This window comes from Xiphophorus maculatus, chromosome 4, assembly GCF_002775205.1.
Source record: "Xiphophorus maculatus strain JP 163 A chromosome 4, X_maculatus-5.0-male, whole genome shotgun sequence".
NCBI lineage: Eukaryota > Metazoa > Chordata > Actinopteri > Cyprinodontiformes > Poeciliidae > Xiphophorus > Xiphophorus maculatus.
In genome coordinates this window covers 14227300-14456292 of record NC_036446.1, presented here as the reverse complement: position 1 = coordinate 14456292, position 228993 = coordinate 14227300, and the positions used below count along the sequence as shown (strand labels likewise).

General features: G+C 38.2%; 9 protein-coding genes and 1 non-coding gene across 14 annotated transcripts; 3 read left to right on the top strand and 7 right to left on the bottom strand.

The window, feature by feature from the left end:
* Positions 1 to 16903: 16903 nt before the first annotated feature.
* On the bottom strand, positions 16904 to 82079 carry kiaa1549l (KIAA1549 like). Of its 2 annotated transcripts, none has more exons than XM_023332915.1 (22): positions 81427 to 82079; positions 54536 to 54895; positions 51185 to 51667; positions 50990 to 51105; positions 45643 to 45862; positions 45263 to 45396; positions 44673 to 44841; positions 39196 to 39255; positions 37323 to 37474; positions 36764 to 36935; positions 35573 to 35736; positions 34448 to 34483; positions 32772 to 32962; positions 29046 to 29176; positions 28012 to 28136; positions 26029 to 26264; positions 24197 to 24329; positions 21659 to 22030; positions 21478 to 21572; positions 20815 to 20963; positions 20550 to 20701; positions 16904 to 19766 (listed from the first exon to the last, which is right to left on the bottom strand). In XM_023332915.1, exons 1-22 carry the CDS (start codon positions 81656 to 81658, stop codon positions 19503 to 19505), a joined length of 4146 nt encoding a protein of 1381 aa, XP_023188683.1. In that variant the 5' UTR covers positions 81659 to 82079; the 3' UTR covers positions 16904 to 19502. The 2 variants fall into 2 exon arrangements, with proteins under 2 accessions (XP_023188683.1, XP_023188684.1); XM_023332916.1 differs by having other exon boundaries at positions 35573 to 35643.
* Positions 78724 to 78795, top strand: trnad-guc. The gene has a single exon. It is a non-coding gene; the product is annotated as a tRNA-Asp (tRNA).
* Positions 82080 to 83049: 970 nt separating the features above from the next.
* Positions 83050 to 124381, bottom strand: hipk3 (homeodomain interacting protein kinase 3). The gene is made up of 16 exons (XM_005813722.2): positions 124037 to 124381; positions 113362 to 114676; positions 103745 to 103868; positions 98552 to 98671; positions 98043 to 98129; positions 97076 to 97260; positions 96837 to 96996; positions 95512 to 95635; positions 95292 to 95413; positions 94051 to 94175; positions 93625 to 93792; positions 93206 to 93538; positions 92975 to 93121; positions 92624 to 92883; positions 90386 to 90519; positions 83050 to 88973 (listed from the first exon to the last, which is right to left on the bottom strand). Exons 1-16 carry the CDS (start codon positions 124107 to 124109, stop codon positions 88503 to 88505), a joined length of 3948 nt encoding a protein of 1315 aa, XP_005813779.1. The 5' UTR covers positions 124110 to 124381; the 3' UTR covers positions 83050 to 88502.
* An 825-nt stretch (positions 124382 to 125206) lies between these two features.
* Positions 125207 to 145078, top strand: cstf3 (cleavage stimulation factor subunit 3). Its single transcript, XM_023332208.1, has 20 exons — positions 125207 to 125442; positions 126004 to 126108; positions 126289 to 126384; positions 130343 to 130375; positions 130889 to 130986; positions 131057 to 131123; positions 131207 to 131241; positions 131350 to 131476; positions 132473 to 132550; positions 132637 to 132799; positions 132995 to 133104; positions 133216 to 133332; positions 133419 to 133637; positions 133726 to 133828; positions 133920 to 133989; positions 134083 to 134278; positions 134395 to 134545; positions 134699 to 134793; positions 134884 to 134944; positions 144526 to 145078. The coding sequence occupies exons 1-20, from the start codon at positions 125416 to 125418 to the stop codon at positions 144723 to 144725; spliced, it is 2151 nt and encodes a 716-aa protein (XP_023187976.1). The 5' UTR covers positions 125207 to 125415; the 3' UTR covers positions 144726 to 145078.
* Positions 145079 to 145483: 405 nt separating this feature from the next.
* Positions 145484 to 153635, bottom strand: depdc7 (DEP domain containing 7). Its single transcript, XM_014470701.2, has 9 exons — positions 153578 to 153635; positions 149224 to 149680; positions 148359 to 148489; positions 148035 to 148227; positions 147362 to 147582; positions 146926 to 147068; positions 146724 to 146849; positions 146530 to 146608; positions 145484 to 146442 (listed from the first exon to the last, which is right to left on the bottom strand). The coding sequence occupies exons 1-9, from the start codon at positions 153606 to 153608 to the stop codon at positions 146219 to 146221; spliced, it is 1605 nt and encodes a 534-aa protein (XP_014326187.2). The 5' UTR covers positions 153609 to 153635; the 3' UTR covers positions 145484 to 146218.
* Positions 153636 to 158877: 5242 nt separating this feature from the next.
* On the bottom strand, positions 158878 to 170325 carry qser1 (glutamine and serine rich 1). Its single transcript, XM_014470703.2, has 13 exons — positions 169892 to 170325; positions 167486 to 167595; positions 167218 to 167355; positions 163773 to 167060; positions 163257 to 163570; positions 162403 to 162519; positions 162184 to 162317; positions 161917 to 162089; positions 161650 to 161781; positions 161473 to 161570; positions 161208 to 161354; positions 160463 to 160558; positions 158878 to 160326 (listed from the first exon to the last, which is right to left on the bottom strand). The coding sequence occupies exons 1-13, from the start codon at positions 169999 to 170001 to the stop codon at positions 160186 to 160188; spliced, it is 4998 nt and encodes a 1665-aa protein (XP_014326189.1). The 5' UTR covers positions 170002 to 170325; the 3' UTR covers positions 158878 to 160185.
* Positions 170326 to 170861: 536 nt separating this feature from the next.
* prrg4 (proline rich and Gla domain 4) lies at positions 170862 to 175848 on the bottom strand. Its single transcript, XM_023331707.1, has 6 exons — positions 175298 to 175848; positions 175041 to 175204; positions 174935 to 174962; positions 173708 to 173846; positions 172726 to 172920; positions 170862 to 172630 (listed from the first exon to the last, which is right to left on the bottom strand). Exons 1-6 carry the CDS (start codon positions 175395 to 175397, stop codon positions 172603 to 172605), a joined length of 654 nt encoding a protein of 217 aa, XP_023187475.1. The 5' UTR covers positions 175398 to 175848; the 3' UTR covers positions 170862 to 172602.
* Positions 175849 to 180751: 4903 nt separating this feature from the next.
* eif3m (eukaryotic translation initiation factor 3 subunit M) lies at positions 180752 to 188683 on the bottom strand. Its single transcript, XM_005804194.2, has 11 exons — positions 188563 to 188683; positions 187081 to 187213; positions 186803 to 186941; positions 186596 to 186719; positions 186418 to 186512; positions 185843 to 185926; positions 185663 to 185762; positions 185216 to 185297; positions 184692 to 184835; positions 183417 to 183477; positions 180752 to 180980 (listed from the first exon to the last, which is right to left on the bottom strand). The coding sequence occupies exons 1-11, from the start codon at positions 188602 to 188604 to the stop codon at positions 180857 to 180859; spliced, it is 1128 nt and encodes a 375-aa protein (XP_005804251.1). The 5' UTR covers positions 188605 to 188683; the 3' UTR covers positions 180752 to 180856.
* A 12358-nt stretch (positions 188684 to 201041) lies between these two features.
* On the top strand, positions 201042 to 209193 carry wt1 (Wilms tumor 1). Of its 4 annotated transcripts, none has more exons than XM_023331817.1 (9): positions 201042 to 201781; positions 203290 to 203412; positions 205220 to 205319; positions 206427 to 206507; positions 207037 to 207139; positions 207235 to 207382; positions 207483 to 207572; positions 208246 to 208329; positions 208491 to 209193. In XM_023331817.1, exons 1-9 carry the CDS (start codon positions 201373 to 201375, stop codon positions 208610 to 208612), a joined length of 1260 nt encoding a protein of 419 aa, XP_023187585.1. In that variant the 5' UTR covers positions 201042 to 201372; the 3' UTR covers positions 208613 to 209193. The 4 variants fall into 4 exon arrangements, with proteins under 4 accessions (XP_023187585.1, XP_014326184.2, XP_023187584.1 ...); XM_014470698.2 differs by having other exon boundaries at positions 208246 to 208338; XM_023331816.1 differs by having other exon boundaries at positions 207034 to 207139.
* An 8035-nt stretch (positions 209194 to 217228) lies between these two features.
* rcn1 (reticulocalbin 1) lies at positions 217229 to 224217 on the bottom strand. The gene is made up of 6 exons (XM_005804224.2): positions 223714 to 224217; positions 222710 to 222903; positions 222058 to 222236; positions 219028 to 219088; positions 218365 to 218564; positions 217229 to 218289 (listed from the first exon to the last, which is right to left on the bottom strand). The coding sequence occupies exons 1-6, from the start codon at positions 223944 to 223946 to the stop codon at positions 218182 to 218184; spliced, it is 975 nt and encodes a 324-aa protein (XP_005804281.1). The 5' UTR covers positions 223947 to 224217; the 3' UTR covers positions 217229 to 218181.
* Positions 224218 to 228993: the final 4776 nt, after the last annotated feature.

Sequence of the window (228993 nt, the reverse complement as noted above, 5' to 3'; positions counted from 1 at the left end):
CAGTGGTTCTTAAGCACAGTGTAAGAAAAACAATTTACTGGGAATTACAAAATATCACAGTCTGGCAAGCTGAAAAAATAAGAAACTTCTTAGGTTCTCAATAGCTCTTTGTATGACCCGGGCTCTAGCCAGAGTGGAGGCCCACTCTGCTCCAGAGTGATGTCCCACAGCTGAATACTAATGATAAGCCTCTGATCTCACCCTGACTTTGACTTTTGCAATTAGGGACACATGTGAAGCACTCTGGTGGTCTCAGGCAGAAACTTTCCAAAAGATGGCTGTCCCACAGAGGGATGTAAAACACCAAAATGAGACGGGTTGAGGAGGGAGTAAGTTTATGATGTTCCTCATTCTGTTATATCTTTGATCAAATGTATGATGATCTAATAATTTCTTCTGTTTCTGGTTTTAATTTTTATTATTACTTCAGCATGCCTTTCATTTCATATTCCGTAATCTTCTTGTTTCCCAGAAACCATGAAGTTCTTGTTTTCTTCTGAAACTGGAATAAAAATAAGCATCAGAGAGGGGAGTTTAGAAAGCACTAGATTCAGCACTGAATGTGTAGGGTTGACTGGTCTCCCTGGAACTGGAGGAGGGAAGAGCACTATGGGGAGCAATAGCTGTTTTATTATTGGAAGCAGAAAAATGGAGGACTATCAGGGATCAGAGGAAGCTGAAGTACACTATGAAAGAAGCATCAAAGTCTATGTGTACAGTTGTTTGTTGCTTAGAAACCTGCACAAATCTCTTAATGTTGTTTTGTGGTGGGTCTCAGCTGCTGGCCACAATGGCTCCCACTTCCTCCCACTGCACTCAAGACTATGCTTTCTAATCAGCCTTTTATTGATCAAATTAATGGAGATCAAATCTCCATTAAACTTTTGGTTGTTCCTTCAGATTTGACCGATGCCAACAGGGACACCAACTCCTATACTGTTCTATAATTACATGACTTTCGATGTTTTGCAAAAGAAAGAACAACCTTTACCACATATTTTTTCTTGATTACTGTGATTGATTCTGGTACAACATTTATTTTGTACCAGCATAAATGGTACAAAATAAATGTACCATTTATTTTGGATTTGTAGCACAGAAGAGACTAAAAAATAAAAAATAAAAAAAAATGGTAAAGTTTGCTGTCTCACTGAGGGAACAATTTCATTATGCTTTTATGTTTAGGGTCTAAAACACAGGCCCAAAAATGTAATTGCTCTCACATTCTGCAAGTTTTAAATTGTGCAATTATGAAAGAAAACATCAGTCAACTCAATCAGTCAACCACAAAGAACAGAAGAGAAATAAAATCCCAACAGAACAATGATTTTAAATATAACAATCTCTCTCACATACTCATCGCCTTTGAAATGTTAGAGCTCATCAGGGCTGACAAAATCACTTCCCATTGAACAGGTAAAACAGCCTGTCCCTTAGAAAGAAATTACGTCGTTTTCTGCAATTTTCGTCTTTATCAAAGTGATGCAGGGAAATAGATTGCTGCTTGTCATTGAGAAACAAACTTACACAGGCTAATTTGCTTAACAACTTTGAGATAAATCTGAAGGTCAGAGCTGTAAGATTAGACATAGTAATGTCAGTGTTCTTAAGAGACATTTATTTGAGAAGTTTTTGTTTTTCTGCTCAGTAACAGTAAGCAAATAAATGATCAGTCGATTCCTTTACACAACATTAAAATAAAACTTGTTAATAATCCTCGTTTGTTTAAGAATGGCAGAGTATTTGCACAGATTTTAATATGCGGGAGCAAAGGCTCTAGTTGTATTATGGTTGAAAGCGTCAAAGGAGCATAAAGAGTTGACAAATGAATGTCTGCTATTTCACAATTATGTGTCCAACAGGGATGTTCATATCAGATAGGAGTTGAGCAAAATCCAATTATTATTATTACAAATATTCTACTCTATTCCTTTAGACACAGTATTTATATTAAAAAGAATTAATACAAAAAGCACCACATGACTAAACTGGAAGTGTGAACAATAAAACTGATATTGGTAAAGAGACCAAACATAATGAACCTCTTCTTCATAGGAAGTAGTATATGTGGTAAGTCTCCCTATATTAACAACATAATTCTCTTATGGGAGTGTGATTAAGTACAAAAAAACTGCAACTAAAAACAAATAAAAGCAATTATATTAAAAACTTCAGCTTTGAAAGTCATTGAAGTTGTAGTTTGACAAGCACAAGTTCACATGTTTTTCTTCCCTCTTTGATCTTAATTTCTGATGAGTTCTCCAGAAGAATTTAAAGTGACTTTAATTACTTTAAACAAATTCAGAACCACGCAACTCATTTAAGATAACTGATGAGTTTTTGAAGTATGTATTACCAAGACAATTCATCAAGACTAAGAAATTTTGTTTGACATCTTGGCTGTCTTTGTCTGAGCGAATGAGTGCTCTGAATTTTATTATTTTACCAAATCGTATGTGACTGAAAGCACAGAAATAATTGGAGCACATTGATTTGCTTGTTGTCCTTTTGTAAAGTTATAGAAATATTTGAGTTCCAGAACATATAAAACATTGCTGAGGCACTTTGTCTGTCCACAATCGCTGTTAAGGAAGTATTTTATGTTCATTACAGGAGGAAAGCAAAGAATATTTTAAGCAAAAATATTTAATTATTTTCATGTTATTGTACATATTGGTTATGTTGGCATCTTACTGCCTTTTTGTGAGATCTTGGAGAAAGGACATTGTAATCAAATACTCAAAAAAATCTGTTTGACAGCTCTTTATAGGAAGATGCTGGTTCAGCCTGCAGCCGTCATATATCAAAAATGTTATTTCCTTTTAATCAAACCCTCAAACCCTTGCATATAAAATGTAAAAGCATCCAAAATTTGAAGCACATTCTCCATACCTTCTTTAAATTTGGTTAATTTCAGTTGAATGTAAAATGGTTAGTAGGACAAAAATACATAGTAAATAGAGATCATTTTAATTTTTTCATCAAAAACATTTAAAAAAACTAAAGAAACTAGAGGTTGAGTTAGAATTTTTTTTCTCTGTTATTTTGACTGACTGAGTCAAAAACATTGATCATAATCAGTTTTTACCCATCAGTTTTTAAAATAATAATAATGATGCCAATTCTCATCAGTATCATACTCATTACAGCTACAAGCAAGGACAGAGTAAAAAACCAATCCAGTGGCTCCACATTTATTCTTCATTCCCCAGTAGGACGCTCGTGTCCTTCAAACCACCTTAGCACGTGTGGTGCACTTGAGACGTGTGGTAATGAGATAAATGGCAGCAGGGCTTCGTTTAAGGTACCTTTTCTCAGTTTAATTTAGCATGTGGAATGAACTGTGACTCTACAGGGGATCAATAACCTCTTTGGCGAGGAGGCCAGTTCAATTGTGATTTTTTATTTTTTTTTAACCAAACCATAAACTCATTTACTCATTACAAAATTATAAGTGTCTACTATATGAGAAAAATGCATAAGTTATACCATGAATACATATAAAATGCCTTGCAAAAATACTTATACCCTTTGATCCTTTTCATATTTCATGATACAGCCACAATTGTAAATGTTAAATTGCAAAGTGCAATTGAAATGATATATTACAAAATATATTACAAAGACATACCCAAAGGAGTGGGTAACTTCCATTTGTGGTCCACTCCAATTGCCACTTTGTGAAAACTTTGAACACACAACAGTGTTCTAATGTTTTTATTTTGCACATTGAGCTCAGTCAAAATGAATGGAGAGCACAAGAATTCAAATTTAAGGTTAAATCAGGCACAAAATTATATGTGGGTAAAGTACTCAATCTTTTTCAAAATAAGGGGAATATAGAGGCTTGACTGAAACCTACTTTTTTTTTAACCATCTAATCTTGTTTTAAGACCAAAGGCAAAACGAGGATTGTGAAAATCATTGAAAAAATAAAAAGAATTCAACATTTTTCATCAAATAGAAGAAGATCATTGGCAGTTCCCTAATTCTGTGTTTAATAACAGTTTTGAGCATAATATCAAAAACAGCGGGAAACAAACATTGAAATTCAAGTCATTAAAACAGAACAGAACATCCATTCATGAATGGAGTTTATTTGTGCAGTTTATAGTAAAAATATTTGTGAATACAGTTTCAGCATCAGAGTCAGTTTCTAAGTGCTCATTACAGGGCTCCATTTTGATCTCAGATGTGGTGAGCCTGCTGGGTTTGCAGTAGGCGAAACTGGATGGCCGCAGCTGGAGGCAAGGAAAAGTAATGGCTTGTTTTATTTACACAAGACCAAGTTGGAAAGGAGTTTTACATTAACTGAAAACATTATAATTAACCCAGTTTTTTTCTCCTTGCAGAAAAAAAAAAGTTTTAGTTGCTTTCTGCATCTGTAGTTTTAACTGGAACAGCTACCAAAACTATAGAGAAAAATCTTAAATATTTATTTACCTCCTGGAAGTGTGTTACAAAGAGATGATTACCTGTTCACATCTGGTCACAACACCCTTGTATATATTTTACTTTAGTGATTCTAGTTGAATATGTTTACTTATTGCGTGTAGTTTTTCTTAGTTACTTTAGTTTGTTATGTTCTGATGTTTAGTTTACTGTTTTCTTCACACACACATACAACCTGTAAATTTTATCTGCCATTATTTATCTATAATCCATTCCCTAACATTCTTGTATATTCTGTATAATCTGTACAATCTGTGCATATAGCTCCCATATTTATATTTATACACAATATCTACAGTATATCTCTTGCTATAACCCCTTATAGTCCATACATACATAGTCTTGTACATCTGTAAATAAATATTTATATCTTGTAGAGCACTTCTGGATAGATGCAAACTACATCTCGTTGCTTGTACTTGTGACAGTGCAATGACAATAAAGTTGAATTCTATTCTATTCTATTCTATTCTATTTCTTAGTCCCGAGTGTGATCTCCCTTACCCCCTACATTGCTGCAATGCCTTCGTATCAATTTTCTTTTCTTTTTGTGTTATGTGTATCACCTTGTGGATTCATAATAAGTCTTTAAGTCTTTTCAACATTTCAAATGTCTTAACGGGGCTTTGGACAGTTTTTAGGATTGCCTTTTGAACATTTCTAATACTTGTTCTGTTCCATCTTTACAAAACAGAACAAATTGACCCTGTGGTGAAACCACTTACATGTCAAAATACTGACCAGAAACAATGTTTTCAATTTATTTCAATAATTAGAAAAATATTTTAATGAAAGCTATAATGAATAACATTTATAATCTTCTTCATTGTGTGAAATTCAGTTAATGACTAAATACTATACTATGGTAAATGCAGTGACTCGCCTGCACATCCATGCAAACCTTAATCTACATACTGTCAGTGTCAGGCACCAAATACAAATGGCACATGACTGTTAATAGCCTGTCACAGAGAGAGAACATGATGGGTATGCCAAGTATGCAATGACTTTGACAGGAGTCACCTCAAAGTTTTAATTTAAAAAGTTGTGTTTTTTTCTATGCTTTCTGACCAGCTATTCAGCACAATGGAATTCCAATTAAATGGAGAATCTCACTACAACTTTCACCCCATGTTCAAGGTTATTTCTTTCCCTTTGGTTTTACATGGACAGGACAAATGGGGAAGGCAAACGGAGTAAAAGTACATTTTATCTGCCAACACGAGTAACTGGAATATTCCAAATAGCGCCATAAATAAATATTTTATTATTTTTCTCAAAACTAAAAAGCAGGGAAAATGTACATGTCTTCTGAGCCAAGGCCTATTTTTTAGTTTTTCTTTAATATTAGTGTACTTTAAAAACATTTCCCTGTTTTTAAATTACAGTTTGTGGATGCTGCTAAAAGCTTTACAATGTTATGATGAACATCTGTCACAGTCTTTTAAACAAAATTTTACATAAGAAGGACCTAATTTATGTCACAAAGGATTTCTGTGACTTAGCATTGGCGCCATACTTGAAACTAATAAATAATTGTGTGCACCTTACACAAGACACCACAATGCACAATGCTTAATAACACATGATGGTTCAGGACATTCATCTCAGCGGCCCTTACAGTGGTGATAGGCTCAACTGGAAAAAGGCTTTCATGACCTTTTATATTAGTTTTAAAGAAAAATCTGTGGATTCTCAGACCTTTCATTGGCCATGCTACAGCCCACATGTATCTCTGAGGGGAGAAATAGATGTTACATGAAGTGAATTTATATAGCCCTTTATTAAATCACGCTTTCCACTCATGATGCTGTAAACTAGAGAAACATCTTCCCAATGGCACTCAGATTCACAACCTGATAAGCAGACCGCTAGAAAGCTTGGGGTTAAATTGGGAATCATCGACATGTGGCTGGAGGAAGCTGAAATAAAACTCGCAACTTTCCGATTGTAAAGACAGTTACTCTACCCACTGAACTGCAGTTGTCCCAGATCAGAGTAATCTGTGGCTGAAGTAAAACCTGGTCGTAAGATGGTTGCACATAAATCCCTTTGCGTATTTCTGTGCTTTCATCTGGTTTGGATTAAGGATTAAGAGTTTACGACTTAAAATCGTAAACTCTTCTATTTCCTTTTCATTAAATTTTGCTGAGTTTTTTTGTTTTTCAACTGCAAGTACTTTAACTAATGCTAAGTTTTTGTATCATCTAAAACAGCAAGAAGATTTAGCCAAACTTGCTCCTGGATTATTGAGTGCCAAAAACTACTGTGTATTGTTTGAAAGTTGTATTATGTGTGCTTGTAAAAGAGAGAGAGAAAAAAGGACAAAAACAATCAAAAACATTTCACAGGTTGTGAGTTCTTCTTTGATCCATTATTGCAATGTTTGCTGAAGTGGTCATTGCTTAATTTTCTATCAAATGGAATCAAGAATTTTACAATACATAAGTAACTTTTATTACGTTTTCACTATAAATACTGCGCGAAGTCTGAATCTAAAGTCTCTAAGATCTGAAAAGAAATAAAGCAAAACATGATGACATGTAAAGCAGCTTGAAGCAGGATTAAGTGAACAGTAAAGAAAGAAATTACTTTCAATGTGTCGTCCTTAAAACATCCACAAGGACACCGCAGTATCAACTAATCTCTTTGATACCAAATTCACTCACATTTACACCCTTCCTATTCTACTCAATTTAGTAACATCCATTTGCTTGAGTGTAAGATACGAGCTTGTCAGTATTCACGTCTGCATGTGCTTGTATGATAGAGCTTCAATTTCCAAGCTGTGGGCTACGTAGAAATTGGAAATCATTCTTTCCCTCGTGGAAACAGGCCACCAACAGCTTTCTATAAATGACTGTGTACCTGACCCTGAGATCTCCGAAGCATTATTGTGCTGATGGAGGACAGATATTTTCAAACTATTTAGACAGAGGCCCAGTGCTACCATTTAACTCGAAGACATTTTTTAAGAGAAAAAAGAAAAAAACATGAAGAATTAGTAAGTAATGTCTCCAATGTTCTAACAAAGAATAGAGGATAATTAGTGCATGTGTAAGCTGTTTTTCAAATAGTCCACCAAGAAAAAAAGTGCTGCTTCAGTGGAATCACATTTCCTTCATGGAAAACACAATATTTAGCTCGGTATCTTCACAAAAACGCAATGACAGTTGTTCATTGTGAGCTGAAATCTTCGAATAAATCCCATTTCTTATTTTGTTTCTGCCCCTGACCCTCGCCTCATCCATTGCTGCTTAATTCAAATATGGTTATTAGTACTCAATATTCCTCAGACAAATGGGACAGTCTTTTGCCACTATATCCAGGCTGTCCAACTAAGCTGCTCGGGGGGCCACATTTTCTGAAATCCAACAGCTCTAGTGCCGGGCATCCAGCAATAAAGTATGTATTGTGCATAAAACATAACCAAGTATTAAGATGTACGTATTAAAATGATTTGTTTCATTTATCATTTATATATTTTTACTGCATTAAAGCATAAATGCTGGATGCACAGAACACTCGGGGGCAGTGGGCTCATCTGCGGTGCCACAACTGAGCCAAAAACCTGCACCGTTTTCCTGCCATTGATGGCGCATTGTCAACCACAAGCATGTTTACACTGTCCAAATTTAAAACATTATTGTAAAAAAAACCCCACACAATTAGGTAATATTGAGAAGATCCTAATCCTTTGTCTCATATGTGATCCCTGAAAAATTTAATTTTCTTATCAAAAGATATAATTAGCTATAAAGCTATTTTCCTAAACCCGACCAAAGCAGAGATCAGATGTTTCTCTCTACCCAGTGATTATTTCTTTCATGCCAAACGTCAGAAATTCACTTATTATGGACATGAAGGCCAGGTGGCCTGCAGCTCTGAATAAATGCCCTCGAGAGAAAATCCAAACTAATACAACAGATTAAATCTTACGATCCACACTCATTTGCTTTTGTAAGTTGGACATCAAGATATAAAACGCCTGCAAATCTAAATAATGCAAAAGTTTTAAACTTTACTAATAAAAGTTCATTGAGCAATTTTACATTATACATCAGATTAAATCATACACCACTCTGAATTTAACACATTAAATCGGTATAATGTAAATCAGAATAGTGCATGAATAATTCTGAAATTTGTACAAAAATTTAAATTCTAAAACTAATCAAAGAAAAAGCACCATTTCATACCTGCCCTGAAATGAGCTATTAACTGCTTTGTCCTTGCAAAGCCAGAGCAAATCCGGTTCTCATTCTAGCGACTCAAAATGTCAGGAATTATGTTTCTCTCTGAAAGGCATAGTGCATGTCAGTCTCACACAAATCTGTTCCATTTTTCTTTTCTTTTTATTTTCAACAGCAGTTCAATTAAAGTGACTATAAGTTTTAATCTGAGCCTTGAAATTTTTTTATTTTCAGAAATAAAAAAGGTTTACATATCAGCAGAGAGATTTGTTTTCCCCAATATGTAGATAATAATTTAGATTTTAAAGGCTCAAATGATCAACACTGATGAACATAATAAGTAATTTGGGGGGGGGATTTGTGTGTGTTTGAGTAACAAACGTGCTCGTTGCAGAAGGAGAGACACAGTACAAAGTAATCTTATTAGAACACAGTCAGCTAATTTTGCCATGGCTGCAGTGGCTTGCTAAAGAAAATTGAACATTATTATTACTCTCCATAAAGAAATATTGCACAGGTAGCTCAGTTATACATCCTTAATGAACACACAGCTTTCTGTCAAAGACTGCCTTTCATATTTTCTTACAGTCCATAGATGAATAAGAGTGAGAAAACAGATTTCATAAATTGCCCTTTTATGTCAAATCTATCTTTCTAAAAACAGGACTAGAACAGGAGTTATAAAAATGCTGTGGGCAGAAAGTCAAGGCTCACCACTATTTTTCTCTGCTAATAAATCTTTTTTCAAAGTTTTTTTGTTCACTATCTGCAGTACTCCTGGACTCTTAAAAAACACAAACTGTTGCCTCATATACAGAGAATAATTTTAGTACTTCTGACTGAGTGATTAAGTGGGTGACTTTTACCCATTGTATTCCTATTAGAATAAAATCATATTTTATGTTTGTTTAACCAAGAGCATGTGTCTCAGTGAGATTTAGATGATTATATAAAAAGAATATAAAACAGAAAAATATGTTCTAATAATTACCATAAGTGAAATAATAATAAAAATGTTATAAAAGATAAATAGTTTAAATCAAATCAAAAGAAAAACAGCCAAAAAAACAAACAATTTAATTATGCAACTCTTGCATACAATCAAGAGTAATAAATAATAGCACTGAATAATAAATTTATTCGGCTCATGGACTGCAGATGTGGTAAGGTCAAGAGGGTCAAGCTGAACTGAGTTCTAGGGATCAAATGTGAAAACAAAAGGAAAGAAAAGGGAAAAACAAGATATTTAATTAAAAAATAATGAAATTCCTTTCACACTCTGTATTAAAATACCACAAAGTTTCCACACAGCCTACCTGAAATCATCAAACAGCCATTTAAGAAATTTGACATACATCAAAGTGTGCCTTCTAAACAAATAGTAAACCTTCAGTTCATGATTTTGCTTAATCATTTTCTGTTACAGATTGATAAAATGTAGAAAAGCCATGAAAACTAAAAACCCTAAGCCAATAATAACTGCCAACAGTCAACCAACATTAAAAACGAAACATAACTCCAGATCAGCTGCCGCTCCATCTAACCAGTGTGTCTGGGTACTTCTGGAGTGTTAATGGGTGCTGTGCCTTTGATTCAGATAATGGGATCCACCCACAGGTTGGTGCTGCTGCACTAACCATTGCTGCTGCTGCTGCCTTGTTTTCAACTGACACAAGTGACTCTATCTGTTTGTCTGCACATTTTCTAAAGATGTTGACTTTAAAATTTCCCGTGGACTTTTCCTGATTAAACTGCCTGGATGCAAATTAGACATCTAGTTAGTGGTGTAAATGATGTGGATTGGAGTGTTGTACAATAGACCCCGAATCTACATTTATTTTGGTCTAAATGTTAGTTTGTAGGAATTACTCACATGTCTTCCATGATTACATTTACATAGAAGGAGAACACTTCTTCCTTAGTGGGATTTGAATATTTCAAAAACAAATGTGCAAACAAAAAATAAAATAGACTATCTACCTTTCAAACTGTACATTAGTAATTGTTATTAATTTAATTTACTTATAAGTTGTTTTTCATTTGTTTTTTGTTTGTTTTTAACCACAACACCTTTTTATCCTGGAAAAACACTTTAATAATTATTGTCTGATGTTCTTGGGAATAATGTATGAGGTTATTATAGCTGCCTAGTTAGATCTGAACTCTTTGTGACTTTCTTCAGCATAAGGGATTAGAGCCACCCCTACGGAGTACAGTAAGTACCCATTTGTCCAAGGAGAACATAAGGGGAGGTATGAGAAGTAAAACTAAAAGCCATGTGTTTTACAATTCTGAGTACCAAAAACCCCTTAGAAGGAAAGGTAATAAAAGGTAGAAACCAAACTATAAAAGACTCTATAATGTCCTCCAGCTCATTTTGTCCAGAGAGTCCAGTCTGGTTGTACAGTGATGTGATTTACGGAGAAGTGGTGGAGATCCATTAGTAATGAAACAACATATCCTCTATCTAGAAAGTGATTTATGTATTCAATAAATCTCCTTTCATTCCCTCTATTGCCTTTTTCCACTCCCTTACCCCTGACACCAGAATTAAGACAAGTCACATTATGGAGGGCAAGATTTACCAACAGCAGTGTCCTACAGTATGAAGGTAAAACTAAATAATGAACCTGCTGTAACGGAAATTTGCGTTGGCTTCATAGTAATTGTGTTGTCATATCTGAATTACTGCAGATGAGTAGTGCGACAAAGTAGCATACTTTAATTAAATGAAAGTAATGTAAAGGAAAGTTTTCAAAGCAACTGTAATTACTCTTATAACTGTAAACTGGTTGTGGAAACATCTAAAATGCCTAAAGTGTAAGCATATATTTATATATGTCAATTGAATATTGGCAGCTTCCGGATCAGCTGATTTGTATATTTATTACTATTATTTATGAATGTTAATCTAATGACTCACAGTCATCTAAACTAATTAAACAATTCATATAAATCAGGTAAACAGTATGAGCAATTTGAATTATGTTAAATATTCTCAATAAAACTCGTATGATTTATGTTTTACTTCAATAACTAGTTTGTAAAGTGACAGCAGAAACGTCAATGATGAAACGTGGAAGCACCATGCCATCACTACTTTTCAATTTGTCAGCAAAGCAGCAGATAAATGACAAAAATAAGACGACAAGAATTTTTGGAAAAGTGGATGGAGCAGACGTGACACCAGAAAAGAGGAGTATCAGGTCAGAGATGCTGAGCCTGGATGACTGCTGTAGCTTTACACTACAGTACACATATTAGCAGGGGACCTCACAGCAATGTTTAGCAGAAGCTATCACTTGGCAATTAATTTACAAAGTGAAAATATAGTGAGGTCATCAGAGAGAAGTAGGAAGGCTTGGCAGAAGGGGTCCAGAAAGTAAGAAATCAGCAGAAAAGGCTGTGAGGAGGAAAGAAAGCTGCTTACAGTAACACCCATTAATTTCCCTGAAGACAGGTGCTGAGGATATTAAGCCAAATAAAAGAGCTAAGCTCACAGAGCTTCACTGATCCTGCTCCAACCAAAGCTTTACACAGCATGCTTCACCTTGGCAAACACACGCATAACCAAGACAGAGCTGTAATTAAATACCTATAGAGTAACTCAACCGGGCTTTCACCACATTTAAGACATTAACAGAACAGCATAGTTTCTCCAAAATCAGTGATATGTGCATTGATGCCCAGGTTTTCTCCATGTGTGAAGTTAGCGCAGAGAGCAATTATTTCCAATGCCTTTCCATAACTTTTCTATTTACCATATTAGCAGCTGGATAGTTAAAATCCCAAAAGATTTTAAATATCTTTTGGGACAGTTAAGCTGTGAAGATAGTGATTTCAACAGAATAACAGACCTGTGTTGAAAATTAAAGAGCTATAAGTGCTAGCTGGAACAGCAGGAGCTTTATTACACATCTGAGCCTTAACAGCACAGATGTTTCAGCGTTGATTGAGCCGAATCAGACACTTGAATCACGCACCCCAAAGGTGTGAGGGTTCGGGCTTCACTTTTTCACAGACTTGGCATGCTGACAGCTCCTATTACATGCTGACTTTCAGCCATGTCATTGTAACAGTGGCATGCTCAAAAGCTAAATCTATTTTTTAGAACGATTAGTTAGACAATAGTTGCAGAAACATAGGGCAAATGAGCATGATATGGTATGCAGTTATTTTATTTAACTAGAAATGTTAGTAAAGTTACCTAGTTACAAAATAGTAACCATGGTGAAAATGTAGTATGATAGATTTACATAATTAGTCAAATTAACTAAACTAAAACTGTTGATGAAAACACCCCACACTTTATCTACATGACCCAGAAAGTAACTGTCATTATGCATTAATTACTCTTAGTTCAAGAATTATTTGAACCAGAGCATGAATTGTTGAGGTTCAACATGCTGCCAAGATAAATTGCAAATACAAACTGGTTAAGTTTTATCTGGATTTTTGTTTCACATCAAATTTATATTGACCAATCAAAGGGTGGTGTGATTAAAATTAACTTTAATTTAGGACTAATACTAAAATATGCAAATAACCCCCTCTCACAAGTCATTTTTGGTCTCAAATGTTTTGTTAAATATGATTGTTTCCTCTCTTGCCTTGTCCTTGCTTTGACCTCTGTGGTTTATTGGATCTGTGTCCTGATTTTTACTCAGAGGTTTGTTTCATAATTACTCTAAGTAGCCTTCATCAGCAATAATGAACCTTCAGAGATGGATCACATTTAATTACAACAATCAAATTAGGCTCTAACCATGTCTTACTCCTACCTGGGTAAGGAGACATTTAGAAAGCACAACTCTTCGCAGCTGTTCTCAGCATTAAATGAGACCATATTATATTGAGATAAAGAGACACACAAAGAGTAGTTCCAGTAGGTTGATGTAAACGATGGTCTCTAAATCAGTACTTGTGGGGTACTTCAAGAAAAACTATTATTTCTTGTTTCCTTGGAGCGGTATACTAAGAATGTATCATCAGTGTGTGAATTAGGTGATTTCTAAAGGCAATTGGTGCCATAGAATTTTATTTAGGGGTGTCCAAGTAAACACGGTTATATGCATGCCATGCTTTTTAGATTGTATATGTGAAAAAGAATTAACCATGTATGCTTTTGCTGACACTAGCCAACTATTACAACCAATGATGTAATACAATGCTTGCTTCAAGTTTTCTTACAGTATAAGACAGTTGAATGACTTCTGCACAGATTATTTAATGATATTGTCAAACGCTGACCAAAGATAGATTTTAATGCAATATGACTTTTGAAGTAACTGGGAAAACCTAAAACTGTCTTTGTTTTGAAGGGGAGGCAACTCATCAAATCTTTTGTATGGATTTTTCAAAGGTTTTCATGCAAGCTTTAACTTTCCTCCAAACCAGTACATCTGATGATGTATCGTTTACTTGATCATTTTACAGCTTAGATAAGGACAAAATGTTTGTGCCTGGGAAAAAAACAGGATTTCTTCTCATGGCTTTAGGCTGAGCCCTGGTGGAAAAATTATGAATTACAGCTATAGTAAAAGACAGAAGACACAGGTAAAAATTAAAAACAAATACAAATATATATATATATATATATATATATATATATACCGGTATATATAGCACAAGATATGTATCTAGTGTCCATACACACAGTATATGTCCAACATATATTGTGTCCATACACAATGTTTGACTTTTTAAACTTTATGCATTAATACTTCTGAGATTCATTGGGTTACTTTTTAAAGATGGAGAAAAGAAGGAGCTTGAATACCTTTAACAAACTAAAACAAGCACAATTTTCCAGGTTTTCTTTGTAGTTATTGTAAATTCTATTCATAACCTTTACCTAAAACCTGTCTCCATCAAAAAAATAATAAAACAAAGTTGAGTTCCTTAGTGAATTTTCACTTCCTTTTTATAATAACATTTCTGAGAGAAATTGGTGTAGCAAAGTTACCCTTCTGCTTTTGATATCTTAGGCAGCCTGGGTTCCTGGGAAACCTGACTATTCAGTGCATGATTTAAATTATGTACGTACAAGCAAGTCCTCTTTTCCTATTGGCTTTTTCCCTTTAGTTCATCTTCATGGTCCCCTTTCAGAAAATTGGGTTAGTGAAAATTCAGAGGAAGTTCAGGGATAAGTCTGTGCACACCCTCAGTATTTGGTTTCAGAAAGCCAGGTAGCCAACTCTATGAGTCAATGTACTACTGCAAAATATTCTGTGAACCTGTTCAGTAGCAGGGTTGCCTAAACAAATTCACAGACTGTCCTACCTTTATACTGAAACTTGGCTTGAGGAAAGTGTCAAAAAATGTCGTGTCCCTTTCTCTAGGAACTTGTAGATGTTGGAGCATTAATACTCCGCAGAAATCTACGCTGTGGGGAAGGTGACCAAACCACGATTAAACGTCTTATCATTTCTGGATGAATATCTATTAGAGTTATACCGTTTTTCACCTGTTTTAATAACATATCTCAATGACTACGCATATTATTAATGACGTAAAAGTGATGGTGGTCACAAATTGTATACCTACAAGAGCATCGGTATCAACTGCAGTTTAAGATGGATGGGTGGGTGGGTTCAAGCCAGTATCAGCTATTATTTTAAGATCTGTCCTCTAATGTAATTGTTGTTCTGGAGAATGGTTGGGTCAGAAACCATCCCCCAGAGATGACCTCAGCAATAAGTCGCCCGCTAGGCCATCTCTTCTTTGCCTCATAGTGCTGGTGGTCTTCACCTGTCCTTCTGGCCTCTGCCTTTCTCACATTTGCTAAAATGGAGGTCAAACTTCATGGTGTACAGCAAACAGTAATTAGACACATATCCAAGAATTATTGTGTTAATTTTAAGTGGCATATGAAAATAGGGTGCTAGGTCTTTTTTGGGGCAACACATAATAAACTGCATATGTTCAGGACAGCCAGTGAATTCTCTGTCGTTCAACTGGAAAAGGTTGCACAAACACTGGAACCTTGTCTGATTTAACTGTACCTTTATATTTAATCTATTTTTCTGCCACATTCTTTTTTTGTGCCTGCTTTGTTGCTTCTAGATTCATTCAATGCACACACAAATGTTAAACAAGTGTAGTGTCAAAAATACAAATGTAGGTTTTTGTGAAATCATACTCACGCATTAACTTGGTCAGCAATTCTTTCCCACACTGACTCTATTTTGTTTGTGGCAGCAACAATATTGCTATTCTTCTGAAATATGTTGATGTCCATATGCCATTATTCATTTTTCATTTTCCATTGGCGAGAAATATGGACTTTGAGACTTCTTATTTCCTCCCATTTCCATGGAGTTATCTGCCTTCCATTGGTGAAAGCTCTTTTTATACATCTCACTCAACCTGCTTGACTAAGGTCTGACTTGACTCAGAGTTGAAATAAAATAAGTAAGTACAGTTTCTGTTTGCAGCAGTTATGCATTAAATATATTTAGGACCCCTTAATGTAACACACCAACCTTGGTATTTATAACAACTTGGCTCAACTGCTTTTTCAAAGATTTTTTTTTTCCAGATGTCCTTGCTCCTCTTTCCAAACCACTTCCATTTAATTTATTGTTGACAATTTTTCTGGAAATCCACCCACTCAGATATATCCAAAAGCTTTTTGCAGTAGCGATACAGAATGCAAATAACCTTTGAAGGAGGGTTTAAATAAAAAAATATGCATAAATATGAGGACATAAAAATAACAAAAAATGTACAAGTAGAGAAGTCTGAATGTCGGCCTTAAACATTGTGTTTCTTTTGTGTATTTGTTATTTGTTTGTTGAAGAACTTTGTGATTTTTATCTTGTAAAGTGCTATATGAATAAAGCTTTACATACTTACTTGTGATCTCACCATCAGAATGTGTCAGCCAGAACTGGCATTATTAAAGTAATAATGATTAAAAGCATATAACCCTTTGTTATTTGAGGTGGTAATGGAGGCAGTGGTAGAAGTTCGCCCTGAAATTGGTGGGCCACCGGTTCAATTTCAGCTTCATCCACTTCTGTCTTTGGGCAAGACACTTCACACACCTTGGCGGATGGTTGTGATATGTCAGGCTTGCTTCTGTCAGTCTTGCTTCTGCTTATTTAACGACTTGAAGTATAAAAAAGTAACACTGTCCAGAAGGCTTTAAGCGCCTCAGTGCATCAATGGCATTTTGGAAAATGTGACATGTGGAAACTAAAAAAAGGCATGAATCAACTGTTGTTTATTTGATAAAATCATTTATTTAATTTGAAATATTTAGGTTAACATTTCCCTCAATTCCCATCTTTTTTTCAGTGTTAGATTCATCCCTAAATAACACCAGTGAAAATAAAATCAAGCAACAGATGAAAAGAAAATGAGGGAATGCCACACGAGGACAAAAAGACATTGATTTTCCGATAGAGTTAGCTCACTTTTAACTTTATTGAATAAATTCTCACGTTTCATTCAATAAACACCCTCAGATACTTTTATTTAATATTGTAGTTATCCAGCATGAGAATGTAGAAAGGTGTTCACATAAAAATGGTTTTCAGTACTGTTTTTAAGACAAAGGTGCCTCGCCAAACAAGTAACGGCCGAGTTCTTGGTGAGTTTGAGAACAAGAGGCTTCATGTATCTACTTACACATGGAGTCATATGATAAATAAACAGTTACTTGAGTTGACAAAGGATTTGTTCAACAGTTAAAAGGCTAACTTCATCCAGGACTGATAAAAAAAAGCAGCCTGCTGTTCCATGAAAGAGAAATAGTCAAAGGCAACTTCACTCATACATATCTCTCTGGCGTCAAAGCTGACAACTTCCCAGCACTGATTATATAATAATCCACATTTTTAAGGTTATTAGAAATCATACAGTACAAGTTGGCAATCTCAGTGTTAATGCAAGTCACACAACCCCTGCTACAGGTCAATACTACATGCACTTCTCTGCAGAAAATCTAAGTTTTTTTTTTCTCATAGCTGGAATATTTTCACACACACAAACAAACAAACCATGTTTGAATTGATTTTCCTATGTGTGCCTTACTTGACTGGATAGTTTATGCAGCTGATTTGGATCCCCTGTATTGTAATGCTATATTGGTCTGATCTTCAAGTCGTAAAACGAGATTAACTAGCTCCTTTAAAGGAGTCCTAAAAAAACGCCTCTGTTTCCTTGCTGAACCTTCCTCATTTGTGTCCCTGCTCAAAGTGCTATTACCTCTAAAAATAAAATCTTATTTTCAGTGCGAGAACTTGATTTTTACCAGAACATGAACTGCAGAGACATTACACCCGAGGAATATTGCACACTGCCCAGCATTTCCATTAAATGCATCACTTTGTTTGTGATGAATTTAGAAATTATGAGTTTTGCATTTTGAAACGAATTACTGAAATAAATCAATTTTACAATGATTTTCTAACTTAAAGATCCGCTGGTATATCTCACACAAAATAATTTATTAGGTCAACATTTCACATGTGAAGAACTTATTTCATGTGTCCATCACCATTTTGAAGACATCTTCCTATATAAGGTATCTATAAATAATACATTGATGAATTCCAATATATGGCCACCAACAAGTAAAGGCAATGACAAGGTTCACTGTGTTGCAATGTATTATTGTAGACACAATGTAAAGACCCGATTTTACAATCCACTGGGCCTGAAGGTTTGGCTGCAGGTGTCTTAGTATCAGACATCTCAACAAAGTCTGACATGTTCATAGTTTATACCATTGCTAATTAGAGGTGTTTGACTGGCAAAAGAACATTTTACTTAAAATTAGCCATGGAGTCACAGACTTATGACTGGTGAGTAAAAATATCGACTACAAACAGCATGAAAAAGAATTGTACATTTTCATTACTTTGGCTGTTTGTAAACAAAATTGTTTGAGCAGCACCCAAAACTCATAAACCTGCCAGACTGTTGACCTTGTTGTGGACAGAAGCTCACTGGAGACTTTCCTGAAGTATTCAAACATTTAACTCTAATAAAGTATTGTATTGCAATCTGTATTCAGAGTATTCCCCAAGCCTGCATCCTTTGAAAAGACCTTAATTCACCAACAAATCCAATTTAGTAATCAAATATCTCAACTGCACCTTACATCATCATATGTAAACCCAAATAAATCCTGTTAGATTGATTTAAAATAAGATTTAAAGAAGAAGCTTTAAATTGTATTTTGTCAATTTGTTAATTTCCAGTTACTAAATCTTTTAAGCAGAACCATCAGATTATCAAGGAAGGCTGTAGTTTGTGTTGTTGATATGCTATTTTTCTCAGACATGTAAAGAAACTACAGAAAGCAAAATTAAAAATGAAAGTGTTTTTCTTTCTGAGATTAATGTTTAAAAGAGTATATCCTGATCTTGCCCATCTTGTTTAAGCTGATGCTTAATAACAGGCTTGGTTAGATACACAATGTCCTTAAACTGTACATGCTCATATACACTGTGAGTTATACTTACCCATCTGACAGGAAGAATTTGGTCCTCTCAGTACAGACGATTACATTAATGGATTTTCTCTTGTAAGTCCCACTAAGATCCTAATCTGGTCCAGAAAAATATGTCTTTGACATTTAGTTTTATCCTATTGATATATCTACATAGATATGTGCATAATTACCTGGGACATCATTGACAGAGAATGGAATTATTATTTTCTAAAATTAAACAAATCTTTTGAAGTTTCCTTAATTGATGAGCTGACATACACCAGTTGTGTGCAAAAAGAGGTGGATAATCAGCAATTAAAGATCAGTCTGTTGGCGAGTACAAATATTAAAAACGGAGCTGAAGTAGCATCACCTTTGTGTGCCCCTTTCGAAGACCCAAACACGTCTGTATGTTAAAACTCAAAAATGTCATTCTGTTTCTTTGCTAGCTTGGCCACCTCCTGTCTTATAGCCTGCACAAGTGCAGAGGTGGAGAGGCTGCTCAGAGGCATGCTGTCCATGTCCTTCAGCACCTGGGGAAGACTTTGCTCAGATACTGTGCGAGGGGCAGTGGGCGGCTGCTCCAGTGTCTGGCTATACTGCAGGGGTAGCCTGGTGGGACTCCCCTGTGGGTAACGAGGATTAGGAAAAGCTTCAGCATACCCAGGTAAGGGTACCTGAAAACAGAGTGCACAGGAAGAGAAAGAAAAACACAATCTTTATAATAAAGCAGGAGCATATAAGTGTACAAATCAGTGCATGGTTATGAATTGAAATCACTTTTACAGACCTAAATACGAATAAGTATTTATAACAAGTCTAAAAACGTGATGCTCATGGACAATCATAGGGCACCAACATTGGTTTCTAGATGTGCAAAACTTAGAAACACAAAGATTCGCAGCTATAACTGCAACAAACAGAAGGTGTTAATTTATTGGGGACTGAACACGTATGCTGCTGCACAGTGGCGCAGTTCTTGCCTTGCAGCAAGAAGGTCCTGGGTTCAATTCCCGGCTCGGGGTCTTTTTGCACGGAGTTTGCATGTTCTCCCTGTGCATGCGTGGGTTCTCTCCGGGTACTCCGGCATCCTCCCACAGTCCAAAAACATGACTGTTAAGTTAATTGGTCTCTCTAAATTCTTCCTATGTGTAGGCGGGGGTGTGTGTGTGTATGTGTGTGCGTGGTTGTTTGTTCTGGCTATCTCTGTGTTGCCCTGCGACAGATTGGCGACCTGTCCAGGGTGAACCACGCCTCTCGTCAGGAACGTTAGCTGGAAATAGGCACCAGCACCCCTCCTGACCCCACTAGGGACAAGGGTGTTAGAAAATGGATGGATGGATGAACACACCTACTCACTACACTTAATATGTATTCTCAACATTTGACATTATTGTTTTAGTAGGTTTTTTTTGAGTGAGCCTTGTTGGGCCACAAACAGGATAAATGAGGTTCCTTACAGAGTCTGTCCACTGCGGCTGGACATCCTCAGGTTCTGGTGGGTAGGACATCCAAGAGGGACTGTGGTAGGACGTAGGGGATGTGGGAACAAAATACTCTGAGTACCCTGGCTTTGCAGCAGGGATGGCGTAGACAGCAGTAATAGGGTTTCCTGTTTAAATACAAACAGTCAGTGATTGTTTTGTTTTTTTGTCAAAATGCTGCTATTATATAAAGACTCAGTGTAAGCATTTTAAATTCTGAATCACCTTCTCGTCTGCTTACCTGAGTAGTTTGGGACAGGCTGTTCTGCAGTGATAGATGGAAGTGCTGCTCGTGTGAATGGCCCATATGGGTTTTTCTCACGTTGACTCCGCATTTCAGTGACAGATGTTTCTGAGCTCCTTCCCTTAGGCCCCAAGTCCGAGGTGGAACTAAGTCAAGATATTAGAGGCATAAACAAGAAACTGCAGAAAGACACCACAAGATGGCACACACACTCCATGTAAAAAAATTAACACATCATTAGTATTCTTGCCATCTCTCTATACACAAGTTCATTATAAAAATTTATACAAGGCCTTAAATCACCCTCACCACAACAAATCTCCTTATATAGTCCCTGAATATGAATGTTAATGTGATTTTTAGAAAAGGAACATCCAAAAGGTTAGCAAACGAAAGATGGTCATTTGTCTCCACCAGTGTCTGTATTTGTGTTATCCGTTTTGCTAATCTTTCACGTCTTCCAATTCTTACCAAGTGCCTGTTTAAGGAAAGATTGTTGTGTTTTCCTTTACAAGGTGCCATACATTGGCTTTTGTGTATTTTGCTAAGCTTGTGCTCCAATTTTTAATCATCTGTCTTTGTATCTTTGTCATCCATGACATTTTCTGAAATTTTGAAAATGAACTTCTCTTTTTATTTATGGGTGTCTTCATTTTTTACCGTCTTAAGGAGGTTCTGTGAGGAGGTCCAGTGCGAGGTGGTAAAGGAGGCGGAGAACCCACGGTCATCTCAGGAAGCTGGGTGAAGCGAAAGGCCTTAAACGACAGCAAGAACTCTTTTGATTAAAGGACTTGTTTCTGGATTGGTCACTTGAAAAGATAAATTTGTTTTTCCAACTCACAGGTTTAGGCAGGCTGCACTGATAAATATCTGCTCCGTAAGATGGCACCCAGTGGAGTCCACCCCGCCCCGAGCTCATAGTGCCTGGAACGCTGCTGACCACGTCTGCGTATGGGAGAGGAGGCGCAGGGCTGTATTGGTCAGGAGGGGGCTGCTGGTGGTGGCCATGCCTTCCAGATGTGGACTGGCCCCCAGAAGCCAGGCTAAACGCCTCCTCCAGCAGCAGGTGCATCTGCTGTCGCACTTCATCAATGGATGGCTGTGAGCTCAGAGTGGATGTCTCTGAGTGGCCTTTAAGGCCACGACCATACATGTACCTTCGCGGCCCCAGAAGATGATCAACATTTGTCTCCTCGATTAGCTCCGGCTCAGTCTGTGAAATGTATACACAACATCATATATTTTATATATTTAATAGATTAGACTTAAGTGACTCTTCAAAACTATGAGAACTGAAGACAAAAAGAAAAGAGTTAAATGGGACAAAAAATCCAGAGAAAGATGGTGCTATCACAACAAAGTTTCAATGTGGGCATAGTTTTCATCTCGCAATTTTCAGTGTTTGTTTTGGGTAAAACCTTGAACATTTTCTAGAAAAAGGTCCAGTCTGGTTTCATCGGACCACATGACATTTTACTACAAGGTTTCAGATTTTCTTTTTTTTTTTTTGTCAGAACCGAAATGTTTTATTTACAGTAACCCTACTTCTTAGTCTGGGCACAATAAAGATAAAGGAGAGCGGTGTAAAATATTTCCAGTGCTTAGAAGAAATTCCTGTAGACCCTTAAGAATTGATGTTACCCTAACCTTCATTGTGCCGTGTTGGATTTACACCACAGAGGAGTTTTTGAAGCCTTCTCCTGAATGATATTTGAAGCCTTCTCCTGAATGATACTTTATACAATGAGTTTATTTTATATTCCTTTGAAATTTCTTTGCTGTTATCAGGATTTGAACCTAAGTTCTGATTCAGGTGATTTATTATCACTGGTGACAAAGAGAAGACTGAATACTTTACATTTGTTTGTTTTGGGGTTTTTTGCAGGGGGTAGGAGGGTGTTGTTTCTCTAAAGGGTGCTTAAATTAAGTATTTTTAAAGACTGACTACCTGTGATGTTTTTTTTAGCAAAATTGTTTTTCATTTGTTGTGTACAGAGTAAATGCAACATTGTAAGTACAAAAATGTTTGGAAAAGATTGATCATGGTCAAATTTTTATGGGGTGTGTACACTTTTGAGAGCAGTATTTATTGTCCTAATAATTTGTATCTTTTAACATACTTTTTTGTAACTATGTCCATCTATTCAGTAGTCCAGCACAGTAACAAATTTATATAATTTGAGGCTGCCCTACTTTCTGTGCAAAAAGAGGGCAGCCACAGTAGAGCCAGCACAGAGTAACTCATAAATCAGCCCTCTTGAAAAAGGGAAGAGACTTAAATCTGCAGCCAGACCAGTCCCTTTGTATTCAACAAGGCCAGGACTCATGAAAAAACGCAGTGCAAATCAACACATGGTCATAGAAGTATAAGAATTGTATTTTTTTTTTTCTCAGAGGACGTGTCATACTTTCTCTGCAATTCAACCCCCTTGTGATGGTGAGGTGAATGCTTGTCACTGGACCAATGTGAGATTTCTGATGCTGTTTTTGTGTAGGCCAAAAAGAGCCAAAGCACCACCAGTTTGCACAAATGCTCCATTTAACTATGCGTGTACTTTTCTAATGAAATAGAAATTTAAAAAAATGTTTTGAATTTCTTTGACGCTAAAAATATTCTGTCTTCAGGACCATAAAAGCATATTAGACGAATAGTAAAATAGCTATACATCACCCAGCAGTGTTTTATAAATCTTTACATTTAATTATAAGTCACCCATTTCTCTGCTCCCAGTTTGCAGAACACGTCAAACCGCACTTGAGTAGAACAGGTCTAATGTATAGCTCTGTTCGTACACCAGGTCTCACAGTAAGGAGAGAGGGATTTCACAGAATCCTCATAATTCTTATAATCAAGGTTCCCATTTAATTGCAAATGTTGCGGTTGTGGAGCCTACATTTTTAGCGTTGCTCAGTTAATTGATCTGTGAAATTTGGTCACATTTTTTTTTAGAAAAACAAAATGAGAACTTATGTTATATTTCTGCAACAAGAGTCTGCATTTCCTAAAGGTCTTGGTATTTGCCAAAGTTGGAGTATAATTATTCCAAAGTCCCTCTGTTAACTACACCTCTACAGTATCACATTTCTATGCCAATACCTTTAACAATGTAAATGTACACACAAGCTCTTCTGGACAAGTGTTGTTGTCCAGTAGGTTTTGGGAACTGTTAGCCCTAATGAGAACAACTGGGCATTTTCTCCCCTATATTTTTCTCCCATTGCCCATTGAAACAACACATTTCTTTAAAGTGACATTTTTTTATCACCAGTAGAGTGCGCCTTTAAGCTATAGCTCTGAAAAAAATGAGATGCCTTTGAGCTGCTAATTGGCTGATTAGGTTTGGTCGAAACGGTTGGTGGGTGTTGACATGGGACTCACATCGTAGCCACTGTTGCGGATGCCTCTTCTGGGCCTTTCTCTCATCACAAGGAGGTCCATCTCAGTTCCTCCGGGACTTGGACTGCTTAGGCTTTGTCTGCTGCGATAGGCCATCTGTCCGACCTGGGAATGCCTGCCAATTAGAGTAAACCGAGTGAGTGCAGCACAAATCAAACCTGCAGCAAAGCAATTCTTTACTCAAAGTGTTCACATTATTCGGTCAGTCTTTCATGTGCCTTCAGCAGAAGAAGTAGAAGATAAACCTCGTTGGTTTATTGCTTGAGGCATGATGAACAAGGTAAGGAAAATAATTGGACTCCTACTTGAAAGATGTGGTGCTGACAAAATAGGTGTTAAATTAGAACAGGACAAAGATAAAAATAAAAATGTTGGTCACACATTAGTGACCACATACAAGAGCTTAAGATTTTAATATTCTTTTGATCTCTTAATATAGTCAGTGTGTGTCATTACACACCGTAAAACACCGTACTAGGGAAAATATTAACAGATGCCATGACACATGTTAGTAGAGGTGGGCAGATCAATCCAAAATATCAATAATCAGCATCAGTATCACACTGATACTAGTGTGGTAAGCAACACTGGCTTTTATTTGTAAAAAAAAAAAAGAAAAGAAAAAGGAAATGTGGCAACAATGTATGATTTTCATTCCAACTCACAATTGCGTGGCACTTTGTGTTGTGTTGTAAAATTTCAATAAACACATATTAAAGTTTATGACTATATTTTCATAAGTTATTTTAAAAATGAGTGCTGGGAAGTGTAGTTGTACTTTTTTTTTATTATTTGAAAGCAACAAGAGATTGTGACCATAAAAACCTTGAACAGAATCATGTTGGCAGAGTTCATCAGCTCCCAGAACCAGATTTGGCTCTGGTTGCACAAGCACTGTATGACCCACGGCAAGGGTCCAGCATGCCATGGAAAAGGTAGTAATTCCCTTTTCCAAGTCCAAAAGGTCCATTAAGCTTTGTTGGGCAAGGTGTAATATCTGGTAGATACAAAAAAAAACTAAATAGTTACGATGTTTTATATCCATGTTTCCCTTTATATACTTCAGAAGAGGGAACAGAAGGAATCCACTGATGCAGCAAATTACAAATCAGTCACTGTGTGTTAGAATGATGAAACAGATGCCAAAGTGATGAAGATGGATCTATGGTGGAGTGAAATTTATATCATTATTGACACAAATTGAACTGTGTGATAACTCAAAACAGAAGGCGTAGAAGCATCCAAGCCTATGGCATTCTTTCCATGATACCTTTAAAAATGTGAAAAGAACCCAGCAAAGATAATTTTGTGCAAGACGAGCTGAGGGTACTGTCAAGACACAGGGAGGGAGACGGATACAAATATGATTATAAATATGTTCCTGAGTGTATACCCTAACAACCACAACCATATTTCTGGGAAAATGACTCAGGAAACGTCCCAGTCTGGACCTGAAGGATTTTGTATTCTCAAGAAGATAAAACTGGAAATCCAATACAAATCCTAATGAATCTGGTTGAATTTATTTCTGCCAAGAACAATGGGAAAACGTCCATTCAAAGGTGACATGCAATTGCAAGATCAGTTTTTGGGTGACAGACATACCAATATATTCTTGAAACTTGTTATTTCCTGGGTGAAGAACTGTGTGTCGATTAATGAGACAGTCTGATACAAAGAGCCAAAATTTTCTGACAGCAACGGAATGCAAGCAATGTCAAAACATGCTAACAGATTTTGCAAAAATCTGCCAGCAAAAAGTCTCTATGTAAATATATATTAATACATATCGTCTCTATCTAGTCTGCTCTTACCTTCTGTGAGACTTGACGTATGTGGACCCTTGTTCATCATCTGGCTCCAGAGGTCTGCCATGCTCACCGACTTCCCTCTTATAGTCGCTCCGTTGTTTATGCACCAGGGCTCGACCTCCACCGCTGCTGCTGCCGTTGGTGGACGGGAAATCATAATACCCTTTCTTCTTAGCTTTTAGCCTCAGCTTGTTTCTGTAGTGCTCAATGTCTGATTTCTGCTTCAACGCCAAGCTAACCTGAAGAGCGGGCATACCAACAAATGCAACTCAACACAAGACGATCAAACTTAAAAATGAGAAGAGTATTCATCTTGCTTCCTCTACTGTGGTACAGATTGTGGGGTGAATATGATATAAATTTAAGATCAGCCATGAAAGAAGTGTTTTTATTTTCTTGTTAAGCATAGGAAGTTTTGGCATGGTGATACTATTTAATACCCTTTACAGGGAGACAATTAAGCCTCAGCAATTGTTTTGACATATAGCAATTGTATTCGGCAGCTACCACAATGCAAACACAACAAATAAAGTCAAACGTATTCTAAATGAAAGGAAATCATACAGTCTGTCTTCTACAATGACAAAACAAGAAAATCAAAATGATAGTGAGGACATTAGGCGTCTTGTCCGTTGTGAGCAGAAGGAATGCATGTCGATCGGCATAAAGAGTGAACATCTTTGCAGCCACTCCTGGTGAATTGTTATTAAAATATTTTCTATGATAAAGAAATCTTATATTCCAACAGTGTGTAGAAAGGTAAATTATCTTCTATATCTGCCATGAGAGAAATACTTGGTGAGAGCAAACACGCAAGTTCATGGCAGGGTGAGAAGGGTTTTTTTTTTATAAGGCTTAAGTAATGAAAGAAGAGATTAAAATTTAAAGTATGAAAGTTGCATAAAACTGCTAATTCAGAGTATCCAAAATAACCAAAGATAGAGATTTTTTAAATTGATGGTGCTTCAGGGTTTCCAGAGGCATGGAAATTCTCTGTGGGATAACCTAATTAAATAAGAAGCTATAACATAATTTCTAAACTGTATAGGTTCAGTTCAAAATAAGCTATTTTCACAGAGGGAATTCCATAATAGTGTTGAGCAATGGAAATTGCCACAAAGGTTTGTCAAAGTAAAGAAAGAAGTCGAATAACTGGAGGAAAGATTCAAATATGTCATTTACCATATCCAGGTAGCTCCAGACCATCATAATGCTACCACTGTGTAAGTCAGCATGATGTTAATTTTCTAAGATGCAGTTTTGAGTTTTAACAGATGGTCACACATTCAAAATATTTCCTGTGTCTTGCATCAGTCCGCAAAATAGTTTATGGCAAATTGGAAACAAGCCTTAATGTTCTTTTTGGACATCATTGTTATTTTTCCCAGTCTCTTTCTCATTTTTAAAAAGTTTTCCTTAATGGAGGCAAGAGAGTTAAGAAGTTCTAAAGATGTTATTCTGGATTTTTTATGACTTCTTCAATTAGTTATTATTGGAGGATTGGTCATCTCATGGGAAGTTTTGCCACTTTTCCACATTGTCTTTATTTATGGATAATCCTTCTCACTGTGGGTAGCTGAAGTCCAAAATCCTACCAGAACGGCTCTGTAACCCAATTCAGACTTAGAGACTTTAATCAATTTATTTCTCATCTGTGTTTTAATTTAGATCAGGACATAATTTGTTGCTGTTTAGGCTACTTCATCATGTCAGACAGTTTATACTCCAGTCATTTATTGGTTCTAGAAGCATGAACAAGATGTGACCATTCATACTGAAGTAAAGAAATATGGTTGATCTCAATGATTTGACAATAAAAATATATTTTTATGATATAAAAATGTGTTTGATAATTTAAACCATTCAAGTGCGACAAAAAAAGAGAAATCTGTAAGAGGCACTGTTTTACAGCACTGTATCTCCAAGTGATGTTCTGGCCCAATAAAAACCAACATCTCTCAAAGTGCAGATGTGGGTGTAAATCACCTCTCCGTTGACGATGGCTGAGTCCTGGCTGCGGTCGGAAAATGCAGGGTGGGAGCAATTTGTCTGTGCAGTTACAGGCTTTATGGAAATTAGCTGCAGGGAGCCAGAAGATGTGTCGTATGGATCTGAAGACAAGAGCAGAAGTTTACAAACAAAGAGACAGCAAATACCGATAATCACTACTGCATCAATCAATGGGGGAAGAGTTGTCATCCTGCCTGTCTGGCCATCCTCTTCCCTTACTTCCATCCCCCCAAAAAAGAAGAATGTGAACCAACAGTTTCTGAATTGTATCACACAAAAGTCATCTGTCTCAGTAAATGAAGTTGTGGATAGCAACAATAGATCACAAGGACAGCTTTGGCTTCCAGTGTTGTGGTAATGCATCTGTGTGATAAATGAAAGAAACTGACTCTGCACTTTTGTCCGTTATCCAGCATCAGAAAAAACTGGACTCAGTTCCAGTTTCGCCGAACTCAGCTGTTGAATTATTCAAATCTAGCCGTTAGGAAAATCAGAATCTGACAAATTTGATCCAATTTACAAGCAGAGAGACGGAACTGGAGGAATTTTACTCATGTCCACCACATTTGGACAAAACAAGACATTATTCAAAGTAGAACAAAATTTAATGGAACACGAGTTATGAGATTTCACAAGGTATTTCTGGACTTATAGGAGTTGAGTATTAGAGGGTGTATGTGTGCTAATCTTGGTTCGTCACAGTAGCCAGCAGTCAAACACACCATACCGTCTCAGCAAAGTGTCTGCCTCATGCATATTCATTTGGTCCATCTCCACCTACTGCTGGGGGGAAGGGGGGTGGTTACCTTTCTGACTACAAAAAAGCTGCAGTGCCAGTGCATTCCTTTTAACTGACCCGTTGTGTGATGGAAAACCTTAGACAGTGCAAACATCTTTATCCCAAAAAGGAAAAATATATTTTTGTTTTGCTTTTTTGGAAGCACTTGACCTTGCCAGCGAAGAAGCGGTAAAATGACTCGTTTTTATTTGCATCTACGTGCGACTCTCACCGTCCCTCCTGCGGGCCTCCTCCTTTGTCGATTTCTGCTGCGCTGTGACTTTCGGCACCGTCAGGCCCCTCTTAGAATTCAGCTTCTCTGATTCGTCGCTGATGACGGAACCGTCTTCACTTGGCAACTTGCTGCGAGTAACCATAGCAACAGGAAAGGCGGTAAGTTCCCAGGAAGCTGGGCTGGCAGCCAGGTTATGTCATCCCTTCCTTTTTACAACCTCACCTTTTCCCTCCTATCCACTAAAGCTCTTGTAAATTTATTATAATGTGTTTAACAAAATTAAATAAATTGCAAAACTATTATCCATGTTTACAGAATACTTCTTGCACGGTCAAGCTGTCTTACCGGATTTAACCTAAATAGCATAAAACAGACAAATGCTCAGCTTTATAGACAAATGCTTCTCAAGAAACAAAAGAAATATTATTTAACACAAAAAACAACAAAGTCCATCTGAAGGATTTGACAGTGCATGATGGAGTTGTCACAGAACAGAAGGTGGTGACAAACTAGTGAGTAAAAAGAAATACTTGATACATGTGAAGTAATGTCATTAATGTAAAATACATTAAAATGAATTAACTGCACACTTAAGTGAGATTTGTCAACACTATCACTGAAAGAGTCAGGCTGTCAGTTAAAAACTCTGATGGAGTTGACAAAATGCCAAACTACTGCAATTTATATGATGTTATTCTGAAAGAGGCCATATTGTAGCTCATCAGGTCCATAAAATCTTTACAGTTTACTAAAATTAAGCATTTATTTCACAAAATTTCATCAAAGTTTTGTAAACTGTCAGTTATGGTGTTGACACATCATGGTGGTGTTGAACAACTTAAGAATAAAACAGAAGAAACAACTAAAGAATAACATAAGCTAACTAGAGCTGCCTATCCCTCTTGGCAAAAGAAGAGAACGAAAGACATCATGGGGTCCTCAGAAGTTCTGATGCCCCCCAATAATGCCTGATTTTTTGCATTCTTTTTATGTATGATGGTGTTGACAAAAACTTGGGACAAATTTCAATGGAATTGTAAAATATATAAAAATGATTTTTGATTCAATTTATTGATACTTTTACAATTATTTATTTGAATACTTATACTTAATTGTCATAATATATGACCTTAGTACTCCTTTATTTGTTTTAAACTATTATAATGTATTGAGTTCTGCTCCAGGACAGGGGATTTTACAGACACCATCCACCTACTACAATGTTTAAAATAAAAAATATTCAGCAAACACCAGGAAAACATGGCTCACATTAGTCAGATATTTGAAAAAATTATATTTTGTGTATATTTTATACAAATTTTGTGCTTTATCCATAGGACCTGTTTTGTCCCTCTTCTCAAGTATTACTGTTTATTACACACAAATTTTGCTTGTATGTTTAAAAACATTGGTAGAGCTAAATATCATTTCACTTGTGTCAAATTCATTTATCTTAGGTATATTTTTATTAGCAACTAAAAAAACTGCAAAATAAGAAAATGATCTCCAAAATACACCGCTGTTTTTGTTTTGTTTTTTCTGTGTGAATGAATGTGCGTTTTTAAAGATTTTGTGGAGCTGATCATCTTCATCCACATTCGTCAGGCGGAAAGCAAGCAGAGAGAGGGAATGGAGAATGCAGCAAATGTCCTCAGGTTGGCATTTGAACCCTTGCTGTGTCGAAGGCCAGTAGCTTCTCACCCACTGTATATTGATTATTCATTTATGTCACATACTGTAGCTGGAGAAACAAGCAAATCCTGGAATTAAAATAGGAGAAAAATTTGCTAATTTCAACATTTTTAAAAGCCTTAGAGATTATGACTTTTATTACTCTAATAGAACTGCAACAAATTCTGCAATTTCTTTGAATAAATATGTCAGAAAATTACAGTGAGTTTAAGATTTGCTTTTTCAACCTATAGTGCAATACGCATTTCGTATTGTATGGTTGAGCATATGTTGAGTATGTTTCTAACAATGTGTATTCATGTCTAAAGTGAGCCACGACTACTTTACAAATTAACTGCACAGTTGTATTCATACTTGTTCCCATGACTTCAAACACTGCAGTGTTTGCTGGATTTAGAGCTAATCAGTCCTTAGCTGAAAATAAAACTACAAGACTGGCTGTGAGATCAAAGAATTATGGTCTAACCTCTAATAGTCTGTTAAAATTGATAACAGCAATGAAAAACTCTAAAGCAGGCAATGCTGCAGAGAGAAAGACACAAAGAAGTGTAACGAGTTTAGTCTAACGGAGGTGTGTAGTTCACTTTCACTGAATGAAAATTGTGAATAGAAGACAAATGAAGTGCAGGATTTTGTATCCACCAAGTATGAATGCATGGATTTTTTTATTAGTGTGTTCGTCAAATATTGCAGCTGAAACTTGGTGTAACTTTAAATAAAACTGAATTAGGAAATTAAGAAACTTTAAAGTATAATCTGAGCAATTTGGTATCAACAGCTGCTGCTTGAGAAAAATAAAATTGATCAATTTGATTTAAAAAAATCTACCTTTTAATGTCAACCATAATACATACTAAACAATAAATAAATAAACAATAGTCGATGAACTTTGAGTTCTCATTTTTATTGCTAATCTTAACAGGGGCGCCCCCTGTTGGGGGGTAATAAGCAGCCGTATACATTTGTTAAACCCCTAACAAATCTTTCTGAGTGGCAAAACTTATTTCTCTGTTTATCTGTTTTTTATTAATTTATTTATTCATTCATTCTTAACATCTGTCTCTCATTACTAGCCTCTTCCATCAACAATACCAGAATTACTAATTTAGGTCAAAAAGTAGGTGTGTTGAAGTATTTCAAGGTCAACATTTCTGAGGGGCTGAAAAGTACCTTTTACATATCAAATTTAGTACCATATATAAACTTAAAGAAAATGTTTAGGATATTTAAAGAAATACATCTTATCTTTTGTTTTTCATCAAACATTCATTTTTGATTCGGCCAAATGGCTTTTGACATTACTTTACTACTACTATATTACTAGTGCAGTGTCCACAATGGCTAAATATCAAATGCAAAATCACTTTCTCTTCAGTGCAAGATCCTTGCACTTGTTGGTCTGTCTTTCCCCACATTTAGTTATAAGCATGCCACTTACAAAAATATGTAGAGTATTTTAATATAAAGCAAATGTTATTTATATGTGTTTATAATGTTCTTGTACTGTTATGCTTTCTGGCCAGTATTCTAGGTTGCAAAATACATATTTGTTTCAAAAGAAGTTTTACACTGTAGAAAAATAAATAAAAAAAGCTTTTTAACTGCATGGTATTGAAAACACCAGTTGCTTTGGCCATGCTCTCAATATGCTATGATGCACAAATCAAAATGATATTTCCAACTAGACTGAGGTATTGCTTCATCTTCATTTTTAAAAAACATTTTAGGCTCTAGTGTCCTCTTTTGAACAGTGAGGAAAAAGGGAGGAGAAAGACAGGAAACGACATCAAATAGCCTGAGATAGGGAATCAAACCCGAGATAACCATGTAGAGAAATATAGCCTCTGCAAATTGTGCGAGTGCTCTAACAACTGAACGGCCCAGCAGCCCTGCTTCATCTTTTTTCAAAAAGACTAAACCAAAGCTATTGATATAATATTCAACATTATGGCTTTGACACAGTTTTGAAAAATAAAAGGGTAACATACTGTAGAACATAGTTTGAAGAGAGGAACGGTGGGAGTATCTTACCTTTTGTGTTTGTCAGCAGTGTGACTTTTTTTGTTGGCTGTCCCATCTTGTTGCAGTGCCTTTTCTAGCGACAGTGATGTGTCCCGAATTTGTAGGGACATCACTAAAGTATCCTGACTGACAGGCAGCGTCTCCTCATCTCCTCCCTGCTGGCCCAGGTGCTGCTTGGCATAGTCAAATCCCTGGACTGGCTGATGGACGTGTTAGGTAGGAATAAAGAGTGACAGAGAGTTTATATAACTAATTTCTCCCCTTCTGCACATGCAACTCAGTATAAAAAATGCAAAGATATGTATGAGTCCGTCCCAAGATTCACACAGACAAGCATCTCAGCATAGTTGCCAAGTACATCCTTAAAAGTTAGAGGGATTTAAAAAGCGGAACTGGGATTACTGCTCGTCATGCCTTTGAATAGATAAGCTCAGATTTAACTGTGACTTTTCTTCGTGTTCTTCATGGACTTCCTGTCTCTGGTTAAATAAATAAAAAACAGCAGTAGTCAACAAGATGAGATACACCGGTCTTTGTTAAAATCCAGTGATTAAGTTCAGCAGAATACAAGATAAGATAAAGGTGTAAAACCAAGTTGGTCTAAAATTTGGTATTGGTATGCTTATAAATAGAAGACCACTCACACAAATATATGCTGAAAAATTTACGACAGTTGTCATCTCAGAGTCATAAATTGTCTGACACATATCACAGCCCAAGAGCAGCCGGGCCAAACTGCAAAATCAATGTGTTATATACTCCCGTTGAACGTTCATCTTCTTTAGCACACACTCACACCCAGACTCCGAGAGTTTTATTGAAAGTGCTGCTGTTGCTAGTCTTTGAAGAAGAAGCACTAACAAGTAAGTATGATAAAAGGGTTCGGTTTGCACATTCCGTATTGCGGAGGGCTTGATGTGAGGGCCTTTTTAAAATTTTAGGAGTCACTATCTTTGAGCATTTCAAGAGCTTTCCTTTGCTTTCATATTCCTTAGTAGCAAGTATTCACAGTGTACTCTGAAAATGAAATATGTTAAATGTCCTGGCAGACCACACATGATATTTAATGAAAATGATTTTAGAGGTCTCTGTTTTATAAAATGAGATAGCAAGATCTTCCTCTGTGTGTGATAACTGCTTAGAATCTGAGTACCTCTTTGGTTTAATGCATACGATTTTACTGCACTCTTTCCTATGAATGAGTCAACAGAGAAAGCGATGGGGTCTGCTGTTAGTTATACTCTGCATTTTAATTTGTCTGCTCCGATATATGCAAACACCAAAACAAGATAAACAAGCATATCATCTCAATGTGAAAGCACTTAGACTTAGTTGACTATAAGGATTTGCATGTACCCAGGCAGAAATGATCTTTCTGCTTAAAACATCCTGCATAACACTGTTGCTCTATAAGGCCTAACCTTTTAAATCCTGCTATCTAGAGACAGCTACAAGAAGAAGAAAGGACAATATTAGCCTTGCTTCCCAGAAAATTGCTTTTTGAAAGCTTTGTTACTCTGAAGTGCTGTTATATCCTTGGTTTTCATCAGCACAGCTGGATTTACTGAACTATCCCAGCAGTGTTCTCTGAACAGAATCCCATTCAAATCCCACGGCAGGCTCAGCTGAGCCTTGGAAATAAAAACACAGATTACTAATGAGAAGAATTACAGAGTAATAGATACCTGGTGATAATAGCTCACGTCTCTCCGATACGCCATCTGAAAACACAAAGGCAGCTGTTTAAAAGATGCAAGTGAGATCTAAGTTTGGCTTCCAGATTATCTGAGATTCTCCCAAAAAAGACTGAAAGAATTAAAAGGATTTAGGTAATGTGCCAAAAAAAAGAAGAATTCAAGGCAGTAATCTCTGCATTATAGACTCTTCATTGGGTTTGGGTTATTTGGTTCAAATCAGTCATATTAACTGTCATTTCTGACATCGGGAACTATTTTAAAAAATAATAAATGAAACAAAGCAAGAACAAGGGACCTAAGAATCCAACCAAAATTTGCAGGAGAGTGATGAAGTTACATTTGGAATGACAGATCAGTGCATTAACACACTGTACAATATCCAGCAATCACAAAATAACTCACAAGAAAGGGTACAATTTACACTCATGAAGTCAAGATTTATATGATGATTCATCAACTTAGGTGGAGAAGGTCAAGAGAAATGTTGTGTAAGAGCAGTAGCTTGGAAACTTAAAAACCGAGGGATTTATAAACATTCTGTGGTGAGTCCAGTGTAATCATGGTTCACCACAATAGTGAATGTGACAATATCTGCAATTCGAAAATCTAACCAACGTTGTTTCTCTGATGTGGTTGGCTGTTAGCCAGCACTGTCATTTCTGCCAATAACTGTGCTGTCAGAATAGTCTAAATTATATTGGTGGGTCAAGGAGTGATTGTGCAACTCAAACTGAGAGTTTGAGTAATAAAAAGTCTCTTCAAATGAATGTTACACATGTCATGTGTGGAGGGTAAACTGGTCAGACAACATCTGACGTCAAAAATGATCTCCATCACACAGGACGAAAACTCACTGCTGCAGATATTTATTGTTGGTAAACATGCCCAAGGAGGTTTGGAGAAATCATTTAGTGATATATTCAATAATATGACCCATGAACAGTAGATCTTTTACATTGACACACAAAGCACAAAAGCACAAATAGAGCGTATTTTCTTAGCTGATTAACTTTATACTAACAAACAACAAATAATTTTAATATTTAGTAAGCATGGAAATTGATAGACCTAGCTGCATAACTAAAGACAAAGGACTGACAGAGGGAAACTTGCCTTGGCTCTGGGATTGAGGTTACCAATGGCGTCAGCTTTAAAGTCGTTCTTGTTCTTTTTGCACAGCACAGCTGTGATGATAATAATGATGAGTGTTACCACTGAGATCGGGGCCAAAACTGCAGCAATAATCCAGAGGTTATTTGGAGGGTTCTTGACCACAGCTGAAAAAGCAGAAAGACGTTTTACCGTTTCTTAATTAAGTAGACTATAAGACTGTGACAGAAACATTTGGTCCACAAGTGAATTACTGTAATTTCTGGACTAGTGTGCGCACCTGCATATCAGCCTCATTCAATAACTTTAAAAACATTTTTTTAAACTTATATATAAGCTACACTTGTGTATCGGCCACAAGTATCCATGTTGTAACATGAGATATTTATACAGAAAGATGTTACACAGAAAGATCTTTATTAAAGTATTATTTACAGCTTTTTTATTTCAGTACTATACACAAATATGTACTAAATGTTTTTCTGAACATGGCTGCTTAAGACAAAATAAAATATAGTAGCCTACCAGGAACAGTCACCGATTGCTATCTTCATCTTCCTCCTGTGCACTAAAACTAGTAAAGTCGCCTTCTTCAGTGTTGGAATCGAACAACCTCAGAATTACTTTGTCACACGCTTCCTCAGTCTCTTTCATTTTCCCTCTCAATGTCTCTTTCGTCTCTAGTCAAACATCCATATATTGGCCGCATCATTGTTGCCATAGTGTTCAAAATGTGTGAAAAAAGTAGTGGGTTATAGTCCAGACATTTACGGTAGTTGCAAAGATTATATAAGAATAGAGATTTTAAAGCAATAACAAAAGGCGACATTCTAAAACATGCGGAATCATTAATCACCCTCGCCAAGTGACATTGTGCAGCTCAATCTGATATACAGAGGCTCTGACTCAGCTATTGAAGGCTACAATCTATGAGAAAACCCTGCGTGTGTGCACCCTTTCTCCACTTCTCTTTCCCTCTTAGCGTTGAGCAGATCTGCAGCCCCAAACAAACACTGTCCCACTGGGAGCATTTCAAGGAGATTACAGAGCAACCCTTTTTTCTGGGCCCTTCACCCCAGCGCCGGCTCTTCTTTCCAAACCGAGGGTGAATCACATGTTTTCATTTACCTTACTGTGAAGGGTTCATTAAAAAGTTCTTTGTGGTCAAACATGCTAGAGAGGAAATGTGCTTACGTTCTGCTTGCACCTGGACAAAGTAGCCCAGGGTGAGTGCCATGGTCTGAGAGTCCACTGTGTTCAGGATCTTGGCAGCTGACGTGCCAGACAGAGGAATCCCATTATGCTGGACGTAGTAAGTCATCTCTGCTGGATTCTTTAACCCGGACGCTCTGCGGATGCTCACCATCTGGTTGAAGACAACATGTCTTACGCCATAGTCATCCGAAATGATACAGTAGGTCAAGCAGTTAATTACATTTTTGTGCAATTCTGCTTTAATGACTAAACTGAAATGTTAAGAGCAGTTGTTTAGTGAAAAGTCTCTGGCTTGTTTTGATGGGCAATTAGTAAATGATGAGCTAAGAAGCTCCCTAATTATGAGGCACTGGCCACAAGTACTCATCTCGAGTGATATAAACGTGTTTATCAAAGTGTACGTCTTATGAAATATTCATAGCATTTGAAAGAAGCCAACATAAACAATTTCATTTCACTGACTTCTCATAAACATGCAAGGGCAGTCTGATAAAATATCAGAGAAGACAAAATAAGCTGATGCCTGCTGTTTTAGTACCTGGACGGTGAAGCTGCCCACAGTTGTGGCTCGTCTAAAACGAGTGCCCTGTTGCCCTGCCAACACAAACAAGTCGGCCAACCGCTGCTCCATTAGACTGGCAAAGCTTTGGTACTGTCCCTCCAGGCTGGCATTATCAACATCCTGGATCACTGCAAGTTCAGTCATAAGGCAGAGTGGAGAGATGGTTAAGACAGATAGTAAGCTGTTCTTCAGGGCAAAAAATAAAAAAGAACAAGAAGAAGGTAAAAAAATGTGCATGTGTCCTTCTGGTTTATACAGCCTAAAATGTGTAGAGAAAACTTAAAAGGGACAAGCAAAATAAGTTGAGTGTTTTCACGTTTGGGGAAAATAAGTGATACTAAAAGTGTTACGTCCTGACAACTTACAACGTTCAAACAGAACTGCAAAGAACTTATGAATTAGGATATGTGGATGCTTCATAAACTTCTTCATTCCTGCATCAGAGAAGACAACAGCAAAACCCTAAATGCGCTTTCTGCTGGGAAACTGGATCCATAAACACGTTTTATTAAGTATGCCTCATTACTAGGACAGGTTTGGGCCTAGTTTTGACTATAGATCTGCCTTAATTCCTCATTTCCCCATTCTAATATTCGATTTAACTTAAAGTTGTCTTCACTATGTTTAGGTTCCTGTATGCATTGACTTGTTGCCATATAACATGCGATTTAAGCTATTAATTATAAACATTTCCAGTTATTTTGGCATTATCTGAGTCACTGAAAACTTTCTCATTATCATCAAAATCATTTACCAAATTCAACCAAGGAGTTAAAACCTAAGCAAGAATATACTTTTTTTTTTTTTATCTTAAAGAAGAAATGTTGAGCTTTATCTCCAAAGACTTGTGGATCAGATTCCATATTCTCCCAGACTATCATGTTCTGGTAACAAAAAATATATAAATTACTGTATAAAATTGGCATAATATATGTTTGAATTTTAAGATTTTAAGCAAACATTGTATTTTGAGAAACCAAAATGTGTTCAAATCTAATAATTTAACATTCAAAGGTCTGTTAAAATCTATGAATTTGATGTGATCTAACAAGTAAAAAAAGACAAGCTGGCACAGAAAAATAAAGTGGCTTTTATTTACCTTTCTTACTAATGCTAAACAAAAGAAAGAAAGAAACCTCCACACAGGTGCTCCACTTTATCGAAAACTGAAAAAGCATTTCTGTTGATTGTATGTCGTGTTGAGTGGGAGTAGATCTCATTACGGCGGTGCTGACCTTGTATTGACTCAGCCTAATATTGCAGCATGTGCAGGTTAAGAGCCACAAAATCTGATCTGAGAGACTCATACCTGAAGCCAACGTACAAATATGCATTCAAACATTGAGATTTATTCTTTGATAATATTATTTTGGAACAGTAGAAGATACTTTAGAAAATTAGACACCACTCTCCCAAAAGAGAATATTTAAATTAAATTAAAATATTTAAAATAATCAAATAAAAAATAATTAATTTTACATTTGTTAAAGTTAATTTAAATATCATATCAGTATGCTACATCCTGTAATTATATAATTAGAAAAATCCAAAATATTCCTATCACTTCCAGAAAGAAGAAAGATTGTTCAATTTAAAAAGTTACTTTAAACCTGCATGTGCAAATGTATGTATAACTTTGGCTTTAACTGTCAGACCAAAGTGAAAAAAAAATGAACACAAGCAGACTTTTCTCAAGTTTTAACAAATTATGCTTTAATTCCATCATGTAAATAATACAACATTACTTCAATAATGGATGCATGCCTGATAAATGCATTTTGAGACACTTCAGAAAGTTTCAGAAGATGATTTTTTTTTCTTTACCCAATTAGAGCAATGACATCCTTACCTGTGACAACCCAGAAGTCTCTGGTTTCAACAGACGTGTTCAGATTGTGGTATTCAAGTGCTGCAAAGACAAAGAAACATTAGCATAACGTCCTATTTTAAAGCTTTAATCTTGTGCACTTTGACTTTATAAAGCTTTTCTTATGCCAAGTGATACATATTTGATTTGAGTGATTAAAAGGAAACATTTAGAATAATTTAAATGGTTTTGATTACCCTGTGTCTGAGATGAAATGGTTGACACATATTTTGTATTTGAGAAAGAGTCCTGTCAAAATTTCCAGAAACATCACAGGGGTAGGCAACAGTTTACACTTTTCCCCTTTTTTTTTTCTTGTCTGTGGTTGAGATATCTGTTCAAAGCCTCGTTATCTCTGGATGTCAGACAAATAGAGACGAGACGATGTGCTTAAAGTCGTATGAGTTCTGGTTGTGTCTATTCTCTTACATGTATTTCCTGCCTGATTAAGCTCCTGTGCCGGTGGGGCTTGGCACAGTGGTGTTTGGAGGGAATGCTGCATCAGTGGCCTCTTAAAGCAGACTTGCATAAGTGCACACTCAGGCATGTCAGGGGGAGATGGGCGAGGAGCGAAAGGGTGAGAAGAAGAGCAATGGTAATAGATAGGTCGGAAAAACTGTCAGCAAAATCTGCTGTAGGCAAGCTTAGTTGGACCATCAGAGACAAGGATTCAAATCAAACTGTTTACAATAAGGGGCGGAGGAATAAACCATTAAAGGGCTTTAGTACTTTTTTTTTTTAAAGCAAAAAATATATATTTTGATCCATAAAACAATTTTTACAACAATAATTCATTTTCCACCTATAATTGCTTTTTAATTGCAGACAAAAAATTCCCTGCAGCTTTACTCATGTTCTTGAGAGAAATAGATTAAGAGCGGCGAGGGAGTAAAAGAGCTGAAACATGCAGTCCAGCTTACACAAGAGTCACACAGCAACACAGAGCTGCAGGCATGCACTTTTGAGTCATGTGAGATCCCAGGTCTGTTCTGTAGGACCAGAGCTCAGGGTGGTGGAAAATCACCCACTGTTTATTATTTGCTGCAATAATTGCCTTTGAAATGAGGGAGCATTGTCTGCCAGAATATGCTTGTGCCACCCATATAGAGGATAACATTATGAATAGTTAAGGCATAACAAAAACAAGTACAATAAATGACAGCTATCCAAAGTATTTGTGGTATTTCATTTGTGTTTGAGTTTCTTTCAATGTCAGTTCCTGCATCTTTTTCAGGGGAGATTGTCTTCATCTCTTTGCTTGGAAAACAAAATGGATCTGTAGTTAACCAAATCTTTCAGATTAATTTCACCAACGAAGTACAAAAAGAAACTAAAGAGGCTCTTCATTTTGGCTCTATCAGACATCCAATTTATCTTCATTTAACCAGAAAATAAACTAAAAATCAAGATCATAAGAAAAATTATTTCCAGATTGAATTTTGGCGACAAATCCTAACCTTCTGTTCTTCTCAGATTGGAAAACAAAACCTCCATATGTTTTTAAATAAATATCTATCTTCTTGCCTTGTCTGCCGCTTATAATCCACCACAAGTTCCACACACTCATCTCATAAAGTCAGGGAAAACTTATGCAACCACATTTTATTTACCAGGCTGAGCTGCTTATCCACCATTTGCAAATAAATCACATATCTACAGTGATGAAAAATATGCAACCAAGACAGTAAATGATTAGTGATACACTCCAGATTACTTTTAGTACTACACTGTAGAGATTCATAGCAATGAAGCATAAATGTTTCTGCCGAGGACACACCAGCTGCAAATCAAGACATAAAATGCTTTCAGATAAACACATTTTATTTAAAGTAACATTACTGATTAAAAATAAACTTGTTTCTCAATCCTGACAAATGTTATCCATTCACTCTGGAGTGCCAGGGGAAATAATAAAACAATGCAATATAGGTTAAGCTACAAAATATACCATGAGTTATTCATTCTTTAATGCAAATAACTGACTCTAATTGTTTTTGATTTTGATTTAAATTTTTCAAAAAAACAGAAATATTCAGAGTTCTCGTTTGTATTTCTTCTGTTAGTATATTTGTGAAGATTATATATGCATAAGTTTTATGATCTTGTACATTTTTAATTTTAATGAAAGCTTGTTATCTCCAAATCATTCAAGCAGACGCATCATTCAACAAACTTTTATAATCTACAGCATAATGTTTCCAACACGAAGATGTTTTAACAAGCCTCCAGTTTTCTGTTACTCAAAACGATGGTAAAATATGGTCTTTAATCACTACATTTCATCAGTTTTATGTGTGGTTCGAGAAAGAACAACTATAACCTAATGTAAAGAAATAGGAGCTGGATGTGATGGGCATGCTTCCATCTGCATGTATTAAAAGCATCCAGTATCCAGAATTTTTCTTGTTCAGTTTTGGCAAAGTCACAAAGACTCAGAGACATTGTTTTTATAGATTTTCTGCCTGAAAGTAGACTCAAACATGAAAAGACAAAATTAGCTTGTCTTTCTTTTTTTTTTTACCACAACCCTAGACTGTTGCAAGCCAGAATCTGAGGTTTCATCATGATGGATGTCAAGTGGTAAAAGTATTCAACCATTAAAAATTCTCATTTTGCACAACAGTTTCCTCTTGCGACAACTATGCAACAAATAATTGTAGCATTCATGATTTTCTCCTGTTAGATGTTGGCAAAAGTTTGTTTCAACTGGACTTAAGTCAGAAGTTTCACATATTTACCAATCTTCTCAGTGAAAGTCTCAGTTCTAAAGACACCATCTCAGGGCATTTCTTCGAAATATCACATCTGTCACAGGACTGTGACAGACACATTGCTCCAAGTGCTGTCTGTTGCCAGAGGCAGGAAAAAAATGCTCTCAAGGCTGTGATCAGCCACAAGGTATAACAGAAAAGCAAGTCTCGGTTGTGACTCATGCTGCTCAAATGTCTCAAGCATCAAGTCCTTCGTGATTTTGAGCGTTATTCTACACATAGCAAAAGTCCAGTTTTGCAAAAGCTGGGGAAATACAGGCAGCACAGAGGAAAACAGCACAGACAATTAAAAAGGTGTAGTTCAAATCACGGACACCTGTATTGACTGACACTGTACCTTTACAACTGTACAGTGTCAGTTGTACCAACTAAAACCTTGAGATAGGTTTTAGTTTATCAGTCCAGCTAATAAGTACAGGTTTACATTTTACCAAAAAGAGGGCAAACTATGCACAGAGTTTCACTGTGTGTCTATGTTGCAATATTGAGTACAGCTCACCGGCATGATGGGAAACCTTAGAGCCTAATCAGAGTAGGTTCATTTAAGGTAAATATGTTTGGCAGACTGACTTCTTTACAGTGGGGACTACAATGCATTAATTTAAATTAATTAATCACATATATTTTAACGTGTTACAAATATTAAAGCAATTATTTGCATCAGGTTTTTTTTTACATGCAAAGGTTCTGGCCGGAAACAGTAGCAGTGGACTACCAACCCGCTTCTTTTGGCTCATTGGGGGTTAACTTTTGCTATTTGATGGAATGCTGGAAAAGGCTATTGTTGTTTGCGAGTGGGGAAAACAGCGTCGGAGCATCCAAAATATAATCACAACGTAACACATGCTGCAGCAAGCACAGACATCCCAACGCTAGAGCCCACAGTCCACATTTCAAAAGAAATATTTCTTTGAAGAATTTGCATGAATTATCATCGGATCCTGAAACACTTGAAAGCTGAATGCCTATAATTTTACTTTCCACAACATTGATGGTTGAATAAGCTAAATAATAGATTAAAAAGAGTAATATATTTGTTGTTGAGCTCATATGTTGATTCATTCAATAATTTGGCAGTAAAAAGGGTTTTTAAATTGAAAAGGTTGCTTATTTTGTCAACAGACAGCTTTCTATTAAAATGCGATTAATTGCGTTTAATTAGGCACAGACCCTGAAATTAACTCGATTAAAGTTTTAATCTAACCCCAACACAATTTTTTTTGCAAGAAATGCACCTGAACAGCTAGCTTCTCTTTACCCTTCCAAATCTACAGAGTTTGTAAAATAAAATCTGAATAGCTTATCAAGATTGCATGGCTGTTATGTTTACAAAAAGTATTAGGAAAGTCTTTATGAGAAAAGAAACCATTTCTGTAAACATTCTAAATTTTAGCACAGCATCTTAGTGAAATTATTAAACTAAAACAAGTGAAAATTCTTGATTAAAAAAAAAGATATATAGACGAATGTAGTGCAGTAGAAATGTATCATGTATTATTCATGATGTCTCGCTTTAAGAGATGGTAATTTAAAGCATTAACTTTGAAAAGCTAATTACAGAAAAGAATATATATTTTTAAATTGCGTTAATGTGGTTTGTAAATGAAAATGACGCAGTGTTTAAATAATAAATATCAAATGTAAAAAGGCAAGTGAGTGTTCTACTAGTGTCAAAAATGAAAATGAGAGGAGTACCACTTGATGAGAGAGTTAAAGTATAAACAGTGCACAATACAAGAAATGTGGGAAAAAAAACATTTTTGAGAGCATACTTTATGTCTACAGAGCTTCAACATTTAAAACCTAAAATTAGAGAATATCTGTGGTTGTATGGGCCATGCAGACAAGATGAGAAAACGATCAGATGAAAATGTGATCAGAGAGCTCTCAATCCAGATGTTTTATCTTTGCTTTTATTTCCACCATTTAGGTAATAATGCTGTATTTATACTCACTGGAGAGGAATGTTAAGAAAAAATAAATTTCATATAAAGAAAATGTAACAGCGGCTGTATCTTAAAGGTAGGAAGAACCACAGCATCATAGGATAACTACAATATACCAGTTCTTAATAAACCAAGACAGATTCCTTTGTTAGTGTATATATTACTTTTCATTTATGACTATTATGGACTCATTCATTTAAAAAAAACATTTGCTCAAATTAAATAACTTTTCTTATTTTCATACATTGCTTTTTGAAAAAAAATGTGATTAATCACAATTAGCTAAACACAAAGCCTCTTATTAGTTAGATTCTTTTCATCGCATCCAACCACTACTTGCTTCTTTTTTTTTATCTTAGACCTTTGCCTGTCGTATTTCTTTTTGCGGAGACACACTGGACTCCCACTGGGACTACTGTTTAGTCTCCTGCTGATTCCTGTCACTGCTTATTTATCTTTGCACTTTTAAACAGATGAAGACTGAATATTTCCTCAAAAGCTGCAGAACAGTCGCGAACACGGGATCACTGGAAACCAGCAGTCATTTAGGCTGACGGGCACTTTACAAGACGGACTCAGAGGCTCCATGTGGACCACAGCTCATAAAAGCTTTCTCTAAATTAACACAATAGATTTGAGGCTACCAAAGAAACACTCCCTAATGAAATGCATGCACTCTTTGCAGCAGCTGAATTTGGTATTAACACATTTATTTCAGACTAGAAAAAAAACTGCAACTTACGCTCAGCAATAATAAGAGGAGGATAGAAGAGGAAGTAGCCCACCAGCTCAGCAGAAAACTGACCAAGAAGGTTGGAGGCAACTGTTCCATTAAGAAATACAGTCCCGTTCTTTACAGTGTAGACTAAAGACACAGCAGGAGAGCCTGGTGTCTGAGACACACTCAGAATCTAGGAAAAGATGAAAAAAATCCCAGATATCAGTTTAGCAAGAAAACAAGGTGCAGACATAGGAAACGACAGAAGGGAATTGAAAACTACAGAACAGTTAGCTATAAAAGCCAGTACAAAAAAAAAAAAAGCAGCATATTTTTTACTTAAACCTGTCAGTGTCACATTAGCTTTACTACATGGTGCACTTCAATGTGGCAGCGCATTAAATTTAGTAAAAACAGTGGTTCACTGGCATAATTACCATGCATCTGAAAATCAGCCAGTGAAAAAAACAGAAACACCCCAATTCACGAGGGGAGAATTTTGCACAAATGGTGAGCAATTTGCATCTGTTTGAAGCTGCCAAATCTTATAAAACGCCAGATGACTAACAGTAGCAGAGCAGCCCAGCCCAGGCAAATTAAGGTCACCGCATTACCTGAACTGCGAGTCGGCTTTTAGCGCTGAGAACTTTGGCCTGTGCCTCAGAAAAGACCTTCTCAAGTCTCTGTTCCATCGTTTGTAAGAAGCGACAGGATCGGGGGTCGTCACCTGAACCCACAAACTGCAACACTGCAACACAAAGAATGGCACAATGTAAAACTTCATGGGCTGCTAGAACTTAGTTTAGATGTACTGTGTATGGTTATAAACTTTACTTTACACACATGTAATGTGTCATTTTAGTCTCTGATGTGGTGTGACAAACGAGCATTTTTCTCTTTTCAGGGCAAAGTCACAGCAGGGGGAAAAAACACTATGAAGTCTCAAGCTGCTCTGTGACACGCTTGTTTTCACCCTGAGTGAGAGTTGGCTGACCTGTTTTCAGCTGGAAGCCAGTGGCGGGGCTGGATCTCCACAAAGCAACAGGAAGAGGCAGGGCTGTCACCATGGGGAGGTACTGTCGCAGGTCTGCAATCAGCTTATCACGGCCGTAGGACATCAAACCCTCTGCTACTACAGAGGGAGGGTAAACTGTCTCCCCTCCTGTCACGTGATAAGCCACCGTCATGTTGGGAGAGCCAAAAACCGTCTCCACCTGAGATAGTTGAGTTTAAAAAACAGGAGACGGCTGTTTACAGATATACCAAACATAATTCACATATAGCTACTTATGTAAGCAATGTGAGTTGGTGAAGTGTCCCTTCGTTAGGTTGAACAACAGCTCAATAGTTTAAAAAAATTAAGTTAAAAATGTGCGGGCAGTGTAGAAGGCACAGCTGTGATCCCCACTTTTTAAGGATTCTTTATCTTACTGTTATGGAGTGTTATGGTATAGACGTACTCTATTATTAAATGGAATTTGTCTAAAGTTATCTTGCCACGTCAGTAAAATAACAAAAACTCAGAGGGAAGATTTGTATGAAAAAAAAAGACTGCTAAGATTTTACATGATTGTTTACCATTTACTGACAAGGGTACAGATTAAAAAAACCTATAGACTAAAATAAAACAACTAGAATCAAAACCTGAACTGATTCAAACTTTATCAAAATGTTAAAGCATATTAATGCAAACTTGAAAGGTATTTTGAACCACTCAGACCTTCATCCATTCTGATTGAAAACCTTAGCTCTATCTGAAGAAAAGACACCCAGGTCATGATGCAACTACCACCATCACTTACTCTGGATATGCTGTTCTTGTGGTGATATTTGATGTGTTTTTATTACCAAATAAATCATTTTGAATGTTAACAATTTGAGGCTCCATTGTATTCTGCTGAGGTCTAAAATGTCCTTGTTCAGGCTCATATATTGTGCAGTCTACATTATCAGATATTTTAGAGGCTAATTCTAAAACATCAACAAATAAAATGGAGTTGGAAAATTACAGTTGTGGCAAAATGAAAGTAGGTTCAATTTTCAGCTTCATGATTAGCTTACCGTGGATACTGACCCAACATCACATACAAATTTTACACTGAAATGTATGTGCCTATAATTTGAGAGAGAAAATGGGAACAAAAATCAAAGGCAAGTCTCTTAAATGTTACCAAATGCCAGTAGGAATCTGTTTATCCACAGTACTGCTGGTACCTCTATTCACAACAAATGTCACATAAATGAAAGAATACTGCAGGCCGTGTGGGATCCAAAATTTCTGTTGTAATTTATCATTTCTGACTACACAGAATAAATCAGGCCACACACTGATACACTAATGGGTACATTGAGTATATCTATCATCATTCAGTTGAAAATATGTTGGCTTTATCTATAGGGTTTTCATGTGCGATGTACTGGTTATTAAATGTGCTTCTTTGAAGAAAAATTGTGATGTTTCAATCCAAGCAAGCCTTTAGCGTATTAACTGCAGTGTGAATAAAAGTGGGTAGCCAGGTGTTATATCCCCATCAAATCCAAGTGGGCTCTTTAAGGCCTACTCATAAATATCCATATTTATGGATATTTATGAGTAGATGTGGAGTAAATAGATAGAACACATTTCCCACAGCACCAATTAACCAACTGCTGGGCAATGGTTTGGGTTTTTACACCAGAATGTAATGAAGTACCTGAGTTGTAGGAAATGCTATTATGTCAAACACCTGCTTTTCTTGCTGTGATACAAGCTCTAGTCCAATAAAAAAATAAATGAAGTCAAATTGAATTAGCAAAAACAGTGAAAATGTTAAAATCTAATAAAAAGACCAAGGTCTCCTAAAAACTATTCTGATAGTCACAGACGAGCAACGGAGGAAAAGACAGTGGATGAAAAATACAGATATGTCACAAGAACCGGTAAGAACTGAGAGGTTGCTGAGAGAAGAACAAAGAGCAAAAAAAAAAAAAAATTATGATAAGGAGACTGTAAACCCCTTAAGTCTTTTAAGAGATGGCTTTTGTTATGAGACCAAGTGTCTAAGTGCTCGAGCTAGAGCTGAAAAATAAATGTGTGCTTTTGCATTTGTGCATCGACACACAGAGTCTCAATGCGTTTTATCAGGAAGAGTTAGACTTTTTCCTGAGTCCTCCTCATCATAAAAGCTGGGATAGGAGCGATGATGGAACTAGGTGTTTTTGTAGGAGAGGTAGAACCATTCACATCTGCTATTGAAACCCATCAAAGAGCCCGAATTGACGATGAGGCCAAAACACTGAGAGCCTCTTGTCTCCGTAGCTGAAAGTTACGACTCTGCCTCCACACAATTCAGCCTTGTTACAAGATCTATGAATAGAGCTCTTTATCATCCCTTCATCCTCTCAGGATCAACCCATGTGAAGGTGCTATTAGGAACAAACCTGTTATTTCCTTCGTGAAGAGTAGGACAGACAGATGGAAAAATAAAACAACTAGCAAAAAAAGAAACATGTAGATCTTTAAATTGGCATTGAAAATTCAAAAATAGTTTTTCAAAATGTTTTTAATCTTTAGTCTTGTGTCATTGAGCTAATTCATAAAATCAGCTCGGCACATTTGTCTCCTCCCAACCGTTTTAGTCTATAATTAAATGCAAAGGCAATTTCCCCAGCTATCAGCTGCTATAAAGGACCCATGCATTGTTCAAATAGGTGACCAAAGTGCACTGAAGCAAAACACCTTTCAAGAACACTGAGAGACACTGAGGGAGAACATGAGCTTCACATATTCAGCAGCCATGTAGAGGCAGAAACACTTATTTCTGCCTCTACATTTCTGGGTTAAGAAATGCAAAGAAAAGAGAGAAAAATGTTATAGCACTGCCCACACTAACTGCAACTTATTACAGACAGAGGGATATTGCTTTTCACACCTAATACGGTTAATTATTACAGAAATATTAAACAACAGGAGCTAAATTCAAGCTCTCTCTGTAGGTAAAACTGATAACACTGATATCCTTGATTGTAAATGAAATCAGTCTAATAGTTCAGCTTTCAGACATTTGCTTGTATATTCAAATAAGACTGAAGTCGTTGCATTTAGGCTTTTAACGCCACAGAAAAGCAAACTTCCACTTTATTTACCGCGGAAGGTTTTATGTTGGCGAGTCACTTTTAAATTGCATACAGTATGTGTCCTTTACCAACAAAACATTCCCAAACTTGCAGTAAAACATTTCCATTTACACTCAATGACTTTGATTTGTTAACGTAAAGACAGACAAACATGCTTGGTAGAAACTATTTGCATCCTGAAGTATTCAACCTTTTTACACAAACCAGCACAACCAGTACAACCATAGATTAATCAACTGTTTAAGCACTTTAACATTTGCTACAAACTACTTAAAATTGAGTAGTGGAGAAAATCGTTCTTGCTTTCTCAACTGAACTTGGGACATCTTTCCCAAGCTGATTTTTCAAATTGAAATTTAAAAATCTTCGGAATAAAAATGGAGCATGTAGTTAAATTGCATCGTTCAAGCACTCTCACAGGATCAGTGAGTAAGAATATTTGAATGTTTTTTTTTTCATTGTTATTTCATTTTTTATTGTTTTTTTTTTGCCTTGTTTTGATATCTGAAATATTAAACAGATAAATAAATTACCCGAAGAGATTATATCGGGCAGTTCTAGCTTTGTTAAATTTGCTCCCTGTAAAACATGGATGTAAAATGTTCCCCTGATAAATATACTTATTAATTGCATAATATTTTCCAGACTGGAAACTTTGCATCTCTATGACAAGAGTACTTGTAGTTCCAGAATTGTGCATAAGAAGAGATGAGAGTTTTTAGCTTTTGAGTCCCATCCTCATGAATATCAGCTCAAGTTCTCAAGAATAGGCCTATTTCCCTTTCTGGAGCTTACAGTGAAAGTTTGTTTGTTTGTTTGTTTTTCCTGAGCCTGCCCTTTAGTTATGCTGCTGTAATTACATTCCACTGAGAGTATGTATATGGAAACTGGCACTATACAAAAACAATGAATCAAAATGATCCACAAGATTTTTTTTTTATGTCTTGTATATGTAAAACAGGGGGAGGAAGGAAATAACTACACTAAACCCATTGCTGAGTTTAACTGCTTTTTCCAAAAGAAATTTTTCACATATTTCTATCTGGCTGTGTTCAGTAATAACCTTGCATAGTTAAGAGGTGCTCTTAATACAAATTCACATCGAGCTGAGGTTTTAGAGGGCTGCAGGAGAGCGGGGAGTTAGGATGCTTTTTGGCACATTGGGAAACATGATTTGTTCCACAAAAAGCTAATCCGAACACAAAGGTCATTTTGTGCATGCACTGGATTTATTATTGGGGAAACACTGAGTGGTTTCATTTAAACTTTATTTTTTTCCCCCCCTTTTTGACCAGATCCAATGTATGCAAAATGTTGCTGCAATACCAGCAATATTGCTGCAGATTGTTTATAAAGACTCTGGTCATCCATAAAAAACTAAATCACATCATTTTCAATGTTGGTACAGTAACTCAAATTTGTGACACCACACTGTGTCTTCTGGGAGCCAGTCAACCTAATTTCTATATTAATCTTCATCTCTTCTGTAATAGCCTACATCAGGGTCCTTGGTATGATTACACACAAGATTACACGCAAGATCCAGTTTTCTTGCAAGGGTAAAATGAGGAACAACTCACCATTGCTTCACTGAACAACTGTTTCTCAAATAGTGAAAAAAATATTCAGCACAAGTAGATTTAGTTCTGCAAAAAATGTAAATACTCCCAACCTGCTGCTGCCATTACATTACATGGGAGCCGTTTCTTTTCTATGAATTCATCTGGTAAATCACATCCAAAGCTTTTTTTAAGCTGCTTCATCCTGTTGACCTTTGCTTCTTCCTCCACAGGCTACGGTTTAACCTCGCCTTCATCCCTGCTGCCCCCCCTTAAATCTGACTTAATCAGTGTCATGTACATCAGTGATGTTGCTCTGTCTGCTGTTTAGTGTGCGTGGAGGGCTGGGTGAGGGGGGTCTTCCTGCTGCTCTCCCTACCGCAGGCATTTTACATTTGCATGAGGAAGGTCAGGGAGGTCCCTAACAGACAAACACCAAAAATAAAAAGAACTTTGGAGACAGGAGGCTGGTGTAAGCACACAATAATGCGCAGTAATCATTTGATTTGTTTGATCATTTATTGGTGTGATCTGCAGATTCTTTCAACTTCTGTGTTATCAGTGAATGTAACAAATCTCTGCAGCCAAACACCAAACACTTCTTCACACACACATAAAACTACACACACATTGTCATATTATATACTGTAGAATAAGCATTCTTACCTGTGCTTGGGCTGATGTGTCATTCAAAGCTTTTCTGAGGCCTTGACTCAGTCCCCTTCGCAAGTTCTGTCTCTGAATGCTATCCAGCCTATTCCGTCTTACGTAGATTGACACAACTAAAACAGACAAAGAAGAAAAGTCAATTTGGAAACAAAGCATGAGAGAAAATAATATTCTTCTTCTCCAGAGTTTTACCTGTTTTCACCCATAACCTCTCAGTTATATTGCACTGTGGCTGTGGAGCCTCTGTGGTCGTGGTGAAAGGTGAGACGAAGACGGCGGTGGCCCCCCTCGGGGGGTTTGCTCTTTGGTTGGGTAATGTGAACGTTCTTCTGCTGGTATAAGTCCTGATGGTTGTGATGGTTCTTCTGGTAACAGGTTTTGGCTGCAGAGTGGTCGTGGTGGTCGATGCCATCATTACTTTCGGAGAAGGCGTGCTAGTGGTAGTGGTGGGAGTTTTTGTAGGCGGCGATGCGGTTGTTATGGTGAGCTTCACAGGGGCTGTCGGAGTATCGTGTTGCGGGGTCACCAGTGATACCTGAGATGTGTTCTCGATGGGCCCAGCAGAAAGGATTATCCTTTCTGACTGAGAAGAGCTTAGACTAACCTCATTTTCTTTGGGGAAAGTGGACACAACTGATTTAGATGTTCCAGCTGTAAGATCATCCATTTCTGACTCTGCAAGAACAAACGTCTCAGTCACTTGTGAGTGATCAGAAGCTAATCTTAAGGTCAAAGCTGGTGAAAACCAAAGGAATGATACTTTCGATGGGTGTAAGTTTGGTGGTGTTGACAATATGTTAGTTGAATAAAACACTGAAGAGATTTTTTATAAGTATGAGGAGGACAACTGAGAGAATGAAGGTGATGGAAAAGCAATTGACTATGATGGAGATTGACATAAGAATGAAGGAAGTGGGTTGATTGTAAAGCTGACCTCTTAGGTTCGGCATTAAAAGTAATGTTTGAAAATGTGACAGCCAAGTCAAAGGCATACTTGGGAAACTGAGTATGGGGCTTTCATGCTCTCATACCTCAATACAAGAAAAGTAGCTTGGGATAGTATTTCATAGTTAGTATTTGTAGAAAAGAAAAGTAGAGACACATCTGAACTCCAGACAGATGTAGCAGAAGTTCCTATAATAACTCTGGCAGTCCACTGGAAGACACGGCAGATCTAGCATGAGCCAAAGGCAAATCAGGACTTTAGTTCTTATAGTTTGAAGTCCCTTGAGCCAAGGTAGAAAATGTATGCCCTCCAAAGGTGAGATACTTTGGAAATGGACTACTGGTGACAGCTGTTGAATCATCCAAATTCAATAAATGCACATTATGCTCTTGTTTGCCTTCCAGTTTTTGATGTTCATGTGATGAGCCATCTGCTGCTAAATTAGATTTAGCACTGTCAAAGCTGCTAGATGCGTTTCCTGCTTTAAAAGCACTGCTTTGAACCAGAACTGGCTTGGTGGCTTTCCGCTTTGTATACAGAGCCATTAGTTTTTTGCCAGAGCTGAAAATAGCACTCGATGTCTCCACGCTGTTGTGTCCATCACTAAAAGAGGTAGTTACTGCAAAGGGAGCGGCTAAGGCAATGGTTTTTTGCTGGCTCAAAATTGAATTTGATTCCTCTCTGCTCATGCTAGTGATTGATCTCACAGCAGAGAAATTAATGTCATTAGTGTCAGGAGGGGTTTTGCTAAAGAGGAAGAAGAATGACTGGCATAGAATTCGATTGAAGGATTTTTAACAGGTTTTAACACACAATCAAAATTTTCAGGTGAGGGCAATTTAGCAGAAGACATTCTGCTACTGTCTATATAAAAGAAAAAGAAACAAAGGTGTCTTTTGAAGTCATAAAAGATAGAAGACTGTAAACTGCCCTGTCTTGTAAAATGCTGAATCTCTGATCATCATAGACTCTTCATTTCTATTGAAAAAAGGGAGTAACATAAATACTTTTGGTATTTCGGTGGAAGTCTTTTGAAGACTGGTTTTTACGTGACATGTCTGACGTTATGTGATTTTGTTTTCTTTCTTGGTAGTCATCTTCGTTCTCTAATCTTCTAGAAGTTGGGGTTAAAGCAGGATCCTCAACGGGGACTTTATTTTAGGAGGTTGTTTTGAGGATGTCTGCTACAAAATCACCCTCTCTACATAGAGTTTTATTCAGATTTCTAGATTGTTATTTAACTCTTTAATGTTCAGTCATTCAGGTTGTTTTCCTTGCATCCACTCTCTGCTGAAAAGAAGATTTTGCCCTTTTGTTGGGTGTAAATATCGTTAGAGCTGTCCAGCCTGTGTGGGCTACATCCTTGAAAGTGCCGTTATTGTTACAAATTCCTCAACATCTGACTTTGATGTGGACGAGGCTGAGGGGGCGAAAGCGTTGGCGGGGTCATGTCTCAGCTGAGTAAGTGAAAGTGAGTTATTCAGGTGAGATGGCACGTAAGCAGATCCCAGCTCAGCCCCCGTTATCTCTCCCTGGTTGTAATTTATATTGATAGCAGGAAGTCTGGGACTGCTTTGACCTGCTGCCATCAGTAAATCACCAGGGTTAGATCATGCATCTTCTTAGGAGGAAGCTACAGAAACGTGGGTTTGTGCTGGCTTGGCGGCCATGGTTTGAGAGGGAGGCTTTCGATCTGATGAAGATTGGGAGAAAAAAAACTATTTGCTGGTTGTGAAGGTTGTTGCTGGTGTTACAGTTGGATTACCAAAATGTGAAATGATTGATGACATGCCTTTGCTACTTTTACAGGATAAAGTGAGACTATCAGCTATAGTCTTGTCTTGATTCCTAATAAAGGCTGTTCGGTGTAACATCTGCTGTGTGACATGACTAGAAAGTGAATAGCCTTCAGCACGGGCAGACAGCAGTGCTGATGTGGGATTATGTGAAACTCCCTGCTGCCTCTGAACTGCATGACTCCTTTGATTGGATGAAATTGGAGAGCTGTTTTTAAGGTTATCAGCAGATACAGAGTTCAGGCTTATGTTCAGATTTTGAATGAATCCATATAAATTAACTAAATGATTCAGACCATTGTTTGGAGTAGAATGAAAAGTGTTGGTCATCGGCCCAAGTAAGACAAAATGACTGTCATTTTATTGCTATCTTCTCTGCTGGGCTTACTTAGGAACATTGATGACTCGCTTGTGGCGTATTGTGTATCCCATTAAACAACATATATTGTAGGTCACCAACCCTATAAGAGGTGGATTTTGCTCTCAATGCTGTCTACCCAAGCCCGAGGCTCAGCAGGTAATAACGTTGCTACCGCTATCTGAGAAGCAGGCTGTGTTTGACGCACTCCCCTGACCCTAAGATGAAACCGCTTTGTTTATCTGCTCAGTGGAAGATGACTGAAAAAATAAAGATAAGAAGAATGATAGCACAAAGAAGAAAGATGGTGCTGGGTCGACACTGATGTCAATGATAAAATTTAATTTAAATGATGACAAGTTCTGCTTTCCATCTATAAATGACACATAATGGCTTGGAGGCATGGTATGTAGGGTATTTCTTAGAACGGCTAAAAATCAGACCTGAGCGTGCTCTGAAGCTGTCTCCGACTGACGATGATGAGGAGGACATGTCTGAATCTTGGCTGGAACTATGTGAAGGCCATTGGGTGGTGAGTGTATCATCCTTACTGACAGTTGGCAAGGTTCTACTTTGATCAAGGCTCACTGGATGTTTGACAGTTCCTGCCATCACAGTTAAGATGGAGGAAAAAGCCGGCTGTCCCGATAAACCTTCGCCCTCTACATCTGCGTTGCTGTCCGAATGAACCACTTGGAAAGGCACCTCCCCCATCGCTGACACCTCAGCCATTGGTTGGACATGAGGACTTGTGAATGCGGAGCTCCTCGGTGGGGAGCCAGAGGCATCATAGGTGGGTTTTTCTGCAAAAAGAACATAAAGAGAAGATTATCTATTTTTACTTTTACGTATAGCCCTATTTAGATGCCATTTCTCTGTTGAAAGTTCTTGTCAATTATGAGTCAACTCATCCACCACTAACACTATGTATATCTATCTGGCATAAAAATCTATCTATCATCAATACCAACTTCGTTGTGCAGGGACATGAGGCGGAAACATACCACCAGGGAGGTTGGCCTCCACCTGCTTTGACAGCCAATAAAGGGAAGTAATTAAATATATCACAATTATAGTAAATTCTAAGGAAACACTGTTAGATTGCTGCAATAAATACCTGTCAGTCAAAGGTTGCACATTCTTTTATGAGTAATTTTAGATTGATTAGAAGTTGTTTTCTGTTATTTCTCTATCACTTCATAGGTGTCAACTGGCTCAAAAATGTATTAAAGCCAAAAATAAATGAAAATGAAGTATAATACAAAGTTTTCAGAAATTATATGACTATTAAATTATACATTAGATCTAAGCATTAATATGGCCATAACCTTGATTTATGAAAATACTTAAATAGAAAGAAATTGTTACATGTGTACCAAAGGGTTTGCTGTGGGTTTCCATTTCTACTTCCATGAAATGGAAGTAGGGGTGGGAGTGGTTCTGGAGGGAGGTAAAGCTTTATACAAATGCAAGTCAATTACCATTTACCATGTAGGATGGGGCGAAATGTTTCAAACTCAAATTGGTCAGCAATTAAATAGAGCACTGAGGATGACAGTCAATGGTTAATAAGGATCTAAACTAAGGACTGATAAGAGGACTCAGCCTTGATTTAATAAAAGGACAGTTCTGCAGCACTGTCACAATCTTAATGTTACTTACATAGTGTATACTGACTAAATTATATTACGATATTCCTCAATAAAGATATAATAGATAACAACCATAGCTCAAAACAAATCAATTTTACATTGATTAACTCTGGCCTTTGTCTGAAAATAGAAATTTTTTCAGCATTTAAATATGTCAATAAACAACATGATCTCTGAGGAATTTTGTTTTGAGATTAGTAAAAATCAAAAAAGGCAAGAAACATTAACTTTGGTAAGTTAATATTTTTAAGTCCCTGTAACTCTTCTTTTCCCAATTTTTTGAACAGGAACAAAGGTAACAACAGTGAGTCTGTTTCTATCATAGTCCTCAATAAAAAACAAAAAAGTGCATAAAAAAGTGCCTGATTAGCACGTCGTGTTGCCTTAACCTTGACAGTTAATGCCAGCATAAAGTTTGCTTACATACGCTATATACACAACATTTTGCCTTGAAGGATTTTCAAATTAACAAGCATCACAGTGTCACTGTGGACAAAGCAAAAGCAGCTCATCTACTCCCTTTCACACACACACACACACACACAGACAAGCACTGAACCGTGTAAGGTACAAATGATGTGTTACTCGAGGCTGGCAGGTATTTTTGCTTAACCACTGCTATGATGAAGGAGAATTTGTGGTTTGACCAAGCACTCAAGTAAACATAAAAAATTAAATAGTATTCATTTTATGCAGTTTTTCTTCTATTAAGTATGAAACTCACTTTGTTCATTTCTTATTTTTGTCTTTATGGGGAATGTTTCAAAGCTGTAGTCAAGGCTTTTTTTACATTATTATAAAGATACTTCTAGAAAATAAAATGTTACTTTAAGTTGTTTTCTCTGGTGCACTGAACAATTGAAATGTTTCTTTTTCCTTGTGCAAATGTTAAGACCTTCATAAACACTGCTCTGAGCCCAGGTTTGGGGTGTAAATGCATTTTTCTGACATTCCCTGACAGCATACCAAGGGCAGACAGTGGTGCATTCCCTAACGAAAGAAAACAGAGGCAATCCTTAAAGTAGAACAAATGGAATTATTCAAGAGATTGCAGCCATAAGCAGACCTGAAATCTGACTTCCTGAAAATCACAAAAAGGACTCCCGGCGCAAAGCTGTTTGCATTTGCAAAAATCACAGCTCAGAAATAGGTAGCATGATGGATGTGGAGAGCAGAAACTAACCAACAAGATGCTGGTGGTGATTACCAGACTGAATTCAGCTGAAGTGGATTTGTCTTTAGTCCTTTTCCGTCCTCTTAGCTGGCCTTATTTGTGGCACGTTATCGACTCGACCAAACAGGGTTTCTTTCTTCCATTTTTAAAACTTAGCAGTCGTGTCACATCTGCCGCCCCCTTAGCAAGTTTCCACCGCTGAACTGCAGCAGTTCACACACTCATGTACGACTGCCGTTTCTGAGCAGACATGAGCAATGGTGTTTGAGGAAACCTTATAATGTCTGCAAGACGATTCAGCTTTATTTTATTTGTTTCATAAATCTCTAATTAGTTAAAATGTGAAATTGCTTTTCACATTTTGAAATGTTGAATATGTTCTGACAACCGGTTGTTATGAACAGAAATTACAATTACACACTCACAAAATGACCACTAACAAAACAAAGGACATGAGTCCTGCTTCAAGGCCACAAAGAGGTCAGTGAGATCTTTTAAAGCCAATTAGTAAGCCCAGCGGCATCATAAATGTGACTGTATGCAAAAGATGCCAGCGCAAGTGGAGGTGTGAGGTTCACCTGCGGTTTGCCACCTGCTCTGACGGTACGGAGCATAAGGGAACATTCTCAGCAGCAAACAAGAGGACAAAGTGTGCAGATGAAAGGAGAGAGGAGGAAGTAAATGATGAGCTGGGAATTAAAGATAAATTAATGAGAGATGACACATGATTGAACTCAGGCTCTCTGAGTATGAAAATCACATTTCTTTCCAAGTTTGCAGGTAAAAAAAGTAATATAAACAACTGTTTTTGTCTTTAAAATGTATTAAAACACAATAATACACAAAGTTTTTATGCTGATGTTTTTTACAGTGACCACACTAAATGAAAACAGTGGAATTTTAATCATTGTACCAACACAGTTTAGCTAAAGTGAATTAACAAGGTTTTACGGATATAAATCTCAAAAGTGACATGCATTCACCTTCACACTCCTTTTACTTTTCACTCCTAAGGAAAAATGTGTGCAGTCAGGTTCCTTCTGAAGTCACCTAATAAGAAAATGATACCCTACTTCTGAAAATTTTATCTCAGTATAAATACAGCTTTTCCACAAAGGCCTCAAGTTTATCAGAGAAGACTTTTGAATAAACATGTGAAGACCAAGGAAGACATGGGGATATAAAACAATATTTGTAGCTACAAACTTATGGCCAAACACACAAAACAGTAGGTCGGGGTAAGAGTACACTAGCCATAGAGGTAGTCAAGAGGGCTACTATAAGGAGCTGCAGAGATTCACAACTCCAATGAGAGAATTTGTTGACAGAACATCTATTAGTTGCAAACTTCATAAATCTGTTTTTTTTATGGAAGTACAAAAAGCTAAAAGTCCACAACCCATGTTGGCAGCCCTGACAGTCAGGGTGGTCTGGTCAGATGTTTCCAAAACTGAGCCTTTTTGTCCACATGCAAAAGATTGTGTTAAAGAAAATGAACATAACACATCAACCTGGTCACACCAGTCAAATGGGATCATGATGTGCCTTATTTCTCCAGGAATCAGACACATCAGAATTGAATGGAAAACTGATGTAGCCAATACAGGGCAATCCTGCAGGGGAACTGTTTGAAGCGGCAGAAGTCACAAAATGTGCAAAAAAATGGAATTAATAACTTTGTTAGGAACCATAAAGCCAATTAGAACAGAAGTGCATTTAAGCTGAGCTTTGTTTCAAGTTAAATACCAGAATGCATTGACAAAACATGGAGAACAAGAATAATAATATAATTCAAAGATTCAATGTAACATTTCCCTGTTATTTCTCATTTAAATGGATGTTGTAGAGATTAAATGTATATAAAATTTTAATTTGCTCACAGTGGTGCTTGTCATCTGTTTACCTTTGCAATAAAATCAAAGACTTGAATATTAATGTAAATGTTGGTTATTAAACATATACTGTAAGTATCTTGAGACAAACAATCAATTCAATGTAAACTTCAAAAGCACCAACCTTTGTCAGCTTTCATTTGAGCAAGGACACATAAACTGTCTTAAGTTTTGATTTAAAAGTGCCTGTAAATATCTTCGGTCAATTGCTCTTATTTATATCAGTGGAACACTTTATTAAGTGTGTCAAAAATTATTCACATTTGTTATTGAAACAAAGAGTTGTTATACGCAGGAAATATTGGTCACCGTTAAATAAAAATATCCATTCTACTCTTAACACAACACCCAATACCACAGGCTCCTGAAAGAAATTAACATATGATCAGTAGGTCATTTATTCATTACAAAACATTTGGTTTTAGTGTACTTTTTAAAAAAATAAAAACAAGGCTCTATGACCCTGCCTTGTATTTAAAACCTTCTTCCCAACCCTGGTCCTCAAGGCCCACTGTCCTACATGTTTGAGAGGTTTCCCTGCTTTAATGTGCCTGATTCAACTGATTGCAGTTCACCAAACGCCTGTTAATCAGTCATCAATTAAAATCAGCTGGACTGAAGCAAGGAAATACCTAAAGCATGCAGGGCAGTGTGCCTTGAGGACCAGGGTTGGGAAACGCAGACCCAAACCACAGACCTCATTTTCACACTGATTTTCCGCCCTCTGCAGCCAGCATTATCTTTGTGCTACCAGGGCGCAGACGTGACACTAGTGGGGCCTGCACTGCTCCACTCTTATTATGCACACACTTTCTTTTTGCTTTGAGCTGTTTTTGTTCTCTCATGTGCAGAAAACAGTAAACAAGACAGTATAATTCAAATAGTAGCCTATCGGTCCGCTGCGAGCACAGAAACACGCTGAAGAGGCCGGGTCGAGCTGTTTTTTTGATTTTAATGGAAAGTGCCTGAAAAGTATATTTTACGCATTGGCTCGTATAGAAAAGCAGTTCCACACGCAACTGCTTTGAGCTGTTGTTCTTTTGAAATTATAAACTAATGCGGCTGAACGTATGCATTTTCATCTGGTTTCAAGCTTGGAGAAGAAAAACCTACAGGTTGTGGCCGAGATGGACCATTGGGCCAACAGGATAGTTGTAAAGTATGTTACACAGGCTGAACCTTTTCATTTTTCTGCATATGTTTTCATGAACCATGAACCTGAGTCCAGTTTTTTTGGAATTTTATCTGATAGGCCATCACAAAGTAGAGCATGAAAAAAAGAAAAGAAATGTGTTGTGTGCATTTCCATGAGTCCTCTTTCAGACAACTCTGTGCAGAAACTTCATTTGCTGCAAACAGGGTTTCACATCATTTGGTGCATTTTAATACCAGCTTTACACATCTAGAAGCAGAAATATTCCATCATTATTCCACCATTGGGCAACAGGCATGGGATATGTCACCAGTTCATCACTAGGCAACAAAAGACAAACAAACATGTACACACTCACACCTAGAACAATTCACGTTATGGACTGTGGGAAAAATCCGGAGTACACAAAGAGAAGCCATGCATGCGCAGGGAGAACATTAAAACTCCATGCACAAAGAACACAGAATTCAAACCCAGAATGTGTTTAGCTTGTTGGTGATGTTCTCTGTCAGGTCATGCATCACTGGATTCATCATTCACAAGTCATTAGATTTGTAGTTCAGCAATGGTTTTCTTTCTCCACACTTCCATAAATTTCAGATTTTGAAGACCACAACTAATAATTGTTATTTCAGCAACTTCAATTACATCCCTGTGCGACAATCAAATCTGGGAACATTGTTTTATAACCATTCTCATTTTTTCATCTGTTATGAAATTTCATATGTGGCATTTAATGGCGGCAAATTATTAACATTTGGCCTGGAATTCACTGTTGCTAATGCTTAGGACATTTCTGGTCAATAGAAGCTCTGCAGTGGTCAAATCAATCAATCAATTAATCAAGTTTAATTGTACAGCACTTTTCAGCAGCAAGGCAGTTCAAAGTGTTTCATAAAACTCAAAGAGAAAAAGTCATAAACACATCATAGTTATTAATTTTGAAACCAGTAACAATTATTACATTTTATTGAGTGCCATCATCAAAATCCTCAGTGCACATCAGATATCTTTGGTGAATGTTCCAGTGATTATCTGTTGAAAGGAATGCTACAGAGGTGGGCTTTTAGCCTTGATTTAAAGGAACAGAGAAGGCAAAAAAAAAAAAATGGGCTCACTTTAAGTTATATCCTATGACCACAGGATTATTAGTAATAAAAATGTACACAGGAAATGTAAATGCTCTGTTTAAATTAACCCATTTTGCATGCATTATTTTATTAATGATGGGGTAAGTGAAAAAAAACTCTGTAACAGCAAACAGAACAGTGACTCAGAGGAAGAGATGCTCTCACCATCTTTCTCTCTTCCTCCTGCCCCGTCTTCCTTTCCCTCCAGATGAACATGCAGCCACTTTTCAGCCTGACAAGTCAACAGAGTGACTCCTGTGCTGAAGCAGCTCAGGACACTCTAGTTATTAAGGCTTATGTTGTTGCAGTCATGTCCGCTCCTATTACAGTTTATAGAGCATGTTCTCTGCTGCCCGTGTTCCAATGTTACAACTCGAATTATTTGGGATTCAGTGAGAAAAAAATAAATAAATTGCATTCTGGTCATATTATAGACATCTCTTCTTAAATGTTCCAAATACAAGGAGCTCACTACTTGTTTCAGTCATATATAGAAGCAAAACAAAACATCTAAGCAGGCATAGTCATGTCTAGTAGGATGGGCCCAGTCATGAAATTATGGATGGTACACTGCTCTCTAAACTAAATGTTACAATCATTTCCTCCTGTATTTGCACCTCTGTGTGGTGCATTAGACCAATCATCCCATTGAGAGTCTCTTCTTGTTTGTCACTGCCGGTACTGGTTGAGTACAGGATACTCACAGTCCTCTAATTCTTGGCTTTTAGCAAAGCCTTTTTTTGGAAGCGACAACGTTCACGTTCTCTCCGGGCTCAGATAAGTGATCACATATCAGATTTCTCAGACTGTTCAGCGAATACAGAGGAACAAAGGTCAGCATGAAGAGATTATGTAATTCCACAATTTCTATCCCGTTTAAAACCTATAAATGGCATCCAGCTGCTTTTGCGTCTTTGATAATGTTGGGATTAAGACTGGTTTAAGAACTAGCATCTTCAGAGCCGCTTATTTTTCTCCAAACTAAACAGGCGAGTGGAGTGTAGTCAAAGAAAAAAACAGGTAAGCTTTGATGTGTCTGCCTCGAGCAATGTAGCACCACCTACAGCTCAAAGGGCAAGATGCCTGTGACTAATGAAGCTGGATTTAATTTGGCATTAGTTCAGCAAAAACAGCAATGTGAAATTCAACCAAAATTTATTTCAGTTTTTGAAGATATAAATATATACTCACTCTCATCAAAGTCAAATCCAACGTTAGATAAAAGTTTGATAAAGTTCTCCTGTATTTGTTTGTTTTTATGAAAAATAAAATAAAATAAAGGTGTGGTTCCCTGAATCTTGGGTGTTCTCTTCCATCTCAAGGTTTCAGTGATCCAAAGAGTGTCAGTAAAAAGTAATACAATTTAGACTCAAATGAAAAAAATGCTGATTGTTTCAAGTAGATGGCTGATACAGTGACTCTCAAAAGCTCACACGCTAGTGATGAAATGCCTGGTTTTGTATCCCAAATATATATTAAATGTATCATTAAAATGAAAAACAAACTTAATAGTTAGAGGGAAACCTAAAGAAACAAAGAGCAGCAATGATCTGTATGCTTAAATGAGCATAGCCTTAAATTAATACTTTGTTAAAGTACATTTTGACTTAGCTTCAACAATCTTCTTGAGTTCACTCTTATCAGCTATTGTGAATCTGGTTAACCAGACATAAAGGAATAGCACGAATTTTTCATCGCTTAGCTAAAGTTAGAGCTGAGCATCCATCCATCCATCCATTTTCTAACACCCTTGTCCCTAGAGGGGTTGGGAGGGGTGCTGGTGCCTATCTCCAGCTATCGTTCCGGGCGAGAGGCGGGGTTCACTCTGGACAGGTCGCCAGTCTGTTGCAGGGCAACACAGAGACAGACAGGACAAACGACCATGCACACACACACCTAGGGAGAATTTAGATAGACCAATTTACCTAACAGTCATGTTTTTGGACTGTGGGAGGAAGCCGGAGTACCCGGAGAGAACCCACCATGCAGAAAGACCCCGGGCCGGGAATCGAACCCAGGACCTTCTTGCTGCAAGGCAACAGTGCTACCAATTGCACCAACGTGCAGCCTTAGAGCTGAGCAGAAAGGTTAAAATTATCAAAAGGATCTTACTATAAATTAGTCAGCAAAAGGGGGAAACAAAAAACGTGCAGAACTTTACACCATAACACAGTAATGACAGTCTGCAATCACTGGAGAAAATATGAGATAACAGTGACTGGGCCTGAACAATACCAGTAAAACATGTGCTTGTGTTGGTGAATGGCACAATTATGATATAATATAAAAGCAAATAATTAAAATGTGTTAATGTCTTTCTGCTTTGGATACAATGAAAGAGACCCTCGATAATGAGTAGTCTTTCCAGGTGATGAAAGAACTAAATTCATCATTTATTTCTCAGTAACAAGACAGCTTTGCACAAGTTTCTACTGTTTATGCAAGGACAGAATTTTATATTCTTAATGACTTGACTAAGTTGCCACCTGTTTACATGATAAAAACTTTACTACTTAATTACCTCATGCGAAATCGATATACAGTAAGGTTGAAGTTACTCCTCATCAATAAAATGAAAAGCTGTCAGGCTTTGGTGAGTAAAACAAGCTGTGTTCCATTAACAAACACTCTGATCTGTAAAGATGTAGGAGCACGTCTGAGCAGAATATTCTTTTGATGACTGAAGTGATCCAAAGAACCTCGTTGAGCCAGACATGATGACTGAAAGCCAGAAGCCTCAGAGAGCTTCTTCAGGCAATTGCAGACCAGTAAAGATAAGATTTTTCTTTACTTCCTACACCATGTCCAGAGGCAAAGCTGGCCTCTCAATCGAGAGATAAAAGAAAAGGTAGCAACTCACCATGGAAATTTCACAGGAATTAAATCTATGTATTAGATTTCATTTCTTTCAGCTGCTTTTTTTTTTTTTATCTAAATGTTGTAATTCTCATCATTTTGCAAGAAACAAGATACATATTTGTTCACAAAAATGGGCTCCCAGAGATGCTTTCAATAGACTGGCAGGAATTCTATAATCATTGTACCTATTTCCTGATATCTTCTGATAAATGAACAGAGAGGAGGCTGTGTCAAACCAGGCTAACGGCTGTCTAATGGAGACATACATATCAAAGAGAACAGGCGACAAGTGTAGAAGCATCACTCCATGCTCGGGGCGGTGATGGGCTGGGAAATTACAGCAGCCATTTCACATGCCAGGCTGCTGAGAAAAGGCAACAGATAGTGACAGCAAATGATGAATAAGGCAAATACAAATGCCACATACTGTAAATGACATTTTGTTTTCAAAAATGGTACTTTGGCAGAAGGAAAAACCTGAAAGGTACAAATGTTGACATAACTGGAAAGGTATAAAACAGATAACTGCAATGAACATGTGACAACTGTGCTGCTCTGTACAGTCTGATCGTATCAACCTGGCCTACATAGCAGGCTCAGTTGTGACTGGTTTGGTCTGGGAAAAGACACGTGAAAGTGTGTTTGAATATGAGGAGGTCCAGATTCCTCCTCATATTCAACTGGGAAGCAGTTAAAACCATTAGATTTAGCTGCTTCCCAGAGCAGTTAAATCTAATAGTTTATGCTATTAGATTTAAGCTCATATAATATTTAAATCAGTAACTTCAAATAACTGTTACTTTGACATTTTCATGTACATTTGCATAGGTTTTTGTCATAACTAGGTTAGCGTTTGAAAATTATTTGAAAATAACTTAAAGGAACAATAAAATGGTAGGAAGTACACAATGCCCAATGAATAATATTACCAACATTAAAATGTATAAACTGCACAAAATACTTTAATTTTGACGTTGTGAGCCCAGCTTATGAACTTTTTCCTGGGTGGAAAAAGTTTTTTTGCACTAAATAAATTCATCATTTGAAAATTATTTTATGCATTAAATTAAGCTATGTTTGTTTGATAATGATCGAAAATTTTGAAGTGTAACCAAACAGTAAAAAACACACAACTGGATTAAAAGTAAAAAATATATATATTAAAAACTATAGCTCCAACTAAGGAGAAATTGGCAATTTCAAGGTGTTTTACTGTAGAAGATGTGTAATATCCAAATTAGACCGTTTTTGAAGTGGGATTAATATATTTTTTAATATTCATACCTCCAAACTACTTGCTCAGTAAAACTCATAAAAACTTCAGATATGCACAAAACATAACAAAGCCTTCTGTAATAAACAAATAATAAAAACATAGAATGCCCTCAGGTGTCTGTGGTGAGATGTCACACGAGAGTGCTGTCATATCAGGTGGAGCTCAGCATGATCAGACGCTACTTCTCCGTTCTGCTGTCATTGGTGAGAAGTTCCCATACCCCTCTGTCTGACCGTTTAATTGGACCCTCAGAGAGACTTCAAAGGAAATCAAAGCTCTTCTCTTGGTGTGGCAGAATGCTGACTGTACTTGTGTTTTATTTGCCCTGTGCTGATCTCCTGTCTCTGTCCCTGTCGGACCAGTTGTGCTTCAGTGATACAACTACAAGTCCCCAAAACACATTTTGAAGAATATATTTTGTCTTAGTTAACTTTTGGGGGAATACCACCTTATTATTGTCCCCCAAGTAATTGTGATCATAAATGAAATCCAAAATGAGCACAATTAAAGCAAACCTAATCTTACATTCTAGACTTTCAGACATTGCACCTAGCTCATGTAGTTGTTAAACCACAACCGCTAAGCAGTATTTTTTTGATTAATGAGGCTTGATACTGTCAGAGCAGATCATTCTTTCCACTCTGATTTGCCACAAAAACCCATGCTGACAATTCACAGGCTAGTTAAGAGAAAAACAAAGTCACTGTGCCTAAATTCTGTATAAAGAGAGTATATTTATTTCTATGAGGATGGTGCAACAGCATAAACTCCAAAGCACTCATTTTAAATGAGTCAATCACAAGTAAAAGCACAACAAAAGGAGAATCTGACAACCAAAAAAGAGAGATAATATATTTATAATTTTAATTCAATGATGCACACAACCTCGCAACTGACTCACAATGGTTCCTATGTTGAAAACTGTTAACCTCTGAAAGCTGTTCAAATCACAATCATATTTATTCCCTGACAGTGTACCACAGTGTAGTTTGAGGCCTATAAAATAGGGAGGATAACCATGACAAATAATAAGGTGGGATCAGTCTGTTAAGCTTCCAGGATTCCCCTCTGAACTCGACATTAGAGTCAAGTACAAGAATGTCAAAATCTTTTTAATACTGTCACACAGCTTTGTAATCTGGGGTCAGTATAGCAAAGGGCCACAAAGTAGCTTATTCTGGCTAGGATTCACAGGGATTTAGAAATCAAAGTTTCCAAAACTCATTGATGGTTTACAAATATGACACCATACATTGCATTCAGTATTCAGACACTTGAACTTTTAACATTTTATTACATTACAATACAAATTCTATGTATTTTATCTTCAGTTTTACTTGATAGACAAAGCAGTGCACAACTACAGTGCATAACTGTGAGTTGAATGGAAATGTATAGGGCTCAGAGGTTTGAAAATATATTTGTAGTTTGCTACAAGTCTTGTAATTGCCACACTAAACATGTGGAAGGAGGTGTTTTAAAAACACACACACAACTTTTTGGCCTTCATGCAAAATGCTGTTCGTAAAACACTTGCTGATTTTCCTCAGCAAGAACATAAAAGGCAGTCAGAGTTCATAGAAAAATGAATGAAGATGAGCACAATCCTAGAAGAAAAAGCTGTACGCACTAGATATTCAGTCCAAGGCAGATAGTTGTTATGGAGGTCATGGTGATTATTTTTTTATGTTGTGTGTACATAAAGGTTGTTCTAAAAATACTATAAGAAGCATTGAGACCTTGCTGGATGGAAACAACATTGTGTTTGCTATACTGAGAGTTAGTTCTTTAGATCCCAAAGACTCAGGTATGAAGTGTTCACTTTTTAAATACTATCGTTTTAAGAATTATGTCTGTGTTTTACATGCTTTGCTGTAAAGCCCAAAACAATAACACATCTTTACCTTGCTCATGTACTCCAGAGAAGTTAAACCTTTATGACTTTATGGTGAAAGTGAGCCTAAATCTTTATATCACAATAGAAAGACTACACAATTGTTTACACCCACAATGATAACCTGAGCAAAATGTTACAACTAACGCTGTGATAATAAAAGAAAAAATAGAAGCTGCATTACTGCTCAGCCATAGACCGGGACTGTCTTCCAGGTCAAACAACATGTTTGTAGCACAACACAGACACTAGTTGTGATTCACATCAAAGTGATCAGATATTCAACCTGGACCCAACCCTCTAACAGGCAAACCAGCAAAGAGATCACCACTCCTTCCAGCAGGCAGAGTGATGGATGAGCTCTCAGGGAAACACATCCTAAATTCAGCCAATCACTGCAGGACAACAACTGTTACATTGCAGCAGCTTCTGAGGCTGATAACTCACAAATACCAAACATCAATTGCAGACCTGAATTTTGAAAATATTCACTATACCACAGAGTTAGAGAGGACTGTGCTTTGAATAGATCATCATTATTGCAGGGTCTCCGGTACTTAAAACACTATATTATAAACTAATGCTTTTCCTGCACGACATGTCAACACTTCCACTGTGAAAAAGGTTTAATTTATGTCACTGTGGTTGTGAAAACCATTTGCCTGCAGGGCCGCTGTTCGTTAGTTCATGCTGCTGCTGCTGCAATACAATGCAGTTTTAATTGTAATTTTAAAACTGACATGCAATTAAATGATTTAGAAGTAATTATGTAATAACGCTTCAGCCTCCTAAAAACAAACATTCAATTAGAAGCTCATTAATCATGACAAAAGCTAGGAAAACAACAGGCTTTTAAACAGCATATTGCCTAATTTATAACCATAAATTTAACTATTTTAGTCTGTCACAATAGTTGCAAAACATGCTTCATGTAACTAGAACTGCGGCATCACTAGATTGAATCTTTTCAGTGTTTGTTTTGACAAAACAAAAGTTGCACACTAATCATTTAGATAAAGCTGGGATGGAGTGAGATCATACACGTTAATATTTTTCTGACATCAAAGCAGAAAATATTTGCTTTGATGTCAGACTCATATTTCGCTATTCAACAGTGAAATATGATGGTATGACGTTAAACTTTCTGGATTGTGAATGTGTACTTACACAAAAAACACATTTAAGCAAAAGGGAAGGTTTTTTGTGGGGACAAATGAGAACATGTTCCTGGTCATCATTTTTTTGATTGTACTGAGCTCTGCTAGTTTTGGGTCAATAAAATTTTGATTAAAGTTTGCGTTGTGAGTATAATGGTAATGAATAGGCATAAATACAGTTACTAAGCTAAATGGAAGTCTGTGCATTATTAGTTATGACTGGTTTTTGTGCAGTGACATTTTAAAACATGGGCTATGAGGCAGTAGAGCTGTTGCCATCATGCTGTTGTCGTATTTTTTGATGTGCACCATAACAACACTTATTACCACTGGTTGCTTTCTATGCCAGCCTACTTGATGTGTTTTGATGTTTTGAAGAGACCTGAGAGGATATTCAAAATGTCTAGCCCTGTTCTACTTATCCAAAAAAAAATTAGAATTTTTTACAGAGCAACTTTTCCAGCTACACAGTGTCTCTGTGTAAAAACACATTAGCTAGGTCTCTTTACGGTCGCGAAGTACATTTAAAGCGGATTTTTAAAATAATATTTCACTACTGACAGAAGGGTGTCAGCCGGGTTTCCCTTACCCTATATTAGAGTTAATAAACTGGGTTATATATTGCATGCTGCAGAGCAAGTTATATTACACATAGTTCCAACAGAGTGAAAAATAGTAAATTTACTATTTCCTAGACTTTTTTAACTTTTTCAAAAGAGCATGTAAAGTTTTCTGAAACCTAGAAAAAAAGATTATTATTTCTAATATGTCATTTACATCTAGTTTTATTGACAGTTTCAACATGTAAAGTCTTTATTGAAAATATAGATTTGCATTTATCATCAAAAATTTAAAAATTTAGAAAGTTATCTCTAAACATAGAATTAATAAATATTCATTTAGAAATTAAATCCAGAGGAATATTTAAGTTCATTGGCTGTGCAATGTACAGTATGTCAAAATTTGCTTGACAATAGCAGGATTATGCTAGGATATGGTTTCTCTTAATTTTCTTTGTTTTTTAGAAAAAGAAAAGGTTCTTCCATTCCAGACAATGAGACACTAAAGATTTGTAATGAAATAATCTACTGTATCTGCTGTAATTTTTTGGCAGGCAATGTACCGCCCTGCAAAATCTTACCTATTCCCAGTTTGATTGTTGATCAGATTTACACACAGATTGCAGAACAGCTAAGAGGCTAGACGTCTCCATGGAAGCCATCTATTCAGGATGAATAGCTCAGCTAGGACATGTCTTTTGAACACTGTCCTTTCAGAATTAGAAATGGGACAGCTATGCTGTAGAACAAGTATGTGTATCTACTGCATTATATAAATGTTGGTATAAGTGCATACAGCAAAGATTGCATGGCCTGGTCCATTTTGATTTGTTCTGTCACAATTTGGTGGCTTTTGAACAAGGAACAAACAGAATTCCAATGTTAGTTTGACTCTACTTCTGGACTTAAATCTATAATTATTAAGCTCTAATTAGTTGTCTTCCTTCACAACAAACCCATTTTAAACTCTGAACTTCTTTTGATTTCTTTTATGGTCTTAACAGTCCCACCTGTTGTGCATTTACAGTCTACACTCTACTGGATACTGACCATGTCTTAGAATGGCATCCATTGACTTTGATAAGCCTTTGAAAATAGAATTATTGTGAATAAACTCGTTTCATGATTTTATCCTGAGGAGAGCTGCTTCACCTTCAATGATCGTCTAAAATGGTGCAGCGCTGCAGGCAACAAAGACACATGGAGAACAAGGTAGACAGTAACACTCCTGTTCCTGCTATACAGTAAAACTGTTTGTTTCTCATCTGTGAAATTGCTATAGAGCCACAACTCTCCTGAGGAAAATATCAGATCATCTATAGTGCTGCAGCCCACTTCACCTTAAAAAATCTGATGTAATACAGGTAATATCAAGAAACCAGCTGACAAGGTCCTGACCACTTTCTGCTTCACTCAAAAGTCTACGACAGGCAAACATATTCTAAAGCCAGCTAATGCTAATTACTTATAAAGATCAGCTATTATGTCATGATTATCACAGGCAAAGTTAGTTAAACTGTTTTATCTTGTTGCATGTGTAGCCCGGGAATTACTTAGCCTCACAGGACACAATAACTGGGGTCCTTAATGTGCAGTATAATTTATTTCCAGTTGAGACAGATTAAATAAAGCTGTCTTATTTCCTACGTTTTGTTCAGAAATCAGAACATATACGTACCAAACATTAGGTAGCTACTGCTGAAATGTGGCAATCTCTAAAATAACAGAGTAAAGGCACAAAAAGGATAATACAACGTATAAAAAGCAAGAAAAGAAATACGGCAGTGGCCTCTGGCTGCACAAACAAAATACAGAGAGCTGCCTTACACCACACTGATTTAGAGCACGTGATTGTGATATGACTTATTTTATTAACACTTACATTCCACAGTAACGTCTCAGTTCACTCTTAATACTGGAGTGCATCGATGATCAGACATCTTATCATCACGTACGTGCAGGAAATGGCCGCCCTGCACATACGGGTTCCCTGAACCATTCGTTTCACAAACACACCATCTCATTAAAATACTGACTGCTTATCGCATAAATGATAATGTACCGACATATTTCAACAAGTGATGTATGTATTTACCGATTTTCTGACAAATCTGTCTCCCGCAGATGAAACACTTACAGTTCACATCCACGTTCAGCACATAGCCTAGCAACACAGGAAGACAACAAGATGCATTTCCTGGCCCGTCTTGGGAAACAGCAACCACCTTGAAACACTGCTCTCTGGTGGTCAAAATGTGCAGCACCCGAGACCAACTACCTGCACATATTTAAATATAAAGAACAAATAAAATTACATGACTAAACCAAAATAATTCAATAGCATTGTTACTGTAATATAAAAGAAAACCGACACTTTGAAACAGTACACTCATTCAACCAAACTTTACCACCCAGCTACACATGCAAAGCATAAACGGTGACATTTGTAAGACGCCTACATGACATTAGGACTTTCTTAAAGAAGTAGAACATTCTTCAGAAAATAAGCTAACCAAAAGCTAAATGACGGTTGTTTCCGCCATTTTAAAAATGGCGGAAACAACCCAGCTAAGACTATGTTTGAAGCCCATGATGAACAGGACTCCAAATTGTCCAGATACCAATCTTTACAAACAAATTTTCATCACATTTTATGTTTCAGCCTCATTCCAAATTGTATTAAATAAATGTTTTTTTCCTCAAAATTCTGCACATATATTATTGTATATATATATATATATATATATATATATATATATATATATATATATATATATATATATATATATATATAAGGTTGTAACATCATAAAAAATGAGAAAAAGTGAAACGGTATAAACACTTTCCAGATGCACTGCACATTTTGAGTATGAATCCTTTTGAACTGAATATTTCTCCTATAGAGCCAAGACAAAACTGAAATGATCCATGATGGTATGTTCTAAAGAAACCAAGGCATTTCAAAACCAAATCTGTTCAGCTGTGTCATTTTGTACTGCAGATCAGCTGCTGATGAAGCTAAAAAGGAACCCTCCTCTGTGCTGGTGATGAAACTGATGGTGGTAGAGCAGAAGCCTCCCATGCATATGGTTAATTCTGCAGATTGTGACAAGGTCATTGAAACAAACTAGTGTGATACCATGGTCTGTAGACCGTACAGCACTTAGCTGTATCCTGACCTAGACAGATAAACTTAAGCTGCCCCAAACCCTGGGGCATTGTGCTATTATGGGCACACACGTCAGAATCATATTGGGAGGGCACTGCTGACATATACAGCAGGTGCACTATTTGGCAAATACTAAGAATGTAGCAGCATCATGACTGCTTTCACATTGAACAAAGTTTTCCAAATTAGATGCTATTCAGCCACAATCTAATTGGATATGTTGGCGACTGAAAGCATAGATTGTGAGCATCTGCCCTTAGCACAAGTAAATGGAAAGGTCTTTTGCGTGTGTGCCTGTAGAAGGCAAAATCTCCAGAGGCGGCACAGCTACACACTGCTTGATTATGTGAGTAATGATTTGATGAAATGGGTTCTGGAGAACAGCCTGTCTCATTTCAAGACTTAAAGACTGGCTCCATCGCTCTAACAAGAGATAAAGATCCATCAACTGTAACGCAGATTAAAAAATGCACTCAAGCATAGTTAAAGTAAATGTGTTTAGTATAAAGTGTTTAAAGTTTTAAATAAGAATTGTATGGAGTTTTTAAGTGTGTGACTTCAAAAGTCATGATTCTGTCCAAAGAGTATTATTTAAAGTCCGTATAGAGTTTAGCTGAGTGAGACTTAAATATTGTTTAAATATTCACTCAGTGCTCTGTGAGTTTAAATTACTCTTGATGCTTCACTGTTTCTGACATCTTTGCTGCAGAAAGACTGCCTCCAACTTGTTTTACAAAAGCTAAAATCAGAGGGAGTTCTCTGAATCAGAGAATTGGGTGAGCTACAGTATCAAAGGCTTTTCTATAAGCTGAAAGTGAGAAACACTCATTTATTCAGAGCCAGAACAGGCAGCCTTTTTTCTGCTTAAACCAGACATTGGCCCATGCCAGGTGATGAATGGTTTGTTTATATTTTCTTCAAAGATGAATGCAGTGAGCTAATGTGCTGTTAATACCATCACATACCTGGGATTTGTGGAATCTGAAGGTAAGAAAATGCTCCTAATGTCAAGTTAAATGTAAGAAATATTTTTATATCGTTAATTTTTGGTTGTTGGTTTCTTTATTCTGTTAAATTCCTTCATGTGGAATTCCTACTCTGCTCCTTCTACCATGATGTAATTGTGTTAATGGTTGATTACTTATTGGTTCAAACCCACAACATACAGTAATTAGAGGACACAAAAGATCAAACAAAAGAATAAGTATTTAAATTTACATAACAATTAAAATGCACTGATGGAACAAGCTGATGAAAATTCCCACAACCAAAAAAGGGGGTCAACACACAAAAATAAATGACACATTCAGATCTTTTGTAGTACAACTATTTATTTTATCAACAAATTGTGTATTTTGAGTTTCCTTTGTTTTAATTTATTTTATTTTATTCATTTTTATTGAGAAAATATTTTATGTCTCAAATTAATATTTAGTAAGCATCAATCACATTTGTTATATTAATGCAAGTTACCACTTTGTTTATAACTAAGTAAATAAACATAGAGATAAAGATAAAAAATCAAAACACTAACACTAATTATACTGTTCATTATCATTATTATCTGCCACATTCTTTAGGCAATAAGATCCAATTAATATTCAGGTTGAAACTATTTTTTTTATTTTATTTCAAGTTTCAAACATGTTATTCTTTTAAATAAAACCACAAATTCACTACAGAGTTCATTTAATTTTAAAGTGAATTCAAACTAGACTTAGTGCAACACTGATGTGTAGAAAACATACTTGGAAGATTCATAAGGTTATCTGTGTGGGACAAAAGTTTAACACTAATCTAAAAGGTCCAACAGGGTCATTTTAAAGGGCCTTTGATTGTAACAGCTGAAGTACAGTAAGTAAAAGGTCAAATAGAGGTATTTGCATACAATGTTTTACAGCCAGGTTGTTTTTATTTTATTTTTGCTTTATTCAAGCAAAAAATAAAAACCCAGAATTTTTTAGCATCCAGTGTTTTCTGTTAGCAGTCTGTAGCCCACGAGACATTAAACAGTTGCCTTCTGAACAAACTAAATACTTAAAAGAAATTTATTATTTTGGTTTAATGTTTACGTGTTCACCTAATTAGTTTCAAATAACATTGTAGTATAAAATCACAAAGTAGTTAGCCAAAAAAGCAGCTGACAAACACAAGAATGTTTCGCTCTCTAATTAAAAATAACTAGAGTTATTAACAACTCTGTGAAAAAATGAACGTTAAACATTTGTTTCTGTGGCCGACCACAACTGATTGACTTGTAACTTACAAGCATTTGTGGGTCAAAACAACATTAAGAAGACAAGCCAGTGTGTCATGAATGTTTTTCTCTTTATGTTATGCAGATAAATTCTGCTGGAGACTAATAATAAAAAACACGATCAAACAAAACAGCAGGGTTGTTTGGTACCTTGACACAGTACTGATATTTGCTGTTCTCACAATTGTTAATGATGGTATTTGCAATGAACATCCCTTGCACTCCAAATAAAAAATTTTAACAATGCTACAATCAAACACTTCTTTTAGACAGGACATATGCTGTCCTTCTTGTACTCAAACAATTTTTTTTACAATGGTTTTGGAATTTACTTAAATTAGTTTTACCCATTGCACCAGCAACTTACATAACGATCCAGTTCCTCCCAAAACATCCATGGTGCCGCCCCCCCCATTTGCCTGCTATTAAATCTGTAACATTTTGAATGAATGTCTGATGAATGTGCTTGTATGTCTTTCTAATCTCACATTCCCTCCTCCAGTGGTTCAAAGGGATTTGGTTAAATGCCACGGTCCACAGAGGCGCCTGTGCTGAAATGCAAAGCAAAGCTTTTCAGTACACTTAGTGCTTCCATTTATAATGAGCACAGCTTCCTATTAAAAGCGCTCAATGACTATGTCTCTAGCCACTTGTCTCTTTTGTTTTTGGACACTAAAGATCCAAAATCTTGTCTGATCAAGCGAAAGAGAGCTTTAATTTTTTTCTATCGGCAACATCTGATTTTATAATGAAGGCACATTGCTAAACAATCAAGAACTCTTCTTAGAGGTGAACCCTTTGATTTACATTTTTTAATATAAGTATTAGATTAGTATTTACTCTCAGGTACAGAGATGAAATTTACTCAATGTTCTATGAACCACCAAAGAGTCAGAAGGGCGTTTTGAAAACTAATGGGAATTATATTTAAACATAGTAGGAAAGTTCTAAACAAGAACATAAAATTAATTTAAGCTATATTAAATAGTAGTCCTACAGTTAATACGCTTATTGTGCATAAAGTTAAGTCATTTGTGCTGTTCTGCTCTTCATTAAGTATCACTGAGAGACCCTGATTTATGATGTCAGTGAGTAGAGTAGAGGTTTGCAGTCTGGATTTTCTGAAAGCATAAATCTAAGGAAAGATAGAAGAAATATTTCAGTAGCACTAAACGTTTTAGGAAAGCACTGAGGAGTCCATTATTTGGAACCAGAAATCTCCCTAGAAACTGAGCAATCATGGAAAGTAGGCTGTGACCAGAGGGGTGAGCAAGAAAACAACCGTCACTAAAGGTGATTTCAAGTGCTCCCTTGTGGAGGTAGACTCATCAAGAAGGTTAATCTTAGCTAATGCTCTCCACCAATCAGCTCCTTACATTACAGTGGCCAGAAACACACTTTACAGACTGTCAGACTAGGAGAAACAAATCCTCTGGCCTGAAGTACAAGCATATGTGGACAGCGTCCCAACTGGGATGAATGGTGGTGGTGGTATAATGCTGTGGGGATGTTTTTTTCTTTGAGCACAGTTGGATTCAATGAGACCTTTTAAGACTTCTTACCACACAGTGCTCCAAAGCTCTGACTAAGGCAACGACTCATCTCATCAACACGACATTGACTCTAAGCACACAGCCAAGATGACAAAGATATTGCTTTGGTGTATGAATGTCCTCATGTGCCCCAGTCGGAGCTTAGACTAAAATCCAATGAAGTATTTCTAGAACAATTTTAAGTCCCAAAAATACCAAAGCTCAGGATTGTGAGAAACAAGACAAGCCAGTGTTGGTGCAAGTTTTTACTGATATGATTGATGATTGTTGAATGAATAGACATTGCAACTGAATATTTTGTTGTCATTTATTCACCCACAAGTAGGAACCTAATTACACTTTCTTTTTTTAATCATGTTCTTAAGCAACCTGCACAATCGGTGTTTGGGATCTTTTGCAGTGGTTCTGTGTACTGCTGTGTGATTAACAACGGCTCTGTGCAGAGCAGCCTGCAATATAGCGTGTCCCAGTAAATCAGCCAGCCTGCTGCCCTTTCTCAAGCAGCAGCAGAGCCAAGCCCTTCATCTGCCATCAGCCTCCGCCAAACAGCCGGAGAAACGCAGGGAAACAAAAGAGCGCAGAGGCTCAAAGGTACAGAGGGAAACATGGAGATAACCCGTCGCACAATAGCAATATTCCCTGATTGTACCAAACTTAATGCAAGGCAGATGGTACACGATGCTAATTAGAAGCCTTTCCTATCTTTATCTTTATCAGCAGGTCAATGTGAGATTGACCTGCTGCTTGCTTTCTATACAGCTGTGAGGAACATAAAATGTCTTTGACTTTTACAATCTGTCAGAAAGCAAAAGACCATAGGAGTGACTTACAACCAGATCAGACAACAAATGGTCTAAGTCTCACTGAATGATTGCCGACACTAATATATTTTTCATCACCTAACAATGCAGTTTCTTCTGTTTCCCTTTCTTGCTTTCAAGTTCTTTCACAGCTTCTAAATAGAAGCTGCATTTTTTTTTCTACCAAAACAAATGTATCCCACAATGAAATTACACATTTAGAAAACTGTTTTAGGCACACATCTTTTTTTTGGAGAAAATCCCGATTGTGCGTTTGTATTAACTTCTCAGCTTGACAAGTCTTCACTAAGACAAATGTTTGAGCCTCCAGTGGACGCCGAAACAGCTGAACCCAAACCTGTGGGGAAAAGGAAATCACACGCATAGAAAAGAATCGTCGCATACATCTCAAGACTCTCTTACAGGTTTACAAATGGCATAATTAACTGCCATTAAGTCTACAGCTGCAATAAGGCAAGACTAGCAAAAACTAACATTAAAACATCTTCAAGCAGGTCACCAAAGAAACACTGAAACATGATTTTTTTTTTTTTTTACTTCAACATAAATGTTCTCGGAAGCCCGAAAAAGAGTAGAAAAAAGCAACATCAATTCTCTTCACAAACACATGAAAAAGGCCAAGAATAGGCTGTAAACGGAGAAAACCCACAGAGCATGTCACAAGTCAACTAATGCATTCACAAGTAAAAAAAGGTAAAAAGTGCAGTCTGATGAAAAAACAGTTTTCAGCCGTCTCTTAGGTCTATTTCAATAAATCTCTGGGCAAGAAGTGATGACTTGCAGCGGCTTAGGGACGGCGTTTTGAATCGAGAGCTCTATGAGGTCAGTCCCCTCCAAAGCTGTCAGCACTCATAAGTAACTGTAAGGTTCTGCTCTGACATCAGAGGACTGATAGCTTCCTCTGGTTCAGCTCTTCCAACTATTACTATTTGAGTCTAGCACAACTGTGTAAGCTGCAAATTAGTTTTGAGTGAGTGTAATAGGAGGATTCTGTACATTGCATTGTTCTCTAAACAGTGGTAAGGTAAAATGTGATTGTACCAAAATTGCTTTGACCTTAGAAAATTCTGATACAAGATTTTTTTAAACTCTGTTGTGGTTCTCAGCATACTGAGAACCGGAACAGCAATCATTCTTTTGCTGCACAAAACAAATGATGTGATGCAAACCGCATGTTTAGGTTTAACTGTGAAACTTTTATTGTGTTTTTGTTTGATAAACAATGCAAAGAAGGTCTCAAGGTGTTGAAAGTGCAAGTATAATGCAAAAAATATTGGGTCACCCCCCCAAATGATAGAATGTATAATTTCCAACCACTTCAGTGACCACATGGGTATAAAATCAGTTGCCTAAGTATGCAGACGGCTTCTACAAATATTTTCCAGTGAATTAATATTTTTCAGGGGCTCGGAGAAATCCACCTGTGTAATAAGTCTCAATGTGACATTTCGTTCCTACTAAATATTCCACAGTTAGTTGTTAGTGGATATATAAAACACAAAGCGGTGGGCCACATTTAATCATAAGTTATGGGATAATGAGGCACATCCTATCCAGAAGTTGCTACCTGTCTGTATAGTCAGTATCATCCAAACTCCATGTGGCCTTCAGATTAACTTGGGAATAGAGCAGAGAAAACTTAATGAAATGGGTTTTTATGGCCGAGCAGCCGCATCCAAGTCTTGCGTCACTAAGTGAAATGCAAAGTGTCAGATGCAGTGGTGCAAAGCATGCTGCCACTGCCGGACTCTTGAGCAGCAGCGGAGACGTGTTCTATGTAGAGATTAATCATGACTCTGTCTGGCAATCCAGAGTCTGGTTTTAGCAGTTGCAAGAAGCTTGCAACTTGCCTGACTGCAACAGAGTTAAGTCAAGTCAAGGTTATTTGTACAGCACATTTCAGCAACGAGGCAGTATAAAGTGCTTTGCATGACAAAAACATATGAACAAACATTCCATGGAACAAACATTACATTTTGTCAATGCCATCATAAAAATCATCAAGAATAATCATCATCAAATATAATAATAAACAATCCAGCTATTAATCTCAGGCAACTCTTAACAAGTGTTAAGAGTAAATCTCCTCGTTAGTATAGTGGTGAGTATCCCCGCCTGTCACGCGGGAGACCGGGGTTCGATTCCCTGACGGGGAGTGAAGTTTGTTTCAGGTCCCTCTTGAAAATGAGATCTAGATCTCAATGGGGTTTACCTGATTAAATAAAGGAATATTATTATAAGAGAGGTTTTAGCCTTTGAGGGAAGGAATTCAATTTTCCAGCTGTGTTGCAGTTTTCTGGAAGTTTGTTCCAGATAAGAGGAGCATAAAAACTGAATGCTGCTTCTTCATGTTTGACTCTGACTCTAGGGATGCAGAGTACACTCTGCATGTGCAGTATCATATGTAATGGTTGGTGCAGAGTAAATTATGGTATGGGAGCTGAGCAAAGCCCTATAGTGAAAAGAACTCTTCATGCTGCTGTATACCAACACAATTTGAACAATTTCATAATCTTGATTTTGTGGGGATAGTCTGCGGACTGGTCCTTTATTTTCAACATAACTGTCCACTAGTACACAAAGCACAGTTCAGAAATACTTCAAGCAGCAACTCTGTTGGGAAATATTTGTCTGAAGTGCACAGGCTCCTGATTTCAATCTAACATTACGCCTTTGGGATCAAGTTGGCAGGTCTTCTCATCCAACATCAGTGCCTGACCTCACAAATACTTTCCTGGAAGAAGGGACAATAATTCCTATAAACACATACTGTACACATACAAACCTTGCTGATGCTTTTATTGCTGCCAAGAGCAACCTAAAGCCAATTTAGAGAAATACTAGGAAGGCTCTGTCATTAAAGTCCTGTAGTGATCCAAAACTAATCCAGAAATTCATTAAAGTATCCATGCGTTTGTGAATAGTAAGCTTTGCTTTGCTGAACAGTTTTATTCTGTTCTTTCAGAGAGGCTCTTCAAGCTTTATCAGATTAGATGAGGCATGTGTAAACTGCCACCTTCATGTTTTTCCTCAGATCTTGGAAGAAGGTTATGTGTGTGCGAGTGTTTATTATTATTATTATTATTATTATTATTATTATTATTATTATTATTATTATTATTATTATTATTATTATTATTATTATTGTGGGGACGGGTGTGCAATAACAGAAGCGTGAGAGGTTGGGGTTGGGGGTCAGTCTCTGCCTTAGGAAGAGGAGTACTTTTCTAGTTATACCCACTCACTGTGGTTTTACACAGCCAGACTTACAAATGTGCACATACACTGATATGCAGATCAGTAGGCAACTTATATGTAAGCACTCTTTGGCAATGCCCCTATTATAGATCCATGTGGGACAAAAACCAACAACAAAAAACCCCAAATGAGCCAAAATTTAATTCAAATTTTCAACTAATGGAAAGGTTTTTGTGTCTAATATAATAGCCACTTTATTTTTCACAGTCCCGAAAATCTAAATGAACCTTTGTTTATATGTAGCACTTACTCTACATTCTTGAATCTGGATTCGGGGACTATTAAAAGGACTTGTGTGGTACCATCACCAAATATTTAGCAGCTCAGGTGCTGCTGCACTTATGTTTAAGAATGGATGTGCTGACTGCAAAGAGGAAGAAGAGGAAGAGATGGGAGGAAGAGGAGAAGGAGGAGGAGACTGTGCTACTGTAGCAGTGCATCACCAAGAGGTGAGACTACAGCCACGACACCACAGTTTGCAGCCCGGAAAAGGGTAAGAGCGCCACTGTTGGTTTAGCACCTGCAAAGGAGCATCTTGTTTTGTTCTCCTTTTAGTTGTGGATGCATACAGAGACCTTCAGGGCCATCTGTGCTGAAGTGGCAGAAAGAATTGCACGAGCAAAGTGGAATACTGCCAAATTAGTGCACTTGCAGAGAGGAACTGTCCTTTACAGGAAAAGACTTGCTCAAAATGTTGAAGGAAGAACGGCAGCAAAGTGACTTACCTCAGCTGCCTCGCGTGCCCACTGAGACAAACAGACCCACAATGGGCATGAGAATGTGTGTCATTAGTGCTGTCCCAGATGCTCTGAAAACAGACTGCCCTGTAAATGCACTGCATTCCCAGAATAACTCCCTGCAGCTCGTTACAAACAATGATACTGTTTAATAACCCCTGTAGTGGAAATGCAACTTAAATGGAACTGTAACAATTTGCACTGATAACAACTCAAGTACAATGAGGTAGTAAAGTTGGACTGAGGGAAAGGGATGATGATGAAATGGCTGTGAGTGCAGCTTGTCTAGGTCTGTGCAGTGCAATCAGATCAGTGAGACAAAGAAGTTAAATGGCTGCAGGTGTAGGAGAGAGATAGCCAGAATCACCACAATCTGAAATACTGACATGTCAGGGTCCTTAAGATATTTTACCAGCCAATAGGTCAGTCAATGACAGCAGTCAATCTTATGTCAACAGCAACGTCTTCCAGCATATGAAAAACACATTGAGATGGTTAAATGATAGAAGTTTTTTTTTTTTACCCCTTCCTTTTAAAAAATGATTTATCAAGCTATTTATCCAGCCGCAGCTCCATCTGCACAGCCCAGGATTCATGCACCCTGCAGTGGGTTACAAAACGCTGCCTGTGTAAAACAAAAGATCCATTTTCCACCCAGTGTGCTCTTTTTTTTTTCATCCTGCTCACAGTAAATACCACATGCAGGGCAGGTTTAATGCAGAAAGACGTTGGTGCAACAGATCAGCATGCGCCTCAGCGTGTTTGGAGCGCATTGCTCGGCGTTGAGCTTACCCTCTGCGGCCACAGCGCACCGGACAAGGAGTGAAAGCAGAGCCAAAGACAGCAGGCAGTATGAGAGCATCCCCGCTGCTCCGGCTCGCAAACCGCTCCTCAAACACCTCCTCCCCCTGTCTCCTCCGGCTTCCCTCCTGCGCGGTGAGCATCCATCATAGGCGTCTGCCCCGCAGGCTCCCGGTACTTCGGGATGACCCGCCCGCCCATCACTCCTCACACCGGGAGCCATATCCAGTGGACAAGTTGCTGAAGTTTCGCTCGTAAATAATGCATTGGATCAATCCACGTGTGTGAACGGGGGGAAACACGGCCGTCACTGGGTCACGTCGTGTGTCCAGGGCTGGATAGAAGGACGAGGGGAAGTGGGGAACGCGACGTTGAAGGGAAATTAAGAAATGCGCCCTTATCGCTCCGCTGCGCTTGGTCCACCCATCATCACCGTGTGGCGCAGAGTGGCGCTCTCACTTTGCCCAGAGGTTTGACATTTAGCCGCTGGAGGTGAAGTGGCTCTCTCAGACCCGCTCCTGATGGATGACGGTCACTGAGTTGAGTGTAGAGGACATTCAGTCACCACCAAAGTAAGCATATTTCCACGGAGCTCGGCGAGTGGGTGGCTCATTTAGGTCTTGTACTCCTCTGGCCAGGCTGAAACAAAATAGCATCTGTATAGAAAGTCAAAGCTGACCTGTCTGCAGGGCGCCCTCTGCTGGCTGTGTTTGGATCAAACTGGGCATTTTTTGTTTTGAATTACTGGCCTCTTTCATCTATGAAGTAAGCCACACACACAAAAGCCACACTTCTACTATGAATGTCATTTCAAAGTTTAGCTACTGTCAACCTCATCAGGCTTGTTGTTGGCATAATGAGAGAAGGCATTTACAGCCGTGGTTGTTGTACCGTTTTAACTCCACAAGATGGCACCCTTGACTCAAAAGACACAAGTTGATGACACACTTCTAATTCACAGCAACACATAGAAACTTATGGAATAAGTATTTTTTCAGATTCTAACACTATAAATATTACTACTAACACTTATTTAGTTAACTTTATTTACAATTGTATATGAACATATTATAAAACTTATTATTGTATAATATTCAAATGTTATTTAATTATTAACATATGCCCATGGATAGGGACACACAATAAACATTAATGGTCTTCTGATCTATTTAATTCCATAATTTCTAACATTATCTTAAAACTAGCATAACATTAACACTGCAAATATTACTAACTTTGTGTTTAAAAAGTAATTTATCTCAATATTATTAAAATACAATAATATAAAAATGTATGCAAATAGTGACCAAAACATAATTTGAGTGTATTAAAACCTCCCAAAAATGAAATTAAATTCTAATTTAATTTGATAAATGTGCTTTATAAATGGTATTTTCAGTATTGAAAGTTTAGTACTAAATACACATCCATGAATATTTTTCTAAACTAAATGTATAAATAATGATATTTAGATAATTGCTCTGTCATACAAAAACAATTCAAAACTATAAACAATTATATAATGTGTCTTGTCAACTTTTGTGCTCCTTGCCCTAGTAAAATAAACTGACCATGAAAGTGGGTGATGGAGGAAGAGTCAGGACACAGGAAGGGCTGCATCAATAGATTTTTTTTAATTCAAAGTGAATTTTAACAATAATACACCATAAAGTCTTATTTTGACACTCACCAAAAGAGTCACCTGGAAAACCCGCTTAATGTGACAAAGTAGAGAAGGCTTGGTCACACCTAAATCACTGAGAACTAGAGGAAACACTATCGCAAACTGTATAAGAGACATCACATCCATAGAGTTAGTTTTCCCAGTCCTCATACTGTAAATATTGCACAGTGCAATTGCTACATGGCAAACTAGTGTAGCACAAAATCAAAAAATAAAAGAAAAAAAGCAAACAAAACATAAAAACAAAGCCACAAAAAATCTACAGGTATTAAAACAGTAACAGTTCAGATTTCATAATAAAGTCTAATTGAAGAGCAATCTAAACAGGTGATTCCATAACTTGCAGTGTGAATTAACTCTGAAATTGAGAGAGATGACCAGAAGACTGAAAAGAAGAACTTGAGAAAAACAATCCTTGTTCAATCAAATCAAAGAGTTACATAGTAGCACATTTAGATCAATAAGAGACCCTGAAGAAAAAGTTCTAAAGGACAATAATGTCATTACCAACATCAGTAATTTCAACAACTGGACATTTTACAGATAGCTGTTTTATCTGCTAAACGTGACCACAAGCCTCCAAAATCCATGAACAAAGATTTCAATCAATTAAAATAAAATGGAAAAGAGTGTAAAGATTTCTCTCCTCTTGCATCCATTGTTTTGTGTGACAAATACGGGAGAGTTGATGCAGGCGCGTTGCTGGTGAATAAGCTTTGAAGGAGTCAAAACACAGATTACATTTCACATGCTTATTATTGGGGACCTATCTCAAGCACTAATGTATCTAGTTCATGCCTCATCATCACAAGATTTCTTTCCCAAAGTGACATTTGAATGTGATCAGTAAAACAAACGGCTAAGAAAAAAAAAAAAATCTCTAAAAACACAAAGATGCATCAGGGTCGTTGTTTGAATGTAGAGGGCAGTTTCCACCTGGAGCACGAAATCAACAACCAGACGAAAAAAAACAACAAACAAAAACACTTTAGCTTCTTTGATTTTAAAAGACCAGTGTTGTCAGCTGTGCTCTAGTTGCTCCAACTTAGCCTCAATCTGCATGACAGAAGACAAAAGTGAAGCGAAGTATGCATGTGTTCATGCAAGGTAACGTAAAGCGTGGAGATTATCTAAGAACACTTTGTGGTGCAACGACCGCACAATGGAAAGTATTGCATCTGCTGTTCAGCCAGAGTGACTATCTGAAGACCACCATGCATCATATCATTCAGTCTAACTGTGGGTTATTTTATCAGCCTGTTGTCACACAGAGGCTTTTTTTGTGGACTATCTGAGAGAGGAGCGGATCAAATTCTCTGGCATGACTCTATGACAAAGTCCTACTTTTGAATTTGTTTCCCCTCTCCCTTTGGTAGAGCGGCCGCTAAGAGACTTTCTACATGATCGTGGGGTTGGATTCTCTGCCTTCTTCGTTCGTTCGCTTTTCTGGATCTCAAGGCACATACACAGTGCTGCTTACACTGTCGCAGTTTCAGTAAAGGACACATAACAACGGCCACCGCCTCGCACTGACAAAAACACTTTGATATGAGTCACTCATAAAGGGGAGAGCGATCTAAACGCAAGGCAGGTTAGAATATCCAACTGATATTCTAAGCAGATAGAACATTGAACAGATACAAAAGGTTGCAATAAATACTTGTAATCGTTTTTGACATAAAACAAGTTGTGAAAATTGTTTTGGAGCAAAAGCATTGGGGGTAAATTTATGTTTCTTACTTTAATCAAACATTTCCAAGCCTCACTAGCTGTAAGTGCTTCACGACAAGTGTGAAAGGGGCACACTGGACTCGTAGTTTTTTTTTTTTGGTGTTGTTTGTTTTCTGGCATCTCACAGTGCTCCCATGACTCAGAAAAAGAGTACTGGTAATACACGGTGTTCGTGCAATGAGAAAGTTAAATCAATCCTGCAAGCTACAGCTTCAGATGTGTACAAAACATCGATATGAAAACATAGAAAACTTAAGTTACATCGATACATCATTTATATGCAGTGACGAGCCCAAGAGGTTAATAAGGATAAAATACTGATGCTGAAAAAACACGCACCCCGAGGAACAACAAATCCAACTAATGTTCATCATCAGCAAATACAGTAGTTACAGTGACACTCCGAAAATGAATGCAAACACAGAAATCAAAACCACTTCTATTTCAGATAATTAGGGACCTATACAAAACGCTAGGTTTAAACTCAGAGAGAAATCACCTAATTTCACAGCTATTGAAGTGGCAATCATCATATAGCAGCTTATCTATGATACATTCAAGAAAGAAATGATACGACTTGTTAATTGCCCAATAAGCTAGACAAAACATCAGCTGTTTTTTTCGTTTTTTTCTTTTTAAATATAACTTTTTTTTTTCTTTGAACAAAACCTCATTCTACAACTACAGTATAACTGAGGTCTATGCAAACAGAATAGCTACCTTGCTCAATATATGAATTACAGTCTTTGGTGCTGCACAAGCAACGTCATTTGAAAAACAAAAGACAGAAGTAAAGGGAAAAAAAAAATAAATACACACAACAAATTAAAACAGTGGCTCCCAAAAGAGAACACACCCATGTTAAAAGGTCTGGGTTGAGTAAAATTTAACTAAAAGACAACCTGCCTGCCAAAATATCCACACCCTTAAAAGAATACGTTGTGGAAACATCTTTGGATTCAATGTCAGTATTCAGTCTCCCTCAGTCCATCAGTATGCCACGTCTTGACTAATCTATGCCCACGATAGCAAGCTAAACTTGTCAGATTATGAAAACATCTCTTGTCCCCATCCGTCTTCCCACAGATTAACCCCCACAGATTTTTTGTCAAATTTAACTTCCAGACTAAGCCTTTCAGATTTTCTTTTTGTTAAGGTGAAGTCATTTTTCTGTTGATTAGGGTGCATGCTAACGTTCACTATGGTGCTGAAAAACAAACTCAGTCTTCATCTTCAACTTTCTGGATGAACATTTTGGGATTTTTTTACTATTAATAGTTTTATCAACTTCGACACATCAGTTCCATTTAAGACGAAACCCTACAGTATGATGCCGCCGCCATCTTTCACTGTTGGTACAATGTTCTTTTGATCTCTTTGATATGTTGAACATGACATTTGGAGTCACAGAAGAAAAGTGGAAATATAGTTTCATCAGACTAATTGATTCTGTGACAAGAAATGCAGCCACTATTTTGAAAATTCCTGCAGCTCCTTTGGTGTTGTTAGTCTCTTGACAGACTCTGTGTCCAGTTTCAGTTTCTTCTTTTCATTAGTTTTGATAAAAACTTCAGTTTATGTAAAGTCCTTATTGTCCTATTTATTCTCCAACCATCAGTGAACACCTCCACTATGGTGATCTGATATCCTGGTAGATAAATGTTCTTTCCAGGTAACGTGTCTGCAAATTAGGGATTTACCTATTGGATGTAAATGACCAAACAAAGGTAAAATCCAACAAGGCAGCTGAATTTCATTTCTGGTTTGTCCAACTCACTTGAGTAAACTTAGGAAGACTGAAAATGACTGACAAGGTGCTTCAACAAAATGAATCAATTAGAGATATGCAATCAAGTTACAAGAGGTTTTTAGCTTTCACATTTTTTCCACAATGTCATTAAAGATGATACACGTTTAGGGCAGTTGTTCATCATAATTCATTATACACTTATTTTTGCACATCACAAAATCTGCCATTTGAACAGGGGTGTGTGCATTTTTTGAGGACCACTCTAAATGAATAAAGAAAATAAAAACACAGCACTTTATATATATATATATATATATATATATATATATATATATATTTTCTCCCTGACGGAATGTATAAAATAAGTAGTTGACACTGATAAGCATTAAGCCTTTAACAAATGGTATCAATGTAAAGGGGAAAAGTTAACTTTGTCACACATGCATAAACGAGAGAATTGCACACAATTACCTCACACCTTAACAAGCATCTGTACTAAATATTCTAGCTCTATAATATATGTCATATATGTGTGTATATCAAATACTGCATGGTTTGCTCAGGCTAAGAATATTCCATACCGTAAAACGAATTTGCATTTTTTTTTTTAAATCTTACCTAATCAAAGCCATGCCCGTCACACTTCTAAACATCTAAAAACAAAGTGAAAACACTCCAAATAAAATTAGAAAGACAAAAAAAGCAAAGAAATATATAACAGACGACTATTTAGATTGTATTGCCGTTTTTAAACAGTACAAATACTGTTAGTAGTAAGAGTTTCACTAAATAGAAAGTGATTATCAAATGTTAAGCAATATCTAGTACTTGCACTTTGTACACTAGTTCATTCGGAAACAGAGGACAAAAAAAACAAAAAACAAACGTGTTTAAGGAAACAGCAGGCATTCGCAACAGCAAAGCATGCCGTTCTTCTTGAAAGAACAGAAAAGGAACTCACTACACACTGAAATATACAAAGACTCCGAAAAATAAGCACCGCTGTCCGCGATACATCACATCCATGCAGGCTATGCATGGAACATATACACATGTGCATATATATACTCACACATAGGATGCATCGACTGATTGGAATTTCAAGTGCTGCAGTCCAGTACATTAATATTCATGAATATAGTCATATATAAGTAGTAACATTAACAACCTCAAATATGTAAGGCACTATGGCTGGGGACAGTTATACAATGCAGCGAGTCTTGTGACACAAATAATAAGAGCAACGTCTATGCATCTTTCCGTTTACATTTTTGCTCATGCAAGACCACATGCAGCGTGATGAACAACCCTATTTAAATCGGATAATTGACTTGACATTGCGAACATCAAAAGACACCGAAAAGGTACAAATACTTCAAACGCAGTACAACATACACCGTGGACAACATGTGCATCTGTCGATCTAGAGCTAGAGACTGGGATGGCTTTACAAATATGGATGTGTCTTGCACACATAAGAAGGCAATGTAGAAAAATAGCTGGGACCGGGGGGTTTTCTAACTATTCAACAACACCCCAATTATTCATCTGTCTTGAGGAGTATTCGTAGAAGATCCAATGCAAAGATATATCAAATGTGCAAAACACATTAAGTGTGAGTTTAACTACTCATTCATTCTATCATTCAATCATTCATACATTATTTCCTTCTTAATTTTTGCCAGATCATCTCCACCGTTGGAACTCTTTTTTTTTCTTCTTCTTTTTTTAAAGCTTAAAAGTTCAATTACAACCAAGTCGACATGATTCAAAAAATAGCTTGTTTTCTCTGTGGTTGTGCCATGGTTTTTTATTAGAAATGAAAACCATGTTGTTTGTGGTTTAGGATGGGATGCTGCCCTGCTTAGCCCCCAGGTGGTAGGAAAGGTACCAGAGCCACACTCAGATGTAGGGGTACTGGTTTAGTTTGGTGGGGCTGAGGGGGAAACTGCCATAAGCAGGCGAGGCGATGTAAGAGTGCGGGGGGAAAAGGGGCTTGAACTGGCTCTGTGGATGCAAGGTGGGGGAGGGGAGCAGCCGGGGGTTGATACCCACTGCCACTTGGTGCACAATGCCTGCCGGGTGGGATATGCCATACGTGGGCTGGAGGACAGGGCGGGAGGTGCCAGGGGAAGCCAGCAGGTGGGCCACGGGGGCCGCTGTAACCAGAGGGCCAGACGGAGGGTACGACAACAGGGTAGGCTGAGAATGCGGGTGGCCCCCAAGGTGGGGGTGGGCGCCTGTTGTGTGGTTTGGACTGCTGTGGGAAAGTGTGAAGGTGTGCCCATGCATGGTGGGAGGGATGTACGCCTGTGGTCGCCGGTTGGCAAAGTTCCCGTTCCATTCTTGGTGGCATGAAGTGAAATGCTGGACCTGAGGGAGAGAAGAACATATCTGTAGTTTATTGCACATAATCTTGGCTTCTATTTATTATTTATTCAGGCGACACTGCTAGTTTTCAATACGAGAAGTGCTGGTATAAAAAAAGACTAAATGAACTGGGACTGCCATTTGCAGAACCCAGCAGGACAAATTTTCCTGTTATCATTTTAATGATAAAATAAATGGTGATGATATTTAGAAAGATTGCTATAGCTTCTGTTCAGTTCCACTAAAGCTGCTTTGTGCTTGCACGTTTAAAACACTCCCAACAATGTAAATTTCATAAAACCTTTGATCTGTCCTGCAAACAATATCGTTGTAGTAATCAAAAATTGCACTGATTCCTTTCATTCAGTTTCAGGATGCACTGTTTGTTTTTAAATTGATCAATTTAAATGATGTTTTGCATGTGTTTTTGTACGTGTGTTCTTAGATTCTATTATATATTTTGCGTGTTATTGTGCAGAAGAGTCTGTTATAAAGTTTAATTGATTGATTGAGATTTCCGTGGATGTTTATTACTTTAAGTATGGAGCCATCATCATAATGGTTTACTTTATAGGCTTATCACACTGATCCAGAATTTCAGTTTCAGTCTTTGCTCAACTCAAAAAAAGTTACAATGTAATAAATCTGTTTAAAAAGTTTGTTTCAGTTGAGAGTTGTTCGTTTTGATTCATTTAATACATAGAAAACAACATTTCCTATTTTATTCAGTTTTTGACTTTACAATCGCAGATCATGGCAAACATCGTCTGATTTTTACACTTAAAACAAGCAAGACACAGTACTATACAGTGGAACTGTTCAATAATTAGGAGTGTGTACATCAGAACAGATAGTGGAGTGAATAAAGTTCCATTTATAACATGAAGTTGAAAACTAATCACACGCACTGGCACAAAAAGACAACATTTGCGATTCAAATGTTCTCCTTACGGCTCTTGATTGCCCACATGCAGTCACAACCACCGAAGTACCTTCAGAAGTCACCCTTCGTAACAAACTGCCAGCTTCTTGTCAGATTCAATGCCTCCCCTCAAAATATACAGATGCTAAATGTTAATACCCTAAACTGGCAGTGGTATAAAAAGAAAAAGATGACAAGCAAAAATCAGCACTACATTTGCAAGGAAGTACAGCAGCTAGAGTATGTGCACTCCTGTCATTGATCTATTTAAGAAGGTGAAGCATGTCTTTCTACCAAGAGATACTAAGCTCATCATAACAAAACTGCACTCAATAAAATCTAATTAGCTCTCATCAGACCGATGCCAATGCTGCAAAATTAAGCTCGACTGATGAAGTGCAACTGTTTTCTGCATTTAATAACCCTTTAACAGTGTAGAAGCGCAACCATTACTCTCCTTTTAAATACTGATTTTCTTTGCGAATTTCCTCACCTGCCCAAAGCCTATAGGCTGCTGTTGCTGGGGCTGGAACACAGGGCCGATTTTCTGAGGCCTGTTGAGGAGCGGTGTCGAGTGGTGATGCTGTCGCCCAGGAATGCCTCGCCCTTTGGAGTGGCACGAAGACTCTAAGACCGAGAGAGGTCATGTAACAGGAGACAGAGAGAGAGAGAGAGACAGAGATAGGGGATAACACGTGAATACAGAAATACTGGTGCTCAGGTCTTGGTGTCAGAAAGGATATAACAAGCAAACAGGACTTGAGTTGGAGCATGTATCCAACTGCAACAACTGCAAATGCACAGCATATCTCGGTACCCACTTGGAAACATTTGCAGCTCTGTGGGCTTATTAGAGATTTCAGCTGTGTGGGATCAGTTCCAAAGCTTAAAGCATAGATGAGTATAAATAGAAGTATTTTTGAAGAAGAGGAGAGGTTTCTAACTAAGCTTGATCATAAAGCTTATGTTGAGGGTCAGATTGTTTGCTATAAATAAATCTTTCAGGACTAAAATAGAGAGATCTGCCCTTTTATGTTGGGCTTCATTTGTAGTAGTTTAAAGGCAGGGGAGAGATACGCCATTGACACGAAAGCAAAATGAATCTATATGATTTTCTTTTAGGATTTAAAGCCAAACACTTCACTTTCTAAACTCAGAAAAAAGTCATACTTAAATTACTCTTCACAGCAGTTACAAAGCCCACAGAGATAATGCGTAGCAGCATAAAAGCTACACTTCAAACATTAGTTTTTTTTAAAATAGCAAGAAAATAGTACATTTTTACCTATTTTTTTTCAGAGCATTGAACATTTGCTGGTTATTACACATGTACTACGCAGATTTGAGAAGTGCAGATCCACACAGTTTCAGCAGATCTCAGATTTAGAGAAATGTAGTCATCATGCAAGTGTTCACATCAGAAATCAGAGCAGATTCGTCACAGCAGGGAACCCATAATCACCTGTGAGAACCTCTGTGGCCTACTAACACAGCATAATCCCAGGCCATCTGACCTGTGGAGCAGACAGCAGCACTGTTGACCAGACCTTTGACCTCGCATAACGTACTTAAGCACTTGGTAGCTGTCTGAGTGGATAATACCATCAAAAACAACATAGCAACAAGATGGAAAGATGTCCCATTATTTCAGTTATTGCAAGCTGTAATTTATATTAGAGGGAAAATATGTTTCCATCAAACCACACTGATTCCTTCAGACAATTTTGGAAAGTGTACCTGGCTCCTATTCCACAACAATGGATAAATTCAAATTTAAAGGACATGTAACATATTTTAGTGCCAGAAATGTTAGTTTGAAACACAAATAAATAAAATCAACCTTTAGGTATTCAAACACGTTCTTCATAAACAAGAGGAAGCTTTTGAGTCATGCCCTGTTAAGATTGTGGCTTTGCATCCATGAAGCCTGACATTGTTTCAAACCAAAATGCCTGTACATCTCTCGGAAATCACAGAACAAATTGTTTTCCAGGTAAAAGAACAGATAAATTAATGTAGTGAGTAATTCTTCCATAGAAATCACCTATGTAGTGAAACATGGGTGTACTTCATGGACGAAATCAAAGGTCAGGGGGATGGAGTTCTCTTCACTCAGCCAAAACCAGTTTGTTTCAAACAATTTGTTCCAAGACTATAAAACAACTGAAATCTTAAATTAATAGAAGAAAGAACCCAAAACTGAGGGACGAAGACATAACAGTTTAAGTTTATGACTGATAATTCAAGTGGTCAACATCCAAATGACCAAAAACACCTGAACTTTTGTTTGTGAACTATAAGTTTATCATGGCAAAAAAAATGTTATTCATTGAATATTTTCTGAAGCAGCACATTTTTTTCTACTGTGCCTGAGTCAAAGGAAGGATAACATTTGACATTAGATATCTTCGAGTATTTTGACTAGCTACATACAGTTCTACAGAGCTCTTGAGAGCTCTGATGGAGAGGAATGACGTTTTCTCAGCTTCATCACTGTAGTGGAGAAAAACCCTCATGACTAAAACACGGGCAGATTATGTCTAGAAAAAGTGACACTTGCTCAATCACTGCAAGTCTCTGTTGTCAGGAGAAACAGGAGGGCTGATGGCCTTGGGGTTAAGAGTAACAATGGTAGTCAATGGTTAGGCGCAAAAATAATGATATATGTCCTTTAAGGAAACAAACATTTAAATGCATTTCTGTTATAAAAACCTTAGACTTCAAGATTTACCTGTGTTTCCAGGTGTTTCGCTGATAGAACAGTTGTTGTTATTGTTCTGCACCCGCATTGGAGGCACCACAACGGTGCGTACTGTAGGCTTGCTGGGCTCAGTTTCAGGGGCAACGCACGCCACACGCGGCTCACAGTTCTGGTTGCTGTCGGCGATGTAGCGGCGCTCGGTAAAGGGACTGCTGCTGTGGCCGGAGTTGTGCGAGGCAGGCGAGCTCTCCACCGTGTCACAACCGCTCTCCTGTTCGTCATCCGACATGCTGGAAAAGGTTGGTAAATCAGCTGTTTCTGTTGAATTCAAAATGTCTAAATGCCCTGGATGTAAAAACGTGACCAAAAGTAGAGCTTTACCTATTGGGTTGTTTGCATGGGGAGTTGTTGGACTGGGCTGAAGCTGAAGAGCTGGTGCTGAGCGTGCTGTCTGGACTGCTAAGAGAACATACTCTCTCCATACTGATGGTGCTCTGACATGCTTCACAATCTGCACTGCCCTTACACCTGTGTTGGTAAGCAGAGTAAAAATAAGATGCAAAAGCCTTTAGAACGAGAAACAGAAAACTGAGCCTGATGCTCAGTACTTACTCCCCCATTGAGTGTCTTTGTGCATCCTCCTCTTCATCGCTGCTGATACTGATGACACTAACAGTTGGACTGGCAAGGCCAGAGATCAACATTTCCTGCCGCTGTTCCTGCGAAACCGAGAGCTCCTCGCAGTCTGGCTCCACTTTACAGCAGCTCTCCTCATCGTCCTCCTCGACCTGATCCTCCGCTCGCCCCTCTCCTAGGGCGCGCCCTTCTTCTTGACATCTGGCTCCCTCCTCCTCAATTTCCTCCACATTCTTTGCTGTGTCGGCCATTTTTGGGGACTGGCATGCCACATTTTGAATGTTTGTGTTTTGGGAGGTGTTGCTGCCCCTGCACAACGAATAGAAAAAAGGTTGTCAGTTCCCACAGGTGCATGTTTTCATGTCTTTCTTAAGGATGAATTCCATGTGAAGTACCTGTTCACACAAGGCTTTGCTCGCTTGTTTGCCGCTGGCTGTGGCCACACCACATGTGCGATGCCTATGTTGACTGGCTGGTGGGTGGACATGGTCATTTGGTTGGTTAGGAATGGCTGAGGGTGTGCAATCATGGAGCTGAAATGGTTACCATGGGGACGCACTTTCCTGCAATAAGAAAATAAAAGCCGAAAGCTTTTAGCACAAATTCTGAATGTCAAAGGTCAGCTTTGAGTCAGGCATCATTAACATCAAGGGGAGGAAACAATACAGCTTCAGCCTACTACATCCATTCCTTAAGTATGGCAACCAAAAGTAAAAAAAACAATAAAAAATACATCAAATAAAAAGCTGTACATATAAGGCTTTACAATGAAAGTATGTTACATCAAGGATATGTAATACTAAAGTAGAAAGATTTCTCACCCCCAGTCACTTAATCTCTGTGTGCCAGTCACAGTGTCAGAAGCCAGTGTGGTTGATGGTGGGGGGACAGACGTAACCTGCTGCCAAGTGGGCACCAAGATCTGCTGGGCACGGCTCGACCAGGCCTGTCAGTGTGTCGGAAAATAGCAACTGAATGTTTGACCTACTTCAATTAGGGATACACTTTACCTCAGTCTCTCAGCCTAAATACTAGTGTCTTGGGAATACATTCACAGAACTTTAACATGTTGTCAGATCACAACCAAACAGCTTAATATTTTTATGAAAATTGTATGTGACAGAGCAACACAAAGCAGCACAGAGATGGGAAAAGGAAGGAAAAAATATGCAAGATTTTCAAAACTTTTGCAGGTAAATGTCTGAGTGTGCGATGTGCACAAGAGTTCAGCCTCTTTTAATTTAATACCTCTAAATAAAATTCAGTGCAAAACAACCTCCTTCAGAAGTCACTTATTTGCAAAAATAGAGCCTGTGTGAAAGATAATCTAAGTATAAATGCAGCTGTTCTCTGTTGGCTACGGGCACTTGTTAGAGAGCATTACAGAGAAGTGTCACATCTTATGTAGGGGACACAGCAAACATGTGATACAATTTTTTTTTTTTTTTGTCAGATTAGACCAAAATGCTACACATGGAGCAAAAGCAGCACAGCACGTCACTGTGAACACACCATCCCAACAATGAAACGTGGGAGTGGCAGAATTATGATGTTGGGATGTTTTTCTTCAGACTATTAGTGGCCACAAAAGACTTGAAAGTAAGGTCAAAGTTAAACCTTCCAGAAGGGTAATGACTCTAGATATACAGCCAGAGTTACAATGGAACGGTTTAGATCAAGGTATTTTCATGTGCTAGAATGGGTCAGTCTAGACTAGACTGAGACCAAAATGTGAGAATTTAAGAAGGCTTGCAAAGAGTGGGCAGAAATTCAGTCTCAAAATGTGAGAGCAAATTATATTTTCATAACACTTTGAATCAGGGAAGTTGAATATATATGCATGGCACATGTTTCCCATTTTATTTGTGAAAAAATAAATAAATTACAACTATGTATCCTCTCCTTCCACTTTACACTTATGCACCATTTTACATTGTTACATACCAGAAAATAAAACAGTTGAACATTTTTGGTTTGTGATGTAATGAAACAAATGTTAAAAGAAAAGTTTACAGGGTATGAATACTTTAAGTTATTAGTGTAATCCGTATCCACTCCCTACCTGAGTGATGACTCCAGGTCTGATCTGCAACGGCTGGATTGATGTTGTTTGAGTGACCAGAGGTACAGAGGCCTCCATTCGGACAGAGTAGCCAGCTGGTTTAGCAGTATTAGTGGGGATACCTGAAGATGCAATTAACAGGATATTTGACCTTTAGATATTTACAAAAAAAAAACACAAGTTATAAAAGTGAAATCAAGACTGACAGTCGCAGCTGTACCTGGTATTGTCGGGGGACACAGAATGAGAGCTTGCTGAAACGAATCATTGCATCCAAACTGACCACCACCAGTCTGCAGCGGTATCCCATGGTGCATTACTGACGGCGCAGATGGAACTAAACCCTAAAAAAAGGATAAAAGCAACATAAATATTTTATTCTGCCAGTAGGTGGCGACAGCTCTATGAACAGTTTGATTTTCAGTTGGACAGAATTGAGGAGAATGTGTTGGACCTTGAATATATGCTGACAACAAAGTCACTGTTCTGACAAATTTAAAATTCAGACAAAAACATACCCAGAGTCCACTTCTTTAGGATAAAGTTATCAAGTTAAGGCTTTGCTACTATCATCGCATGTCCATCTCATAAAAATGACTTCTTTTGGGATTGATTTATCCAGGCGGGCCTGCCGAGGTCAGCCTTGTTTGTTGAATCTGGATACTTACCAGGAGAGCTAACAATGCTGAGCGGAAACAGGTCAGACCCTTTAAATAGTGGAACATGTGCTTTTGCTTCTCTGCTAACCCTGCTCTCGTGCCTGGGCATAATCACATTTAAAGGATAACGAGAACTAGGGCTATATTGTTCTGCTACTGCTACTGCGTGTAGCCAAGCCCCACATACACATGATGGTGAACACAAAGCAGGCTTTCATATGGGTTAGACCAAATCAGTTACGACCTTCTCCTATAAACGCCTTCTCAGCAGTATTAGATACTGCTTAAAATTGGAAGTGATCAAACCTATTTAGTTATGCATGTGGAAAGCAACATGAAACTTCTAATATTTCTAGCTGCCCGCAAACATTTATATGTAAATATTTGTATCTTTCTAGTTTTTAAACTCAGCATGATTGCTTTTAGGTAGAGCTGTTGAGACGTTTAGCACTATAAAAATCCAAAACAAAATAGGTTGGGGGGCCTTGTCTCATCTTTTCTTCTCGGCAACAACAGTGATTTGTACTGTTGCCATGACCTCAGAAACATGACGTGATTTTGTTGCCATGACAGCAGTGCTAGGACGCAATAAGACAGGCAAGACGGCATACAAAATGGGTAATAAAAGCAAGAAATCAGTCTCTGTTGGAACAAATGAAAGGAACAGAACATTGGATGTCAGGAACGTGCAGCATTTGCTATTCCGTCATTTTGTTTCCAAGAATTGTTTTTTACTCATTTGTTATCTACCAAAAGACATTATTAATCTTCTGAGAACATGCATATTTGTTGGCTGATCTAATAATTATTCTTGCAAGGGTTTGTAAAACACAAATGCACATGCACAGAAGTGGAAGTTGCTACTAAAACACTCTGGACAACTTACTTGAGTGTGAACAGCTGGCATCTTACTGAAGGGGAGGTTGGTTGAGGCAGCAGTGGTTGTAGTTACAGGTCTAACGAAAGGACCTGTATTTCTGTTGGCAGCCTCATACCCAGTGGGACGGGTCCAACAAACGTCCATGATGTGGAAACACGACTTCACACTACGGACAGGAAAGCAGTATGTGAAACAATCATAATAATTTGCAGAATGTCTTAAAACGTGAGGCCCAGCTGACTCACTGGTTGCTGTGGGGGAAGTCGAGCAGGTGCTGCATCGTCACAAATGGGTGAATGAGCGCTTCAGCAGGGGCGATCCTCTCTTCTGCATCGATCAGCAACATCTTTTTGAGCAGGCCCACGAACTCCCGCCGGTCAGCCTTCTCCGCTAACAAGTCACAACCTTCCAGATTCATCATCAAGTTCACCTGTAATACAAAGGGTTGCTTTTTTTTTTTTTTAAGCAAAATGTGCAGTTAGCACAACTGGCGTCAAAACTCATAGTCTGTGTGCTCTCCCAAGAGAACATAAACCTTGTTGTAGCCATAACATTTTTTTAAAGCTGCCAATATTACAAGATCCAAATTTGCAGAAAAGAGGTAGAAAGCTCAAAGGGATCAGAGGACTCCGATTTGCTGCAGTCCGTTCAGCTTTCCTGCTATGTGCTGAAAGTTTGCCCACTCATAGCATGAATGAAGGGCAGACACACTCAACATGTCAGAAAATACAAATTTAATTTCTCTGACTTCCTTTTAACCAACTTAGCATCATGGATACGAGACACACTAGGATCCAAACTAGTTGGATCCTAGTTTGATCCAACTAGGATCAAATTTTTCAATTTCCGACCAGCCAGTCATGGATTTACGGCAAAACCATTTTGGACAATTGCTGGTGAATCTGAATAAAACATTATAATAAATTTTGTGACATGGAAAAAAAAATTATGGTAAATTATGACAAATTGTATATGAATTTCCTACAATCAAAAAAAAAAAAAAAAAAAAACTAAAAAATTTTAAAAGTACTGAGAGAAAACAGGGGAATTTGCCAGTTCTGAGGAAGTTCACTGGAAGCTTACGTTATAAACCTTAAGCTTGGAATTTCAGAAGGGGAAAGAGTTTTCTTCAAAATGATTTCAGTCATTTTCGTCTTATGACCTAACAGAAAGTCCTGCCGTGTACATTTCAGTCCAAAGAGCTAAACATACGTGCGCTATGTCATCCAAACAGCTGAAGATGTACTTCCTCGCTTCCTTTGATTTCATTCCCGTCTCCGTCTCGTGTTCATCTGTTGACTACAGAACGAGAAATCATTCAATGAGAATCCTAGACAGAAATGTGGTGAAACAGTTCCTGCACATGCTGCTGGCACACATTTAGAAATGGCTTGTTGATGATAATAACATTACATTAACATTGAGAATCTTTGATTCAGACCATCATGGGTAGTTGATTTTAGGCAGCAAATACTATTAAATAAGCAAATAAGCAGCAACCATGTCAAACAGACTGTGAACAAATGTTTTCTATAAAACCTCTTATGTAACTTGACGCCATAATTTCCTGTTCTACTGGATTTGCAAGCAAAGTATAGTACAATTTTAAAAGCAGTTAAGGTTTGATCTATGACATTCATCTTTAGCAGTAAGCAAAGTAGGACCACAATCTGTTGCTTCAGAAAGAGAGTTATACTGTTCTATATTTTGTCAGTTCCCACCTTCAGTCTCCATGCTGCATAAGGCGAGTCCGGCTCTTTGCAAAAGAACCGTGCTGTCTTTGTCCCTGTATTCAGTAACTGTTCGCCTGGCAAACCTTGTGTCTGCGAGATGTAGCGAATCTACAGGACAAAAAACAGAGGGAATCAAAGAAAGATGAGCAATCCTCAAACATTTAGCAATAAAAGAACTATTAAATTGTCTGGTTTAAAGTTTGATAATGTCGCTTTATCAAAGCATTTTATAACAGATGCACTTTACAAACTTACAAGCAGGGACAATTCTCCAAAACCCCCATTAAATTACTCTGGACGGAAGTTTGCAGAACCATTTAAGATGCCCTTTTCCTGTGAAAAGTCTGAACCTGTCATGCAAAAGAACACCAGTATATTGCAGTTTGTGCAGATAATGCCTGAAAAATGCCAGATAAACTCTGATATCAAGGCTCCCACAGTTCGAGTGCTTTCCACGGCAACAGCGGATAGCAGTCAGATGCTGTGGTGCAAGAATGTCACACGCAGATTTTTTAAATGAGAGTGGCAAGAACCCTGGCTGACGTCAATCACACCCAAGTGTAGAGAACAACAATCATTAGAGATTCGGCACAGCTTATAAACACAGAGACCCACCTAGAGAAGGATGAGGGGTATGGAAAAAGTCCTAACAGCCACATAGTCACACATTTGATCCTTACAGATCTACCTAACAGAATGTTTAGAAGACAAATAGAAATGATGTTCCATTCATTTCAACTCTTTTGCTCTGTCATCCATTGTACACATATCTTTTTTTTTTCAATTTAATAAAAGCGTCTTCATTGAAAATGTTTGCTAGGCACCATTCAATGTGTGTTTTCACAATGCTGGTGCAAAAACTGTCATTTGTTTTAGTGTGGGTGGGACCGTTTGCTCAGGTTGGCTTGTCACAAACCCACTATATTGCTAAAAGTTTTGGGAACACATCAAGAACCTTACTGACATCCCAAGGCTCCAATACAGCTTTAATATGAGGCTGATCTGCAACAATTTCAACACTTCTGGAAAAACTGTCTACAAGTTTTAGACTCTGTTCATGAGAAAATCTGCTCATTCTTCCAGGAGAGCATTAGTGAGGACACACACTGATGTTGGATGAGAAGGTCTGTCTCTGCGATAATGTCGATGACTCATTTCAATGAGACCTAAAATGAATAATGAAACACTGTTAATGTCGTTCTGCTTCAGTTCAAAACAAATGTAGACCCAAGATAATGAGTAGTCTAACCAGCTAATGGGAAAATTATTATTATTGTTGTTGTAATATTGTCCTTACTGTACAATTTGTTGTTCTGTTTTCATTTATTTTAATACTTTCATCCTTCTGTGAACCTGCATGTCTCAACATCCTGTCACTTTGCTGCTGACTTTCCCCACTGTGGGACAATAAAGGGGATTTCTATTCTATTCTGTTTTATTGAATGCTTCAGGCAGAGATATTCTGGGTTGAGTTTAAGTTCCTTTGGGATTTTACCACCTTACCACCACTTTACCTTCCAAAATATTTTCATCATTCTGAACCAGGAAATTCTTCTGCTTTGTGACAACCTAAAAAAAACATCTAGTAAATGGATGTTAGTAAATGGGAAAATAAATGGGAAAATGGAAATCCTCAAAACTTTCAATGCGTATAAACATTGTGCGCTTTCTTTTCTTTTTTTGCAAATTCCCCTATATTTATATTTTTCCTCAGCAGTGGTGGATTTGAACACACAGCATAATTCTTCCTTTCATTTTCTGCGTCAAATATTTACATCTGTTTAAAAAAAAAACCCCAAGAGAAAACAGAAACAGAAAGTATTTTCTATGGAACATAGTAGCTGCACAACAGCAACAAAAGGATATGAATCCTTGTGGGTGGAAATTCTTGCTACAGAAAAACCCTAACTTTTCCTCGAAGGCTTATTTGCTCAGAAAGCTCACAGTTCAGTGAGATGTGGCGCGAAGCTTCGACTTCACAAAACAACTATCTGTTGGGCTGGACCTGCTGCTAAACAGACAGTGAGCTCAGACTGTACAGATAGCACTACATGCCTAATATATGCAGGCCAAAGCCATTCCACATAATAAAAGTATTACAATCTCGCAGTCTGTCTTTTACGTGCCTGATGTCAATGTGTCACATGTGACGTCAAGAGACAACTGTGCCACCTTCCAATTAGGATAATTCCCTCGGCGGCCTTTACACTTCTAACCTCACTTAACTTTTTTTTTTTTTTTTTACAAGCTGAGAAGTGACAAAGACAAAAGAAACAACTGAATCACTTGCAGTTTTTTCTTTTTAAGCTACAAGGCAGAACGATTATCTATAACTGCTTACAGAATCACAGTTTGTCATGTCATGAGAAGCCTTGTATCCTTGTAAAGCATAAGATAGTGAGACCAGGCAATGAGGTAAGAAGAGGAGGACCGAGAGAAGAGGAAGAGCCAAAGTTATAAATATAATATGCTGCGTGGGATGGAACAAGACCCCAAAATGAAAGGTAAGAAGAAAGGGGGAAGACGGGCTGCAGAAACTTCACGAGCTGCAGCCAAATCATCCGGTGACCCCGGGATGACCAGCAGGCAGCTGCTTGGCAAATTAAAATAAGATTAAATTAGTTATCATTCCAAGGTTGCTTCTTTTAAACTCATTTATTGTACTTAAAGGCACAAAGTGATGTGAAAAAAGTATTTATCCTGCTCCTGTTTAGTTAGAACATCAACAAAAGGTAATGCTAGATAAAAAAAAAAAATTCCTCGGTAAATACAAACCATAAATTTCAAATCAAGACCAGAATACTGCCATGTAGAACAAAAAACAAATAACAAAAATCACCCTGAAAGAAACTGCCTGAAAACACAAGTAAGGCTAAAAGGTTTTATGAAGCAGCTGAGCTATACAAATAAAAAAAAAAAAGATGAGACGCAAAAACCACAGACACCTGTCAGACTGAAAAGGGTTACAAAGTCACAATACACAAATGGAGAAAATCAACATCTCATCCAAGAGTTTCCAGATGAAAAAACATCTGCTGACCAAAAGGAGTATAAAGACTTCACTTTGATGATGCCCAAGGTGAGAAAATATTCTGTGGACTAACGAGATGAAGTGGAACGTTTACGAGTGTCTGGACGGATCCCATCTGCTGTAAAACTAACACTGCATTTTATAAAACAGATCTAAAGCAAGAGCCGAACATGATGGCAGTGGGATGGTCTGGGACTGATTTGCTTCTTCAAGGCCTGGACTTCATTGATGGAATCATAAAGAAGAGTCCAGCCATCAGTTTCTGACCAAATATGGCTGAAATAAAACAACTTTGTCAAGAAAAGTGGTCCAAAATTCCTTCCAAGTGATGTAAAAGACTATTGCCAGCTATCAGAAATGCTTGATGGCCATTGTTGCTGCCAAGGGTGACCCAATTGGTTATTAGATTCAGGGGGAGCAATTACTTTTTCACAGAGACTCACACCGGCTTAGATTTACCTGGTTTGTCTTTGTTTAACAGTAAATGTGTGCGATGATGAGAAGTAGCTTTAAAAAAAGCAAACAGAAGCAACATATTAGGGAGCAAATATTTTTTTACAGTTTATTTCAAAGATCATTTGTGCCACTGAGAACTTTACAATGCACAAATAATTGTGCTCTTTGATGGCTTCGATTGACCACTGTGGACATTTCCATAACCTCTTGCTGCACTCTGCTTTACGACAGCAGTCAGGACTTGGCAGAGGTAGACATGTGGGACAGGTGTCGCATAGCACAGGTTACTCAGAACATTTCAACAAAGAATAACAAGGAAGCCCACTCCAACTTTCCATTTCTGTCACTGATTTACATTTGGTGGGTTTTGATCTCTAGCCAATAAATTTACACACGCCTTTCTCTAACTTCTACTAGTTTTCAGAGTCATTGTCTCCTACAGTGGCAATCTATTCCAATATATTTTTTGTAGATTTTTTTTGCTCTGTCCTCATCTTATCAACTCCAGACAGTCCCATATTAAATTTAGAAGGTCCCCCCGAGATATTTCAAAAGCAGCTTTGCCAACAGACCGACTTGTTCTTATGAAAACAGATTAATCATCTTTAGACTTTGGTGCCACTGTGCTCAAGTCAAATCTCCTTTCGGAGATGTTGAGTTATCTCTTCTGTCGCAGTTCTGTGGAGGGTGAAAAATGATGCCAGAGCACAAAAATACATCGCTGTGAGTGCAGCGTTGTAATATAGGATGCTGCAAGGGACAGAAGAGGATCTAACTGAGACTCTGTTGGCAGGTTGTGAGTATACACGGCTCTGCAGTGGGAGGGGGTGGGGAAAGCCGCTCAACATAAGCCCTGATCTGTCTAGTCCAAGGAAGATAAGATCAGGGGTCTGCTGAGAGGGGGAGGCATTAAAACAGCTCCCAGCATACATACCATCATTCACTAGAATGTGCTGTTCTGCTCACTGTAGCAAACACCAATCCTTCAGGTAAGTATGTCACCAAGAAACATGTTTACACCTTCTGCATTTTTCTCACTGTAAGTTACATGAGCAGTGTATCTTCATTGGTTTAATAAGCTATCACCATGTTTGTTTTACAATACTTTCCATAAAATGTCACTATTTTAAAAGTTTAAATACTGTAATAAATGTCATAAGTACATGTTACACTTCGATACACTTATTTATGATTTAAGTTGATTGACATTGCTCTGAACTTCATTTACATTTTAATGAAAACGTGCTTTTTGGGAAAAAAAAAAAGCGTGTTTACTGGCATAAAATGGAGAGAACTTAAACAGAAGAAAACTGGCTAATAGGAAAGCTTCTTTGTAAGTAAACCCAGAAACAAATACAATGAACTCCATCCTTTGTAGGTGAATAGAAAAGAAGAAAAAGTAAGAGAGGAGAGATGATGGACGCAATCAGCCTCTCCAGTTTCAAGGTGGAAATAGGAGACGGAGAGGCTGTAGATATGGGTGTAGCTTCAAAGGAAGGAAAGTCCACTTAAAAACATTAAAGCCCAGAAGAAAACAGGGCCCAAAAAAAGAGACTGAGTCATGAAAGATGGGTGCAAAAAAGGAGAAAATCCTGAATGAGTCATATAACAACATAAGCTCTGTGCGGGGATGACAAAATCTTGACAAATATAGCGGCCAAAAAAACGTGAGAGGTGAGAAGAAGGTTGTTTACCTGGTCGTACTCCAAGGCCCCGGGGTAAAGAGGCCAGCCCAGAAAAAGCTCAGCAATCACACAACCAAGGGACCACATGTCTATGGCTTCACAAAACGGCAATCCCAAAATGATCTCTGGAGCCCTGTGGGACAGATAATACACACACCTGTGAGTCCAAAGCAAAGTGCAATAGAAAAAACTTAGACATTTTAATCACAAAATACCGACATGTTTAAAACGTGTTATTTAAAAAAAAATTGTACACACAGAAAGGGTGTGCAGCGGGCGGCATTATGAAAAATCTTTGTAAAAGTCTACACAAAAACAGAAGTTACAGTATTAAAATAGAATACAATATAAAAGAAAAGTCCTTCATTTTGAAATAAATTCTATATGCACACATTAGGCTTTTTGTATTTGTGCAGTTAACACCTGTTTGATAAAGCTGTGCGATTCCTGATGACGTTCGCTTTGATGGGATTGTCGTAGATGTGTAATAGAGCTAACCGATGCATAAGCCGGTGTTGTGTGTGTGACAGAGCCAAGTCGCAGCCTGCTGTGGCAGTGGGTAAGCAGGTCAGTCACAGTGGGACCAAAACTTTGACAGACCTTCCTGTCTGGAAACAAAGTAAGTCCTCTTTTTCCTATGAGGCGCCTCATTGTGACTTCATAGCTAATCATTTTATTACTTCACTGGGATTATGAAAGGAGGCTGTAAGAACCAGTAAGATGTGTGTACAAAAGATGCAACGTCTCATTGTTCATTTAACAAAAGTCAACCAAGACTGATAAGTATAATCAGAATATTATTTTGTCTGTTAAATCATAATTACATAAAAAAGCAAAGAACTGACATTTATTTCAAGTTCAGTATTCCTTTCTCAACTTGCATAGGTGACAGTAATAGAAAAGAAAACGGGGAAACTTGAGGAATGGAGATCTGTTTCACTTCTGTTCAGCAAATAAATGTGAAACCGTTTACCAGCATGAAACAATCCAGAGGATATAAATGATCTAAAGAGTGATGCAGGATCTTCTGTTACATCCTGTGTTTGCTGTTCCACAAAGCTCAGCATACCGACCAAGAGAGTCCTGCACTTTCATGTTGGACATATTTAAAGTGACCCAGGAAATGCCTCCTCCATGACATCCTTCGAGCCATATGGGGCTTAAAGCATGCGGGGCGTGTACAGCAACAGCAAGTCTGAGGCATGCTAAATTGGATTTTAGATCATTTTATCACTCAGCAAAGACAATTGCAAGCAACAGTTGGCGGGTTTAGCCAACACTGCTTTAGAAAAGCACTCAGGAAGTTATGCTGGCTATTTCAATCTCACAAGCATGTTTTAAATATATATTATTTTTTCAGGACAATTTTGTTATTTTTAATTTCATAAAATGAAAGTTTTATTAAATCAAAACAGCTTGGCATATTTTCCATGTCATTACATAATAAACGTGCTATATTTATTGAAAAAAAAAAAAACAAGTCAGCTGCTTTGCTTATACACTAAACTTCCCTTATCACACACCACTGGACAAGAGCTCTTTACTGCTGTTTCTTAATCCGACTCCCGCTCACTTTATGACCATTATCCTGCTTTGGCAGAGTGGATATTTATTTTGGAAAAATATCTTCCATAGTATTTGATGAGAGCCACTGAGTCTTTTAGTGAGACACTGGAGTGACAGATGTTTTGTAATCAGCCCCTAACAGTCATTGATTCTGTTGCACTTTAAGCAACTTCCTCACTGAAAGTCTTGTCTGACGGTGGATGAATGCATACAGTTTTCCAGCGTATGAATCCCGACTTAATCCTACTTTCCTTGTATTCTGTGGTTCTCACTCCTCACAGCTGCATCCATCAAATTAGTGCAACAGTGAAACTAAAATGAAACAAAAATAAACTAGAAAACAGCACATCTTTGTTGTATAGCCTGAAGAAATAAGTGGAGGTTGCCATAGTTGCATGGTTCCATCCAGATCAACCCAAGGAAGGCTTTGTCCCCCTCCTTTCAAATCAAACCTGTTTTTCATTCTAAGAATATGACGTAAAACCCCAGGAGCCAATGAACGGCAGAGTAGCAGAAGCTTTGTGATGTTTCCACCACGTGCAAAAACTATTCAGTCTATTTGTTACAGTCAATTCAATTGTGATGCTTTTGAGATCGGCCAAATCACAAAGGATCTACAAATGAAAGGATGAATCCTATCAGATCTGCTGACTAACAACATTGAAAGTGAATGACTAAGAACCAGACATTAGTTCTCAGCAATGTTACTTTTGCCTCATAACCATAAAGGTTCCCGCACTGTCTCTTGTGTTATGTAAGAAACACTTAATAAAACCCATTAATAACAATAAAGAGAGATTTTAAATAACAAGAAACACAAATGTTCCAAATGCAAGCAGTAAACACAGACTCGGTTTATATCAATTGTCTCAAGTATGACGCCAATCCCAGAGTGAAACCAAAACAAGCTCAATCAGCGGTATCATGCTTTTGCTTCTCTTGGCAAAAAAACAAAGTAGCTCAATAAAACTCCCTGGAAACACATCATCTCTCTCTCTATCTGTGCTCAGTTGTTTTAGTATCTGCAGCTGCCACACAAACACATCTCGCTGCCTACTGCTCAGTTACATATTGTAAAGAAATGTTTTGTTTGTAAAACAATGCAAACATGATGGTTTTTGTATGCACTAAATTACTGACTGAGGTTTGGAGGGACATATCAAATAATGTAATGAGTCAGCTCCTCTATCCTGATATCCTGAGTATGAGCAAGTACTCAAACATGTCTGCCTTTCTGTCTTTATTATTAATACATTTATGTCTGATGAAGTCCAATCTATCTCCTGTTGCTTTAAATCACCAGAGGTAGAAGAGGCTGAATAAAAACCTGAGAAAAAAAATATACATGAAACTTTACTTAAAAACCTAACCACATGAAACAAACTTACTTTTTGCCAACTAAAGACACAACTAATTTTCACATGGCTTTGTTTGCATTAGGAGACATGTTAGTGTCTCCTAATTTAACTTCATCATCATTTTTTATTCATGGCCATTATACCAATGTCCAGAAATAGCCCTGTAATTCACCCTGTTCTGTCCTCGAAGGGAGAGGCGGTGTGTAAACTGCCCACAGCACAGCAAACATGGCTGGCCACACCTTCAGAGCTGATCAGTGTGTGCAGCGTGCTCACACAGGTCTTTAACCGAAACTGAGAATCCGAGAAACTCAGCGGGACTCAGACAAAAGTATGCTTTAAAGCTCAGTCACAACGAGAGACCGACAACATGGCTGCTTCATAATGAGAGAGCAGAGGCTTAAAGCATGTCTCTTCCAGGAACTGTAATTCCACACACTCTCTGGGCATCCTGCATTATTAAGTGTAACACAAAGGCAGCTTTGCAAAGGGAGGAAGAGGCGCATGCACTCTGTTGCACTCTGATCTGCCCAGACTTTAGATTAAAGACACAAAACTTTAGACACGTTTTACTGATTTAAACTAAGCTCTGTGTCAACATGGAGGTTACTTCCCCCAGGTTAGGTATAAACTCGCTTCTGTTGTTTTGAGGTTTAATACAATTAATGCTTGAAAGCTTATGAGTCTAATTCTGTTATTCAGGTCATTCTAAAGTAGAGAGTAGACAAAGAACATTTAATCATTTGCATTCTTTGAAAATTGAAACACATTTCTTAGGCATTAAAATTGCTGCAATGAGTCAACTTTGAAATTTTAATATGGAGATTTTGTGCATCCATAAAGTTAAGCTACAAATCTAGCAAATAAAGACAACAACAATTAAGATATCCTTGACATCCTTGAAAGTGAAGCATCATGGCCTCAGTCTCAAAATATACCATCTCAAGTCATTTTATTCCAATGAATATGAAATGCACAGCATGAGGTTCATTTTAAACCCTGAATGATGCTTTCATCTTCTCCAGCAGTTATACTACCAGCTTCAATGGGCATGCTGAAAAGATTAGCTTTTACTGTAAAGTAGCAATGTAACACCACTTAATGTTCTTGGACCTCAGCTTGCAGCTGGAATAACATCAATAATCTTGCAAGAGACAGGATAATTATGTTTTCATTGAGCTCATATTTGTTAATTTTTTCTGTTATGAATAATATCTAACTCTAAAACGCCATGTGGAATTAATAGCTGACAACTGAAATGTAATGTTTAATTTATAGACTTTGTTTTTACTGCAACATTGGGATCAAAGTATATACACAGAACGTCACTATTTTCCCAATACCAGCAGAGACATCTTTAGCTAGAATGGTGAAGTAGAGCAGATGTTTGTCGTGGACACGGGACAAAAGTTGGCTACACAATGTAATAAAAGTGCAATAAAATTTACAACAGACGTGAGAACACAATCAATGCATTATACTAGGATTTGTTTCACCTCTTTTCCAAGTTTTAAACGGTGCGCAAGAGCTTAAGACCAAAAAATATAAAAAGAGAGCAGTAAAAGGTTTTTAAAAAGCGTCTGTACTCTTCATTAGCCAACACACAAAAAAAGTTTGTGAGGCTGTCTGAAGCGCTACCTAATCACAGAGCTACTTTGCAAAGAGAGGTTTGCAAAGTAGCTTTCACAAACATCTGCATAAACCCAGTTATATCTAGTAGGATGTCCTTGTATGATATTGTTTATAAAGGGTTATTTTTTTAAGAATAAGAGCATATCCTAAATCAAAGAATGTAGCATGCACAGATCCCAAAACATAAGGAAGCACAGATTGCCCAGCAGGTGACCGATTAGGCTGGTTATCAGTCTGGCTAGATAGACTGACCCATGACCAACGTATCAGGCGTTCAAAAACACGATGCTTTTTTTTTTTCTTACTCTGGTCAGTGAACAGACAGTAGAGACACATTTCCACTCACTTCCACTAACCAGAGATCTCTCCGATATAAAAGTATCTGCTCAGAAAAACCCAACGTTAGCAGAGATAATAAATAAAAAGTAACAGGTTGAACAAAATGCATTAAAAGCAAAATAAACAATTCATCTAATGTATTTTTAGGTAAGATTTTACTTTTCAACATTTTCTGTTTCTCCTAAATACTCAATGCTGCTGACATTGAGGAAGCACTGATAAAAATGTTTGCCTTGTATCTGGTTCTTTATCTTTACTTTTTTATTTAATTTACATATCTGTAAACATAAAGTATCTTGTTGTTCATAAAAGATGAGTAGTATAGTACCGTTTTATCTATAACTAGAAATAAATTTGGTCACTAGTCAAGAGAATTTTATTTTTAAACTTCTAAGGGGATGGTGAAAATAGAATATAACATTCCGAAAATTCAGTTCAGCTAAAATAGATTAACATATTTTTAATATTTTGTTTATGTCACCTGAAGCTCCAAAAAATAGACTTGTCCAAAGTGTAACAATGTAACCACAAAAATACAGAAATCAAAATAATAACACAATAAATAACACAAATAACAAAAAAAGTCTAACAAAAAAAACCAAACAAGTACAACATAGCTTTACTAAACAAAACTAAATGCAACGTGGCATTAAAAATAGACTAAAAACAGATGAGCTGGCTGACCTTGAGTTAGTAGGTGGGAGGTCTCTAGTGTTTCAGGCTGTCTGTTTTAGACTTTGGATGCCGACGTGTTTCACCATCTATAGAAGTCAAAGCAAACTGGCCAGAGTCCCATGAACTATTTTAAGTCATCCTCTCCTCTCGGCCTCAGCAACGCTGCTCCTTCACAGTATGCTTTGCGTATTCTTGCCAATGATGCAGAGTGCAAGTTAAATGGTGGTAGGCTACATGTATTTGGTTTTGAGTCATTGCTGCATTTCTGTCCCAACACTGCAGTCAAGTCAAAGCCACCACACATGCTATTGATAAAATGTATGACCTGTAAAATATACAGAAGTTGCACAAGACTATTTCATACAGTTATTTTGACTGATGGGGTCAAAAAAATCTAGTTATAATCTATTTCATCCATCAATTTGTGATGATAATGATGAAATGTTTAATTGGTTTTATTTTATTTTTTTGGTTTAACTAATATGCAACCCACACAAGTTGAACTGAGAATCCACATTGTGCCATAACACATCAAGCTTATGAGTTTATAAAACCTTTTCTCCAAGGAGATAAAAAACACTGACTGTAGCCCCAGGAACTACATAAACAATTAAATGATTACAATAGAGACTGGAATTACAAGCACCACTTCAAACCAAGTTTTGAAATCAAGGAACATTTTTCTTTAAGTGTAGAGATCAGAAGTCCCGACACATCTCTAACTCTTCAACGCATAGTCAGCTCCCAGATAGCAAGATGTTAAGAGTACTCTTAGCAGGTCAGAAATTATGCTCTAATAGGAATATTTTTTGATTGATTGATTAATTGATTTAATGCATTTTTAAAACTAAGCCATAAAAACTACAATGATGTTTTCAAGAAAAATATGAACTAAAATAGCATGATAAGCTGGTGGCCAACGAACTTTTACATCACATGGCACAAAACAATAAAGTCTTCATGTTTCTAATCACTTCGCAGTGCCAGCACAAGTGTGACAGTTTCTATCTCAACTGAGTGCAAATATTATACAATGTATGCATGCCTAATGAATATATAATAAGTTTGTTGCATGGAGTCTGAATTTAGTTATTTATTTTTGACTGCAGGAAGTATCTGAAGCGCTTAGTCGTCATCATCACACACAAACAATGTTTAAATTCATTTGTGCAAAGAGATTGTCATGAACTTATTCAGAGCATCATTCTCTTTGGTGCTTACTTGTAAACTCATTTGGATCAATGCACGTACTAAATCAAAACGATGCAACAAATCCACAAAAGAAACACAACAGTGGTTAGACATCAATCTATATCATCACAGCTTTACAAACATTGCATTTAGAAGCACCAGGCGTCTGCATCTGATAATGCAAACAGAAGATTTGAATTGTGTTGTATCGTACAGTATTAATTCATAACAGTAGAAGATGTATCTATAAGCAGGGGCTTCGCCGTTATTCTGCTGACAGGAACAGGGTTTGTCTTGGTTATCCAGGGTTTTTCCCAGTGTATCATAACTGGGAAAAACCCAGTTATGATACATAACTGGGTTTTGTATCTGCCAGGCTTTACTCGCTCCCCCCACCAGGCTAAGTGAAATTTCTTTACTCTAAATAGGGCTTTTTATACACGAACAACAGTGACAGTCATGACTGATTAAACTAGGTTTATAGCTGACTCATTGAACTAGGCATGAGGGGGTGCGCGCCAATTGTGCTGTCCCTTCACCTGCCCGTTGGCCTCACATGCTATTATTTCCAAATTAATAGCTTCTAAATTTTTGCAACTTTCAAAATTTTTTAACACAAAAACTTGGTGGGCCACTGGTGGTAGTGCCCCTACAATGAGATTAGCAGGTTTTCTGAGGGAAACCCTGCCATCATAATCAGCCAGAACAGTCGCTGACCTCAAAGGGTGCCCTGTGAACTGTCGAGCATCTAATCCCCTGGAAAACTTTATCCTCCGATTACTTCTGCACATTGTAACTCTAGTTTCCATGTTGTAAACAACCACTTCCCCCAATGAAGCACTCTGTATTTTATGTCAAACTAAATTTAAGCAGACATCCCTGTGAGACCATGCTTAGTGGGTAAGCGCTGCAGTTCAACATTCCAAGAGCAGTTCAATCATTTCTTTATGAGCCTGTTTCCGCAGCACATTATTCAACTTCAGTGAAGTCAGACAGACCCCTGACTGACATTATTACCAAGTCAGCAGAGGTATTGATGTGTGTTGTATCAAAATACAGCACCACGCATGACGTGTGAGAAACGGCTGTTCACCAAAGTTTGAGGCTGACAGCGCTGACGAACGCCAGCAGCTGTGGTGTTCACTTCCTCCAACCACAAAAGCACAGAAAACTATGACAGCTCTATTTTGAGCGACTTCCTGAAATAAAGAGCGTTCACAACAACGCTAATAGCTTCTACAGAAACAGCTCATTGAATGAGGAAGGATTAATGAAAATGTACCCAGAAAAATGTTTTCCACTGCTCACGTGTAGCTCAATGAAAGTATTCTCTGCTCACTTTGAACAATGAGAAAATCGACTGGAAATGCAAATGCAGACAGTTATCAACTCTCTTTTGCATCAATTTTCATTGATAATCTGAATTCCCAGCAAAGCATGCTGATTCATTTCCTTAGTGTGGAGGCAATGAAAATTATTCAAATATTATGTAAATGATGCTCACAATGACAGCTAGCACTTTATGCCACTGTCTTCTACCCAGACAGAGAACCCAAATTTAAACTGCCAACCACACATACGCATATAGGGGATAAGTGGGAGTTTAACTGAAGTCAGGTCTGATAATACCTCACTCAGTGTAATTCTCTAGTGACCATAAAATATCCTACTGCATGCTAACCATCTATTAAAGTGTTTTCCACAATGTAAAATCAATAATTTCAGTGACTGCATGGCCATTAAGGGACCATATGACAGAATCTGTCTGATTTGCTATTGAGCATAAAATTTAATTTACCTAACATTTTAAGCAGAGAATGGTGTTTATTATTTTAATAAAAAAGGTCTAAATCTAAGCTTATAAAAAATATCATTCTGCATTTAAAGCTCTGAAAAGCTGTTTTAGTGTATATTTCACGCAATTCACAATAATAAGTCAACTGTTGACTTATTGTCAACTTTTACTGGTGAAATGAAATTCTAAAAAGAGAGTAGTGACGCACTGGACAAACTAGAAAAAAAAAAACTTTGGGTTAACTGTAGTCCTCAAAAACTTGGTCACAACTCTGGTAACTAAATAAATGTTCAATCCAGCATGTATTTTTCACTCTTCTTTTGACATAATAATATTTTTCTTACAGTAGATGAATGTCATGCGCCATTGTCAGGCTCCTGACAAAGGCACTTTAGGTCTTTCCATGAAGAGAGCAATGAGCCTGAAGCAGAAAAACACTTCTAAGAGGTGCCTTGCAAAAGATAAAAATCACCCAATTAGAGAAGCACAGAGGAATTGACTGGTGCCAGACTGAGTAGTCAGAAACTCAAAATTATATTCTTTTCCTTTTGTGCTTACAGCCTCTGTTTCACATGGAACATGCAACATTCAGAAATGTTGGGAATTTGTATAGGTGAGGCAAGGTAAATGTCATATATACTCTGAAAAATATACATACAGCCTTGTGCTTTACCAATGCTAACCAGACTAAGTGATATTATAAGACACATTTACAACTGGTTTGTATCTGACATATGAACTTAGTAACTACAAGTATCAAGTTGAATTGCTCAAGTTGTTGTTTTTTGCTGGTGAATTACAATATAACTTTCATAAATATAATCAGCAACACAGACTGGATAAAATTTTCACAAAATCTGTCAAGTATGATTGTTATATTTACAAGAACCAAGGACATCAGAAATCAGTTAGCTGTAAGGTCACATGTTTAATCCAAAGAAGGCATCTCTTAAATATGAAAGCTGTTGTAGAATATATGGATGAGATTTCATTAAAAGAGAACAATTGGAATTTCCAAATTAAATGTGTTTACTATGTACTGAGCAAGAAACCTTTATCCTTGTACTCACCTATAGTACCGAGACTGAAGGTACGTCGAACACACAGCTTTGGACACGTGACTGGCTGAGCCAAAGTCTATGACCTTCACCCTATAGGGCTGCCTCACTGGGTCCACCAGCATTATGTTCTCTGGCTTTAAGTCTGCATGAATCAGACCCATGCTCTTTAATTTTTTCAGAGCTGTAGCTACCTGCTGTAGAACCGGTCTTATCACCTTCAATGGCAGTGGGCTGAACTTATTCTGCTTCAGGAAATCATACAAATTTTGCTCAAGCATCTCAAATACGAGGCAAGTGTGGCTGCGGTGCTGGAAGCATTCAAAGGCCCGCACCAGGTTGTGCTCATCAGCGTTCTCCCCACTCAGGCGAGCAAGGATCCCAACTTCAATCTGACCCTGCCTTGCGTATGAAGGGTGGTTCTTCAGGATCTTCACAGCCACAACCTCCCCAGTTCCCCTCTTCCAGCACTTCACTACCTGGCCGAATGTGCCTCGACCCAAGAAATCTAGCACTTCGTAAGTATTCTTCATGGAACACAGGACTTCGTGCTGTACTACCTGATAGTCCCCATCACCTCCTCCTGTCCCTCCAGTTGCACATACACCCCCATGCCCTACACCCTGTTTGGAGGGGCCTCCCCCAGCCCCAACAGCCGTCGGCGCAGTAACGGCTGCATTCCCCACATTCGTCGTTTGCAACATGGCAGGCAACATAGACAGTTCCTCCACAATCTGCATGGTGCTCCCTCGGTTATCCAGGTCCTCACTTTTACGTTTCAGCCCACATCGTTGAGAGCTGTCAGCTGAGTTCAAACTTTCACAGTTCTCCTCTCTGTCACCCTTCTCCCCCTCTCCTTCTTCCTCAACTCCCCCACTGCAGCCCTCTCCCCTTCCCCCTCCTCCTGCTCCTGTTGCTCCACCGCTGCTCCCACTTTCTTCAACCGCCTGATGCTGCTGCTCCTTGCCCTGTGAGTCGACGACCCTCGCCTCCTGTTGCTGCTGCTGGGCTGCAAGTGGGCCTGGTCCCCCTCTTCTTTTACCAGGCTGCTGTCTTTGTACACCACGAACCACAACCGTCTGCACCGGATACTGCTGTCCTCCACGTACTCTCAGGCCCACTGCTAAGTCTCGGTTCACAAACGAATGGGCTTGTTTGGTCGCGTGTGCAATGCCAACGGTTCTGCTGTTCAGAAAGGTTCGCGGATGTGCCCTCTCATGGTACACACAGCTGCTGGGCTCAACTTTGAGTTTCTTCACACTGCTAAAGGCACTTGTCTGGGTTTGATAAATGTGTGGTGGGTAGACCAAGACTTGTGAGGCCATACCTGCAAAAAGAGAACAGAGCAACATGTTACTAGTGTCCAGGATGTCATTAAGACACAACCAAAAACAAGCAAGCGAGAGTAAAAACTGGAAAAGGCATAAATAGAGTAAAATATGATGTTCAAATTAAGTTGCTGTTTTCAGGATGTAGAGCTCTCTTAATTTCATTTTCTGTGTTTGTTTGGTCAAGCAATCTTTAACAAAGATGAGTTAAAGATTGCAACACTGAAGTGGTTTATTCTCTGGGCATATAAATCAACGTAATAAAGGAAGTCAACAGTGGCTCAGGACCTAAGAGTTTGTCCAGTAACCAGAGGGTTGCCAGTTCAAACACTTCACAGGGTCACAGCCTCGCCTCTGTCAGTCTGCATCAGGGCAGCTGAGGCTACAATCCTAACTTGCCACCATCAGCGTGTGAATGTGTAAGTGAATCAGGCGTATTGTAGTGTGAAGTGTTTTGAGGTCCTCTGCACCTGATAAAGCGCTATACAAGTCCAGACAATTTACAGTTTTAAGTGCATCCTTATCAACAGCTGAAACATAGTCTTTATCAATTTATCTTCTTTATCCCTTCTTAATTGTATTGACTTTGTGATCAAATGGATCAGTTTTAAACCAGACGTAACATTTACAAGTTATTATTAGTTTAATTAAAATATCAGTAACCAGTATGCCATTCTATGTAAAGGGTTCCATAGAAACACATTCTCTTTCCTTGAGATTTCTACTCATGATTACAGATAACACTGGATTGTTGTCTGTAAATAGAGATATAAATACTAATAAAAAGCTTTATTTATTAATTTGCTCATGGAGGTGGAGGTGGCATTTTAAATATTTCATACTTATTTCATAGAAGGAGTGCATGTAGAGGAGAGCATGACACCTTCAGCATTATGTCATACCAACTGCATTCCCAGCAACACCTCCACACAGCAAATGACTAACTTCACAAAGGTTTGTCTGACCTAATCCTGCCATTTTCATGCATCCTACAGCAGGTTTCTAGGCAACCAATTCTGAGAGGATAGGAGGGAGATAAAGAGAGTAGAACAAAGTTAAAAATCATCATTAGCCCCACATGTCTAATTACATGAGGCATGCTTTATTCTTATACTCCTCCTTTTAATCAGAGTGTATGTTTGATCGAGAAAAAGATCACTCTCAAATGATATAAAAGCTACATTTGGCTTGTGGGCATACGTGGACACATTTTGCTGTTTTTCCTAAAAGGCGATACAAACATTGTGTCTGTGGTGGCAAGTCATGTATTATTCAGATTATTCAGGACTTTAGTCAACACAGTAAAACTGACACGACTCTCAATGTACTCATACATCAAACACAAACTCCTTCCTAATGTATTTCTAGCTTTACTTTTACCAAACTATATTTGAGACTCTCATCGATCCTGCAGAAGGTTTACAATTTGGCTGGTTTTAAATTACATTTGAAGATGAACAAATCAGACTTTTTCTGGCTGATATTGATTTCCAACTTTTTTTTTATCTGATCTGCTGGTTCTAATTCTGACTTATTCAAATGTTTCTTTTTCTAAGGACTATAACATATATAAAGTAAAGAATGTACCCATTTTCTGTGAGTACATCAGAAAACAAAAAGAAAATTACAAGATTTTTTCCATGCCCTGGGATGTTCTATAATTTATCAAATATATCGGGACTATAAACATGATCGGTTTAAAGGTCGAAAATGTTGGGAACCCTTAGTTTTGATATATTTAAAGTAGAAGGGAAAATCCAACAGTTCACTATGAGAACCAATCAAGACACAATTGGCCAATTATAATCTCTGGCCAATGGTTTGGTACATCGCGGTGTTAGTCAGAATAACTGCAATATGTATGTCTTATGAAACTAATTTAATCAATAAAAAAAACAACCATAACGTGAAACAAGGTCTGTCAACTGGTCATTAATTGAATTTAGTTTGATTTTAAGGCATAAAAATTATTTCACTCAAAGAAAATGCAGACTTGTTTATACATTTGGGGTTTCTCTGTAATTTTTCAGAAAACAAATGTGTGTTAGAAGGACTATAAGGCAAAAATAAGCAGATGACCAGTTTTAAACAGAATGCTCCATTGTGATAACATGTGCCAAGTCTGCTTACATTTTATTAGAAATAAGTAAGCAGAAGTAGACTTGTTTAACAGCACAACTCCTTTTTTGGTCTTTGCTGCACAAAGGAAAAAGGTCATCAACCTTTTTTGTGAGCTCAGCTCCCCACAGTAGCTTTAAGTAGTGACTGGATCTAATAGCGTAGATAAGTTTATGTCTTTCAGACTGATTTTCTATCTTTCACAAAACATAAAGGTAGTCAAGCCAGGACTAAGAGTGTTCTAACCGTACCACAGATTTTATTATAAGAAGCAAAGAAAAGTAGGGAAATAAATAGGGAAGCTTCATAATAATGGTCTTGTTCAAAAACCATCTTCAAAAGAAGGAGCATTACTTTAATAAGCATCTTCTACGTGCTGTGCAGCACTGGAACTTATGACCTACTTTCATCTAGGGGGGAGGTATTCAATTATGTAGCAAGGCTTCAGAAGCTTCCAAACTTTAATCAATACTATATTTACAAATCTATTTTTACTTTCTAGTATTCTTTCTGAAGAGTATCCTAAAATAAATTCTTGATGGCGAGCCTACTTGGGTTATTACAGAGCACCATCAACTTTCCCTTTCACTCTGTTCAAAGGAGCTTGATAAGATATTGTCTCGACAACTCTTTGCAGAGAGACATGTAAGAATAATTCAAATTCTAAAACTGATGTGATGAGAGGTGTATAAAATTTTGCCTGGTAGCATTGGTTTTACACACTTGCAGCACATTCCCTCTCCAAAATATTAGAGTTGAATCTGGCTTCTCTAGGTTCCATTGTTCTGTTTCAGCCAAATGTGAAAACATTTCTAAGAAATCAGCACATCCACTTCACCGCATTCAAAATAAACCACCTCTACTAGATAGGCTGGTTAGGAAACCACATGAGAACATAACAAAGAATCTAGTCAGACTCAAACATCACAACACCTTCCTCCCACCAATGCAGATTAAAAAATGTGCAAGTAACTACATTAATAAAGCTGAGGTAATAAGCCAAAGACATGCATCAATGTATACCACAAAGTGTTATAAATTTACATTTGTGGTTGACTGAAATTTAGAACAGCCTCTTTTATCACAAAACCAAAGCTTAATAAATGATTAAAAAAATATATTAAAAAAAGAATGGATTACCAACTGCCATACAAATAAAGATTCAAAATTGTTAGAAAAATCTTAATTAAAGCCGACACAACAAATTGTTCCAGATATTCCCAAAACAGGACACATGTTATGGAATAACATGGATGTGCATCAGCTGAGCTGAGCCTTTATGCAAAGATATGCTAAATAATCACTGAAAACAGCTAAGAACTTCCAAAACTAAGGAAACATTTGGCAGATAACTGCAAAAAAGTGTAATTGGCAAGAAAACTGTCTCACATAAATTCATTGTGCTTTTGACTCACACTGACATTTCATTACAACTATAACAAAGGTGACCCGCTAAAGCTCCTTCGCTCTCCCTTCACAGTGGGACAGACAGTCGGCTGCAAGCTACCAACTGAAAAGTTAAGTGGATCTACTGCCTTTCTTTTGATCACAGCGTTGCTGTTCGTGTCTGTGACTGAGCCTTTGCCTGAGACACGCTGGTGCTTTTAAAAACTTTAAATGGGCTTCTGTTTTGCAGCCCCAAGGGCAGAACACTGGACAGAAATGTGTGTGTGTGTGTGTGTGTCCATCATAGTGTCATTTTAAAATACACAAGCCAACACTATCTCTGATCATTGAAGGCAAAAATTAATAATTTTATTTTTTTTCATTATAAATGTATATAATATAAATTTATAATTTATATTATATAAATTAAATAGGTAACACAGTGCGAAGATTAGTCCTGTAAGTACAATTATAAAATCAGTTTTTAATTCAGTAATAAACAGCTAGATATCAAGATTTAAATATCTGCCTTTCAGTTAAAGACAACAGGACTGAGTTGGTTAGCACAAAGTGACTGTTATGGATTCAAGTCTGTTTCAGCAAAGAGCTTTAAGTCACACAGAGGAACATCAAGCAGAGAGTCAGAGGTATTCAGGACACACCCAAACAATCTACGGTCCATTCAAAATAGACACGCCACGCATGAGGGCTACTTTGAAAATCACTCAGTTGACTGAGTGCTTTATGATTTTTAAAAAACTGTAAGATAAGCTCTTAAACCCACCATTTCTCAACCTTTGGAGTTCTAAATCACACTGAAAGATAATAATGTACGAACTACCAACCACAAAGAAATTTTGTGGACTTGGGGGACAGAAAACACTGAGAGCCCTTGACCAAAGAAACATGATGGGGTTAATAAGTTATGTCAATTTTTACATCAACATATTTCCATAGAACTGTAATGATTTCTTAAATGACTTGAATAATTTAATAAAAACAAGCAAAGTGAAATCTGTTGCCCTAATTCTTTGTTAATTGTGCAGAATGTCATACTGTCCACCAACTATTTTTGTCCCCCACATGGTCACGTGTTTCACATGGGACGGTTATTGCCATTACACACCCTGCGTCTGTTTACATGAACTGTGATGAAAAGAAAACCAGAGGAAACAGACACCAAACATAACAAGTTTAGCTCTCCGTCAAAACAGAGAGAAGCAGTAAAACGATTTACTGTAGAGGATTTACAGCCTCTACAGTAAATCGAGTTAGCTTAGCATGTTATGTTATTATAATATACTAATATATTATTACATTTTAAGGGTCATTCATAGAAATGGGCTGTCAGAAAATATTTGTAAAAACTAAACTCTTTAAGCTTGGCATACCTTGGTACAGGTAACCAGTTTATGCCAGGCCGACTGTAAGGAAATGTGGTCATGAGACTCCTATAAATAATATCTATAAGCAGAAGGTCACTTAAATTTACTTTGGTTTGATCAGGGATTCTGATCGGTCATATTCATTTCCAAGTTAACTGTTCCAAATAGGAGTGGGTTGAACTAAAAAGACTTTGGAAAACATAATGAAATAATTTAAATTATCTGTGCAGTTGAATAATTAATGCATCTATTTGTCTCTAAATGTGTATCATAATACTTAGATGCAAATAAAAACAGATGACGATGAATGTTTTGCTTTATGGGTAAGAAATGGAAGAAGCAAAACTAGAGAAGTGTGCATGAATGTTAAAAAAGCAAAGTTAAAACCTAACCCAACACACAATTCCCACATGGCATTGTTTATACTCTACAATTACATTTATTTTGCAAAGACATTTTATTTTTACGACAATTTACAAAGGCTGTCTACATTGACTAAAATTAATAACCATTTAAGAGTCAAATAGCTTTACTTTATAACTCAAAGCAGAACTGAGCTGCAATGATCACCACAGCTTAGGATCCACATCTCTGAGCTACAAATGTCTGCCATCTTACAACACTTTACAACGGGCCAATAAGGCTTTCACACTTTTGTCAGATGATCTGGAAAGCTGTTTGTGTGATGCTTTGTTGCCACACGTTCATCCAGAGTGCATTCTGCTAGGCTGCACTGCTTCCTACACCAAAATCTGCCCTAAAATGCAGTAAGGCATCTCTGGCTCCTGTTGACCTTAAATAATCAGACCTAATGATGGAAGCCCTAATCCACCCCGATGCTGTTCCCATGCTTTTAATACCACACAAAGGTTACTGTCTTAGACCACATGGCCACAACCTATCTGCGGTGCTTTCCTTGAGTCTCGTGAACTTGGTTTTTCATACTCTCCGGATAAAAGGCTCCTTATTTTCTCAAGCATGTGATCTCGTGCTATCTTGACTGAGAAAGTCTGACATTTTATGTGCAGTTTTCTTTTAGTGTCATAAGTTACCGTTTACTGAGAATGTCTACTAGCATAGAAGTAGAACACTGATGATCAAATGTAGTGATAGAGTCCTTTGACTATGGTTTAATTTCTACAATAACATTATCACATTCAGAACTGCCTCAGCAGGACTGGTGCAAACCTAGCCAATAACGTTAAGTCGTTATCTCATAAAGTGATCACATGCAGAACATAATAAAAAAGTTTTACTAAAACATAAGACTGTCTCTAATAAAAGCCTCAACTCAAAGCAATAAAAATGGGAATAAAATTTTAAAGCAACAAAGGCATCATGCCTTCTCATTAGCATTTATGCTTTCTGGAAAAACACCCAAAACAATACAAGTACAACAGAAGTCCTTTCAGATGCACATATGTTTAAAAAGCAAATGTGATATATCTAGATCTGTTACAAATTATCATCAACTGAGAAACAAGACTCCTCCCTCTCCATCTTTTAAAAGCAATACTAATGCTATTGTTAGTCTTCAACATCCTGCAGCAACGTATGAGTGACTGACTGAACGACACGGTGAAATGTTATACCCACAAACAGGAATTTTGATCGATCTGCAAAGCACTGATCACAGCACTACATAAACTGATATTAAACAATTGCGGAACACAAGCGAGACGGCTGTTTTACCGCATCTGTTTCTAAACAAAATCGTCTTGGGTCAGAAGTGAACAAATTACTGAATTACAGCAAAATAAGGTCTATGAGCTGAAGTCATCACATGGCTCAGGAGATAAAAGAAACTAGCCAAAAATCACTTTTGCAATCTTCGCTAGAACACAACAAGGCCCTGTCACTGTACTTCCCCTATAAACTCTCACTCTGCTTTGTTTACTGCTGTGCATCTGTAGGCGTACGACCAGATGACATCACTCAGATAACAGCTATTTACGCCTGCCTCAAAGCAACTGATGACCAGAAGTTCCAGGCAATAAAATGACTGACACAAGTAAACACATGCAAGTTGGAAAAGTGCAGCAGGCAGTAATGACTTTCTCGACATAAGAGAGCGCGAAAAATAGCTGCATGTTTAAATGATCGGCCTATAATTAAAGCTTGAGTTTGAAAATGACTTCATGCCTAAATCCTCAACCACATTAATTCCAGCAAAACCCAAACATATCATTTAAGCTAAGCATGTGTGATTACCTTAGCATTAGGCTTAAGTTGTTTTTGTTTGGGATGTGTTTATGTTTCATAGGGCAGTAGGTTAAAAGAAAAACAGATTAGAAAAACACAAAAACATTGCTTTTAGTTGTGTTTCTACAAAACATTGTTGAAAAATGCAACTTAACTCTGTACTGGATAACAGCCACTGTCACAACTATATTTTAAACTCAAATCCCCCTCGATGTTAACCAGCATTTTAAATGAGGTCAACATATTGTTTTTCTTTAATAGAAAGAGGGTTGCAAGTTCCACACTGGATTTCAGTTATGATTTTAATCTTCTTTTGCTGTAAAGTCTATTTTAAAACATACCACTGTATTAAACACCTTGAGCAGGACTTTAGATGAGTTAAAAACAGAATGTTTACCAGTGTGAACTGAGTCAAACATGCTTTAATAATTCCGTGATCTGTAAAAGACTGTGTGGCACCAATATTTGCTGTTATGTTTGTTTGCCAACTTGGGCTGAATGCATTAACATAAACAGGAACATTTTGCTGAGGTTATTATTTTAAATGGCCAAGTTAAGCCCACAATTACTCACAATCCTGGCAGGTTTAAAGTAATCCTTTAATTTTACCAACATGTTTCTTCTGACTGGAGGTAATAGTAATGTTTTGTGTTTTGAGTGGTCCAGCCAGGAACACAACATGAATCAAGCTGGGAATCCGTGGAGGAAGCCAAAGATTATGGTTATGGCAAGGAGGCCTTTCAGTCTCAAAGACCTGAAGCTCATTAGCAAAGACAATTCTTTGAGAGATATCTACCTCATTTTCTATCAACAATAATCTGGTTTAATGTAAATAACTTAACAAGTAACTACAAATTATTTTGGGCCTATGTGGTTCAAGGTAAGCCAAAGATATATACGTTTCATTTAAACCTTCCACAAATGGCCTTTACCAATATCCCTTTGATTTAAATTCCTTTCAATGACATGCCAGAAAAAGTGCTAGAGTAGTGAGTTTATCCTTTGTTGGATGAAGCATAAAGTAATGCAGCACCACTGCTTGCAGCCTGATAGAAACCTGCAACACCTCTGCGTCCCTCACTGAGATAGATCAATTTTACTGTTTCCAAACATTTCAAAACTCGTAAAAAGGCAGGCAGTCATGGCGCAACGCTGAAGAGCCAACCCATCACTCCCACAAGGTTAACCAAAAATGGCAAGCTATGCAGCATGTCTGCTAAGCAGCTGATTGTAGTCTGCCTGAGCAGATAGCCCAACTAATTAACCAGCTAGCATCAGTATAATACATGTTTTACTTTATAAATATCATAGGAGCAAAAAGGTTTAATGTTCACTGTGATAGCCATTAAAAATTACCATAAAATGTATTTTTTTTATTTACATGCTTACAATATTCAAATAACAAACAAATGTTATACTGCATTACTTTATCAACAGTGGGAATAATTGTAGCTTTTCTATTTTAGACAAGTAATTATATAATGTAATGCATCTATGTTTTACATATTAAACTGGTCTCAAATTGTGCTACATTTACTCAGGGTTATTATACCTGAGCTTAACAGGTATACTCAGGTATACCTTCTAACTAAGCATATGTCTAATGCCTAGTTAGGAGCCATATAATATATATAAACATAAAATACATTTTTAAACTAAAAGTAAAACGAAAATGAGAAGTTAGTTATTCGGATTATATTTGAATAATCTTTATAAATAGGTCATTCTATGTTGTGTTAATGCCTGTAATAGGAGTTAAATATCCTTTTAAAAAAACTTCAAAATTTGTTCAGAAGTCTAGCATCGCTTCTGATAGGTAGTCTTTTCTGTGCCTGAGTCAAGAGGTAATTGAAATAAAGTAAAACAGAACTTACCAGTGAATTCACTAGATCCATACTGTTCAATGAAGTTAGTTTTAAGTTAGATGAATCCATAAAATAGCTCTGAAGGGCTATTTTATCCGACGTAAAATATCGAAAACAACCTTAACTCGTCGCCGTGACAACACTTGTGTTTTCAAGGCAGTTGCGTTACAATAAATCACCTTAGACGACATCGTCATCACCATTTGGCACGAAAGGGAAAAAATATTTACCTCAATTAAACCGACTACTTAAAGTGTAGCCTGTATTACTCACGTTTGACGTTGAAGAGACATCCAAAATTGGTTAAGTTTACAGCTAAGTTATGACAGAGTAATACGTCACATCCAAACCTACGTTTCAAATGTTTAGCTTGGAAACTGACAGCTTTCAGTCCGCCACTTACCTTCACATAGAGTCACTTTAAGTATAATCCAGGGCTTCTCTGAGCATGTTATGGACTTATAAATCCATCCCATGCACAGTTCGCCTGCATTGCTGCCATCTTGTCCTAGACGACAGGAAGGGAGAGCTCGCTCTTGGTAACGCCACCATCTCCCACATTTCAAACATGAAATAACTCTTGCATATGGACGTCCGGGAGCAATACACCAAGTCCGGCTTGTAGCTACTCAGCTCAGATCCGCGTCCTTTCTCGTTGGGCGCCGTTGCCCATCTCTGAAAGGGTGCCCGTTACCCCCTGTCTAGACGAGCAGCTCCGCGGCCCTGCCAGCCTCTAACATGTCCCTTCTCTCTCTCTAGCAACTGGAAGCAAATGTTTGTGAACTGACGGCATCAGTCAGACCTAAGTAATCCATTGAAGATTACCTAAAAAATAGAACTTATTTGGAATACGATGCAAAACCGCCCAAATGTAGGCATCGTGACTTCTTTGCTCAGACATAATGAATACCTCGCACTACTATAATAAAATAATATAAATAAGCTTATGTTTTCCAAGCTTGCACAATTGTTCAGTGTGTAGTCTCTACGGCTAAAATCACACATATGATTAGGTTAAACATACAGAAGGAATTTGTATAGGGGAACTTGTACATAATTAAACAAATATATATAGATATATATATTTAATACTGGTAAAAACTGGTTTGAGAACAGAAAAATAAAACTAAATATGTCTACATGTGAACGATAACTGCTGCACTCTATTACTCTAGTCTGTTGGCCAGGCTAGACAGACTCGCTCAAGCGCGCGCTCTCTGTGGCTGTGATTTGCTTCCCCCTGTTGTCCAGCAGGATCATCAGTGTCATTTGGTACAAAATCACTTGTTCCTGTTTCTGCTGAACAGTCTTCCTTAATTGTAACGCATGCATTACATCTCACACATCACACGATATTTGCTTAGAGACATACTATGCTTTAATTCATTCTAGAAGTGCGGTTTCATCATAGTGATTTCTCATCTTGGTGTAATTTAACCAAACGTGAATGTAAATCTATACTATATCAAACTGATTTTAAAAATATGAATGACTTTTTTTAATCCGTAATGCTGCAGCCAATGCTTTTATTTTGAAGAAACTCTGACAGCCGGAAGTAGCTTTGTTGTTCCTGCACGCGCAACGGAACACTACTGTCTGCCTTCTCGCCATTTTAGTCATCGGCCAGTCCAGCCGTTGAGCTGTTAGCTGCTCGAAGGCAACGTAAAAAAATCACCCTAAAACTATGCCGATGACCTAGTAGTTTTAAAGAAAATTCCTGCATCTTGCTTATTTCGGTGTTAGTTGCAGTGGTTGTTAACTTTTGAGGCAGATACTCCAGCCATGTCGACGGAGGGAACAGCCGAGCAGGTAGCAACACGCAGTTCTATTCATGGCCAAGCTAGAGGGATATTTGTGTCATAGCTAATGTTTTATCATGCAGCGTTGTTAGGCACGTAAATTAGTTCGGAATGTTCACTGTGTGCAGCTTTATCGGGGGAATCAAACGCGTATAAGTCATGTACTTAGGGTTTTTTTGTGGCGTGGTCGTGCGCCATATTGATTCAGCTGCTTTTGTCGCAACGTGAAGCTAGCCGATACTAACACTACGAGCTAACATTAGTTCACAGTCGTGTTACTTTGCAGTTTCTGATAGCTAATGCATTATTTTTACCCTAGATATTTCTGTGTAAGGTTCCATTTAATGGCGCCAGCTAGAAAAACCAAGCTACCCAGGGAAAACGCGTATTTCAGCCGATTTATCTCGATTTTGTGCTGCTTTTCGTTTTTATGATGTTTAGGGTCTGATAATGAATAACACGAATACCTCCTGTGTGAGTGTCCAGCGCCATGTGGGCCCTCGCATCACATTACTACAAGCATTTTGAGTTGGCTAACAACATTGCTTGTTGCTTTTTTTTTGTGTTACAGACAGCAGCTGAGTATATTCCTGAGAAGGTGAAGAAAGCAGAGAAGAAGTTGGAAGAAAACCCATATGACCTTGACGCATGGAGCATTCTGATTCGAGAAGCACAGGTTTAGTGACACCGAGTTGTATTACTGGGGATAAGGAAACTGGGAATGAGGGTGGTGGGCTTGGGGTTAGAATTTAGTCCAATACGAAACTTTAGATTTCGTCTTCCACCTCATGATTGGCAAGATTGCCATTGTTATGTTAAATAGTGAGTGGAATGTAAATGCAATCTTCTCCTGTAGAATCAACCCATAGATAAAGCAAGGAAGACCCATGAGCGACTTGTCTCACAGTTCCCGAGTTCTGGCAGATTCTGGAAACTGTTCATTGAAGCCGAGGTTAATACTTTTTTATTCTTTTCCCTTGTGTGCATGGCTGAGACTTATTCTAACATAATCAACTATGTGATTTTCACACAATCCAAATGTATCTGACTTCAATGGAGTTTAAAGTCACAATTCTTGTTTTGAGCCTTTTTGTCTAATCTCAAAGATGTTCTTCGAAAGCTAAAGAATTCTCACAGTTTCCTAAAACAAAGTGTACAAAGTGAGAAACCTTCTAATGAACCATTTATAAAAATTGATACAAAACACTTTGCAGTTGGGCTCTACTAATGCTCATTAGGAATTGTGCCTTTAAGCAAGAAGGGGTTATTATCTATAATTATTTAAGGGTAATTCCTCATGTTTCCAGGTTAAACGAAAGATTACATATCATCTGCGGCATATTAAATATGGGGTAAAGTGCATTTGTTGCATGTTTGGTCTGCAACAGTATTAAAACTATTTTAATGGTATTGGAGTGCATTAGCCTTTTATTCACTTGTCGTGTCAATTTATTGCCTCCTGTGTCATTTCTTTTGGGTTATTTTCATAAAGGACGATCTTTATTGTGTGGGCCATTCTTTTCTTGAGACCTTTCGCCCCACTTCTCCTGAACACACAAACTGTGACCCTTTGCTTATTTTTTATTTTTTTAGTTTGCCAAGAATAAGTTTTACTTTCATCCAACCAGCAGTTTGACCAGATTTAATTTCCCTTACACCCGATGATTAGTTCTAACAAAAATGTGAGTGTATTTAGATTGTAGAGTTTCCTCCAAATAAAACGTCCTCATGTATTCTGCCTCACACTAACTTTCTGCCATTGCTCTATGAATTTGGGAAAACAAATTTTCTCTTTTTCACGATAGACCTCAACCCTTAAATATTTTTCTTATTTGCATTAAAGTTGTTATAGCAGTGACGATGTTAGCAGCAAATACAACCATAAAGATAATATAGTGTGATCCAAGTCATTATTTGTTACCATAAAACAGAACAAGACAAATAAACCAGAAGGATATTATTGGTGTTTATTTATTTTAAAGATAAGTGTAGAGTTGACAGTATCAAAGAAATGCAACTTTAGTGTGATTTATGACCCTTATGGATTGTTAAACAGATGATTTGGGATTCTTAGCCAGAAAGAACTGAAATATTTTTCAGAAAAGGACAAATATGTTTAGCTGTTTGTACATATTGCCACTTCAAATTGTTAATCAATGTTTGATATAAAAAATAAAATTGACAAAGCTTATACAAAGACAATTAAAAAGGTTACACAAATCCAGCATCAACATTTTGTTTTGTTTTTTACAGAGTGCCTTGCAAAAGTATTTATTTCCATAAACCTTTTACCATTTTTGTTACAGTTGTGAACTTTTACATTTTTATAAGAATTTTAAGTGAAAGACCTACACAAAGCAGCATGTAATTATAAAGGGGAAGGAAAATGCATGATTTTCAATATTTGTTGAAAATAAAGACCTGTAAATTTGGCGTCTATATTCAGTCCCTGTGGCTGAGATCTTTTAACCACTTTTCACTACAATTACATTTTGGCACCTCTACTAGCATGCTCTAAATATAACTTTTTTTTCCCTTTGTTTTTTATCTACACTATTCCATTGTTTATATATTCTGTCATCTGCTTTAAGATTAATCTCTTCCCCTGTCTTAAGTACTTGAGGTTTTAGCAAGTTTCTTTTTTCAAGTCTAACCAGATCACACTTCTCTTGCTTCAGAAAAGTATCGCTACAGCATGAGGCTTTGTCTGTCCCTCTTTTTCCCTATAAAGTCTTCCTTGACATTTTCTGATGAAGCATTGCTCACTCCAGTGTGACATCATGCATGACTTTCTGCTTCTTTATTACATAAATTCCCAATAACACGTTCTAAGGTTTGGTTGTAACGTGTCAAAATTCAAACAAGCTTAATGGGTGTGAATACTTTTGCCAGATGCTTTTTCTGTCCTCCATTTAACTCCAAATACCTGCATTTCCTCAAATCAGCTGTATTGGTTAGATTTGAACAATCACAAAGATTAAATTTTTGAAATAACACTATTAGAATTATCAAACCAATTAAAGTCTCCTAGGATTATAATCAATGACATACACAAAGCCATTCTTAGTATAGCTGCTCCCCCTTGTGGTAAGTATATGTATGTGCTAATTTCTTGGTATTCAAACAGAACAGCTGAGGACCACATTGGAAATTCCCCAAAATGTACAAAATAAAAAATTTCTCTGCATATTATTGCCATTTGCCTGCTAGGCCATCTATACATACAAGAGACCCAGCTTAGCTTGAGTTGTTTCCCCTGCCGCATTATAAAATATGGATTTGGGGGCGAGACAAGTCCTACGAAGATTCATTTATTAGGTGCCCAAGACTGGAGTTAGTAGATATACTAATATAGACTCATGGTGCTGTAAACAACTAATATTCATTGAGGAAACTTCTCTAAACCTAATCAATACTTTTTTAAAGATTTACACTCCTTGTGCTCTTAACACATTTGGTAGATAAACTTTGAGAAAGGTGATTGGAAATAGCCCTCTGTAAATATTTTCCTGCAGTAATGTGTGTAAGATTATACTCTTGACTATCAAAGGCTGTTGAGTTTGGGCATTGGCAGCTGAACTGGAGCTTTACTGCACGTCTCTGCAAACCACACAAAGGCTTAGGAGCCAGCTGTAGCCATCGCTGAGAAGTGGACTCGGAGAAACTGGAGCTCAGTTTTTAATTTGAAGAAGTTAAATTTGTCCTTTTCACTAATGACAACCTATTGTGAAGAAAAACTGCTTTTACATAAAAACTTCTTGAAAGTATTTTGACAAAATGTTTGGAGGTTTAAATCTGTGCTTTTCTTTAGTGCGAAGATGGAATCGTCTTGACCTGAATTTGAAATGCTAAATTTAAGCGGGCAAGACTGTTTTAGTTTGTGTGCAGTAGGGCCAGAATTTCAAGTTGTTCTGACTCTCCTATGACACATTTATGCCAAATAAGGTCGCTTGTAAGTTATGATGCAGATTTCAAGTCTAGTTTGACTAAAAACACTTCTTTTGTGGTGTACCTCGAAACACTATGTCAACTGTAACATTCTGTATTAAAAACTTAAAGATTAAGGTTCTATGCTGTATTTCTTGCATTTTATGAAAAGTGAACTAAATATTTGCAGGATGTGTTCAGGATTTCCTTATTCCTATTCTTCTAGTCTGTATACCCTCCCACACCTCTCAGCCTTGTATTCAGTTTTTTTTAAGGAGTAGGATACCTGAAAAGATGAAACCATTTCACTAATATCCCTATCTCTGCCCATTTGCAGTTTCACAAGGATGAGACTTTAATCTTAAACCCACACATAATTTAAACATTTGTGTCCAAAAAAATCCCAATGATTTTAAATGTTTAGCAGGAAGGATTTAAGTGAGATAAGATGGTATGTAGGATGTGAAGAGGCAGGGATGTTATACTAATGTACAACATTTTTTACTTGGGTTTATTATGATACAATTATTGCTCAAAATTATGTGTGGCATTAAAATGTTTATTTTTACTTATTAGCAAAACTTTTCAATCAGTGTTGTTACTGGAAAGGGCCAAAAGATTCTTTAAAGGCAGAAGATTATCATCAGTGAACTAATTTTTTAGCCATGCACCCCTAAAATTTATTGTAGGATGGTTATTTAATATTTCAGATATTTTTGATTTTAAAAGCTCGGCTTACTACAGTTAAATTAATTTTGACAATATGAATTGTTTGTTTTTCTATTGCGTTTTCTTGGCTTATGTGGCGCAAGTGGAAATAAAATAAAATAAACCCCTTTCTAAAAGTTAGTTGTCATTCTTGTGTGAATATCACTGTTGATTTTTAGCGTTGTGTGGATGTGTGTGTTTGAATTATTAAAACTGCATGAATGCATGTTTCCTTTGAGCTTTACATTTATAAGTTTTTACACTTTTATTTGCAGATAAAGGCTAAAAACTATGACAAGGTAGAGAAGGTAAGTGCCCAAAACTGAAAGCTCGTTTTCAGTGTTGTAGCTCTGTTTAATTGTAGGCTGAATATGTAAGAATAGATTTTTTTTTTTTTAAAGTTCAACTAGTATCTTTTGGCGTGCCTTTTCAATAACCTTTGAACTATCCGTCTTCAATGTTGATGCAAGGAGTAGTTATTTTCACATATTTTCATCTATATGTAATATGCTTGATGTTGCGTGTACCTTTTATGTTGCTTCACTTTAATCAAGTCTTCAAATGTTTAAGGGCCTGCTCATTTCTGATTTTAACCATTTATTTCAGCATATAGTCAAAAGTTCTGCAAGCGTCGAACTGTAGCTTGAAGATCGGATAGATAAAAAATTTAAAAAATATATTAATGATGGAAACAGTTTTTGCCTCATGGGACATTTGACCAGCTATTTGGTTGCTACATAAGTCAGATTGTATATGTGATTTATTTCTTATAGAGTAAATGTAAAATGTTTTTTTCTGCATGTTCTCGCATCTTGTTGCAGCTGTTTCAGAGATGCCTAATGAAAGTGTTGCACATTGACTTGTGGAAATGCTACCTTGCATATGTTCGAGAGACCAAAGGGAAGCTTCCCAGCTACAAGTAAGACATTCTGAATTATGAGATCCAACATGTGAAGAGAATGTAAATAATTTCATTCCCTTATTCTCAGAGAGAAGATGGCCCAGGCGTATGATTTCGCCCTTGATAAAATTGGGATGGAAATTATGTCCTATCAGGTCTGCAAATATGAACTTTTATCAGGTTGTTTTAGTTTCTATTCAGCGCTCTTATCTGACTTGCTATTATTTCTTTCTCTCAGATTTGGGTCGACTACATAAATTTCCTAAAAGGAGTGTAAGTGGGTTTTTTTGTTGTTTTTTTTTTTTTTCAATTTGTTGACCTTAATTTTATCGTAACCTGCATTAAAAACTATAATCTTGTTTGTTTTGTGTCTTCTATTAGTGAGGCAGTGGGCTCGTACGCAGAAAATCAAAGAATCACTGCGGTTCGGAGAGTCTACCAAAGAGGTTGCGTGAACCCAATGATAAACATTGAACAGCTCTGGAGAGATTATAGCAAATATGAAGAGGCAAGTGAGCCAATCAATGTTTAGTATTTTTCTTCTGCATGTAATTGTGGTTTTTTTTTTTCTTTTTAAATGAGCTTAAAAGCTTCACTTACAACAGTTGCAAAGGAGAACATAAGAACATATTTATCCATGTAAACTACATAAAATAGTTTAAAGATTATTGAACTGTCAGGATTAGAGTTCAGTTTTAAAGTGAAATTGTAATTAAGAGTTATCAACCAACTTGATCAGTTGGAAGGAGGTCCCTTGTTTTATAATAGCATAAACTAGTCAAACATCTTCATTTTGTTTGGGCACCTAATGCATTTTACGTTATGAGTGTGCATATTTGCCATTCTGTCATCCAAAGCAAATGCTGCTGCCTGGTACTAAGAGCTGTGAAAAATCACATGGTTGTTTCCTTTAGCTGACATACATATTTACTGGCTAGACACTCCCAAAGAAGAAGCATAATGAAACATGGTGGTGGTAGTATTTTGGTTTCCATCTGGATTGGCTTTCTGTTGAAGGCAAAGAAAATCACAAAGCAATAATTACACATTTATATCAATTCATTCTAAACATACTTTTTTCTCAGCAGAATCTAGATCAGTCAGCAAAATGCCCCAATGCTTTCCAGAGTGGCTTTAATTCAAAGTATTTGATCTAAAACCATAAAATCAAAAGTTCTGATATTAGTACTGCAGGAGATTAGGTGTTGAATTTTGGAAAACAAATCACAATTCCAGAACAGAAATAGTTTTGGACACATTCATGCAAGCAGGGTGTATGACAGTTACTGTACTTGAAATATAAAAAGACTGACATGAGTTATAGTGTTTGGTCTTATTAGCGATGTAGGAATTCCGTTATTTTGAACAAAGTTGAGCAAGTTTTTCTGTGTAAACGTTACACAGAAACTTACAATGGATGCCAAAAGCTATCAAGCAAAATATATGTAGATTTAGAGTTTCAACAGGAACAAAAGCAGGATTAATCTATGGGTTTTATTTACAGGGTATCAATGTGCATTTGGCTAAAAAGATGATTGAAGATCGCAGCAGGGATTACATGAATGCAAGGAGAGTGGCAAAGGTGAGAAATCAGATTCCCACTGAATAATGCACCAAATACTGTTCTGGGTAACTGACACAGGCTGTTGGGTGGTTTTTGTAATGCAGGAGTATGAGACAGTAATGAAAGGGCTTGACAGAAACGCACCTTCAGTTCCACCACAGAACTCCCCTCAGGAGGCCCAGCAAGTGGAAATGTGGAAAAAGTACATTCAGTGGGAAAAAAGCAACCCACTCCGCACAGAAGACCAGACCCTCATCACAAAGAGAGGTAACACTAAGTGCAATGTTAAATGTTGGTGGGCTTGTCTCAAAACAGTTTTTTGGTTGTCATATGTAGTTTCTTACCTGCAGATACGACACTAGAGGGCAGAGTTTTACTCTTTTCTGACACGAATCCCTTTATTTTACTGTTGCGCTGCAGGAACATTTTTATTTAATTGCTTTTTAATTTGATTGGATGCAGTGATGTTTGCCTATGAGCAGTGCCTGCTGGTTCTGGGCCACCATCCCGACATTTGGTACGAGGCAGCTCAGTACCTGGAGCAGTCCAGCAAGCTACTGGCAGAGAAAGGAGTAAGACACACCTATACTTTCAAGACTGAACCTGAATAATTTTCAGATATTAAATATCAGATAAATCTTATGTCTTAATTCCTCATTTTTTGTTCTTCTTCTTTCTTTCAGGACATGAATAATTCAAAGCTGTTCAGCGACGAGGCAGCTAACATCTATGAACGTGCCATTGGGACTCTCCTCAAAAAGAACATGCTCCTCTACTTTGCGTTTGCTGATTACGAAGAAGTGAGTGTCCAGCTACGTGTTCAGAACAAACTAACCAATTCATTATGTACCTCCCCATCAGCGTTATTTTTGTGTCACTCTCTCAGAGTCGCATGAAGTACGAGAAAGTGCACAGCATCTACAACAAACTGCTTGCGATTGAGGACATCGACCCCACGCTGGTCTACATCCAGTACATGAAGTTCGCCAGGAGGGCAGAGGGCATCAAATCAGGTCGCGCCATCTTCAAAAAGGCTCGAGAGGACCTACGCACGCGTCACCACGTCTACGTGTCTGCAGCTCTGATGGAATACTACTGCAGCAAAGTAAGACGAAGCAGAAGTTCGGTGCGTGGTTTGAGGAGTGGCTGGACACACAGATGCTTCAAAATCTTGCTTGTGTTTTTCTCAACAGGATAAATCAGTGGCCTTTAAGATTTTTGAGCTGGGTTTGAAGAAGTATGGAGACATTCCAGAGTACATACTTGCCTACATTGATTACCTCTCCCACCTTAATGGTTTGTGCCATTCTCTAAATTGTTCACCTTCCTGTAGCTTTGCTGCTTGCTTTTACAGACGTTTTTTTGATGTGTCTCATTCTTTTCTCAGAGGATAACAACACTAGGGTTTTGTTCGAACGGGTCCTCACCTCTGGAAGCCTATCCCCAGAGAAATCAGGGTAATGTCAAGCATTTGGCTGTGTTGTCTGTGCACGTCTGAGTTTAAGATATCGGTCCAAACCAGTGAACTGTGACATGCATCTTCTCCTCAGTGAGATCTGGGCTCGGTTCTTGGCGTTCGAGAGCAACATCGGAGACCTGGCCAGTATTCTGAAAGTAGAGCGCCGACGTTTCACAGCCTTCAAAGACGAGTATGAGGGGAAAGAAACGGCTTTGCTTGTAGATAGATACAAGTTCATGGACCTTTATCCCTGCTCTACCAGTGAACTCAAAGCCCTTGGTTACAAGGTGTGTTTTTCTTCCTGATACATGACTTTGAATCGTGACTGCCAGTGCAGTTGAGCCAAGAAAGACTTTGTGATCAGGTGTGATGATGTTTGACACGTCTTTCTGCTTGTTTGTAGGATGTGTCTCGTGCCAAACTGGCAGCAATGCTCCCTGAAGCTGTGGTGGCTCCCTCTGTGCCTACACTAAAGGACGATCCTGATCGTAAACCAGAGTATCCCAAACCAGACACCAATCAGATGATCCCGTATCAGCCACGTCACCTCGCTCGTATGTAATCCCAAATATTTCAGGCAGGGTTAATTTTTGTGTGTTGAGTTCTATTTTCAGTGGCCTGCTGCTGTCTTTCCACTGTTTTCCCTCTAAATAGACCTAATGTGTAAATGGATTCATCTTTGATCATACCTCTGTTCCTCCCCACAGCTCCAGGTCTACACCCGGTCCCTGGTGGAGTTTTCCCAGTCCCTCCAGCTGCTGTTGTCCTAATGAAGCTGCTCCCTCCACCTACGTGTTTCACTGTAAGTTACGGCCGGTTAACGCTACCAGACTCATCTTTAATGAGTTGTCAGCAGCAGCAGTGTTCAGTTTTCAATTGTTTCTGTCCACAGGGTCCCTTTGTTCAAGTGGATGAGCTCATGGAAACTTTTAGGAGATGTACTCTTCCTGAGAGTAAGTTTGTTTGTTGTCTCTGTTCGAGAAGCAACAGAAATGTTGTCCAGTAATTAGCTGAATACTTTCAGTCTAAAGGAAAAGACTTTCAGCACCTCACAAAAATATTCAGACCTCTTGAATTTTACGTTTTTGTTTAAGGTGTGTTATGTTACAAGCACATAGAAGTATATAATAGTGAGGTGGAAGTCAATGAGGCAGATGAGACAAAAGTTCAGTTTTTGCCTCATCTGACCAGAAGACCTCCTTTCATATGTTTTCTCTGTCCCCCAACATGAACTTCGACTGTCTTTACAGTGCTTATTACATTATTTTTATTTGAACAATTATTTTCTTTATACCACTCCTCCTTGAAAAGTTGAAAACTTGACATAATGTTTTACTTTGTTCCTTGGTCTTGGAACAATGTAAAACATGTTCTCCAGCTTGGATTTAGACTGAGATTAAATTACACACAGGTGGACTCTATTTACTAATCTAATGATGTCTGAAAGCCAACTGGTTGCAGTTAATTTTATTTAGGGCCATCAAAATAAAAGGGGCTGCATTCACATGCAAGCCACACTTTTCAGGTTTAGAATTTCAAATTCTTCTGGAAATACTGCCTCTTTCTCCCCAAGCTAGTGTAACCAACTAGTGTAACTTACGAATAGATAAGTTGAGAAACTTAGATTTCAATGTTGAAGTTACAGTTAGTCTATCTTTCTAAGTTCAAAAAGGAGGATAATAAGTACAAACAACCATACTATCAAGAATGAACAGATTATTTAATACAACTTGAAACAGAATATTACGGTACAGTTTTTTTTGTTCCAACATAAAGTGTCCACCTTTTTTATCAGGCAGTGTATTTTCTTTTGGTTCAGATTCCTTATAGTTCAGTTCGTCCTTTGGAAGTTTTGTTTTCTTAGTTCAGTAATTTAAGTCAGTCAGTCAAGTCTTTGTTAAATGGCCATGTGTTTCTTTGGATCCAAAATCTTATCTTATCCAGAGCAAAGTAGGCAGCGGATCCAGCAGTCCCAGGTCTTGGGTTGAACCCTGGAGCTCAGCAATCCAATCCAGGCCTGCGATGCTATGCAGCTGCACAGTCTTCAAAGTTGCATGGGGTTCTGAAAAAAACCCACCTGCATATATATAGAACTTAATTAACTATTAAGTTTCAAAAGTATGCAGGAAGCAATAAATTCCATTTATCACAAAAATAACATTCAACTAATGGCAAGCTTGCAAAACAAACGTATCACACTGTATCCGACCTCTTAGTTTGTACATAACAAAAAAATGCAATACAGTGAAAATCATCATTTTAATCTCACACGTTTCTCCGATTGGTTTTATTTACGTTTCTCTGTTCTTCCTTGTCGGAATATATGAGCAGTAATGCCTATGACGCCAGTTAGCATTAGCTTAATTTCGGTTGCAAAAACACGTTACAACACTCACCAGAGAAAATCACAGTAAAAATGTGTTTTACTGCCAGGGATCAGGTCACGGATCTTCTTTTCTCTTAACCGTTACCGGAATTAATCAAGAATTTATCTTATAGCATGCAGTAATTCGCACAACGTGCTACTGCCAGCTACGGTTTTCTTCTTCTTCTTATAATAGTTTCCTGCTGTCTAAACCAGAGTGTAACTCACAAGCCACCTGCTGGCGGTTTCTGGTATGACAAGAAAACTCAAAATGAAAATATAACTAAATTGCTGGGAACATTAAATAACAAAACAAAATCCTACAGAAATAAAATACCACTAACAGTACCACACATATACATGTGGGTTACATCCTCCCCCCCATTAATTGCATGCGTCCCTGCATGTCAACATCTCCTAAGCATCAAATACAGGGGCATAAAAGTCACGTTCAAGGGCTATTTGTAGTGCGTTGTCTAAGCCACCAAGTAAAGACTGCATAACTACCAGAAGTGGGTTTCCTAAGGATGGGTAGGTGAGTCTCTTGGGATGGGTTCTTTCTCTTGTTGATCTCCTTACTTCAACATTCCCTTCAGGGTTGTCCGTTCCAATAGGGATAACAGTTTCAGACGTTTCAGGGTTGCCAATATCTATTATGACATGGTCTGGTGGTTGGATGGACATTCGAGGTGTGGGTGACTGGGTTAACTCACCCTTGAGCTGCTGCTCTTCTGATACGGTCTCTTTTGGCTCTTGTGGCTCAAATGGTGAAGCTTCAGGATTAAGTGATGGCACTGAAACATGTTCGTTTGTCACGTCCTGTTCTGTATTGTCAGTTTCTGTTCTCTCACTGGCAAGTTCAGTTGTGTCCAACACTTGGTCTTCAGATCCAATTTGCATGTCTCTGTCCTGTTCATCATCGTTTCGGGTTCCAACATCAGTCACCATCTTTGTAGGAGGATAGTAATAATACTCCACATCTTCATCCGCGCTGTCCAGCAGCGAATCCTCTGGAACTTCATGTCCAGCACCTCTTTTTGTCGCACTTGACTGCAGTCTTTTAGACTTCCTTGTTTGGGTTTGTGTTATGGGCTCAGGTTGCTCTTTTGCAACTGACAGAAACCCACAGGGCAGTAACAAGTCTCTATGCAAGACTCTTTCTGGACCCACATCATCAAAGGGAGCTACTACATAAACAGGGAGGTTGTCTATCTGTTTAATCACTTTGTAAACAGTGTTAGTCCACCTGTTGGAAATCTTGTGTTTACCACGGAGACCTACATTTTTCACTAACACACGATCTCCCACTTCGAGCTTAGACTCCCTCACCTTGTTGTCAAATCTCTGTTTGTTGTAAGAGGCAGTCTTTTCGCTATGTTCAATAGCAATTTTGTAACTCTCTGTCAAACTGTCTCTGAGGCCTTTTACATACTGACTATGTGTTTCGCCCCTCCCAGTAGGCTTGTCGAGTCCAAATGCAATGTCAATGGGTAAGTTTGGTTGTCGTCCAAACATGAGCTGATAAGGTGAGTATCCAGTCGTGTCATTTTTTGTGCAATTATAGGCATGCACCAATGGCTGCACAAAATCCCTCCACCTTAACTTATCCTCTTCTTGTAAGGTGCCCAACAGGCAAGGAGTGTCCTGTTAAATCTTTCCACAGGATTGCCACGTGGATGATAAGGAGTCGTTCTTGTTTTTTTTATTCCAAGCAGATTGCATAGCTCTCTGATCAGTGTGGACTCAAAATCCCGGCCCTGATCACTATGCAAACGCTCCGGCAGGCCGTAGTGAATAAAAAAATTATTCCACAAGGCTTTGGCCACGGTTTTTGCTTTTTGGTCAACTGTGGGTACTGCCACTGCGTACTTGGTGAAGTGGTCAGTGATTACGAGTATATTTTTTGACCCTTTTTCATCAGATTCCAAGGACAGGTAGTCCATGCAGACTAGCTCCAGCGGTCTGCTGGTACAAATGTTCACCAAAGGAGCACTGTGTTCAGCTCTGGCTTTTTGTCTGATGCACCTCTCACATGTGTGTATTTTGTTGTTTATGTCAGTGAGCATGTGTGGCCAATAAAAGCGTGCACGAACCAGATCTGTGGTGCGATCTACACCCATATGTCCCATACAGTCATGTAGGCTGTCCAAAGCCTCATTTCGAAAAGTCCTCGGCAGAACTAGTTGGAAAGATGGTACACCATTTAGAAGTCTTTTCCGGTAAAGCACTTCATCTCTCATAACTAGTTGGTCCCATAGCCGTAACATGAGCTGGACTTCTCTGTCTTCCTTTTGTTGCGTTCTGTGAGGTGGTCTCCTCCCCCCCATTAACAAGGTTACGACCCTGCTGATGGATGGGTCTTTCTTCTGCTCTAAAGCCCAGTCACGTTGAGACATTTGTGGTAAAGTGCATGAGCCAGGCAAAATGTCTGTGCGGCTGTAATCTGGTGGAATAGCATTTGCATCAATAGCAACACACTCAATAAAGCCAAGGAAGGGCAACTCAGACTGTGGTTGAAATTCTGAGTGGACAATGTGTCGTTGGCATATTGCACGTACTACTTCTGGAGAAACAGTCACGTTCTGAGTGATGTCAGACATGAACCGGTCAATACGGTCGTCCTCATCTTTAGCAGAGTTGTCCATTTCATCTTGTACATGAGGTCTGCGGGAGAGACCGTCGGCATCTTGGTTTGATTTTCCAGCCCTGTACTGAATACGAAAGTCAAAGGTGGCAAGTGCAGCCAACCATCTGTGACCAGCTGCATCTAACTTGGCGGACGTCAGGACATATGTTAAAGGGTTATTGTCCGTCACAACAGTAAACTTGGCACCATAGAGATAATCGAAAAACTTGTCCGTTACTGCCCATTTTAGGGCAAGGAACTCCAGTTTATGTGTTGGGTATCTTTTTTCACAGTTGGACAGACCCCGGCTTGCAAAAGCTATTACTCTCAGATGCCCATCTTGCTCTTGGTAAAGAGCTGCACCGAGTCCATGAATACTTGCATCCGTATGAAGGATGTAGGGCTGTTTAGCATCTGCAAAGCCTAAAACTGGAGCTGTTGTCAGTTTGTGTATCAGAGTGTTGAAGGATTCGTCACAGTTGGCCGTCCACTTATCAGCAAAAGGTCTCCTTGGATCTATAATAGAGCTGTGCTTTGTTCCTGCTCTGTTAGACCTTCTGGGGGGGTAACAACCTGCAGTGAGATCATTTAAGGGCCTTGCGATTTTAGAGTAGTCCTTAATGAACCTCCTGTAATAGCCTGCAAACCCTAAAAATGATTTGAGCTCTTTTATGTTTCTGGGTTTTGGCCAGGTGGTGAGGGCAGCTATTTTTTCAGGGTCAGTCTCCACGCCTTTCTCTGAGACAATATGACCGAGATATTTAACAGACTTCCTGAAAAAATGGCACTTGTCCGGGGAAAGTTTGAGTCCAAATTCTCTGAGTTTTGACAGGACACGCATGAGGCGCTCCTCATGCTCCTCCAATGAACTTGAGAACACAATGAGGTCGTCCAGAAAGACTAGGACCTCTTTGAGGTTGAGACTTCCCATGCACTTTTCCATAACACGTTGAAATGTGCTAGGCGCATTGGTGACTCCCTGGGGCATTCTATTAAACTCCCAAAATCCCACAGGAGTAACAAATGCTGTCTTATGTTTGTCACTTTCCTCAACCTCAACTTGATAATATCCAGACTTTAAGTCCATAACAGAAAACCATTTTGAGCCTGTTAAGGCTGAAAAAGCTTCTTCAATGTTTGGTAGGGCGTATGCATCTTTGATGGTTTGATTGTTTAATTTTCTGTAATCGACGCATAACCTAATGGCCCCGTTTTTCTTTTTAACCACCACAATCGGTGATGCGAATGGACTCTCAGATTCACGAATAACGTTAGCCTCACAAAGTTCTTTTAAATGCTGTCTGACAGCTTCATAGTCCGAGGGGTGTATAGGTCTGGGTCGTTGTTTGAATGGAGTTGCATCCGAAAGTCGAATGTGATGCTTCACAGCAGTTGTGTGTCCATAATCCAAATCATGCATGGCAAAAACATCTGACATTGAGTTGAGCTTTTCCATAATTCTCTGCCTCCATTCTTCGGAGAGAGGAGTATCAGTTAAGTCAAACTTAAGTGGGCTGTCTGTAGTGGTTTTGATGTTATCAAACTCAGCAACAGACTTTGGAGACTGAGAGCTAGTCCTTGTGTTACTACTCAAGCCTGAAGCTAAAGAGCACACTGACAAGGGGGCATATAGTTCAGCCACTGTTTGACCAGCAGGGATTCTGATTGTATGAGCACTCTCGTTCTTGACCAGAATAGGAAGCTTAAAAGAAGCCTTTGAGGGAGCTGTCATAATGTAGTTGCAAAATAGGAAACCCCCAGGCAAGCATGATGCTGTGGATTCTACTAGCAGAGGACTACCTGGGTTTATATCAACATGTCTGGCATAGCCTGTCAATACAGCTTTTTCACCAGCTGGTACTGCGACACATTTTCTGCTCAACAGCTTAACTTTTCCTGTTTTACCACTTCTCTTATCAACTTTGATTCTGTTGAACATAGTTTGGATCACTGGAATGCTGTCACAATGTCTGACACTTGTGTCTGACTCTTTGTAGGATGTGAATGTCTCATAAAGCACATCCAAAACATTTGTCCCAATGAGAACTGGAATCTCTTGGTTTGATCTGCAGTCTGGTACAATGAGTGCTAGGGTATTCACTTCCTCAGGTCTCCCAGTAATCTCTTTTGGAAAACACAAATTGAGTTCTATGTAACCCAAGTAGGGTACTTGCTGACCCCCTGCGCCCTCTATGTCAAGCAATTTGGCCACAGACTGAATCGGGCGTGCAGGTAGGTGTAGTTTGTGAAATGTCTCTGATACTGTGGTTACCTGGGAGCCAGAATCTAGAAGACACACGCTGTGAACCCCATCAATAGTCAAGCTAGCAGTACGTTTTGACCCAACCAGAGCACTCAAAAGAGCCTCCTCCGATAATGCTGAACAGGAGTTGGTAATGTCATCTATTTGTTCCAGTCTTTTGTTCTTTTGGTTATCTTGTGCTAGCTTTGGACTTTTCTCCAAATTGGGACTAAACTCTGGTAAGGTCTCAGTGCGTCCCTCTACTGAAACCCTGTCCAGTTTAAAGCTGGGGCATATTTAGCTTGCCACTCTTGCTGTTTCGTCTTTAATTCTTTGTTCTTTTTATCAACAAGGTCTTTGTTTGGAGCATTGATGCACTCTCGGGCAATGTGGTTATTTTCACCACATTTAAAACAAAACCACGCTTTTGGAGCTGATCTGTGTACAGGTTGATGTGCTTGCAGTTCTGTGAAATGTGGTGGTTGAGGTTCTGAAGCACTGGCATGTTTCTGTTCGTGTTTCTTTCGTCTTTGGGCTCTTTTTTCAGTTAGCTGTAGTTTAAGTTCAGCCACTTGTTTCCTTAAATTCTCAGTCTCTGTTATATATTTCTGCATTAAATCTGTGTCTTGATTAGTTGTGGGGGTGGGATCTGGAATGCCATGAAACTGGGCAAGAGGTTTTGCTTTAAACCCTCCAAGGTGACGTTGCATTCTGTCTACTTTTAGAGATCTTCTTTCTTCTTCAGTTCTTAATTCAAGAAGAAGCTCTGAAAAATTTGGGGCAGGATCATTTCTCAGTTTCTGTTGCAGGGTCAACAGTAAAGTCTGGTCCCAGCAACCACGCACAAACTGTTTGTAAAGTTGTCTATTAGCATTGGCCTCACTTACACCACCCCGTCTGATCGCAGTGCTGAGAAGTGTCTGCAGTCTCTGAATGTATTCAGATGCTTTCTCACCTGCGTCCTGATGAGTACTGAGGAACCTGGCAAAGATCTCCTCCCCGTCGTCAACAAGGCCATAGGCTGACTGGAGGAGTTTTACATAGTCTTGAGGAGGTGACTGAGAGCCTAGTTGTTTTACAATGTCTGCTGCGGGCGACAGTAAGCTCTCCAGAATCAGTCGTCGCTGCACATCCATTGTATAGCCATCCTGAAACATAAGTTCAACATGTAAACACCATGTTTCAAAATCCACTTCACCAGGCGGTTTAGGAACTCTGCCTGAGAAGGAACGCAGTCTCTTGGAGCCTGGAGCTGTCGTAGCTTCACTCTTAATGACATGCTCCACTATTATTCGTTGCACATCTGGTGGGTTTAGTATGTCAGAGTCTAGGGTTGTGGCAGTGCCCATGGCTTGCTCCTTTGGTCGTACTGCCTGTCCCTTTCTTGTCCTCTTAAGCTTCTCTGTTCCACCTTGTGATTTGGAGACAGATTTTAATGGCTTACTGGGTGGAGGTTGTGATTTTTGAGGACTGAATATAACAGATGATCCACTGCTGTCTGATTCACTTCCAGTACTATCTGAGCTACCCCGTTCATTCTGCACAGTTTTAAAGGAACATGTGGCTTCAGGGTTTTCATCAATGGCTGACTGTGATTGTGTGGGAGTAGTTAAAACCTCAACTCTGTCCAAACACCATTTTGAGACTGGGTTCTTAGGAGACTGTATCACAGAGGGGAAACTGATGAGCTTTAGCGACTCTTCTGAGTCAAACTCAACAATCACTTGAAAGTCTTTGAGTCTCACTATTTTACTGACACTACCATATAAGGATACAGCCTCTACAATGTCTTCATCTGTGTCATCATCAAGTATGCCCTTCAAAAGGATTGATTTTCTGTCATTTACACCATGCTCGCTACCAATGTCAGCAACAGAAGCCATATTTTGTCTGGTTATTATCAGACAATATTTGATCACACTGTTATTTAATCAGTGTGATCAAATAACACACTGATCACTAATCAATTATGTATATTGGTTGTTTATAGCCTAAAATCCTCCTGGCTGGCTCGCCACTTATGTAACCAACTAGTGTAACTTACGAATAGATAAGTTGAGAAACTTAGATTTCAATGTTGAAGTTACAGTTAGTCTATCTTTCTAAGTTCAAAAAGGAGGATAATAAGTACAAACAACCATACTATCAAGAATGAACAGATTATTTAATACAACTTGAAACAGAATATTACGGTACAGTTTTTTTTGTTCCAACATAAAGTGTCCACCTTTTTTATCAGGCAGTGTATTTTCTTTTGGTTCAGATTCCTTATAGTTCAGTTCGTCCTTTGGAAGTTTTGTTTTCTTAGTTCAGTAATTTAAGTCAGTCAGTCAAGTCTTTGTTAAATGGCCATGTGTTTCTTTGGATCCAAAATCTTATCTTATCCAGAGCAAAGTAGGCAGCGGATCCAGCAGTCCCAGGTCTTGGGTTGAACCCTGGAGCTCAGCAATCCAATCCAGGCCTGCGATGCTATGCAGCTGCACAGTCTTCAAAGTTGCATGGGGTTCTGAAAAAAACCCACCTGCATATATATAGAACTTAATTAACTATTAAGTTTCAAAAGTATGCAGGAAGCAATAAATTCCATTTATCACAAAAATAACATTCAACTAATGGCAAGCTTGCAAAACAAACGTATCACACTGTATCCGACCTCTTAGTTTGTACATAACAAAAAAATGCAATACAGTGAAAATCATCATTTTAATCTCACACGTTTCTCCGATTGGTTTTATTTACGTTTCTCTGTTCTTCCTTGTCGGAATATATGAGCAGTAATGCCTATGACGCCAGTTAGCATTAGCTTAATTTCGGTTGCAAAAACACGTTACAACACTCACCAGAGAAAATCACAGTAAAAATGTGTTTTACTGCCAGGGATCAGGTCACGGATCTTCTTTTCTCTTAACCGTTACCGGAATTAATCAAGAATTTATCTTATAGCATGCAGTAATTCGCACAACGTGCTACTGCCAGCTACGGTTTTCTTCTTCTTCTTATAATAGTTTCCTGCTGTCTAAACCAGAGTGTAACTCACAAGCCACCTGCTGGCGGTTTCTGGTATGACAAGAAAACTCAAAATGAAAATATAACTAAATTGCTGGGAACATTAAATAACAAAACAAAATCCTACAGAAATAAAATACCACTAACAGTACCACACATATACATGTGGGTTACACTAGTCTCTGTTGCTTTATTCACATAAAATCCAAACAAAAGACATTGAGTTGTATCATCCCATTAAAATATTCTCTTAGTTTTTCATTGTCCTGCTTACAATACGACTGATTGTGTTCAGGTGTTGATGCTGCTGTGGAGCTCATCACCGGCAGACAGCCTGAGGCGGCAGGGGAGGGCAACGGCCCCATGGAGAACCACGCTACCGCCAAGTCCCTCAAGAGGCCAAACGCCGACTCCGATGAGGAGGACGACAAGGGAGCCATAGCTCCACCCATTCACGACATCTACCGCGCGCGCCAGCAGAAGAGGATTCGATAAACCGAAACCGCTGGAAGAATGTAATCTTAACAGACTGTCATAGAGAATAAAAACGCACGTCCACAGGACTGGTTTTTACATCTGTACAAATAACCATACACGCGCTCACACAGATGCTTTAGCACACAAAAGTGTTTTAGTGTTTGTTTTTTTTTTTCTGTTCCGTCAAGAGTTTTTTTATTTTGAAAGACTGATAATTATACTGTACAAAGTTTTTAATTCTACTGTGGACTTTGGGATACACTTCAGTTCTGATCTTATGTTTCAGCTGTTCCAAGGATAGCGAAGTGGAAGCTTTTTTTTTTAGATATCCGGAGGAAACACTGTTCCTTTCAATAAAATTGGAAAACAATTTGGACAGCTTGTGTTTTTATTTGAGCATGAAATATTGCTGATGCTCCAATGCTAGCTTTTCAGTGAATCAGCAGAAGTGGGACCTATTTGAGAACAGACTGGGCTCTCTCTGTTTACGAGTGTTTCTAATGGGAGATTGAAACGGTTTACATGCTTCCTTTTAGTGTTTACATCTTGATATTTAAACCAGTTAAGCCAACGGCACCGTCGTGTCTTGCAGTAAGTGTGTTTGCATCCTGGAAATGGTTCTCTGTGTCTCTGTGGTAGTTTGAAGTAACGGGTAACAGCTGGAGCACAGTGGAAGCATATGAAGGAGTCTGTGGTTTTGACTCCACGGAACAAAAGGATTTCAGTCACAAACAGGACCATGAACTTAGAAAAAGAGAAAAAAACTCAGACATATCTTATTTCACAGAAACAAATTCACAAGTTTATTTTTCTTAAATTTACATGCAGAGAATTGCTTTGTCTTTCACAATTATCCGCTCTGAATCCGTTTATAGCTGCCATACCAGATGCCATTGTCTTCTTAGAGCTGATGCAAAAGATGCATGAAATCTTCTCAATTTTACCTTAGATGACATAAAATACAAACAACATGTTTCAAACCAGCAGGAAACACTCCAGTCATTTCCCGTAAGCCAATTAGAAGGGCTATTTGTACCTGATTTAAACAACCCTGAAGAGACCACTAAAACGTGGCCATTAAAAAAAAACCCTCTCCAACATCTGTTTTAATTTTTTAGAAAACAAAACAAGCCAGAGTCAGGAGCATGTCTCCACTGTCACTACAGCAGAATAAGGGACTTCTAAAATTTCCAATGTCAAATTTTCACATTTTTATCTGATGCTGTTGCACAAGAAAAACTGAAACAGCCAACCTACAGGTTTGCTTTTGACTGAATCAGACCTATATTTGACCTTAAAAAATAACTTTTTTCTATTTCAGAGGATGCATCAGTGGTTTTCACATCAAAGGGAGCATTTTGCCATAGTGACCCGCACCAAATAAAACAGTTAAATAGATCATTAAATATTATAGCTTACATTTTTGCTCAGTCATCTGTTACTATCTGCACAACTCCATTTGAACATAGTTTTTTTTTTTTTAACTCTTTGATATATAACTTGTATAAATATTACTGCAACAACATATTGATACTAGACAATTTAGTTCCAAAGTACTGAACAAAAGTCTCAGGGTGAGCTTTATAAAACTGTCCCAGCAGCCGCCTCTTCTCCTTCCTGGAGAATTTGGGGTTCTCATAAACTGTCCTCAGTAGAGAAAGGATCTCCTCCTGAGTGGCTTTCTGTGCACTTTCTGAATATTCCTTAGCACTAACCCTTGAGCAGTATGTTGTGCCTGCAGCGGAGGAGCAGAGAAAAGAAATTACTTTACTGCAGAGCAAGTCGTTGCTGTTAATCTACAACAGCAGATAAACCTGCAAACCTGTTATCACATCCGGATCCTTCCCCATGACGATATTCCTCAATCTTTCACTCACCATCTTGTGCAAGGAGATGGGAATCTGGTAGAAAAATTCAACTCAATTCAGTTCAATTGAACTCCTTTATATCAACTCCAATTTGTTATCTCAACACCAAAGACATTACCTTTCTAAGAAACAAACCGTTAGCACTTACTTTGAACATATCACAGTAGTTATCCATCATGAACAGAACCATCAAGTCCACCTTGCCCTTCGAGAGCCTCCCGCTGTACACAATGGAGCGGGAGAAAGCCCTCTTTACCGCCATCCTGTTCTCAATCTGGGAAGAGCATTTAGAGTTAATGAGGAGCAAAAACGAACACAGAGCGGCACCCAGGATGAACAGGAGCGCTGACCTCTTTGTGCAGCTTCACCTCCTGCGGTTTGGCTGCAGTGGCCATGAACCTCAGGAGTCTCCGGAGTTCCTCCTGGCTGTGGGAGTCCTGCAGCCTCAGGCTCAGCTGCAGCGCCTCTAAAGCCAGCTCCAGCTTCCCGTTAACTGGCAACGCAACAGTAACAATTATAAACTTTAAACTGACTGAAAATAGTCATCGCTTCGACACTAGGAAATGATCCATGATGATCCAAAAACAGACAGGGAATAATTCCTGCTGCTGTTGAACTGAGCTGCTTTAGTTTCCACACAATTATTATGGATTATGCTTTTCTTATAAAGGAAGTAAGTAGTATAGAAATCTTCTTTTAGCCAGTTGACCATCAGGCACCTTCTCTGACACAACATTAAAAATGATTTTGAAAGGTAGGAACTGAAAAAAAAAAAAGACTGCTTACCAAGTAGTTCTGAGATCCCAGAGTGGATATCAAAGATATAGTTGTTAAGCAGAGGTGGCCGCTGCGTCTGTCCGTAATGCCTGACCAGGACCTGGTAAAGCAACCTCTTGCACTGAACAAGGTCATCCGCACAAGCAGCCAAACCTCGACTGACTTCCACCACCAGCTCATCAGGCAGAAACTCCAGACAGTCCACCGCCACTGACATCCACTCATCAGCCCTGAGGCAGAGGGAAGGGGTGATGGGGTTTTATACATTGATTTTATTTCTTGTACTTTAGTACACAATTTTTTTTTCTTATTTAAGTAACCATACATAGAAACAAGATGTAAAGACAGTTGATGCGACTTGCCCAGATGGCTTAGAGTTTAACTGTGGACACTGCAGTTTTTGCATATGGCTCCTAATCTACTTATCCCACTGTGTGTAATTGTTCTATAATCACAGCCTTAGATGTGAAGGATTTCAGGCCAGTTATAGGTTCAGTTGTGACTCATGATAAAAATAAGGAAAAATAAATTTCTTCTGATTTTGACATGATTTCTCGTCAAAGGGTAATTATTTTAGGCTTTCGATCTGGGAAGTAGTTTTAGAAGCTCATAGATTATAACTATAAGTCGAGAAAATTACAATAAAAATGTGACTTTTTCACAAGTCACAGTTAGGACTTACTGTGCTTCACTGAAAGCTTTCAGAACTTCTCTGTCCAGGTAGCTTGTTGGACACAGCAGGTCTGGGTCGCTGTCCATGCCATGCAGAGAGGATCGTGAAGCGACCTCGCCTTCTGACAAGCTCTCCAGCAGGGGGAGCTCTATGAGCTGCAGCAGCCTGGACACCGCCTGCTGGTGCCACACTTCATACAAACCTGCCAAAGCCAAACAGCAGTTTTACAAGCAGCAGCAATCAGCAGTTTTACAGTGTTTACAGATGAAAACATTTAGACTGGTTTGTTTTACGACACGCTTGGGTGTCTGGTTGGTCAGGACAGAAGCTTACACTCCTGTGAGAGGCCGAGGTGGCTCATCTGGGGGGTGATGGTGGCGCTGAGGTTCAGGTTCCCCAGCACCTCCTCCAGCAGCTTCTCTCTCTTTACTGGGGAGTGGGTGGAGTAGCTTGGGACCCCTTGGCTGATAGGTTACATAAAGAGAGCAAACAATGGACGTGATTCAGAGACTCGTTACAGGAACAGACACAATCAATACAGCAAAAAAAATAAATAAAAGCTTCCTTATACTTGTCTTTCATTCACATGGTGGTTTACAGGAATTGGTTTTCAATAAATGAAGTATGTATTGCTTGTATAAAAAGGATAATAAACTTTGTCTCGTGAAGTCTTGATTTTTTCCACGAATACTGTATCTGTTTTATCGCCCATTCATTCCAGAGGCAGAGACTGCAGAATATCTCACACTACTCATTAGGCAGGATGATAGTTTAAAGTATATTTTTGTAAGTTGAAATCACCCATCATTGTTTATTTTACTTTCTTAATTTCCTGCCAATTGCCTTCCTACACGTCCAGATAAAACCAAACTACAGCATGTTTCATAATGTCTCATTACTCGCAACCACAGATTTTGCTTTGTTTTTTTAATAGATTTTTTTCCTACTGAGTTTTGACGTTTCATGAAAGTGTTATTAATCTTCTTTCTTTGTGTTTTTAAATTTTTGTAGTTTTTTTTCCTTTTTTTTTTGTACCACATTTGAGCAGTGTTTTGTCCTTGCTGGTATTTTGTAGTTTACCAGTCATTTTATTTACCTTCTTTATTTTATATTACAAATAAAACTTGAGTCCTGGACTATTTTTTAGCTTACTCTTTTCTTTTTTGTACATATAAGATGTTACAATATGATTCCATACCTTTCGCTTGTTAGTGAGCAGCTGCTCATGTTCATGTTCGGCGAGCCGTAGCCACTCTTGATGGCACCAGTGGACTGAGAGTTGGTATTGGTCAGAGCTAAGGAGGAGCTGGTTACTGGACCCAGGAACCTGTACAAACTGACGCTGCTGTCCTCAAACTTGTCTCTTTTCTTCTCCTTTCCAAACACTTTACCCCCAACTGGCTCAAACACCTTAGAGTCCATGAGAACCTGACAGAGACGGACGGCCTTGTGTCGAGGCACCGCGTCGTCGCCAAAGAAGCGGCTGAGGGTGATGTGCGACAGAACCACATCCACAGCTTCTGAGCCCAGGAAGCAGTCATGGTACGACTTCAGGTTGTGGCGCCTGTGCTTCACCTCGACTTGACTTTGGAGATTGGAAATGATGCTGTTCCAGATGTAGGTGGCCCGAAAAGGCTTCCCAGCCATGCTTTGTTCTGATGGGGAAAACAAAAGAAGACGGAAAATATCAGGGACTGCCAGAGATGTAAAAAAGATAAGCGGCGAAACCTGCCGTGAAAAGCTGAAAGATGAAAGCAGTCTGGACGCTCTGGAAAATGTTTCTGTGCTGCAACTTTTACAGCTTATCGTGTGAAATTAAATAAAAACACACACAACCACAAAACTTCCTCAGTCCCTTGAATTTCTAGCAAGTTGAGACAAGGAAACTTTTATGTTAGACAAAATGGCAGAAAATAACTAAAAACGTATCATGTTGAATAATCACAGCTGTAGCACAGTAAAATCTATTGACATGAGATGAAGTAGCTACCAGAGGCTTACGCTGCTTCTTCGTACAAAAAAAGTTTCACCGAATTTAAAAACAAGATACCCATTTGTAATTTATTGTTGATTTACTCTAAACTACTCCTGGTAAAATGTTTACACAAGTGATTCTTACACCCAATGTGTGTTTCTCTGCAGCTCCTCCAAAGTAAGAATTATCTGCACTACTCCCGAATAAAGCACTTATTCCAGTCAGTCAGTGTAAGGCGACCGTGCGTTGGCAGACTTGCGGTTGTGCTGTGCTTGTTAATTTTCAAATGATGGGTTGAACAGAGCTCTGTGAAATGTTCAAAGATTATATATATATTTTTTTTAAAAAACCTAACCCTAATTTGAACATCTCCACAAATTTCCACCTCCACCTGCTGCACTATTTCGATTTTTATTTGTCAAACGATGTTAAAACGGACACATTAGACAACATGATGGCCCTCTCAAGTAAAATAACTGGATGGAAAATGACAGAAGAAATCAGCTAAACAACAAAGAGAGAACTCTAAAAGACCACTGATTAAGATCTTTTTAAGATATTAAGAAGACATTCTGACTCTTAGAGGGAGGATGAAATAACATGAAGTTACTTCAGTGCAAAATCTCCGAACAATAGAAAAAAATTGAATGAATGTCTGAATTAGTTTCTCTTCGGCGTTCCAGAGGTCAAGTCTGTTTTGTGACCTACTTTTTATCCCTCAGTTAGTTTGTTCTGCTCTGTTTGAGCCAAATTCTCAGAAAACCCAGGAACGGTGTTTTCCTCTGTCTCTACCCTACACGCTCCCTTTCCCCTGAGTTCCTGCATGTGGGTGTGCAGAATCAGGATGAAAGTTAAGTAACAGAGTCTATCTCACTAATGTGTAATAGCCTTTTTTTTTGGTCAACATGAGCTTGAAATCATAGTTCCATTCAAGATTAAACACTCACCTCACGGTAAAAACCTTAAAAAACAAATAGTAGAGTGTGTCCCTGTTGCTGCTACCTCAAGAACACCAATCAGTATACTGTACGATTCAGATATATGTTCAGTATTATGTAATTTGTGAGCCGTGGTGGAAAAGCGACTCGTGTCATCCCTCGGGACTCAGATCTGAAAAAAGAAAGCAGGGCAGGCCTCGGTGAGATCTTAGCATCTCACAACAGGAAGCGTTTAAAGCCTGCTGAGCAAATGTTAGGGAGGGATGTGAGGGGTTCGGCGAGGACATAAATCAGGCTCTGACAGACTGTGTGTTTTGATAACACAACCTGACAAATGCAATTACAGACCCATCTGTGAAACTTGAAGACAGAAGAAAGACCCCTGGAACAGTGCAGCAGGAAAAGCAGATGTTCCCGTATCAAAGGTGCAGAGGATGGGGATTGTGGGTGATCTGCTGATTAATGAGATAAATCTGCATCAAACTGTGTCTCCCTCTGGGGAGAGGAAACGGTCCTGGACTGAGGATTTGCATATTAGGAAAGAACATTTTGGACTGCAGCAGCTGTTCAAGGGAGGACACTTTGCAACAGTTCGCATTAGAAAACTAAACCTGAACCCAACAGAACGGTGTTACGATGAGTGAAAGAAACTCAAACTGAACTGTCTAGGTTATGGTGGAGAAAATCAGAAAAGACTCTAAGGCAGGGGTGTCAAACTCCAGTCCTCGAGGGCCGCTGTCCTGCAACTTTTAGATGTGCCTCTGCTGCACCACACCTGAATGGAATAATTAGGTCATTAGCAAGGCTCTGGAGAACTGATCTACACAAGGAGGAGGCAATTAAGTCATTTCATTCCAGTGTTTTGTACCTGTGGCACATCTAAAAACGGCAGGACACCGGCCCTTGAGGACTGGAGTTTGACACCCCTGCTCTAAGGGAAGACCAACTAGGGGTCTGAAGATTACAGTACGTGGTTATAAATCTGGTTGTTATTAATACCTGAAAAGGCTTGTTAAAAAATACAGTGCAGTGGAAAAAATCGCCCTGTTACAGCAAAAAGCATTAATGTGTGCTTTTTGTCAATGTTTCAGATGATTTCACATCAAACATTACCTGATAAAATACAGAAGGCAGTTTAGAAGTGAGCATCTAGTGTTTAAAAGACGAGGAAAAAAAACAGCTATTCAAAATGATCAAAACCAAAATTGCAAAAAACAAAATGCCCCTTAAACATCGCTGTGGTGAAAGAGTTTATTTTTGTGACCTGCTGGATCAGTTATTGATGCACTCTTGTAGTGTTGTAAGTCATGCCAATCAGTAATTAAAGACAGAGAGGAGATGCATTTTCTTTTTTGGTTTGAATTTCTTTTTATGCAATCAATATAGTCATTTAAAGTATATATATTTTTTACTCATTAAAGGTTATTAATATTAAAATAAACTTCATTATCTGCAACTTTTAAGTGTGACAATAAACAAAAACATAAAGAGATATGTGAAAGGGCAAAACTTTTTCACGTTGTTATCAGTAAAACATTGGAGCAGGTCAAGTTGGTCCAAACAATCCTGGGAACTCTGCTGAGCTCTGTCACCTCTAGTTTTTTTTTTTTGTTGTTGTTGTTGTTTTTTTGCGCCAGTTTGAGACAAAGCTCAGTTTGCACAGTCGAAACCAGTTTCTCTTCACAGTTATGACTTCTTTTCTGTGTCTGTGGAACAAAAAGAAAAAGAAACAGGAAAAATCCGAGCAGACTGCGCTGGGATGGGTAAAATGGCCCAACCTTTCATCCAATGCACAACATCGCGCCATGTGTTTGCACACATCAGCGGAGGTAAATAATCGCACAGGGAGCGGCGTCGTTCTCACATGGGTGACCTTTTTTTCGCTGTTGCTTTAACTCGATGCATTGCATTGCGACTGTTAAACACTAAGCGGAGAATAAGAAGGGGATAAATCCGGCCGATGAAGACGCAGCGTGGCACAGTCAAATCACAGCCGGTGGAAGATAATATCGTCCTTCCATCTGCAAGTTAAGACCAGTCAGATTAACCGATCTGGCTTCAGGGCGCAGCTTGAACCTCGGTGGGTTATTGGCACTCATGAATTTAAACCCTCATATCCTGTGTGGCGTGTTATGCTAAATCATCTTTTTGTAGTCATGTTGTGACACAAACACGCCGCAGACTGAGACTGCTGAGTCCGCACAGAGCAAATGTCAAACGGACCACTTCTAAAAACTGAGTACTTATGAAAGGCGTTTTGATTATTAGATAAACGCAAAAATATACATAAATATTTCCATTCGATGTAAAGCCTTACTAAAATACTTTTCCCATGTAAACTTTTGAAAACTGAAGAAAAAAAATGCTTATATAGATAAATCCGTTTATTCTGCTCAGTCACCAGCAATTTGTCCAAGTTAATTACAAACAGAGTAATGTTATGTCAGAGGAGTCAAGAGCGACTGAGATTATTGCTGTGCGTAAAATGATTCGACAAAATCTTCGTTTTTACGCAGCAACAGTTTATTAAACAATCAGTCGCCGTGTTCCATTAGAAAAAGACCAACGAAATAATGAATAAAAATAAAATAAAAAAACCCAATAATGTTTCATAATCAAAATCAATAAATCGCGATTACCTGGTCCTCTTGTGGCCGTGTGGACAGCCATCCATCCGCACCATGTCCCTGCGCTTTCCAAATCAAAAGGTGACGCACGGAGTCGCCAGCAGACAGCGCCGAAACTGTTGCTCCTCCCTCCCTCAACTCTGTCATGCATTATTTATGTCGCTCTCACTCTCCGACCCCGCAATGAGCCGTCCCACTGACTCCCAGAAATCTAACAAAAGGAGCATTACTGCAATTGTTTCTTCATTTTGGAGACTTCTGTCAGAGTTGAAACTATGGTAAAAAAAATAATAATAATAAATTAAAGAGGGCATTTCTACTACAACAGCTTGAAGAATTGTATTTATTTGTTACAGATGAGTTACAATCACGTCCCCTGTCTTCTAACAGGCTTTATTGTGCCTAATAAAGCCTATTTATTAGGCTTTATTAGGCCTAATAATAAAGCCTAACAATTTAGGCTTTACTGTGCTAAAAAAGAATAACACTAATGAGGAAATACAAGAAGATAAAAAATCCAGTCGGATTTTTCATAGCTTTTCACAAAGTCACACCTCCAATTATGGGAACACATTTGACCAGGTTACACCTTTAAATAAGAAGGTCCTGACCAGTGGATCCATCAAAGGTAAAAAAAATAAATAAACAAACAAACACAGTCAAGCAGTTTCAGATTCAAACTGTAAAACACAAAATGGACACAAGACATGTTGGAATTTTTTTTTCTTTCCTCCTTCAGCCAAAGCAACTACATGTACTGTATGTGCGTCACAGAGGTTTGGAGCATGTGACTGAAGATGTCTCAGGTGACAATGCTATGTGTTGATGCCCTCTATGTTTCAGGTGACATGGGCTGAGAAAACTCAAGATCTGGATTTATTTCATTGCCTGAAAATCCTTAGACGCAGCAGTAAGATGGAGCTGTAAGGACGGTGTTCCTCAGGGAGACTGAAGCTCTTATCAGGGGGGAGTGAGTTGTAAAGGGTGAGGCATTCAACAGCGACAAACTGGTTAGATCACAATCCTTTAGGCATTTTCACAGAAGAATAAACATTGAGCCGTCTTTCATTCCATGATCATGTTGAACATGTTGGATTTTAATATGCCTGCCTTCGTGCCTTGTCAGTGAATTGACAATTTATTAATCATTCCTATGATTAACAGCTTCATATTGCTGCCTGTCCTGAAAATGCAAGCTGGATTATAATTCCATCCCAATGACGGATTCTGAAACTCAGAGAGAAAGTAAAGCCTGACGCTCGGGGAAATGAACAGGAGTCATTTTGAGGTCCGGCTTCAGGGTCAAGAGGCACTTTAAATAAAAAAACTGGATTTATTCATCAGAAAAATATTTGCATAATGTCAGACCTGGTTTTTCTAAGCTAATGCCAACAATGTAGTTGTACTGGATTGTTGTGATGCTCTTTTCTCCAGTTAAAAAAACAAAACAAAAAAAATCCCAATTGAAACTGCTTCAAAACTCTGCTGTAAAAACATTAACCAGGTTTCTGGTATTAGGTTTTTAAATATTCTAATTGTCATAAATCAGACATACTTTTATTTAGTTGTTGGATTATTTATCATTTTTATTTTCCACTAAATATTTTATTAGTTTTACGAAAAGTCAAATTGTATATTGTGTCCGTATGTTTTGTCTTCTTCACTGTTTTTTGTAAACATGGGGGCCGCGGCGATGTTTTCTCCTCAACAGTTGTGCTGATTTTTTTTGTCACAGTTGACCCTGTAGCGCATATTGACCTTGGTAACATGTCTTTGTGTCTCCTAGATAGGGAGGAAGGTACTGTTTTCAACCCTTACAGTGTTATCCACAACACTTTAAGGTGTGTTACCAATTAAAGGGTGATTTAATAATACTATTATACCATTTTTTGTAATCTTTTACCTCTTTGAAGAGGATCAAACTGCTGGCATCTAATCACGCAAATTGCATTTCAAATGTGTTATAAGTGAAGAATGTTTCTAATTAATGTGTTGCTGTGATTTTATCTAGAATGAGAACAGGAAAAACGGAAACATTATTTTATGGGAGCGAGAAGCTCTCATATTTTCTCATGGAAACAAAGGGAACAACAGAATACATCAGAGATATTGTCAAAGCCAGTAGAGGAAATATAGACACTCGTAAAGATAAAAACTGTTAATGGTTAGTTGTAAACATCTAACTCGATGTGTAAAGAGTAAAGTTCTATAAAACCTGCATATGCTCTGTTGCTTTACAGAGCAAGTAGGATGCCTCTGTTGCTGCATATTTCTATTGTTTACACATACTGGAGGAAATGTAACCCAGTCAGTGCCGGGAATCTCAAGCAGAGGGTTGAACTGGTTTGCCGGCTCCTCATCCGAATGTGCTGCTGCGTGATATGCTGGTGTTTTGTAAACTTGACACAAAGCGTCTCCACCTGCTGCGTTCGAAGTGCCTGGGAGGCTTTGCATCCTTCCTTTTGTTTCTCCTGCTTATTAGTCATGAAATTCTGCATGAAACGAAGATGATGACGAATATCCTGGGGAATGTTCTTCAGAAGGTGGCATTCAAATGCAAAGTGCAAGGCCTTAAAAAGTAATTACACATTCAGACTGTCATTTTGGTTTTGCCCATTCGCAGGACAATAAATCTAACTCATTTGGAACGAATGAAAAGCATTTGTTGTGACAAGAGTCTTTAAGTCTTGTCACAACTTTTTGAATGCACTTATATCTGGACTTTGACTGGACCTTTCTAACAGATAAAAATGCTTTCACAGGAGCCATTTTATTGTAGTGCTCCCTGTAAGTCAACAAATCTTTGACCTGTTGCAAGGTGAACAACAGGCCACAGTCTTTTGAAGCCTCTAATAATCCGTCCATATTCCCAGAAACTCCAACATCATGACACTGTCAAGACTCAAGACCATGTTTCATTGTGGAAAAACTCAGCTATGTTGTGCTTGTAAGGTGTTGAAATGTGGAAACGTTGAAGGGGTGTCTTCAGTCAGAGGCTTCTTCAAATTCGTTGTAATACAGACAGCTACAGGAGACCTTTCCTGCCCACAGCCATCACCATCTACGATATCTTTTAATAAAATTATTTTCCAACATTTAATTTCTCTTCATGATCAAAAGAGTACATATATACTGTATATATATATATATATATATATATATATATATATATATATATATATATATATATATATATATATATATATATATGTGTGTGTGTGTGTGTGTGTGGGTGTGTGTGTGTGTGTGTGTGTGTACCTTATGACAATATTATGTTGAAGCTATCAGCAGAATCTGATTTGTTGAAACCAATCTGACGTTTAAGGACATGTAATAACAACGTAACTACAGGTCTAAGTCTTGCATAGCAAAGAATGTTTTACGAAGAAGTAAAACTTTCAGTGCGTTTCCACACATGATGAAACATAAAACTACATCATCACTCAGCAGATAATGTCTCATGAAGAGAAATTTTAAAAGCCAAGAATGTTTTTCAGTCCAATGCAACAGAGAGCAATCGTGTTTCTGTGCCCTCCTCACATCGTCACACAGCCTGAAGGTCCCCTCAGTCTGACTCCCACATATGGAATGATACAAGGCATTAGCAATTCATATGATTTTCATCTGGAGAGCAGACTCTTAGAGTCCATCCGTTCCAGTTGTGCCCCAGCTGGAATCCAAAGTGCATGCCTAACTGGACTATCCTCCACCCCCATTCCACTGTCCGGCTCTAAAGGACAGAGGACAGTGCTGTAACTGCACCACAGAAGCACTTTTGTGTTTTGTGGATCGCCAGTAATTTTTTCCCCCTGCATTGTTGCTTCTCTGTCACATTTATTCAACAGCCCCGAGACCCTTCTGGTCCGCCAGCCGGTCGCTCTTGGGTTATGAGAGTTTGGTGGGCGAGCGTCGCTGTTGCTTTCTCTCCTTGCTGTGCCCCATTGAAGAATGTAAGCCAACATTTGCATGAAAACACTCAACAATTTGGTAAAGTTTAACTTTAACTGACCCCTGTGGACTGAGCTACAAAGGCAAAACAAGAATAATGTATTGCTGACACAGTTTTTTAAACCAAGTGCCAAAGCGTTTGCAAAAGAAAAGTACAACTCACTACGATTTTCTGGGTAAAACAGTTCTAATGAAATTGTTTACACCACAGTCGACTATACTTAGAATCTCCATTTCCAAGAGTTCTCACTCCCAAAAGAGGATCAGTGGTGTGTAAATTTTCTAGTATATTCCTGCTGACACAGAGGAATGACAGTTTTATTACTGCATGTGAATTAAAACCACTTCATTGCTGTTCAATTGTTAAGGCAGTCTAATCTTGTGTTTTTACTTTTAATCATCTGATAAATTCATATATATAAAACACAACATATTTACTGACACGCTGCGTTTCCTGTGGAGAAAAACCCCAGATTATAAAAATAGTTTATTTTTACAAATCACCTGCAACAACTTTAGAGACGCTCTTTCGTTAGTAGAATGCTCTTTATCCTATTCCATTTCACACTTTTATCAGCACTGATTTGGATTTCTGAGCATTCCTCTTTGCACGATGTTGCTAGATTGTCCAGAGTCCGTGCCCCGGTCAAATGTGTCGTCCTCTTTAGTTCATAGGATTTTTTTTAGCTTTGTACTGCAAAGAATCAGGAGAAAGATGAGCCTGTTTTCACATTTCTATATTGATTTAGTCATAATTTGAATCATCACCATATGAAAAACACAATGAGGACCCATTTTCTGGTTCCCCAGAGTTCAAGTGAACCACTCTAAAAGTACCTACAGACTACAGAAAAGAAAACAAAAAGTTTTACTGGCATCATCTCCAAACAAGCAGCTGTTACGAAGACTTTGCGACACCAAGACGTTAGTTTCCTAAAATTGAGATTCATTGATTTGTTTTCATTATTTTCCTCTGACCTGATCATGGTGCAACATGACGGTGACAATGAGAAGCTGCCAGTTTCATCTTCCTCCATGGAGTTTGTGTGTTCTTGTGTATGAGTGATTCCTCCTCTCACAATCTAAAACCATCCACATTCGTTTAACTGTTTACTCTAAATTGCCTTCAGGGATGCCAGTATTTTTATCAGAGCTGATTTGAATCAGCACTTATACTACTATATAGTAGTATATGAGTGGCAACCGGTAAAGGTAAAAACACAGACCTCTGCCTTACTTAAATGGCTTGTTGTCCTTTCTATGTTACAGAGGGACTAAGACAAACTTTTAAAGCCCAGAAAAACAAACATGTCAAGGATTGAAGTTATTAGACACTCTTGTCAACAGAAACGGTGTAGTATGAATTACAAAATGATTAGGTTCCATTTATTGTACAGGGGTCGTTATGAATGACAAAGATTTTGCATAAATATTTCGGAAGGACAATCAAAAAAAAAAAAAAAAAAAAATCAAACGCAGATTTTTTTCTAGACGGTTCAACATGGAAATATGCTACTGTAGTGAGAGATTAATTAACCTCAATAAGTTAACACATCTTTACCTTGTATGAAAGATGCTGTACTCCGTTATGTAATCTGGTAACAAATATAACATTTTCCCTAGACTTTAAGAAGTAAGCCTTGCTTGCACAGTGCGAAACACACCAAAACACATTTAGCATATGTGCCATTTTATTTATAAACTGCATCTGCAAGCAACGAGAATTAGTGATAGCAACATTTCTGCCTCACATTCATTTGTGAGGAGAAACGTAAAAAAAGACAATGAAAAAAAAAAACAATGTCTCCTAAGAATAACAATTGCTTCTGTGAAAAATATATATTTGTCATAAAATGTGGGCTTTGTATATAAAACAATATAAAGACAACTACCAGTTATTTCATTTTACCTTGAAATAATTCAAGGTAATTCAAGGTATTTCTGTTAGAGGAAACCAGTAGCTGGTGCTGGTTCCATTAAAACGCATCTCAGGAGGGGAAAAGGCGTCCGACGCATTAAAGTTAGACACGCATCGTTTGCAGTCGCTCAGCTCCACAAGAGAACGGCTGCAGGTCTCACCTCTCGCTTTTCTTTCCACAAAATGTACATTGGACATGGAGAAGTTGGCACTCCATTAAACAATGGATGTTTATCTAACAGTATGAACTACAGTAATACTTTATATATACTCAATTTTGTACAATATATCAACTCTGTATGTAAGCCTACTTAAATGATTGATGAAGGCTTGTTAAAATGGTACTTAATCAGATTTCTGCCTTTTATTTGTCCCACTCTACTTCCTCTATCAATTGTTTTCTATCTAGAACACAATTAAGGGTTATCATATGGCATTTAGCCAAAAATAAAGGAGCGTAGAAAAGCCAATAGAAACCTATAAAAAAAAGGCTCATAAAAACATGGCTTTTAAAACTATAAAAACGTACAAAGAAAAGGAGTCGCACTACGTGGAATTGTTCCGAAGTGCCTCCCGAAACAAAGTCTTTTGTTGATCAAGTTATAGCTCCTGACATCTCTGTGGCTAGAGGGGAATCCACTCCACACTCAGTCTCTGCTGCTGTGACTTCAAGGCATCCATTTGAGTTTAAGCGACGAACTTTGCAGTAGCTTCCCCTTGTACTTCTTTTTAAGTCAAGACTGCCAAGGCTAAATCATCTGCAGACCTGCTGCACTTGACTGATTAGCTCTCCAAAGCGATCAAAGAGCCCGTCCACCCAGGCTCCGTTCTCCAGGCACTTTTGGACAGTCTCTTCCTGCCCCAGGTTGCCAGCCCGCACCCGCAGCGATGCAATCTAGACGACAGACACAAACAGACTCTGAGGAGCAGCATGCAGGAAATGTCTCCAGATCAATTTGTATCGGTTAGATCAAAATCGCATAATAATAAACAAATTTAGCAACCAGCAGAAACTGTGGGCGATTCCTCACCTCGTCCTTACACATGAGGTATGTGTGGTATTTGTAATGCTGCAAAGAGTGGTACAGAGAGAACCACTGGGTTTTCTGCTGCTCCACTGTATACTCCTAGAAGGGGAAAAGATGATGTAAGGAGAACAATACAGAGCAAAAATAGGAAAATATTGACTTCTGTATTAAATAATCTAGAACAGCAACAAATTCACGACTCAAAACTTAGAACCTCCTGGATGATTACAATGTTATTAAAAGCAGTTATCAAATACATATACATTTTTAAAAAATCTGTTTAAAACTGAAACTCATTGAGGTTCCTTACATTTAGAGTGTCACATTTCAATAATTTCCTTAAATTTTGATAACTTTGGCTTGATGCTAATGAAACATTGATATTTTTAGAAATTAAGAATATCATAAACCAACAATAGGAAAAGGGCTCTTAATACACAAATGTTACTATTTAGCCTGCACCATCTTTTGGGCAAAGCGTTAACACCTTCCATAACAAGGTTAAACCAAAATGTTGACGGCAAAAACAAAACTCACACTGTTATTTATATGCATATTAATGGAAAATTGAGTGGAAGAACAAAAGGTGCACAAGCAATAGTATTAGTACACCACTCTTACACCTGAGATGTCAAAAGCGTCTTATTATGAAGAAGGGTTGGAGGACAGGCAGAAGGACAACTGATCATGCTGCGCCCTCTCCTGGACAAATCACGTAATAAAACATTCTGATAAAGGATGAACATACCTGAGGCACTTTGTTTGGCAACTTGTAGGACTTCATCGTCTTCTTGTTGTAAGCCCTCCCACTGAGACGTACCTTAAAGGCTGGGGTTTCCCCATCCTTCTTCAGCTCAGTCACCACTGAGATTTCCGGGAAGCTGTCTAGAGCTGTCTGGAAAACAACAATAAAAAAATAACTCAGCCAAGTTAAAAAGACAAAACAGGTTTGTATATGTGCCTTTTAGCTTTGTTCACTAAGGCAGATGTGTAAGGTTAATAGAAAAACTCACCTTTAAGACCTGCCCTATGTGCAGTTTGTTAAGCAAACGTTTCCTGATATCAGTGATTATCCCATCTACTTTCTTCATATGCGGCAGAAGCAACTCATCTGTTGTAAAAAAACATGAACAATGCTCTAAACCCCAACTCAGAGTAGTCAGATGACATTGGAAATGTAGATCACAAACCATTTGCCCTCTCCAGTGCTGCCATCACATCTTCATCCAAAGCAACACTAATAAGAAGCTCAACAAAGCTTTTGAAAGTCTCTTTCGTAGTACGTGTGTTGAGGAGCCTTGAAGCAACTGGAGGGTTTAACTCTGAAGTGTAACAGAGACAGAAAAATTCAGGAAACGGCAAAGAGAAATAGACGAATACAGATTCACGTTAAAGTTAAATGAGAAATCCAAATATTTCTGTAAAACAAAAGTATATTCTCAAATCCTCCTCAGTACCTTCTTCTGCAGATGATCCTGAGAGGGTGGGTGAAAACTCCTCCTTCCATTTCTTCCTCTTCTTGGGCGGCGGTTCTGCCCGTGGCTTCACTTGTTTGGGACGGGGCTTATGGTTCTGGGGAGCTGCTGAAGGTGGATCTGTCAGGCCCAGCAAAGCTTTCATCTGAATAGCCCTGTGAGACAGACAGAGGGAGAGAGAGAAAGAGATAAGTTACACAACTGAAATGTCACTCTAACAAATGTATGATATTAGATTTATCAACTTACTTCAGCGAACTCATAGGCTTGCTGCGTGGTTTCCGACTACAAACTCTCACGTACTCCCTTTTGTTAACCGTTTCCAGAAATTTCACATACACTCTCTTATACATCGTCTTTGCATCACCAAAGTATCCAAGGTACTGCAGTGCCAAGGAAAAAAGGTCACATGTTGAGAGGAGACAGAGTATTCGAATCCTCGTGCATCCAGAGACAGATTTAACTCACACTGTTTGTGGCAGAAAACACTCTCTTCCCATCTTTCAGCTCAGGCACAAATTTCTGCAGCAGTGCTTTCTGGACCTTCCAAATAGCTGGAGGCTCCACTCCTGCCCTCATTGTGGCCTGAAGTCGTGCAAAAGATGTAAAAGAAGAGGGACTTCAAGACTTCACAGCAAATTAAATTATGACATGTAATTAATTGAATCTCATTAACCTTAGATAAGCTTTTGGTGTACGAACACTTAGCTGAAGCCATGATGACTAAAAGAACTTTATCAAGGTAGGCTAGCCAAAATGTGGGTGGCTCATAGACTCACACCAAACAACAATAAAAGATGAAGCTTAAACACACTTACGCAATCTTGTTAGTGTAACTTTTAATTTTTTTCTCCATAGCAGATTTGTTAGTTTTTCTGTTGAATTATACTGGATATTTGTCACAAAAAGAAAAGAGTGGAACAAGTTTTGAAATCATATGACCTAATTTTTTTCCAAATGATCTAAACTATTCTGTGCTATCAGGGGTGTGTCAATGCTGTGATCTAATGTGCTATAACACAACAAATCTTTGCAGTTTATGCATTAACTGGGAGAAGGTGAATGTAATACATTTTCTTAAATATTCTCTGTTTATGATTCTGTAAATTCCACCAGATATAGCTGGTGTTTAGTCAGCACCGGATTGGTCAAAGGTCCAGCATGGTGTCTGGATGCCGCTTTAGTTTGTGGAGACCAGTTTTTTGGATGCCAGATCTCTGATGAGAGTTATTAAACAGAGGCAGGCAGGAGTCACATGCATAGTTTGTAATACTAAAGGAGCAGAAGCACAACTCTGATTCTCACTGTTGAACTTCAAATACCTTAAAGGTTTCGATGTCCTCATTCCTGATGACAAACTCGTCTCTCTCTCGATACATCCCTTCACCCCCGCTGTCAGACGGCTCATCGTCAGTCAGCCCCTCCAGGGCCACGCTCATAAGCTGCACAGCTAACTCGCCTGATGCAGTCTCTTTTGATTTCTCTTTGGTCATAAACTCCTTCTCTCCTGAGACTGTGGTTGGCGCAGGGGTCACGACAGCAGGGGCGGATACCGGTGGCAGGTAAATCTGGGTGATTGTGAGAGGGATGGTGGGAAGCTGGACAGGCTTCATCACTGTAACCTGAATTTGGTTATCTGAAGAGGGAACAGAAAGGTATAATAATAATAATAATAATAATGAGGAGTTAACTTATTTTTGAAGTCAATCAAGAGTTTTAGCAAATTAGTGCAAAGCTTTTCCTGTCTTGTGATAAAAAACAATTTTCCATTACAGCAAAAACAGCATGAAAAATTTCAAAATAAGCTGAATAGTCAAGTTTAGGTAGGATGCCATTACCCATAGTCGTTTTCCGATCTGAAGTCTCATCCAGAGCTGAGAGAGCTGAGCTGATGCTGTTCCTCAGAGCTTGATTCTTCCCAGTACTCTCCTCTTCGTCTGAGCTGAACGATGGCAACGTCTCCAGGTTCTTGTGTAGATCCTCTTCCAGACGTTTCTGCTGGGAGCTCAAACCTGGATTCTTCTGGGGAAGCAACGGTCCAAGAAGAGTGGGCACTTTGGGTGGCAAAGGAGGCAAAGTGCACGGTTTGGAGGAGGAGGATGGTTTTCTTGGACGACTGCTACTTCTTGTAGAGCTTGGGGAGTACTGCTGTTTGGGGCCAGATTTGATAAAGTCTAGGAAGGAGCCAAGGAAGCCGGTTTTGACCTCTGGCTGCTTCTCTTCCACTTCACGGATCTTCTGCCTGATTCTTTCATGCTGAGGACAACTGTCCTGTGTGCTACTTGAGGCAGACGGAGGAGTGGCATCACTCCCCCGTGAGTTTTGACGCTTAGTTTGTCCACTGCGCTTAGCCGGTCTAGTCAGTCCCTCACTGTCCTCAGAACTCCCCGGTTTGGTTAAGGACTTGGAGCGTGCTTTCTTTTTTGGCGAGTCATCACTACCCGGACATCCTTGTGTTTCTGCACATTTTGTAGTCTCTTGAACTCCATTGTGGACACCTGGAGAGTTGAACACCTGTCTGGCTGAGTGGTAGCCACTCTCAGAGGTCATTCCATCTCCATTCATGACAAGATTAATGTTGCTGTTGTGGCGAGCAGCCTGATCTTGGCTGTCTGTAGCCATCTGAGCACCATTTAGTGTCATGCTGACAGTTTGACAGTGAGTGTTGGTGATGGCAGGATGTTGTGATGAGGAAAAACTGGGCGACATCTGGCTTATATCCACAGTCAGGAGCTGACCTTTGGAATCAACGGGACTTGCCCTTGCAGTCATTTCAGCCTCAGCGGACGATGCAGCTTTGACAAAATCTTGAGGTGTGACACCACACGCCGCCACAGTGGCAGCCAAGATGTCATCAACATTTGACAAAATATGTCTTTCATCTGCCAGGAGCATAGAGTCTGGAAAGCAAATAGAATTAAGAGCAAACTGGTTCTTGCCATCATTTGGCTGCTGACTTGCTGTCTGGCTGTAATGGTGTTTAGAGGAAGAGCATTCTGAACTTGGTTCAGACATGACCACAGTCTGCTGACTCTGGTTTTCATTAGAGACATTTGTGCAAAGTAGGCCTCGATCCATCTGGAGGTACTGTACGTGAACTGGACCCAAACACTGGGCTGGTTGGACACCCTGCATTGATGCTAGCTTTGAAGAGTTCTGGCTTTGGTGGACAAGAGGTTGCTGGACCAGAATCATCTGGTTGGGCTCAAGAAGCACCTGAGAGCTGGGGACTGACATAAACTGAGAGTGGGTAGCTGGAATTTGACCCTGGGACTGAGAGTGGGTTTGCTGATTTTGTTGGTGTGGTTCAGGAGATCTGAGTTGTTGGTTAAGATGCTCTGAACTGAGAGGTCCATGTGATGAAACAGAGGTATTTGAACCCTCTGAGTTAGCAACTTCATGACTATCAGCACTGCCTAAACAAACCTGCTGCTGGGCCATGCAACCTACATGTTCATCCTTTGCCTGTGCCGAATTTGCGTGGCCAAGTCCCAAGAATTGTTCGTCAGAGCGAGAATTGCTTCGTATAACACTCTGTGGTTTGTGATCATCCATTTTTGAAACCACATAGATGACATTGTTGTGAGAAGCCATGCCATTATCAGCAACAGAGACCATGGATACCTGCTGTAGAGCCTCGATGTCCTGGGATGGAAGTTCTTCAAGCTTTTGTTTGGCATATGTTGGATCTGTTTCTTGCATGGAGGATCTTATGTCATTCTGTATGGGTTGAGCAGGTGAAGAGTATGTAGGCAAAGATACGGATAAAACACTGTGAGGCTGTGTCTGTTGGTGGGACACACTGGTATGCGCTGTACCTGCCACTGAGTCCTGCATGTGGCTATAATCCACCAAAGAATTAGACGTAGGAAGACTTTGCACACATGTGGATTGGAACACAGTATTGAGGGATTGTCCCATGTTGTAACTTTGAGAATGTGTTGCTGAAGCTTGCTCCTGCGACTGAGAGGTAAAAGTCAGATTTGGGGGCTCCTGAGAGTGGGCACTGGAGAAGCTGTCTGAGAAATTTTCTTGACAGAATCTCTGAACCTGGGCTCCGTACTGGATCTGCTCTTGGTTCAGCCCAGGAGTGGTTGTATAAATAAGAGCTTGGCTAACGGGAGCCACGTTGTCACAGTGACTCGAGTGGGATGCCAAAGTAGTGTAAAGTGAGGAGAGTTTCTCTGAGGGGGAATGGGAGGTCTGTGACTGTGTTTGTGGAGCTATGTAATTTTGAGACAAACTATCTGACATTAGGCCAGACAGCTGGACTGCTTGTTGATTAGCAATGACAGAGTTCTGCTTCTCAGTAGGAGAAGAATAACGCTCCGGAGACCCTGTTCTCAAGTTCTGAGTGTGATTCTCTTCATCTCCAGCAGAATGTGAATTCAGTCGGGAAGAAGTGTCTTTATTTTTCAGCAAAGAAGTGGATGAGTACGGTTGTGTTCCACAGTCGCTTTTAGATTGTGGAGACCCATTGACTCCTTGAGTGGAGTCTGTTCTTGAAGACGGACTGCAGGACACTGGTGTGTGACGAGACGGGTCCTGCTGGTAAGACATATCCGTTTCACTGCCAGAGCCAAAATACCCCTGCAGGGAATCCTCTGAATTGGGCATGTGCTCTGAGGGCATGTGGCTACTTGAAGGCCTCTGGTGGTGCTTTATTACACTACATTCACGCTGAAGAGCTCTTTCAATAGAGCCAGAGAAAATTGTGGCCCCATAGGACTGTGAGGCACCATGAGTGGCGGGCAGAGCAGAAGGAAGAAGACCAAACTGGGGCTGTAGTAGGTGGGGGGCTGACTCCTGGGCTGAGCGGTAAGTGGAGGACTGCACAGGCAGAGCTGAGCCCAGAGAGGGTGTAGAGAGGTGATTGAAGGTCAGGGCAGTGGGAATCACAGCTTGGCTGGGTTTAAGATTAAGCAGTGGGTCATGGTGAGGAAACAGCCCATTGGTGGAAGTGCTGAAGGCAGAATCTGGAAGTGTAAGGGATGTGTTGGCAGCATAGCTCCTGGGTGGGTAGGCACCTGTGTGCTGAAAGGAGGACAGAGCAGCAGGAGAGGGGAAACTGGCTGTGGAAGGCAGAGCACCAGTTAGATACAGCTCTGTGGTGGAAGAGTTGGCACCTACAAAGAAGAAATCAAAGTTTGTAATAAGCCCAGCATGCATAAAGCAAAGGGACACATTGTGCATAATTTGTGAGCTTACAAAAAAGAACAACTTCTAAAATCATCAAGCAGATTAGGTTTGTTTATACACAAACTCCATTTTCTGTGTTCTTACCAGTAGTCCAAGATGGTGGTCTAAAAGGAGGAAGCAAAGAGGCACTAACAGGACCAGTCTGAAGACTTCTTGACTCCATGGCTGACAGGAAGCTCATGATTGAGGTCGCAGGATTATTACCACTTGACTCAAGTGTGCCTACCAATCAAAATGAAGAAAAATTTAATTTAAATTAAAATCATCCTCAAAGATTGAGGCCTTCGATACTGTTAGCCATTTAGCTGACTGGTCCCACTTATGAACAAAACTTGCAGCATCTAAAACTCACGTGCAGCTGCTGGGATGTGTGCTGTAGTGTAAGTGGGGAGCTGCTGCGTTGTAGTGTAGCTTTGCTGTTGGAGAAGCTCCCCATCGAGGTTTGGTGCAACATAATTGGGACTGTGTGCACAAAACAAACAAAAAGTTAATTTTTCCAATTGCTTTTATTTTTCAGAAGCAACACAGATCCACCCTGTGAAGGCTGAGCAGACAGAGAATTCAAAATTTCCATTGGCCACCCTATAAAAATGAATTTTTAGGAAAGTTTTAAGTCAGGAGTGTAATAGGTCTGATTAATTTAGTGCTGAAGTTTTATTTCTGGCTCCGTCTCAAGACTTCAGTGACATAGATAATGTCTTGGTCACGTCACAAGACAGGGATGCCCAACTCCGGCCCTCAAGGGTCAATGTTCTGCATACGTCCATGCACTAACACCGATTCAAATGACCAAATTATCTCTTTAGCCTGCTGCCACGTTTTGCCGTAGACTGCTAATGACACATTTCTCTAACTAAGGTATGTTTAGAATCACCTAAGGACACAAGCATCTGAAGGCTGACTTTGGTCACAACTGGTAAAGAGTAGCAGATATCTGTCTACACCTATATCAGATAAATTACTGTTTCTCTACTTACTCTCAAATAAGTTTCAGAATAAAGATGAGCCCCATTGCAAAAATACTGAGATTTTAGGAAAACATGCAGACGTCTTTGCTTTCTTCAAACTGGGTTAAACATTTTATCTACAACTTGTCTCTGTCGACAAATAATTAAAACTAGTTACTGAATATCCTTACTATAGCTAAGCCTGTCGCACTAAGCAATAAATCAATTAATCACATGATAAATTAAAATGAGTTCAATAATTTCCATTTGCATGATTTATTGTTTTTCTCGTCTCTCTCTTTCTACCAAAAGTTGGATGACAAAAGTCTTGTGTCTTGTGCATTATTGGTCTCAACTAGTTTATTTTGTCTACAGAGACTTCAAAATTAATTTTACTTGTTGTTTCTGTTGTCTTGCTTATTTGTTTTGGAGATTTTAAATGTCTTCCAGTTAGTGTTAAATGTTCATTAGAATTTAATGTTCATTTATCTCTGAGAATGTGTTCTTGTGTTATTATGCCACTATCATTATATTACTTGAATGTGGTCTAAAACAACAATATTATCAGTTATTGTAGTAACTTCTGGCATAATTTATTGTCCAGCAAAATTTGTTATTGTGACAGGCCTAACTATAGCTGCAAGATATGACATTATTGGTGTGTTTGGCAGCCAAAGATAAAGTCTGCTGCAGGTTTCCAAACAGTGGGAAGTACTAATTTCAAAAGGATTTTATCCGTTTGCCAAGAGAAAGAACCTGATTGATCGGAGTTCTTGTCTATTGGGTTTCTTTCTAAAAATATCACCCTTTGTTTGTCTTTTTTGCTTTTGCAAAAGTAACTCTACAAATTTGCTTCAAAATGTGCTACACAAATAAAAGATTAAAACAAATTTGCATCAGTTAGTCAACAGAAACAGTCCTTTATTCTCAAATATAATTAAATCAACTAGTCAACCAGATTTAAAGTACTGACCTTCAGCCAGAAGGTAAACATCTGTGAATGGAAAGATCCTAACTAAGGTTATTCTGGCTTTTTACTGATTCCTTTAACAAATACAAAGTGCCAGAAATCTTGCAGCTGTTTGCTGATAAGCTGACTTCAAAGAACCCAGAATTCTATAAAGTAGATAACTAAATCATATACCTGGCTTCCTTAGGTGTTTAAACAGTGGGAGCCAAAAACCAATGATACTTAGATCGTTTTTAAAAGAAACAAGCCTGATATATTTAGAAAAACAAATTTACTTAGAAAAAAAGCACTACAAAATGAACAAATAAGCCATTAATCGCCAAGTTTGGTCAGAAGACCCTTCAGTGTTTCACTAACTTATTCTCAATGAATAAGCAGCAAAAACCATGGCATGAATCTACACAGAGCAACACGAAACACTTTCCACAACTGTCATACAGTAACTAGCTCTGGCTGCTAACAGTCCAATTTGCTTTGGTTTCAACTATTAACCACGAGTGGAGAAAATACATTAATACAATGAAAGTAATATACACACCTGGTCAGCTCCTAGTACAGATACAAAAACACTTTATTCTCTAACTAGCTGCAGTCCACGGACGTGATAGGGGACTGTTTTGCTAACGTAAATTAGCGAGGGGTTACATATCAACATACGGCTCAAAAATCCCAACAAGTTAGACTCTACAGCTGTGTTTATGTCGCGAAATATATCCACATATTTCAGTGTCCCCCCCCCTAAGCAAAATAACCTCTGTACTTCTCTCCAAAAGCAAACACTAGGCCCTCCATCACCGATATTTCCTTCGGAAGGTGACCCGCCCTCTCCTTCAACTCCTACCTTGGTTTGATAGCGACTGAGCCGCGCTCATAGGCCCATGAAGCTACGGTCTGTGGTGGTACAGCCAGCGCGTCCGCGAAGCTGGAGCTCGGGTAGTTCCTGTCCATCATCCGGTGAAAGGTTCACTTCCACACAGGAGCTTCGTGAAGCAGCGGGAGCACATCGTAGCAGCCCCGGGTCGTACCCACCGGACCCCGGGAAAAGCGGTGTACGGTCCGCAGAGGGAAAACAAACCCGACGCCAGGCTGTCCTGTGTCCCAGATAAAGTGTCTCCTCTCTCTACGTGATTTATTTTTCCTTCATTTCCCGTCACGTTAGTTTGTTAGTTTACAAGAAGTCTTCGGTGTTTGAGGCAGGGACACATGGCTGCACCTAGCGGGCTACATGAAACTTCTTTTAAGGATGGATTGTGTTGCACTGCAGACAGAAACACATACACACACAAACACACAGCAGGGAAATTTTAATCCGAAAAATCGACTCCAGATGTCCCCCCCCCCCAAAAAAAAACTATGTGACCATGAGCATGCTTGAATAAACAAGTAAATAAATAAATAAAGGTAGTGTATTTATATAATTAAGGTAAATGTATTTAATCGTATTCAAAATGATTAATGAAACAAAGTAATTATATTTTCTAATATTGATGGTTATATATGTTATATATGTTTCTCAAAAAATAAAAGCCATTAGGCTACTAATATTGTGTTAGAAAAATATTACTTATGAACCAAAACAAAGTCCAATTTAAACCAACTAACGTTTAGCAATTTGTAAATTGTGTCAAAGTATCATTTAAATGTGCTCTAACAAAGACGGTAGTGCAAAACGTAGGGGTTAAACAAAAGCATTTTTTTTCAAATGGAAAGTGAATTTATCTGTCCAATAAGAATTGGACTGCAAGAGTGTGTATTTCTTTATGACTGAGAAAGCCCTAAAATATGGCATTGCAATACAATTAGACAAACATAATTAAAATAGAATTTTATTTAAAAATACAGAAAAGATTTTAATTCAAATTACAGCTGTGCTTGGTACAACCTTGAAAAACACAGTTGCTTAATGAAGTGCAAATACTCGCATTTTGAAAAAATAAATCTGTCTTGAAAATAAGAGTTCAGTAAGTATTTACAAGTACATAACTTATTTGCATCTGCACTTTTAAAACAACTAGATTCTCAAACTACAACTTTTGGTTCTGATGAAGCAAATTGTTGCATTTTTTAACAATCCACTACTATTGGTTTTGTTGTACTTTTCAACTGAATAAATTGTTTGCAATCATTTTAAAAGAAAGAGCATCAGTTACATAATTTTGTAATGTACATAATAAATTATGTGCATAATTGAATGTACATAATGTATTATAATTAAATAAATTAGGTATAAATGTGATCATTTATCTCAGCATAGACTATGACAGGAAAATAGGAAATCAGCATATAATTGGTGCTGTGTACATTCTTCAAATTGTAAGAAAAAAAAAATCACAGTTTACAAAAAGCACCCCAAAAAAAATAAAAAATAAACAGTGAATCACCAGGTACCAAGCTGGTAGTTCAGTCCATAACAAATGCTTAGCCAATTTCTTTGACCGCAGTTTTTACCATCAAGGAAATTAAAGCAGTCTGACTTTTACTGTGAGGAACTCATACAAGCCAAGTCATGTCTGTCAGATTAATATGCCGTGTTCCTTGGCATGGGATCCATAGAAATTCCACTTTTATGCACTGCTTCATACCGTCTCTGCTCCTTCGAGGAACAGTTAGATTTTCATTAACTTAAATCAAACACCCATCATTCAGATAAAAGTCAGTAAACCATAACTGCATTATAAAGCTCATCCACGGCTCATAAATCCCAACACGTTAGACTCTACAGTTGTGTTTATGTTGCAAAATATATCCACATATTTCAGTGTTCCTCAGAAGCAAAATAACCTCTGTACTTCTCTCCAAAAGCAAACACTAGGCCAAGACCTACACTAGAGGGGTAGATCAAGAAAGGAACCAAAAACTAAGGTTTTATAACTGGAGTAAGACTTACTTTAATAGATTATCAAAAACAAGCAAACAAACTGCTCCCCGTCCCAAAAATGCGGTTTGGTCCATACCGACACATTTTAAAAGAAATTTTTTCTTTCCTGAAACTTTCTGTTAAACAGTAACAATGTTTTCATTTTCAGCAATTTTATATGGAAAAGTGTCCAATTTTCTTCACTAACTCCCGTACACTAACTCTTTGGGAACTATTTCAAAGTCTTAAAGTTTAAAAACATATTTGCCACATCTCTGTCAGGCTTTAAATCCCACTGAAGATTTGTGGACGACACTGAACATGATGCTCAGCAAACCCACCTCAAAAAGAAAAGTATAATTGCAGAAAACATTCATACTGGACGAAAACTGGTAACTCCAAAAATTTAACTTTTCAGTAAATAAAAAAAATGTTTCTTACTTCTACGTTAATTATAACAGGAACACCCAAAATTAAATTCATGCTTTTGCACACTTTTGAACTTCCATTCTGTCTATGTAGGGAAAAACAGCTTCATAATGGAGCAAGAGGTACAAAACCACCATTATAAATCTTATGATGTAAAAATAGATACAGTATTATGATGTAGATGCTACTTATAAATTACATTTTAATTTCACAGTCATTATCTTGCATTGTTATTTATATATATATATATATAATTTTTTTAAAGATTATTGTCGAACACTCCCCGGTCTTGAGCTGAAACCCAAAAAAAAAAAAAAAGAGTTACAATGACATGGTTTTTGTGAAATGGGTTCAGAAAATTATTAAAAGTATCAGTTCACATGGATTACCCAGGATACGGAGGAGGTGGCGCGTCGTGTTGTCCACTTGCTGAGATCGCCTGCTCGTATGAGGGTAGGCCAGGAGGGTCTTCTACATCCAAAGTTGGCCCGGATGTTGGAGAGAGCGCAGTCTGTCTGGAGACATCGTCCAACCTTCGCATTATAAGGGAGGCATTGCTCCTCCTAGGATGTCCTCGGATGGAACTGTGAGGAGAGGCAAATGTTTACATTAGGGCATACTTAGTGCAACAAGAGAACAAATTGGAAACTGAGTGTCAAACTTAGTCGTAACGGAACACGCATTTATGGCTGCAGATTTCGCAAGAGGCATAGATGGAGAGTTCAAACAAACAGTTTGAAATCCCAGTTATGTGCTAGTCTAACTTTTCTCTTTGCAAGTCAAAAGTCAATAATTTTATGCTTTTAAAAAGTGACTGTTTGATGTTTTTCTGTGAGACAGAGAGAAAGTACACTGTTATTATGAAGTACTTGAAGATGTGTTGTGCTTATATTACAAGATCGTGTTACATAAGAGTTAAGTTTGTTTCTTCTTGTCAGTTGTATAGAAGAAGCCTTCTTCACTTAAATCTTTCTCTCAACATCCAAGCATTTAACCATAGTTTAAATCCATTGTGGGTCTGGTATTTGGGAAAATCTTCCTTGAATCTTAATATCAGTCTGGTTTTTCCTTTTCAAATATGTTCGATGTGTTTGAGATTAGTGTCTGTTTGGAACACTGAATCATGTCCAAATATGCGTCAAATGTCAAGAGAAATCAATCAGAATGTTTTTTTTAAAAAAAAAAAAACAAACAAAAAAACAAAGACAAGGCCCCAAACTGTATCAACTACCAATATAAAGCGGTGGTAGCATTATGCTGTGGAGCTGTCTCATTGCCAATTTTACTGGTGCATAAAGTGGATATAGTATCTAAAGACCAGTTAAATTTCTATCTACTTGACCTTACCAAGTGTGGATGAAGCTGACTTACCTTGGACGACGGCTGAAGCCGCTCTTAAAAGTGGATCGACACAAATACCAGATCAAGACACCAAGAATAACAACCACCACTCCAGCACAGATGAGTCCCACTAGAAGTCCAGTTACATCCACCCTTGAGGAAGTCCCCACTGTGTATTGACAAAACCACAGAAAGTATATAACAACTATATAACTTAAAAGCTGAACAGGACATTGTTCTAGCTTGGAGAACTCATCTAACTTGTCTTTATGTACAACTGAAAGTTATTAGCATTTATCCCCCGATCAAGTAATGAAGGTAATTATAGGATTGATTAGTCATGAGAAAAACATGTGAAATCAGCTTGTGATCTGCACTGACAAAACAAATAACACGCGCATCAAAATATGCAAAACATTCTGCAGGTTAAAAGGCTGCTGACAGACTAACACAGTGACACTACGCTGACCAACAGGAAACATAGTTGCCAGGAAGAGAGCTGTAAGTCAAGTCTAGTAGATCTTATTGGGATCCTACCTATATATCCTCTAATGGTAGGTGTAATGTTCAAATGTACAACCTCTAGTTCATTCAATATGTTTGACAGCATAAACACAAGTAATATTTTTTTTGCACAACTGAATACCCATCAGACATTAAGGGGTTAAAGCACATTACCAAAGATAAATGATCAAAACACCAGTGTAAACATACAAAAAAGCTGATCAGTTATAGGAAAGATAATGCCAATCTTTTCTTGGCATTATTGGTAATTATGATTATTGACATGATGTAATGATGTAAAGTCGCCATTTTACATCATCTAATACATTCTTATCTAATTCCCTATCAGACACAAACTTCCTGACTGAATGGAAATAATTAAAAAATTCTTAAACTATAAAGGGGTCTGAAATTTTTTATCTTAACTGTACACAGTTTTACATCAAAACTCTTTATTTGTATTGCAAGACCTAAGTGAGCTATACCCACTTTTGGACCGATGTTGCAAATTTGCCTCAAACCACCACAAGCTAAGGTGGATCATGTATTACACATACCAAGAATCATACTGGAAACATTTTGCTGACATATAGTGGTCGATATGGTCTATAGTAATTTAACTAATATGCATATTTAATACCCAATTTAAGATCTATTGTATGTGCTACACTCAAATGAGCAATCTTAACTCAAGCCAAAACAGTAATAACATAATATCCAAAATATTATTGACATTAATTATGTATTTCTTACCTTTGGTGTATTCTTTCCAAAAGGCATCCTAAAAAAAACACAAGCAATCAGAAACACTAACTAGAAAAGGCACTTTGATAAACAGCACTAAGTATCAACACTTAACTGTTTGTGGTATGTTTTCAAAGACTTCCCTTGCTTCCTCATAATTGCAGACTTCTTCCCTACACTCCCTCTCCAGGTTGCCAGGAACAAACATTTCAAAGTCAAAGCGATTGGCCAGCAGATGGCGACCCAGGAACAACTTCGCGTCGGACTCACCTGTAAACACTTTGACCAGATACAAACAAGTTAAGAAAGGACATGTTTGGAACAAGAGCCAGGCCACAAATAAAGCTGTTGGTAGCCTAAAGTATGTCTCACCTTGATCTTCTGACACTTCATTTTGGGACATTAACTTCCTCGCAGAGGCCGGGTTTCCAGCGCTCAACAGCTGAAGGAACACGAACAGACCGAATAACATGATGAATCCACGTAGGCTACGAACTGTCCGTAAACTGTCTGTCCTTTCACACCACAAACACTGCTCCCAAACTTTTACAGCGAAAAATAGTAATCACAATCAAAGATCTTCATTATAAAGTAAAAAAACAAAAAACGCAGCACATATTAATGTTCAGAGTTCACTAACAACAAAATGAAAGTTATCGGAGGGAGCGGTAGGTGGCCCAAGCTGTCGTTCGTGACGCTGATAAAGGCGAAAATGGAAACGTCCGATTTCACTCATTAAAACTCCATTCTCTGTCTCTTCCCCATAACGAACTTCAACTCCTAAACTGGGTAGCCAAAACTGAGGTTAAAGATGAAACCAGCTCCAGAGACTTAACAAGAAACGACTTGTGTTACTTCCCAGCAGGTACGGTTCTGTAGCTACTCCGAAACTGTAGAGCAAGGCTTTACCTTTACCTTGACTACATTTCATCAAGGTGAACGCTAGATGGCAGGAGAAACACACCGAACTGGGAATACTCATGCTAATATTTTAAATACGTGGGATTAAAATATGTCCTCTGACTAAGAACCTTATGATACTTTTAAGCTATCGCCCCACCCAGGGACAAATCATATTTTTGGCTTTAATCACACATTTCTGTTGTAATCTTATGTAATCGAGCCATTAAATGTCTGGCATCCTAAAAAACTTTTGTTTTTGTAAAAGAAAAGAAAACATATGCCAAAATAAATACCCCTGGTATAGAAATGCACAAAGTTAGAGATCTAAATGAGTTGGTGTAGTGTATGAAATAATACACAGTTTCTCAATTTTAAAATGTAAAAGGTGCTTTCTAAGAAACTCTGCCATGAGCTTACATTGAGAAAGTTGCCTCAAGGTAAGTTTTCACTCAAGTTATTAGAAAGTTGTTAAGCCTGTTCAGCATGGTCTCTTGAAGGATCACTGCATTGTTTTCTAAAAAGTGTGAATTCAAATAGCATATGATTCAATGTGAATCATGCCCTGGTGTTTACTGTAACCTGACACCAACATGGACATCCGAAGGATGTTTTGGACTGCTGTGGTTTGGTAGCACTTTGGAGCCATTGGCATCCATAGCAGAGCTGTGTAAAAGTCTTAAAATAAAATATACATACGGTATATTTTATTTTTATCGTTCCAGTAGCAGGTTCAAACAAACATTTTGGAATCTTCAAATCTTTCATTTGTGTAAACCTATTTAACAAGGTTCACAGCACCTTTAGTAGAAAAACAGTCCCACAGCTGTGAACATGTGGCTCCACCATGCTTAACAGAGGGCATGGTGTGCTTTTCCACATATTTATATATTTTTTCCAAATCAGATCCACCTGTGGTGTTTGTGGCTGAAAAAGCACAATCTTGTTCTCATTCAACCAAAGCATACAGTAAAATTCTCAGTTCTACAAACCTATGTACTAGGTTAACATTTTTACACATCTTTTCCGGGTGTGCCAATATAGCATGTAAAGCACTGAAGAAAAACATTATGCAAAGATGTATCATTGTTCAATTGAACTTTAAAAGCAGTGACAACTTTGAGTCCAGAATCTGTTGTTACCGATTAATTCCCCCTCTTCTTGTACCTGATTATATATATATATATATATATATATATATATATATATATATATATATATATATATATATATATAACATTCTCGTGAGTTATCTTTGAACATGTGGCTCAATTTTATGCAGTGCAATTAATTTAACGGGACCATCTTGTTGTGTGAACATTCTAATGAGTACATGCATTAACGTTTCCCAAACAACATAACAGTTTTATGCCTTTTATACAGCATACTGTAGCATCTTTTGAGATCCTTCAAGTCAAAGCACTTAATCTACTTCAGTCAGCATTTTCATAGCTGTTTGGCTGAATGCTGCACTGTTAACAGCTTCTATAGCAATGCTTTCTATACAGAAAACTGTAAATTAAGCTGAAATAGTTGGCAGGATTTAGGGCAATCCTCCCCTAAGTTGATTAAAAGAAATGCATCTTGAGTAATAGTCTGTGTTTCTCTATGCTTAAATTTGGTTTGGTAACTATGGAGATATTTGGGGTTTGTGGGGCTTTTGGTTTTTGCTTACATATCTATGTTATCTAACTGTCTTCTGGTTGGTGCTAATTGAAGTTCAGTTGGAGTCCCACTTCTGTAGTTGTCTGCATCTCTTAAGTATTGTAAGATTGTTTATTTATGTGGTATTGCAAAATAATATGTTACTGTCAGATGAGCTGCAATAAGTTTCGAATGATATTGTCTTAATGCATAATAATTAATGGTAAATACTAGTTGATGGGAGAGAAATGTCTGTGCTTATTGGTGTTATAATCATCTGCAATAAATTAAATCTACCAATGTTTCATTCTTAAAGACTACAAGTTTGGCTTTATTAGATTATGACCACACCACTCACTTACTGTAAATGACCTCAGCTTTGAGCAAACAGGGGTCAGTTAACCAGAAATGTATTTACATGTTTTGGTGGGAAAGAACAGATCATCCACCAAAACACACCTAAAACACAAGTAGGAAAAACTGCAGAAGTCATCTGAATCAAAGCTGGAAAAAAAATATAGAAACTGAAACCAAATCTAAACTTGAGCTTGAGTCACAAGTAGTTTCCATCTGCTCTGCTCTCTTCCTTGAAGGTCACTATGATGAGATTGTGCTCCAGAGAATGTGTTTTGTGATTTACACCCTGATAGTGGGTAGAGATGCTGGTCTGCTGTGGAAAACTGGACACAAGTGTGCAGTGAGATTAAGCAGACCCCTGAAATGACAGAACAATTTACTAACAGATTGTAGTAGTGAATGGCACTCCAATGGTCTAATTAATCTAAAAGAAATACTTCAGTGTCTGGACTAAAATACTAAAACTGCAAATCAGTGGCATCCGAGACGTCCAACATTGGTCTACATCAATTAAACGGAAAGTTTAGCTGTCAAGGAAATGAGCACGACGGATGAGAGCTGAGGAGAGCCAGAGTGCAACGCCAATAATCTGCACTACGTCGGTCACTGCTGATTTCATCACTTACCCCGAGGAGAAAAACTGAAACAAATCCCTTTTACACCTAATCTCTATGACATAAATCATGAGATTAACATCATAATATGCTAGAGGCCACCTGAAAATGGATTATAGTTCTTAAGAAATTGGTATTTAATTTACAAAAATGTGAAACAGCTCCAATATATTTTTCCCATTTCACTGACATTAAACATATTGAAGAAACATTTGCTTGAATGACCTCTTACTGACGAAACATTTATTGTATCTAGTCCAGTTTTTTTTTTTTTATCTCCATCAGTGCAAAAACCCCAAAACTCTCAGGGCCAAACTTGGCAGCAACATGAAGAAACGGCTTGAAATAAAAGTAGCAACATCTTTCCTGATACCATTTTCCTCCCCAAACAAGCAAACTGATCTCTACTGTTCCTTAATCTTTCTAAAGCCAGAAGTACTCAGAGAGGTGATCTGATCACACTGTGCTTCCCTGTGGCTCTAGTGTGGTGCTACAAATTATTTCTCTGCTGCATTTGTCAAGTGGCTCACTTCTGAATTAAAGTGCTGCATAGAACATCTATGGTTGAGGTCGAAGTAAAGCCAGTTCAACTTTTCTAACCAGATCACTGTGTTGGGAAGAAATTAGGTTTACTACAGTGACAGAACCAACATGCTGCTGGTTGTGTGTGACTGAATCATTAACCGAAAGGGCCTGATCAAACTGATAGCAGTATGTAGTTAAACCAGTGAGGTCAGACATTTTGTTAAAACCATGTGGTTAGAGGCGAAGGCAAACACTTTCCACACAGTACAGTCTAGTTCTTAGTTTGTCAAATGACCTCCATATACTTCATTCAAGCCTGACTGTTAAGACAGGTCAGGCATGATATGTTTCTCATACTCCACAGATTTTGGATCAGTTTGAAATATTTGAAGAGGTCATGTTGCCTTATGCTGAGAAGGAAATACCCTCGAGTGTTTATGACATCTCCTAACATTGTGATTAACATGGCGGATCAGCCCAGCCCCTCCGGACCTTAATCCAACAGAACGTTAGTAACATGACATCAAGAGTACGGTTTCTGGCAAAACTAATAAATGGAGAGGAATTATTCCAATAGTTCCGGGCAGGAATACATGTTCACAGGGGAAAGAACTTGGATGACTCGACACAAACGCAAATGTGATGCTGTTCGTCAGAAAGAAACCTATTAATAGCATGATGACTCATAGAAAGACTATATCTGGAAGCATGTTTCAGGTTTACAGAAAATGCTTGAGTTTGTAGAGAAATGAAGACACTTTATTTTTATTTTACAGATGAACTTTGATTTTCCTCAACTTCTACAGAGGGATTAGTGTCCTAATCAAAACACACTTTCTTGTGTTTTGATTTCGACAACAATGTTCACCAATAATGCATGGTTTAAGTATAAACTAAGTATAAACTTTTTTTTACTAGAAATTGCATAAAAAATAAATATATCAGCTGTCTTGCAAAACCCTCCGGATTTCCAGAACAGAATTTTCAATGAAAGAAAAAGATACTTTTTAATGTCTATTAAAAAGTATCACCTAGATAGTAATTCATACAGTTTGGTCAAAGTCACATAGTGTTTTTGATACTTTTTAAACGTCAATTCATCAGTAACTATTGATCATAGACAGTTGAAGCATGATCAATAGATGATTTTTTAAAAAAAAAACAAAAGTCAATAAAAATGGAAACAAAAGGTTTTCCCCCAACAGCAACAACTGAACCATCTATATTTTAGGACTATAACAACTCATAGCATTTCTTTAAAATGCTGTCCCAGACTTTAAAGTTTGTTGTAGAGTTATTGCTAGACTGCTTTTGCCACAGATCATTAGTAACTTAATCCTACATTTCTGCTTCAAAAAAATCCCCAAACATTTGAAGTTCTTCATTTCAGTTTTAGGGGGATTGCAGACAGTGAATCATGCTGACTGCAGCTGAGCAGACACTGTATCAACCCAGCTGAACGTTTCATGGTTGCAACAGCAGGGAAGGAGCCGTCAGCACAATGCAGCTTTGACCGGAACATGGAGGGTCATCTTAAGTTCACATGAAAATTGTTATATCTGTATAGATGACAAACTGACCCACATGCTGAAGGTTATTTCTCACCCCCAGTCACAGCTCATCTACTACACTGGCAAGCTGTCTTGTAACTGGAAGCAGATGTTAAGAGCTGCTAGAGGAGACGTTCCAATTGGGGACCCTGAATGTTTTTGTTAAAACGATGAACACTATATTATTATTCATTGAAATTAAGAAATAAAACAAATATATATCAACACAAAAGCCCTCATTGGTCACCTTCACTTTTTTATTTGATGAATGTAAAAACTGATCTTTTCAGTCAGAGATTCGGTGAAGCAGTGAAGATCTGAGAGTCAGGTCCATGTTGGAGTTATGCAGAAGGGGACAAGGTCTGCAGACTGGTCTTGACGGTTGCTAGGTTAGCCTTCCAGGAGCTCAGGGTGTCATACAGCTGCTGCCACTGCTGCTTGCCAAAGGTGCGGTGTGTGCTGTGGCTGAGAGAATGGAGACAGGAAAGCAAGGCCAAGGTCACACTTCATGGCAAAAGCAGGTTCAGCTATGAAAAACATGCAAGACCGTTTCTGTACACAGACCTGAGATCATTTAGGGACACAATCACTTGGAAAAAGAAAAACACAAAAACAAACAAACATTGTATATATTTGTATATGATCTAATGTTTTTACTACACTACACTTCTCCAGACGCAGGTACTGGACTGCAAAAGTGTTTGGAGTTCATCCTTGCAGTCTAAATTATTTAATTTATAAACATTCATGATACGTCAGGAAACGTTTTTAGAAAATGTTTACAAAGGGGTCCTGCATGCAAACTTTATGTACAAAGAAATGGACCATTTCTTCATCCCGTTTCAGTTTTAATATCCAGTTTAAACCAGTCAGTTAGCAAAAAGCCATGGGGAAAAAAAGGGAATGCACAAGCACAGCAAAATAGGTGAAGATAACAATGTTGTATGATTATGAAAGTGCATAATGCAGTAGATTACAGACCAGTCAAGTTGTTTCTATTTTAATAACCAAAGATAGTTTTACTGAGTAAAACACAAAACTTTTAATAAATCTCTTACAAAATATTTCTGTAAAGCAGGTAATCTTACGACGTCCATTCAACTCTTTATGTAAATTGGATCCGTTTTGTGAAGTGGCTTTAGGTAGCAAATGTTGTGAATTGCTGCTACATATTATAAATAAGCTGAACTGGAATAATTTGAAGGGAAGAATGGGCAAAATGAAATCGATGAATAGAAAAAAATATGAATTATGAATAAATAGATTAATCAGATTGTAAGTAGGTCAGTTTGTGAATTCAGTGATTCTTGAGACGAGGGGCAAAATGGGTTTTAATCCCTCCTCCCCCCCAAAAATATTATTATTCCTCAAGCTTATGTATTCAAATATGACAAATAATGGTTTGAAAATGTAAAGATGCTAAGGCTCCCAGTTGCAACATTTTTTTTTAAATTACATTTTAAATGGACCTGACCCAGAACTTTGTCAACATCATCTGACAAACAAATATTAAATTATTTTTTAATGACCCTATTAGTGATATTTTTTACAGACAAATGCTTCTCAAGAAACAAAAGAAATATTATTTAAAACAAAAAACAACAAATTCCACCTGACAGAGTTGACACAGAACAGAAGGTGGTCACAAACTAGTAAGTAAAAAGAAATACTTCATACATGTGAAGTAATGCCATTAATGTAAAATACATTAAAATGAATTAACTGCGTGTAAGTGAGATTTGTCAACACTATCACTGAAAGAGTCAGGCTGTCAGTTAAAACTCTGATGGAGTTGACAAAATGCCAAACTACCACAATTTATATGATGTTATTCTGAAAGAGGCCATATTGTAGCTCATCAGGTCCATAAAATCTTTACAGTTTACTAAAATTAAGCATTTATTTCACAAATGTTATCAAAGTTTTGTAAATTGTCAGTTATGGTGTTGACACATCATGGTTGTGACTTAACTTAGGAATAAAACGGAAGAAAAAACTAAAGAATAACGTAAGCTAACTAGAGCTGCCTATCCCTCTTAGCAAAAGAAGAGAACGAAAGACATCATGGGGTCCTCAGAAGTTCTGATGCCCCCCAATAATGCTTGATTTTTTTGCATTCTTTTTATGTATGACGGTGTTGACAAAAACTTGGAACAAATTTCAATGGAGTAGTAAAATATATAAAAATGATTTTTACTCAATTTATTGATACTTTTATAATTATTTATTTTAATACTTATACTGTACTTAATTGCCATAATATATTATCTTAGTATTCCTTTATTTGTTTTAAACTATTATAATGTATTGAGTTCTGCTCCAGGACAGGGGATTTTACAGACACCATCTACCTACTATGTTTAAAATAAAAATATTCAGCAACCAGGAAAACGTACATTGTTGTGCTCACATGGGCCATGTTAGTTTAGTCAGATATTTGAAAAAATTATATTTTGTGTATATTTCATTCAAATTTTGTACTTTATCCATAGGACATGTTTTGTCCCTCTTCTCAAGAATCACTGAATTGATGAATCCATCATCCATTTAGATTATGGATTTCCTGATCCATCATCTAAATGGATGATGGTTTCATCCATTTAGATGAAAATAAAAACTTTATTTTTTCCCCTATATCTATCCAGGCCAGAAAAAATACCAAAATCAAATTCCATACTTTTCCAGACTGCCAAGAATATTACTTGCTCTCTTGGTTATCAGAGACCAAACATCTTTTCCACAAAGCAAACTGCAGCATATTGCCATTTTAATTCCACATTTTTTCCCCAGTTATTGCTTAAAACAAATACACTTAACCGTAGACAGCTTAAAATAATCTTTTTCTTCACTAGCTACATACTCATGTTAACTTATGTATGGCACAATATTGAAAGAACTTACCTCACGACAACTTTTCTTTGCGTCTGGTCAATTTTGCAGTAGACCATTTTGGTCCGAACAGCTGGGGGGGAAAAAAAGGCAAGACAAGAAGAAAGGTGATGAGAGAACAAGAGCTTCAACAAAAATCAACAGGATATAAGAAAGACACAAAAGGAATCGTCAAGTCCATGTAGATTAACTGATCAGGATGGAAATATTATTTTTTATTCTGTCAGCTAGAGCAGGGGTGCCCAAAGTCGGTCCTTGGGGGCCGGCATCCTGCACGTTTTAGTTCTCTCCCTAGTGGCACCAACAACCTTTTCAGCATGTCAGTGTTCTACTTAGGCCTTCTAACGAGCCATCATTTGATCCAGGTGGGTTAAACCAGGGAGAGAACTAAAACATGCAGGATGCCGCCCCTCGAGGACCGACTTTGGGGACCCCTGAGCTAGAGACATTTTTAGTATCGTTGGATGTGCCCAACAGTATCGTCTACTGTAGATTATTTTATTGTATCCAACTATCACAGCCTGGTTTATCATTCGTGTTACTTGCATTCCCAACAAACTTTCGTCTTTGATTTTCTCTCTGGTTTATTTTAATCAGTGCTTACACCGATAAGTTGAGCTAGATAAAGTCTGTACATTACCACAAACTGGCACAAAGTTAACCATAGTTTAGCACAAAATCTTGTTCAAAATTTCCTGTAACATTATTCATTGAGAAGCAGCAGAAAGATGATCCGCCTTAACATCGTAGCATGCATTTAGCAGCTTAAAGATCTTAGCGGTCTTGTCTTTTTCTGTCGGTCAATCATTACGTCTCATTCAAGCGTCGCACTGTGATTCTGTGTTAAACCTAAACCTTTCGGAGCGTCTAAACCCCATACATCACCTTCGAACCTGAAGCAGCCCCAAACTGTAGCTCCCCTTTAGAAAGCTTTAGAAAGTTGAGTGAATAATTCGTCACAGATACCGACGCTATGATTGTTTTTAAAGTACAGTTTGGATGGAGCTCACCCATTAGTGCAGTCAAACTTGACTGATGCACAGAGCAAACGGAAACAAGCAGGATGCCAACAGGCTGCAGCTGTGGGCAGCTCTAATAACATCCATGTATTTGGGTGTCAGACAGCAAAAAACACAACGCTTTAAAATGGGGTCATATTGCAAGTAGACTGGAGACATGGATCTAAGACACCCTAACTGCATTTAAATAGTCTTGAGTATATATTTCTCTGAACTGCGATGAGTGTTTGAAGGACATGGATGGACAAGATTCATTTGAAGTTTATACCATCAATGACAAAAGCCTCGACGTCATCAGCTCCGATCTGCAGTTCCTGCTGTATGGTATCAAAGGAAATCTCTTTGAATTCCACCGCCATGCCCATGAACGTCAGCAGGCGCATCTTGGCCATGTTCTGCTCGTGAGAGAGGCCTGAGGACCAAAACGCAGGGATCATTAAGCACAAAACAGTCACAGGCAATTACTCTCAGCTCAGGGAGTTTCCCTGTAATAAAGCTCAGGACGTTTAGGACCAGTCAGGGATTCTACTCATTAACAAAAACATCTCTCTGTGTTGGCTGTTTTGAGAGCCCATCCTACACATGTTTTAATTGAATTTCATTCATAATGTAGTTGGGCGGGGGGGAAGAAAGTACTGCTGACACAAACATTCTTGGTCTGCATCAACACAAGCAGACACTCTTGGGGAATAAAATACCCCTCAAGAGTTCATTGTCTTGCCACAAACATAGAAAAAAAAAAACTTGGAATAAATAATATTCTTATTCACATTATAAAATACAAGTACTTACCAAGAGAATCAATAAAGTCTTTGTTACTCTGGTAGAATTTGACATATGATGCTAGTTTTGCACTCACAAAGATGGTTAAAAGCTGAGAAGACAGATGGGAAGAAAAAACGCCAATGAATAATGAGTCAGATGGACTTATACAAACTAAGGTCATTAAGTTTCTGGACTGACATCATGCACTTAAGCTATCAAAGCTCTTGTAAACTGTGAAATCACAAAAGGCACAATTCAGCAAACAATTTTAAGCTTAATTTAGCTCCTGCTGATGAAGCATGACAAAATATTTTTTCGATAAGATTTAAAAAGGAAAGAAGAGATGTAATCCCCCAAATCCTTAAAATGCAACTAATGAGAGATATTGGATGAATCTGTCTTATTAAAAATAATCTACATCCTGGTAAATTCCCTGCCTGGATTGAGTTATGCAGAGAATCTTTAAGCACTTACATCATGGATGAGCTCTCCCTCCAAAAAGCGAACAGGTTTCAGGGTGAGCAGGTGGTCAAACAGGAAGGTGTTCGGGTCTTTGAGAGCACGAACAATACATCTGAAAACGATGGAAACGGGTTGGAAAGAGGGACACCGTTTCAAATTTCAACAAGCGTGAAACCAGTTTTAATAATGCACCTGTGAGCATCAACGCGTGCTTGCGAAGCATTGTCCTCTGTGTAACTTCCCAGCAGCTCAACCATCACTTTCGCTGCAGCTTCACTGCAAAGTCGAAAATTAAAAAGGTTAAAGTCCTTTTAACATGCATGTACTAATTAACACAGACGAGCGATGCGCTAAAACACACCATCAACCCACTGAGTAATAAAGCACACACTGCACTGCAACATTGTTACATTGCAACGTTCCTGAGTGGCACAATGTGTCAAATTACAATCCTCATCTCAAAATAAATGTGTGCAATACTTGAAAAGCAAAATCTTCTTGGGTGCAGTACTTGGTAGGATTTCATATCAATCTTCAATGCATTCAAATTTCACCACTGCTCTCTTAATATATACTTTTAGCAGCCAAAAAGCTAGTCAAAATGAATATTGTCATGTCCAGCAGTAATGTCACAGTAATATCCTGCATTGCTCCAATAAAGTAGAATGCATTTGACAATTTGTATTTCTGCATCTGCTGATTTTGAAATAGTCACAATAAACATTAAATACTGTGTACAGTTACCTTTAAATACTGTGTACAGTTACCTTTTTTTGCAGTCCACCAATGCTTCATACACCAGCCTCAGCATTGTGTGCTTCTTCTCTGTGTTCAGGTTCCAGTCAACAATCCACTTGCGTACCTATTCAGCGACACCAACGCGAATCAAGCCAAAGAAACACACCTTTAAACCGACACCGCTTTTAAGATGGAGAATGGAGATACCTGATCAAGATCGGTGGGGATGAAAGAAATGGCATTACAGGTTGCAGCCACCTTGACGAGGCTGCAGAACACTGTGTACCTCACCGGAGTGTTCTCGTCCATGCCATGGAACAAGTTGCTCAGCCTGAAAAAGCAACTCAAACGTTGGCATGGACCTTTCTCTTTTAATTATTGGAAATCGAAATGGTTTTTTTTGACAGGACTCACAGCTGCAGGCGAAGGGAGGGTCGCTCTCCCTCACGGAACTTTACCAGCTTCTCACACAAACTTTCAATCAGAGCTTCTTGCTTCTCTGGCTCCAGGATTAACAGCAGAGACACGATGCTGTTCATTACACTCTCAACATCTACAAAGACACAGAAAGCAGACTTGACTGAACTTGAGTTTTTTTTTCTCCTCCTATTAAAATGAAACCAATTTCACTTTCTTGCTAAAAGGTAACAAGAGTCAGTGTGTGAGACATAGAAGCGTTCTTCCTCACCCACCTTTATCATCATCCTTCAGACAGACATCACAGGCCTCAATGATCTGAGCCAAATCAATATGAAGTCCACCTTCAGCATTCTCCTCTGAGATATCAGCTCCTTTAGCCTTGATGTAGGACCTCAGCTCCGAAGCCTGAAATATTACAGTGACATTGTTAATGTCAAGGATGCTTCCACTGCAGAATATTGAACTATAGGTCCAACAAGAGCAAGCTGTATTTTAGTTAAGAATTTAATAAACAACCTGTTGTCTATCTGTGCTCTGAAATATCAAAATGCTGGAACCTTCTTATTTAGTCTAGATCAGGAGTGTCCAAACAAAAAAATTATAAAAATAAAAGTTTTTTTTTTTTTTTTTTACCTGCTCAACAATAAACTAAGCATGCAATATGTTAATTAAAAAGGTTTTTGGGGAGAAGGCGAGAGAAGTATAAATTGTTCTTTTAGGTTTGATTTAAAATAAAAAATAAAGCCAAACAATTTGTCTAATGCCAACAATAGGGATATGATTTGGTGTCATGCTCTCTCTGTCTGGAAATGCTAAATGAATTTAGCCATGTCTAATAGATTAATTAAAAGCAGACTTGGATAAAACAAAAAAAAAAAATCTGCTTTTAAATAAAATTTACTAGGTAGATATTGTCTCATTTACTAGGAAATTAAAGAGAATGCAAATAATGACTGGTTATTAAAAGCAAAATGCTACGCTACCAGTATTTTTTGTTGTAACAAGATTTTAAATTGTAATAAATTTGCCCCAATTGAAAACAAAATGTCTTTATCTGCATCAACCACCTGTGCTGGTGGCCCTACTCTGTGTCATTCTTGAGAAAAGAGTGCTGCACTGTGGACATCTCTACATGTTATATCATTTGTATAATTTAAAACATTTCAACTAAGTCAAACGCCAATCATTTGTGCCGATATTAAACCTGTTTGAAAGTTAGATCACATACATTGTACAACATGTAAAAACACGCAGTGTTAGAAAAAGCCCTGCTAAAGAATTGAAACTACAGCGCCTAGAAGTATTAGCTTAAAGAAATATGTAAACACCCGCTTAATCCCCACCACAAAAAAAATATAGTTTGAATTTAGTGACATAAGCTAAAGGGAAATTGAATGAATAATTTTAATGCCTTGCTTATTTCATTTATTTTTTGCAACTTTGTTTATGTCGCCATGTATGTAGGTGGCTAGCGTTTGCTAGTCAAGCGTTACTTTTCCGACTGCAAATATTTTGATCTAGAATAAACTAAAATCAACATATCTCAACGAAATTCTATGTTACTAATCCAAAATTTAAATAATTATTAATTATTTCTGAATTTGCCAACATACACATCTTTACCATTACATGCTAAGTACGGAGCTAGCATTGCGGGTAGCTAGCACATGCTAACTTATTTAAATGCTTAGCTTTAATTCTACAGTTAATCTAAACAACGCAGTTTTAACGTCCTCAGAAAACGTAGGTCACACCTGGTCTTCTTCTGTTATGTCGATAAACGCTGGGACGCTCATTTTGGTGATACGGTGAGCCTAGATGATGAAATCCACGCTCTCACCAACTCCGAGATCAGAGCGGAAAAGAAAGTCCAGCATCGCCGGGCAGACTGATGCTCATCCGGGTCATTTTCTTAAAGCCCCAGCAGCCGGCTGAACTCATTTAGGAGGCTTGTGAGTCTGTATTTATTCACCGTTTTGTCTCCGTCGTTTTGGAGACTGGGAAATAGCGACGCTTCAACTTTAATCATGCTACAAATAAGTCGAACTTTAACTTGGTTAAATAACACTGGTGTATGTGAAAAAGTGTTGAGTAAAAAGTAAAAATAAATCAGTAGAAAGGCCCTAGCTCTCAAAAAGACTCATCAACTATCCTGGAAAGTTTATTGCATTGCATTTATTTTGTGAAACAAGCATCGAGTTTATTAGTAGCAGTGGTCTGCAACCTAAAAGCAACATAAAACCCAAGATTACAGATTGCATTCAGGGACAATGACCTTAATTTTTGGAGACAAATCCTATACCTGAAATGTTTGACCATAATGATTGCTATTAATGTCTTTGGGAAAAAAAAGGTGAAGTTTGCCAGATGCACAAATGTCTGATTTATTTTTTTATAATCACAATCAGTATCCCCTCTGAGTTTGGTAAATATTGCAGTTAGACATGTTAATTTTGTGCATGGTCTCTAAACCCTTGTTCCAATGATTTTTGAATCCTTATTCATTTTTGTCCAGGCGCCATTCTAAAAAAGCACAGCATAGCACCTGCTACTTATAGAAGCTAATGTGTGATTTACCAAACTAAAGGTATTCATTGCAAATATGAATATACAGTTTACAATGGAACTGATTTGCACAATCCGTAACTATTTACAGCACCTGACACTTATTGAGCTCAACAGAAAGATGTGTCATAGCTTCATAACACCAGATATTCTGAGCTATGATACTGAAAAACTAAGTGCCCACTATAAAGGTGAGAATTTGGCTCCCTTAACTCAGCATAAGGCTAAATGTGTGTGAAAATTCCCTTTTGCTCTTTATCACTTGAAAACAAAAAAAACTCGAACTTTCTTAATATTTTTTCAGTTTTTATTCTTCTTTCAGGAAATGTCTGCTCTTTGGAAGATCAACGTTAAATGTTATGCATTCAAGTAGAGAGCCATTCTGTGTTGAGGTTATCATATTAAACTATAGTTAATTTTTGAAGACTAACACAGAAACTGTGACCCAGAGATGGCCAATGTGGACATACTGTCAGTGTCAGAGGGCACGTCTCCCCCACCACATACCCGCTATGTGAACATGTGTTGGGCCCCTGCACCAAAGGGGATCCTGTGTATTGTTGCAATGGCAGGTCACTCAATGATTAAGGTGAGCAGGGCAAGTGAAGCAAGAGGTCATCTTAAAACTATGGAGTCGGGTTACTGATGTTTGGGTGGTGAGGAGGCTCATCCCAGGGTAAGGATACTGTGGGGTGTTTTTCATTTCCCTGCCTCACTGCTCACAGTTCATCTGTCAGGAAAATATGTGTATTTTGAGGATTCATGGGCTATGGAGACACCTCATGCCATGTCATAATTTCTTGAAAGTCCTCTTGTCACATATTTCTTTTAGCAGTTACAGAAAGGGAACTTAACTCTGCTACATTCATCAGATCATCCACTGCCTGAAAATAGTGTGCTGAGGGGAAATGGCTGATTGAGTGTTTCACCACAGAGCTCATTTGATGCGTCATTGTGTTAGGAAGGAAGGCGCCTGGTACCAAATCCCACCTTCACTCTCTCCCCGCCCTTGTACACTGTCATGTCAAAGAATTTATGGGTGTTTCTCCACAAGAGTGCTTGTGTAAATCTGAGGCTTCTATTATCTGATTAACAGCTGTTGTCAAGTGTCTGGTGTATTTCAAGTCCCAAATAAGGGTTTTGCAGGCTTTGAAGCACCAGGTGCCTATGAGACATTGGTCGTTGTTAATTAAAATAAGTGTTCGAAAAGTCACAAAGCATTGAGTACACTGATCTTTTTATGTTGAGCATCAAAGTATGCTTAAAAAATAGAAATGCAGTTATTTGATAAAGGCTTATGATAGGGTTGGATGTGTTTGTTTTTGTTCTGTTTCATTAGACATGCTATATCATTTGGAATTTTCCTTTTTATCTAGGTTCAAGATTTTCAAACTGCTGTGCAAGAAATACTGAGATTACATGTTGTGCCATCAGTAACACTAACAGAAAAGTTTTGCTGACAACTGTTTTCAAGGTTAAAATAAAGCAAATTAGCTGCAGAAGGTAGCATAAAAGCCCCAAACACTCATAAGGAGTTGTTCAAGCATGTGAACCCATGTCTAACAATATAAACTGTCTCTTGAAAATACATACAATCTAATAGAAAAAAGCTAATATGTATAAGCCAACAGTTAGCTGCACTGGAAAATATTTTGAGGATCCTGCAGGGGAAACTGATACAGTATGACAGCGAACCAGAGCATGCTGATAGTTTCTTATGCTGCGTTATGTTTACTTCTTAAGTTAGAATTTGGTAATATTATCAAACCCAACTTTTTCAGGTTTTAAACTCAAATGTTATTGTCAGTTAATTAGTATTAATAAGACAAGCTAGTACTAATTTAGAGTGATGGCAAAACTCCTGTGTTCCCTTAGATATCCCTCTATTTTTGGTTAGCATCAAACTTAAATTACTGGATCATTAAAACAAATTTTATACTACAGAAATAGAGCCTGATAAAGTGTAAAATTCATTTTTCAAATCTTGCTTTCATTCATTAAAAAGATGAAAATAGAAAGAACAATTTGTACTCTCCAAAAGAATGTTTTGATGATCTCAACAACTCTTAGAAAAATGTACTGCAGACTGATGAAATCAAGTGGAACAGTTTAAAAGAAGAGCATTCTGTTCCATCCACATTTCAGAAAAATAACTTCATACATGATGGTGGTATGATCATCTGTGGCTGGTTAGCAGCGACGGTATTTGAGCAACATGTTGTTATTGATGGAATCATGAATTTTGCTCTCTACCAGAAATCCTTAAAGTACAAAAAAGCTCTTGGATTATGTAGCAAGACAAGAAGCTAAAAAAGGTCAGCAATCCACCTCTAACTGTTATTTCTCACTTAGTAACTGCATTTATGATTTGAAAGCAACATTTCACATGTACTCAGTTTATATGCTGCTTATCTTTTGGTGATCTGACATATGTAACTGTAAAAAAAATCTAATAAATAACAGCACAAAAACAAAGAAATTAAAATATGGGCAAAACTTTTCTCATAGCACTGCATGTCTATGCATTTTATGCACTAAAACTGCTTTGCAAAGGGATGTTTCTGGGTGGGGGAAAGAAAAAAGAAAGAGCCCAACTCCAGTTGTAGCACTATTATAAAGATAACATGTTGGTAATTAGAAAATTTAGCAGTTAGTGAAGTGGTTTTTATATAAAATCTTGGCACTGCTCTGGTTTCATTGAGACAGCAAAATATTGACAGATCTTTCTAGATATAACTCATATCATCTAAGCAGAAGAATTTAATGTTTCTAATTTATGATCCAACTTTTTTTCTTTGCCTCTTTTTTCTCTGGGATTCAGCATTCTGAGAACCAGAATACTGTATATTTTCTCCTCATTGTAAAAACTGCAGCTCTAGTATAACATATTAGATGCTCAATATATATTTACACATGCATTGTTTATATATTAACCAATAGCTACTGTTCCCTTATATATTTTCTGGTGTGAACATTCCAGATATCAATGTTTTGGTCAGTTGGGCTTCATCGACTCATCTCTGCTTGATGGGAATGAGCACATGCTCTTCCTCAAATGCTGGCAAACTGCCCGGTCAGCCTCCTCAAAGATAAATGACAGTGTGTTAGGAGCTGCTTGAACCCAGGTGTTGGGCTCTCTCCCTTCCAGTCAGCCAAGTGGTGAGTATTCATGTAAACTAGTCTCATGGTCGTCATCCAGCACGGCTGCCTACCCTTCCTCCGACTAATTGTCTGGTTCCCACAGTTCTGGCTGCCTTCACAATCTCTGAAAAATCCCCTCGCTCTAGCTCATCTATCAGTCGGTGACCTTGTCAGGGTGCAATGCATGAGTAACTTCCCCATTTCTCTAGATGGAGCAAATTACTTGTTAATTACTTATAAGCTAACCCCCTTTAACACCACTCACCCCCCCCCAAGATGTAGTCTAATTAACAAATAAACAAATAAAGCCAACAAAAATGTGTCCAGAACCTTCCACATCCTATGGGGAGACTTCTAATGGACTATCATGGTCAACATCTACAAAGAAATTGAATAATTTTGTACTTTTTTTAGCAATCAGAAAATTATAAACTGTTATTGAACTGAAAAATCAAGTTGTCTAAAGATATTTTTTCCAAGTTTGGTTCCCTCAGTCTAGGCTTTGGAGCTTTTGATGATTTGTGATAATTTATGGTATTCCAGTTAAAGGTGTATAAATCATTATTTATTGTTAGTAAGCACTGTTTTTCTGCCACCTACTGGCAAGATATTTGTTCATACAAATTTAATAATTCTAAAACTCATTCCAGATACAATAAGTTAAAATTCCCTTTCCAATGGGGTAGTACTGTACGTGTGCAAGCTTATAATCTATGGACTATTCTAATAGCTCTTTGGTTCCTGTGGTGACCTTCTACCCCAAGTGATCAATAATACAGTGGAGTTCAGATGTCTTGACTTAGAGAAGTTATTAAATGATTAGGTGCTTGTTATCAACACATCTGAATCAATTATCAAAATTCTAAAGCAAGGCTGCCAAAATTAGCTTTATTCTGTTGTCACCAAATTAGAACAAGTTTATTGCTTTGAGTTTTTTGAACAACCCACCATCTCTGGGGCAGAAATTAATCTGGAAGATATAGCTCACTGCTCAATATAAAAGCTTTGATTGTTAAACTTTTACATTTTTTTTAGACAACTTCATTTCAAGAAAACAACCCCTAACAATCTGGGATCAGTATTTAACAATAAGACCAGGTTTGTTGCATAAAACTATTTTGCCATCCAGAAAATCTGTGTTTACAATTTACTTAAGACTGAAATGTCTCGCTGCATTAATCCTGAGGATGAGGGTTGGTAAAGCAACACTTTCCCTTAAATGTAGCGTCAGATGTTATGGTTACATTCTGTACTGATTGTGGTGATTTTCATATTTTCCCAACACTGTGCACGTACCTCCGAGTCATACCGGTAACTTTTGCTCGCCTAGCCTCAAAATGAGGCTCAAGGGTATGACAACAGATATTAACCACTAGAGATATCTGAAATGTTTTCTGATGACTGTTTACACCCCAGCCACAGCTGTCAGGGTGTGGCGATGAGGAAGAGGCTGCGGTTTACTGTAAAGACCTGATAAGGGCCGGCCTTGATCCTGACATAAAGCCACCTGCTGTGATGAGAAAAGATTATTCAGCAACAATCAAATATGTTACGTGACACATAGTAAATGAACCACTCCCAAGAATGCAATTTTTGTGTTCAACACATTTGGTCAACGCAAGTTTGATGATGACGGTGTGTCACACACCTCCGATAATAATGAAAACAAGCCTTTGCTTAAGCAAAGTAATCACTGCTCAGAAATAATATAGCTATGAGTCACGGCATCTGAATTTGGACATCCACTAGAAGAGAAGAGGACTTATCCATAAAATCACACATTCTAGGTCTGTTTAAAATTTGCAATCAATACACATTAATTAATTCTTCCCCGACCTATTTAGAGAAGTAATCACCAAATAACTGGTCAACTTGTTTATGAATTAATTTATATATCAAATCAAAGGGTTTTCCAAGAACCTGTCTTCCATGTTTAAACAAAACACACGGTTTTATGTCATAAATGCTGTCCAAAGATTTTTGTCCAAATAATTTTCTGTCCTTTACCAGATGGCAGTCAGGGTAAATTTAGCCTTTAAATGTCCAAAACACTTGGTGATGACATCTTGGTGATGACCTGAACCTTTCGTTGTTAGGCTATGGACATCCTGTTAGTGACAGTTCCAGTTAGGAATAGCTGTTGCAATGAACATAGCTGTCACTGTTACAGTAAGTTATTGCACACATATTATCCTAGCAACTTGTTCTTATTTACTCCTGAGGAAAGAAGGACTATAAGTTAATTCACAACTTAAACTTAATTGGAAGGAGTCTTATGGTAACAAGTTTGGCTATTTTAGCTACTTATTTAGCTCTTTGGAAAATGTTCAATTTAAATTCACTCCAAATGAGAAGAGCTGTAACATGAAGCAATAAAACCACCAGAAAATATGAAAGAAAGAGGAACTTACGTGTCATTTTTGAGACTATAGTCTGAATCAGTAGCACTGTTTGGCAGAAAAAAAAGTTTATTGATGGCAACTAAAATAAAGAAGTTCACAAATTGACAGATAAAACTTGGATTTCTGCTTTAAGCAGGAGTTAAAAAGTTTGACACGTTAATAATTGTTTTCATGTTTTCAGAAGATTTTGCGATTGAAGTTTTATTTACCTTTTATTTCCTATTTAAGATTTCACTTGAAATAAATTAGTGAGGATGACTCATCAAGAGAGCAGTTCTCACCATAAACGTTTGCTCTCTCACGTATTGTGATTTTCAATACTTTTCCCATCAAGTCTGATATGCCACACCTTGAGGGATGCTCAGAATGGCACAACTAAGACAAAACAAAAACAAAACCTTTGATATGCAGTTTTATGATTATGCGTTGCACCACGGATGGTTCAAAGCTTCATAAGGACACACAAGATGTAAACAACTGCACTGGTGTGTTGTGAATGAAGGGTTCCATAGCAAGGTGCTTGTCAAAAGGGATTTTGAGAAAGATTAATTTTGCATTGAAATTATAGGAACTTCAAGTGCTCCTTTTTGTGTTTAGACAAAAGATGCTGACGATGTGTAATCAGTGACAGCTGTAAAGAAAATTTACTGCCATGTGTAAAATAAGGACACTCGTACAGAAATTGACTTTGGCAAAAAGTTTTTTTTTTAACAACAACACAGAAACGTACTGGAGAAATTGCAAGACGAGCAGGACATGGAGCACAACAAAAATAATGAGAAACCAACAAAGAACTATGAAAATCAGTAAGCTAGTAAAATCAGAAAAGAGTGAAGATTGATGCTGGATACAGCTACTCGGGGAAATGTGGAACAGCTGAGGCAAAGAACAAACAGGGAAGGAGATTAAATAACATGGAGTGGAACTACAACACAAAATGAAATTAGATTTGCAAACCAAGGGGGGGAAGACTAACACTCACATAAGAGCATATAACCAAAATCCCAAACAGCTGAGATTTGTTTTGATTCTGTCATAACTCTTAGATGTTTTCAGTTAACCAAAAATCAGCATAGAAACTACAAAGTCAATCTGGCTCAATGTGGAAAGTCCCACCATTGGTAAATGATGAAAAATGTGACTAACTACTCTTTTTGTACAATTTCACAACCATGGCCCTGTTATTTTTACTAGTAAAACAACTTGATTATTTAAATAGAGCATATCTGACAACATGAAGTAGACTGATGGAGCTCAAAAAGCAACACCTTATGCCCTGCTTGACTTTGGGGCTACAGCTGCAATGACAGCAATTGTAAACAAAAAGAGAAAACATGGAAGAGTGGTGAATTTTCCCTGGACTGGCCAACCAATCATAATTATTTCAAGAGTGATCTGACAAAAGAACCCAGAATAACATCTCAAGCATGGCAGAGCTCAGCGATCTCTGTTAAGTTTGTGTTCATGATCCAATGTTAAGAAAGGGAATGAGTAAATACGGCATCCATAGGTCAGGACTGATTGGACCACAAATTCTGCTCTCTATCAACAAAAACCTTAAAGGTAACTTTCATCTCAGGAGTGGAAAAGCCAGTTATTTTGATTAGAGGGTGATTTATTTATTTATTTACACAAGGTTAGGGCATTGTGTGGATAGTATTTTGTTAGTAAATGAAATGTACGTACAGCCTAAGGAAAATAGAAATGTTCTTCCCAACGTGTGTTCAGTCTTATCCATTTCCCAGAGATTAAGACAGATAGAAGGAAATGATGAAACATTTCAACACCATGTTGTTGGGTTTGTTATCAACTTGTTTCCATGCCCACAAAGAGAAGTGAAGGTCTGAGCTTTTATTAATGCTACTCTCAGCACATCCAAACACCACCTGTTGCTCTATTGTAGCACTCTCCTGCACCACAAGTTGTCAGTTGTATTATGTTTTTTTAATTGTAAGTTAATCCTGCTTTCTCTCTCTTTTTTTGGATTCAGTAAACAGTTTTAAAAAAGCAGTAAACAACCTATCTTCAAATGCAGTAGCATGAATACAGATTGAAATGGAAAAAGTAATTCCCCTCTTTTGCCTCTGCCCGATCCCATTTTGTGTAGTTTATCATGCTTCTTCTTGGCTGAGCCATAACCTTCTCAAATTTCCTCTTACTCATTGTGCTGAAAGGCTTGTCTATTTCTTGTTAAGGGTCGGAGGCGGTGTTGACCATTTCCCTTTTTCCTCCACTGAGATGTTGTTTTAAACCCTGAGTTAACCAGAGATTGATCTGAAGAATGGATGTATTTGGGGACTGCCATTCGTCATATGGCCTGAAAGGGTCGTTTTCTCCCCCAACCCTGTCACCTTTGATGAATCCTCGCTAAAGACTCCTCTGCTTAAGGCAAGGCCAGCATTTGCGTTGGCTGAGAGGCCTCTCGCATTTTGTCTCTCCCTCTGATTTTTGGCAACACACTTTGAACTGTACCACAACCTTTAATCCATACAGTACATTACTTTGTGTTTGTTTGTGATGAGTGGACCACAGAGGGCTTTTAATAATTGTTCTGGGAGAAATTAATTTTGTTTGTAACTATTTTCAAGTTGGCTATGTGAAAACGTTCTCCTTGGGGATGACAGTTTTGCCTTTTGCACTTGTTTATTTCTGAAAAAAAAAAAAAAAAAGTCAGGGATCACTTACTTTTCCATGTGGTCATAAAACCATACAGAAGAATTGCTGGAATGTTTCCAACTCAGTTTGTTAAGTTAAGTCTATTGGACTGAATTTTTAAGCTAATGCTACACTAAGACAATTCCTACAATTTTACAAAAATTAGAAATACTAAAACGTTAAAATACTGAGACAAAAACTGTTTAATAAATTTCCAAAAAAGTCAGATTTGGCATTGGCTGTGCAAAAATATTGAAGGTTACATGGTTAAAATTTTGCAATCGTGACCAAAAATTGTCTATGTGAAGCCAGCTCAGCAGTTTGTCTGCTGATTTCATCACTTTAAAAGTGACTTCTCTTCCCAGACACTTTGTTTCCCCCTCTTCCGTCACACAGCAGTGTTTTTAAGTTGATACTGGGGCCAGCGATGTTCACTGGAACCCTAAGCCATGTTCCAGATGGTGATGACAGACACTGGCTAATACTGTTCACCTCTCCAATACCAAACTCTAGTCTCCTGCATGAAATCTGATGGCCGTTTTAGTAGTTTGAACTCAGTCAAGCATGGAATTAATTAAATGTCTATTTTTATTAAGTTCAAACTAAATCTTGTGTGATTTGGAAAAAAAAAGCTTGAACCCTGAACTTCGAAAACACATAATTTTTATGAAGTTCAGTATCTTAACACCTTTTAACTGTGAGTGAATATTAGAGATTGTATGATGTGTTAAAATGGGATGCAGTTGAGTTTCTGATTCCAGAACAAATGTCATGTTCTAGCAAATGTCTAAGGCTAAAAATCTTGGAGCCTAATAATCCAAGATATTTAGGCTCAGAATATCTTGGATTAATTTATAAGTGCTTCTCAAAATACCTTCAGTTGTGATGAAGAACAATCATGAAAGAGCAAACATTTTATGAAACACCTGAATAGTCTTATCATTGCCACTTAAAAAGAAAAAATTATTGCATGTCCAAAAAACTCCACTTTGATTTTTTCCCTTTCTCAGTTCAGTGCTACTAACTAACCTTTTTTTTCTGTTTTTCTGTATCGGATCGGTATCGGTCAGTATTAAAAGTCAGATATTTGTATCAGTACCGGAAGTGAAAAGGTAGATCAGTAGATTTCTACTTTTAAGCAACTTTTCAAATTCTCAAAAAGCCTTATTAATACTGTTTTGAACTAAGATATCGAAAACCTTTCTAACTCATTTTGAATTAAACCGCAGAGGTTTTATGAAACACTACAAATTCATGTGGAGGTCCGTCTATTCAGCTTTTTAACACTTAATGTCCACAGTTTCCTATGAAACTTTCATAACTTCATAATATAACATAGGTAAAAATGATCACACTGGGTTGTCCTAGTTTTGTCCAACCTTCAACATTGAGGGAAAAGGGCCATAAGGCAACAATGTAATATTTAATACATTGCTTTAACTACTTTTACAAATAGGACATATTCAGCAACAAGTTATTTGACTCAGAGTAAATGTAGTATGTTAGTTTATAACATGCTAAAGAGGAGATTGGAACCAAGCTTAATCTTGCATTCATAAGCAACCACATAAAAACAGAAAAATCTTGATGATTAATTTGCAGAAAGGTTACAAAACGGTTTCCATGCTGAGGCACAAACAATATGAATTAATAAATTAGCTTTGAATTAAGGCTCTGTGGGAATAACTGTTTACCTTAGTGCGTGTGCAGCTGTTGCGTTTGCCAACTATTCCTGAGGGAATTGAAATTCTCTAATGTTACCCAAGACAGGAGAGAGGACTCTGAGAAGACACAAACTCAGTTCTGTTGCATTCAAACGCAGATAAAATGTAAAAACAATTATTTTTTGCTGTGTCAGTTTAAACAATTGATTGAGGTTCTGTAATTATTAAAAAGTGGGTGGACAAAGTCACTGCCAGCTTTATAAAAGCAGCGATTACAAAAGAAACGTCCTATTCCCGTTTATCCTTGCCCTCTGATGGACCAGCGACCTGTCCAGGATTTTCCTGACCTTTCACCCAGTGACCTCTGGAGATTGGCACCAGTCCCACTGTGACCCTTCAAGGACAAGGGGGTTTAGATGATGGATAGGTTTCTATTTTAGAAATACCAGAATTTTGGTGATTTTCTTGCATCAAATTCAGGTAAGCATTATCATTTAGAAGCAGTATCTATAAGACCTGGGTTAAAAGGTTGCTGAATTTTGGCCCATTTCTCCAGAGAGAGCTGATATTCTTTGTTTCATTAAGTCACAGGACATGTCACTATATGTTTGTTTTTTTGCTAACTTTGCAATGGATAGATGTACAAAATCCTTTTCCAGTAAGTTTCTAAACAGCACTAAGAAAAAGTAATCATTTAATCATGTTTCAATGTGCCTGCAAAATCATTTTAAATGTATTGTTATTGTGGGAATATAAAAAAAAGGGTAGCCAGTTTGTTACAATTAACGTAGCAAACTTTCTTGCTTTAAATTAAATAAATAAACAGCAAAAACTTTGATTTGTATCGCTTTTTGATTGTTCTCGGCTTTGAGGGAAAGGAGGAACCCATGTGTTGATTTGAAAAATACCACAATGTTAAAAGATCCACAGCAGCTGGCTACTTTTTGCAGGCCTATTGAAGCTCCTGCATTCCTGCGTATAGCTCCACTTTGAGTAAAGTTAGAGTCGAAGCTGGAACCTCTGTGTCTGACACACACCCACACTGAACTCCCTCTCTCCTCTGCTAATAAATAATTATCCTTTTGTGTGATGTGGCTTTGCTCCAAGGCCGTGCACTTTATGTGAAATGCTTTTAGCAAAGGAGTCCAAAGGGGGGAAATTCACACAAAAACACTTTGACTTTTAGCGTTTATATTACACTTTTAGATGATACAATAAACATTTTTTTTTCCACGTTGTTGCATCAACAAGCAAATACTCACCTCAACAAAACGGATCTTTTCTGTATCTTCTGACTGATTATTATGTTTTTTAAATCATATTTTCTTCACACTGTTTTCCTACTGTACTTAATTATTGTACATACTTATTGAAAATAGAATATATTTTAAAAAAACGACATGAACTTGAACATGATGTCCGATGACGCTCATTTGACAAAAAGGGCCATATACTCAAAAACTTCCAGAAAAACTAGCAAGTTTTTTCGGGGACATAATTTTAAATATATTTTAATTCAAACATTTTCATTTCATTTTAAAGTTTTACAGCTAAAGACAATTGATTGCCTGCGATCACAAGAAGAAATACTAAACATCTAATTAACTCACTCAAACCCTCAACACTTCAGCTTGGATAAAGCACAGAGAGCAACACCCTCTAAAGCAAGGGTGACATTTGTCAGAATCTACTCAGATAGATGCAGCCTGTAGCTGGTGGGCCAAAGCAGAGGAGTCATCTGGCTCCTCCCCCTGTTCAGAGTTATGCAGTATTTCAGGCTTCAGGAGAATAAGGAAAGCCAGACAATGTAGAGACACGGCATCCAGACACCATTAACTCAGCAGTCTTAATTCTTAATCGTAATTCTTCTGCAGGACTCCAAGTTTGTCATCCAGGTTTTTAATTTTCAATTAAGTGTTATTTTTTCCTCCATCATAACAGGCTGAAAAAATGACTTTGGAAGCGCACTACGAGAACTTATGTTTGTTTCTGAAGAAGTTTTGGCTCCAAACGCTTTGTTTTCTCACGTACTCTTGCTGATAACCTCTTAGGATAACCTGAGTCTTTTTATTTATTGATTTCTTTTTCCTGGAGTATCATCCATTTTTGTTTGGACTGCTTTAAACTGCATTCAGCGATGCTGACTGAGCTGAACTTCGGAGGTATGTCTGTGGGGTCAGATGTCTGCGATCTGACCCTCTTACCACCAGCACCCCCTGTGCCATCCCTACCAGGAGCTGGAGGGATACCTGTTGGCGGCGGCCAATGGACCCAGCTGCTTGACCTTCACCCTGGCTCTCCCTACAGCACCCTGAACTCCCACCACTCCCTGATAAAGCAGGAGCCCAGCTGGGGGGCCGCTGACCTAAATGAGGACCCGCACTGTGGACACGGGGCCTTTACCGTTCACTTCTCCGGCCAGTTCACAGGCTCGGGCCCTTGTCGGGTCGGCACCTTTGGGGAGACACCCGCGAGTCAAAGGATGTTTCCCACTGGGGCCTACCTGCCCGGCTGTGTGGACAGCCCACCTCCGACCAGGAATCAGGGTAAGGAACCCGTCACAAATCTGTCTTTAACAGAATCCGTTAAAGACAAACATATAATTATTTTATTACTGACTAAAGCACCGTACAGATTTTTATTCACCTTCATGGGTAAATGTTTTTGAGCAGAGTCTCAACAAGATCATTATGAACCATAACAGCTGTGACAGGGTCTGTAGTAGATTTCTCAGTTCTGGACTCAGTCAACACTTGCGGGAAAAATGTCTTAAACAGGATATTATGACTCAAGTATCAGCTGAGGCCTGAGTTGTTTTTTATGAAGTGACTAAAAAGTAACCAGTTGAAAGCATGGCTGAAAATACAGGACAATCTTTGCCACGTCCAGGATTCTAACACACAAACGAATTTAAGTTTTAAAATACTTTAAATTTAACTTCAGTTGTACAAGGTCTTACAGCACATATTTCACTCTGGATATTTAGTTTGAAGCAAAAACAAAAACACCGGCTAAGCAACGTGGAAACATTTTAAATTAGGTGTTAAATTTTACTGTGTATGAGAAAAATAACTCTCGATTTTTACTGCCTCATTTAGCGACAGGATATCTTCTTCGGTCAAAATTTAAATGTCAAATGGAAAAACATGCTATCACGTCTTTTGACAAGCATGGTCAAAACAAGACTGCATTTAGACTACACAAATCATTAAATGAAATCTGGAGGGGAAAAAAAACCCATATCTAGTTCACAAACTCCAACTCATATGCTTGTTTTAGAAACCTCTTAAAATCTCATATTCTTAATTTTATGACTCTGCTATCAGAATCCACAGTTTTAAATTAAGGAAGGCTGTTTGCCGATACAGTTTACAGTGGAAAGTGGTTTCTGATACAGCAATAAAACAGAAAACTATTTTCAAGATGCTTAAGGGATTTAAGACTTAATGAGTCATTTTTCTAACAAAGTATTTAACTTCCAGCTTGGGTCTGACTCAGGATGTCCCTCATTGGTGTGTGTGGGGGCGTGAGTGTGTGTGTGTGTCAAATAAACATTTTAAGAATTTATAAAACAAAATTAAGCCTCCACTTAAAGTTGACATTAAAAGTGCTCTGTATTAAATGTGAAACTGCTGCTGTTTAAGACTGTTACCAACAGCATGAGTTGGGATTGATATTGTTCATTTCTTCTACTAAGCTTATCCAACAGTAGCTCATTGTCAGACTGTCTCTTGTGTTTTTGCCAGATTTCTTTTTCCACCTGCCATAAATTTTACAACCACAAGGCCAGAGATAGATGAGGGGAAAACGAATATGTTTCTGAGGAAAGAGGATTTAGTTGTGTGATGAATGTCTCTCCGCGGTAACCCTGCCAGGGACTAAGAGCTACTACCAGCAGAGTACAGATAACTGACCTAACAACTTCACAACCTTTAAGACATCACAAGTCGTTTGTCAGATTGTGACCTTTAATGGCTCGAGCAGGAAAAATAACATTTTTTTCTTTTTTTTTTTTTCTATTTCCATCACCATCTTCATTTGTTTTTCCTCTCAGGTTATGGAGCAGTCGGTTTAGACAGCAACCCCAGTTACGGTCACACACCCTCCCATCACACTCCCCAGCTCTCCAGCCTGTCCTTCAAACACGAGGACACGCTGTCACCGCCGAACAGCATAGGTAAATGTCTGCGCCGTGACGTGTCTTCACCAGACTGGAAAACTGTCGTGTCTCATCATCAAGGTTATATAAGAAGTAACCCATCATTTCTCAGATCACAAACACCATCGCTAATACCCACTTTCATTCAAGTGTCTCCATTTCTGGCACACATAAATACAGTTTCCCTTAATGACTTTGGAAATCATAACTTAAAGCGAATAACTTTTCTCAGACTCTGTTGGAATGTCAGAAACTGTCTGGGGAGTAGTATACTATATGAACCTGAAAACTACCACAGTTTCTCATCAAACTTCTTGAAAAGAGGAGATGTGCAAGCCATTTAAATTAACTATTATTTGTTTTACAAATATATTATGAAAGTGCATGCAGGTACAATAATATTTCTGGGCTCTCCCAGAATGAATGATGTTCATCTGGTTTTTGTTGGATCTTACAGTGTTCTATAATACGCAAATTATACAGTGCACGTTCTTAATACTCAAGCTTTAACTTCAACCTTTTCTACCAAAAATGCCCCAATAAACTAACGTATGTGGCACAAAAGTTAGTTTTCTGTGCTACAAAACCAACAAAGCAAAGGTTAGTTTTGTGCTACAAAACTAACGTTTGTAGTTTGGTGGAAAACTAAAGTTAGTTTTTGCTTTGTTGTCTGTTTGTTCTGATCTTTAGAAACTAGTAAGAGACGGCAACTACAGACTAAAGCTAAATCCTATTTCACAGGGTTGTTCCTGCCCCAAACGCTCTCTCTCTCCCTTCACTTGGTACTTCATTCTGGTAGGGGTTACATTGGAGAAATTGGATACTCTACTGAGAAGTGGATACATTATAAGTTATCAATGGCTTCTTGTGCATAAACATGTGAACTAACATGTCTGCAGCTGTCGTGTAAATAGATGCCATTATTATGTTTTTTTATGCTTGATTATAAGTAACAAAAAGGTAACACTACCCAGAAATTAGCACAGTATGAATCTACTTTAATGTATTTAGACTGTATTTAGGTTTTCATTACTGTATTGCCAACATGCTAACAAAAATACACAAAATTGATGCTATTTTACTTTATTTTATTTTTTTTAAAAAGCAAACTGATTTCCAGGATTCCCTGTTTTTCTTTTCTATATCTTAAACAGAAAAATGTGTGGGTTTTATTTTTATTTTCTCCTTTTCTTAATAGACCTGAAAAGTAAAATAATACTGTTATTAACAAAACAACACATTCTAATGGTTGTAATTTTTGGTTGTCTTTTTGGATTTTTTGTGCTAGACAATATTTAAACATCACAACTAAACATGTAATCTATTGTAAAAATTCGACTGAGAACTGACATTTGAACTTGGGTCACACTATTAGTAGTTAGTTTGGGCATAGGTGGGTAAATGTTTGGTCTCAGCATAATGTTTCTACTGCCTACCGCACATGAATAGTAAATAAAATAACTTAATTTTGTTTACTTGCTTTCAGTACATACACACTATTCAAACCAGGAGTGCATCAAAAGTGGGACACACACACTTCAAAGGCATGGAAGGATTTGCAACACACATGGCAAAATATTGAACAGTCTGACAGCAGCTTTATATTTTTGAGTGTATTTAGAAGCATGTATACTACTGATTCCAAGTGATCCCAAAAAATATTTTTGTAAGGGCTAGAAAGCCCTCTTCCTTGTTGTATTTCTGCACAATAGAAAAAGTAGGGTGAAGGGGTGAGAAAGGCAAACAGGGATCTCAGCCTGTCTTTTTTACAGGTCATGCAATGCTGACCTATTTTAAAATAACTTTTTACATCTCGTTTTTTCAGTTGACCAGCAGTATTCCACACCAAATCCCATGTTTGGCTGCCACAGTCCTCCAGAATCCTGTCCAAGCAATCAAGCTCTTCTGCTGAGAAACTACAACAGGTACAATTATCCCCTCTTCACGCATTTATTGCTCCTACTTCTCACTCTGTCTCCAATCACCCTTGAACAAAATTTTCCCTCTCACACCAACGTTTTTAGACTCCTCGCTCATCTGTCAACGTCAGATTGTTTCCACTTGCTTGACGATTTCTTGGTAATTTTTAGAAGTGTGAACTGGCTCTGCATTGGCTTCTGCGTTGTCTGTATCATGAATCCTCATTTGTACTGAGGTTAAGTGCTGCCCACTGGTGCTCAGCAGGCCAAAACAAACACAGTGTGACCTACCGCTGATGTGTCCAAGTCCTCATTGAGGAAAAAAGAAAAAACAAAAACGAGGAAGAAAGTACAACAGACAAAGTGTGAGACTTGGTTGGGGGGGTAATGGGAAATCTGCCTGTTTCAGACGCTAAATGTGTCTTCAGCTTGTGTTCGTTTTGATGTAAAGCATCTCAAGCAGTAAATTAGGAGGACATTCTTTAGATGCCGACTGGAGATGTTGTTGGAGAAAAGGAACATGTGCAACCCAAATATTGGGACAGCAGCAGATAAGCAGGAGGAAGAGTGTGCTGCTGTTAGAGCTCATGGCAGGAACTGGAAACCCTCAAGCGAGCATGCAGGCATGCACATGCGTGCACAGACGCACACACACAGCAAGTACATGTCAGATATCAATGAGTCTTTCCATAGTTTACCATAGCTGAGGACTGATTAGCGAGCCATCGCGATCCTTCCCTCAAGGACTTCTCAAGGAATGCTGTCCAGAATTCCCCCGAAACTGTTTCCCGCCACTAATGATGCTGAGGACAGAGTGATGTCATGCTCTGGTCCAGGGTGTACTAGGCACGGAGGCGTTCACTCCCACAGAGAGTGCAATCGCATCTTTAAAAGTGTTCATGCCTGTGTGTGTGGGGGTGTGTGTGTGCGTGTGTTGGCAGTGGGTTCTGCCAAGGTAAAAACAGACTCAATGTGTTTTATAATGAGAGTACTATAGTTTGGTGGGTGGATGGAAAGAGTTAATGAGCAAACTATCAGTAGTTCCTTTAAACACAAGATCATCATCTGATCACCTTCATATCGTCTTATGATACTATTTTCTTTTAATGTCAGTGATAACCTGTACCAAATGGCATCTCAGCTGGAATGCGTCACATGGAACCAAATGAACTCACTGACATCAACAATGAAGGGGTGAGATCGCTTTTTGTGTTTTAACAGTATATTTTTAAAATGACATCTTCATTAATCCTTGGACCAGGTTTTGTGGAGCTCTACAAAGGAGGAGGAAGAGGGTTTTAGCTGCAGAGCTAATGCCAATAATAAAAACAGGGCATAAAGAAAAGTTTCAATATATACTTAGTGTCTTTATCTGTATATTTTATATTTGATGAGTTTTACCTTTGAATGTTTCAGGTATTATTTTGACCAAAGAATACATTTGTCTTTTTAGTCAAATGTATCTTTATGAATAAATGATTATATGATGATCAAACACAATCATTTCTGACTCAGATGTGGTTTAGTCAAGTGTAGCTCACATGACATGATATAACATGTTTCTGTTTCATGTAACAGAAATCTATTTAAAAGCTGCAAGATAAGTTTGTTGCAGTTTATGTTACTGTTAAGAAGCTTTTTTTTTTTGCTTTGTTGTAATTTGTTCTAAAACCTCACATCCAGCTCACTTACTTGCATTTTATTAATCTGCTCTTGCCAGCAGTCATGCGATCAGTTATGACAGCGACCCTCCAGCTCCAGCCCCGCCCATGCTTGTCAGCGCCCAGTACCACATTCACGCACATGGCGTTTTCAAAGGACTCCAGGTCAGACAGATAACTGAAATGCATACATGTACACTTGTAGTAAATAAGTAAATTACTTAACAAGTACCTCTGCTGTATTTTTCTGTCTTTCCAAGGATGTCAGACGGGTACCTGGCATTGCTCCTCCAGCGGCAAAGTCTGCAGAGGCCAACGAGAAGCGCCCTTTTGTGTGCACTCATCCCGGCTGCAACAAGAGATACTTCAAGCAGTCGCATCTGCAGATGCATGGCCGAAAACATTCAGGTAAGAGCTACAACAATATTTAAGTTGATTCTTGCACATTTGGGCTCCCAAAAGGGATAAAGAAATGCTAATGTCAGTGGCGTTGGGGGTTATTTTGCAGGAGAAAGGCCTTACCGGTGTGATTTCACGGATTGTGGCCGCAGGTTCTCTCGCTCAGATCAGTTAAAGAGACATCAACGCAGACACACAGGTAGATTCACTTAACCTGTTTTTCATATTGCCTCCAATCTGCATCATGATTGGAGACAGAAACCTGTCAAGATAAAACGTTTCCACGTACATACATAATAATAAGGTGTCTCCACTTTGTGATAAATAAAACCCTATTGTTGCTAATTACTGTGAGATTTCTATCATGAATTACTACTATTAATATTAGGATGGCAATGTATTGCATAAGTTTGAACATTATATAATTAAATATGAACAATACACAAGAAACAAATCTGAATATATTTCTATGAATATATTCATATCTATCTATCTATCTATCTATCTATCTATCTATCTATCTATCTATCTATCTATCTATCTATCTATCTATCTATCTATCTATCTATCTATCTATCTATCTATCTATCTATCTATCTATCTATCTATCTATCTATCTATCTATCTATCTATCTATCTATCTATCTATCTATCTATCTATCTATCTATCTATCTACAAAAACAACAGAAATCCCTTCAAATCATAAAAAACAAGGACATTGTTTTGAAATCGTAACCTCTCTAATACATGCTGTTTGCACCACAGCCAGTGTTCGACAGTGATTGCTCCATCTAATTGTACATTCATCCTCTGACTCCCCACCCTTCCTTTTGACATTTTTCCACTGTGACTGTGACCCTCACGTCTGCAGGAGTGAAGCCCTTTGAGTGTGAGACCTGTCAGAGAAAGTTCTCACGGTCAGATCACCTTAAGACTCACACTCGGACTCATACAGGTAAAACAAGTGCGTATACCTTTTATTTTCTTCCTCTCAATTGTTCTCAATTCAATTTGTCAACAAATTCAACTCATGCACTTTATTGCAGCGCCTGTTATTCTAAAGCACTATCTTCTTTGGTTTTTTTTTTTTTTCTTCGTTTGTCCACTTTTTGTCAGGTGAGAAGCCGTTTACTTGCCGCTGGCCCAACTGTCAGAAGAAGTTTGCCCGCTCTGACGAGCTGGTGCGCCACAACAGCATGCACCAGAGGAACCTGACCAAGCTGCAGCCTGCCATCTGAGCAGTGAGAGGCTGGGGAGTAACATGAAGAAGAAGGTGACAATATGTTGTGCCAGCTCACAGAGAAACATGCCTGGAGCCTGGTCAGCAGTTTAGGGTGGACTGCCAGACTTGGTGAAGCGGTGAGCACAGCTGACGGCGGCATCAGTCAGACATCTGATGCCAGAAGAACAGACTGACTAAAATCATCAGGATACTCCTCAACCGCTGCTCGTTAAGGTTGTATCACATTAAATCTCAGACCTTGAGAGGATAGAGTGCCACACAAATTCTGAGCCAAGAATATTTTTTGCTGTTTATGGGCGATGAGGAAAACATTAATACACTATTCTATTGTCATGTACTTGCACTGTTTTATTTTTGTTTGATTTTTGTTTGACTTTGAAAATGTTATGGATTTTGCATTAAGATCACGAAAACGGACTTTTATTCCCACGTTTTTGTCTACATTTTTATATCCCTTAAAGTAGGTATTACTCACCAAAGTGCTTTGTATATATCGTATGTGGTGCCTTTTTGTGTAACACTCCAGACATTCCTTAGGCATTATCTGTGCTGTTTCATAAAACTGATTTGACATCAGTGTTCTGTGTGAAAGACTGTGTGTGAAAGACACAGAGTACTGGGTGTTGTCAGAATAAGAGAGGCCACCTAGTGTTGGTGTGCGATGGCGGTGAAAGACAGTAAAATGGTGCCCCTCTGTGACTCTGACAAGATGCAGGCCTGACCCTCTTAAATCTCTGACACACATCTTCATAACCAGTAACATCTGTGGCCCATTAAATCTCATTAGAGAACATGGAGGTATGGATCAGGTCTACTAGACTTAAGTTACCCTCCCCATCTACATAAGACAATCATCATAATCAGGACAGGTCCATCTCAATAAATTTTATCATTGAACAGTCAATTTATTTCAAGAATTCAATTCAAAATCAGAAACTCATATATATTGATTACACACATAATAATGTTAGGTGCTTATTTCTTTCAGTGTTAAGATTTTGGCTACGAGCTAATGAAACACTTTGCTATAGTAAAATTTCAATATTACATAAAACCAAATAAAACACATGCAGAAAATAGAATGAGAGACTGCTGCTATAGAAGGTAGCTGTTCAGAGAGTTCCCTATCCAAGTATATCAATGGAAAGTTAAGTGGAAGGAAAGAGTGCCCTAGAAAACAGCAACATTGAATTGAGTGTAAATCAAAGTCCAGTGAAGGGCTGTCCACAGCAGTTTGAGGTAAGGACAGGGGCTACAATAGACATGTTCCTTGTGCTAAACCTCTTCTAAACTCAAGTTACTTTGGCACAGAACAATTGCCTTCCTGCGATGCCACATTGATGTGCTATTTAGGCGAGGGAGCCCCAACCAAGTACTGAGTACATGTACTATAGAGTACATAGATACACTTGTCAGTACGCTGCTGAAATTTCTATCATAAAAAGCTTGTAATTGGTCTTTTTAAATAGAATTTTCTGAAATTGATTTTGGAGTTTCATCAGCTGCAGGCCATAGTGACCAAACTTACCAGGAATAAAAACTTAAAATATATCACGATGTTTGTACAAAGTCAATGAAATGTTGACAGGCTTTTCTATTTTGAATAAAAATACTAACAAAATAAACTTTTAGATGATATTCTAACTTTTTGACAAAATAAATTTGTCAAAACTGTATTTTGTCAAGCTCATTTGAAGAACAAATAAGCTTTTCCTTCAAGCTGATCTGTCCACGGTTTGATTTCTACCACATTTGAGCCACATGGTGGCAGTGTCAGCATGTTCAGTCCAAATGGGATTTACTTCTCTCCACCTCGGACTTCAGACTGTACATGTCCGCTCTGCTCTAGGCCTTCTTGGCACTGAAAATCCACAACACTTTTGGTGATGTCAGTGAAAGGGAGAAACAAGGGGGCCCATTCACAGTGAGCTGAGCATCATTAAATATAAATGTTGTGGATGGAGTTGTGTGTCAGCTTGTGTGCAAGAGATAAGATGATTCAGCCACAGCAGGTATGTTAATAAAACATGACTGAATGTGGGCAGAAAGAGCTGCTGCCCAGCTATCAGGGAAACTTTTGTCATATAACCGGAAAATCAATGTAAACACGCACATGCAGGATGGGTACATTTAGAAGTGGATTAACATATTTGATCCTTCAATACATACAAACACAACCTAGAAACAGACATGCAAATAGAGGACATTCAGACCACTGTCACTATCTGCACTTGCTGTCAAGAACCAAAGAATTTAAGACAACTTCAAGCATTTTTTTCATCTGCTTCTTCTTTCATTTGTCTGACATTTGAAATGTAACAAACTATCTTGCTGCTTCTGGATGAGGGTGGCTTGTCCTGAATTATGACTCATCTGCAGAGTCATGTATTTCAGAAAGTTTGGATTATGTACATTCAGGTAATTTCTCTTCTCCAAGACGTCTAATGATGCGATTATCTAGATATATAATTTGTTTTACTGGCTTCTCTTTCACTCTACTTTTCTGCAGTGGTGTCAGACTCTCAATCGAACAAAAGTACATTTTTACTACAGTGTCTCCCATTCTTGCACCTGCAGTGGTTAATTCCTGAGGCAGAACCTTACAGTTGCAGAGATAACAAAGATTAAAATGCTTTCCTCCTGCTTCAGGGTCAGACTCGGTTCATTTTAGCCGTCCTTCAGGTTGTTTTCTAATCCACATAATGGCTGTGAGGCACTATCTCTGTGATGTTCAGTTTTCTTTCCTGTTTCTTAATCCCATGCACTTTGATTAGGAAGGGCCGCTCTTTGTTCTGGCTCAGCAGGGGCGTTGTGAATCATGGGGGCGATCACAGGAATCGCCGAGCTGAACATTTTACTCACTCCAGTTCCCTCTTAGCAGAGACTGCAGACGAGAGCCAAATGCTTTAAACATCCTCAGTCATTACTACCATCATTATCACATGCTTCTGGAGAGACGCTGACCTCGACCCCAGCGCTGATCTACCTGATTCACTGCATTCCTCATGAATGAGGTTTCTGACCAAACGCTGTGGTAGATTTCTACTCTCCATCAACACAGCAAATGTGCGCCACGATTCTATCTCCTCCTGTGAAATGTTAGCTCCGATCTGAATGCATGAACACACTCGAACTTACATGCACACACGCCACCAGATGCCCCCTCAGCTGTACTGCTGGCTGCTTGCCTTTGAGGGGTGTCGGCGTGGGTAATCTCAGGTGACGTACACCTGGTAATGCACCATCCAAGACATCTGTAGGACAGCAGGCCTGCTAGCTTCACACACTCCGCAACCAAAGCATCTTGAAGCTTTTCCTTTTCAAGGCAAGCGCATTGTTTTACGTCCTGCACAAATCACCAGGAGAACTGACAAAGCTTATTCGACAAGTTTAAACTTTTCTTTTCTTTGCAGTGCAGCAAATCAAAGGGAATTGTGTTTTAATATCTGGGTAAAAACCCATGTATATCCTGCATCAACATCTGTCTCCTGTTGAGATTCTCCGGGTTAAAAAGCTGTTCTCCAACCTCTGGGAGCTGGAAAGGTCAGTGCACATGTAGCTCACACTGGCCCCTCTGACCCCAAGGGGACTGTTAACAAGGTCAAGGCCCAAGGGACAAAACTTCACTGAGTTACAAGGAGGCCTGTGTGCGAAAACAAAGCTACACCACCAGGAGGCGCTGTCAGGGGCTGTTTGACTGCTAAGTGAAGCATGTTCTTAGTTGTATTCCCAGACAGCTTTTACCCTCCCCTCGGGCTATAGCGCTCTTGTGCAGAGCTGCTGCTTTGCCGTCTGAGAGGCCTTGGGGTTCTTGGGGGGGTATTCCCTGTGGTCCAGCGTGGAGCCTGAGGGGCTCCTGTGTGTAGGGGGCTTTGGGAATGCGGAGGTCTTGGGGGGCCTGGAGCTCAGATGGGGCCTTGAGGGGAAACTTTCTCACTGAGGGAGCAAAGATGGAGCAGATACAGAAAGACAGCGAGAGGAAAACACCTTGAGAGGAGGCTGTCAGACATGCAGGCAGCAGCCGGGACGATCCCACGAGGGTACACAGGCAAAGGAACACAAACACGTGCATATGTACACTCCAAACTAAAAGAAATATGTGGGCCAGCAAATAAAGAAAAACATTCCGCTCCCTCCTCAAACGTTGCGGCTTTCATCCCCACCCCCTCCACCCTTCCTGTTGCCTCCTCTTTACCACAGGAAGATATTAAATCCTAACAGGATTAGATGTGTCTCTATCATGTGAGAAAAAAGATCACAAACCAACCCAAGCTCCCGAGAGAGCAGCGGGATGGGAACGGCGTCATCTCCTCACTTTCCACCTCTGCCCCAAAGGTATTCAGATGTAGAACATGGGGAGAAAGAACCCGAGAAACAGGGAGACAAACGATGACAAATGGAGCGAGAGAGTCGTTTTGTCCAAAGATATGTAGTCTCTCTGGGACAGGTCTGTCTCCACCTTCTGTTTTGCGGACTCCAAAAGGTTTGGAGAGGCCTGTCTTTTAATTAAAACTTGAAAAGTTTCTCTGAGAGTAAATCACATGAAATATGCATAAGCCTGTCAGAAGTGGATGACTGAAACAGCCTTGTAAAAGCTGTTTGAAACTGATTTTGAGTCACTCTGACCTCATCTGAAAGGGCCCTCCATTTCTCAAGAGGCAGTTACAATTAGTTCCCAACTCACTAGGTTTATGGTTCCTAAATTGAAACCTACCGCTCTTTAAAGCCTTCTCTCTAATTGTGTAGTCATTAATGGACGATTCCTTATCTACACCGTGTTGATGGTGCATAAAAAGTCATGATGATAGATGAGCACAAAGTGTAGTTCTTCAAAGGAAAGAGATTTCCATCTCCTAGTGCAGTGTAACAGCCACTAGGAGGAGTAAAGCCCTGTGCTGCCAAAGGAGAGGGGAAAATCACTTTCCCAGGGATAACGTAAAAGATTGATGCCCTCCTTCAAGCTTCATTGTGCAGGAGTAGAAACATGCAAGGCACTGAATTAGCCTACATATGTGACATGCACATACAACCGCACACCTTGCATAAACGCAGGGGGAGGCCTGTGCATCATCAGGGACTGCTTTTACCCAAATGCCCCATTTTTATTGCTGCAGGGCAAGCTTGATTTTTCACATACATTTACTGATTGGTCTACCAAATAATAGTTCCATGTGACTATGATTTCCCATTGAATTTCAAAGAATTTCAATAACATTTTTTTTTCCAATAAATTGTCTGCAAACATTTTCATGTAAACATTTCCAAAGTCCGGGTACTCCGGACTTTGGCCGGAGTACTCGGAGAGAACCTACAGTATACATATGCAGGGAGAAAATGCAAACTCAATGCAGAAACACCCCAGGCAAAGAGTCAAACCCAGGACTGTCCTGTTGCAAGGCAACAGCTCAACCAACCACAGAGCAGCCTTGCTAATACAAATAACTTTGGAAATCGTAACTTTCCTAACTGGGAAAAGGCTCACTCTGATTGAATATCTGTCAGTGAGAAATAATGGTAAAGAATCTTAATGTGCAATTACATAAATATCTGATTTCAGTTTCGTATATACTCGGAGTCTGGAGCTCTACTTGAGAAAATGATGTGAGGATCCCTGTACTACAGAACAAAAGCTGCTTTTTTAAGAATGTATTCCCCTGAGGCCAAAACTGCAGAGTCCTCCAGTTTAGGTGCAGCGTAAACATGATCTTTTCTCTTTCTACATGTCCTTCTGTGCAACTCTTCCTACTATAAGAACCATAATAATATTCTAAAGTTATATGACAGAAGGAAAACAGTTGTAGCTCAGCATTATTTGACCTTTATACTGTGGTTTCTGCAGGAAATCTAATTTGTCCTGCAAGGAAAAGCAAATCCACAGCCTCTGCCTTCAGCTGTTACGTTAAGGCGCAATATCATTGTCCAAACATCAAAAATAATGAATAAAATACTTTTTTAACTCTGCATACTACTATATAAAAGCCTCAGCGCAAGGTGGCGACAATAATAATAATAATTCATTTTATTTTGAAGCATCCTTCATAACTCTCAAGGTCACTTTAGAAAAAAAGTAAAAACAGCAGCAAGAAACATCAAACGTAACGGTGAATCACAAGGAGTAGGCAGTCTTGAACAGGTGGGTTTTATTTGTCCCAAAGATCATTGGAAATAACAACATGGAAAGTAAATCCACAAGGGGCACAAACACTAAAATTAAAATGACTAATATGAGTGAGTGGAGAAAGACTCAAACAAAAAATAGAGTATCATGATGATGGTATGAGACTGAAAGGAGGTAAGGGGAACTGACAGCAGATTGGATGGATTGTTTAGTTTGTTATGCAGGCTGTTTAATTGTTGTGGCTGTTTGGAGTTCGCTGCTGTTAATTTGTGATAAGGAAATGGAGGTAGAAAATGAGAAGAAGACAGTTGGTGGACAAGCCCAAGCGAGAATGATTCTTTGGGGTTGCTGAGTGGTGCACTTTGTGACCGTCTTCTCTGAGTGTCTCCAGCCTGATCCTCACCCAGAGGGCTCATTATTATCAGAGAAAAAGGGCTGATCTACGCAGACACTCATATGAGACCCGTCTGAAGGCATTACTATGCGCACACTCCGCCTGCCCCCCCAACCCAGTGTGCATGATTAGTACCCTGGTGTAAACAGGAGGGGCAGACTGTTAAACATGGCCGCGAGGCAGCTAGCCTGTGCGCCCTCCCGCCACATCTTCAAGAGAACACACATTTGGTTCATTTACATCTCTGCACTCCACTAATACTCATCCACCTTCAATCACACATTGGTTCTGACACACAGATTCAATATGACACATGACATACCTCATATGCCGTCTGGAGGAAGTGCATTGAGGAACTTTGGAGTTTCAGGCCTCCCAATTATTCAGATGCATGAAACTGGAACAACCCAACATGCTTAAGTCAACCAATGGAGAAGCCAATATATAATCTACATGAGACTGAAATGTTGATACTGTGAAACACCTTGAATCTGCTTTTCATTTGTGAAGCGAAAGGAAACAAGTGCTTTCGCTTGTTTCCTTTGATCATATAGAAAGATCAAATCTGTTCAATCAGTAACAGATGGAAAGACTAATAAACTATAATTTTGTACAGAACACTCCACACTGGAACTGGAAGACAATAAAACAACCAAACACCATAAATAAAAAGCAAATAAAAACAACTTACAACCAAAACCACAAATAAAACAAATTCTGGTGTCTCTGTTAAAACTGTCTTTCAGAAAATATTAATAATTATAGAGGTAATCACCAAGACATGCAAGAAAATAATTATTTTGAAGCTATCCTATTACTCCTAGTTGTCTAACCTTGCCAAGAAAACAATAAAAACATTCAAATGCAACATTACAGAGTAGCTTTTTGTGGAATTGTGGCCTCTGTTCTAAGATTAAAGTAATGGCTTAGGTTATAGCACAACAACATGGCCAACACATACATCCATCGCTCCATCCCTTGTTCCTAATGAGCTTTATCGCATTGGTCCCGCTTGACTTGTCTTGCTAACTGGCACACATATATCCGTATGTTCCACATGAGCAAGCAGAGGGGACAAGCTGGGTGGCAGCGCCGTTTTCTCAGTTACATCCGAGAGTTTTACTGCAACAGCCAGCAGCAACAGCAAGTCTTCTCAACTCCGTCTCTCCACAGTGCATGTGGACCGCAATTAGTCTAGAGAAATGTTAACAGTATATGCTTGTTCCTTATGTCCATTGAATCAGAAGACAACATTGAGGATTTCATGTTTGAAAGACCTAGATTGGCTGTCTTAAACTGTAAGAAAATATTACAATACGACCCGGAAATACAAATAAAATCTTGTAGCTTTGTAAGCTGTTCATGTTTGTGGACTGATTGCAGGAGCTTAGAAGTACTTGAGAGATCCTTAAAAAGAAAGACAGTACTTGAATAGGTCCATTATGCTTTGTTGGCTGTGATCCGGTCATTGAATAGGAGTTCTCACATGTACCACAATACTAAATTCACAGGAAAACCAATCCATTTACCACAGATATCAATATCATGTTTGTAAGGACTTAAAACTGCCCCGGTTAAAAGTAGGAAAACAAGCAGTTTGTCCTCAATTACCGGGATAACTACAATTAGCAGAAAAAAATAACTCTCAGTTCAACAGCCAATGTATTAGGTACTGATGCAGATAACACTGAGGTTGGCATACGGGATGGCGCTGAATTTCAATGGATTTGCAGTATCTTGATGTGAAAGGTCAAAACCTGTGACTTTTGGGGGCTTGGATGTGTGTTTATGATCTAACAAACCACGTTACAGGACATGGCTGACTTGTGTGATCGAGCATTAGAAGCCTGGGATTCCCCAAAAAAAGAACCTAACCTTGGTCGTCGTTGCGAAAAACCCCAAACAATCCCTTGAACCACAAAACAAATCCAACTTTGAGGAATCAAGGAATGAGTAAAATTGTCTGTTTAAATAGAGAGGTGCCTAACCTCACTTATTTCCTCCAACCTCCTCCCTGTTTCAACCCAGACACCAAGAAACTTTATAGAATCACCTTTGTAATGTAGCAAACAAGCCTAAAAGACAGGGCTATGACACAATTAAAATGGAAAAACATATTTATTACTTTTTTATGCATCTGGACAAGATTTGAAAACTTGTGCCATTTTTTTATATACCTCAGTGTTCTCATAAAATGTAATTTTTAGCAATGTTTTGATCAGAATAAACACCACTGTTAGGCTCTGTTCTTAGAAATAGTTTTTTTTTTTTACAGTAAGCTTCATAAACTCCCTGAAAACAAAAGGAATTTTAGGAAAATCAAACCATCCGGATGATTATGCTGAAATTTTTTTTCCCAATTTTATTTACAACTTGTTGAAAAAAAAAGTTGTAAAATTTAATTGCGGAAAAGTAAAGTGTAAACTTAAATCTAAAACAATATAAAAGTAAAAACTAATATTTTTGCATACACTAATAAATACAGTAAAAACTAAATATGGAGGAAGAAAAAAAGATGTTCACAGGCTACATTAAAATCAAATGCGTGCAAAATTCATGCCATGTTTCATCAATATAAAAAGAAAATCATCAAAGCACTTTAGCTAAACAAAAACCCGTTACTAATTAGTACAAGTGTAATTAGACTGCAAACAAACATTTTCAGTAAAAAATCCTATTCCTCCCCAACTTTCATTATCGAAGTCATCTGATAAATATCTAAAAAAAAAAAACATAGTAAATGCTCTAAGTTGAGGTTTCACATTATCATTTCTATCACAAACTGTTCATACAACTGATGTCTACAAACACTTTTAGAAATCTCAGAGGCAGCACAGCCTGATGCTGCCTGGCTGGAAGGCACTGATCAAAACAAAGAGCAAGACCCCTCTGGTTTCGTTCCTGAATGTCAGGAACAAAACTATCTGCAGGAGGACTAAAACACCGATCACAAAATCTTGGTAAGTCCATCTTCTATCCATCTCCTATGTGAGAGGCATCACTGTAAGGCCCATCCTGATTTCTGTTTTTTTAGGACACAGATAATCAGACATCAGAGCTCATCGTGGTTTCTGGTGAGGTCTTCACCATAATTCGTGGCCTGACTTCCAACAAACATGTTCCAGTTGTCAAGAATTTCCTGTTTGGTCAGTTTCTGATCCTGACGACACAGAAAAGAGAAGATGAATAAACTGGATATATTTTAAAGCTTATTGCGGCAGCTGAAGCAGCGTACCTTGTCCTGGTCGGACTCGTACACAAGATGTCTGGCCTCGGCCTGGGCGTGGTCATAGTCCTGTGGCATGATCCATTGCCGGATTTCATCCAGATCCATCTTTCCGTCTTTGTTCAGGTCTCGGAAGTCGGAGAACTGCTCTCGCTCAGTCCTGACCCAGTCAGGTTCAGGACCCCCGTCCTCGTGAGCAAACATGTCGGCTTCAGACAGAGAAACACTTATGTTGTTGTTTGGAGATGTTTTTTCCTCTTAAGTCACTTTTTAAAACTAAAAACACAACAATGCTCAAGCTATGAGCATAAATAAATATAGAAACACAAGCTTTTATTTTGAAATTTGTAGCAAAGGAAGTTATAATCCTGAGCGAGAGTTCAGGGTTCAGAAACAAAACTGCTTGCAAAAATGAAAGACAAAAACAACAACCAAACCTTAAGACTTGTTTCAAATTTTAATTCTGCTTCAAAGAAATTGAAAACTTCAGACATGAATAAGAATTAAAAGACGAAACTCCTCCCCTTGCCTTTACGTTCCTCATATTTTAACAGTTTCCTTTCAGTTCACGGAGTACACTGCCCAGCTGGCAGATGCCTTCAGTGCCGATTTCTCCAAAACTATTTTTTAAACCTAATTTGATTTAATATGATTTTATGTCTCCAAACTCACCAATGTACTCGTCTTCATCCACATGTCCATCGCCGTTGTTGTCGATGTCCTCCAGCGTTTCCTGCATTCAGAACGAGTTAACAGCGTCATTAAAAGGAGACATGAGGGTCAAGTGTAGTGGGACTTCCACTGAGAGTAGTTAAGAGGGAGACATGTTGCCTCTGGCCGTGCAAGTGAATAAGTGTGTGAGGGTCGATTTATAGCCGAGCTGGCAGACTGACATGCCAATTACAGCGCTGCTGATGAGAACTGAAGCCTCTTAATTAAAAGACAAATAACATTTTTCAGCAACAATTAGTAAAACTTAACATTTTAAACTTATTCTGAATAGCTCTCCCAATTTCATCCCAGAATTAATGGATAAAAGTTAAAGATTTAACCTTGAAAGACTTTCTGTAATAAATACATAGACTTAGTTATTGATATAGCTGAAGATTTTTGGACCTCTGATAATAAACAAGCTGTTTTATAAGCAGGACATAACAGTCATTTTGTGATGGAGTCACCTGCATCATAAAGCACTTTTACCGGAAGATTCAATATAAAAAGTAATTAATATCTCCAAAATTATCTAGGTTTATTTTCTAAAATGCTTGCCATAAAATGACGGTTATAATTTCAGACTGTAGAATGTCTTAATTAACACTGATATGTTCATTTTACTTGTAGGCAAGACAAAAAAAAGCACCACAAAACAGCAAACAAAACACAGACAGCTAAAGCGTATTATGTTCTTACAATATACAATAGCATTGTGTACAATAAAATAAGTGTATGGTCAGTCTGTTTTGTTTTTGTAAACTTATTGTAGTTAAACAGCAGCAAATGGAAAAATAAAGTGGAGAAAACACAGGTATCTTGGAAATCCTCTAAATGCTACTGTTTGGAAAATAATGTGGGTTTAAAATAAGAAACTAGAAAGACGCAGCTCTGGCCTTTGCTCGTCAACACCCATTTTTCTTGAACCCAAGCTTGATTTTCTGATTTGATTTATTTATTTCAAACAGGTTTCTAAAAACAAGAAAAGAAATCAGTAGGACAGAGAAAAACATGTGCATACATAACCAAGAACAAAATAATTAGCTTACAGCTACTTTTCTGTTTCTCTTCCACTGCTTATGACTTCAATCTTTTTTTTTTGTATGGACAATCAAACATAAATGATGCTTTTATAGACCAAAAGCAGGGGAAGTTCTTTGCTTTGTTGCATTCAAGTAACAAGAAAACAAAACTCAACAATCACTGATCAGAACAGACAAAGGGAAAAATTATCCAACTGATAACTTCTAAATTCAACGGATTTGAGAGAGACATAATATCAAAATGTAAATGTATAGTTAAAATATTTTGTATTTTTATTGCCTTTTCTGAATAGATGTCCAACTAACTATGTGTAACTAAGCAGTTTGTATCCAAATATCTGGAGAAGCCACAACACCTAAAAACTTACAGTCAAAACACAGCTTTATACTTTTGTGCAATAAATGTTCTGTAAAAGTTATAAAAATGGATTTCATGTCAATAAAAATATATATATATTTTGCATTAATCTGTCTCTTCATTATTCTGTCCCTAATTTGCAGGTTTCCTGTTCACAGCCTGAATTTACATGGAGATTACAATTTTAATGTTTTGAATAATTTTGCTCAATGTGACATATTTAAAAAGAGCAATGCATCATCTTGTGTGACAGACAAATTTACATCATCATACTCAACAGTAAAACCTCAAGAATGTGAGGTGGAAATTTCATTACAGTGAAAATAAAATCATCTGCTTTGGATAATTTCAAACAAACAGATGAAGTCCAGTCCTTTTCCGAATAATTACATGATTCTGGTATGCAATTTAAAGCTGTTCCTTGTCTAACTGAGACAACAGGGAGCCGCAGCGCCTCCACCTGTTTACCCCAGGGATCATCTTTGTCCAACTGGCCCGTCATAGTCAATTCAAGCAAACATACATACATCCATACATCCATCCATCTATCTGCTTTGCTCCAGATTTGGATCCTTACTAAAGAAGAATCTTGAACATTTTGTTCAGTGAATGTTCGGCAGCCACTCCTCTCTACAAATCTGGCCTCTGAGAGCAGAATTACAGGCAACAATGAGATCTCAGCAGGTAGAAATGTGAAGCCGGACCTTTTAACAGAGAGTTCTGTTATGTGAAGGAGAGTGTGTGTGTGTGCATCGTTGGCTTTCACTGGGAACAGTTTACGCTCTTGCCTGAACCTGCACAACAACCTCCATTAGTTTTCTGTCCCGTTACCCTACAGCCATGTTCTTCCTAAGCCACAAAGTGCCTCCTTCTTATGTTTCTCCCTGTAACAACGTGCGCCATCAAAGCCTCCTTTCTGCACTTCTGTGTGAAAGACCTGAATAACTTGTTGGGAAAAAAAACCCACAATACATCTGTACATCAGTTTTAGGGACTCCAATCTTTGACAATTGTGTTTACTACAGTAAAGAGCTGTAAAAGCACCGCTGCCTGAGCCGTTTCTTGGTTAACATTCAGCGACATCGGAAAAATGAGGGATTAATTATTAACTCTGTCAAATGGGTGGTACAAGTTTTATGAACACGGCAGCACAGTGCATCGCTGCTAACATTTGCCACGCCAATGTTCCACAAACCCAGATTTATATTTAAAGATCGAGGCCTAAATGGGACTGTCTGTTGGTTCCCATCGGGTCTGTTCCAAAAAGAATCTACAGATGCAATGATTTCCAGAACTTGTTCAAATTTCATTAGGGAGTCATACAAAAGTGGCAAAAACAATTTTGCCACAGATTAAACCCAGCTATATTTCCAAAATTAAACTGGGGTTTCTAACTAAAATAATGCGTCATGTAATTAACTTTTTTTTTTTAAATTTTGCTTCTTTATCCAACTATAACATTGGCTTCAGTTCACTGTCTTTGAAATCCAGATAAGAAAATTGATGGCGTGGTCTTACGAGTTAATCATATGTAATTACTGTGTGTTTTTAGGGGAGGGAGAGGTGGGGGAGGGGAAAGGGTGGGCTTACCAGAACCACAATATTCTTCATGTGCTCAAACTCCTCAGGATGGAGGAAAGATGTGAACTCTTCCCGGTCTGCTGCCAGGTCGCCGTTCAGATCTGCTGCTTTAAATCTCCTCTCATCTCGAGGGAGCATCTTCTTAAAGCTGAACTTGTCTGTGGCATCCTCAAATTCCTCAGGGTTAGCTGAAAGCATGCATTTAAAGTAGGTTATTATCTGGCATTGAAATAGCTCTTTAACATAGTGTTACCAAAAAGAAAAAGATGAAACAATAAAGTGGATCGGAACTGGCCAATCTTCACTTGATTGCCTTTGATCAGTAATCAGCAGGTTAAAGACAGATTTTTCTTTTAAATTACTACTTATAAAGTACAACAAGATTAAAAACTCCCATCATTCTCGGTCTATAAACAAATAGCACGTACTTCCATGCACCTTGTTAAAGGTAAGAAATTATAAGCGTTTGGGGTTATTTGCTTTGACGCTTAATTCAGTTTTTGTTGTTTTCAAATCTGAAATCTCAATTAAGGAAGTTTCATCGTAAGTTTTTACTTCTCCATGCGTTACAGTCCTCAGACAAACAAAAAAGGGAACCAATCAAAAAGCCTAATCGGGACATCTTTGAATAACAGCATGTCTACTACCAGAGGAGCCATACCGAGATAGTATCCGTAAGTGGCCTGCTTGTACTCATCCCATGAGATCTTGTTGTCTTTGTTCAGATCATAATCCGTCCACACCTTTACTACGTTCTCGTACACGTAGCGCTTTTGGACACGCTTTATCCAGGCGTTCAGCTCGTCTGTCGTGATGTACCCATCTGCGTCCCCATCTATACGGTCCACGATTTTGCTGAGGGGGGGGGGATAGATGATATTATTGATACAGGTTCTTTTTTTTTTTTTTAAATGTAGACATTTCAACTCTGATTAATGACATTGTAAAAACATGCACTTGCTTCTAAGAGGTTCAACTAGAAAGGCAGAATACTCGGGATAAAAACAATTCATTTAGCTGGATCAAAACTTAAAATGTCACATGTTTTTTGTTCTACAAAAGAAAAAAAAAATAAATCCACCAACATGATGTTTAATTGGCGTGTTTGTGTGTTACAGGCCTTCAAGAGCAGAATCTGCAGTTCAGACCTCAAAGGCAAAAGTCGGTATCAGCTGGGAAAAAGCCTAATTGGTGCATCTCAAAGTATTTTAGTAGAAGGGACACACCTTCAGTGAGAATACTCCAGTGGGTGGAGCGCAATGAACCCAATTTTAGAAAAAAAAAAAAAAACATGCACTGTGGGCTGTAGTATATTCCTAGACATATATGTTGCCACGTTGAGACGTCCCAACAGGGGTCCACCCCCTTTCAGCTCCACTCCTCATACGTATGTGGCACATAATGCCAACTTGTCAAAGTGAAGCTGAAAACACCTTCCACAGCACATTCACTCCAACAACTGTCTGCAACAATCCAGTTATAACTTGTAAGGCTGTCCTGTTGGCATAAAGGAAAAATATACAGGCGAGATCATCTTAAAGAACATGTGTTCCTGTTCATTTTTCATGTCACCAATCTGTACTGCTGCAGACTCCAGCCTGAGACCGAGTGGATTATATTAAGAGAAAAATCAGAGCTTATCACTGTCAGGGGGATCCTTCTCACCTCAGTCTGTCTCTACTCTCCTCGGGGGTGAGCTGGTCAAACGTCTTGGCCTCGTCCTTGCCCAGAAAGGCCTCGTGGTCGTACTGATAGCTCTTATTGTCTTCGTGGGCTTGTCTGCTCAGCTCTGGGTCACGGAGAACCCTCTCTTTCCTCAGCATGGGCTTCGCGCTCACTAGGAAGGCGCCCAGGAGCGCAGCGCACACCAAGCTAAAGCTAAAGCTAAATCCAGCCATCAGTCTCTGGGGCTGATGCTGATTTTAATCAGCAGCCCCCCTTACACACCACAAACAGGCCTGGAAAAGCTACAATCAGTTGGCAAAGCAGCTACTTCCACTTCCCTCTGCAAACGGAGCTCTTTCTTCTTCTTTCGTTGGAAGCCGAGCCTGTAAAAACATCAGCGCCAGCCACCAGCTCCACTAAAAACACTTCCAGTTCCTCACTTGCACAGTTTGAAAGCAGTCCCGTCCTCTTTTCTTGTGGTAAGGATGCAACCAAGCCGGGACTTCCTGCCGCTTTACGTACGACCAATCAGAGCATCCGTTTTACAGTGGGCCCCCCCCAGCTCCGTCCAATCACATGATCCCAACAATGCACAGATGGGCTTTTCATAACATTACAGGAGTTAAGGCGCCACGTTGCAAGCCGACAAGTGATAAGGTGAAAGTACAATGAGAAGTTGTAAAGGAACGGCCAGCTCAAAGTAGTGCATTACTATGAAGTGACATCAATAGCACGAAGTTAAAAAAAATCTGTGGCACGTATTTGTATTCATATTCTTTTCATAGAGACTTTGTAGAATCACATTTTGTTTCCAGGGTGGCCTATGTCTATACCAGCGTCACACATCCAGAGACTAAAGTTTTTTTCCATATTCTGTACGGTAAAATACCTCATGCTCAGTCAGCTTCAATAAATAGGGTGATGTTGTTGACAGGTTTGAGATGCATTTAGCTTCATCCATCCTCCCATCAACAATGGCCAGCTTCTCTGCTCCTGCTGAAGAACAATGATGATGATGCCACCACCATGTAATTATATTGTGTTCAGGGGAATCTGCAGTCTTAGTTTTCTACCTCTCAGCAGTTCACATGCAAGTCAAAAAAGTTACATTTTGGTCTTTTCTAACCAGAACATAACACTGTTTTCCATGTTTGCTGTGTCTCTAGCTTGTATAAAGCTACTAATTTTAATTAGTTTTTTTTTCTTTTGACACTTCCATGAAGGTATATGGAGCTTATGCTGGGTTGCTGTCCTGTCTACAGATTCTCTGGCCTGAGATGTGGATCTGCAGAACTCCTGCAGAGTTACCGTTAATTAACGACATTTGCTTTGAAAAATCTGAAAAACACTGAGGTATGTTTTTTTTAAATAACTTGATCTTTAATGATAAGAAGAACTGTAGATTTTAATATTTTATGGTCTTATCTCATTTCATCAGAATAATGTTTGTGTTCATGTAGTTTTTGTTCATATTTATAAATAAATAATGACTTCTTCCATTTGGTGTACTTGTCATTATATTTTAATGACAGTATCATGTTTTGGACAAACTAAAAGAATTTAAGCAAAATCCTGAAATCTGAAAAACACATAACAGTTTAATAATTTCTACTCTCTTCCTAAATCTCAGCCTAGTGAGCAATGATTAACATTAAAATTCAACATGGAATTTGTTCCATTATTTTACTATTTCTTAACTGCATTGACTTCAGTAAGAATCATCATTCTTAAAAAATAATTTTATATTCTGTCAAAGTTGAGGGGTTTCTGTGTCAAGCTTTGCTCTAAACAAATATAGTTGTCTGTAAATCAATGAAACATGTAAAACTATTACATCAAACAATGCATCTGCTACTGCTATTGTCTCTGGGAACTTTACAACAGCCACTGCAACAAGTTATAATCTTTGTTACAGTTTCATGACATTGTAAAAATTTAATTTATTGAACTACTGATTGTACAGATTTTGCCAACAGTTTATAAATGATCAACACGTTTTTACTGCTGTACAGGCAGACACTGATATATATAATCATTATCAAAACTTTTCCTTTTTATTTGTGGCAAGCTACTGGATAGCAACTACAGCTGCCCTATTGCAGGCAGGTCTGCCATGCACCCAGGCTCTCTGACTGCCACCTGCAGGCAAAGCAGGTAAAGTGCCTTGCCCAAGGACACAACGACAGAGTGCGAATCAAACCATCAACCCATTGATTTCAGGACAAACTCCTACCACCATCACCATCAATGGGAGGATTTATATTGTGATTTATCCAATGGGGAGGTGGAAGTGAGGAGAAATGCTATCTGGGGTCAATATCTCAAAGACCTAACAAAACGTTATCGTACCCAAGGGTTTAGAAGAGTTCTGTGCGGATTTTCATCTGCCTGTAATTTAGTGGCAAACGATTGCTTTGGTCAAAACTTTAATTCACAACACTAAAAATTGTAGTAATACACCTTTAACTAGAAAATGTCAGTTGTACCTAACAATCCAGGAGTTAGCTTTTGTCATCTGGGTGTCTTGCTGACAAACAATGGTGTAGTGAACAGTAGATACAGTTGGCAGAATGGGATCTCATTTCTCCAACTACAGGCTTTATTTTTGATGACTGTTGGAGTGAAGAAACAAACAGACTAACAAGCAGAGCTCTCAGTTTATCAATATATCTACCTACCCTCCAGGCGTGGCCTTATCTATGATTTTAAGTAATAGATTGGGTGTGCATTTTGTGCTACTGTCTTGTTCTTCTGGCTAATGAGACCTAATAAATGGTGCATATTGTCTTCCAAAGAGCAGATTTTTTAATTACATGTTTAAACCAGTGTTAGAAATTAGCCTTGAATTTTCAGTTTTTGTAGGTCCACAGTGTTTCTTTTCCCCCCCGCAAATTTTAAATGTTTTCACCAACAGAAAATGGCTCGAACAAAAGAAGTTTATCTGGATGGATGAAATATAGTTGTGTTGAGTTCTAATTTGTAACATAATGTTTGTTTTTTTTTAACAGGAAAGGATGAGCAACAGCTGAGGAGGGGGCTGTGATCACATCCAGGCTTCCTGATGAGTACAGGAAGAATCACATTACACAGCTGCATCTCAAGATGCTGCAATATGGAGGAACACACTCTATGCACTGGAAGCAACTTGCTGATGCTGCCATGCCTAATCCTCTTTTGTGAGCAGGAGAAACATGTATTTTGCCATTCACTATTAGCATAATAAGCCAGCACATGGCACTTTGCTGTTTTGCATAAGTAGTACACCCCAGTTTATGATTATAAAGAGGCCTTGGGGCTAACTAGCCTCTTTATTCAATTAATGAATAGTTCATGTATTCAAATTAGTCCCGCCTAGTCAATCTGAATCAATGTTTTGGGATAACAGTATGCAACACAAATATGTGTTTTAGAGTCAGATGCAGCTCCAAATTATATAAAGAACATATACTAGAAGCTTCATTGTGCTGTAAAATGCTATAAATAAACTTCAACACACTTCAATTTAACAGTCATGAAGATGTTTAAATTCAGCTCAGCCTCTCATTTCACTAAAATGAAGATTTCAACACTTCTGTTACCCTAATATCAAAGAATAGTGGCATGTTTTGAAGAGGTTACTCCCAAACAACGATGGCATGGTTGAGCAACTACGGGCAAGAACATGTTGGAGGAAGAGAGTCGATGGGAAGAGTGGCTTTCAACATGAATATTTCACTGTGGGACGAGGATGGGAGGTGTGTGTGTGTGGAGGGTGGTGGGGGAGGAAAGCTACGGGGGTGTTCAGTTAACCATGAGATTGCACACACAGCAGAGAGCATTTGGTTAATGTAATTAAAAAAACCCTATGGTGGGAGACACGGGGCATTAGTGTCCAGGATGGGCTCCTGTTTTGTTGTGGCCTCTTGCTGCCCCATGAGAACTGTCACTTCCATATTTATGTCTTCCTCAGATAATCCTGTCTTTATGCAGCAAAGTCTTTCCAGTTTGTTGAAGCATGGACAATTTATGGATAACCAGGCATTCTTAAAAAAAACTAACCCTATGCTTGTTTAAGGTTAAATTTGCAGCTAACAAAATCATATTATGTTTTTATTGCGCCTATGTGCTCCAAGGTTTGTTCCCATGCAGTTGTCTTACATGTAATTCAGCATAGGCATAGATTTTTCTCCTTGAAGATTTTTTTAAGCATGTATGTTGCACATGTTGCTGCTTTGGATGAAAGTAAAAACCCATCATGTTGTATCTGCAGATTGGATTTTGCTGGTTAATAAAACCCTTCCTGTGCGTATTTCACTTTCAGATTCAAAAGTACTTTATTGATCCCAAAGACAAATTGAATGCTATTTTAACTCATAATTTTCTTTAAAAAGTTGTGGTAGATGCGGATGACTGTGGGCAGGAAGGATCTCCTGTAGCAGTCAGTATTACAGCAACTCTGAAGAAGCCTCCAACTGAAGACACTATTTTTTTCTGTCTTCTGATTTTATGAAGAACCCATTATAAAATCAGGATTCTTCACACCATCATTGCAAAAGGTTTCATAGGAGTCTCCAAAACGTAGTCAGCTTTTTTACCAGGATGTTTAGTCTTTATAAGTCTTGGGTTTTTATGGATGATCTATTGGATGCTGCTAATCCAACAGATGATGGCAGAGGTGCAGCACCACAGACTTTCTTGATTTTGTTCTACTGCTAATTTTTATTTTTACTTCAGGGCCACATAAGCAACAGATAAAAATAGCCTCATTTGAGGAATTAAAATTTTAAGTCAATCATCTATCCAATTTACAGAAGATGTCAAATATAGCAAAAGAAAAATATTGGGTACATTATTTTTCTTTGTGCATGCAGAATTCCTTTCTATTCTGCATGCACAATAGAAAGGAATTTTGGAAAAATTAAATATTAGTTGATTAAATTTTTCTCGTTTTAATAAAGTAGATTGGTATGTAAATATGCTTTTAGGAAAACCTGCCAAACTGTAAGGGGCTGCGCAGTTGGTAGCACTGTTGTCTTGCAGCAAGAAGGTCCTGGGTTCGATTCCCGGCCCCGGGTCATAATGCACAGAGTTTGCATGTTCTCCCTGTGCATGTGTGGGTTCTCACTGGGTGCTCCGGCTTCCTCCCACAGTCCAAAAACATAACTGTCAGGTTAATTGCGTTCTCTAAATTCTCCTTAGGTGTGAGTGTGTGTGTGCATGGTTGTTTGTCCTGTCTGTCTCTGTGTTGCCCTGCGATGGACCGGCGACCTCTCCAGGGTGAACCCCGCCTCTCGCCCGAAA

What these genes read in the sequence shown, in the direction of transcription:
- hipk3 (XM_005813722.2), bottom strand. Translation starts at nt 124,109, where the DNA reads ATGGGATGGATTTATAAGTCCATAACATGCTCAGAGAAGCCCTGGATT. An exon ending in CTTCAGTCTCGGTACTATAG is followed by an intron (nt 103,869 to 113,361) that starts GTGAGTACAAGG and finishes TCTGTCCCACAG; the next exon opens with GGCTCCAGAGATCATTTTGG. An exon ending in CGAAACACCTGGAAACACAG is followed by an intron (nt 90,520 to 92,623) that starts GTAAATCTTGAA and finishes TCTCGGTCTTAG; the next exon opens with AGTCTTCGTGCCACTCCAAA.
- wt1 (XM_023331815.1), top strand. Translation starts at nt 201,373, where the DNA reads ATGCTGACTGAGCTGAACTTCGGAGGTATGTCTGTGGGGTCAGATGTC. An exon ending in CTGACATCAACAATGAAGGG is followed by an intron (nt 206,508 to 207,033) that starts GTGAGATCGCTT and finishes TGCTCTTGCCAG; the next exon opens with CAGTCATGCGATCAGTTATG. An exon ending in GCGTTTTCAAAGGACTCCAG is followed by an intron (nt 207,140 to 207,234) that starts GTCAGACAGATA and finishes TGTCTTTCCAAG; the next exon opens with GATGTCAGACGGGTACCTGG.
- kiaa1549l (XM_023332915.1), bottom strand. Translation starts at nt 81,658, where the DNA reads ATGGCTCCCGGTGTGAGGAGTGATGGGCGGGCGGGTCATCCCGAAGTA. An exon ending in AGACTTCTGGGTTGTCACAG is followed by an intron (nt 37,475 to 39,195) that starts GTAAGGATGTCA and finishes CTGAACTTGCAG; the next exon opens with TGATCCAGGATGTTGATAAT. An exon ending in TGGGCAGCTTCACCGTCCAG is followed by an intron (nt 36,936 to 37,322) that starts GTACTAAAACAG and finishes GTCTTCAACCAG; the next exon opens with ATGGTGAGCATCCGCAGAGC.
- qser1 (XM_014470703.2), bottom strand. Translation starts at nt 170,001, where the DNA reads ATGATGGACAGGAACTACCCGAGCTCCAGCTTCGCGGACGCGCTGGCT. An exon ending in TGTTTTCTGCCACAAACAGT is followed by an intron (nt 162,318 to 162,402) that starts GTGAGTTAAATC and finishes TTGGCACTGCAG; the next exon opens with TACCTTGGATACTTTGGTGA. An exon ending in ACCTCATGTGTAAGGACGAG is followed by an intron (nt 160,327 to 160,462) that starts GTGAGGAATCGC and finishes TCTGTCGTCTAG; the next exon opens with ATTGCATCGCTGCGGGTGCG.
- prrg4 (XM_023331707.1), bottom strand. Translation starts at nt 175,397, where the DNA reads ATGTTATTCGGTCTGTTCGTGTTCCTTCAGCTGTTGAGCGCTGGAAAC. An exon ending in TTGAAAACATACCACAAACA is followed by an intron (nt 174,963 to 175,040) that starts GTTAAGTGTTGA and finishes TGTTTTTTTTAG; the next exon opens with GATGCCTTTTGGAAAGAATA. An exon ending in GGCTTCAGCCGTCGTCCAAG is followed by an intron (nt 172,921 to 173,707) that starts GTAAGTCAGCTT and finishes CTCTCCTCACAG; the next exon opens with TTCCATCCGAGGACATCCTA.
- eif3m (XM_005804194.2), bottom strand. Translation starts at nt 188,604, where the DNA reads ATGAGCGTCCCAGCGTTTATCGACATAACAGAAGAAGACCAG. An exon ending in TTGGTGGACTGCAAAAAAAG is followed by an intron (nt 185,927 to 186,417) that starts GTAACTGTACAC and finishes TCGACTTTGCAG; the next exon opens with TGAAGCTGCAGCGAAAGTGA. An exon ending in GCACGCGTTGATGCTCACAG is followed by an intron (nt 185,763 to 185,842) that starts GTGCATTATTAA and finishes CATCGTTTTCAG; the next exon opens with ATGTATTGTTCGTGCTCTCA.
- rcn1 (XM_005804224.2), bottom strand. Translation starts at nt 223,946, where the DNA reads ATGGCTGGATTTAGCTTTAGCTTTAGCTTGGTGTGCGCTGCGCTCCTG. An exon ending in CACTTACGGATACTATCTCG is followed by an intron (nt 222,237 to 222,709) that starts GTATGGCTCCTC and finishes GCATGCTTTCAG; the next exon opens with CTAACCCTGAGGAATTTGAG. An exon ending in ACGAGTCCGACCAGGACAAG is followed by an intron (nt 218,290 to 218,364) that starts GTACGCTGCTTC and finishes CTGTGTCGTCAG; the next exon opens with GATCAGAAACTGACCAAACA.
- depdc7 (XM_014470701.2), bottom strand. Translation starts at nt 153,608, where the DNA reads ATGGCTGTCCACACGGCCACAAGAGGACCAG. An exon ending in CACGGCCACAAGAGGACCAG is followed by an intron (nt 149,681 to 153,577) that starts GTAATCGCGATT and finishes TTTCCCCATCAG; the next exon opens with AACAAAGCATGGCTGGGAAG. An exon ending in AAAGCTTTCAGTGAAGCACA is followed by an intron (nt 147,583 to 148,034) that starts GTAAGTCCTAAC and finishes CCTCTGCCTCAG; the next exon opens with GGCTGATGAGTGGATGTCAG.
- cstf3 (XM_023332208.1), top strand. Translation starts at nt 125,416, where the DNA reads ATGTCGACGGAGGGAACAGCCGAGCAG. An exon ending in AACTGTTCATTGAAGCCGAG is followed by an intron (nt 126,385 to 130,342) that starts GTTAATACTTTT and finishes TTTTATTTGCAG; the next exon opens with ATAAAGGCTAAAAACTATGA. An exon ending in TTACCTCTCCCACCTTAATG is followed by an intron (nt 133,829 to 133,919) that starts GTTTGTGCCATT and finishes TTCTTTTCTCAG; the next exon opens with AGGATAACAACACTAGGGTT.